Source organism: Eubalaena glacialis, chromosome 2 (genome assembly GCF_028564815.1).
Source record: "Eubalaena glacialis isolate mEubGla1 chromosome 2, mEubGla1.1.hap2.+ XY, whole genome shotgun sequence".
NCBI classification, from domain to species: Eukaryota; Metazoa; Chordata; class Mammalia; order Artiodactyla; family Balaenidae; genus Eubalaena; species Eubalaena glacialis.
Genome location: NC_083717.1, coordinates 70,189,103 through 70,417,790, shown reverse-complemented (window position 1 = coordinate 70,417,790; position 228,688 = coordinate 70,189,103). Strand labels below are relative to the sequence as shown.

The window sequence follows — 228,688 nt, the reverse complement described above, 5'->3', positions numbered from 1 at the left end:
CTCTAGGCACGTGGGCTTCAGTAGTTGCAGCACACGGGCTCAGTAGTTGTGGCTCGCGGGCTCTAGAGTGCAGGCTCAGTAGTTTTGGCGCACAGGTTCAGTTGCTCCGCAGCATGTGGGATCTTCCCAGACCAGGGCTTGAACCTGTGTCCGCTGCATTGGCAGGCGGATTCTTAACCACTGCGCCACCAGGGAAGCCCCAACAAATATATTTATTGAGTGCCAGACACCGTTCTGGACTCCGGGGTTTCAGCCGTGATTAAGACAGGAGGTCACCTGCTAGTAAGAGACTAATGCGAACATTAATCAGGTTATTACACAGTAAAGCGTTGTCACAATGGAATGCATGGAGATCTGCTTCCCCCCAACACAGTCTGACTATGATCTCCAAAAGCAGAATAACAACAACAGTACCGGCCACTGTTAATGTGTTTTACATATTAACATATTACTTAATTCTTACAATAAGCCTACCAAGCAAGTAGTGTCATTATCACCCTCATTTTACAGTCATTGAGAAGTTAAATTCTTGCCTAAACTCACACCACTGGTACAGACAATGCTTCCACTCTTGGTTGAGCAGCAAACTTTTCTATAGCCTGTTGAATTTCAAAGTGTGCCACAACCCCATGAGAACAAGACAGAAGGAACCAGGTTCACCCCCAACAGTTGGGAATTAGGTTAGACGCTAGAAAGAACTCCTTGGTAACAGTTATGAGTGTATGAGAGAAAGGAATCCTTTTCTGAGTGTTTGTTTCCTCTCCTGAATTTTCTTTTCTTTTCTTTTCTTTTTTTTTCTTTGTTTTTGGCCATGCCACATGGCGGCCTGCAGGATCTTAGCTCCCCGACCAGGGATCAAACCCACACCCCTTGCAGTGGAAGTGCGGAGTCTTAACCACTGGACTGCCAGGGAAGTCCTCTCCTGAATTTTCTATATTGCACAAATAATGTTGTAAAAATAGAGGAATTATTCTAGGAAAAAAAGATCACTTTTTCCATCTTTCTGAACCAAACTGTGACTGTATTAGACACTTGGTGTAACTAGATCTGGTTTTGCCTGCAGCACTTAAGAGGCAACGATGTGGTAACTAGCGGAGGTCAGCCCCTCTACCCAGGCTTCCAACACCCAGAGTGACCCCTGGACACCCAGAGATGAAGACAGCTCTTCCACAGAGAGTGAGCACCGCTGTGTGCTTCAGCAGAGGGATCTGGGTACCTTCACTCAGGGTGAAATAGGGCACGGATGAAGCTGTGAGGGATTACCTGCTATTTCAGATGGAAGTAATCAAAGCAGCATGCTATCCCTGTACCTTGGGGGACACAGAGAAGGGAAAGAGGAGCAATCAGTAAGTATCAGGCAGAGTTAGCTGAATGATTGAAATGGTTTCAGGTGAGTGGGTAGGATCATGAGACACCCCCCGCCCCCATTGCCTTGCTCCACTCCCATGTCAGTCAGCTCCGGCCATGAGCTAGACGCACAATTCCTCAGGTATCTTGGGATTGTGGACAAAGGATGTTGCCTGCCATATTAGTAAACAAAGGGTGACGTGACCATCAAGCCATCAGCCACTGCAGCTGCCCCCCACTCCCTCCCAGTGGTGCAGCCGGAGGGGAACTCAGGATGGAGATAAACAGGCTACTGGCCCTAGATACTTAAGGTGCATATCAAAGGAATAATTTCATTAAGCCCAGATGCTTGCATCTTCCCATACATAGAAAAACACTAAACTCATTAACTTGAGATGTCTAGTTTTCCTTTAACTAGCAGTAATCTTTTGATGTTCAACTACCTGGGTTTTCTACAAAAACTCCTGTGTATCCTGGCTCCTCCCTTACCTCTTCAGAGTAGTCCCTCAGAACTATCTGAGAGGCTGTATCCTGGGCTTAAGTCCTTAGTAATTCCCCAAATAAAACATAATTCTCAAGTTTTAGGTTGTGCTTTTTTTTTTTCAGTTGACAGTTTGGGTGACCATAAAGGGACCCAGAGCAGACTTCCCTCCTTCGCCTGAACTCTAGGAGGAACCAGAGCCTTGGTACCAGCAGAGGCCTCTTGTGCCCATTCGCCTCCTTGGAGAGTCCAGATGAATTTGGGTGAGTCTCTCCTGGTTCTCAGATCTCCCGATTATTGGTTGATGTTCCTGAGTTTTAATTGGCAGTGTACAATAGGTACCTGGCTACCCAGTTGAAAGATACGGGGGGGACCTGGTTGAAAGACATTGGGAAAAAGTACCTCCCAGCTGAAAGATACTAGGGGAGCCTGGTTGAAAGACACTAGGTTGCTCAGTTGAGAGACACTGAGCTGTCTAAACTGGGTGATTAGGTAAGAGAGTGGCCTAACATCTTTCCTAAATGAGGGGCATCAGAAAGCCAGCCTCCAACTAATACCCCAGCCAGGTTTATGTATATACAAACTTAGCTACAAGTACTTACTTAATTGGGAATTAAAGAAAATCTCTCCCTGAAAATGGCCAGTATGGGGCTTTTTATTGTGTAAGCAGTTAAGTTAGAGAAAGACAGCTTGATAAAACGTTTTTTCAGAATTCTCACCTTAAAGAAACAAAAGCCCTTCTAGGGAGAACTTGCAGTTCTCTCCTTGTGTCTTTGAGATGTGAAGGTTCTACCTGATATTCTTAGAGGGGTGTGTGTGTGTGTGTGTGTGTGTGTGTGTGTGTTTTGAGAGCTTGGTCTCTGCCATCTGGGCGGTACACATATGGTGTTCATTTGACAGCCAGTCGAATAGACTGGGATTCTGAGCAGTTTTTTATTGTTGTTTTTGGTCTGGCTGTGCCAGCTCTCAGAGAAATTTGTCATAAGGGGTCCCAGCCAAGAAGGGGCCTTTGTCATCTTAACCTTCATTGCATCCACCTGTACAATGAAGGCCCTTTACTTTCTTAGACTGTTTTTGGGAGTAAACTTTCTAGATTTTGTGGAGGCTACATCTTTTGCACTCTCTTATGAGGATGCCCCTTGCATCTTACTGGTTGGAGTCGCTATTAAAATACTACTCATCAGTGGCCAGACAATGGATCTTTTAAATTGTAAAACTTTATGTAGAATAATCGTAATAGTGCAACTCTAGGTATGGGAAGAAGCAGCAAGGGAAAATACTTCCTGGATCATAATAGACTAGTAAGACAGGAGATCCAGATAAATTTTTTTTTTTTTTTTTTTTTTAGGCTGTGCCATGCAGTTTGTGGGATCGTAGTTCCCCAACCAGGGATCGAACCCGGGCCCTGGCAGTGAAAGCACCGAATCCTAACCACTGGACCACCAGCATATTCCAGAGAATTTTAGATTATCAATAGGGCCTGATCCAAAAAGTAGCACATTGAGTGGCCTATCAACAGAATCTTTGCCTGATCCAGGAACCACTTCCTAGTGCCATGGGACAAAATTGGTCATAAAATGCCTCCCAAATGTTGGTCGAATTTATGACCAAGAGGAGGTGCTGTGGACAAATAATGTCACCTGCCATATCAGTAAGCAAAGGATGCTGTGGCCATCAAGCCATCAGGCACTGCAGCTGCCCCCACCCCCATAGGTAAGGTGCATATCAAAGGAATAATTTCATTAAGCCCAGACTCTTGCATCATCCCATGTATAGAAAATCAGTTAACTCAACTTGAGATGTCTGGTTTTTCTTTAACTAGCTGTAATCTTTTGATGTTTGACTACCTGGGGTTTTTTGGCAAAAACTCCTGTATATCCTGGCTGCTCCCTTACCTCTTTGGAACAGTCCCTCAGAGCTATCTGAGAGGTTGTATTCCAGGCCTAAGTCTTCAGTAATGCCCCAAATAAAACATTTGATTTTATTTACTTTTAGGTTATGCATTTTGTTTCTGTTGACAGTATGTCCCAGCCTGCACTGGGGAGATCTGTCAGTGCCCTGTCCCTCAAGAATTTCCCTTAGGCCTAATAAAATATTTTTTCATGTGTGAAATGCTTTAAAGTTTGTAAAGTATTTCTCCCACATTCCCTCATTTTTAAAAATAGATTTTATTTCTTAGAGCAGTTTTAGGTTCTACAGCAAAATTGAGTAGATATTCCCTTATTTTTAACTTTGATTGTCACATCCACCCTTCAAATAGGTAGGACAGGTGTTATTATCTCTCCATTTACATTTAAATTACATTTAGAATCACACAGTAGCAAACAGAGCCTGGTGCTAACTGAGGTCTTCTGATCTTTTAAGCCTCAGGCACTTTCTCTTGGTTCCCACAGAGTGCCTTCAGAATCTTTCCAAATCTTTCCGGAAACTGTGGATCATCTCTCATTCTCAGAGCTTAGAAATTAGTTTGAGAAGTTCCCCCAGTTTCCCCCTTGAATGCAGGGGCCCACAGAGAATCCATCTATGTCTTTGGGGGAAGGTCTGCTCTCTCAGGCTCTGGCAGAGACAGTGGGACCCAGAACTTGTACAATGCCCTGATAAGCTTCTTAGAGGCGGGTATTAGCAGGGATTGGATATCCTTCCCCTGAGATGCCCTTCATACCTGACCCTGCCTTGAATTAGGATTCCATAGGGGAGCTGGGAGCAGGAGATGGGGTGTTCCCTGCTGTACAGCTTCAGACTTACTCTTTGAGACCCTGGATCCAGAACTGAGAAGATACCCAGATGTCCAGGTTTGAAGGTAAATTATGTGATTAGGTAGGAGGGATCAGCTGGGGTGCCAGCTCAGCTCTGTTATATAACACTGGCACACCAGAAAGAGATACTCTCCAAAGTTTCTTTTGGAGATTCAGAGTGTTGAGTATATGGCGAGGGTTAGGGTAGACAGGGAGATGGTGGAAAGACAATGATAGGAATCAAGGACAAAGAAGGAAATTCACTAATTCCATACTTATTTTGCTTTCCCCTCTTTTGCTTTTTAAGACAATTGTATTTGCATTGCTAATTAGTGTGGTATGCTGGAAAGACTGGGACATTAGAAAGCTCATCTGCACTCCTGCTCACTAGCTGTGTGATGTTGAGCAAGTCACATCTCTCTGGACCTCAGTTTCTTCATGTCTGAAATGGGGAGTTGCATTAAACAGTGTCAGTAATTCTTTCCACCTTTAATGACCTAAGATTCTATGGGTTATTCATCTAACTTGTAATATATCACTTCATATGCAAAACTGATCATTTCTAGTTATTGTTTTGTAATAACCTGTGGACATTGATTAGAGATTTCATATTTAGTTGGGCTGGGCTTCTCTGCCCTTCTTTATAAATTGAGAATTCTTTGAGGACCTTAAATGTTTTTCCCTCCTGAGTCCTTACGTAAAATTAACCCCTATGGGGCATTGATTCTGTACAATGCTTTTCCCAGACCGGATGTGTTTTTACTCTCCCAACATTCCTGTGACATAGGTATTGTTATTACTATTTACGTAGATCGGTATTGTTATTACTATTATTATTTCTATGAAATTAAATTTAAAATATTATAACATGCACATGATAAAAAGGTTAAACAGTTAGACTGAACAATAGGATATACTGAAAAGTAAGTCTCCCTCTGATCCCTGACCCTTAGTTTCCCTTTTCCAGATGTCCTTTCAGAGATAATCTTTGCATCATCAGTGCATATGTTATCATGCCCATTTTACAGATGAAGCACTGAGGTTCAGCCTGTCCAGGGTGACACAGCTAGTAAGCAGCAGATCTGGGGACCCAGCCTTTGACTCTATTCCCCATGTTCCTCCCATGACACCACACACTGTCTGGGAAGCTTCATGACGTTAAATTTTAAGCTTTGTCCTCTCTGAATGATGGTGGAATCATTTTAAAATCAGTCCAGTAAAAACACATAGAGCCTTGCACTGCTTTCCACTACTGCCCCTTTCTGTCTAAAGCTTAAAATCATATCTCCTTACTTCCCATTTGCCTTGGATAAGGTGAGATTTGTGGCCTGGGGCACCAGCTACAGATGACTGAGCTCCCAGCAACTCTGGCTGGACCTGTGGAGTGTGGGCAGACCTCTTGCAAGGATCCCAAGGAGGGCTGGGTAGACTCAGCTCAGGAACCTGGGCTGCTGGCATGCCTACACAGCAAAGAGGACCCCAAGATGCTCTTTTTCCCATGAGCAGACATTGCCCCCTGGAGCAGGGGGCAGGGGTTGTTTTGTTCCAGCAGAAACAACTGCCTTTCACTACAAAGGCCCCTGTGTGAATAGTCACTCTTCCAGATGAGGGTTTGGTGGATCCCAGCTCTCCTTTTAGGAGCAAATAACCTCTTCTTTTTTTTTTTCTTTCTAGGTTTGTGGCTACCCCCTGGCTGGGCTTCATGGAGGAATCTTCTCTGATTTCTAATCTGAATCCCAGAGCAGCCCCCATCTTTCAGTGGACAGAATGAGAGGCCTTCTGTAACCAGGCATAACTGGCCATCATGGGGAAATTGATCAGGATGGGGGCACAGGAGAGGCGGTTACTCTTGCCAAAGCGGTTTCATTGGAGGCGCCTCCTCTTCCTATTGGGAATGCTGATCATGGGTTCCACCTACCAGTACCTGAGGAGCCCCCGGGGGCTCCCCTCACTGTGGGCAGCAGTCTCTTCCCAACAGCCTGTAAAACTAGCCAGCCGGGACCTTTCCAACAATGAGATGATGATGGTGAGCAGTGACCCTCCAAAATCTAGCTCTGAAATGGAGGTTGAGACATGGGCACCCCAAGCCACAGTGGGCAGAGATGGAACAACACCTGGTGTAACAATGGAGAACACCCCCAGTATACCTAGAAGAACAGCCAACGTCATTCCAGCCACACCCAAGAGCAGCGACAGCCTAGCAGCAGCCCGCACAGAAAAAGTGAAGGAAGACACCCCAGCCACACCCAGTGGAGCACTGAATCACTACCCTCCAACTTCAGGCAGACCAGCAGTAAATAATTACACCCCAGCAACACCCAGGGGAGCAGTGAAGAGCTACCGCCTAACTCAAGCCAGGGGAAAGGTGAGGAAATACACCCCATCCCCACTTGGTAGGATGGTGACCAGTTACGCCCCATCCACATTCATGACAATGACCAGGAGCCATGGGATCACCCCCAGAGCAACAGTGAAAGACAGTGAAATTATGACAACCAACAAAATACTGGAGACCAACCCTTCCAAGAGAGTAGTGGAGGAAACCACCCCAACTCCTCTCAAGGGAGTAACTGATAACGCCCCACCCTTACTGATAAATGACTTAGAAACAGACATCTTGACTTCTCCGAGGAATGTGGTAGAAGAGAAGACCCTAACTACCCCCAGAAGAGTGGACAATAATAGCTCAACCAACCACCGGGGGTTAGTGGGAAAAAACAACCTGACAACACCCCAAGGAACAGTCCTGGAGCACACTGCAGCCATCTCTGAGGGGCAGGTGACAGTAAGCATCACGACAGGCAGCAGCCCAGCAGAAACCAAAGCCTCTACTGCTGCGTGGAAGACTAGGAATCCCTCGTCCAGAACCAGTGCACCAACTGTTGGAATATCCTCAGCCACCTTCTGGGGGCTGGTGAAGAACCCTTCCCCAGCACCCACCACTCCAGCAACTCCCAGGGTCAGGGCAAATCCGACCACTCAGGTCCATCACTGTGTGGTTGTGGAGCCAGTCCCAGTCTTGCCCACTGTCCCCTCCCCAAGTCTGACAACAGCTGGGATGCCAGAGGCTCCCAGTCTCTCAGTACTGCCTTCTGGGCAGCCAGACCTCCACCCCAAGGCAGAGTACCCCCGAGACCTGTTCAGTGTGAAGGAGCGGAGGCAGGGCTGGGTGGTCCTGCACATCTTTGGCATGCTGTATGTGTTTGTAGCCTTGGCCATCGTTTGTGACGAGTACTTTGTCCCAGCCCTGGGTGTCATCACAGACAAGCTGCAGATCTCTGAGGATGTGGCAGGTGCTACGTTCATGGCTGCTGGAGGCTCTGCCCCCGAACTCTTCACCTCCCTCATCGGCATCTTCATCTCCCATAGCAATGTGGGCATCGGCACCATAGTGGGCTCTGCGGTGTTCAACATCCTCTTTGTCATTGGCACTTGTGCCCTCTTCTCCCGGGAGATCCTCAACCTCACCTGGTGGCCCTTGTTCCGTGACATCACCTTCTACATCCTTGACCTAATGATGCTCATCCTCTTCTTCCTGGATAACCTCATTGTCTGGTGGGAGAGCCTGCTGCTTCTGCTGGCCTATGCCCTCTATGTGTTCACCATGAAGTGGAACAAACAGCTTGAGCTCTGGGTGAAGGAGCAACTCAGCAAGAGGCCAGTGGCCAAGGTCATGGCCCTAGGGGACCTTAGCAAGGTAAGAACAGGTTGGCTCAGGCTTCTCTACCCCCTTTTGGGGAAAAGGGTGGGGGAAAGCCAGGGACTGAAGAATGGAAAGTGCTAGGTCAGACCTCAAGAGATGAGTTAGTGTTCTGGTTCCCTTGCAATTCATTCAATATTTATAGAGTCCTGTTCTCTGCCAGGCACTATGCTGGGGCTTTTGCAGGAGTGACCTTGGGTCAGCCCTTAATCGTCCTATAAAATGGTTATTATTAGGATCCCCCATTGGCAGGGGAAGAAACTGAGGCCTAATGAAGTTAAACCACTTGTTCAAGGTCACACAGCAAATAGATGGTGGAGCCAGGATGAACCTGGGTTGTTCTGATTGGGCCTTCAGAAATGACATTTGAGCTGGGCTTTGGAGAATGTCCAAGGAGATATCAGGCAGGGAAAAATGATAAAATGGGCATGGTGTGTAGGGTTTATCTAGCACCCTCACTTTCATTTAATCCTGTTTGTTCACATTCCAGACCTGGAGGGGCTGCTAGTTTGGTTAGGGTCTGAGAAGGAGGAGGCTTTTTGAGTTTTGTTTTGTTTTTAAAATATTGAAGATGGGAGCTCCACTCATCCACTGACAAGCCAGCCCTGGGTGCAGAGCCCTTTCTCTGTGCTGACTGGAGACTGAGAGCTCCAACTCTGGGGCATTCTTCTGACTCCACAGTTCCTTTCCAAGAATTTCTCTGCCCCTGTGAGGGACCTTCCTGCTAAATTCATTGCATGATTCAATAATCTGGATAGTGAAATTTAATTGGGGAAGTGATCTCTAAAAATTCATCCCCAAGTTTTTTGTTCCTTGAGACTCCGAAGTGAGGGTACCCTAGGGAACACAGACCCCCATTTCTCTCATGCTCCTAAAGGGTGAGTTTGGGCAAAGGTTGGTTCATAGCCTGCCTGTTTCAGATCTCAGGCCACTAGTGTGAACAGAATTTTGCATGCAAAGAGTGGAAGGACTTAGCTGCTTAATCCAGTGCAGTTTTGATGAGTGGGCAGGATGGAGACCAAACTCAGCAACATGTCTCAGAGATGTGTGATACAAGGAGATGAAATGTACTTCCTTTAGGACTTCTGAGGTATGTGTGGTGTTCAGAGCATAGAACTGAGAGTCAGGAGACCTGGGTTCTAATCCAATTCTGCCTCTAACTGTGTGACCTTGGACAGGTCCTTTCCCATCTCTGGCGGAAATAGAAGAGTCCAACTAATCATGCAAATGTTCTGTTTAGCGGTAACATTCATTGATAGTGTCTTGTGTCGAAATGAGTTCCGTTCTGTCAGGCCCAGCACAGCTGCTGTCTGATCTGGTCAGCCGACCTCCAATTAGTACATTTTTGCAGATGGCCCAAAAAGGAGAAATATCCTGCCCAGGGTTGGACAGCCAGAAGGTATCCATACTGGAATGGGAACCCAGTATCCTAACTCCCCATTCAGTACTATTTCCCTCCAGATGACTGCTCTAAGAAGCCAGAGGCTTAAAAAAGAAAGGGAGGCTCAGAGCATTACCTCATTTAATATGAGGAAACAGGGCCCTCCCTCCTCCTGAAGTTCTCAGGGCAGGCTTTGCTGAGGGTGGCCCTGAAGTCTGGTACTATTCTCTGAGAAAGTATCTAATGCCTTGGTATACATTAGGCCAGCAGTTTTCAAAATTGGGACTTACCTGGCGGGCCAGTGGTTAAGATTCACCTTCCAATGTAGGGGGTGCGGGTTTGATTCCTGGTCGGGGAGCTAGGATCCCACATGCCTCGTGGCCAAAAGGCCAAAATGTAAAACAGAGGCAATATTGTAACAAATTCAAAAAAGACTTTAAAAATGGTCCACATCAAAATGCCTCTTGACTTGCCTCCCAGTCCTTCATAGTAATTCTGTTTTTATTTAAACTCTGCAAATTCTCAATTTTCAATTTTGTCAGAACTAGACCATCAGAGCAAAGCTTGCCAAGCAAGTAAAGCATAATCATGATTTCAAAAGAGAATTTGTAACTTAAAAGATTCTTCAAGGCCTTTAGTAGCAGCTCTTTGCCAACCAGTGAGAGCAGTGCTGATTACAACTGTTCATATCTATTTATTGAAATAGATCCAGTATGAATTTTAATTAACAGCATTATTAAAAAAAAAACAGGTTGAAATACTGGCTGTCCTTGAAAGTAAATTTATATTTATTTAAAATTGAAAACCTGTAGTTAGGACTTTGCAGCACTAACAACTGCCTTCTAAAAATTAGTCCAAATAATTTAAAAACTGTAGCTATTTTGAAGTGATTTTTAAAAACATCTGGATTTGGAGTTTCACCCCAGGTTTCTTATAGCCAGAGAGAGCGGTAACTGCCTTTGCTTATATCATTCTGTCTGTGTTTGGCTGCCCCAAGACCTATGATCTTGTTCGAGGGAGGTAAATTATCCTGTACTTCACTGACAGACTGAGGCAAGCCATTCTGTTTGAATTCTTGAAGCAGTTCTCTGAAAATCCAGTCTTTGATCTAGTAAACTGTGTTGGTATTCATTTTTGTGATTTATGCAAGAATGTGTACTCACCTCTGCAAATTATCTTACTTTAACTATGAAACTTTATGAAAATGAACATGCCTTGCTTACTCACTCACTCACTCACACTGACCTATCAGTTCACACCTCTTCCCTGACTAATGGGTTCCTTCTTTGAGCTTCTCCTTGAGAAGGCAGGGGGTCAGGGAAACTGGGCTTATTCAGTCAGCCACACACCCAAAGGTGAGGAAGTAAGAGAGAAGTGGGGAAAGGCCAGACCGAGTGGTAGGGAGTCAAGGAGGAGGGCTGGGGAGAAATCAAAGCCACAAGTGCTCAGGAAGTTTAAGCAGGGGGAAGACAATTAGAGGGCAGTGGGAGCCAGCTTCTTCTTGGAGGGAAACAGGAACAGGAAAGACGCTTGGGCCTCCCCCTTCCTCTGTTGGCAGCCTGGGGTGAGGTGCGGCCACAGTGTTAGGCTCATCATTGCCACTAAATGGGGGAAATAATCTTTATATCTCCCAAAGGGCTGAGCCCAACGTCTCATCCCTAAAGCAGAAGCTCCACAAGTATTGGGTGGTTTCCTCAGGGAACTCTAACAGGTCAGGGTCTCCAGTGTATAGAGAAAAAGGAGTAAGGGAGAGAATCCATACTTGTGGAGGGCCTATGACATACGTACATTATCTCGACAATTTCTCATAAAACCCCTGCAGGAGGGGAGTTCCCTGGTTGCCTAGTGGTTAGGATTCTGGGCTTTCACTGCTGTGGCCCAGGTTCAAGCCCTCATCAGGGAACTGAGATCCCCCAAAACCCGCGGTGTGGCCAAAAAAGAAAAAAAAAAAAACCTGCAAGAATAAATTGTTATTGCCGTTTTGCAGATGAGGAGACTCTGAGGCTCAGAGAGGATAATTAACTCTGCCAAAGTTACACAGCTAGTTGGTGGTCCTTATCACCAGTTTATGAATCCATTCATCTGGGTTTTAACCCAGTATCCATGGCTAACTATCCCTGTTATCCTCGGCAAGTCAGTGCAACTCCACAAACCTATATTATTAAGCACTTAAATGAAAAGCAGTGTGGGAAGTAAAAAGATCATGTCCCTTCCAGTAGAAGGGACAGGCATAGACAAAAGTAACTGATAAAGGGAACACTGTGCAAAGTGCTACAAAGTCACTTTGCTTTTCTTCGAGGTCTCACGCTGCTCATCTGTAAAGCGAATGGGATGGACTAGTGCAGGGGTTGGCAGACTTTTACTGTAAAGGGCCAGACAGTAAATATTTTAGGCTCTGCAGGCCATATAGTCTCTATCACAACTACTCAACTCTGTTGTAGCATGACAGCAGCCACAGACAATAAGTAAACGAATAGGAATACCCCTGTGGTGTTTTACTAAGCAACATAATCGCAGGTGTTCTCCTACCTGAACAACTTGGAGATGTAAGATCAGCAGAGAATGATTCATTTTCATATCAAATATTCACCCAACTGATATCTGTGGAGTTTCTCAGCTGGAGGACCTTTCACTTTACTTTTTATTCTGCTCTGGTAATCTAGAACCAGGATAAAGTTTTTTTTGTGAATAATTCTAATCAGAATTTACTTAAGAGTATTTTCAGAAAAGAAAAAAAGATGTATCATTGAACATAGACACATAGTAACTATTTTAGAGTCTTTCTTTTGACACTGGCTGCAAAAAAAAAAAAGAAATTCAAAGCTAAAAATATTTCAGACAACATTGTCAAACTGACATGTATTGGTTTGAGGATGCCTTTTATGAACCCAATGAAGTAATGGTAAATGTTTGGTTTTTTTTTTTTAAAAGATATATTAATTTATTTAGTTTTAATTTACTTATTTAATTTATTTATTTTTGGCTGCGTTGGGTCTTTGTTGCTGCGCGTGGCTTTCTCTAGTTGCGGCAAGTGGGGGCTACTCTTCGTTGCAGTGCGCGGGCTTCTCATTGTGGTGGCTTCTCTTGTTGCAGAGCATGGGCTCTAGGCGTGCGGGCTTCAGTAGTTGTGGCTCATGGGCTCTAGAGCGCAGGCTCAGTAGTTGTGGTGCACGGGCTTAGTTGCTCCGCAGCATGTGGGATCTTCCCGGACCAGGGCTCGAACCCGCGTCCCCTGCATTGGCAGGCAGATTCTTAACCACTGTGCCACCAGGGAAGCCTAGAAATGGTAAATGTTTGCATAGTTATCAACACAGTCTAACTTAGCTTGCTCTGAAACTTTTTTACCTGGTTTTAAAGCTCTTGGTGTTATTTGTTCTGGCCCCAAATGATAAATATTTGACCTTCCTTGACCGTGCATAGTTGCAGAAAGCCAAAGTTGAGGCTCTAGCCTGGCCGAAAAGCCTTATTTGTATTTGAAGGATGATGGGACCTTCTTTATAGAGAGAGCTACAAGCTTAGCTAGAAATAACTGGCCATCTGCATGAGATGCTGATGGGCAAGACAGCCCTGTGGGGCACCAGTGGTGAAAAGGGATGCAAGGTGGGGAATGAGACTGGTCCGGGCTCCTTTGGAAACCCCATATCCACATTCAGCCCACAGGAATACTTCAGAATGTGAAACTCCAGGAAGAAGTCTGCCATTCTTTCTTAAGTGCATTGCAGGCTATTTTCTTCTTGGCAGGGTTTTTTATTAAACCAACCAACAGAAACCCCAAGCAGACAAACCTGGTGCCTCCTTAGGAACCAGTCGTCCCTTTCCTGTCAGGGTTAACATTTACTCCAGTGACCTGTACTGCCAGACAGCCAGCTATCTGCTGTGGAGACAGGGGTGCTGGACAGGAAGCAGCCACCAGGGCCCTTCCTGCCTCTGTGGGCCTGACCTTACTAGCCTGCAGGGAATCGACTTTGCTCCCAAAGAACTCATCCTAGCTAGGCTGAGGGGTTCCCTCCTTTTTTTTTTTTTTTTTTTTTGGCCGTACCACGCAGCTTGTGGGATCTGAGTTCCCTGGCCAGGGATCAAACCCGGGCCCTCGGCAGTGAGAGTGTGGAGTCCAGGGAATTACCTAACTTCTTAAATAATAGCTTCCCTCCAGTTGTCAGGAAAATATGGTAAGAATCAAATTCTCAGTGTAAAGGCTTCTTTTCTTCATAAAATTTTCTTAAGCTTTCAGCATTCATCTGCTGGTGGGTGCTAGCAGATGACAAAATGAGTGCATAAGAAACAAACAAATATTAACAGAAAAACTCAAACATCTGATCATGCCTGGTAGAATAACGTGTTGTTTCCATGGATGTGTGTATGCTTGTAAGAGATTTTACATATTCTGTTATGCATACAACAGAGTAATCTTTTTTCCTAGTGTATGGGATGAGATTAAATATGAAATTAGATATTCATGGTGTTCTACAAATAACAGCATGATTTCTAGATGCTCTGCTACCTGAATAAATTGGAAATATAAAACTAACAAAATGTTTTAGTGTGGGGGAGTGGGCATATGGATGATAAACAAGTAGAATAACATATTTCTGAGTATGAAAAGTGCTGTGAAGGAAACAGTGTATGTGATGGAGAGTGACTGTAGGTAGTGGGCCCCCTTTAGCGAGGGAGAGCAGGGGAGTCCTCCTGGAGGAGGAGAAGTTCAGGTAGACAGTCCAAGTAGAGTTCCATGAGAATTCTTCTGGAATTCTTCCCCATGCTCCATAGGGGAAGAAGAGGAAACAGCATTTGCAAAGGCTCAGAGCAGGGAAGGACCTTGGTGCACTAGAGGAAAGAACTGGAGGCCAGTATAGTGAGTAAGGGGAGAGTGGTACAGGATAACACTAGAGGCGGGGATGAGAGCTGCTTCCTCAGAGCCTTGTGGATTAGATACGGAGTTTGGATTTTATTTGAAGTTCAATGGGAAATGATGTAATGAGGAGTCATAGTTAAAAGGTCACTCCCTAACTGCTGTGTACAAAATGAATGGTAGGTGTGCAAGGGTGGAAGTAGGGAGTCCAGTTAGGAGGCTGTTGTGGGCATCCAGCGTGTGTGCACGTGTGTGTGTGTGTGTGTGTGTGTATCTTTGAGAGATATTTTGAAGGCAGAATTGTCTGGATTTGGTGATGGTGTGGATGTGGAGGGTGAGTGGAAGTCAAGGTTTTTCACTTGAGCAGCAGGGTGGATGGTGGCGCCATCTAGTGAGAAAAGGAAGACTACAGGAAGAACAGGTTTAGGAAGACTCAAAAGTTCCTGCTCTGGAATGGTGAGTTTGAGTGTTTATGTCACCTCCAAGTGGATATGTCTACGAGACAGTTGCACAAATGGGCTGAAAGCTTATGAACAAGGTCAGGGCTGGAAATAGAGATTTGTGAATCGCCAGTAAATGTATGATTATTAAAATCAAGGACCAGCTGATGCTACTCTGAAAGAGAGAGAGAGATTAGGATTAAGCCCCAAAGAACTCTGATGTTCATTCATTTGGCAAACATTTATGGAATCTCTTTGTATGAAACCTGTGTAGGGTCTGGAGATACAGTGAGAATTAAGGCAGCCCTCAAGGGGCTCAACCTCGCAGAGGAGCAGGAGTTGATCCAGGTTTTGTGGGGTCTGACACTCTTTAAGAAAAGGAATATAAAACTATTGCTGCAAAATTAAATATGAGGCCTCAGAAAGGGTTTGTGAGGGGAGAGATGGGCCCTGAAGTTTAAGCTTCATCAGCTCTGTGGTAAATCCCCCTTAGTGGGGAAGACAGAAAAGTAAAAGTAATATTTACCATATCATGTGTAATGATATAGGTAAGTGCAGAGGGATTTAGCACTGCCGAGAGTGGACATCTCAACAAAAGTCAGGGAAGGCTTCCTAGGGGAGGTGATGCTTAGCTGAATCCTGAAGGACAAGCAGGGGTTGACTGACTGAAGAAGGGATAGGAGTCTCCTAGGCATGTGTAAAGGCCAGGGGAATGAGAGAGGGTGATGAGACTATAGCTGCGCTGTCCAGTATGGGAGCCACTAGCTACATGTAGCTACTGAGCTCTTGAAATGGGGCTAGTCTGAATTGAGATGTGCTGTAAGTATGAAATATACATTGGGTTTCAAAGGGTTAGTATGAGAAAAAAGGTAGAATAGCTCATTGATATTTTTATATTAATTACATGTTGAATTATAATTCTGATATATTGGGTTAAATAAAGTACATTATGAAAATTAATTTCACCTGTTTCTTTTACTGTTTAAAAACGTGGCTACTGAAAATTAAAATTGCATGTGTGGCTTGCGTTCTATTGCTATGGGACAGCACTGAACTGGAGGTAAGCAGGAGGCTGCAATATGCTCAGCTAAGGAGTGTGGACTCCCTCCTGAGGACACTGAGCCCCCAGGGTGCAGGGGGGGGACATGATGTGCTTTGCTTAGAAAATCACTCTGGCTGAAGAGTGAATGAGGAACCAGAAGAGGAACAGTCCAGGAGTCAGGAGGCTGTTGCAGGATTGTAGGCAGGAGAATAGAGAAATGAGGCCAAATTTGAGGATTTTCAGGAACTAGATCTGACTGTTAGTTGTAGATGAGCTGTGAGGAAACGAGGAGGAATTTGGGTAGGCTTTTGGGTTTCCAGCCTAGATAGGTGAGTGGATCAGGGTGCTAGACTGTATTCAGTGAAGGTAGGACTCAACCAGGGATTCAGTAAATCTTTGTTGAATGAATGTTTAAAAAAACACACAGACCAGAATGTGCAGTTCAGGAACTGTGTCGTGGGTGGTCTAGAAAGGGAGAGGTCAATGATTAACTGCTACATCCGTGGGAGATAGGAATTGGAGGTCAGGAGGACAAGCCCCCTGAAGGGTCGCCCTGTTCGCCACCACAGGTTCCCGTGAACGGCTGGCTGCAGGGGATCCTGTTGCTCATCCTCATCAAGATGCATCACAGGTGTTGGGGGTTTGGCTGGCATGAAGACATCTTCTTTGGTTTCTTCAGCCCTCTGGTTAATTTTCATGAGGAGAGGGAGAAGGTGGGGATGGTGGGGCTGAAGAAAGAGGAGGATGATTGGTGTAGTCTGAGAGGTGGATGTGGGAATGTGTTTGTAATAAGGGCATACTCTAAAAGCACCTACTTGCTGGTACCGCTACCCATATGTGACCCATCAGTCACACTCAAATGTAAACAAACATTTATATCCATTTACCTGAAATGCCAATAATATGAAACAGAGCCACTAGGAAATATAAATTTGACTTCATTTCCTTATTTATGCTTGGGAAAAGAAATGTGATTTAGTAAAAACAACAACAAAAACAATCCTCTGAATAGAGATTAGGAGGTCGGGGGTTCTGTCACTATTGTTGTGATTGTGGGAAAGTCACAGAATCTTTCTGCATCTCAGTTTTGTCATCTGCCAAAATAGCAATAATAATACTAGCCTTGTCTGTTTCATAGAATTAGTAATATGGAATGAGAAAATGCATGTGAAGGGCTTCAGAAAGTTAGAAGCGCATACTGAGGGTAGAAGATGTTGATATGTGCAATGAACAGTGAACCCGTAGAGAAGTTTTTTTTTTTTTTAATTAATTAATTTATTTGTTTTTATGGCTGTGTTGGGTCTTCGTTTTTGTGCGAGGGCTTTCTCTAGTTGTGGCAAGCGGGGGGCCACTCTTCATCGCGGTGCGCGGGCGTCTCACTATCGCGGCCTCTCTTGTTGCGGAGCACAGGCTCCAGACGCGCAGGCTCAGTAATTGTGGCTCACGGGCCCAGTTGCTCCGCGGCATGCGGGATCTTCCCAGACCAGGGCTCGAACCCGCGTCCCCTGCATTGGCAGGCAGACTCTCAACCACTGCGCCACTAGGGAAGCCCCGTAGAGAAGTATTTTGATTTAAATAAATCTGAATGGAAGAGAAATCATTAGGCATGTGCTTCGTGGGGCAAAAGTCAGTCTCTCCTGCCCTTTTGTGGATAGAACCAGCCATCCCAAAGGGTAGCCTGGCCTCTCGTATTTCTAAGAACTCATTGGGTGAGAGCTGGATGTGATAAATAATGAGGTGGCTGGGCCAGTGGGGTTTGGTGCTGTAGCCTCCAATATCCCAGAATTGTGAAAGAGGGGATTTGTTCAGGAAATCCACAGTGCCCCCTTCATATTCAGATTGGTTATTTCTGCTTTGTTTCATTCATTTGTATGTTCGTCCATTTGTTCATTCATTCAACAATGTGTATCCAAGCGTTCAAACCTCTCCCATCCTTCAAAGATTATCCAAACTTCACCTACTTTCAGAAGGCTTCCGTGTCCATCCCAGCACAGCACCTTAATCTGTGCCTCTCATTTCTTCAGGCACATTCTGCTTTGTCATGTGTTCATGTTATCATTGGTCTCAATTCCTTTCTGTAAGTAGAATCCATGCCCTAAACATCTTTGTATCCCTACAGCACTAGCACAGTGCCCGGTAAACAGCAGGTGCTCAGAAATTAAGAACTGAATGAATGAACAAATTGGGCGGATGGATGGGTGGGTGGCCCTGAATCAGGCAGTATTCTCTGTATTTTCTGATCAGGCAGAGATGGGAGTGTAGCAAGTCCAGTTCTACTTCTGGCTGTGGAGGTTGGTGAGGTGGGGGAGGCAGTGGAAGGTGAAGACAATTACTGGGGGCAGCCATTGGTGACCCTGCTGTCTGAAGATGGCGCTAGAGGTCACTTGGCGTATCTACTCGTTGAGCTCTCCTTAACCGAGCACCTGCTGTGTACAAGACACTATGCCACAGGTTAGGGGAACAGAGATAACTATATCGTAGTTCAAAAAGACGTGAAGTCTAGCTGGGTAGACAACTAATATGTGTGAACAATGATGATTTCTTTAAAAGTTCGGATGGTGTTACGAGATAGTAAATGCAAAATGGCAAGCTAGTGGTTCAGAGAGTAAATACTGTGGGCGTAATGATTCTTCATCTTGGACCTTCTGGGTCTGTCCCCTTCCCCAGCTGGCTGCCCTACAGCTTCCCCAGGACACTAGCAAGCACTTATTCGATTATAGAGCCAGATTTTTGGTATCACAAAATGTGTCCACTGTTGTTATACAGCTTTTGAGGAGAGAGGTATTGTAGAGAGCTGGAGTGAGGGCTGGGCTGGGGGTGAAAGGGGCCATTTGGGAAAGCTTTATGTAAGAATTCACCCTGAATTTTCTGAAAAATTGGTAGGCATAGAGGAATGGAGAAGGCATTTTAGGCAGAGGGGAAAGGCATGAACAAGGGACTACAAATTGGAATAGGTTAGGTATATGCAGGAGACTGTTCATTCATTCATTCATTCAACCAGCGTTTTCTGAACCCTTGCTAAGTGCCAGGCAGTGTTCTCATGCTTGACATACAAGCATGTGTCATGAATGAAATAGTCTGCCTTCAAGATGCTAGTGGGACAGTCAATTTACTTGGGTTTGCCAACATACAAATAACATACAAATAGATGGGGGAAAGTGCTATGAAGGAAAAGGAGTCAGTAAAAGAGAATTAGCCGGGCACCTTAGCGTCCCAGAGGAAGGTGACATGTAAGTGGAGACCTGAAACATGGGGAGTGGAGGAAAGAGGGTTCCAAACAGAGGAGGAGGGACCGTGTGATGAGGGTTTCGAGGTGGGTAAAGAGGATGGTGCATTTGAGGGACTGAAAGACAGCTGTAGCCGGTGTTACTGGACCTCAGTGAGTGGACACATTTGACTGGGAATACTGCATGCAGGCTGAAGCCAGACTGTGGAAGGCCAGGCTGGGGGTGGTGGACATGTTAAAACATTTTCTGAGGCCAGGTTATCTCTGGGTGTGTTTCTGTGTTCCCACATGAGGGCTCCCTGGAGAGAGAGGGAAGTAGGGAGGAAGGGTGAGGGTCTCTCTGAACATCTTGTGATTCCTGTCCCTATTTGCAGCTGGGCGATGGGACAGTTGTGGTGGATGAGCAGCAGGATAACAAGAAGCTGAAGGTGGGTGCCATGCGGAGTCTGCCCAGTGGGGATACTGCAGGGTTTCAGAGGACAACCACAGACCCAGGGTGCTGTGGCCCTGATGCTGGGGATCCTGGGCTGGGCTCAGACCTGGGAAGCTCCTGGGAACGCTGCCAGGGTGAGCCAGGGAAGGAGCCAGAGGGACTGTCACCTCCAGGTGGCCTTGGAGGAGGTGCTAGCTTGGGAGCTAAGTCCAGAATGTCACTGCTCACTGCCTGTGTGAGCTTGGGCCTCGGATTCTGCATCAGTAAAATGACTGGACTAGATGAACTCAAGTCCCACTTTGTAGACCCAACACTCTTATGATTGATCTAAAAGCCTAATTACCTGCGGCTTTGGAATGCCCCAGAACTAAGAGAAACATACGAGGGGTGGGGCGGGGGGATCTGAGGTTTCTGAAAAACTGTGTCTTAGCTGCCTTTGGCCTGTGGGCATTTGGGAAGAAGTGGGGACCTTAGAGAGAAGAGGCCAGGGTCTGAATGAAACCTCCCCCATCCTATGAAAATCCCTAGGCCTGTTGTGAAGTATTGTGTTACCATAGCCACTAGATGGCAGAAGAGTTCAGATCCAGAGGGTTGGTTGGTGGGGAGGGAGGGACCAAGCAAGCAGTTTGTCTGACTTTGGATGTTCCTTATAAGTCAGATGATGTTTCTATGTGTGTCGCTATTGTAATTTAAAAAAATAAAAATTCAACTGAGTAAGTTTAAAGATCAAATCGGCTTTATTCAACGATTCATGAATTGCCCAGCATCCCATCTAGCAAATAGAAAGGAGTTCCAGGTTGTTTCAGGCAAGGTCACCTTCCTTTGGGGGACAGCAGGAGTCTATCGGGTAGATTACCTCACTAGTGTGCTAACCAGTTAATTCCAGACTGACTGGTTAAGAGTCCATTCCCAGGAGGGGGCTGAAACTGCAGTTAGGTATTTTATGTTTCGGTTTGGTGATGTGAGCAGAGCACAAGTGACTCCATTTTGGACCTGTTGTCTCTTTTTTAGCACTGTGAATGAATATGTGTCACATCTGTGTGTCTGCACATACAGATGTGTGTATGTGTGTGCCTGTGAAGGTCTCTTGAGCATGTGGGTAGAAAAGAAAGGGCTGGAATCAGAAGACCTGGGTGCTAGTCTTGACTCCTTCATTTACGACCTTGGATAAGCCACCCAGCCTTGTTGAGTTTTCATTTCTTTTTCTGTAGGTGGGGATCAAAACCTTGCTTATGTCTGGGGGTGGGGCAGTGATAAAGCACCATGACGCTCTTTGTGGACTGTAAGGGCCTGTGCCCATGCACCGTGGGGCTGTCTGTGAAGTGTATGGGTGAGAGTGTTTCTTTGAGGATGCACTTGCAGGGATGGACAAACCCTCGGTAATGTGGTGTCCTTAATACACATTGTCTGCTCACTGTCAAAGAGCTTGGGGAATGACTTGGTATGTAGAATTAGCCAGTCATGGAAGAGTTGAGGGGAGGCTGAGAAAGAAAGTGCTGTAACTGTCCTGTTGAGGTGAAGGAAGAGGGGGTGCCAGGATAAGGCTCCTGTGCTTCTGGCCTGATCTTTATAGGAGGGAGGAGGGTTAGTGAGGCCCCCGTGCGGCTCCTCCCCTGGCTCGGGCAGAGGCCCGCTGAGGCCTGCGCGGCTCTCTCCTGCTTAGCTCGCGTCCGTGCTGACCCAAGGGAGCAGCTCGGCCTCTCTGCACAACAGCACCATCCGCAGCACCACCTACCAGCTCATACTCCGCAGCCTGGACGCTCTGGGGGAAGGTAAGCGAGGTCTGCCCAGACCTGCGTGGTCTCCCCGTCCACTCCTTCCCTCCTGCAGCTGAACAAGAACTGGGACTTGCAAAACTGAGAGGCAGCAGGTGGAGTGAGGGTGGGAGTGGGAGGAGAGTTAGCAGAGGAGAGAGGGTGGTAGAGGCAGGCAGTCTGGGAAGATCCACCAGGAGAGGGCCCCGAGGAGCTAAGGTCCTTAGGTATCCACACCCCACTACCTCCCTGTCTCCGTGTCCCTCCTGTAAAATGAAAGGGTTCATCTGCAGTGAGTGAGGCCGTGAGTGTCGTGTGCCCTGCACTTGTCTATGTTGGGGCTGCCCTCCGTGACTTCCCTGCAGAGCCCACCCCCATGAGTCAGCACCAGTGTCCCACAGAGTCTCCAGCAAGATAGTGTGGCCAGGGCTGCTTCTGGGGGCATCACCTGCGGGGCCCCACAGCTGGAAGCTCTGAATGGTGCCTCCCTTGGCTCTGTATTCAGCTCCGGAGTCCTAGGAAGCCTGCTGACCCCTCCCCCAGCCAGGTATCCCAAAGGACACCCTGGGGGCCACCAGGACCACTTCTGGGAGTGGTGAGGGTCCAAAGTGTAGTGGGAGCTGATGCCCAAGTTGACAAATGATGGAGGCAGCTGAGATCCTCACCACCCACTTTACTGAGCCCTGCCTTCTGCCCCGCTTCCCCAGAGAGCTACGTCCAACAGGCTTCGCAGGCCCCTAAAGGGCATCCTCAGGTACGCTTCTCTTCTCCTTGGGCACCTCTGTCTCTGGGACACTGGTGCAGAACTGGAGCGCCAGCATGAGGCCCATCAAGGAAAGGTTGGCCTTTGGGCGGAAGCCAAGGAGTTGGAGTGCAGCTGGGCAGGAGGCTGAGGACTGAGCCGAGTATGACACCAGAGACTGACCCATGAGCCCCAGGGACAAATTTTAGAGACCTCAGAATTTCTCAGGCCCTGAAGCATCTTCTTCACATATGATACTGGGTTGTTGGTTGTTTAAAACAAGCATATGGTCAAAGACGAGGTGATCAAACCTTCCCTAGAAAATCCTCACGAGGAGCTTCCGCAGACATTGGGAGAGGCCACCCCCCTGTCAGCTCCAGAAAAACAGTACCCCTGGGGTTTCAAGAGTGGAGTCTGCAGCACTGGGCAGCCTGTGGGTGATCAATGCTGGGGGCGTATCTGGCCTGGGCACAGTGAAGGAAGCTGTATCCCTGGGTTAGGCCTGGCCCTCCTCGTGGAATCAATGACTCAGCAAAGTCCTAAAGATAAAGACCTTCTCTTGGACGGGACTGCAGGGCCCCCTGCCTGGGCCACTTCCATGACCAGCAGCCATCTGCTGGCTTACTTGTCCTAACAGGATTATGTGATGTCCAGGCCATGTCCAGGCCAGGCCGAGGTCAGAGGAGATTGATACTAAGGAGATGATCCGGCCGCGCTGAGAGTTGAGAGGCCATGTGAGGAAACAAGCGCTGGGGGAGCCAGTGGCAATCATCCCCAGAAGACAAGCACGCTTGGTACCCTGTGTGGGTGTGCGGCGGGTATGGAATGGCCCTCCCAGGGAATGATTGCTTATGTGCCTGGGATGCAGTCCCACTCAGAGAAGCTGGCCCTGATCCTGCACCCTGAGATTCCATCCAGGAAGGGCTGGTATCACGCAGGGCTGGGATGAAGGCCTTTGTTCCCAACACTTTGCAGATACATGTTTGTGTTTCCGTATGCTCTTTCCAGATGGCTATCCAGATGTTTCCACCCTTTCCAAGCAATGAACTCTCTCCACAGAGCTGATCCATGGTCTGAGCTCTTACCCTGGGTAGGGGCTTTACCTCTCTAGAATCCCATGCTTCTTCTGGTGATTTCACTCACACATGTGCGTGTGTCTATGAGAGAGACAAAGAGACAGAGATAGAGAGAAACAGAGAGAGGCCCTTCAGCGGACCTGCTTTCCTCGGTGGCATGGGAAATGAGAGGTTAGGGCGTGTGATGAGGTAGGAGAAGGAAAGAGGGGAACTTGGTTTTCTTGCCAGCTCCTCCAGCCAGCAGTCAGCAGGTATTCTCAGCACCAGGACTGGAACCAGGGGAGCCCTTCGAAAAGCTGTGTGTTGTTCAACAGAAGACTGCAGTGCTTGATCAGTGCCAAGGGAGCACTGGAGCGGTCTGCATGAGGTAGGCAGTGGAGTGCCCACCACCTGACATCTCAGTTCTGACGGGACCCGCTGAGCAGGCCCACCAGGACACTTCGAGGGACCACACTTGCCAGAGTGATGGCTCTGCAGGATGGAGCCTATTGCCAGAGGCAGCTGCAGCTCAACCAGCCTGATTGTTTAGGAGACAGGTTGAGAGAAGGAAACTCCAGACCTGCTTTTGTGTTCTGCCCATCCTGGACCCAGGCAGAGTTTGATTCCCAAACCTTCACAGTTTGCCTGTATTATGGACTAGAGGATCTTCAGGGTCCCTTCTAACTCAAACCCTCTGGAATGCTGGGCCTCAGCAGTGCAGAGTTGCTTCCTGGGTGGAACAGCTGCTCTCAAGTACTATCGTCAACTCATCATTGTTGTCATAGCTAAAACTTATGTAGTATTTTCTAGGTGCCAGGCACTGGCTTAAGCACATTCATATATAAATTCATTTATTCCTTCAACAACTCTGTAAGATTTTTTTTTTTTTTTTTTTTGGGCTGCGTTGGGTCTTCGTTGCTACACGTGGGCTTTCTCTAGTTGCGGCGAGCGGGGGCTACTCTTCATTGCGGTGCGCGGGCTTCTCATTGCGGTGGCTTCTCTTGTTGTGGAGCACGGGCTCTAGGCACGTGGGCTTCAGTAGTTGCAGCACACGGGCTCAGTAGTTGTGGCTCACGGGTTCTAGAGTGCAGGCTCAGTAGTTGTGGCACACAGGCTTAGTTGCTCCACGGCATGTGGGATCTTCCCGGACCAGGGCTCGAACCCGTGTCCCCTTCATTGGCAGGCGGATTCTTAACCACTGTGCCACCAGGGAAGTCACTCTGTAAGATTTTATAGGTGAAGAATCTAAGGTACAGAGGGTCACCCAGCTGGATCCATAGCTAGCAAGTGGCAGAACTAGGATTCAAACCCAGGCATCTGGCTCCAGAATCCACGCTAACTTAGCAATATTTAATTGCAGCAGTTAAAGTATTTATTTATTTTGTCTCATGGACTCCCACATCAGTGCTCTATCATATTACTGCCTTTTTCGAGAGGGGACACTGAGGCGTAGAGAGGGTACACAGGCTTCCCAAGGTCACCCAGCACTCACAGGGCAGAGCCAGCCTGGAACCCAGAATAGACCCCATGGCTCCACTTTGCTCTTACCCTTACGGACTGCATTGTCCTCACCCTCACGGACTACACAGCTGTGAGGAGGACCCTCGTGAGCCCCTGCACTTCAGTCTGTGTGCCTCTCAGCTTGAAATTACACATGTACAGCACTTTGCATGTTGCCTGGAACATAGTCATATTGAAAGAGAGTTGACTTCCCCATTTCTCTTTTCTAGAAATCAGGGCAGCACTATTCTGCGCACGATGCTCTGTGGACTGCCAGCAAGGCACAGAGTGTATACAGGGATCTGGAAGGAGACTCTGCTTGGGCTGCAGGTGTCTGGAGTCCAAAGGAGAGTGGCAGGGAACTTGGTGATCAGCTATTGCCCCTTTCCCACTGGAGAGGGGAGGCTCATGAACATGGCCACCAGTAGTTCCCCTGGAGCCATAGCAAAGCTTCTAGTAAATTCATAGAAATTAAGCTGCAAAGGACCTTACAGACAATCTAGTCCAAGGATGGCAAAAATACCTCCCTGCCATTATTTCTTCATTCCCTGCCCATTGCAGATATCACCGATGAATCATGGTACTCTCCTACCAAGCTTGGACCAGAATTCTCAGTTCAGCACTCAAGCAGCCGTCACTTGAGTTCATAAAGGAAATAAATCCTATTTGTTGCCCCCAAATAAAATAAACCATGTCATTTTGTCGGAAGTAGGCCTAGAGAGGGGAAGTGACTAGCCTAAGTGACCAACCTAGGGTCATAGCCAGTTAGTGACAATGTAGGGAATTTAAGGCAAAAGTTTGGGAGTTGGGCACCATGAACAAGCCTAGGAGGACCAGAATCCAGATGTTGCAACTTCCAGGCCAGCCTCTTTCCACCTACTTCAGCTGCTCTGACTGTCAGCTGACCAACCTAACTGAATGGTGTAGCAGGGATACTGTGGTCTTGGATAAGATGTGTTTCCTTTCTCATTCACAGCCCGGCCCTCCAAGGACAAGGAGGAGGAGAGCTTGAATCAGGAGGCCAAAGCCAAGCCTCAGGCCAAAGCAGAGAGCAAACCAGAAGGTGAGAGGATGGTGAGACCAGTGGGTTTTCTCCTGCCACCTTCCTCCCTCCTGTCAGCCAGGGACTGGGCGTGCCTCCTGGCCTCTCTGAGCCAGTCAGCTGGAGCGATGAGCTGGTGCTCCCCTCCTCCCGCTGTACTCTGGCCTCCTCCTTCCAGGGTGCTCCCCTCCTGGCGTGGCTGCAGGCCTGGGGGTGGCCCTGTACGGCTCCCTCCGCACTCTCCTCATGTTGGGTAGGCAAGGCCTGGCGGGGTTGTTGAACTTCTATTTCTTTTTTGCTAAATCTTGTCCCAAATGAGATTCTATTGGACTCTATTTCTTCTTCCTGTCACTTCTACACAGTGCTGCTAGGGAATTGGTCTGAGACCAGTAACCCCAGTGAGGGAGGACCATCAGGGGTCTGGTGATGAAAACATCCAGCATCCGTGTGGCAGCTGGGACGCGGTAGTGAGACAGCTACTGCCCTGTGGGCTCTGCACAGCACACCAGGCCTGCCTGATCCACCCAGCAGCTTCGGAGGGAGGGAGGTAGAGCAGCGGTCATTGTTCCCATTCTATAGACAAGGAAACTGAGGCTCAGAGAGGTCAAGTGACTTGCCCAAAGATATATAGCCAAGAAGTGAGAGAGCCTGTACCTAAACCTAGATCTCCAGACTTTCCAGTTCTCCCTCTCCTGCAGTCCTATTCCAAGACTCCCTAGCTGCTGCCTTTGAAATCATCGGGCTCCTCTCCATGCAGTTGGTAGGGGGAAGGGTCAGGCGCTGAGAGATGGGGCTTTGCCCTCTCTTTTAAGCTGTTCACAGTATCCTTGGCTACGTTGCCAGGATGGAAATGTCTGAATACAGGGAGAGCAAGGAGAGCCACTTCCCAGCTGTCCTCTCATCTGCAGACATCTCTGTGGACAGGACAGTAACAATTCACATCACATCATTTTCCTTTTCCTATTAACAAGAAATTCCCCAAACAAACCTTCTGTGACCCTGAAGTGGACAAGTCCAGTAGCCCTGTAGCCACTCACACCAGTCTCTGCCAGCTGCCCTCAGAACCTGGCACAATCTTCTGACCTATCCCATGTTTATCCTTTAAAGAGGAGGAGCCAGCCAAGCTCCCTGAGGTCACGGTCACACCAGCCCCTGCTCCAGACGTCAAGGGAGATCAGGAGGAAGATCCTGGCAGTCAGGTAGGCACAAGCCTCTTCCCAGGTGGTGGAATTTGAGAGGCCCAGGGAAGGATTTGCCAACCAAAAATCAGTCCTTCCTGAAGATTGGAAATGCTATTTGAGGTTCATTCCTCTGGGGTAAGCATTGCCCTTTCTTTGAAGATCAGATACCTCATGGGGCCAGTTAATTCACTAATACCTTAGTATGAGTAAGATAATATATATGAGAATGTGTTGCCAACCTATGTCCAATCAGCTGTGACAGGGAGAGGTGGCGTGCTTTGACTCCAGTGTGGGAGAAGGGAGCTACCCGTCAGGGGCTGTTAGCAGTGACAGTTCTCAGAGAAGAGGGTGCAGGCTGGGCAGACACTCCTGTACCTATCAATTTAAATGACTTGTCATTTCCTCCAAGAAGCCTTCTCTCCTGATTAGGGTGGGGAAGGGAGGGCAGAAATTATTTCAGACTCAAGTCTTCTCACTCTTCATTCCCAACTGAAAGCACAGGCCTCGTGGATATTAATATTTGACTTCTTCATTGGGTGCTCTGAGCCCTGGTTGCATATTAGAATAATTTGGGGAAGCTTTAAAAACTGCCCAGGGCCCACTTTCAACCACTTAAGTCAGGAAATCTGGGGTGGGTCCTTGGGCATGAATGTTTTTAAATCCTCTAGGTGATTTTAATATGCAGCAGAGTTGAGAATCATTGAGCAGTGTTGGGGGTTGGCAGTGTCATGAAATTTGTTATGGATGACGTACTCTGTGAGCACACAGCCCAGGTCATTTGCTCAAGGGATTGGACCAGCACATTGTTATAGGTCATTTAGGAGCCTAATCTGAGGACCCTCACAATCAATGGCTTTCAGAGTGAGTGGAGTCAGTCCATGGTTCCCACACACCGGTCTATAGATGCATTTATTAGAAGCACTTGTGAGCATATTAAAATAGATTCCTGGCTTCCAGTCCCAGAGATTATACTCCAGTTGGTCCGGGGGGGCAAGGAAATCTGTATTTCTAATAAGCTCTCAGGCTACCAGGTTTGGGAACCAAAGATCTCATTCGGCCCTGGCATTTGCAGAGCAGGGTAGCTTGGTGGTTAAGAGGCCAAGAGTTGTATCCATATTCCAATCCCAGCTTCATCACTTACAAACTGTGTGGACCATAAGCAAGTTATTTAACTACTCTGTACCCTAGTTTCTTCATCTGTCAGATGGATTTAGTTCTGCCTATATCATAAATTAATTGACTCATGAAACATAGTAAGTGCTAGTTGTTATTATTATGATTATTATTATACCACTTAGCATGATGCCTGGCACATAAATACCCTCAGAAAATAGGTATCCTCCTCCTCATCATCATCATTTTACACATATAAGGTAATAGAGCAGTTGAGGAGTTTTAATGGACTCAGCAATGTGATGTAACCACCAAAAGATATCATGCCATTTTAGGCAACATTAATGGAAGCATAGTATCTAAAATAAGGGGGGTGATAATCCTGTTTGACTCTGTGAAGTGTTCTGTGTTGTTTTAGAAGCCTCCTCATGGGATATAAGCTACTAGAATGAGTTCACCAAGAAGGAGAGGAGGCTCTAGGCCATAGTATGGGGGAACCATAGAAGGACCTGGGAACCTTTAACCCAGGGAAGAGAGCTGTCTCATGGAAGAGTGTTATGTATGGCTCCCAAGAGTAAACCTATACACAGGAGGTAGAACTTTGGTATAAATATGACTTCAAACCAATCACAGTTGTCAAGATGACAGAAGCTGCTTTAGGTGGTGAGTTCTCCATCCCTAGAAATGATCAAATAAAGACCAGACCACCACTGGGTAGGAGTGTTGTGAAGGGAATTTTGCTGAATGATTGCACTAGTTTCTTCCTCATACTCAAGCTTTTAGATACATTCTGAGAAGAACAACAAAAAATGTGGGGAGAAACTGGGAAGGAAACAAGCAAGGCAGTTATTTCCCATTAATCTGTTGGTTTTGGATTGCAGGGAGATGTGGCTGAAGCTGAGAGCACAGGTGAAAGGACAGGTAATGAGGTTAAAACTCCTGGTGAAGGTGAAAATGGAGAGCAAAGTGGAGGTGAAGTTCGACCAGAAGGTGAAGGTGAAGAAAAAGGAGAGAATGAAAGTGAAGGTGAAGAAAAAGGAGAGGATGAAAGTGAAGGTGACATCCAGGCAGAAAGGAAAGATGATGAAGGTGAAGGTGAAATCCAAGCAGGAGAAGATGGTGAAATGAAAGGTGATGAAGGTGAAACTGGAGAGCAGGAATTGAACGCTGAAAATCAAGATGAAGCCAAAGAAGATGAGAAAGGTATAGATGGTGAAGAGGAAGGTGATGGAGGTGAGAGTGAAGACGAAGAGGAGGAGGAGGAGGAGGAGGAGGAAGAGGAAAATGAGGAGCCTTTGTCCCTGGAATGGCCTGAGACCAGGCAGAAGCAAGCCATTTACCTCTTTCTTCTGCCCATTGTGTTCCCACTGTGGCTGACGGTGCCCGATGTCCGGAGGCTGGTGAGTTTGCCCAGCTGTCCCCAAGCTATCTGTCCCCAGGGAGGCTGTGGGGTCTCTCAGCACTCCCCCTGAAGAGGACGGAAGGGACAGGACAAACCAGCTTGACAGGGCTCAACTACAGAGAGGATCTGGGTTGGAATGTGCAGCTCTAGTGGGGACCATGCACCTAAGGGGACACACTGATGGGCTTGGGAGGCCTCAGAATGTGCTTGTTTCCATCACTATAAGCCATGTGAACTAACCCCTCCTCGAATTCTCAGTTTCTTGATTTTAATATGGGAAGGATGCCACTGCACACCCTCCATATTGCACAGGGATATTGTGAAAGCCCAGGGTGATAAGTGCTGTTTCTACCCAGTATTCCTGTTTATAAGGAAAGGTCTGACTAACGTACTCCACCCAAAGGGGAGCCGTATTCTGTCTCTGGGTCCAGAGAGGGGTGGGGTGGGGAGAGGTTGCTGAAGCCAAACCAGGTACCGAGATTGGTCTGGTTCCAGGGCAAGCAGGTAACTCTCTTCAGTTTGGCAACTGCTGAACCCCCTCCTGTGTGGACTCCCCTATGGGCCACCAACCCCATCCTTCTCAAGGTCCTCACTGGAGACAGAGATGGCAGCTCAAACATCTCCACCTCCTCTCCATGACTCCTCCAGCAGATCTCTTCACTGATACTGGGGCTCCCTCAGAAGGGCCAGAGACCTTTAGCCTCTGCAACTTATTTCTCTTCCTTTTCAAACAGGAGGCTAGGAAATATTTTGTTATCACCTTCCTGGGATCCATCATGTGGATAGCCATGTTCTCATACCTCATGGTGTGGTGGGCTCACCAGGTGAGTGTGCGGCGGGAACTAAATCCTGCATTAGCAGGTCAAAAGGACTTTTTTCCTTCAGGGTGAATTTCCGGTACCCAGGGAATAGCGAGGACCAAGTGAATTTGTAGTTTATACATTGTAAAGGCTAAAAAGTAGACTTTATATTCCAGGCAATGTAGTGCTTTTCAGGTGTGGCTCTTCTGTCTCGTAGCATGACAGAAGGCCCTTCACAACCTGATCTAGTTGACCATTCCTTCTTAGCATTATTCCCTGCTTCCTCTGTTCTGTATCCCACACTTCTCTCCACCTGGTGAAATCATACACACTCGTGAGAGCAAGCTCAGTTTTGCCTCCTTTCTGGCATTTAATCAGTCTTCTGAGTGCTCAATGGCTTTGCTGTTCTACCTAGAATATTGCACCTCAGCGCAGAGCTGTATTATTATTTACATGCTTTTCTCTTTCAAGCTGAGAGTAGGGTCATGGTTGTACTGCTCATACTTCTACCTCCAGCCTCTAAAAAGTTCCTGGAACATAGCAGGTGTCCGTGGTTCTGGAAATGGAAACTTGACACCAACAGGCCTTTGGAGGAGCGGTTCTTTTGGGAAGGTAGAGGCGTTGTAGTTGGAATGACAGTAAGTGGCATCATAGGTGGACTTTTAGTCCAGTTTAGAAAAGAGCAGCATCATTCCCTGAAGCCTTGAGCAGGGGCCCTGTTCTTTCTCTCCATGGCCCATCTCCCCAGCTGTTAGTTCTGCTGTGATCCTACTTCACTCAGGCCAAGGGAATGTGAACTCTGTGGAAGGTGTTGGTTTTGCACAAAGTAGTATGTGGTTGGTGCTTTGAAGAGCCTCAGATTTTTCACTTGGTTTCTCATTACTGTTACTATTTACCAGGTTGGTGAAACAATAGGGATTTCTGAAGAGATTATGGGTTTGACAATCCTAGCAGCAGGCACATCAATTCCTGACCTCATCACCAGTGTGATTGTCGCTCGGAAAGGCCTGGGAGACATGGCCGTGTCAAGCTCTGTGGGCAGTAACATATTTGATATCACCGTGGGGTGAGTGGCAAAGTTGCTTTCTGAGGCATGTTATGTATGACTGACTGGCAAACACTGTGTTGGCTCTGTCTGCTGGTTTTTTTGCTCCATTCATTATACATGGAATAAAAGGGCATTTATGTTATTAGCTTCTGCAAGGCAACAAAGTATCCTCCCTTCATTCATCACAGCCAGATAGGATAATAGAACTAAAATGCTGCCTGAAATGTAACTGACTAGAATTTATAGATGAATTGAAAAATGAAGTCCATTAAATTCCATTACCAAATACAAACGCTCTGCTCACTGACCCCCAAGGTGGAGGAGGTGGGGTTGGAAGAAGCAGTGACTCAGTCTTACTTCCTGACATTCCTGCTCCTTTGCATTTGGACTCCTGCCGGCTCAGAGGTTCTAAAAGCATTTTGTATAAACAAGCAAATGCTGCGTCCTCCTGTATGGGTTTGCTTACCCCGCTCCTCCCAACTTTGTCAGAGCAGAGTGTCTGCGCTATTTTCATTTTCCCAATCACATTCTGGATTTGGGTGGTGGCTTTGGTTTCTTTAATTTGTATATGTGTGTGTTTGCAGGGTGGGGCAGGTAAGAGGGCGTAGGAGAGCCCTGATCACTAAGGAATGTAAGGAAATGTTATCCTGAGCTAGGCCTTATCATGATTTAGAGAGTCACACATCTACCAATTTAGGTTAGTCATACAGAAGTCATGAAGTATGAAGAAAACAAACTCAGACCCAGAAAACCTGTTTTAATCTAGGCTCTCCCAGTTATCAGCTGTGAGTACTTGGGCACATAATTCCCTGAACCTTAGTTTTCTCACCTGTGAAATGAATGAATATTTTCTGCTCTATTTCACAGGTTTGTGTAAAAATAAGTGCTTTGTAAATTGTAAAATACTGTTAAGTATATGGCATGATTATAAACATTAAGAACATTCACATTGTTTCTTCCATCTTGCAGCCTGCCCCTTCCTTGGATGCTTTTCTCTTTTATCAATGGATTACAGCCTGTTCCTGTCAGTAGCAATGGCTTGTTTTGTGCCATTGTTTTGCTTTTTCTCATGCTCCTGTTTGTGATCTCTTCAATTGCATTATGCAAATGGAGAATGAACAAGATCCTGGGCTTTACCATGTTCCTCCTGTACTTTGTATTCCTGATAATCAGTGTGATGTTAGAAGATCGAATCATATCTTGTCCTGTGTCTGTCTGAGTCAGTCACTGTTGCTCAAAATGGACATGGATCAGAAAACCATGCCAGAAGTTACTGTACCACTTGTTACATTAAAGAAAGAATGAACATGATCCAGGAGAGTGAACTGAGTGGGCAGGAGCCTCTGATGTGGATGTGATCCGGACTGAAGTTTATCCCTGGAAACACCTGCAGCACATTGTGGATTAGGACTCTTTGGAGGGGTGGGGCTCCTACCACCCCTGATGCAGACAGCTAACACATGGAGGCCAGCAGCAGGACCCGAGTCAGAGGATTTTCTAAAATGAGATATTTGGGAGTGAGGGTTGGGACAGGTACCTTAGCAATCAGATAAGCTCCCATGTTCACAGTTCCTTGATTATTCCTGAAGGGCTGCTGATGCAAAAGATGCAGGTGTGGTCTCCATCTCACCCTCCTGGCCCCCTGCCCCCAGCACATGCTGCAGTTTACTGTCTCTTTTTCTGTTCAAAACATGTGGTTCTATCAGATTTGTATTCATTACAGGTTCAGTTATTGGTGAGTTTAAAGGAGCAAAGTCTATAGGAAAAAAAGTATAACAAGAATCAATTATCATTACACACTGTAGTCCAGTAAAATGTGTACCAATATTTTATAGTTTAAAAAGGAGGACTACATTTGCTCTCGTTGCATTTCTGAAAAGTGAAATTAAAATAAGCAGCTCAAGAAATTAAAATGTATAATTTGCCCTTCAATTGGAAGATGTGGGTATTAGGGAAGGAAAACTACTCTGAGGGCTATTTAAAAATATGTATTTATTAGGAAATCCAAGTTAGTGTTGTCTCCATCAGGTGGGTCACCTTGAGGGATTAGACATTCTAACAAAGCTGTCCTGGCTCTGTGCCCCTCCCCTCTCATATTCTCACCCAACAGTGACAGCTGCACTAGTGAGTGAGAAACAAAGTAATTTTTAAAAAGAGTCTAAAGTCAGTAGAGCCAAATCTGGTTTACAAAGTAAGAGATCCAGTGGGGCAATGCTATTTTTGTATGTCATCCTAGATAGGATTATAAAGCAAGAAGATTGATTTCTTGTGTGGCTTACAAGTGGATATTAAGGCGATTACAAAGGAGAAATTCCAAAAATGCTTAACACAATGACAAGATGGTAAGGAAAAGAGTATTACTACTTCCACGGTAGCTGATGTAAAGGACACCTGTGTGTTTTTTTAAAAATTATTTATTTTATTTATTTATTTTTGGCTGTGTTAGGTCTTCGTTGCTGCACGCGGGCTTGCTCTAGTTGTGGTGAGCGGGGGCTACTCTGTCGCGGTGCACAAGCTTCTCATTGCGGTGGCTTCTCTTGTTGAGGAGCACGGGCTCTAGGCGCGCGGGCTTCAGTAGTTGTGGCACGTGGGCTCTAGAGTGCAGGCTCAGTAGTTGTGGCCCACAGGCTTAGTTGCTCCACAGCATGTGGGATCTTCCCGGACCAGGGCTCGAACCCATGTGCCCTGTATTGGCAGGTGGATTCTTAACCACTGCGCCACCAGGGAAGCCCGACACCTGTGTTTTTAAAAATTGTGTGGTTAAACATTTCAGGTGGAAGTTGAAGTGCTTGTATATTAAATACCACTGCTTGCTGCTTTTACTGGCATCAGGTTAAGGGGCACGTTAAAAATGAAACAGTGTCGTGGTTATGAAGCCAATGGAACTGAGGTGAATGTAGTTTATGATGGTAAATATCGCTTTAATTACAAACATGAGAGAGGAGTCACTGAAGACTAGAAGATAGCAGGACAAGTGTGATGTGGGAAAAAAACCAAACATTTTGGTGTTGAAAGGCTGTGTTCAAAGTACTTCAGTCCATAATCCATCTTTTAAGACGGGCTGGTTAATTTAATTCATGGCCTCACTACTCCAGGACTCACATTCTTTGGAAATGACTTTCACTAAATTTCAATAAATTGTGAGTCCCAGTGATATTTTACAAAAATGGATGTGTTCATCCATATCTTTAGGTCATTTAGTCAGAATGCTCGAGAGAAGACTGATGAAGAATATGGGATCATGTTCACATTCCATATTCTTAAATTAGTTATCCTCATTCCTGATTCTGCTGCACTGCCTGGTCTCCATATGCCATGGCCTAAGAACAGGAGGAGAGAGCAGTGCCTATGGAAGGGAGATCCCAATACCAACACTCTGGGCACCAATCTGGTATCTGCCACCAATCTCAGCTGGTCTCGAGGATGTCACCTCCTCACTGACAGCCTGGGAGCTGATGCTCTTCCCCAGAATGACTTATGAGGAGTGATGGACGGTGAAACATCCTGTAAAGATAAAGTGCTGGGCTGCCATTTGATGATTAAAATCGACTCTAATGGTTGAATATCATTTTTCTGACCCGTTTTCTAAATTTCTGGCATTTCTCTTTGCCAGAAAGGAATTTCTGACTTCACACAATGAAGAAAAGAGTCGAAAACATAAAAATGAAGGCTGGGTCTTGATGGATGAGCAGCTGGTGGGGAGAAAGAGGAGATTTCAGGGAGATGGAAAACTTACGTAACTTCTAAAAGATCAATTTGTTATGCTTGAAATAAAAAATTTTGCAATCCATTATAAATCCACAATTTATTAAAATTGTGCTTGTTTTAGAGGTAAAGTACCATCTTAAAATGTCAAGATAATGGTTAGCTGGTCCTCTCATTTGATGGGCAAGATGTTCTGTGTAGCTAGTTACATGGGACAAATTCTAGGTCTTTCATTCAGCAAGGAAGTCAGAACTGTCCTACGTGAGTGTCTAAATTGGATGATTTCTCCTTCATTCCCCTTGAGGCTGCATTTCCTTGACGGCCCTGGTGATAGGTTTGGGCCAAATTTATAAAAATGTAAAACTCTTCCTAATTTAATGGGTTAAGATTCTGTGTAGTACCAGAAAAAAAGGATGTATTCCAAATTTTAAAAAATTAGTATATGTTTAAATGGTTACTGTACATTATGAACATTATATTGTACTCTCATCAACAGATCTGAAAATGCTTCTATCAAATTATAGGCTTGGCCTTTTGTGATACTCTGAAAGTATCATAAAAATTCTATATCCTAATTATCATTTAAAGGTGAGTACCAAAAGGGGCAAGAATTGGAATTTAATATTTAAGACACAGCCTGGTGGATACATTTGAAGAACTGGTTGGCCTAATGGGCCACAGAATATCCTTGGTTCTGGCCCCCTTCTTTGTGGGAGGGTCCCCCTGCAGGTGCAGCTTGCAGTGTATTTTGGGCCTGGTTACTATGAAAGGTACAAAGAGAGGGCCAGTGATCAGGGTTGTCCATCCCTGTGGGGTCACTAGACCCAGGCAGGACACCCTGGTCTCAGGCTGCCCATACAACCAAAGCATACTTCTGGTCCTCAGGCCCTTAACTGTGATGACCCGGCAAATCTGGAGAATTTCATTTACAGAAAATTCCAACAGTTGCTCCAATGGTTTTACCACAGTACTATGTTTGAAAAGAAAATCTTTAAATACAAAAGGAAGGAGCCATTCAAATGAACAGCAACTGTGGAAAGGCTGCAGTAACTTTATCAGAAGAGTCTGTTCAATCTTACACAGACTTTTTGAATCAGAGACAGAAATTCCTATATTAATTTGTCCAATACTAATTTTGTAAACAAAAATAATTAAGCCAGCAAATGTACTTACTTTGGGGTCAGAGAAAGAGGGCAGTATGAAGGGATAGTAAGGAGATACCAAGTACTGAGGGTATTAAGGTAAACTGGTATGCAGCTACCAGAGAATTCAATTCTGAAATAAAACTTTGTCTTGTATCCAAACAGGAAGGGCAGAGCATGCTAAGACTAGCACAAAGGCAGACCAAGGACCCTCTCAAAGAGGCGGCCTACTCTTTCCCTTCCTGCTCTGAGATAAAGTGCCTAACAGCAGCTTTCAAGTTCTAGTGGGAGAAACAAAAATAAAGCTGGGCAATCGCACATTACTATACAAATGGTTATTTTCTTACTGTATACTTACAAAATATGTAGAAGTACAACATAACTTTTATATGCAGCAGGCTAACACTTGCTAGCTGCACTAAAGTATCACAGTAATTACCAGCATGAAATAAAATAAGCGTATCACCTAAAATGTTGAACCAACATTTTCAGGGGCTATTTCTCTACATCGAAAAATGGAAAGACATTTTAAGAAAACCTTAAAATAAAATAAGCTAATGGCTTTAGGGTTTTAAAGCAAAAAACCTCCCTGCAAAATAAGAAAAAAAAAAAAACCAAAACAAAAATCAGAATATGACCAGACTGCATAACTCCCTGAAATGAGGAAAAAACTGAATATTGAAATATGATATAAAATATAAATGTATGACATTCAAAACACAATGGGAGGAAGTAGTAAACAAGTTGTACCAGGACATGGCATGATTTATTTGCAACTAGTAAACAGATAAACAAAACTAAGAGTAAGAAACTAAAAGACAGATAATGTAGCAAAAGGGTATTTCTCTCTAACATGATTGGCCATGATTCTCTAAAATGTATGGTCAACAGAGATAAAATTGAAGAAAAGTTTGTATGGAGTTATTTCAAAGGATGATCTACATTTTAATTTTCTTTTGATCAAGGTTTACCACTTTCTATTCATGTTTTAGGTTTTATTTTTAAAGAGTAAATTTGTGCAAATAATATTCCCTGGGGATTGAAAATAGGGGAAATAAAACCCAGTCAAAAGCAGAAACAAAACTTGGTGTCAGGGGAAGGAGATAAAAATTATATTCACTTTTCTAAATGAGTCTGAACCATAAAGAATGGGCTTTACCTTACTTTTTTTGGTCAGATATTTGAAATCAATAAACTGTTATTCATATATACTGCTTGTGTTAAAGAAAAGATAATCAATAGTGAAAGCTGTTCTTATACAAACAATAACAAAAAACCAGAATAGAACCCCAGAATTCTGTTTGGAGGGATGTTTGTCACCAATGCCAAAAGCCTCACCTATCAAATGTTTCTCTCCTTTGACAACTTTGAAATGATTGTGACTTAGAGAACCTAAGACTGAATTAGAATGTGAAGCGTGGATCTGAATAGGAAAGAAGGATAAGACAAGAGTGGTATTTACAAAAGAGGCAGATACATGTGCATAGCACCAGACTTTTCAAGTAAGCAAGTTCAGCGCCAAACTAACTGAACTAAAATTTTACATTTTTAAACTTTCCCCATTATTTCCCAGAGTAGAAAGCTGTGAAATGTTTTAGCTTGGTGCTATTCACTAGTGGGATGAACTCAAAAGTGTTTTTTCTACAGCTGAACTGGTTCTTAGTCTCAGGACTTTAAGGTATCTCCAGTCCAAAGTGTCCTGAACTCTGCTGGCTTCTACACATCTAATTTAGGACCATTCATTTTTTCCTTCTTTGAAATTGGCTAGAGAATTCCTTCATTATGACAATGTGTGCAAACACACACCACACGAACACACTGAAAATCGATAAATAATTCTAACAGCCAAAGGATACTTTTTTATCAGAATTACCCAAAGAAAGTGATATTAGAAATAATGCGACTACAAATATTTTTTAAGATTCTATTTAATACCCATGGTACTTAAACATTCAATTTACTGTCTATTTCCGGATATTGCTGATTTTAGATTCCATAAACCAGATTCTGAAGGCTTATTGAAAAAGCCAAGTTCCTCAATATGGGAAATTCTATCTGGCTGTACTTTTAGAGAGTTATTATTTTTCTACTTTTGAAAAAATATTTTGAATATTTATATATAATATATATATATATATATAATATTAACAGAATACTCCAATAGGTCATATTCCAGATAAACATACTACAATTTGCATCATACCCAATATTTTAGATATTAAAATAAAGGTAGAATTTGGGATAAACTGTCTGACATATTTCCCAACATAAGTGCTCATGTAGAATATTAAAATTTAAATTGATATTTGGCTCTATAAGCTATTTTCCCTGTGTATTGTATGTATCTATTAGCAATAGAGAAAATTTTGGAATCATGGTATATTGAACCTGATTTTACAGCAGACTTGGAACCTCTCTGGCTTTCCTTCCACAAGGCTCAGTGAGTCAGTCTGGGCAATGCACACCCTTGCCATGACTCACCCACTGCAGTCAGGCTCAGGAGTACTAATATGTGATCCTAGGACAACACTGACACTAGCGCTGACATTTTTGAATCATTCTGCCAAGTAATAAAAAAAATATAGATATACATATAGAGATCTGCAGCTGTACTAATTACTTCAAATAGCAGCAGACAAGGAAAATAAGCACTTAATTACCTTGCTTCATAAGTTTAAGTTCATTTTGTTTGCTATATTAAGTTTAAAAATTAAAAAAATATCAACTTATTATAAACAATTTAAAATATGTATAATACAACTTCATGGTCAAAACATTTGAGTAGTCTATGAAAACAGGAGATACTTTGTTCTTACATTTGTTTAAGTTCCATACATGATTTTTCAATCTGTCTCTTCCAAAAGAATCCATAAAACAGTTGTCTTATTCTATGGGAACCAATTTTGTTTATGGATTTTTTCATCACAAAAATACTTAATTACTTGTACCAGAGAAGAAAAAAAGAAGAAATGGGAAACAAAGTAGCTCTCTCCCACTTGTTAGTATTTTCTTAAGACACTCTGTACATAAACTGTCTGAACTTCCTGAACCATTTACAAATGCATTTTCAAAAATTGAAGAAAAAAGGTTAGAGTCTAAAAGTGTTATTTTATACACTGACTACACAATACATATTGAAAAAATACACACACATATCTTAAAGATAAGGTTCTCCAAAGGTTTTTCGACATTCCATCACTCCTGTACTTGGTGGTCTATCACAGTTGTGGGTACTCTTGACTTGACTAGGTGTGAGACGATCATATGCCATCTTGTATTCTTTATCAAATGCATCTGCAAAAATTCATAAAGAAATAAAGGCATAAAGAAATTTATATTGGATATTATCAGCAATCAAGTTTTTGTAATACTACAGAACCACAAAATTAGAAGCCAAGAAGGAATCTCTAGGTCATTTCTGCCAACACAGAATTTCAGAGCTGGAATGGGGACCTTAGAGTCCATAGCATTTAGAGCTAGGTTACACAGACCACTGAAATGTGAAGTACTAAGATGTCAACAGTTTAAAATTCTTCTTTCCCAAATTAAAAAATTTTGGTAAAATACATATAAAATTTACTATCATAACCATTTTTAAGTGCACAGTTCTGTGGTATTACATTCATAATGTTGTGCAATCATCACCACTGTCCATCTCCATAACTCTTTTCATCTTGTGAAACTGAAGCTCTATACCCATTAAATAATAATACTCCTCTCCCCTCCCCACAGCTCCTGTCAACTCTCATTCTACTTCTGTCTCTATGATTTTGGCTTCTTTTAAGTACTTCTTAAGTGGAATCATACAGTATTTGTCTTTTTGTGACTGGCATATTTCACTTAATGTCTTCAAGGTTCATTCATGTTGTAGCATATGTCAGAATTTCTTTTCTTTTTTAAGGCTGAATAATAGTTCACTGTATGTATATATCCCATTTTGCTTATACACTCATCCTTCAATGGACACTTGGGTTGCTTCCACATTTCAGCTATTATGAATAAGACTGCTATAAACATGAGTATACTAATATCTCTTTGAGACCCTGCTTTCAATTCTTCAGGGTATATACCCAGAAGTGAAATTGTTGGATAATGTGGAAATTCTATATTTAATTTTTTAAGGGAAATGCCATATTGTTTTCGACAGCAGCTATACCATTTTACATTACTACTAACAATGCGCAAGGGTTCCAATTTTTTCATATCCTTATTTTCCAGAAAATAACCAACACATTATTTTCTGGGTTTTTGATAGCAGCCATTCTATCTAATGGTATGAGATGGTATCCCATTGTAGTTTTGATTTGCATTTCCCTATTAGTGATGTTGAGCACCTTTTCATGTGCTTATTTGCCATTTGTATATCTTCTTTGGAGAAATGTTTATTGACGCTCTTTGCCCATTTTGCAATGGCCTGTTTTTTTGTTGTTGAGTTTCAGGAATTCCTTATATATTCTGGATATTAATCTCTTATCAGATATATGATTTATAAATATTTTCTCCTATTCTGTGGGATGCCTTTTTACACTGTTGATACCACCTTTTGATGCACAGAAATCTTTAATTTTCATGATGCCCCATTTGCCTGTTTTTTTTGTTGCCTGTACCTTGGGTGTCATATCCAAGAAATCACTGACAAATCCATGTCATGAAGCTTTTGTCCTATGTTTTCTTCTAATAGTTTTATAGTTTTAGGACTCACATTTAGGTATTCAACCCATTTTGAGTTAATTTTTGTATAAGGGTCCAACTTCATTCTTTTGTTAAGTGGATATCCCATTTTCCCAGAACAATTTATTGAAAAGACTGTCTTTACCCCACAGAATGGTCTTGGCATTCTTGTCAAAAATGATTTTTACCATAAATGTGAGGGTTTATTTCTGGGCTGTCTATTCTATTCCACTGGTCTATATGTCTGTCTTTATGCCAGTACGACACTGTTTTGATTACTGTAGCTTTGCTGTAAGTTTTGAAATCAGTTAGTGTGAGTCCTCCAGATTTGTTCTTTTTGAAATTGTTTTGGCTACTTGGGGTCCCTTGAGATTCCATAAATTTTAGGATGGGTTTTTCTATTTCTGTAAAAAACATCATCGGGGTTTTGATAGCAACTGCACTGAATCTGTAGATTGAGTAGTACTGATATCTTAAGCATATTAGTCTTCTAATTTATGAACATGGGGTATGTTTCCATTCATTCTCATGATCTTTAATTTCTTTGGGCAATGTTTGTAATTTTCATTGTACACGTCTTTCACCTCCTTGGTTAAACAAACTCCTAAGTATTTTATTCTTTTTGATGCTACTGTAAATGGAATTGCTTTCTTAATTTCATTTTGGATTATTCATTGCTAGTTACAGAAATTCAGCTGATTTTTGTATCTTGATCTCATATCCTACAACCTTGCCGAATTCATTTATTAACTCTAATATTTTGGGTTTTTTGTTTTGTTCTGTTTTGATTTGGTGTGGAATCTCTAGGGTTTTCTATACATAAGATCATGTCATTTATAAATAAAGATAGTTTAACTTCTTCGTTTCCAATCTGGATGCCTTTTATTTCTTTTCTTGCCTAGCAGCTCCAGCTAGAACTTCCAGTACAATGTTGAATAGAAGTGGTGGAAGCAGGCATCCTCTTCTTTTTCTGGATCTTAAAGGGAAGACCTTCTGTTTTGCACCATTGAGTATGGTGTTAACTGTGGGTTTTTCACAAATGCCCTTTATTAGGTTGAAGATGTTCCCTTCTATTCCTAGTTTGTTGAATTTTGTCAAATGCTTTTTCTGTGTCTATTGAGACATCATGTGGTTTTGTCTTTCATTCTATTAATATGGTGTATTACATTGATGGAGTTTTTTATGTTGAACCAACATTGCATCCCTGGGATAAATCCCACTTTGTCATGGCAAATAATCCTTTCTCTATGTTGCTGGATTTGGTTTACTAGTATTTTGTTGAGGATTTCTGCATCTATATTAATAAGGGATATTGCTCTTTCATTTTCTTTTCTTGTGATGTCTTTGTCTGGGCTTGGTCAGGGTAATAATATTGGCCTAACGCATAGAATGAGCTAGGAAGCACTCCGTTTTCTTCTACTTTTTTTGTCAGAGTTCGTGAAGGGTTAGTGTCTTAGTTTGGGCTGCTGTAACAGAATACCATAGACTGGGTGGCTTAAATGATGAACATTTATTTCTCACAGTCTGGAGGCTGGGAAGTCCAAGATCAAGGTGCCAGCAGATGTGGTGGCTGGTAAGAGCATTCTTCCTGGTTTGCAGATAGCTGTCTTCTCCTTGTATCCTCACGTGGCTGAGAGAGGGACAGCTCTCTTCTTTTTCTTTTACTTTTCTTTTTGTTTTTTTTGGCTGCACCATGCAGCTTGCGGGATCTTAGTTCCATGACCAGGAATTGAACCTGGGCCACAGCAGTGAAAGTGCTGAGTCCTAACCACTGGACCGCCAGGGAATTCCCTCCTCTTTTTCTTATAAGGATACTAAGACCATCTTAGGGGCTCCAACCTCATGATGCAATTACTTTCCAAAGGCTCTACTTCCAAATACCATCATATTAGGGCTTCAATATATATGAATTTGGGGGTAGGGGACACAAACATGCAGTTCATAACAAATGGTATTATCCTTCTTTAAACATTTGGTAGAATTCACCATCTGGTCCTGGGCTTTTCTTTGTGGGACAATTTTTGATTACTAACTCAATCTCTTTACTTGTTATAGGTCTATTAAGATTTTCTATTCTTGAATCAGTTTTATAGTTTATGTCTTTCTAGGAATTTGCCTGTCTCTTCTAGGTTATCTAATTTGTTGGCATATAATTATTTATAATAATTATTTTTATTTCTGTAAGGTCAGTAGGAATATCCCACCTATTTATTTATTTATTTAATTTTTGGCTGCGTTGGGTCTTCATTACTGCATGCGGGCTTTCTCTAGTTGTGGCGAGCGGGGGCTACTCTTCGTTGCAGTGCACGGGCTTTTCACCGCGGTGGCTTCTCGTTGCGGAGCACGGGCTCTAGGTGCACAGGCTTCAGTAGTTGTGGCATGTGGGCTCAGTAGTTGTGGTTCGTGGGCCCTAGAGCGCAGGCTCAGTAGTTGTGGTGCACGGACTTAGCTGCTCTGTGGCATGTGGGATCTTCCCGGACCATCGAACCCGTGTACCCTGCATTGGCAGGTGGATTCTGAACCACTGCACCACCAGGGAAGTCCCGGAATATCCCCCCTTCTATTCCTAATTTCAGTAATTTGAGTCTTCTCTCTTTTTCTCTTAGTCTAGCTTAAAGGTCTGTCAATTTTGTTGATCTTTTCAAAAACAAACTTTTGATTTCAATGAGTTTCTCGATTTTTAAAACATTTTCCCCATTTCTCTATTTTATTTATTTCTGCACTAATATTTATTTCCTTCCTCCTGCTTGCTTTGGGTTTAGCTTGTTCTTCTTTCTCTAGTTTCTTAAGGTAGAAACTGCTTTCACTGAATCTCAAAGTTTTGGTATGTTGTGTTTTTAATTTTCATTTATCTCAAAGTATTGTCTAATTTCTATTATGATTTTTTTGACCAATTTGCTATTTAGGAGTGTGTTGTTTAATTTCTATATACTTGGGAATTTCTTATTTTCCTTCTATTATTGATTTCTCTTTTCATTGTACTGTGGTTAGAGAACATACTTTGTATGATTTCAAACCTTTTAAATTTACTGAGAGACTTGTTTTATGGCCTAACATTTGGTTTATCCTGGACAATATTTCATGTGCAGAGGAGAAGAATGTGTATTTTGTTGTTGTTGGATGGTGTGTTCTGCAGACGTTTCTTAGGCCTAGTTGGTTTACAGTGCTGTTCAAGTCTTCTATTTCCTTGCTGATCTGCTGCCTAGTTGTTCTATTATGGTTGAATGTCTATTTCTCCCTCCAATTCTGTTAGTTTTTACTTCATGTATTTTTGGGGCTCTGTTGTTACTTGCATATATGTTATAATTGTTATAAACAATTAATAATTCTTGGTGGATTGACTGTTTCATCATTATACAATGTCCTTCTTTGTCTCTAAAGTCTATTTTTTTCTGATATTAATATAGTCACTCTAGCTCCCTTTTTAGTACTATTTGCATGGAGTATCTTTTTCAATCCTTTTACTTTCTATTTGTTACTCTAAAGGAGGCCAAGCACAATAACTGAGAGTAGAAGATGATCAACCAAAAATGTATGAGACCTCCTAAAATATATATTTAGCTACCTTCTTTTCTGAAACAAGCTTAATGTCATTAGTGATCTGACACAATAGTTAAAAGCATGGGATTGGAAATTAAGACTGCTTGGTTCAGATATGGCTCTGTTATTGCTGTGAAACCCAAGTTTAAGTCACTTAACCTCTTGGATCCTCAGTTGCCTCAGTAATAAAATGGAAATGATAACAGAACCCATCTCATAGGGATTTTGAGGATTATATAAGATAAAATATGGAAACTACTTGCTACAATGTAAGGCACATAATAAGCCCTCAAAAAATGTTAGCTTTCATTATTTATCATTATTATTACCAACATGACCAAAATATCAAAGTATCTTTTACCTTATATTAAAAAAATCAGACACAATTCTATTATATTAATATAATTTTATATTAAACTAATTAAGACTACCAATATAAAAACACTTTGAAAACTATGCCATGATATATAAATATTACATGTTATATGTTATGCTGAATTACCTATATCAATGTTTTCTCTTCCCAGTGCCACAAGTGAGAGAAACAGTATTTCTCTATATAAACTCCTAGGGGGAAAAAGGAGTGGAGAAGATATTACTATTCAAACAGTCTATACATATCTACAAAAATTTTTATGTTAATAAAAGCATGAGATATTCTAACAAATCACTCAGCAAACAATATGAATCTGCTTAGAGGAACAATATATTCATTTAAAAGAATGACTTACCTCTGTCTTTTAAAATGAGGACATTTATTCAGTGTCTCTAAAATCTGACTCATTGGTCCATAGACATCATTCATTTTAATGCTTTTTACCATATTTTTCAATAGTTCCTGGTTAAATGAATTATCACCTTTTTGCAATAAATGGACCATTGGATACTTCTGGGCTGTAAAAGAACAAAACAGCAGATGAAGAAAAATGTTCTGTGTAGAAAGGAGAATAATTAAGCAGCAACTGACAGCTATTTAAAAAGTTACAAAGCACTAAAAATAAATTAAGGGCAATAGATAAAAGAACTGAAATCTAAGAATGAAGTAAGAAGAAAAAAGGAAGAAATAAGACAAATAATGATAAAAATAAGCTTAAAGGCTCAAATACACAATAACTAAAAATACTGTTTTCCTTAATACAGCCCCTGGAAGGAATTTTAAATCAGCAGCCTGGGATGGAAACAAACAAAAAATAAGTACAAAGAAGAAATAGGGTACAAGCAATGTGCTAAAAACAAAATTCTACAAAACATAACCCCTCCAGCACAAACACAGCACCACTCAAAAAACAAAAACAAAAACCCCTTGACCTCCATAGACGATAATACTAAAAACATCAAACTTAACACTCACTCTCAAACAAAAGAGTACGATTTTGACCTGTAAGACAAAAAGTAGTGTAAAATAAAAGTCAGTTACACATTAGTTTAGGCTATTTAAAGCAAATAGTACTCTCATATGAAGGACATCAGCATTCTATGACAGCACTTACTGTGGGCATTCCAGAGGATGTACAACGGCTGTCCTGGATCCTGATGTAATTTCATATTGTCCCACAACATTTGTATTAAAACATATTTACTGTCTTCAGACATACAGTGGCGAGGAATCTGTGTTGAAGAAAAAACATTCATTAATGATCCTTATATGACAATGTTTTGTAAATATTTTATAAAGAGCCTTAAAAATATTTTTTAGGATGCATGTGTGCAAGAGAGAAAAGAGAACAGAAAAATCACTGATTTGTCTGCATTTTATAACCTACCGAAGGGAGATGACCTGAGTTGAGAAGCCAATGATCCCTAAAGTAGCAGATTTAACAAAGTACTAAGATCAGTGAGAAAGGGTACCATGAAGGGCTAATCTTGACCAGCTTATGACTGAGGCTCCACAGAAAGATGAATCCAGGAGCCCCATTCTCCATCAGTTCAAGACCCTAGCGCAGATACTCTGACTGAGTTAACCTCTCATTCACTATGTACTGAAAATCCAAACACATGCACAATCATAGACATGAAGTACAAGAAGGGAGAAGACAAAGTTTCTGAACTTAGACACTTTGCCATTTAGTGCCAGTGACAGCATATGAAAAAGAAAAAAAAATGCTTTAATAGAGCAACATATCAAAAATACGAGTGAACATATAACAAACTACCTAAATGTTAAACAAAAATTCACAGTAAAGGAATGAAGAGAATGGTAGCACATGACTGCGATATGAATTACAGATGTCCAACTAAAGTGTTAGGCTTATTTTTGAAGGAGGTATGAGGCATGAGTGGGGCAAACTCACAAAGTCTTCTCATAAGAGACATTTAGTTTATTCTTGAGGCTATAACAAAAAGTCAAGTCCATTTTGTGTAAACTTTATAAGAAGTCTAAAAAACATGACTGTCTTACCGCTAGACTGTAAGAAGAAAAATTATTTGCAACAATTTTATTGATTCAGATGGTTATTAAAAATATTCAGCATAAAATTACTTTTTTGTCATTAGGAATATGCAAACATTACAATGGTGACAGTAGCACTGGCTTTTAGTTAATTTTTACTCTCATACCTTTGAATACTTGTTACAATGCTCAGAAGAAAGAATCAATCCAGGTAAATTACTGGGTAAGTCAAGACGTCTAAAATACCACACCAGGTTCCAAAAAACAATTGGATGATGGTCCACAAAGTCTGCCACTGTTATTGCATGATCACCCTCATTTTCCAATAAGCTTTCAAGTTCCTTCCATACCACTAAAGGACTAAGATATGGAACAGTGATAGGATCTGGACTTGGGAGGTGCCATTCTAATCCTAAAGAATCCTGTTGAGTAAATAAAAACCATAAATAGCAATTACAAGATTGATGATACTAAATCATTAAAAAAAATTCCTGTCAATGATTTCCATATAATTAGAAATGTAACTGTATCATGTAACAAGACACTCTTAACAATAAAATTGAAGCTTACAAGGCTGTTTAGCACAAGGGGAACAAACTCATATGTAAATTATCAATGTCCAAATTGTAAAAAACACCAAAATACATACTGTAGCTACTTGTAAAGTAGTTGGCAGGCTGCCTGTAGGAATGAGCTTCTGTCCTCCATTGTCTTCCTTATCCAAGGTGCCATAAGTACTAACACTCCTGGCCATTGGAAATACTGGACATTTTGACAAAGCTGCTTTTGATCTATCAGCAGGGATCTGAATACTTCGGGCACATGTATTTTCGAGCAACTTTGATTTGCTTGGGCATTGAAAAAAGAAAAAAGCGTATCACTGTCTAGATTTACTTTATTTCACTGACCATGTTCTTCTCTTTAGAATCAGAGCTGCACATAGCAAAGTAAAATGAAGGAAAGATGTTAATCAGGCTTTGGCTGGGGAAAAGGATACAGTTTAAAGTAGCCTAGTCATGTTAAATTTCCTTTTTATCCAGTAAACTTTAAATATACAAGAGTCATTCATTTGTTCAAAACATTTAGTGGACAACTTTTATACTGCAGGAACCACAGTAGGCCCGAGGATACAAAGCAGAAAAAATAGGCACCTATTCCTTCAGGAGTCAGAGCTAGTGGGAGACAAAGAAAGGGCTATAATAGACCTATGATGAAAGAAGGTACACACACAGATTTGCAGTTTTGCAGTCTAAGCATTCAGGATCAAACAGGTCATGCTAGCCTGCTAGTACTATGTAGGCATTTTCTTTTGCACATGCAGTTACCAATATAGCTTCACTTGCCCAGCTATATTTGGTGTATTTGGCACTTCTCCAAAATGGAGTCGATTTCGGCATTTGTTTTAAGCACAGACTTACTTGTATTAGGCTTACTGTGTAAGTCTTAGTTTGATTTTATAGTTCATCTATCAGCTCCAAATGTTTTCTTAGATTATTAAATATTCTTAAGTAGAAAATTAAATATTGCAAAGTAGAAGTACCTCAGTACTGACTTAATTCCTCAAGAGAGAGAGATAATTAATTAGGAATAAGAACTTGAGATTAAGAATCTATTATACATAGGAATTTAAACCTTAAAATGGTCAGCTAATTCTTTTGTCATTACTTGAAATGTATAATATATGTTGTTAAAATATAGTTCCACATAGTCATAATTACCTATTTAGATCAAAATTCCCTTGAACAGAGAGAACAGATGTGTCAAGACCAGAGGCTGATGTTGAGATACAAGACTGCCTTGTCTGCCTTGAAAAGGAGGATGGAAAATGCATATTTTCTGTAGACGGGCTTGACTTCAAAAAGTATCTGTAATGTGAATCAAAGGAGCTTTTTGAGAAAAGAGATATTCTAGGAAACATGACCCTTAAACATGAAGGGAAAAAAAGCATAAATCATTACCTTCCAGGTCGTCTTAAATCTCTTATTTCGATGTTCAGAAAGGGCAAGAAAAGATTGCCACAAAATGGGCAGGTTGTATTGAGATTTGAATCATCTGCTGTCCAGCCAGCCATGATTTCCTCATCATGGACAAGACAATCACAGGTTCTACAACGAGAGCAGCTCGAGATAAGAACCTATGGGAGAAAACAGTATTTTATAAAGTAAGCCGGTTAGTGCAATTACAATTTAAAAACCATTTCAATTCATATATCTACTGGAAAAGTAAAACTCAGAAGGATTCAGAAGTTACAAATGAAAAATGGATTACATTCAGTACATTATATAATAAACTCATCTTTAACTATTTCAGCTAAGTCTATTCCAAAACTTTTGCCTGAAAGGGAAACTTGCATTTAAGTGAGCATTTTTACCATTATAATTACGTACTATAAAATCTGCCATGATTTTATTAACGGAAAACTAAACCCAAGTATTACTTTGTTAATACACAAAATAGGTATTGGTAATTACATGTTAATAGATCTGTGCTACTCAAAGTGTGGTCACCAGTCAGGAGCTGGTCCACAAACTCTTACTGGTTTGTGATGAGCTAAGTAAAGAAACTGAGAAGAGGATCTGGAGACCTTTAAACTAATTGCTGTAACAGCTAAGTCGGTGATCAGTAGATTTTACAAGAGTAACAGCCATGACAGATGGGAAATTAAAAACAGCAACAACAAAAAAAACCCTGGTCTGTCACTACAGACAGTTTAAGAAGCATTGCTATACATAAATGTAAATGCTATCGTTACATTAAAATATAGAAATTCCTGAAGCCATCAGAAACTTTGTAAACTGCAACATCAGTGCTCATCATTTATTTTCCAGCTGCATGCAAATTTATTTTCCAAATTTATGCAAATAAGTGTGAAACAGAAACACAAATGTATTTGGAAGCAATTTTTACACAAAAATTAGGGAAAGTTTTTAAAGTGTGAAACTATAACCTTTTTATTGCAAGAAAATGGGATATAGCAGCATACCCAGCAGATATCTACATCAAACTGACACAAAGAATGAAAAACATGATGGAAAAAGTTGACACAAATGCCAAAACTGCTCCCTGTATCCTCATCCAAAAAGTGTGCCTGCACAGCAAAATTAGTTACAAGTGTTTAAGATGTGAAATAGGGACTTCCCTGGCAGTCCAGTGGTTAGGACTCCGTGCTTCCACCGCAGGGGGTGCGGGTTCAATCCCTGGTTGGGGAACTAAGATCCCACATGCTGTGTGGTACGGCCAAAACAAAAAAGAAAAACAAAAGTGTAATAAAAATTCAAAGAGGACATACATAAAACAAAGGGTAAATATAAATACTGGAAATAAAAATGCTTTTGTATGTTGATAAACATGAAAGGAAGTATGGAACTTTTCTAAACAGAAAAAGTCATATGACTTCAATAATCTGAAATACTAGATATTTTAAGTTTATTCAGGAGCAATATACATTCTGAAATTTTCAGATGCCATATATTTAACTTTTTATCACTCTACCAGAGACTATCAACACTTAAGAAATGTAAATTTTATTAAGTAGTACATGAAGATGTTCTTTTGATTAAATTGTACCTCCATTGCATAGTTCTGGAAGATATTTGTATTACTCGTGTTGCAGGAAGATGCCACTTCTGATTTCCCAGGTAAGGCAAACTTGGACAAGGATCCTGTTCATTATTAAAAAACAAAGAGCAAAACCATTAAAATTAACAGAAAGCATATGAGAATCTTTCACTTTCATAAATTCTCTGGCAAAATGTCAAACTTTTATTTAAAACTATTTAAAATGATAGAGGTAATTTAAGAAAAAGCAAATAAATAATGAAAAATGTTTTTCAACATAAGCCTTTGTGTACACCTAAGGAAATGTGCTTTAATTCATTACTCACTTATTAAGCACTTTGTGTGTACAGACTAGAAGACATTCCAGTTGTTTGTAATTACTATTTTGCTGTTTCTATTCTTACATGTTTTGGATAAAAGAAAGTGTTTAGTTCTAAGGTCTAAAAAGTATAAAATAGCTGATCTTATTTCAGATCATGAAAAGAATTACTGGCAACTCTCTGCCTTATAAGGATCTTTAAAATCTGGAAGAGTAATCTTGCTTTTAAACACTAGGGAAGAGTTTCCAAGTATATTCTTAAGAGCAAAGGGATATTAGCAGGTATTAAAATGACAACAAAATAAGGGCAGTTCTGTGGTCAAGTCAATGGCTGACAGTGGCTATATCTAGTTAGGAAAACTGGAAGTAATCAATACATTTTCTATACTTTTTTTTCCCAGTAGTTACTACATTTTATGCATGAACAATGGTATTTTTATAAATATAAAGGTTAAAAAAAAAGTAACAGTATAAACTATCAGTTCCAAGAAATAGAGAGGATAGGAAAACATGTTAAACACCACCATGGGGATGCATAATCCAGACTAATGATCTGATTGCTTCAGCAAATAAATGACAAGGAAAAAAAAAAGATAGCTCTAGAGCTTTCTCTAGCCCTAGGCCCTGCCACACAGACATACAGAGAGGTGGAGAGAGAGCTGAAGCTTCACATCATCCTTTAAGATGCTTAGAAATGGTGGCAACTAGAGTTCTTTCCTGATGGTCCCCCGATAACCTTCTGTAATCCCCCTCTGCTAAAGCTAGTTCAAAATTGCTATCTATCAGCCTTGACTAATTCAATCATTTATGTGGGCAGCCTACCTCTTGTATCTAATCAATCTACAGCACAGAATAAATATTCTTTTTAGCAAATATGAATCAGGTTGTGAGGTAAGTCTTATTTACTTAGCTCAATAAACTGTTCTTGCATGTTAGAAAAAAAATAAGGGGCAGGGAACTAATCACCTGATTTCTTCATGAATATACGAAAGGGGGAAAAAACGGAACAAAGATGAGAGGGAGTTAGTAGACATATCAAACAAATGCAACAAGTCGACCCTGTTTGGGTCTCAATTTGAACAAACCGCCTATAAAAAAAGTTTCATGGGCTTCCCTGGTGGCGCAGTGGTTGGGAGTCGGCCTGCCAATGCAGGGGACACGGGTTCGAGCCCTGGTCTGGGAAGATCCCACATGCCGCGGAGCAACTAGGCCCGTGAGCCACAACTACTGAGCTTGCGCGTCTGGAGCCTCTGCTCCCAACAAGGGAGGCCGCGATAGTGAGAGGCCCGCACACCGCGATGAAGAGCGGCCCCCGCTTGCCGCAACTAGAGGAAGCCCTCGCAGAGAAACGAAGACTCAACACAGCCAAAAATAAATAAATAAATAAATAAATTTAAAAAAAAGTTTCATGAGATAGTTGTGAAAATTTAAGTATATATTTTATATAAGATATATGATAAATATTGTCACACTAAAAATATAACAATATTACAATTTTGTTTTGAAAAAAAATGAATGCTTCACAAAAGATACTGTATGAGTCCATAACATGTTCAAAAATGGCCATGCTGACATACAGTGTTAGAAGATAATGTTCATCTGTGAAGGGAGTGGTGAGTAGATGTGGTTATGAGAGGGGGTTCTGGATGCTGTTTATGTTCTGTTTCTTTCTCCCCCCCCCCCAACATTTATTTATTTATTTATTTGTTTGGCTGCACCAGGTCTTAGTTGCATTATGCAGGAGCTTCATTGCAGCATGCGGGCTCTTTAGTTGTGGCATGTGGGATCCAGCTTCCTGACCAGGGATCGAACCCAGGCCCCCTGTATTGGGAGCAAAGAGTCTTAACCACTGGACCACAAGGGAAGTCCCAAGGCTCTGCCTCTTAATCTGATACTGGTTAATCAGTTGTCCTCAATTTGTGAAATGTACAGTATTTACATACATAAAAATGTACATACTACATGTATAACAGAGTAAATAATAAATGTATTAAATAAATAAACTTTAATAACATGTTACAAATATATAACATTAAAGTCCTTATGTTTTAGAAATATCAATACATGTTGAAGTATTTATGAATAAAATTATATACTGTTTGGGATTTACTCTAAAATAATCCAGTGGGGAAGGAAAAAATGTTGGCAGCAGAAGAGGTGGAAAAGATAAAACAAGATTGGCCATTTGTTGATAGTTGCTGAAGTTGTGTGAAGGGTACATGGGAGCTCATTGTGCTATTCCTTCTACTTTTGTGATTGACTATTTCCAAAATAAAAGCTTTTTAAAGTAGCAAAGATGCAAATTTGAAAAACATTATAATGCATTCATTCCTTACATCATATAACAGGATAACTTTTAAGTGGATTAAATATTTAAATCAGGGGTCAAATCTATTTTTGTATGACCACAAACTCAGAATAATTTTAACATTTTAAAGCACTGTTAAAAAAAAGAAAAAGACAAAAAAGAATATGTGACAGAGATGTATGTGGCCCACAAAACCTAAACTATTTACAATATGGCCCTTTACAGAAAAAGTCTGCTGACCCCAGAAAATGTTAAAAAGGAAATCAGAGAAGTATGAGAAGAAAACAGTGGTGAGCCTAGGGAAGGGGAAATCTTCCATAATAACTCAAAATCCAGAAGCAATAGGGCAAAAACTGATAAATTTGATGACATAAAATTAAAAACTTTTATGTGGGGGGAAAAAAAAACCCTGAACTTGACAAACTTGGAAAAAGCATCTGCCACTTATATATAAGAGACAAAGGATTAATTCCCTAACATAAAAAAGAGCTATTAAAACTTTTAAAAAGTGGGGAGGACCAAAAAGTGAAAGTGAAATGTAGGCAAAGGACAGTTCACAGAAAAAGAAATACAAATAGTCCTTAAACACATAAACGGATACGCAACTTAATTTATAAGATAAAGAAAAATGAAAACTAAATTGAAATACATTCTTCACCTATCAGATGGCAAAAATTTCAAAGTGTGCTAACCTATTTTCTTCACAAGGCTGTGGGGAAATAGGTATTCTTATATACTACCTGTGGGAATACAAAATAGTATACCCCTGAGGAAGGAACCTGGCAATATCACTTCAAGGAAAAACTTGGAAGTATCTTCCAAAAATACCCTGGCAAAATATAATATGACATATATGCATCACAGTATTATTTATAACAGTTAAAGACTGAGAACTTAAAGTCCATCAACAGGGAAGTGGTTAAAATAAACCAATACATCCACACATGATGAACAATGCAACCGTAAAAATGAATGAGGGACAACACTATGTGATGATATGGAATGCTCTTCAGAATACAGTGTTAAGTGAAAAAAGCAAGGAACAGTTAAGTGTTTATAGCATGTTACCTTTTGAGTAAGAAGACAAAGAGGTATTAAGAACACACACACAAACAGACGCTTTTTAAAAAAGCACATTTTAAAACAAAAGCACATTAAAAAAAGCAACAATGAAAGGATAAATCAAAATGAATAAAAATGGCTACCTCTAGGGACAGTGACAAAACAAGATGAAGGGATGAGGATGGAAGAAGCTAGACTTCTCTGAAAGTGCCTTGGTTCTCTATTGTTTTGAGCCATGCAAATCTTTTACAAAATTAAACGTAAAGGAGAAAAAATAAAGGTACCACAAATCAAATGCAGTATGACCGAGCTGTTTGGACAAACCTTCTAAGGAGGAAGAACCTTCCAGGTTTGTTCTGCTGAAATCAATTCCCTTAGTCCCTGCAGTGGCACTGCTTTCCTGAGAAGAAGTGGCTCCTTCCAACTCGTGGCAGACATCTTCATCTGTTAATGAGGTAGATTCAGAATCCTGGGCTCCCACTGAAGAAAGACTGGTACGATCAGAACTTTGATCCTAAGGACATAATTATAAGCTTAATTTCCTTCATATTTAAAGTTAGTTATTTAAAAGTTCACTTCAAAGGCAGAGGAAACGCCTAATTACTCAGATGATCAGTTAATTAACATTACAACTTCTAGAGAAAAAAAAACCAACCAATTTTACAAGGGCATACTGGACAAACGTGAGCTGGAGATCAATTTTTAAGACAGCATTTCTTAGTTAGATCAAAGCAGATACCTGTTAGTCAGACAATTGCTAACTTTAAGTCTTTGTTTATTGTTAATTTTCTTCCCTGCAAATCCCAGCCCAGGATGATACCATTAGAAAATTACATTTTAATCTCTTTTAATTTCATTTATGTTTACATTTTATTCTTTTCCATAACAATCCAGGTTTCAAAGACATGTATTTTTAGTTTTCATTTTTGAGAACACCAAAGTATAAGTATTTTTTCCTGGTTACACCAGTAATATGTAAGAAAATTTGATAGACTTTTGTATGAAGAAAAAAAATTTTTTTAATAACTGTAATTCCACTGCCCAGATAATACACAGGTGTGTGTGTGTATGTGTTACTGAGTTACTTTTAAGATTACTTGTAAATTTGTATTGGCTTTTTGGCTATATCTCATTGTATTTTTTATTAAGTGGGTGCTCTAGGGATTGCAATACATATACCTAATCATTTACAGTTGATTTAAAATTAGTATTGTACCACTTCATATATAATAATATACCTATAAAGAATGTCAGTAGGGTGAGTCTCTTAGTCACTATGAAACCTCTACACATATTGAAAATCCCATGAGATAACATTCAAATTTTTGTTTTGTCCAACTGCAAGTATTTTAAGGAATTTAAAAAGGTTTTAAGGGACTTCCCTGGTGGTGCAGTGGTTAAGAATCCGCCTGCCAATGCAGGGGACGCGGGTTCGAGCCCTGGTCCAGGAAGATCCCACATGCTGTGGAGCAACTAAGCCCATGCGCCGCAACTACTGAGCCTGTGCTCTAGAGCCCGAGAGCCACAACTACTGAAGCCTGTGTGCCTAGAGCCCATGCTCTGCAACAAGAGAAGCCACTGCAATGAGAAGCCCACGCACCACAACGAAGAGTAGCTCCCACTCGCTGCAACTAGAGAAAGCCCTCGTGCAGCAATGAAGACCCAGCGCAGCCAAAAATAAACAAATAAATTAAAAAAAAAGAATGTATATGTATGTATAGCTGAATCACTGAGCTGTATACCTGAAACTAACACGACACTGTACATCAACCATACTTCAATAAAAATTCTAAAAAAAAGGTTTTAAAAAAGGGGTCTTAGAGAGATTGGTTCAAGATGGCGGAGTAGAAGGACATGCTCTCACTCCCTCCTGCAAGAACACTGGAATCACAACTAACGGCTGAACAATCACTGACAGGAAGACACTGGAAATCACGAAAAAAAGATACCCCACATCCAAAGACAAAGGAGAAGCCACAAAGAGATGGTAGGAGGGGCACAATCACAATAAAGTCAAATCCCATAACTGCTGGGTGGGTGACTCACAAACTGGAGAACACTTATACCACAGAAGTTCACCCACTGGAGTGAAGGTTCTGAGCCCCACGTCAGGCTTCCCAACCTGGGGGTCCAGCAACGGGAGGAGGAATTCCTAGAGAATCAGACTTTGAAGGCTAGCGGGATTTGACTGCAGGATTTTAGCAGGACTTGGGGAAACAGAGACTCCACTCTTGGAGGGCACACACAAAGTAGTGTGTGCATCGGGACCCAGGGGGAGAGGCAGTGACCCCACAGGAGACTGAACCAGACCTACCTGCTAGTGTTGCAGGGGCTCCTGCAGAGGCAGGGGGTGGCTCTGTCTCACGATGAGGACAAGGACACTGGCAGCAGAAGTTCTGGGAAGTACTCCTTGGCGTGAGCCCTCCCAGAGTCAGCGATTAGCCCCACCAAAGAGCCTGGGTAGGCTCCAGTGTTGGGTTGCCTCAGGCCAAACAACCAACAGGGAGGGAACCCAGCCCCACCCATCAACAGTCAAGTGGATTAAAGTTTTACTGAGCTCTGCCCACCAAAGCAACAGCCAGCTCTACCCACCACCAGTCCCTCCCATCAGGAAACTTGCACAAGCCTCTTAGATAGCCTCATCCACCAGAGGGCAGACAGCAGAAGCCAAGAAGAACTACAATCCTGCAGCCTGTGGAACAAAAACCACATTCACAGAAAGATAAGATGAAAAGGCAGAGGGCTATGTACCGGATGAAGGAACAAGATAAAACCCCAGAAAAACAACTAAATGAAGTGGAGATAGGCAACCTTCAAGAAAAAGAATTCAGAATAATGATAGTGAGGATGATCCAGGACCTCGGAAAAAGAATGGAGGCAAAGATCGAGAAGATGCAAGAAATGTTTAACAAAGACCTAGAAGAATTAAAGAACAAACAATAACTGAAATGAAAACTACACTAGAAGGAATCAATAGCAGAATAACTGAGGCAGAAGAACGGATAAGTGACCTGGAAGACAGAATGGTGAAATTCACTGCTGCGGAACAGAATAAAGAAAAAAGAATGAAAAGAAATAAAGACAGCCTAAGAGACTTCCGGGACAACATTAAACGCAACAACATTCACATTATAGGGGTCCCAGAAGGAGAAGAGAGAGAGAAAGGACCCAAGAAAATATTTGAAGAGATTATAGTTGAAAACTTCCCTAACATGGGAAAGGAAATGGCCACCCAAGTCCAGGAAGCTCAGAGAGTCCCATACAGGATAAACCCAAGGAGAAACATGCCGAGACACATGGTAATCAAATTGGCAAAAATAAAGACAAAGAAAAATTATTGAAAGCAGCAAGGGAAAAATGACAAATAACATACAAGGGAACTCCCATAAAGTTAACAGCTGACTTCTCAGCAGAAACTCTACAAGCCAGAATGGAGTGGCATGACTTTTAAAGTGATGAAAGGGAAGAACCTACAACCAAGATTACTCTGCCTGGTAAGGATCTCATTCAGATTCAACAGAGAAATCAAAAGCTTTACAGACAAGCAAAAGCTAAGAGAATTCAGCACTACCAAACCAGCTGTACAACAAATGCTAAAGGAACTTCTCTAAGTGGGAAACACTAGAGAAGAAAAGGACCTACAAAAACAAACCCAAAACAACTAAGAAAATGGTCATAGGAACATACATTATCGATAATTACCTTAAATGTGAATGGATTAAATGCTCCAACCAAAAGACACAGGCTTGCTGAATGGATACAAAAACAAGACCCATATATATGCTGTCTACAAGAGACCCACTTCAGACCTAGGGACACATATAAAGTGAGGGGATGGAAAAAGATATTCCATGCAAATGGAAATCCAAAGAAAGTTGGAGTAGCAATACTCATACCAGATAAAATAGAGTTTAAAATAAAGAATGTTACAAGAGACAAGGAAGGACACCACATAATGATCAAGGGATCAATCCAAGAAAAAGATGTAACAATTATAAATATATATGCAACAACATAGGAGCACCTCAATACATAAGGCAACTGCTAACAGCTATAAAAGAGGAAATCGACTAACACAATAATAGTGGGGGACTTTAACACCTCACTTACAGCAATCGACGGATCATCGAAACAGAAAATTAATAAGGAAACAGAAGCTTTAAATGACACAACAGACCAGATAGATTTAATTGATATTTATAGGACATTCCATCCAAAAACAGCAGATTACACTTTCTTCTCAAGTGCACATGGAACATTCTCCAGGATGGATCATAACTTGGGTGACAAATCAAGCCTCAGTAAATTAAGAAAACTGAAATCATATTAAGCATCTTTTATGACCACAACGCTATGAGATTAGAAATCAATTACAGGGAAAAAAACGTAAAAAACACAAACACATGGAGGCTAAACAATACGTTACTAAATAACCAAGAGATCACTGAAGAAATCAAAAAATACATAGAGACAAATGACAATGAAAACATGATGATCCAAAACCTATGGGATGCAGCAAAAGCAGTTCTAAGAGGGAAGTTTATAGCTATACAAGCCTACCTCAAGAAACACGAAAAATCTCAAATAAACAATCTAACCTTACACCTAAAGGAACTAGAGAAAGAATAAGAAACAAAACCCAAAGTTAGCAGAAGGAAAGAAATCATAAAGTTCAGAGCAGAAATAAATGAAATAGAAACAAAGAAAACAATAGCAAAGATCAATAAAACTAAAAGCTGGTTCTTTGAGAAGATAAACAAAATTGATAAACTATTAGCCAGACTCATCAAGAAAAAGATGGAGAGGATTCAAATCAATAAAATTAGAAATGAAAAAGGAGAAGTTACAACAGACAGTCCAGAAATACAAAGCATCCTAAGAGACTACTACAAGCAACTCTATGTCAATAAAATGGACAACCTGGAAGAAATGGACAAATTCTTAGAAAGGTATAACCTTCCAAGACTGAACCAGGAAGACATAGAAAATATGAACAGACCAATCACAAGTAATGAAATTGAAACTGTGATTAAAAATCTTCCAACAAACAAAAGTCCAGGACCAGATGGCTTCATAGGTGAATTCTATCAAAGATTTAGAGAAGAGCTAACACCCATCCTTCTCAAACTCTTCCAAAAAATTGCAGAGGAAGGAACACTCCCTAACTCATTCTATGAGGCCACCATCACCCTGATACCAAAACCAGACAAAGATACTACAAAAAAAGAAAATTACAGACCAATATCACTGATGAACATAGATGCAAAAATCCTCAACAAAATACTAGCAAGCAGCGTCCAACAACACATTAAAAGGATCATACACCATGATCAAGTGGGATTTATCCCAGGGATGGAAGGATTATTCAATATACGCAAATCAATCAATGTGATACACCATATTAACAAATTGAAGAATAAAAACCATATGATCATCTCAGTAGATGCAGAAAAAGCTTTTGACAAAATTCAGCACTGATTTATGATAAAAACTCTCCAGAAAGTGGGCATAGAGGGAACCTACCTCAGCATAATAAAGGCCATATACGACAAACCCACAGCAAGCATCATTCTCAATGGTGAAAAACTGAAAGCATTTCCTCTAAGATCAGGAACAAGACAAGGATGTCCATTCTCACCATTATTATTCAACATAGTTTTGGAAGTCCTAACCATGGCAGTCAGAGAAGAAAAAGAAATAAAAGGAATACAAATTGGAAAAGAAGAAGTAAAACTGTCACTGTTTGCAGATGACACGATACTATACATAGAGAATCGTAAAGATGCCACCAGAAAACTACTAGAGATAATCAATGAATTTGGTAAAGTTGCAGGATAGAAAATTAATGCACAAAAATCTCTTGCATTCCTATATACTAATGATGAAAAATCTGAAAGAGAAATTAAGGAACCACTCCCATTTACCACTGCAACAAAAAGAATAAAATATCTAGGAATAAACCTACCTAGGGAGACAAAAGACCTGTATGCAGAAAACTGTAAGACACTGATGTAAGAAATTAAAGATGACACCAACAGATGGAGAGATATACCATGTTCTTGGATTGGAAGAATCAATATTGTGAAAATGACTATACTACCCAAAGCAATCTACAGATTCAGTGCAATCCCTATCAAATTACCCATGGCATTTTTTATGGAACTAGAACAAAAAATCTTAAAATTTGTATGGAGACACAAAAGACCCCGAATAGCCAAAGCAGTCTTTAGGGAAAAAAGTGGAGCTGGAGGAATCAGACTCCCTGACTTCAGACTATACTACAAAGCTACAGTCATCAAGACAATATGGTACTGGCACAAAAACAGAAATATAGATCAATGGAACAAGATAGAAAGCCCAGAGATAACCCACACACCTGTGGTCAACTAGTCTATGACAAAGGAGGCAAGGATATACAATGGAGAAAAGACAGTGTCTTCAATAAGTGGTGCTGGGAAAACTGGACAGCTACATGTAAAAGAATGAAATTAGAACACTCCCTAACACCATACACAATTATAAACTCAAAATGGATTCGAGACCTAAATGTAAGACCGGACACTATAAAACTCTTAGAGGAAAACATAGGAAGACCACTCTTTGACATAAATCACAGCAAGATCTTTTTTGATCCACCTCCTAGAGTAATGGAAATAGAAACAAAAATAAACAAATGGGACCTAATGAAACTTAAAAGCTTTTGCACAGCAAAGGAAACCATAAACAAAATGAAAAGACAACCCTCAGAATGGGAGAAAATATTTGCAAACGAATCAAGGGACAAAGGATTGATCTCCAAAATATATAAACAGCTCATGCAGCTCAATATTAAAAAAACAAACAACCCAATCCAAAAATGGGCAAAAGACCTAAATAGACATTTCTCCAAAGAAGACATACAGATGGCCAAGAGGCACATGAAAAGCTGCTCAACATCACTAATTATTAGAGAAATGCAAATCAAAACTACAATGAGGTACCACCTCACACCAGTTAGAATGGGCATCATCAGAAAATCTACAAACAACAAATGCTGGAGAGTGTGTGGAGAAAAGGGAACCCTCTTGCACTGTTGGTGGGAATGTAAATTGATACAGCCACTATGGAGAACAGTATGGATGTTCCTTTAAAAACTAAAAATAGAACTACTATACGACCCAGCAATCCCACTACTGGGCATATACCCAGAGAAAACCATAATTCAAAAAGACACATGCACCCCAATGTTCACTGCAGCACTATTTACAATAGCCAGGTCATGGAAGCAACCTAAATGCCCATCGACAGACGACTGGATAAAGAAGATTTGGTACATATATACAATGGAATATTACTCAGCCATAAAAAGGAACGAAATTGGGTCATTTGTAGAGACGTGGATGGATCTAGAGACTGTCATACAGAGTGAAGTAAGTCAGAAAAACAAATATCGTATATTAACGTATATATGTGGAACCTAGAAAAATGGTACAGATGAACTGGTTTGCAGGGCAGAAATTGAGAGACAGATGTAGAGAACAAACGTATGGACACCAAGGCGGGAAAGTGGCTGGGGGTGGGATGAATTGGGAGATTGGGATTGACATGTATACACTGATGTGTATAAAATGGATGACTAATAAGAACCTGCTGTATTAAAAAAAAAAAGGGGGTCTTTCATATTAACCAGATATTTACCATCTATTTTGCTCTTTCTTCATTCCCAAAGACCCAGGTTTCTTTGTGGTATAATTTTTCTTCAGCCTGAAGAACTTCCTTTAGCTTATTTTATAGAGCAGGTCTGCTAGTCATGAATTCTTTTCCTTTATCTGAAAATGTTTTTATTTCACCTTCACCCCTAAAGAATATTTTCACTGGATATGGAATTCTGGGTTGACAGGCCTTTTCTTCAACAGGTTAAAAGTGTTATTCCACTGTATTCTTCCCTCCACAGATTATGATGAAAACAAGTGGTCATTCAAATCCTTATTCCTCTGTAGGTAATGTGTCATTTTTGCTTAATAGCATTCAAGATACTTTTTATTCTTGTTTTTTTTTCCAGCAGTTATTTTCTTATTAGAAATGGATATCTTTGGTTATTAACAGTTTGCTTTTATGTATATATAGGTGTTGTTTTCTTTGAGTTTATCCTGTCTATAGTTTGCTGAGTATCTGTGAATCTAAATCTTTTTACTAAATTTGGGAAATTTTATCCATTATTTCTTCAAATATTTTTTCTACCATAATCTCTTTCTCCAATTCTTCTGGAATCCCAATTATATGTTATACATTTTGATATTGTCCCACAACTCTCTGAGGCTCTGTTCATTTTTATAAAGTCTCTCTCTGTTCTTCCAACTGCATAATTTCTATTACTCAATCTTTAAGTTCAATGACTCTCCTTTGTCATCTCCATTCTGCTATTGAACCCGTCCAATGAGTTTATTTCAGAGTGTATTTTTTATGATAAAATTTTTTGACAAATAATTAATTTTTCTGGATAAGAGTTCTTTTCTTTTCTTATTTGAAATGTGTTTTTTCTTTACTTCAGCGAATCTAGTTATAACAGCTGCTTTAAAGTTTCCGTCTGATAATTCCAACATCTGGGTTGTCTTTCCTTTGAGAATTAGTCACATTTTCCTGGTTCAAGTAATTTTGGATTTTATTTTGGACACCATGAATGTTATGCTGTGTAGTCTGGGTACTGTTATAATCTCTTGGAGAATGTTGAGCTATTGTATTAGCAGGCAGTCAACTACGTTATGTTCAGATTGTAATTTGTGTTTTGATTTTTGTAGGTGGTGATTTAATCCCCAGTTTAATTCTCGAAGCCTTGTCCATGCTGGTCTGCATCTATCCCAAGTATGTGTAGCTCAAGGGTGAGGCTCAGACTTGTGTGGGCCATGCACAGAATTAGGAATCCTTCTTTCACAGATTCCCCTCATACTCTCCAGCCCACAGAGGCTCCCTTCTCTGGTTCCTCTGTCCAGGAAATATGGGGATTTTCTTAAAGTTTTAGCTGCCAGGGATGCCATGCCACACTGTGACTGGGACCTGCTCTTGGAGCAAAAATGTATGAGAAAGAAAATGGGAAAATTTCCCCACAATCTGCTGCTTTTGTTTTTCAGAATCTTTAGATAGTTTTTTTTAATATTTTGTTTGGAGTTTTTAGTTGTAAATCAGTGGGAGGGACGGGCTTTAGTGGCCTTATGTTACCACAGTGGAACTAAAGCTCTCACCCAAATTTTTAAAGAGTATTTTTGCTGGGTACAGAAAAACAGGTTGGCAGTCATTTTCTTTCAGTACTCTAAAGATGTCTTTCCAGTGTCTTTTGACATCACATTTTCTATTCAGAAGACAACTGTCAGCTTTCTTACTGTTGCTCTTTTGAAGGTAATATCTCTCTCTTCTTTGGCTCCTTTTTGGATTTTCTCTTTGTATTTCATTTTCATCTACTTTAACATAAGATGCCTAAGTATAGGGTTTTTTTTTTTTTTTTTGCATTTATTCTGCTTGACATTTGTAGATCTTCTAAGTATGTGAGTGACATCTTTAATCACTTTTGGAAAATTCTTGGCAATTAGCATTTTAAATGTTCCTTCTACCCCTTTTTTTCTTCTTCTTCTGGAACTAATTACATCAATGTTAAGCATTTTCACTAAACCCCACATTTTTTCCTGTATTTTCCAATTTTTTTCCCCTTTCTGTACTTCAGTGTGGATATTTTCTACTATCTTCCCAACTAGTTTACTAATCTTTCTTCTCCTGTTTTTTTGTCTGCTGTTAAATCCAACTACTGCTTTCTTAATTTCGCATCTTTTTCAGTTCTAGAATTTACACTGGTTCTTTTCAAAAGATAATTCCCTGGTGAAATTTTGCATGTTTCTAGCTTTTTTTTCTCACCCTTTCCTCTATTCTCTTGGACATATTTTAATTACTTCAAAGTATCTTGCTAATTCAAATATTTAGATCACCTGAAGGTCTGTTTCCTCCATCTGTTTTTCTTTTGTTTTTAGTTATGGTCCTTGTCTCTCAGTACAGCTTTTTTTTTTTTTTTTTAAATATTTATTTATTTGGCTGCACTGGTCTTAGTTGCAGCACGTGGGATCTTCGCTACAGTGTGCGGGATCTTTAGTTGTGGTGTGTGGGATCTTTAGTTGCAGCATGCAGGCTCTTAGTTGAGGCATGCAGGATCTAGTTCCCTGACCAGGGATGGAACCCGGGCCCCCTGCACTGGGAGTGCGGAGTCTTAACCACTGGATCACCAAGGAAGTCCCTCAGTATAGCTATTTTTAATTCAATAATAGAATATAAAAAATTATATATAAAAAACCATAAGGACTCCAGTTGATGTTCTGGTCCTCTGGAAAGGACACACTTTTTCCTTGTTAGAGTAAAGGCTGATTAGTTTAATCTAATCACAGACTGAGCTGAGTCCAGCCTAGGTTGCAGTTTTGGTCAGGTTCAGTCTACCTCTGTTTTGCCAATGCTCCTAAGGCATAGCTCTGCAGGAATCTGAACTAAGGGCCTGGTGTGTACACCAAAGTTTCCTTGCCCTCACTTTCCCCAGCTCCCAGCAGCTTATGAACTAAGCTATTGTATTCCCAGCACCATGAAACTGCTGAGAACTCTTATTTATCAGAGACTTTCTGCTTATGTTTTCAGACTCCTGTTTCATGCAGTATCAGTATTTGGAAAATGTCCTGAAGGAAAAAACTTGTGTATCTGAGGACCCTCCAGTCTCTATTTTCGTCTCTCCAGCTCTACAAGATCCCAAAAGTCCTGCTGGCCCCCTCACCTCTCCACAGTCCTCTGATAAGGCAAAGCCTGGATTTGCAACCTCTTGCTCTGTGCTCAGAATAAGCAAATGCCCTCAAGGAAAAAGTAGCTATAAAACTTCAGCTCATCTCTGCAATTCTCCTCTCTCTAGAATCTTGCCCCTCTACTTTCTAGTTGTTTCAGCAGTTCTCTGATGACTTTAAACAAATACTTTCCATATTTCATCTAGCTTTTTGCTTTGGGAGGTATGCAGGTGTATCACAAGGTACTTCATCCTAACCAGAAAGAGAAATCCTATGCCTGGCTGGTAATTTTTGAAGGCAATAAATAATGAAGCTCAAGTAAGCATTTTCATATGACTCTAATTTTTACTCCAGCTACAGATCACTTTCTTTCAAAACTGAACTAAAAATATAACCTTAGTTAGTGAATTCTTTCTTTTCGAAGTTATTATTCAAGTCTGAATTCTGATACTTACAAACCTTATGCATCCCAAGAGTCCTTTCTGTAAAGCTGTATTTTAGGAGAATGGTAAAAACAGACATCTTTGCAAGTAAGATACTTCTGGTGGTGGAGAAGGGTAAAAGGAAAAGTAGAAAACACTAATAAACCTACCTTGGATGATGTGGTGTACATGGTGAATCTTGAGTACCATTTGCTTGCTTTCTCTGCAACTCCTTTTCCAGCAGTGAACATACTGTTTCTTAGAACATCTAGTTTAGGTACTAGTAGTGTATCTAAATTAAATGAAGGTGATGAATGGGTTAATGCATCTTGAGATTCTTCCCTAAATGGGCAAGTAGGTGAGAAGGCTGGAGAAGACCAGAGTCTATCCCTTGGTCTGTCTTCGCTTTTTGAGTAACTTTTAGATTTGGTAAGTCTCACTGGCCCAGGAGAATTAGGAGGCAGGCTAGATCTTCTGCATGCCTTGACCAACGTTGGACTTTTCTTAGTGGTTACTTTATCATCACAGGCCCGTTGTAAATCAATGCTTGGTGTTCGACTTGTCAAAGGACTGCTCATGTTATTCATATACATCACAATTTCTTCAGCTAAATCCCGCCTAGCAGATGGTGTTGAAACGCTTTTGCTATCATCTTCCTCCTCTTCCTCCTCCTCTTTTTGCTGCTGTTCAGTCTCAGCAACCAAAAGAGAGAGGGGATCAAATCCTGTTGCAACATCAGTTTTTTCGAAAGGTTTTACTGAAAAGCTGCTATTCAAGCGTTGACTCCTCTTAGGATTTTGTGGAGCAACATACCCCACTTTTGATCCATCTGTTTCATTGTCTAAGTCTTCTAAGTCAAAAATAACAGGAGAATCCACTTTATCTGCCAAACAATTAGAACCATCAAAAGGTGTATCATCATCACTAGATTCCTTCTCTATACTGTCTCTTTTTGATCTTAAAGATGGCTTTCCAATATCAAGACTATTTGGTCTTGTGCTTTTTGAGATTACATTTGAAAGAATTTTTGCATCAGCTCCTAATTTTTCAACCATATCTCCAGGGTTTGCTTCCTGGTTAATTCTATTGAGCATAAGTCCCATTAGTACTCCTCCACTAAGATTTCGGTTTCTATTTCCCCAGGACATTTGCTGCTGCAAATTAGGCTCATTGTCACTTTTATGTCTTTTCCTGAAGCATCTACTTTGAATGTTTCCTGTTTCATTTGTATCCTCAAAAGATGATATTAAGAGCGGCTCAGACGTACTTTCTAAAAAACAAGAAAAGTGTTTTTAGCCACGAAAAATGTAATATGCAAATATAAGTTGTCTTAAATATTTAAGATACTAGTAATAAAATGATAACAGCAAGCACCCATCAAGTGCCTGCTATTTCACAGATGCTATACTAGGCACTTTACTCACATTATCTACCATAATCATTCCAACATCCTTATGGGTGGAGAAAAAACTGATACTCAGAGAGATTACCTAGCCCAAAGTTACCCAGTCCTTAAGTGAGAGAACTGGGATTCAAATCAAATATGAAGGGTATGATCTGAGATATAAGGATGCACTGCTTTTTAAAACTTGTAAGTTAAGATTAATATTTACCCTTGGTATACTTAACAACAATAATAATTAATTTATGTCCATTTCACTGAACGGATTAAATAACAATGGTTATACAATTGTGGTTGTGCTAGACGACCTTAAGATTCTGAGTCTTCTGCCTATAAAAAGAAAAACAAAACCAAAAACACTAAACCAAACCAAATAAAAGGCAGCTATGTGAGCTTTATTCATAAATAAAAATTATTTTTAAAACTCCAAATCCTTATGACTATAGATGTGGCTAAATAATTTTACCTTTGCTTTACATATTGATTCAAGTTTATAACAGTCAAATGTGAATGGCCACTTCCTATTCAGAAACACCGTTCACTGCTTTTTACCAAATTACTTAGGTACCTACGCTGAAAGCAGAAATCTAGATTTTTGATCACTTTAATTGTCCTTATGTGGGAGTCTTCTAAAGCATTAGTCTAGGTATGGTATTGTCAACTACTCTTTTTTTTTTTTAAATAAATTTATTTATTTATTTATTTATTTATTTTTGTTTGCGTTGGGTCTTTGTTGCTGCGCGCGGGCTTTCTCTAGTTGCGGTGAGCGGGGGCTACTCTTCGTTGCGGTGTGCGGGCTTCTCACTGCGGTGGCTTCTCTTGTTGCGGAGCACGGGCTCTAGGCATGTGGGCTTCAGTAGTTGTGGCGCACAGGCTTAATTGATCTGCAGCATGTGGCATCTTCCCCGACCAGGGCTCGAACAGATGTCCCCTGCATTGGCAGGTGGATTCTTAACCACTGCACCATCAGGAAAGTCCTTCAACTACTCTTTTTACATGCTTTAGCCAACAGAATTAGCTCTCTATAACGAGGCAATTCCTAAAAATGTGCCTTTTTCCCTATCATATGATGTATTTGGGTAACAAGATAGGAGATGAAAGGGACTACTAGAGACCATAAAAGCCTACAAACTAATACCGTTTAATAAGCATACAGCATTAACAAGGAAAACAGTATAGCAGAGAGGTAAAGTGTCTTCTTTTTTTCTGTATCAGCTTATGATTAAGTATATAAGAAACCAAGAACATACTTTCTTCTGATATTCTGGGAAACCTGCTTAACAGGTTATATATTATCAAAGACCTGGAGCAATCTTATAATCCAAAGATGTAACTCTAGGACTGCATTTAAATAGATGTGTTCCTTTGCAAAGTAAGAACTATGCAATGGCCTACAGACAAATAAAGCTGGTTTTCAAGTTATACCAGGGGTTGGCAAACTACACTGCTGAGCCAAATCCAGCCTGTGGACTGTTTATATACAGTCTCAAATGGTTTTAACATTTTAAAAGAGTTGTAAAAATCACACACACAAAGAACAAGCAATAGAGACTGTATGTGGCCTGTAAGGCCTAAAATGTTTACTACCTGGCCATTTACAGAATAGTTTGTCTGACTCTAAGTTTATATACCTGCTAAATTCCACCAGACTAGGCTGGATGCTGCGCACCTCTAACAGAGAGGCTGCAAACTATTTAACTTCCTTGGGCCTGGTGGCTCTATGACATAATTCTGGCAAGTGATAGTAAAGTGGTAGTTTTTGAGGGTTTCTGGGAAAACGTCTGCTTTCCTGGTAAAGGAGATAGATGTGGCTGGCACTCCCCTTGCCCATTCTTTCTGCCTTGCACAGATAGGTGGTGCCTGAAGTTGCCAGCGTCTGTATTATAATCATGGTTAGGTTCAGAGATCTGATGTAAAGCCCCTGAACCAACATCTTGGGCAATTGTTTACCTTTGAATTTCGTGAGAAAAGAAGCCCTCAACTTGTTTAAGCCACTGTTAAGTCATATTTTCTGAACCTTAAAACTGAAAGAATTCTGAGCTGATTTACTAGCCCTTTTTTAGATCTTTGAACATGCTATAATCTCTTCCTACTACACAGCCTTTACATATTGCTTCCCGCTGCTTGGAATGCTCCCTTTCAATTTTTCCTTTGGAACCCCTATCCTCATTTGTTTTCTACTCACCCTTCAGATTTAAGCTCACAAACCATATTATCAAGGAAGCCTTTCCTGACCAATGTCCCTCTAAACCCAGGACAGGTTACATATTCTCATGGCAACTTACAGCCCTTCTTCTTTTTTTTTTTTTTTCCCCTAATTTATTTATTTTATTTATTTATTTTTGGCTGCATTGGGTCTTCATTGCTGTGCGTGGGCTTTCTCTAGTTGTGGCGAGCGGGGGCTACTCTTCACTGCAGTGTGCGGGCTTCTCATTGCAGTGGCTTCTCTTGTTGTGGAGCATGGGCTCTAGGCGCACAGGCTTCAGTAGCTGTGGCACGTGGGCTCAGTTGTTGTGGTTTCTGGGCTCTACAGAGCAGGCTCAGTAGTTGTGGCGCACGGGCTTAGTTGGTCTGCAGCATGTGGGATCTTCCCGGACCAGGGCTTGAACCCGTGTCCCCTGCATTGGCAGGCGGATTCTTAACCACTGCACCACCAGGGAAGCCCTTACAGCCCTTCTTGCCAGTATTTAATATCAGGGTGTTTTTACATTTACTTGATTATTTGATTAATGTTTTCCCAGCCCTCCCATGTACTTCTCTATGGAGGCAGGGACCATGTTTATTTTTGTTCTTTACCATATCCTCAGTAGCACCTGGCATATGGTAGCAGGTATAGTAGGAGCTCAAAAAATAATCGCTGAATGAATATTGTCTGCTGGGAAACAACTGCAGCCAAGAGACCAACCCAGAATATAACACAGTATAATATATTATAATATGACATGTTACAGCTAAATGTGGTAGCTAAAGGTAAAAAGTTAAAGCACACTAAAAGCAGAATTAGGCTTAAAAAAACATTTCAGAGTATGTTTTCATACTTCAGAGCATGTTTCATTTCAGAGTAAATTGTCTTGTGATTGAATTCTCAGTAATTCAATATATATTTATCAAAATGTTAAAATTCCCAAGATAACCATGAAGTAACCATAGGATGATGGTTTTATTTCAATTACCAACCAAACATTAAAACATTTCTTTGGTTATTCCACTCCCACATCTTTTAGAAGCTGTCATTTATTTATATAATGATATAAATAAAATATACATATACTGTACTGCAAAACATGAAGAAACTTGAAAGGTGTTTTGAATCCTAGCAAGTACTAGTATGTAAGAAAAAAGTTACAGAAAAGTAAGTATTCCTATAAATCCCACATATAGTCTTTGGTAGTAGTGATAAACCCAGAGTACTTAACAGATGGGAAAGTTTTCAAGTCAAAAATCTTAAGGATAAACTAACAACTCTAGTTCATACCTAGGAAACCTATTATATGCTTTAAAAAATTGGCTTGTTAAGCACAGAGGGCAATCAAAAGCCAGATGCTGAGTCAGATGCTTATTACTATGACAAAATGTCAGAATCAAAGGATGGTTTACAATCATATGAAAACAGAAAGTTCATAAAAGCAGATCTTAAGCAAACAACAAGCATGAATAGACAGTAACGAAAGAACAAGAAAGCAAAGACTACCAAAGGCCAGTTATTAAGAGTTTTAATTAGACAATGATTAGGAAGGACTAAATGATTGTGAAGCAATTACATTATACCAATGAAAAAATTTTAATGTTTAAGTTGTAACAATTATCTAACAAGGAAATGCGAAGAAAGACAGTTATAGATCATTTAACTTTTTTTTTGATAGCTAGAACAGGGGTCGGCAAACTTTTTCTGTCATGGGCCAGAAAGTAAATATTTTAGGCTCTGCAGGCCATACAGTCTCTGTGGCAACTCCACAGCTCTGCCAACGTAGTGCCAAAGCAGCCACAGACAATATGTAAGTGAATGAGCTGGGTGTGTGACAATCAACCTTTGTTTATGAACACTGAACTTTCATATAATTTTCAGGTGTCACAAAATATTTTTCTTCTTTTGATTTTTTACCATTTAAAAATGTAAAAAAACATTCTTAGCTTGTGGGCCTGCACAAAACCCAGGCTTCAGGCCTGGTTTGGCCCATGGGCCACAGTTTGCCTACCCCTGAGTTAGAGGCATATCTAACTATGCTGCAGAAAAACAAACATCATTGCAGCAGCAGGGCCCTTTATAGAGAGATTTCAGCCTTGACAGCACAAGTCCTTCAATGTTTGTTTAGATTATAATGATGCAGAACTGAGCTAATACAAAAATAAAATAATGTAATTATGAAATCAGACTATTAACACTAGAAACTCTGAATCTTATGTCTGTTTAGTGCCCCCCAAAACAGTCTGATGAAAAACTTGTGAGACCAGGTATTATCCCAGATCCTAAAATGACTTTTCCATTAACTAGCTGAGAACTTATGGGACCTGCCAATAGTCCGACTATGCCTGAGTTTTCTCATCTTTGAAAGAGTGCTAATATCCCCTCTCATTAATATAAGCACTGCTGTAATAATAAATGAAAAATAATATATAAAAAGTGCTTTGAAAAGAAAAAATATTAGGTATTGCTATTTAAACTACCTGAAGGACTATCCTTTCGCCTCTGAAAAAACAGGAACAATACGAAGACTAAGGAACTCTATGCTTCATTTAAAAATTGGCGAGGTGTCTGGTACCCTCAGATTGATCATCTCACTTGCTCCCCACTTCCCCCTTCCCAAAATTCCCCACAGTCCAAACTGAAAAGGTAGCTTGTAGGTATGTCCCTTTACTTTGTTACAATAAAAGCTTGAACAAACTATATTATAAAATACAGAATTTAAGCTTCTAAACTATACCATGAGAGGCTGCACAAGTATACTAAAAAACCAAAACCAAAACCAAAACCAAAACAAAACAAAAAAACAAAAAATGAAAAAATCCCTGGAGAATTAAGACTTAAAAAAATATATTCACTAGAAATACAGGTACAAGTTATTCTGCACATACAGACGTATACCATTCAACTTACCTGTGCTTTCTCCTGATGTTTTATCAGCACTGTTATTTGTAGCACTGAGGCGAACTATACTGGAAGAACTTTGATAATTGAGCTTAGGAAGACAATCAGCACTTCCCTTTGCACTCTCGCTCTCTGACACTGTAAAGATTAAAATGCAACTGTTACGATGAAATCTATATACATCAGAGGAGCCATAAAGAGAAGTAGCTTTTAGTTCTAAATACTTCTACTGGAAAATACGTGATGAGAAAATATTGAACACCTCTATATCTATATTTGTCAATCACAAATAAGTGATACCATTCATTCAAGTCCTCAAGGTGTGTATCAAACAACTAAGTACTGGTCACACATGAGGTCCATGCATACATTTTATATTTCTTCTTTGGTTGTGAAACACTGCTTTCGATGGGGGGAGGTAAGCAGGAAAAATATAAGTCACAGACCATTAATAAAAGCATTAAATAAAAATATTGTTAAGCCCCAGAAAAGAGCCACTGTTTGAAGAAATATATATTTCTACTACAAGAATAGTATTTGACTGGAGGGTGTTTTGCCACTGAGACTACAAACTTCACACATGAAGTACTTGTACATTGGAATATTAGGTGGTGTAGAGGGCTTATAATGGGAGGAAATAGGAGTAACAATGGGAAAATGAAACATAAAATTAGTACTTTTACACTTAAAGTCACTCGACTTTTCTATTAATGTAAGCTCACAGTTTTATACAATATCAACTTAGTACCTACAGGAACTAGAATCACTCCCTTTCTTATCTTTTTCTTCTTGAATGTCCTCAGTAGATGTATCCCCTCTTCTAACTTCATCCTTAGATAGTGAATTATATCCAAGGTCAGACTGGCCACCTGGAAAAAGAAAAAGACAAAAAACCCTATGCTGTTTATCATAAACTTCTTTAGTAAGAAGAACTGGAATTAGAAGCAACACATTGGTGTTTAGATTTACTCATAGAAATTTTTCTGGATAACTTCCAGTTGAAAGCATTATTTTGTTAGCTCCTCCCCATCTCTATTAACATAAGAAAGGGATGATCACAAAATAATTTATTTTTAGTTTCACAATGTAGTCAACAGTAATTATGTATGTTCACACTACTATCTGGGCTCCAAAAGACACAGACAAACCACACATTCTTTATACAAGTCCATGACCTTTCTAGGTGAAGGTCTGAGATCCAACTAAGCAACGGAGAAGAAAAATCTGCAGGGCACTCCTAACAAAACACTCACACACAGATCACTGGAGCCAAATGTCTAAATCATCTGACCAAAAAAATGGGTTTATTTAAATTTATTGATAGGTAGTTATTCTGAAAATTCAACTGAATAATTACTGAATTGCACATGAGTACAAATACATGGGAATGAGAAAAAAATCTAGTATTAAATTTATTAAGAAAAGCAAACTTTGCATCAATATAAGAAAACTTCTAATACACTGTTCTGTTAAAGAGGCTCTCTGTAATTTTCAGCAAATTGTTTTCACTAGATTAGCATCAAAACATAAGGTTTTGAATTCTAGTACTCTACCTTAGGAGACATGATTTTAAGTAAACCACTTAACCTTTTTGTTTGAATCTCAAGTTCCCAGATTTATAATATAAAAGGTTGTTATGATTATATGAGTATATGACTGCATAAAAAATGGTTTTATAAACTTGCAAAGAACTATGTAAAGAAATTGTATTAAGTATCATTAGGTATTTACTTTAATATTTTTGTTATAATTTTGAGTTTGGTATTTTTTCTAATCAGTTTCATCTCTATTTCCAAAGAAACTATAAATCACAAAATGTGAAGATAATCTTGATAAAATTCATGCTTTTATTATAAGGTTCTGCACTGCTTTAAGATGGCCTTTTTGAAGGCCACAGTCAAAAACAAAAGATGGATTTCTTCATTTTTAAGAGATAATGCCTAAGGATGACTACTACAACTCTGTGATTAAATTCACAACTGCATGAACAAGAAACAAAATCAGCCAAGGAAGAACAACATATCAACACACATAGCTTATATTTATTACTCTTAAAAGTATGCATAAAAGGAGACAGACCAACATAATGTTAAAATTTGCAGAGATAGAAGCCTCCATATTTTATTATTAATGCTTGGATTTTTAAATTTAAAGTTTCTGTCCATTAATAGGTAGCTCTTATACTGTATTCAAAAGTCATGTCTAATTTTTATAATGTAATAATGAAATGAACAGAATTATTCAAATAATTTAGGTGTGTCAGTTTTAATAATACTTAGAGAAAGCTTATGTACAAATCTTATATTTTAATGAAATTAAGTCATCTTCAGTGCTAGAATGTTACAAGTTTTATATATATTTAAAATTTTTCATTATAGCTTTTAATTTTAATATAGTTTAAGACTCACAAGAAGTTGCAAAAATAATACAGTACAGAGAGTTCCCGTGTACCCTTTATCCAGCTTCCCTGAATGATAATATCTTACATGAAACATGGGACACTGTTAAATCTTTGAAATTGATGTTGATATGGTACTATTAACTCAGATCAGGGATCTGAGTTTCTTTTTTTAAAATCCTAACAACATTTAAAAAACTATAATAACATGTTCATAATACAAAGAAGAACTTATCCTAAGAAAATGATATGATAAAGAGACCTGTGTACTATCCAGAGTTAAATGGATTATCATGGACTAAACACTCGAATACTTTCTTAAACTTTCATTTCTATTCAAATAGAGAATGAATAAAATTGCATAGTTATTAAATACAATGTCATATGCCTACCATATAAAATTAAAAAGTGATAGTTACATATATCACTGAAAATTAAAATCTAAAAAAGACAGGCTAGCAAACCTAGTTTTTAAAATGTATTGTAATAAATGTATACATAAGCACACACAAACCTGTACTAGATCTATCATCAGAAGCATACACTTTGATTAAACCCGTATTAAAAGGTGCCTGCTCCACAGTGTGTGTCCCATGACCACTATCCATGCTGCCATGACTAACAGCATCCAGGTCACTGCCATCTGCTTAAGAACACAATTTGACAGCATTTTACTACTCACGGAGATACCAAAAATACATATTAGTTTGCTGCTCAAGTTAATAATCTACTAATACTGAACATGACAAGCGTCACATAATTAGCAAAATACAACTATAACAAAGAAACCTATTGTGAATTATTAACGAATACTAAAACAAGACCACCAAAGGTTGAAAATTTAACAGTTACAAGAAAATAAGTAAAATTTGGTGTTTTTTAAATGGGAAGAACACTCTAATATTAGGATTTGCTTAATGGCAATAAAAACTAGAAAACATTCAATATTTTGAAACTAATTAAAATTTCTAAAAAGTGGAAATTGTAACTAGTCAATTAATTTTAAAGAAAAAGTACAACATATACATCCCTTAAAAACCTCTAATTACCTGAGAGAGTTGTTTGTGATAAATGTGCGTGTTTCTTTAAAGCTCTTTTGAACTGTGCTACTCCTAAAACAACGTTTCTCACTTTTGTCCAAAGAAAATAGCCACTACGACTCCTTGAAGGCCAGGTACTTTCCAAAACAGCCTATTCATTTGACAAAATAAAATAATTAGTAAAATAATTTTTATAAATGAACACCCACTGGCTTTAGAGTTAATTTAAAGAATAAGTAGACTGTATAATCCAAAATATCAATAGAACAAAAAAAATCTTACTTCCAATTTACAAAATATATTTTAGATACTCTAAAATAAATACCAAATAACCCCTGCATCATTTATTTCTGCCATTAAACTAAGGTTGTAAAATCACAAAAGTTAGACTCTTTCTCCATTAAGTCAAAATAATTACCTTATTATAATAACCATAAGTTATGGCATTGGGGTCAATACCAGCTTTCTGCATTTCAAACAGCACTCGAACTGCAAGCACTGGCTGATCATACTGTCCACAGAGCTGCATAAGAATGCGGTAGCACACCTGGAACACAGTAATTTCGAAAGTGTACAGAATCTATGTGCATAAATCTGGAATAAAATAATGCATTTTAAAGGATAATTGTTACCTCATCAGGTGGATCCATCTTCTTTGACTGCATTTTTTTAAGCACATCATAGGCTGTTTTCAGAGCCCTGACTTTTGAATGACATACTTTCACATAAGCTGGGAGACAAATAAACCACAGCCCGTAACAGTGACGCAGTAGACACCTAGACCACATCTGAGGAATGGAAGAGTACCTCTTGGCAATTTTATGGGCTGATTTAATTTCCTAGAAAAAATGCAAGGACCTTATTAATAAATTTGCACACTTAAGCATCCTTATCCTTAACTGAAGGCTGAACAAGTACAACTCACATGCTTTTACAATGTTTCCCTAACAAAATCTGTCTATAATTAATATATATTCAAGTCTCTGCTTTAATCTGTATTATACAATATGTAAAATAATGTTCTAGGACAAGAGAACTGGTTAATTTTTTGAAGTCAGATTACTCTAAATTTTCTTCAGAATGCTTCAGGGAGCATAAATGATCTACTAATAGTTATATATGGGGTAGTAAAGTATATTAAGGGAGGAAGAGTGTCAAATTTATTTTTGTTCTAATACTTGATTACATGAAGAATACAAAATCATCAAAGCACCTGTTTTGTCCTTCTGAACATGGGAGAAGGGCTACTAGGACTACTTGATTTTGAAGGCAATTTGCTCTTTTGTGTTTGTAGAAATCCTTCAGGTCTCTCAAATAAATTGTTCCTAAGAACTGGAAATCCATTATAGCTGTTTTTGAAAAGAAAAAAAAAAAAATCTCAAGCACACATAGATGATCATACTGGTTACAAGCTAAAAAAAAATTATGACCAATAACTTAACTTATTTTAACTTATTAACTTATTTTAACTATCTTTCTCCATCAGACTATGATATATATAATCAACAAATATTCACGCTAATATTGCTTTTCTTACTATAATAATAAAAATGTAATAGCCAAATACAGATTCAAGTATATATTTTGGAGGGAAAAAAGTGAAATACATTTAAATTTTGCTGAACTTGACACCAAACTCCAAAGTAACTCAAAAAAACTTTGTAAGTTAGTATTCATGTAAATAAATAGCAAACATATCAGATAATACGGGTAAAAGGCCCACCAAATCAATACTCTTTCACACAGGACAGTTATTAATATCATTGTTTGGATTAACATATTACTGTAGAACCTTCCTCTTAAAAAAATGCAAATAACATAAGTCAACCAGGACAACCTATTACATTATCATGAATGGATTTATCTGGTTAGGTAAGCTGATTCAGGGCCTCATTTATGAGAAAGAAAATTGAAGAGGTTGGAGAAGAGGAACAAAGATTAGAATAGGCAACTCTGTGAGGAGGTGGGCCTAATTTGGGTGCTAGAGCAGAGTGTTTGGGGCATTTAAAAGGTAGCAGCAGCTGGGAAAAAGACATGCTAAAACGACAGAAGAAGCCCCTGAGGAGAAAACTTACCCTACTTTAGAATATTCTTAAAGGCATATAAATAGTTTTAATTACTAAGAAGAAAACTAACTATAATAAAAGATAAACTATATCTATTATACATTATTATAGGAAAATCCAGTAGAATAAGAAAATATTAGTAATGACTGAATGTTAAGTAGGAATAAAATAGCAATGAAGCTCAGGAAAACTATGTCCCCTAAGAAAATTCACTGTATGTACATGGTGTGATAATAAGACCATTCTGTGTATCTTATGGAAACTTATTGTCTTATCATTTTATACAGACAATGTAAGTATATGAGTTACCTCCTGCTAACAGGATCCACTGTGCCCATTAAAGACACTTAAGGTTTTTTCCAATGATGGGTATGATTACACCAAAATTATATTAGTAGTCCCAAGGAAAAAAAAATGACTTAAGATTCTTTAAAAAATGGGAACTTTTTAAGCTAAGTAATTTTCTTATTAAAGGACTAAATCTAAAGGTAAATTTTAAATTAAAAAGTTAAAACCAAACCACAAAAAGAAAAACAAACTGTATTAGTGAAATATACCAAAAGAAGTCTTAGAAGTATATAATGTACGAAAGAGATAAAAGAAATGAGATCTTGTTTAGAAAGAGAAAGAAGAAAGAGAAATTATGAGAAATATTTTAAATGTCTTTGAGAAAAGGCAGACTTCTAAAAATTGATATAAGCAATATCATCAATATATAAAAATTAAGGGTAGGAATCAGGTGGCTTATGAATTAATCAACATTCACAAACATCTGTTACACCACTTTTTCATCTGTAAAAAGAATTCAATCCAAGTTATAAATGAGGATGTCCTGAAAAATCCCTTTTCAATGAAAATAACAAACTGTGACTTAATGAATAATAGATGTGAAATGGTTTTAGAATCTTTAAATAAGAAATTATTATTGAAGAATTTAAAAAATCTAAAAGGAAATGCCATTTTAATGGTATACTAGAAACTATCTCTAGTTATAACAAATGTTATATATAATATATATCTGTGTGTATATATATAAATACATTATCTAGATATATAGATGTATAATAAATCTACCTCTATCATAACCCTATCACTGCGCTCAGAGTTTTTCTCTTTCCCACTAGACTTGAAAACGAGACCAGTGGATCATTCAAGTCTATACCAAGCACTTAGCACAGTACCTGACCAAATTTCCTAAATTAACAATGACCAATCCCAATAGTTCTGAATTTCCTTGACTTTATAAAACTCATGGAAAAATTAAAAGCCTAAAAAATCATATCATCCAAATCAAGGCCACAAATATCGACTCTAAATTAGATTTAATCCTTTTTTAAAAAATTGAAGTATAGTTGATAATCCTTTTGTAAACCAAGGTTACATTAACCAGCCTGTGTTGGGGGAGGGGATGAAAGTGAGGAAACCAGCCTTAGGAAGAAACAAAAATAAAAATTCTGTAATAAAAGTGCTGCATTTTGGTGCGGTGGGCCCTAACTTCTTAATCAACGTTTATGAGAACATATACTTATGCAGATATAGAGAGCTTCTTAAGTCTATAGAATGCAAAATTATATGTTTTTTCTTTTTATACCTCAAAACTTAGTAATGGATGTGGGATAAGCTTGCTTACCACCTAAAAATTAGGGATCTGTAAAGTTTGGATTTTTGAAAATACCACAGTCCTTAGAAAGCTACGTCACAGATGATGGATTGCTTCTCTCTTTCAATCTCAAACATTCTGCCTCTTGAATACCTGTACTGTAAAGGGGGTTCTTCACCATTGGGTAGATGGGGGATCTCAGGTGGTGTTACAAAAACAGTATGTTCACTTTTGAAAGATTCATCCAGTTCTATGAGTCGCACTTCACCACTCTTGTCCATATCCACCTGAAGGAGTTTAAAAAACATACATTAAAAAAATACATTCGCCAGACAAGTGTTTGTCTATAGGGGAATGGTTAAATAAACCATTTACACAACTGGATACTAAGGAACTATTTTTTTTAAAAAAAAGAATGAGCAAGTTCTCTACGTAGCACTATATAAAGCTCTCCAGGATAATTAAGTGAAAACAATAAGATGCAGGACATTGTATATAGTATACTATCTTTTAAGTAAGAAAGAGGGAAAAATTTTTTTAAATTAAAAAAAAAAAAGAGGGAAAAATAAGAACACATATTCATTTTTTGCTTGTAGTCACATAAAGGAATACTTAAAAAAAAAAAAAAGGGACTTCCCTGGCGGTCCAGTGGTTAGGACGCTGCGCTTCCACTGCAGGGGGCGCAGGTTCGATCCCTGGTCGGGAACTAAGATCCTGCATGCCACACAGCAGCGCGGCCAAAAATAGAAAAAAAAAAAAAAAAAAAGTAATTATCTATTTGGCTAAGAGGAGATGAAGGGAGTGGACAAGAATGGGACAGGACCAGATTTCCCAATATATACCTTTTAATGTTATTTTTGCATTTTGAATAATGAAAATTTATTCAAGAAATATTATTTTAAAAAATATTATTATATTAACATATAATAATATTAAAACGTATGTGTGTGTGTGTTGAGAATACTGGGTTCTGTCTTTGATTTCTACTAAATATAACGAATTTCCCTAAGTTCTTCCAGCATATGTAGAAGCACATTTGAATTAAATTCTAGTCACATCAATATTTAAAGCATTTTAGTAGTACTATTTCCCCTAGATACTCTATGGTAAGGTAATAGTCATAAAAAATAAAAACTTCATAGAATCTAAACTTCCCAAAAGGCACTCATAAACTAAAGAGCACAACACTGACATTAATTTAAACCAGATGTCAAACACATGACAAAATATAACCCACAGAACTTTTCCAGGTTAGACAGAATTAATGTCACATACCAGCCAGGAATAAATGGGAAAACAAGAATTATTAACAAGTTAAATCTTAAGATAAGGATTTAGGGCAGAGTATACCAAAAAAGGACAGGGACAGCTTTAAAGTTTTTCTAACTTTTAGGAAGAGTTGATACATTCACAGTCTTCTTTTATAAATTGTTGTTTATAATTTCACAGCATTACATGCTGTAATCTCTAGTATTAAAGAATGTTTTTAATAGTGTATCCAGACATTTTAGACAACAATTAAGGCGTGTTTCAGAATTATAATTAATGACAGGAGAAAATGTTCACAAAATAATGATAAATGAAAAAATCAGACTACTAAATAATATAAATGTGTGTGTGTGTATACACACACACACAGAGTGTGCTTCTAATTTTCTTAAGAGTGTGCATATATCTGTTATATAGATATATTTCTGAGTGTGCACACTTTCTCTCATACACACAGATGTGCATACACATCTGTTATCAAAATGTTACCTATGGGTGATGGTATTACTGGCAATTAATTTTCTTTATATTGTTATTTGCTTTCCAATTAAAAATAATGAATATTATTTTTATTTGCTTTTTAAAAATTACAAAAGTAATAAATGCTCAGAATAAAAATTTAAACAAGGCAGACTATATTGCTTTTAGAATAAGCACTTATTTCAATTCTGTTGAAGGATATTTGAAAGTTAATCAGTATAAAAGAAGGTGCCTTTCTTTTTAGCCTGTCAAAAAGACTTTAATACGGTAAAACTAGCAATGATACAACAAATATAGTAAGTTGGATAATCACAAACCCTGCTGGTACTCAAAACTGGTACAGTCTTTTTTAGAAAGCAAGATGTGTTTAAACGTTATTCTTTCTTAGAATAAGTTCTAAGAAAATAACCTAACATGAAAAAAAGCTATCAGTATGAAAGATGTTTTTTTTGCAGGACTGCAATAGCAATAAATTGGAAGTCATCTGCATGTCAAAAAATAGGTAAATGAATAAAGGATGATACATAGATGAAATATACAATCATTCAAAATGAAAAGAGCGAAGGTTATGCAGACTCCTGGTTGAACAAGACAAATTAAACACAACAATTTACCTTCAATCCTTCCTGAAATCTCACCAAAATGAGAGTAAGGAGATTAAAAAACAACGAGAACGACAAAATGAACTGGAGAGAAGACAACAGCAGAGCTGAGTTCAAAACATTTTAGAAGCTGCAAAGTAGATTGATGAGACCTGTGAAAGCTGAAAGCCACATATCTGGCACTGGTGAGGGGATAGAGGAGAACACCCAAATAGTCAGCCATTTTGCTCTACGGAGCACCAGAAAGGTCAGGAATGAAAAGCATGATGCCCCTGAAGATGGGAGGTCAAGTGGGGTTGAATTGGGAGAATTAGTTAAATCCTGCATTTAAGAACTCCTAGATCCCTTGCCCAACCCAGTATAGTTAGGCCACTACCTCTCCCCAACATGGCATAAGACTAGGTTGGGTCTTTCTGAGTGAAGAACCAGAGGGACTTTAGACTTGAGGACGCTGGGCAGAGCTGAGGAAGATGAAGAAGGTTAATAAAAACAGGTGAAGTGAGTAAAAGCCTACATGTTACAACAAGTGGAAAATCTTAGTTACCTTCCCCACTCAGCTCTGAGAATACTTGCAGTCAGGCTTATGTACTCCAGGCTTGAGACTGGAGATACCTCCTGGGGAAACTACGTAGCCTAGAAGAAAAGAACTACAGACACTGATCAAATAGGGACTCTAATGAAATAGTTGAGTTCCTTTATGATCATCAGTCTCATACCTAAGGAAGCTCCAAGCCCCACCCTCCCAGAAGGAGCTCTAATGAGTTCTATGTGCCTCACACTTGACAACGAATACCAACCAAAGATCACACAAAAAACCAATAACTTGAAATAGAATAAAGTAAACAAATATTAAAAGGTATTTAGAAGAAGCAGAGACAATGCAAGGGGGAAAAAAACCTTCAAAATAACTAAAATGAATAAGCCTACACCCATGAAACAAGAAGATGCTATAAGAAAGGAGCATTCAGGGACTTCCCTGGTTAAGTGGTTAAGACTCTGCGCTCCCAATGCAGGGGGCCTGGGTTCAATCCCTGGTCAGGGAACTAGATCCCACATGCATGCCGCAACTAAGGAGCCCGCCTGCCACAACTAAGGAGCCCACCTGCCACAACTAAGACCTGGTGCAACCAAATAAATAAATAAATAAAATAAAAATAAATATTTACAAAGAAAGGAACATTCAGAGAATGAAAAGGAGCTATGGAAATTACAAACATGATAGCAGAGGTAAAAAGTATACTATAATGGATGAAAGATAAAATTGAAGAAATCTCCCAGAAAGTGGAGATGAATGACAGAGAGGCAGAAAATGGGATGGGGAAAAAAAATAAAGAAAAAAAGAAAATTAAGCAGATCAGGCCAGGAGGGCCAATATACAAATATGTATTTCAGAACAAGAGAACAGAGAAAGTGGAGGAAAGAAAAAGAAAGAAAAAAATGCAAGAAAATTCCCCACAATTTGAAGGCCATGAGTCCATAGATTAAAAGGGCCTACAAGTGTCCAACTCAGAGAAGAAAAGAAGGCTGACACCAGGCATATCCTTGTGATTTCAGAATATCAGGGATCTTAAATGCTTCCAGACAGAAAAAGAGATTAGGCACAGAAGATCAGAAATCAAGATACTGTTAGACTAGATGTTATTCTCAACAATAACAATCCAGAAGACAATGCAGTAATGACTTGATTTTACATCCGACCAAATTAGCATTCAAGTATTAAGGCAGAATAATGAAATTTGCAAACAGGCAGGGCATCAAAAAATGTATCTCCCATGTACTCTTTCTCACTAAACTACTGAAAGCTGTGATTCACCATAACAAGGAAATAAACCAAAAAAGAAGTTATTGAAGTCAGAAAGCAGGGGATACAAATCCGGAGAGAGGTCAGTATAATTCCAAGATGATGGTGAAGGAAAATCCCAGAATGACAGACTAGAAAGCAGTCAGTTCAGACTGGAACACAAAGATGGAAAGCTCCAGCAAGAATTTAAGAAAAAAACCAAAAAAAACCAACAAACGGATAGATTACTTAATATATTAGAAAAATTGAGAGATTTTAGATTTTTTACCTTCATAGAAGAGTTTGGAGATGAATTAATAATACACACAAAACAAGAAATATAGCAATTATTAACTTCAGGGAAAACAAAAGTCCATACATAAAAGGAAATTTAACTACAATATATATATGGCCTACCTGTGATTATATACAGTGATAAAAATATTAACATTGAACAACCATCTGACCAACTACATTGGGAGAATTTCGGTGATGGTGGTAAATATGACATTAATAGATAATATATAAAACAATAAGCAGCAATAACAACACATTATTTGGAAATCTTAAGGAAAATGACTGATGAAATGGCTGAAAGAGAAAGTGCTTACCTTTGGGAACAGAAACTAGGGGTGGGAAACAGAACTACCATATGACCCAGCAATCCCACTCCTGGGCATATACCCGGAGAAAACCATAATTCAAAAAGATACATACACTCCATTGTTCATTGCAGCACTATTTACAATAGCCAGGACATGGAAGCAACCTAAATGTCCATCAACAGAGGAATGGATAAAGAAGATGTGGTACATAGATACAATGGAGTATCACTCAGCCATAAAAAAAAGAACAAAATAATTCCATTTGCAGCAACATGGATGGACCTAGAGATTGTCATTCTGAGTGAAGTAAGTCAGACTGAGGAAGACAAATATCCTATGATATCGCTTCTATGTGGAATCATAAAAAAGGGTACAAATGAACTTATTTACAAAACATAAGTAGAGGCACGGATGTAGAAAAAAAACTTATGGTTACCATGGGATAAGGGGGTGGGGAGGGATAAATTGGGAGATTGCAACTGACATATACACACTACTATATATAAAATAGATAACTAACAGGAACCTGCTGTATAGCACAGAAACTCCACTCAATACTCTGTAATGGCCTACATGGGAAAGAATCTTAAAAAAAAAAAAAAGAGTGGATATATGTATAACTGATTCACTCTGCTGCACACCTGAAACTAACACAACATTGTAAATCAACTATACACCAATAAAAATTAAAAAAAAAAAAAAAGAAACTAGGGGTGGGGAAAAATGTGACCTAAGCCTTGTAAAATCATTTGACTTTTTAAACTAGGCTATGTTTTACTTTTTAGAGATTTGGCAGCATATAAAAAATGTTTATAAGATCTGGTTAGGTAAAAAATTAGGAAGTATACTATAATTATGTAAAAACGTTGAAAGTAAATGTAAAGTGGATATTAGGGTACTGGGCTTATGGAGTTTTTCCTCCCTTTTATTTTCCACACTTCCTGTTACTTTACAAAACAACATTAGGAACATGTCAATGATAACTCAAAATCACTGGTATCCCTAGTAGGATATGGTATCCATGGACAACCCAAGAGCAAATGAGAAGCTTTATACACAAACATTTTTATGCAGATGAAATGGGGTTAATGTAATTATAAGGGCAGCAATGATAATGAAGTAGAAGAGATGGACTAGAATAAAAAGGTTATTCTGGTCCAACAAATACCCAAGGTCATTAGAAAGGAAGCTGGAAACTACTCTGGTCTCCATAATGGAACATTATAAGAGAACTACTTGTCTGTGAGCACCAGGTGCTTTTAAATTTTTATTTATTTATCAGCTTCTCCCTGTCAGACCTGTGTCTTTGTTCGCATAGAAAAAAATCTGTGGACGTGGACAACTACTCTAATTCTAAGTATCGTAAAGTCTACTACAATATTACAATTGTGTTCTGTAAATTCAGTACCTTGGTAAAAGATATTTCCCCTAGCTTGTCTACCAATAAAATCTCATTTCAACATTACAAAAACAGCCATGTAATAAATCCTCCATTTAACAGTTGGGCATTTCTGTCTTTTGGAAAGCACAGTGACATCTGTCTCTATTGGGAGAAAAAAGAAATCCAACACCCATGGCAGGATAAAATTAAAATAATTTTCATATTCTCTTCATATTTTTTCACAAGACATTAAAATGCTCAGAAAACACTGCAGAGGAATGCTTGGGAAACCAAGAAAAACCTTACCAGGCTATTTGTTGCACAAAACTGCTTTTAGTTAAGCTGCATCCTATAGGAACAGATTGTAAGGATTTAAAATACAATCATATGAAGAACAAGAACACATGGTTCTTAAATTAGTCATAAATGAAACTCAAATAATTTTCATACATTGTTTTTCTTACTCCTATTCAGGATTACTCACTCCAGCTTTTTAAAAGTTGGTCAAATGTTTTCTGTTTGGACAGGCTAAGATCAAAAGAGGAATATATCCAATTTCTGTTCAATCTTAGTCATGGATTCTGCTCAATCTTAAGCACTTAATGCACATCTAATACTATTTACTTTTCATAGCTAAACTGCCAGAGGTAAGGGGATCTGTTCACTTAAAAAATTAAGCTCAAAGTCACTCAACTAAGGAATAACCCCACATGAATGTCTATTTTAAAAGTATTACTGATATTCAAAAACCGTTTACAGATTAAAAGTAAGCACTGACTTGCTGTGCTGAATGCACTTAAACTGTGGTATTAAAATATGAAAAGTAGTAACAGCACTGTGTAATTATTTATTATTTCAGAGAGTTCTCCTTAATAATACTAGGAATACAATTAACCTCTACTCTCACTATATATGAAGATTAAGAAATATTTTATGACATCACAAATAAAATAAGATCATTTTTAACTAAAAAAAAGATATATTTTGGATTTTGTTACATTTTGTTATTTTCTCTAATAAAACAGTTCCTTGAATTATAATAAAGCAAATACAAGTAACTATGTTTTAGTGAGTTTATTTTCAGTTTTGATTTTCTTAGTAATCATCAAAATCTTTAAGTATAACATTAATCCATTATATATAAGTGATATTTTGTTGAATCTAGACTTCGAATGGGTAAATAGCATTTTAGGAAAACAATCTGCCTAGAAACAATAATTACACATTTAACTGGATTGTTTCTTTTTTGAGAGTTCTCAGAATTTATATTCTTTAAGCAATCACTGCAGTCACGCCTCACATTTTGACTCTTATCAACTAAATAACAGGTGACCTATTTTCAGAAAATCCTAGACAATATAATATAGTAATTATCAGTAATAAAATATCCTCCTTAGAACATGATACCCTAAGTACCTTGCCAAATTATGTCATGTATGTCTTACAATATTAGTGAGTATTTTTTAAACCATGTGATAGTATTATATGAGTTCTTAGCTGAAACACAAACTTGTGAAAACAAGACACATAAAATGAGCAAAAAGTAAAACGGAACAATACAAGATTTCTCTCTTCTGCACTGTTAATTGGATTCTTCCAACTAATTCAGTATTCCTATATGGATTAATAAATCTATTGGCTAAAGCATGTTATTAGCAAAACCCTGTCACTAATTTGGTCCCTTATGATTCAGTTGACTTGGCACAAGGAACAACTGTTACCCAAATACATGCCACTGTTCACAATGGCAGCTCAGTGAGTACATACAGATGACCAGTGGAAGTCCAGCACGATAGAGGAAAAACCTTCAAGGTACATGCTGGTCAGAAACATCATTTTTATTTACAAAAACTAACACAATTATTCCTGTAAAAAGGGATTTAGAGAAATTATTCTTTAAAGCATACTCTTCTATTCATTGTACACCTTTTCTATTTAAAGCACACCTTTCTATTTACTTATTCTATTAATATTTAACTTTATAAGCACCAAATAAGGCAAACTTAAAAATTTGATTAAAATACTGAAAACCATGTTCTTAGTAAATGCTGCAATGAAGACAAAACTATCAAGGAGCTATAATATTAATTCTCAAAATAAACAAGATTTCAAAGCTTTATACAGGCAGAACTCAACTTACAAAAAGGCAAAGTTCTAAAAGTCTGTCTATAGGGACTTCCCTGGTGGTCCAGCCGTTAAGACTTTGTGCTCCCAATGCAGGGGGCCTGGGTTCAATCCCTGTTCAGGGAACTAGATCCCGCATGCCGCAACGAAGCTCCCGCACGTGGCAATGAAGATCCCGTGTGCCGCAACTAAGACCCGGTGCAGCCAGATAAATAAATAAATTTTTAAAAAATTATTTATTTATTTATTTTTGGCTGTGTTGGGTCTTTGTTGCTGCATGCCGGCTTTCTCTAGTTGTGTCGAGCGGGGGCTATTCTTCGTTGCAGTGCGCGGGCTTCTCATTGCGGTGGCTTCTCTTGTTGCGGAGCACAGGTTCTAGGCGCGCAGGCTTCAGTAGCTATAGCTCGCGGGCTCAGTAGTTGTGGCTCCTGGGCCCTAGAGCGCAGGCTCAGTAGTTGTGGCGCATGGGATTAGTTGCTCTGTGGCATGTGGGAACCCGTGTACCCTGCATTGGCAGGCGGATTCTTAACCACTGCACCACCAGGGAAGTCCAATAAATATTTTTTAAAAAATAAAAATTAAAAAAAGTCTGTCTACAAATAGGTTATTCAAAATACAGAAAATGAATTTCCCCTCAAAACAATATCCTTTCTAGGGTGATAGAAATGTTCTATGTTTTGGAGTCATGGTTACATGGAAATCTATATTTGCCAAAACTTATCAAAATACACACTTCAAAGGTGCATTTATTGTTTGTATATTATACTACAATAAATTTGGACTTTAAAAAATGTCCTAAAAGGTGGTTAGAATATCAATCCACCAAAAAGAAATTTAATACATATTTCTAGCACAACACTGTAGCCATGTACCATCTGAACTACAGCTAATCACCACATATATCAGTGTTTCTGTGGGAAAATGAATTATGAGTTCTAAGCAAATACTGACATATATCCATCTTTTCCTTATTCTAAAGCATTTCAAGGACTAGGGTGGATATTTCTGGGCATCTTAGCTTGTTAACTCTCTATCAGCACCAGAAACAGTATTTCTCCACATCAATCATCCCTCAGGTGTTCCAATTTGAAGGAAAATGTAAATTCCTCCACAAGGCTGTGAACTTGTTCCTGTTCTTCATATGTGTAAGTCATTCAAAAGTTGAACATTTCTACGTCATGCAGTAATAAAACCAAATTAACTACTAATCTATAAACTGTAATAAAAACCAGAAAAATATAAAAATCGTTATAAATTTTCCTACTTTATAGTTCATACAACACTACTCTGAACACTGTGAAATATGCAGTTATAATGATCTCTCCTCACAATACTTTTAAAACGTACATAAGAAAACAACACAGAAAGACTAAATGACTTGACTAAAGTCACAAGTAGGAACGCTGAGATCAAAGTTCTCCTGATTCCCAACGCAGTGTTTTTCCATACATCTTGCATGATGAAAATCATTTTTATAAGACACATTTGGCACTTATTAATTTGATCAATCCCTCCATATGTAACAATCTCCCATCTCCAACACCACTCCTCCTCCACGCATATGACTCCTTCACCCTAATTTGGCTTTGACAACTCCTTCCAGACCAACCCTCTGCCCCACCAGGCTGACATCTCCCTCATCCAGATTAAACTATGATACCCCATTTGCTGGGCCTACCCAGTGGGGACACTGTCCTAAGCCTTGCTTAGACTCTGACACTCCATGCTGTCCTCATGTCTGCATGGACGCATCCTGTTTAGGTTCTGACCCCTGGAAATAGTCTGTCCTCCAGCACGGACACTCTCTTTATCCTGCTCGTCCTCTGATCCCCCATGCTAGGCCACCTCCTGCATGGATAGATGCTCTCCTCACCTGGCTTGGGCTCCAACACCCCATGCTAGGCTGCTCCTCCTTCTTCACCCATTCAGGTTTTGACACCCCTCTTTGAGCCACTGTTTCCCAAGCTCCTCTCTATCCACCATGGATACCCACTTTGCTCTATCCCACTAATGATAGAGGACTACAGGGGCAGGAAAGGTTTCACACATGAATTTAATATAGTAGAATTAATTCACTTAATTTATGCTACAAATGCACTCCCAAATTGTAGAAATATTCAGGTGAAATGTTATGTTCTACACCTACTCTCAGCATGTGACAATCCACCTTAGACCAAAAGGAGAGGTGAAAATTAAGGATGATCAAGTTAGAGGTCCATAGGCTTGGACAAAGCTCCCACAGTCTGTAAGTGGACAGGCAGTGTTACAGACCTGGTTGCTAAAATAAAACTCATAATTTGGTAAAATCCTGCAAAGTAGTCTTAAGAGGTTGTGGTCTATAACATCTAGTAGGCCACCAAAACTTTCATAATAAAGGGTCAGTGATGAAATGGAATTAATTTAAATTTTGTTAAAAGCTGGTTAAGTTATAAATAGAAACTGTAACTCATAACATTTATAATAGTCACACAAAATAAGTTACGGCACTGTAGACATACTATTACTTACTTTATCTACACAATCATCAAAAAACGCCAGGCTTGCATCTTTATCACTGACAAAAGAACATTCCTCAATGAAGCGAATAAACATTTGTGTTTTGGTCATCATGTTATAGAATTTCTGATGTGACCGGTCCCGGCTTCTTAAGAAAGCTGTTCAACATAAATTTGTAATGTTAGCATATATAATATCATTTATAGATTCAGAGAATTTTTGAGCTAGAAGGAACTAGATCAACCATGTCATCTATACCCCCCACATCCTACTATTTTGCAGAAAAAGAAACTAAGACCCCTGAAGGGGAAGTAACCTGACAAAGATAGCAATAGGAAAGGAACTTGAACCCAGATCTTTCAAATCCCCCAACCCAGGGGCTCCTCTGCTTCCCCAACACCACCGGGCTGCCCTGAAAGCTAAAAGCATCAATATCTTAACACATCTGTGCCACAACAGAGTGCAGTGGTACATGGTTAGGAAGCTCTGTACTTTTCAAATAGTCTCTTCTGCATATTTTGCTAATGGGACTATATCTAATGTGCCTGAGAAATAACCAGTCCTATGGAAATGGATTACCAACTGAGTTGATACTCACATACTCCTGAAATAGATAAGTATATTTTGATAAATATGAGCTACTAACCCAGAGAGCAATCATCACAAGGTTAAGTTCAATAATATGAAAGCTGTAGTACTATGCAATCACTCACCTTGTAGGGCAAAAAGAGAGGCTGCATCTGTGGCTGTCTCAGATGGGGCTTGTGTTATTGGTCTTAAGTATGATCTATAACCTTTTAAAATAGAGGCCATGAAACATAAAAATGCCTCTTGGATTTCCAAATCTATCATGTGCAACCTCTTTCCAGAATTAAAATCATAATCATTCATTGCTAAGTCCATTAGTCCATCGTCTCTTGGTCTCTGCTGCACTGTGAAGAAATACAGTGTTAATGTTTTCCCCAGAACTGTCAAAATTAATGTTCATAATGGTATCAATTATAAATCCATTGCATATGTAATTCAAGTCATTATGCTGCATACCTTAAACTTGTACAGTCCTATATGTCAATTATATCTCAATAAAATTGAAAGAAAAATAATAAATGTGTTGTGTTTTCAAAAGGGCTCAAGCTACTTCAACCCTTTGTTTACATAACTCCTTAATATATAACCCTAGCAAAACTTGAATTTGGTCTGAGGATAAGGATGGTAGTAATGCTCAATGTTAACTTCCTGATTTTCATGGTTATAGCGTACTGTAGTGATACAGAATGTACTTATTGGTAGGAAATACACTTCATTTGGAGATGATGGGGACATCTATTCTCAAAAGGTCACAGAAACAAAGTTTGTGATTGCCTCAAAATTTTAAAACTTCTTAAAATATGAGGAACAATAAATCATTTTAGGGAGGTTTTTTTGGAGTTCTTATTGTTTAAAAAAGTAAAAGTACGTGGGCACTGGAATGGAAGGCCTAGGTTTTAACCCTAGCTTCATCCTTATTAACTGTATGATCTCTGACAAGCTACCTCCCTCAAATTTAGTATCTTCACAGTTGTAAAGACGAAAGAATGTATGTGAAAGTGCTCTGAAGCTGTAAAGTGATATATAATCCTGAATAACAATATCAGTATTGTTTAAACCTGTAATTTTAAGCTGTAAGATTCTACCCTTCAGTAGAGCTAGATGGGTTATTTCACTTATTTTAATAATACTTAAATACTGCTACAAGAGCTGCTGGGCTTCTCAGCTATTCAAAAGAAGCACATGAATTTTTAGAAAGCAATTAACTAAGTAGCTTAAATAAAATTCCATACATAATTTATTTGTTCCATAGTATAAAATTTGTTCCATTTGATGTCATTTTTTCATATCCCAATACTTATAAGCCACTTCTGAATTATCTACTTGTTATAAGGTTTACTTTGTAAACACTGTCTTTTTCCATGTCTCTTTCCAACTATTCTATAGGCACCCTTGAACCCTTGAGGATGTAGGCCACCTCCCATGTTTATATTTCACCTAATACATAAATGAGAACCTCAAATATTGCTGCACCATTACTGACCATTTTTTATACAATAAGTATTAAATTATGAACCCTGAATGGACTGTTGGTATAAAATACCAAGAGGATTAGATAAATGAAGGCTTAATTCCTCTTATTGGTAATTCTGGATCACTATCAAGATACTCTTATTGTAAGCTTTGAACTGAAATTCTCCATATCCTAATCAATTTTCACTTTAATTAATTTCCGAATGCTTCTGGCAAGCTTCTATTTTCAAATTATTTGAGGTAAGCACAGCATTAAGATCTACGGAAGGTGAAAAGCACATGACCTTGCTCTCAACCCACAAAAATCATCAGCATTTTCTAATGTAATTTAAACCATCTGTCTTAGATTTTCAAAACTAACTTTCTATTCTATGTATAAAGAAAATATACAAGTAGAAACCAGTATTTTTTCCATAGTATTTGAAAATAATCACCTTAATCTCTTTTTGAATTTTATTATGATGTAAAATATTAACTTTGTAAATCTCCCACTCAGCTTCTCAAAAATTTTGCTTTAATGCTCATTTGCCTTTAAGATTGTAAAAACACTTTCCTTTAGGTAAACACCATCCTTTTACACGTAAGACAAAGTTGCTGGAGTCCTTTCTTCAGATTAAATTACTTCCTTTAATTAAATTATACACTTACATTTTGCCAACTGCTGGTGCAAATTATTCAGTGTGTTCATCAGATTTTTACATGGTTTCTTTGGAAGTACCTTCCAGGCTACATTTTTCTTGTCACCAGTTCTGAGATTAAATGACAACAATAATATATTTGTTAGATTAACTTGGGGTGGGGCAGGGGTGGGTATATATCTGTTATTTATAAAAAGGGGAAAAGAGAAAACACATTGAACAAAAATAAAATATACAAAATATTCTACTTAACAGAAGAAAAATACTACAGGGGTAAATTGGAGTGTTTAATACTTAAAAATTAATTTATATGAGAGTAGAACCCTGTATTAAATATAGCTCAAAACTTTACACTTATGTTTATACTGAGTCAATTCCACTTGCTTTGGAATCATGCAAATCACTACAAAACTTAATGTGGTGGTCATTACTCTTAATCTTATCTAAGAGTCTCTAGACACCTAAACATTGGGAAAATCCTACTATTAGGAGATTTTTTTCTTATATACTCTAAGACAAAGCACTGTAGAAAACTTTCAATGAACTTATGATCCATAAAGCTTATCAAAATACTTCGGTATATCCAAATATTTAGTTTCCTAAAAATACAAGTAAAATTTAGCTTTGTTTCTTTCAGAAAAGAAATAATCTATAATATTAGATTATTTGGGCTTCCCTGGTGGCACAGTGGTTAAGAATCCGCCTGCCAATGCAGGGGACACGGGCTCGAGCCCTGGTCCGGGAAGATCCCACATGCCGCGGAGCAACTAAGCCCATGCGCCACAACTACTGAAGCCCATGTGCCACAACTACTGAAGCCCGCGTGCCTAGAGCCCGTGCTCCACAACAAGAGAAGCCCACGCACTGCGACGAAGAGTAGCCCCCGCTCGCTGCATCTAGAGAAAGCCCGTGTGCAGCAACGAAGACCCAACACAGCCAAAAATAATAAATAAATAATAAATTAATTAATTAAAAATATATTAGATTATTTGAATAAAGTATAACACTCCAAAATACTTTTATAACTATAAAAGAGGACATCAGCTTGACAGTGATATCTTTGTTTCTAGATGAACTCCTATAATCTCCTTTATACAACCTTTACAACACAGTTAATCCGTTAAAAAAATTTATTTTATTTATTTTTATTTTTGGCTGCATTGGGTCTTTGTTGCTGTGTGTGGGCTTTCTCTAGTTGCGGCAAGTGGGGGCCACTCTTTGTTGTGGTGCACGGACCTCTCACCACGATGGCTTCTCTTGTTGTGGAGCACGGGCTCTAGGCACATGGGCTTCAGTAGTTGAGGCACGCGGGCTCAGTAGTTGTGGCTCGCGGGCTCTAGAGTGCAGGCTCAGTAGTCATGGCACACGGGTTTAGTTGCTCCGCAGCATGTAGGATCTTCCCGGACCAGGGCTTGAACCCTTGTCCCCTGCATTGGCAGGCGGATTCTTAACCATTGCGCCACCAGGGAAGCCCATGATCTTTAAACTATATATGGAGTAGGAGAAGAAAAGAGCATGGTGATAAAACATGATAAAGCTTTCTGACTTAACTATAGGTTTGTTGATTCCACTCTCTATTTATTAAATCTTTTTTCTATTTCAAAAGCAATAAATACTCATTTTAGGAAACTTGAAAAATGCAGAGAAAAAGGAGAAGAAAAGTAAATCACTTATGTTCTAACCACCAAAGACAACATCATAGCACCAGTGTGAAATGGAATTGCTGAACTTTTTTTTTTAATGTTCCCTAAACTTCCCACAGAACAAAAAGGGCAAATATCACTTTGAAAGAAAAAAGAGTGGATGGGAAAGCTTAAGCTGACAAAGAAGAACTGTCTTGGAATCTACCCTATCTTTCCACAATGATAATAAAATACAGATAGGGCAGGGTCAAACTGCAGATGTCCTGCTGTGAGATTTTATTTCATCTATAATGTGACCAGGACTATTGAACCCTGTATTAAAGTGAGAACACAATGTAAAAACACTTTTGACATTATTTTCTTGCTAAAACTTTAAAACACAGCACTCCTACTGTGCCTTAGCATTCACTGTGTGTGTGCCTGCCTTGCTAACTAGATTATTAGCAACTTAAGAGAAAGGAGTGTATCTGGTTTGTCTTTTTATTCCCAGTGCCTAGCAAAAAAAAAAAAAAGGCACTCAAGAGATGTCTGCAGCATAAGTGAATGAACAGTATTTTGGTATCATTTCATCAAATTACTATTATTTACTCACATAATTTCCTCCTCTTGCCCTTGATATCATCACTGTAAAACTTGGCTCGGGAGAAGAGTTTTATCGAGGGACTTCCCTGGTGACGGTGGTTAAGAATCCACCTGCCAATGCAGGGGACACGGGTTCGAGCCCTGGTCCGGGAAGATTCCACATGCCGCGGAGCAACTAAACCCATGTGCCACGACTACTGAGCCTGCGCTCTAGAGCCCGTGAGCCACAACTACTGAGCCCACATGCCACAACTACTGAGCCCAAGCACCTAGAGCCCGTGCTCTGCAACAAGAGAAGCCACCGCAATGAGAAGCCCGTGCACCGCAACAAAGAGTGGTCCCTGCTTGCCGCAACTAGAGAATGCCTGTGCGCAGCAACGAAGACCCAACGCAGACAAAAATAAATATATTTAAAAAAAAAAAAAAGGAATTTTATCTAGTACCTGAGTTTGGATCTATGACAGCCTTCTGCATTTTTATTCATAGTAAGTTCCATTTATAGGATTACTATTGCATAAGTAGTTAGCCAGTAATAAGTGGCAGAAGTAATAGTTATGGAGTCAGACAATGATAGTTTCAAAATCAGTTCTGGCAGTTTTAAGTTATGTGCCTTTTTATAAATTACTTAAAAATCTAAGCTTTGGTTTTCTTATCTGTCTGTCAGACTGGTTGGTAAAAACTACCTCACAAAATACAGAGAATAATATGAGATACCTTAGGCTATGCATACAGCTTTATGCCTAGTACATATCAGATATTAATTTCCCTTTCTTCAGAAATTTCTTGACATTCATAATATATTCCTTATTATATGTATTTATGAGTCAGAGAAGGGAAAAGGAAACCACAGATTTCATACTCAGATTTTTCTTTCAAATTTCAGGTTGAGGCTCCAGAAATTCAGGATGAAGGAAAGTAGAAAGCTATTAATTCACTAGTTTAGTCCTCCCATAGGTTTGGAAAGGCCATAAAACCAAGAAGGAAGACCACTGATGAGGGCAAACAAGTCATGTTTCTTTGATTCTTTAACTCATTAGTGATCAAAACAAAGTTAAAATGATAAGAATAAAATTCTTTTAACAAATTGAGGAAAAGTATAAAAGTATAAAAAGAGAGAAAATGTATATACTTATTTACCACCCTGAATTTCAATTTTTAAAAACATTATGTCATGTAACATTAACAACTGGCCAAAAAAAAAGAGATACTACTTTAATATTTGAAGAATTAAATATTTCTGGTAAAGTATGAAATGTTCATGGTAAAGAATCTTTGACGCTATTTATCCCATATATAAAATGGCTTTAATGCACAAAGTACATCCCATATTTTCTTGGTTAGGCTTTTGAAAGCATACATGCCTTATAAAAGAAAATTATTTTTTGCTAAACTTTTCTAATGGTTTAGGCAGTTGAGGTTTTGACATATAACAATACTAGAATTAATGTAAGATTTCAGAATTAAATCAAAAGGCTTTAATATGAAACATGCTTATTTAAAAATGTAGAAAAACCTATCTCATAACTACGTACTTAAATTGTAAAAGGTATACTAGCTTTTGGGCTTTACTAATAGGGTAACTTGCAGCTATTTTAAGTATGTCTTGTGGATGCAACGTGGTATTGCATCAATTTCCTCTTCCCCGAAGAGCTTAAGTATGATTAAACTGAAAATAAACAATACAAGAGAAAACACTGAATTATAAAAAAGCTGTAAGTATGCAGTTCCAGTAGCTTAGCTACAACTTAAATATTATTCCAATAGAGAGAGAAAATTATAAAATCCTTACATTTCTTACATAAATTTCTAAGTAAGCGTAAGATTATAATATTTCTCAAATATTGAAAGAGCTGAGGATTAAAACCTTCTCTAATACACTAAACCTATCCCATCAAAGTATAGTAAGAACTGATTCAAAGATGGTAAAAACCCCAAATATAAAAACAACATAGCTCAAAAGAATTCTAGTTATCATTCACAAAATATACATTTACATACATACACTACAAAGTTGTAAATTACTGGAAGTAGAATCATTAAAACGAACTTACTGAGAAATTGTGTTGGTATCTAGGTCAACACAACTGACATCTGGTGGAGGGTCATAGAGATCAAAGTATCTTGAATCAATTCCTACTATGAATGGACATGGTGCACTCAAGACATCTGCTAAAGCCAGTGGGCAGAGAGGAACATAGGGGCATGGCCAGTGGAAAGGGAAAATCATCTTCGATAAATAAAAGAAAAGAGAATATTTAGCTGTTTGACTTTGAAGCATAATTCATCAGCACACACAAAAAACTGTCTTTTAAATATTTATACCGAAAGTGGTATAATGCTTGTTAAATAATTACAACTAGTGTTAATGGCCAGAAAATTGAAATTCATTACACTCATTAGTTAAGCATTAAAACAGCTTTAAATTATATGAATAATTAGGTTTAAAATGAAACTGACTGCCAATAAGAAACTGTGATACTCACAGACACTAATGCTTCTGTCACACTAGTAAGCACTGAAGGCCGTAAGGAATGAATAAGAATCTTATGTTCTGTTACTGCAAACACCAGTAGTGTCACAGCATTTTCAGGGCCTAAATTCTGAAGTAGTGTTGAAAACTTGCCACCACTATAAATCCAAACAAAAATATATAATTAAAAAAACAGAGATCAAACACCTCATTATCCAAAATAATTTTTAAAAGTTCATGATTAGGGTAGGACTATAGTTCATATTACATATTTAACTTTAAACATGACTGTCGCTCTTACGTAGGGAAAACACTGCATCAGAAACACACTATGAAAATAATGAAGTTTTATGAGGTTCTGAAATCATTCGATTCTTCTGCGTTGTATTAAATATGGAAAATGAAAAGTCATCTGCTTCATTTTGTATAAAAAGATCTGCCATGTAGATAATGTTCCAATAAAGAATTCAATGTATAAGAGGGGTGCTTTGGTTGAAAGCAAATCGTTTAATGCAAGTTTTTTTTCTTTTTTTTTTTTTTTTTAACATGGCTCATCTTCCTCTGTAATTATCAGAAAACGTACGTGACTTACAGGCCCAACTGCCTTAAGGTAAATACACATCTCAAAGTTTGGATTTACAAATAGCTAGATTATCTTTACTATTGTAATGATAATATTAATTAAGAGCTACTAAGTGATGATACACACATACAAAGCAAATTAATAATCAAAACTTAGACATTGTACATGGTTAACAAAATACTGCATTAACAAAGTAAATGACTCTGGGCTTCCCTGGTGGCGCAGTGGTTAAGAATCCGCCTGCCAATGCAGCGGACACGGGTTCGGGCCCTGCTCAGGGAAGATCCCACATGCTGCGGAGCAACTAAGCCCGCCACAACTACTGAGCCTGCACTCTAGAGCCCGCAAGCCACAACTACTGAGCCCGAATGCCACAACTACTGAAGCCTGCTCGCCTAGAGCCCGTGCTCTGCAACAAGAGAAGCCGCCCAATGAGAAGCCCGCGCATTGCAATGAAGAGTAGCCCCCGCTCGCCACAACTAGAGAAAAGCCTGTGCGCAGCAACAAAGACCAAACGCAGCCAAACATAAAAAAAAAATAAATTTTTTAAAAAATTTTTAAAAAAAAGTAAGTGATTCAGTAAGCTAACCAGTATTTCATCTTTATAATGCTAAATAATTGGCTTCACTGAATTAACTTTTTTAAAATAAACCAAAACTAATAAAGTCTCTTGGAGAAATGAACACATATGCCCACAAAAAACTTGTGCATGTTCATAGCAGCATTATTTACAGTAGCCCAAAAGTAGAAACAACCCAAATGTCTGTCAACTGATAAATGGATAAATAAAATGTGGTATATCCATACACTGAAATATTTGTTGGAAATAAAAAGGAATGAAGAACTGATACATGCTATAATGTGGATAAACATTAGAAACATGCTAAGTGAAAGAAGCCAAACACAAAAGGCCACATTTTATATGATTCCATTTATATGAAATGTCCAGGACAGGCAAATCTGAAGCGAAAGAAGTAGATCAGCAGTTGCCTAGGGCTGGGAAGGGGGCGTGTGTGTGTTTGTATATATAGGGATGGGAGGAGTAAGGGAGGGTAACTGCTAAAGGGTACAGGGTTTTTTTGGAGCTATGAAAATGTTCTAAAATTGATTATAGTGATAGTTGCAGAACTCTGTGAATGTAATCATTGAATTGTACAATTTAACTGGGTGAATTGCATGGTATGTGAATTATATATCAATAAAGCCATTACCAAAAAATAAAAAAAGGCTCTTGGGTAATGTAGAATTGTTTTAAAGTAGTCTCAGTCAGTATTTCTAATTTATTCTCAGCTCAAACAAAGGTTAAGAAAACACTGGTCACTCTGGGCCAAGACCTGGTGATGAAATAATCTGCAATTCTTACAAAATTAATGTCAAAGATGGCAGCTGGTCTCCCTTAGGTATGTGCTACAAAATAACTTAATTATATTGTAACTATTTCCCTGCTAGAAAAATTACACAGCTAATTAAATTTCAAGAAATGATACTTTAGAAAAAACATATTTCATAATCTTTCTGAACTTTTAAGGTGATGAAATACATTATTCTATTCCATGGGCTAGTATTTATAAGTAACTTTTTATTTGGGGGTTAAATTTAAAATTAATTGCATTTGAATGTTCTTCAGAGGATATTTAAAGCTAAAAAAAATTGTTTTCATAATCTACAGACATATATACGTATTTATGTAGTTGTATGTACTTAATCATAATAAATGGATACACAAAATACCAAACACTATTGTAAAAGTTTTTCTGTGTTCTTTAAGACCTTTAACCTCACTGTTAAGTAAAAGAAATTTAGGTAAGAAACAATTAAATGAGAAGTATTTCCATCGACATTTGCAATTTTCCCTAGGAAAGAGAGAAAATACTTGAATGTTACTTTAGCTCACACTACATTTAGAGAAACACAAATGAAGTTTTACTTGCCTTAGCGGAAGAGGTGAAGAAACAGGCTGACTGAGAATCAGATTATCATGTGGTGATAACTGAAAATAGATTAAAAATAAAGTATTTGAAATATAAAGATGAACTTTAAAACATCACTTTCCAGAAAAAAACATATATATATAGACGATGCCCATAAAGTTTCAATATCCCCATTCACCAGTATAGGAACCATCTATATCACTTACTAAGATCCTGAAAAATATGTCCTGATGACTGACCTCTTCTAACTACTAACTCTTCTTACTCTGAATCCTATCTCTTTTCTTCTGTTTCTCAACATTTCCCTGATGCCATTTAACAAATCTGTATCAAAAGACTAAATTATTCATTTAATACGGTAAAACCAGAGTTAGCAAACCTATGGCCTCAAGGCAAATCCACAGGCCACCTGCTTTTATAAATAAAGTCTTATTAAAAAAAAGCCATGCACATTTGTTTACGTGTTACCTATAGCTGCTTTTGTGCAATGAAAGCAGAGCTGAGTAGTTTCCAGAGAGACAGTATGGCCTTTACTGTAAAGACTGAAACACTGTTTCAGCCTCAACATAAAAAACTTGTCAACTTCTGCTATAAAACGTATCTTTTATGTGTATTCAAACTGATTGTGCTATATGTATTCTGGCACTAAATACCAAGAAGTAACTTGGGATGATATGTAGATATGCAGACTATTTATAAAGCTTATCAAAATGATATTTTTCTAGACATTTTATCTGTATCAATATATTAATGCAATTAATTTAATCTACATTTAAAATTTTATGCAGATTTACACAAATTTGCAAATATCTATTTATAAATGATTTCTAATTTTGAATGATACTCCATTAAGGGCTGTGATAAATACAAGGCACATATAGTGATAATACATGAAATATTTTCTCAAAATCACTTCAAAAATCGTGATTAAATAGATTCAAAAGACCTTACCTATAAAGAGCATAGACAAAAAAGAAATGTAAACAAAAGACGAAAGATAAAGTCAACAGGGAAAAGAGATGGGGAAAATAATTTATGTTCACTTTAAACTTCCTCCTCTCACAAAGATATGAGCAATTCTTCATGCAATATATGAAAACACACAGCTTTTTCTTTTATCTCTTCTAATACATTTAACTTAGGGAATAAATGCCAAAGGCACAAATGTTCAAATACCAAGAATAAATTTAGGGAAAGCAGTCCCTTTTTACGTGTTCAAAACGCCTACTGCTGTCTACTTCTTTAACTCTGCAACGCTTTATCTAAGAGGAAACATTAGATGTCTGTCTGGGAGGCAGTTAATAAAACCATAAGGGTCCAAACTCCAACGTAAAACAGTATCTGGTTCTCTTTTGATTTCATTTGATTTTTTTACCCATATAAAATTGTTATTCTTATGGTACATTTTGACAGAGTCAATAATTATTTAACAGAGCACTTACATCATGAAAATCTTACCTGAACTAAAATCCGTGGTCTCTGAGGAGACGGAAAAGGAACTTTATGCATAAAATGAGAAATATGCCTTAAAAACAAACAAACAAACACCTGATTGATTCCAAAGTGAATACCATATGCTATAAAGGTCAACATGTCACCACAAGTCCAGGTTGAGTCAAAAGCTCTGTGTACCTATAATTTCGAAATCCCTGCTACTACAAAAGCAAGTGAACAAACAACAACCAAAAATCATTTGTCCCAGGAAAGTTCCTTCTATCTAAACCCACCCCAAAACTTTTCATATTAATACTTTCTCACATTCAATAACGTTTGTGTTATTAATGTCTGAAAAGCCACTGTAACTTCTACCTCTCCCTAAGAAGATAACAAACAACGTAACAGAGATGTGGACATTACCAAAGAAGCTAATTCTTGCATATACTTTTTAGTCAATTGCTCATATTTTAAAAATGAAGCAATATACTTTTTAGTCAATTGCTCATATTTTAAAAATGAAGCAACCACTGAGTACTCCAGAAAAATGAAAGAGTTTAACTGTTTCTAAAACATGAACAATATACTTTTTATTAACAATAGGTTAAAAATTCTATTACTGATTTTACGGGTTTTTTCCCCAGAAGAGAACAGATAAAAAGCTAGATTGATGGGTTTTGTTTTGAATACCATGGAAAAGAAAAAAGGCAACAATAGTGAACAATCCTTTTTTAAGGAATGAGCTATTTTATTTCTCTATTACTTTTAAACTATTTCCAAATCATCTTGGTTTCAGAACTGAGATAATTTCAACTGGATACAAAACATCAGAAGAGAAAATTATTAATTTTTTACAAACATGTTTTGACTGCCTGCTATATATAAGATACTGCGAGACATGTTGGGAATTATTTTTTTAAAAGCCATATACTACCAGTTTCTACTATTAAGGTACTCACAGTTTAAGAACAAAAAGATAAGGGGAATGAGTTCCAGAGGACACACATCTGCTTGCATTATGTGAAGTAGTTAGAATAGCAGAAAACAAAGTGTGATCCATGAATACCTAAAGATCCCCAAGACCAATTCAGGGAGAATCTGCAAGGTCAAAGCTACTTTTTAAAGACACCGTTTGCCATTTTCACTGTGTTGATATTTGCACTGATGGTGCAAAAGCATTGTGGATAAAACTGCTGCCCCTTACTATGAATCAAGGGAGTGGCACTGAACTGTAGCTGTTGTATTCAGTTTCACTTAAGAATGTCTCGGATGAAGCAGTAAATACTATTAATTTTACTAAATTTTGACTCTGCAGTGTATACTTATAAATAATCTGTGTGATGAAAGGGGAAGAATGCATAAAGCACTTCTGCTGCATACAGGAGTATGATGTTTGTCTTGAGGAAGAGCACTTGTGTGACTGAGTTGTGAGTGAATTAGCTGTTTTTGTTTTGCTTTGTTTCCAGAGAATGCCATTTTTCCTTGAAAGAACAAAAGACATATTAATGTTATCCAATGTGGGTATTCAGTAGATATTTTCTACATTAAAATGAACAAAGTGAGGCTATTGCTTCAAGAAAAATAACTTACAGTACTTGTTGCCAATAATTAAATTCAAGCTTTCCAATAAAAAGAAATGTAGTACTGTCACATGCTACAATATGGATGAACCTTGGAAACATTACGAAAAGATGAAAGGATCCAGTCAAAGAAGACCATATAAGTTGCTTAGACCTGAGTGGATAAGTGGGGAATGGGGCAGGACACCTAATGGGTATGGGGTTTCTTCTAGGGGATGAAAATGTTCTAAAATTAGATTTTGGTAATGGTTGTACACCCTGTGAATGCATGTTTTTAAAAAACATTGAATTGTATACTAATTTAAATGGGTGAACTGTGTGATATGTGAATTATATTTCAATAAAGCTGTTTTTAAAAAGCCAAGGGAGAAATCAAAATGGAATACTAAAACCTTTTTCTCAGTTAACCCCAAAGGAGGAACAAACAAATAAGTAAATAAATTCAAGCTTTCAAGTAAAAATTAGAATCTTGCTACCATAAACTTGACAATTTCTCAATACTCAAAAATTTTTCTGATGTAGGTGGTTATATTCACAAATCTGATTTTTAAATTTTGATAACGAGATGTATCTATGTTAACTCAGTGAACCAGTATTTTCCAAATGACCAATGTACGATGCTACAAAATCACACATCTATGAAAGTTCCACTCAAAGAGATAGACCAATAGATTTTACTGTAACAGAGAAAGTTCATCACTAAAGTTTTAGATTCCATACTGACAGTAACCTATAATAAACTATACTTGTCAAGTTTTGGTGCACTGTCAAAAAAGAAAATCCACAATTTTCTGAAAAGACTATTCAAATGCCCTCCCTTTTCCACATACATATTTGTGTGAGGCCACGTTTTTTTCATTATGTCAACCAAAACAACATATTGCAACAGACTGAAAGCACAAGCATATATGAAAACCTAGCTATGGGACTTCCTTGGCAGTCCAGTGGTTAAGACTCTGTGCTCCCAATACAGGGGGCATGGGTTCGATGCCTGGTTGGGGAACTAAGATCCCACATGCCGCATGGCCAAAAAAAAATTAAAAATAAGATAAAATGAGAACCTAGCTATGTTCAATTAAGCCAGACGTTAGAGATTTGCAAAAAATGTAAAACAATGTCACTCTTCTTCCTAATTTTTTTGTTTTAGGAAATGGTTATTAAAAAAGAAAAAAGATATTTATGATAACATGTAACAGGTTTATCATTTTTTAAAATAAATTAATAAATATTTTTGAAGTTCTCAGTTTTAATTTCTAATGTAGTAAATATTAATAGATATAACACGTTAAAAAAAGCTCTTTGGGGGGGGTCTTCATTTTTAAGAGTATAAAGTGGTCCTGAGACTAAAAAATTTGAGAACTGGTGGATTAGAATACTGAGATGCGGGCAGAAAACTGCAAGGAAAAATTATAAAGTAATATTTTACATTGACTGTTCTTATAATAATTCTATCACTTTCAACTGTCATTAGAATCACAGAATTCTGCCAAAGAACACAAAAGAGCTTAAGTGATAGATGATATAAAATAAACAATAGTCAAATAGACAGTGGTGATGTTTAGATCTCATTTGTGTCAAACCTTACTACATTAAAGATTATTCAGTTTTAGTGATCTTAAAGTAAATCACAAAAATTTTAAAAAGAATAAAAAATACATTTATCTAATTTTTCCTTTAAATTCATGATATCTAAAAATAGTAAGGAATATTTTAAAGGTTCATATAAACCCAAATTACATGTAAAATAAGAATTAACAAAACCTGTAAAAAAAAACGCTAATTAGGATCTCCAAACTTCACAAGAGTATCAAAAAGATGAAACATTTATTTCATTTTGTTAGAGATAAAATTATCTAAAATAACAAAACTGTAGGTATAATAGAGAAATATTACCTGACTGAATCAACCAAACTTTTTTTCTCTTGAAAAATCTAGCTTCCAAATAAAATTTACTCAATTACCAGTACAAATACACCACACATAATGGAAAGAGCTGCCAAATTTTGAACCAAGAAGGCTTCTAACTTACTTCTCAATTGGAAGGACATGAGGTCCAGAGATGGAATAACGATATAGAAAAGTCAGAAACTTCCTGAATGCATCAAAAAAAGGCCAGTGAGAGAGAAGACAGATGCATTTACTAGTGTGAACTGTCTTGGAACTATCAGACTTCTCATCTGCTGATGATGCTAAACCCAAAAGAAATCTCTGTTTTTCTGTGAGATTCTCTTCGGAGTATGGTTCATAAAACTGAATAGCAGCACCATAGACCTGGAAAACAAGTAATATATTTGATAAATATGCCTTATATCATTTATTCCAATCACATCATTAGTTAAATATTTAATGGATGAGCTATTAGGAGCCATTATATGCCTATGAGCCAAGCAAGGTGCCAGGTACCAGAAACCCAGTGGTGAAGAGACACCTCTCTTGCTTTCTTGAAGTACGTTAAAACATCAACGACAACAACAACAAAACTACACAGCACAACTCTCATGTCTCCTTATTATTGGGGAAAAAAAGGTGTTTTAATTAAATTGCATTTGTTTTATAGAGTAAAAGCAATTGTATCAATATTCTCTATAAGGAAATGATTGAAAATAATTATTTAATAGAGAGTGGGACAGAATTTTAGATAAGGAAATAAATATTCCAACTTCAGACAATTCACTGAATTTCTCTAGACCTCAATTTCCCAATATATGAAATGAAGATGTTAGACTAGATGATTTCCAAAGTCCATTCCAACTATATAACAGTTTATGATTCTAAATAACACTGCGTATTTAATAATGTCTTTAGTATTACTTTAAAGTTTCTGTAACACAGAAAACGAAGCAATGAAGGATCATCATTTGATGATGAAAAAAAATCTTTCACTATATTCACAAAAAAAGCACTTGGGTATATGGGACAGAATGAAATTCTCTTTTCCTGTGTCTCTGGATATAGTTATTTTAACAAAGTGGAAGAGGTGAGTGTAATAGATTCAATTTAACCAGTTATTTTTTCTATTGTTCCTGCATATAAAACTTAAGACTTGAAAGTGTACAAGAAATTTGCAGATATCATTTGTTAAACATATAGTACCTTTTCAGCTGAGGCTCCAGTTAACACAAATGTAGAAAATACAGGGAGAGGGTATTTGCTATTTGGTGGCCAACATTCAATAGTTGCACCCATTGGTAAACAAAATAGGGGAACAGATTCTGGGAGTGAGAATGACTCATAATCTTCTGGAGGGTATCTACAAATTAGACCTGTAAAAACAATAATAAATATTAACTCATCATGTCTTGAATTTAGGGGCTCATAATTTGAATGATGCTAAAATGCTTTATTATTTAACACTTTTGGAAGACCAAAACATTACATATATGTTCACCAAGTAACCCTGAATACTTTAGTAGGATTCATATAGATTTTAATCCTCAAACTATTCATATTAACTATGTAATATTTATCAAGCTTCATCCACAAAGGCTAGTAAAGTAAACAAGAAAAGATTATTCTAAAGAAACATACACAAATATAAACACACTCCTAAAAATTCATTTTGTGGTCACACTGCCTTAAAGCATATGAACATACTATTTTTTTTTGAAATGTTCAAATGCATATATCCACTTCACTAGCTTTCAATAACTTTCCCTTAGGGTTTTTTTGACACATTAAAATAGATATTCTATAGGACTATATATATAACTTCTAGGACAAATACAAGAAAAATACACATAAAAATAGAAGTCACATATTTACAATGTCTTTAAAATTGTATCAGCTTAACCCCAGCTTCTGAATAATCCCAGAATATATGAAAATAGAGTTTCAAGTGGCATATTATTTCATGTTAAATAGACTAGTCTAGAGAGTAGTCCAGGTATCTTCTACCTAACAAACCCTCGGAGCAGACTCTTGTCCTGGATTTTGTGGGACCAGAAACAGAAAATAGGTTCCCTGACCTTGAACCCTTGAAGTCAAGTGGAAACCATCACCAGACATGATCTTAAATACAAAATGATAAACTAAGAATATGAGTGGTTGGTCTGCCACACTAATATCTGTTTGACTTTGGACAAATCATGTACCTATAGGTCTCTGGTTTTCTCATCTATAAAGTGAGATGAACTAGATATAGAGGTCCAAGGCAGTTCTAAAATTCTCTAATTATATGCTAGCCAGCCAGTTGATCCCATAAGGATTTACAGTTAACTCTCCATTACTTTCTCAAGTCATGAAGTAACGGTATAGCCTTTAAGTAACTATAGAAATAGCGATGAGCTGTGGACCCCAGAAAATCACAGGTAGAAGAAGGTAGGAGTCTAGGACACTAACTTTAAAAATTTATTTTTTAAAAGGTTGAATCTGCTCTCTTGTACATAATTTGATATTTTGAGGTTTCTGGCAATTCAACTATGCATTATAAAATTACAAGTTAGTTTACAATATTTCAGATGATTTTGAAATATAATTACATATGAACTATAGATTTGATTAAATTTAATATAAATATTAAGGAAACATTAATTTAAAAGGACAATAAATACTTTTCCACATTTTCTACTGATTTAAAAACTTAAAGAGAACGATATCTACTTATTAGTTATTTACTTAAACCTAATATTTTAAAAACTTTGCCTTCTTTTAAAATTAATATTCCATTAAGCATCCAATAAAGTATGGATGAAGACAAAACAATCAAAAGACATGGGTTATATAGTCCCAGTCCTGACACTAACACATTGTAAGACAGGTTTCGTTTTTTTTTTCTTTAATCTTATTGGTCCCATAATACATTTATAAAGTATTCCATGAAAAATTATACTTACCAGCTTTGTAAGATATAGTGTTAGTCTTTGCCACCGATTTTTTATAACATAAGTACACTGCTGATCCCCACTGAATTAAAAAAAAAGGAAATATCATTAAATTGTAAAAGGTAGTAACTTAATAAAATGGAATCTCTTTGATCTCTCCGGTATGTATTTCCTAAGATGTAGTGACAGATTTCTTTTTATTTTCACTTGGTTATTTTGTCAGCATTTTACTGGAGTTATTGCCTAATTTTCTTTCAGAAGTAAAATGTAACATTTTCCCCTTGCGATAGCAATGGCATGAGGAAAGCGACCCTTTAAAACAAAACTAAACCACAAAAATTTAGATTTTATTGTAAGTCCAAACTCTGGGCAGAAATGATAAAAAGAAATACCTACTCGTGTATGTAGACCTTTCTTTCGATTCCACAACACCTTTCAGATATTGCCAGATTTTTCTCCAGTTCTTTATACCAAAACTCAAGAGTTGTAATTTGCCATAACCATTTCCTTATTTCCTATTCTTTCATGAATCCATTCCAAACCAGGTTTTAATCCCATCATTTTTTTAAAAGAACACTTTAACAACTTTAATGATGCCAAATGTAAGAGTTGATTCCTAGTCTTCATCTTTTTCAACCTCTCAGCAGATTTTGATACCACTAATGACTCCCTTCCTGAAACATTTTCCTTTCTTGGCTTTTGAGGCATCACACTCTCCTGGTTCCCTCGCCACCAAATCTCTGGCCAGTCCTCAATCTCCCTTGTAGCATCCCCTCTCTTTTCCTGATCATTAAATGTGATCTTTTCTTTATTTTCTCTAAATGATCTCATCTATTTAGTACCACGCCTTTAAATAACAGCTACTCCCCAAAGAGTCTCAAATTCCTAGTCCCAGCTACAAATGAGATGAAGAAGACTATGGGTAAAGCAGATTTGGGGGTAAAGAAAAGGAGTTTCAGACATCTTAAGTTTGAAACATCTATTAGACATCCAAGCATAGAGTCAAATGGAGGTAAGGCGAGAAGTCTGAAATGGATATGTAACTTAGGAGATGTCACCACTTGACATGAGGTGGTGACGGATACATTCACAGAGCACATTTCCTCACCTCCTTCAGGCCTCAACTCAAATGTCACTTTATTAGACAGCCTTCCTTTCATCACCTTATATACAATAACAAGTCTCCCTCTACCCTCCCCAGTCCTCCCTACTGCCCCTATCTGGTTTTTTTTTTTTTTCTTCCATGCATAGATAGCACTTACCACCACTGGGCATATTGTATATTCTCTAATTTATTATCTGCCTCCCACCACTAGAACATAAGCTCCATGATGGTAAGGGCTTTGTTTTGTCCACTGCTGTATCTAGCACCCAAAACAATGCCTATTATGTAGAAATACTTAATAAATACTTGTTAAAGGAATGAATGTGAGGGGATGTGTTTGTGCATACATGATGGAGAGTGCCTGCATGGACCAGTACATGAGGACAGATACTTAGCACTGAGAACAAATATATAAAGAAAATACACTTACTTTAAGAAATACATTTTTTAAATATTAAGAGATTACCATAACAAACACCAATTTACTCACCCCCTAGTTTTAACAAATGTTAACAATGACCTTATTTGCTTCCGATATTTTAATTTATAAAGAAACAAAAAAATTACAGATTTAACTAAAGCCTCATCTTCCATCCCTTTCTGTCCTCTAGAGTTAACTACTAGCCTGAAGCTAGCGCATTTCATTCACATGCATTTTAAAAACTTCTACTATGTAAATATACACATCTTTAAGTATGTATCATTGTTTTGTATGCTTTATAACTTTATATAAACGGTGATGCGCTGAATATACACCTTTATGGCTTGCTTTCTCACCCATCAAAATGATTTTGAGAATTAGTTACGTTGATACAGATCTACTTTCTTCATCTGAACAGTTGGATAGTATTCCATTAATGAAAGAAACATAGTTTATTTTATCCATTCCCCTACTGAGGGACATTTAGGTTGTTTCCTTTTGGGGGGACTATTATGAACAATGATACAATAAGTTGGCTCATCATCTAGAAATTTTCCACTTTCTTAAACATTTTTAATATGTCCCCAGCAGATTAGTATGTTAAATCCTACTTATTTAGGACATTAAGTTATGCTCATTGCTCTGTTGGGATTTTGTTTTTTAATAAACATTTCAATATTTTTGCATCAAAAGAATGTATGTATAAAATTCAAGTGGATATTATGAATGTAGGCAAACTGGACTTTTAGTTTATCCGGTGGGTAAAAAATTTATAAAGGGTCCTGTATTGCAAAGTCTCAACTCCAGTTCCCAATAAGCCAAATTTGTAAAGGTAACAAAAAAACCTTCAATAACTTTTGTGATGATAAAAAAGGAACTATATATGACCATGTGGATATGGCAGAAACTGAAAGGAATATCTTAAAATAAAAAACAAAGACTTAAAGTAAAAGTTATAAGGCTCTGGAGGAAAAGAGCCAAGGATACAAGAAGCTTTTTCTAAATTTCTTCTTATACAAAGGTTCAGCAAAAAAGAAAGTAGGAAGAGCCATTGTTCTTAAAATACTTTAAACATTTAACCCATAAAATATCCACACTGTGGTTTGCCATGGCAATTACCTTTCTTCTGGAATTAGGTGCATGATTTAACTACTTGGTTTGTTAATAACTCCACTTTTCTAAATCAACTTGCTAAATCAAACATTGACATTCCTGAAAAGTTGTAAAACAAGAGCCATTTGTAGAGAATATTAAAAAAATACTCTCAATGAGTTAAAAACTGAGGAGAAAGTCCCAAATTAGCCAAATATTTGCTGTTCGAATCAAACCACCTGGACTAAATATCCTTAACTACACATTTTTTTGCAGTTTTGGACCATATGACACACTTAAGTTCTCTTCCAGCTCTAAAATATTACTATTCTATTCTAAATCAATCAAAGTCCAAATCACTTAAGGCTTATGGTTCAAAGGTTAAAAACTAGTAATTCTTGAAAACTTTTGCCACAAGTTTTTTTTTTTAAAAATAAATTTATTATTTATTATTTTTAAATTTTGGCTGCATTGGGTCTTCGTTGCTGCGCGCGGGCTTTCTCTAGTTGCTGCAAGTGGGGGCTACTCTTTGTTGCGGTGCCCGGGCTTCTCATTGTGGTGGCTTCTCTTGTTGCGGAGCACGAGCTCTAGGTGCATGGGCTCAGTAGCTGTGGCTCGCGGGCTCTACAGCGCAAGCGAAGTAGTCGTGGCCCACGGGCTTGTGGGATCTTCCAGACTAGGGCTTGTGGGATCTTCCAGACTAGGGCTCGAACCCACGTCCCCTGCATTGGCAGGTGGATTCTTAACCACTGCACCACCAGGGAAGGCCCCTTGCCATAAACTTTTTTTTTTTTTAACATCTTTATTGGAGTATAATTGCTTTACAATGGTGTGTTAGTTTCTGCTTTATAACAAAGTGAATCAGTTATACATATACATATATCCCCATATCTCTTCCCTCTTGCATCTCCCTCCCTCCCACCCTCCCTATCCCACCCCTCTAGGTGGTCACAAAGCACTGAGCTGATCTCCCTGTGCTATGAGGCTGCTTCCCACTAGCTATCTATTTTACATTTGGTAGTGTATGTATGTCCAATGCCACTCTCTCACTTTGTTGCAGCTTACCCTTCCCCCTCCCCGTATCCTCAAGTCCATTCTCTAGTAGGTCTGTGTCTTTAATCCCGTCTTGCCTCTAGGTTCTTCATGACGACTTTTTTTTTTTTTTTAGATTCCATATATATGTGTTAGCATACTGTATTTGTTTTTCTCTTTCTCACTTACTTCACTCTGTATGACAGACTCTAGGTCCATCCACCTTACTACAAATAACTCAATTTCGTTTCTTTTCATGGCTGAGTAATATTCCCTTGTAGATATGTGCCACATTTTCTTTATCCATTCATCTGTTGATGGACACTTAGGTTGCTTCCATGTCCTGGCTACTGTAAATAGAGCTGCAATGAACATTGTGGTACATGACTCTTTTTGAATTATGGTTTTCTCAGGGTATACGCCCAGTAGTGGGATTGCTGGGTCATATGGTAGTTCTATTTTTAGTTTTTTAAGGAACCTCCATACTGTTCTCCATAGTGGCGGTATCAATTTACATTCCCACCAACAGTGCAAGAGGGTTCCCTTTCTCCACACCCTCTCCAGCATTTATTGTTTGTAGATTTTTTGATGTTGGCCATTCTGACCTGTATGAGATGATATCTCATTGTAGTTTTGATTTGCATTTCTCTAATGATTAATGATGTTGAGCATTCTTTCATGTGTTTGTTGGCAATCTGTATACCTTCTTTGCAGAAATGTCTATTTAGGTCTTCTGTCCATGTTTGGATTGGGTTGTTTGTTTTTTTGATATTGAGCTGCATGAGCTGCTTATAAATTTTGGAGATGAATCCTTTGTCAGTTGCTTCATTTGCAAATATTTTCTCCCATTCTGAGGGTTGTCTTTTCGTCTTGCATATGGTTTCCTTTGCTGTGCAAAAGCTTTTAAGTTTCATTAGGTCCCATTTGTTTATTTTTGTTTTTATTTCCATTTCTCTAGGAGGTGGGTCAAAAAGGATCTTGCTGTGATTTATGTCATAGAGTGTTCTGCCTATGTTTTCCTCTAAGAATTTGATAGTGTCTGGCCTTACATTTAGGTCTTTAAGCCAATTTGAGTTTATTTTTGTATATGATGTTAGGGAGTGTTCTACTTTCATTCTTTTACATGTAGCTGTCCAGTTCTCCCAGCACCACTTATTGAAGAGGCTGTCTTTTCTCCACTGTATATGCTTGCCTCCTTTATCAAAGATAAGGTAACCATATGTGCGTGGGTTTATCTCTGGGATTTCTATCCTGTTCCACTGATCTATATTTCTGTTTTTGTGCCAGTACCATACTGTCTTGATTACTGTAGCTTTGTAGTATAGTCTGAAGTCAGGGAGCCTGATTCCTCCAGCTCCGTTTTTCTTTCTCAAGATTGCTTTGGCTATTCGGGGTCTTTTGTGTTTCCATACAAATTGTGAAATATTTTGTTCTAGTTCTGTGAAAAATGCCAGTGGTAGTTTGATAGGGATTGCATTGAATCTGTAGATTGCTTTGGGTAGTAGAGTCATTTTCACTATGTTCAGTCTTCCAATCCAAGAACATGGTATATCTCTCCATCTGTTTGTATCATCTTTAATTTCTTTCATCAGTGTCTTATAATTTTCTGCATACAGGTCTTTTGTCTCCTTAGGTAGGTTTATTCCTAGGTATTTTATTCTTTTTGTTGCAGTGGTAAATGGGAATGTTTTTTTAATTTCACTTTCAGATTTTTCATCATTAGTGTATAGGAATGCAAGAGATTTCTGTGCATTAATTTTGTATCCTGCTACTTTACCAAATTCATTGATTAACGCTAGTAGTTTTCTGATAGAGTCTTTAGGATTCTCTATGTATAGTATCATGTCATCTGCAAACAGTGACAGCTTTACTTCTTCTTTTCCAATTTGGATTCCTTTTATTTCTTTTTCTTCTCTGATTGCTGTGGCTAAAACTTCCAAAACTATGTTGAATAATAGTGGTGAGAGTGGGCACCCTTGTCTTGTTCCTGATCTTAGTGGAAATGGTTTCAGTTTTTCACCATTGAGGACGATGTTGGCTGTGGGTTTGTCATATATGGCCTTTATTACGTTGAGGTAAGTTCCCTCTATGCCTACTTTCTGGAGGGTTTTTACCATAAATGGGTGTTTATTTTTGTCGAAAGCTTTTTCTGCATCTATTGAGGTGATCATATGGTTTTGCTCCTTCAACTTGTTAATATGGTGTATCACATTGATTGATTTGCGTATATTGAAGAATCCTTGCATTCCTGGGATAAACCCCACTTGATCATGGTGTATGATCTTTTTAATGTGCTGTTGGATTCTGTTTGCTAGCATTTTGTTGAGGACTTTTGCATCTATGTTCATCAGTGATATTGGCCTGTAGTTTTCTTTCTTTGTGACATCTTTGTCTGGTTTTGGTATCAGGGTGATGGTGGCCTAGTAGAGTTTAGGAGTGTTCCTCCCTCTGCTATATTTTGGAAGAGTTTGAGAAGGATAGGTGTTAGCTCTTCTCTAAATGTTTCATAGAATTCGCCTGTGAAGCCATCTGGTCCTGGGCTTTTGTTTGTTGGAAGATTTTTAATCACAGTTTCAATTTCAGTGCTTGTGATTGGTCTGTTCATATTTTCTATTTCTTCCTGGTTCAGTCTCGGAAGGTTGTGCTTTTCTAAGAATTTGTCCATTTCTTCCAGGTTGTCCATTTTATTGGCATATAGTTGCTTGTAGTAATCTCTCATGATCCTTTGTATTTCTGCAGTGTCAGTTGTTACTTCTCTTTTTTCATTTCTAATTCCATTGATTTGAGTCTTCTCCCTTTTTTTCTTGATGAGTCTGGCTAATGGTTTATCAATTTTGTTTATCTTCTCAAAGAACCAGCTTTTCGTTTTATTGATCTTTGCTATCGTTTCCTTCATTTCTTTTTCATTTATTTCTGATCTTTATGAGTTCTTTCCTTCTGCTAACTCTGGGGGTTTTTTGTTCTTCTTTCTCTAATTGCTTTAGGTGTAAGGTTAGGTTGTTTATTTGAGATGTTTCTTGTTTCTTAAGGTAGGATTGTATTGCTATAAACTTCCCTCTTAGAACTGCTTTTGCTGCATCCCATAGGTTTTGGGTCATCGTGTTTTCATTGTCATTTGTTTCTAGGTATTTTTTGATTTCCTCTTTGATTTCTTCAGTGATCTCTTGGTTATTAAGTAGTGTATTGTTTAGCCTCCATGCATTTGTATTTTTTACAGGTTTTTTCCTGTAATTGATATCTAGTTTCATAGCATTGTGGTCAGAAAAGATACTTGATACGATTTCAATTTTCTTAAATTTACCAAGGCTTGATTTTTGACCCAAGATATGATCTATCCTGGAGAATGTTCCATGAGCACTTGAGAAGAAAGTGTATTCTTTTGTTTCTGGATGGAATGTCCCATAAATATCAATTAAGTCCATCTTGTTTAATGTATCATTTAAAGCTTGTGTTTCCTTATTTATTTTCATTTTGGATGATCTGTCCACTGGTGAAAGTGCGGTGTTAAAGACCCCTACTATGATTGTGTTACTGTCGATTTCCCCTTTTATGGCTGTTAGTATTTGCCTTATTGAGGTGCTCAATAAGCATAAGTATTGAGGTGCTCCTATGTTGGGTGCATAAATATTTACAATTGTTATATCTTCTTCTTGGAATGATACGTTGATCATTATGTAGTGTCCTTCTTTGTCTCTTGCAATAGTCTTTGTTTTAAAGTCTATTTTGTCTGATATGAGAATTGCTAATCAAGTCCAGGAAGCACAGAGAGTCCCATACAGGATAAATCCAAGGAGAAACACACCAAGACATATATTAATCAAATTATCAAAAATTAAACACAAAGAAAAAAATATTAAAAGCAGCAAGGGAAGAACAACAAATAACATACAAGGGAATCCCCATAAGGTTAACATCTGATCTTTCAGGAGAAACTCTGCAAGCCAGAAGGGAGTGGCAGGACATATTTAAAGTGATGAAGGGTAAAAACCTACAACCAAGATTACTCTACCCAGCAAGGATCTCATTCAGATTTGACAGAGAAATTAAAACCTTTACAGACAAGCAAAAACTAAGAGAATTCAGCACCACCAAACCAGCTTTACAACAAATGATAAAGGAACTTCTCTAGGCAGGAAACACAAGAGAAGGAAAAGACCTACAAAAACAAATCCAAAACAATTAAGAAAATGGTCATAGGAACATACGTATCAATAATTACCTTAAATGTAAATGGATTAAATGCTCCAACCAAAAGACATAGACTGGCTGAATGGATACAAAAACAAGACCTGTATATATGCTGTCTACAAGAGACCCACTTCAGACCTAGGGACACATACAGACTGAAAGTGAGGGGATGGAAAAAGATATTCCATGCCATAAGCTTTTAATGGGAGGTGGAGAAGTGGGGGAAATATTTTTTGAGGCCAAAGCTGTAAACCTGGTACAAAAATCACGTATGAACTCGAGGAAAGACTCAACACGTATTTCCTCATGTCCATTAGATTGTTTTTTGGGTTTTGGTTTTTTCGGTTTTTTCCTCCTGGTTTTGAAAACTAGTAGATGCTTTCATTCAAGCTACCTAATCTCCCCAAATCAAAAATAAGCTAAAATACCTATACTCTTGAGTATTATCAACACATCAATAATTTAATCCTAACCATTTCCTGATTCTCTATATACACAGTCGAAAGATATGAAAATAAGTTTCCTGCATTGCATGTCTATTTTAGTTTTCCTGAACGAGTTAGAAGTCATTGTACATCTACTCCAAAGATCTAAATTTGCTTTTACTACCTTATAGTCAATGGAAACAAAGATTGTTAAAAGATATAAACCACAACCCACTGCTTAAAAAAAGACACCTACCACTAAGATTAGGGAACTTTCTCTATATTCAGGACTGATACTAGATTTAAGAGTAAGAAAATAGGATGGTGGAGTAGAAGGACGTGCTCTCACTCCCTCTTGCGAGAACACAAGAATCACAACTAGCTGCTGGACAATCATCGAAAGGAAGACACTGGAACTCACCAAAAAAGATACCCCACATCCAAAGACAAAGGAGAAGCCACAATAAGATGGTAGGAGGGGCACAATCACAGTAAAATCAAATCCCATAACTGCTGGGTGGGTGACTTACAGACTGGAGAACACTTATACCACAGAAGTCCGCCCACTGGAGTGACGGTTCTGAGCCCCACATCAGGCTTCCCAACCTGGGGGTCCGGCAACGGGAGGAGGAATTCCTAGAGAATCAGACTTTGAAGGCTAGCGGGATTTGACTGCAGGATTTTAACAGGACTTAGGGAAACAGAGACTCCACTCTTGGAGGGCACACACAAAGTAGTGTGCGCACTGGGACCCAGGGGAAGGAGCAGTGACCCCATAGGAGACTGAACCAGACCTACCTGCTAGTGTTGGAGGGTCTCCTGCAGAGGCAGGGGGTGGCTGTGGCTCACCGTGGGGACAAGTACACTGGCAGCAGAAGTTCTGGGAAGTACTCCTTGGCGTGAGCCCTCCCAGAGTCTGTCATTAGCCCCACCAAAGAGCCCAGGTAGGCTCCACTGTTGGGTTGCCTCAGGCCAAACAACCAACAGGGAGGGAACCCAGCCCCACCCATCAACAGTCAAGTGGATTAAAGTTTTACTGAGCTCTGCCCACCAGAGCAACAGTCAGCTCTACCCACCACCAGTCCCTCCCATCAGGAAACTTGCACAAGCCTCTTAGATAGCCTCATCCACCAGAGGGCAGACAGAAGCAAGAAGGACTACAATCCTGCAGCCTGTGGAACAAAAACCACATTCACAGAAAGATAGACAAGATGAAAAGGTAGAGGGCTATGTACCAGATGAAGGAACAAGATAAAACCCCAGAAAAACAACTAAATGAAGTAGAGACAGGCAACCTTCAAGAGAAAGAATTCAGAATAATGATAGTGAGGATGATCCAGGACCTCGGAAAAAGAATGGAGGCAAAGATCGAGAAGATGCAAGAAATGTTTAACAAAGACCTAGAAGAATTAAAGAACAAACAAACAGAGATGGACAATACAATAACTGAAATGAAAACTACACTAGAAGGAATCAATAGCAGAATAACTGAGGCAGAAGAACGGATAAGTGACCTGGAAGACAGAATGGTGGAATTCACTGCTGCGGAACAGAATAAAGAAAAAAAGAATGAAAAGAAATGAAGACAGCCTAAGAGACCTCCGGGACAACATTAAACGCAACAACATTCACATTATAGGGGTCCCAGAAGGAGAAGAGAGAGAGAAAGGACCCAAGAAAATATTTGAAGAGATTATAGTCGAAAACTTCCCTAACATGGGAAAGGAAATAGCCACCCAAGTCCAGGAAGCTCAGAGAGTCCCATACAGGATAAACCCAAGGAGAAACATGCCGAGACACATGGTAATCAAATTGGCAAAAAATAAAGACAAAGAAAAATTATTGAAAGCAGCAAGGGAAAAACGACAAATAACATACAAGGGAACTCCCATAAAGTTAACAGCTGACTTCTCAGCAGAAACTCTACAAGCCAGAAGGGAGTGGCATGATATACTTAAAGTGATGAAAGGGAAGAACCTACAACCAAGATTACTCTACCCAGCAAGGATCTCATTCAGATTCGATGGAGAAATCAAAAGCTTTACAGACAACCAAAAGCTAAGAGAATTCAGCACCACCAAACCAGCTCTACAACAAATGCTAAAGGAACTTCTCTAAGTGGGAAACACAAAAGAAGAAAAGGACCTACAAAAACAAACCCAAAACAATTAAGAAAATGGTCAGAGGAACATACATATCGATAATTACCTTAAACGTGAATGGATTAAATGCTCCAACCAAAAGACACAGGCTTGCTGAATGGATACAAAAACAAGACCCATATATATGCTGTCTACAAGAGACCCACTTCAGATCTAGGGACACATACAGACTGAAAGTGAGGGGATGGAAAAAGATATTCCATGCAAATGGAAATCAAAAGAAAGCTGGAGTAGCTATACTCATATCAGATAAAATAGACTTTAAAATAAAGAATGTTACAAGAGACAAGGAAGGACACCACATAATGATCAAGGGATCAATCCAAGAAAAAGATGTAACAATTATAAATATATATGCAACAACATAGGAGCACCTCAATACATAAGGCAACTGCTAACAGCTATAAAAGAGGAAATCGACAGTAACACAATAATAGTGGGGGACTTTAATACCTCACTTACACCAATGGACAGATCATCCAAAATGAAAATAAACAAGGAAACAGAAGCTTTAAATGACACAACAGACCAGATAGATTTAATTGATATTTATAGGACATTCCATCCAAAAATACCAGATTACACTTTCTTCTCAAGTGCGCACGGAACATTCTCCAGGATAGATCACATCTAGGGTCACAAATCAAGCCTCAGTAAATTTAAGAAAATTGAAATCATATCAAGCATCTTTTCTGATCACAACACTATGAGATTAGAAATGAATTACAGGGAAAAAAATGTGAAAAACACAAACACATGCAGACTAAATAATATGTTACTAAATAACCAAGAGATCACTGAAGAAATCAAAGAGGAAATCAAAAAATACCTAGCGACAAATGACAATGAAAACACGACAATCCAAAACCTATGGGATGCAGCAAAAGCAGTTTTAAGAGGGAAGTTTATAGCTATACAAGCCTACCTCAAGAAACAAGAAAAATCTCAAATAAACAATCTAACGTTACACCTAAAGGAACTAGAGAAAGAAGAACAAAGAAAACCCAAAGTTAGCAGAAGGAAAGAAATCATAAAGATCAGAGCAGAAATAAATGAAATAGAAACAACGAAAACAGTAGCAAAGATCAATAAAACTAAAAGCTGGTTCTTTGAGAAGATAAACAAAATTGATAAACCATTAGCCAGACTCATCAAGAAAAAGAGGGAGAGGACTCAAATCAATAAAATTAGAAATGAAAAAGGAGAAGTTACAACAGACAGTGCAGAAATACAAAGCATCCTAAGAGACTACTACAAGCAACTCTGTGCCAATAAAATGGACAACCTGGAAGAAATGGGCAAATTCTTAGAAAGGTATAACCTTCCATGACTGAACCAGGAAGAAATAGAGAATATGAACAGACCAATCGCAAGTAATGAAATTGAAACTGTGATTAAAAATCTTCCAACAAACAAAAGTCCAGGACCAGATGGCTTCAAAGGTGAATTCTATCAAACATTTACAGAAGAGCTAACACCCATCCTTCTCAAACTCTTCCAAAAAATTGCAGAGGAAGGAACACTCCCTAACTCATTCTATGAGGCCACCATCACCCTGATACCAAAACCAGACAAAGATACTACAAAAAAAGAAAATTACAGACCAATAACACTGATGACTATAGATGCGAAAATCCTCAACAAAATACTAGCAAACAGAATCCAACAACACATTAAAAGGATCATACACCATGATCAAGTGGGATTTATCCCAAGGATGCAAGGACTCTTCAATATACACAAATCAATCAAAGTGATACACCATATTAACAAATTGAAGAATAAAAACCATATGATCATCTCAATAGATGCAGAAAAAGCTTTTGACAAAATTCAACACCCATTTATGATAAGAACTCTCCAGAAAGTGGGCATAGAGGGAACCTACCTCAACGTAATAAAGGCCATATATGACAAACCCACAGCAAACATCATTCTCAATGGTGAAAAACTGAAAGCATTTCCTCTAAGATCAGGAACAAGACAAGGATGTCCACTCTCAGCATTATTATTCAACATAGTTTTGGAAGTCCTAGGCACGGCAGCCAGAGAAGAAAAAGAAATAAAAGGAATCCAAATTGGAAAAGAAGAAGTAAAGCTGTCACTGTTTGCAGATGACATGATACTATACATAGAGAATCCTAAAAATGCCACCAGAGAACTACTAGAGATAATCAATGAATTTGGTAAAGTTGCAGGATACAAAATTAATGCACAGAAATCTCTTGCATTCCTATACACTAATGTTGAAAAATCTGAAAGAGAAATTAAGGAAACACTCCCATTTACCATTGCAACAAAAAGAATAAAATACCTAGGAATAAACCTACCTAGGGAGACAAAAGACCTGTATGCAGAAAATTGTAAGACACTGATGAAAGGAATTAAAGATGATACCAACAGATGGAGAGATATACCATGTTCTTGGATTGGAAGAATCAATATTGTGAAAATGACTCTACTACCCAAAGCAATCTACAGATTCAATGCAATCCCTATCAAATTACCAATGGCATTTTTTACGGAACTAGAACAAAAAATCTTAAAATTTGTATGGAGACACAAAAGACCCCGAATAGCCAAAGCAGTCTTGAGGGAAAAAAGCGGAGCTGGAGGAATCAGACTCCCTGACTTCAGACTATACTACAAAGCTACAGTCATCAAGACAATATGGTACTGGTACAAAACAGAAACATAGATCAATGCAACAAGATAGAAAACCCAGAGATAAATCCACGCATCTATGGTCAACTAATCTATGACAAAGGAGGCAAGGATATACAATGGAGAAAAGACAGTCTCTTCAGTAAGTGGTGTTGGGAAAACTGGACAGCTACATGTAAAAGAATGAAATTAGAACACTCCCTAACACCATACACAAAAATAAACTCAAAATGGACTGGAGACCTAAATGTAAGACCGGACACTATAAAATTCTTAGAGGAAAACATAGGAAGAACACTCTTTGACATAAATCACAGCAAGATCTTTTTTGATCTACCTCCTAGAGTAATGGAAATAAAAACAAAAATAAACAAATGGGACCTAATGAAACTTAAAAGCTTATGCACAGCAAAGGAAACCATAAACAAGACGAAAAGACAACCCTTAGAATGGCAGAAAATATTTGCAAACGAATCAACGGACAAAGGATTAATCTCCAAAATATATAAACAGCTCATGCAGCTCAATATTAAAGAAAAAAACAACCCAATCCAAAAATGGACAGAAGACCTAAATAGACATTTCTCCAAAGAAGACATACAGATGGCCAAGAGGCACATGAAAAGCTGCTCAACATCACTAATTATTAGAGAAATGCAAATCAAAACTACAATGAGGTATCACCTCACACCAGTTAGAATGGGCATCACCAGAAAATCTACAAACAACAAATGCTGGAGAGGGTGTGGAGAAAAGGGAACCCTCCTGCACTGTTGGTGGGAATGTAAACTGATACAGCCACTATGGAGAACAGTATGGAGGTTCCTTAAAAAACTAAAAATAGAATTACCATATGATCCAGCAATCCCACTACTGGGCATATACCCAGAGAAAACCATAATTCAGAAAGACACATGCACCCCAATGTTCATTGCAGCACTATTTACAATAGCCAGGTCATGGAAGCAACCTAAATGCCCATCAACAGACGAATGGATAAAGAAGATGTGGTACATATATACAATGGAATATCACTCAGCTATAATAAGGAAAGAAATTGGGTCATTTGTTGAGCCGTGGAGGATCTAGAGACTGTCATACAGAGTGAAGTAAGTCAGAAAGAGAAAAACAAATATCGTATATTAACGCATGTATGTGGAACCTAGAAAAATGGTACAGATGAACCGGTTTGCAGTGCAGAAGTTGAGACACAGATGTAGAGAACAAATGTATGGACACCAAGGGGGGAAAATCGTGGTGGGGTGGGGATGGTGGTGTGCTGAATTGGGCGATTGGGATTGACATGTATACACTGATGTGTATAAAATTGATGACTGATAGGAACCTGCTGTTTTAAAAAATAAATAAAATTAAATTAAAAAATTTTTTAAAAAGAGTAAGAAAATAAACATTTAAGAGGTTTTTATTTCTATAATGTTTCTTAAGTGAACTGAGAGGAGCTTAAACACTGGGCAAAAATAAAATAAAAAAACTCTTCCTTGCTGTATGTCAATTATATCTCAATAAAACTGAAAAAAAAGAAAAAAGAAAAGCTCATCCTCAGTCGTTAAATGCACATAAAAGGGACTGAATAAGCAGAGTTAACTAAGGAGTAATTAATAACAGCTAATGTTTACATAGCACTTACGATGTACCAGGCACTACCCTAAGTTCTTTACAGATATGAAACATTTAATCTTCACAAAAAGCCTGTGAAATAAAATACTACTTTATCCTTGTTTCATAAATGAGGAAACTGAGGCACAAAGAGTCAAAGAACTTGTCCAAGACATGCATCTGGAATGCAAATCCAGCAGGTTAGCTGGAGTCCATTCTGTTCACACTATGTTACACTGCCTCTTTATTCTTTCAGCAGAGAATTAATGCTCTCTGACAACACTGGGACCAATACTTCAGAGTAAGGAAAAATAGGAACTCGTGTATGGTTTTGTTTTCAGTGCAACAAGTCTACCTTGAACACTTTGATTAATTAATAAGACCTAGAAATGGTTGTAATGACATTGTCAATTTGCTTTGAATCCAAAACCAACAAATCTACAAAATAAAGGAAAATTCACCAATGGGAAAATGGCAAGTATCTGTGAGCCTGAACAGTCTTGCTAAAACACCAAACCAAATCTTGAAACAAGGTTAAGCTGGACATCAGATTATGGAAGAGTTCAAAAACCCTTCTTGCCATCACTATCAGTACCACATGAGGCCTGTAAAACTTATTTGCTATCATGATCTTCTTCCTCCATAATCTCTCCACTGTCACATGTAATCATCAAATCAAAATGCAAGGATAGCATGAAAGAATAGGGCATTTTGTATATGAATGGCTGTTGACAAGTACGGGTCACATAGCTGCAAATAACTCTTTTAGGATACAACTGAGATACCGTCAACATCCATTTTTCGAATTACCTATTTAAACATTTTAAACAAATACGGCTACTGCCTTAAAATTGCAGATTTTTCTAAAAGAAAATTTGGAATTGAAAGGTATTTATAGATAATAAGCTAACACATATATAGTGTTTTCTTATATGTACTGGAACATGATTCTAAATTCATTTAACCATCACAATAACTTACAAGGTAGATGCTACTATCACTCTCATTTTGCAATTGTGAAACTGAGGCACAGAGAAGTTATGTTACTTTCTCAAGGTCACAAAGCCAATAAGTGTCAGAGATAGGATTCATATCCAGACACTATGGCTCCAGAGTCTGTGCTCTGAACCATTTGGCTATACTGATCTTAACCACTACACAATACAGATCTATTTTACTATCTGATTGAGGGGGTTAAAAAAATTTTCAGACTCCTAAAATTTGTGTTTTATCCAGTCACATATCAATACACTCCATTTCTTTTTCTTGTAGCTTTACCTAAAGCTTCAGTATTTCTCTTCTTGCAAGCTTAAAAGAAGAGAGCACATAAGAGCTCAATAAATGTAAATTATTTTAGGAAGGATGTAGTTCTAACTATGGTCATAACAGCTTTGCTTGTAATATAAAAAACTTAGAATCTAAATGTCTTACAATAGAAGATGGAATAAATTGTGGCACATCCACTTAATGTAGTAATATTTAGCCATTCAAAGCTGTTATATATGAAAAGATGTTAAACCTCCACAATAATCAAAGAAATGCAAATTAAAATTAGAATGATTTCTTCTTATCAGATAGTAAAAAGGGATTGATAACAACCAGTGTTGGTGAGGTACAGGACCTGTGAAAGGGCATTCTTATAGAGTACGGTTGCTGGGAATATAAACTGTCACAACTTTTTCAGAGCAATCTGTCAACACTTCTCAAAATGTACACCATACCCATCAATTCTAGTTACAATTATTTATTCTTCCAGAAACACTCCAATAAATATACAAAGAAAAAGGCACAAAATTGATCAAAGCAGCATTATTAGTAATGGGAAAAACTGGAAATAACTTGTATTCATCATTCTTCATTTGTATTTTCTGGAATACTATACAATCATTGAAAGAATTAAGTAGAGAGTTATATTAACTGATAAAGATGGATAGTTTAAAAAAAGCTTATATCAGAATATATTGAAATTTCCAACTTTTGAAAAATAAAGGATGAATTTATCCATATTACATATACTCCACATATGTGCACACAAAAGGGTCTGGAAGGATACAAGCCAAATTGTTAATTGTTAATCCTGGCAAAGGATCACAAAAGATGGAAGCAGGAACAAGAACTTTCACTCTTTACTTCCTAGATCTACGATTTGCTCCCCTCCCCATCTCAATTTTTTTTTTTTTTTTTGAGTACATATTTCTTTTTAAAATTTAAAACAGCAATTAAAAAAAAAAGATAATTACAATTACAGATCATGCATGGCCTTAAGGCTACTGGAAGGACTCTGGCTTTTACTAAGAGTGAGATGGGGAGCCATTAAGGGTTGTAAACCAAAGAGAGATATGATCTAATTTGTTTTAAAAGCATCCCTCTTGCTGCTATGTGAAGAATAGGTTGTAGGAAGAAGAAGTAGAAGCAGTGATCAGCTAAACCAGGTGTCTGGCAAACTACGGCCTGCGTTTGACCCAAGGCCTGTTTTCGCACAACTGAGCTAAGACTGGTAAAAAGGTTGTTTTAAAACAAAGGATGAATTTGCGACAGAGCCTGTATATGACCTGCAAAAGCTAACTTATCGTTTAGCCCTTTATTCAAAAGTTTGCCTAACTCCTGAATTAGGAGACCACTGCAATAATCCAGTTAAGAGATGATTATGGCTTGGATCAGGGCTGCAGCACGTGGAGAAGCTGAGAAGTGTTCAAGTTCAAAATATGTTTTGAAAAGAAAGTCAACAGAATTTACAGAAGAACTGAATGAGAGGTAGAAGATAAAGGTTAAGGATTACTCCAAGGACTTTTAGTCTGAGTAACTAGAAGAGTGGAATTTCCTTTTACTAGAGGAGGAAAATTATGGGGATAAGTAGATTTGGAGAGGGACACTAGGAGTTCAGTTTTGGACATGTTAAATTTGAGATAACCTATTTGATAAGATATCCAAGAAGAGATAATGAATTAGAAAGATCCAGAGGGGACACAGAAATTTAGAAGTCATCCACACATAGCCTGTATTTAAATGATTAGATCATCAACGAAGTGAGTTTAGATTTAAAGATAAATGGTCTGAGGACTGAATCCTAGGGCACTCTGTTGTGTAGCGGTTAGGGAATTGGGAAGAAATTAGCAAAGGCAGAAAGGGAATAACTGGTGAGGTAGGAGGAAAAAAGCCAGAAAGCACAGAGGATACAGACTGCATCTTCTCTTCCTGCCACTCTTTCAAGAAGGGAGAAGTGATCATCTATGTCTAAATGTACTAAAAAATTAAGATGAAGAATTGATCACTGGATTCAGCAAGTGCAATCTTGGTGGAATGATGGAGACAAAAGCCTAACTGGAAAGAGTCAAAGTGAGGAAGGAGACAGAATACAGTCAACTCTTGAGACGTTTTATTATAAAGAACAATCAAATGGGGGAATAGATGGAGTGGGATATAAAGATCAAGAAGCTTTGTAAAGATGGGAGGTATTGTAACATGCTTTTGCATGCTGGAGGAAATAACCCACTAGAGAATGAAAAACTGATGATTCAAAAAAAAGTAGGGAGGATTGCTGAATCCATGTCTCAAATAGGTGAGTATATGGGATCTAGTGCACAAGTGCAGGGGTTACCCTTGGCGAATGCATCACTTTCGCAGTAAGGGGGAAAAATTATTTAATCACAAAAAAAAAGAAAGCTTTTTGCACAGCTCTTTTTGAAAGTACAACTAAATTACTTTCCTAAAAATAAAATATCTGACATCTTTAAAAAATCTATTTTTTAATTCAGTAATTGTGCTATGCTGTTTTCCAAAGATTTATTTTAAATTATGCTCTTTTCATCCGTGCCTAATTTTATCAGTGCAAAAGAGTCACTTACCATACTGTTATTGAGATTCTTGTCAACTTTGCAGAATGTGTGTGGTGGACTTTCTCCTTTACTGGGTATAATAATACATATGTCTGTAACAGCCAACGTATTCTGAGTCATGTTTTCAGAGGCTCTTCGGTAAGTGATATAAATTCTTTGTGATGAGGTACTGCCGCTAATATTTGCAGGGCGTCCGTAGGGAGTACTCTGGATAACTTCACACCCCTGTTTCAATCTTTCTTTCCAGTCATATAAAACCCTAAAAAATAAATAAAATAAATTAGTACACAATTACAAAGCACCTGCAAATATGAAAGGTAATACTGTCAGGAATCATAAACTGATCCTTAAATGTAGCAGATATTCCAATTGTACTGCAAGTTTGAATGCACCGTCCCATATAAAATTAAAGAATAACTGGGGACTTCTCTGGTGACACAGTGGTTAAGACTCCATGCCCCCAATTCAGGGGGCCCGGGTTCAATCCCTGGTCAGGGAACTAGATCCTACATGCATGCCGCAACTAAGAGTTTGCATGCCACAACTACAGAGCCAGTGAGCCGCAACTAAAGGAGCCCTCAAGCTGCAACTAAGGAGCCCAAGTGCCGCAACTAAGGAGCCTGCCTGCCACAACTAAGACCCAGAGCAACCAAATAAATAAATATTTTTAAAAATAAAAATAAAAATAAATTAAATTAAATTAAAAATTAAAGAGTAACTGTTTTCCCTACCAAAAATTAATAATGTAAGGAAAGTTCATATTAACCTCTGTTTATTGACATAAACCACAGAATAGCAATTTTGTACAAAGGTGCTTATTTTAGCATTCCATTTAATAGACAGATAGATAGATGGACAGACAGGTGTATGTATGTACATATGTCTCTAAAACCAAGCACCATCTTTAGAAAAAGCAACCTTGTATTTTGACCAAAGTTAAAATTTTACAAAAGGCTCCTTGCCATACAGTAGAGAACCTGCTTGCACATTTTTACCTCCAATACTTCCTTCAGCTTTAAGAGAGAGTTTTAAGGCTTTCAAAAGAGTAAATGACCTTAAGTCTATCTTTCATCAAAAGTACAAGTGAAAGTTTCCCCCTTCTCCTTTATGGTAAAATCATAAGTTTTTAATAAAGGACAGGCCAGGCACCCATTCCTTAAGTTTTCTAAATACTATTACTTAAAGTACTCGGGAAAACGAAGAAAACATCATGCTTGAATAATATTAGTTTATTCCCTCACAGAATTCACTAATTTGTACTTTAGAACTCTTTTCGGCGAGCGGGGGCCACTCTTCATCGCGGTGCGCGGGCCTCTCACTATCGCGGCCTCTCTTGTTGCAGAGCACAGGCTCCAGACGCGCAGGCTCAGTAGTTGTGGCTCACAGGCCCAGTTGCCCCGCGGCATGTGGGATCTTCCCAGACCAGGGCTTGAACCCGTGTCCCCTGCATTGGCAGGCAGATTCTCAACCACTGCGCCACCAGGGAAGCCCCACTAATTTGTACTTTAATGCTAAGTCTTTGGCATTAGCAAAAAAAAAAAAAAAAAATTAAAGCCCTATTATATTAAATGTTTCTTCATTTGCTATAAAAATTATTATAGAATGTAATGTCCCCAACATCAATCGGTATTCCCTTTTATAAAATCCCATTATACAAATAAAATTTAGTGCCAAAAATTGGTCAAATTATTTCTTTCTAATACAATTTTTAATTTCCCTTTTGTCTCAGCTGTCAGCAAACTTAAAAAATTTTTTTCTTTAAACATTCTATTTTGAAAATTTAGAGTGAAATTTGATGCTTAATCATAGCAGCTATGTATATCCCAATGTTAGCCTAATTGCTTACTCCTCCTCCTCTTGATCTTGCTTTTCTGTCTTGTTTTTTCTTAATCCTAAAAAATGGCATTGTCAAACTATTACATATAGAATGGATAAACAACAAGGTCCTACTGTATAGCACAGGGAACTATATTCAATATTGAGGTAAACCACAATGGAAAAGAATATAAAAAATGTATATATATGTATAACTAATCACCTTGCTGTAAAGCAGAAATTAACACAACATTGTAAATCAACTATACTTCAGTTTTAAAAAATAAATAAGTAAAAAATTTTAAAAAGGCATTGTAACAGAGAAGTTAGACATATCTGAATTCGAACTCCTACCACCTGGTACCAGCTGTATTATCTTAGGCAGTTACTTAACTTCTCTGAGCCTTATACTATTCAACTACAAAATTTAAAAATCTAACTCATAGGATCTTGGCAGAATTAGATGAGAGTACAAGTAGGGTCTCCAAAATAATGTCTGGCACACAGATGTTCAACTGAAAACAAGAAAAGAAAAATACAACACACAGAACAACAAACCACTATTTACTACCTCAAATTCTTAAAAGATATGGAATATAAGTATATTTGATACATAAGCTACTTATTTTCTTTAATCAGGTATTGTGCTGTTGTATACATTACTTGTATCACTATTTTTGATTTTTATACTGTCGGGTAACTTTTCTTATCTGTTTAAACTATAAGCTTAGTTTAAAGGCAATAATGATGTTATATCCTCCACAATGACAAATATATGAGAATAGCCATAAGAGTGGTTAATTTATTCATTCCAGTTCAAGTCCTTTCCTGTTGGAGAATCCTTCCTATGCCTGGAAAATTCCTCATCTCTAATTTAGGCAGCTCCAACACCCTAACAAGAATCTGCAACACTCCCTTCATTTTATCTGCAAACTAGAATTCTGACAGTGACCAGTGATCATAGGAGCAACTTAACGTAATCTTTTAAAAATAAGATCTAATAGCTGGCTTATTTTCCCAAATATGTAAACTTCATATGAAGCAATATTATACCTGTTCTGAAACCCACGTAAAATTACTGTAATAAATTCATGAATTAACACAATAAAGACTGAGTTTAATATAACTTTTATTAAACATTAGGTAATAGAATTTTAAAAGTAGAAGAATGTTCAGGAGCTCTTCCAATTCATCCTATCTCCCCGTAGGCATGAGTAAACATGGCTATTCACTTTCAGACTTAATATATTGGGAGATGGAACTTTTTATAGCCCTTCTACTGATGTTAGTAGGGACATTGCTATCTTCCTTATTTTTAACCAGAATATTTTAAGTTAAGCCTATCCCCTTTTGCAACAGAGCCATGGAAAAAAGAAAGTTAATCTTCATTCCCTATAAACCCTTCATCTATCGTGAAGACATTAATAGAGCTACTCCTAGCCTTCCTTTGGCCTTTTTCTTTCAGTTTTTCAGGGAGAATCTTCTACATAAATAAATACATATGTATATATATTTTTACATTTATATATTCCTCTTTTACATATATATTCCTCTTTTTTTTAAAAAACCCAATCGTTGCAGAAATTGACAAGGTGATCCTAAAATTCATAGGAAAATTCAAGGGACCCAGAATAATCAAAACAATTTTGAAAAAGAACAGACTTGGAAGACTCACACTTCCTAATGTAAAAACTTACTATGAAGCCACAGTAACCAAAACTGTGTAGTACTGGATAGAAGAGACATACAGACAAATGGAATAGAATTGAGAGTCCAGAAATAAACCCATACATTTATCACCAATTAATTTTTGAAAATGGGGAAAGAATATTCTCATCAACAGATGGTCCTGGAAGTGGATATCCATATGCCAAAGAGTAAGGTTGGACTCTTTCCTCAACATATACAAAAATTAACTCAAAATGGATCAAAGACCTAAATGTAAAGGCTGAAACTATAAAACTCTTAGACAAAAACTTAAATGTAAATCTTCGTAACTCTGGATTAGTTAAAGCCTTCTTAGATACAACACCAAAACACAAGCAACAAAAGAAAAAAATACATAAATCAGATTTCATCAAAATAAAAACTTTTCAGCTCCAAAGGATACCATAAAGAAAGTGAAAAGACAACCCACAGAATAAGAAAAAATATTTGTAAACCACTCATATGATAAGGAACTTACATGTAGAATATATAAAGAACTCCCAAAGCTCAACAATAAAAAGACAACCCAATTTAAAAATGGGTAAAGGATTCTGAATAGACATTTCTCCAAAGATATATAGATGGCTAATAAGCACATGAAAAGATGCTCAACATCATTAGCCATCAGGTGAATGCAAATCAAGACTACAGTTAGATACCATCTCACACCCACTAGGAGAGCTATAATCAAAATGATAATATAAAATGTTGGCTAGGACTGGCAGAAATTGGAACCTTCATACACTGCTGACGGAAATGCAGAGTGGTACAGCTACTTTGGAAGACAGACTGGCAGTTCCTCAAAAGGTTAAACACAGAATTACCATATGACCCAGCAATTCCACTCCTAAGTACATATACAAGAGAAATGAAAACATATGTCTATACGAAAACTTGTACATTAACATTTCCAGTAGCGTTACTCACAACAGCCAAAAAGTAGAAACAACTCACATGTCCATCATCTGATGAATGGATAAATAAATTGTGGTAGATCCATAAGATGGAATATCATTCAGCCATATAAAGGAATAAAGTACAGACACATACTACAACATGGATAAACCCTGAAAACATTATGCTAAGTGAAAGAAGCCAGCCACAAGGTAACCATATACAGTATGATTCTACTGATATAAAATGTCCAGAATTAGGCACATCCACAGAGACAGAAAGTAGACTGGTGACTGTCTACAGCTGAGGAGGTTAGGGAGAATTAGACAGAAACTATAATGAATACAGGATTGTTTATTTTGGGGGCATGATAAAATGTTATAAAATTTATTGTGGTGATGGTTTCACAACTCTATAAATATACTAAAAACAACTGAATTGTACAATTTAAATGGGTGAGTTGGATGGTATGAATTATAACTCAGTAAAGCTATTATAGAAAAAGGGAGCCCCAAGTACAACACAATATCTTAAATAAAGCACTAATTTACCCAAGATCCTTGTTTGATGCATACAGACTTAAGCACGCAACTATAATGATCATTATAACTGATCCTTAAAAGCCATCTTTTTCTCATACTTTAAAAATAAAAAAAAAATTTTAAAAAAAAGATAATAAAAAATTTTATGATCAGGATAATACATTAATTTCTGATACTTTCCTGTAAATGTTTTTCAAATTATCTCCCCTATCTTTTTTTTTTTGAAGATTTTTTTGAATGTGGACCATTTTTAAAGTCTTTATTGAATTTGTTACAATATTGCTTCTGTTTTATATTTTGGTTTTTTGGCTGCGAGGCATGTGGGATCTTAGCTCCCTGACCAGGGATAGAACCCGCACCCCCTGCATTAGAAGGCGAAGTCTTAACCACTGGACCACCAGGGAAGTCTGTCCCCTATCTTTAATAGAAAGAAACTCAGACAAAAATGCTAGAACCTGTAGAATGAAGAGACACTGAAAAGATATAAGGAACACAGGAAGAGAATACAGGATTCTGGATATAAACGTGTCTATTTTGCTAAAGCTGCCATGTATCTATTAATAAACAAATTGAACAGTTAACTTCAAAATCTATAAGGTATATTATTTGGATCAATAACAATAATTCTTTTTAAAAACTACTTACCCCAGATCTGTAAGTGGAGGCTTATCTCTTCCTCTTCTATAGCAAAGGAAAATCTGCGGCCCCACAAGACTTCCATTATTGAGATCAGCTGACAGTCCAGTTGGGGTAACGTCAATACACGTGTAATCCCGTGGCACTTCCTCCCCAAGAGATTTAATAATAACTGAAACATCTGTGATAGGTTCTTTTGGTTTAGCTACTTTATGACAAGCATCATTGAAGTGAATTTCTTCTTCAAGAGGCTTTGAAACATCAGTTAATCCTGCTACAACAAAGTAGTCAGCAACACGAGGCCCCTTATCTTCAATCATCTTCCATTACAGGTTATATCTGAAAGAAAAGTAAAAGACTAGTATTCTCCTGTATTAAGTCAAATAAATATTCTCCTATAATAAGTCAAATAAATATAAGTGGTTTGTGTACAAATAAGAACAAAAAACTAAAAAAAGTGCACTACCTCCCTGATTAAACACACTAGTGTTACACATTTCACTTTCATATGTTAAAAGTATGCTTTTTTTAAAAAAACAGGACTATATTTAGCATTATTTTTTGATTATAAAATTAATGCACAAATTTCCATTTTTGGCAATATGGAAGCCTAGGTTACCTAAGTAGACAACAAAAAAGCACACATTCTTTAAAATGCATAGACTAACTTGTAAAAATGTAAGGGGAAATTCCCAGGGCCCCAAAACAGTGAGGAAACCAAAACGCCAGAATGCAGTGTATAAGCTCATACTGGGTGGGAGAATTTGGCTGATCTCCTCAGTAATCAAGGGGCGTGTATTTTTAAAAGGTATTACAGGGACAGGAGACAATGCTTTGGGACCACATAAGATAGGGGATTAGAATTGAGACATCTGTATAAAACCAAGAGCCTCAAAGAACTACATCCCCAGTTAAGGAGTGGATTTTAAAAATCCATCCACTGGTACAGGGAGATAATAAAGTTTGCCTCAATCTGAGCCCTACTTTGGGGGGAGTAAAAAGTCTCTTCTGAGAATGTATAACAATAGGCCTACTCACACTTGGATCTGAGGTTTGATCTTAAGCCATCTGCATGGTCCCAGGATGGTCCAAACTGAGATATTAATGATAACTGTGTTCCCAGGCTAGTGATAGCCCTGGGGAAGCAAATGCAAAAAAGTTCTAGAGGGTACCCTCAACACAGGTTTTCCACAGATAAAGCCCTGTTGAAGATGACCTCCTATTCTAAAATTATAAAACACACAAAGAAAAATCCACCCTGAATGAGTTTCAGAAGATACAAAAAACAGAAGAACTTCAAATAATAAAAGTAGGGCAGCGATTATAACGGTAACGCATGCTTATAACAAATACAAAGAAAAAATACACAAAGTGGAATTCATCATGTATTTGCAAACACTTTAATAGCAAAATCTCCTTCAGTTGTCTAGTATCACTTAAACCTTATTTGTTTCTTGAACTAGGAGAAGACATTCCTACCCGCCCCCCGGCCACAGTACTGTCATTACTTATATAAGAATTATAGGAAAAAAAGTTTAACCTAAAACAGAAACTTCCAAACATGTGTCTCATCTTAGACTTAGTTCCAAAAAATTCAAAGAAAGGATTTTATGGACAAATATTGTACTGTATATTTATAATATATATAAAATAATTAAAGCCTTGGAAATCTTTTGATAAAGGTACCTGATTAACTTCCCTTAATCCAGGATTTCCCCAGTCTATTTGAACAACAAACCCTATTTTCCCACTTAAAAACTAGAGTAAACCCCCAGAACATGCTTTAGAAAATGCTATTTAAAGTAAACAGCCTTCTTTTGTAGACTATAAAATACCTGGAGGCAAAGAAATTCTTATGTAATATACTTGTTTATAATTATCACCGCTTTCATCATAATCCCAAAATTCATTTAACTTTCTATATGGCTAATGTCATGAGTTTTCACAATTCATGCCACATTTTTTGGAATTTGTATCCATTGCTTAAATATACTCTATAAATATTCTCACTCTTTGCTTAGAAAACACACCTAAAAAAGGATTGAATGTTCCCACTTGTTTTATTTAGGTATATATGGCTCCTATGTAGCAATTCCCTTACACATAAGATTTCTGCACAAAACAAACGGCTTAAACTTTCCAGAAATCCCTACTGTCCCAGACTGACAGTAAAGGAAAGTAATAACCTGTTCTCCTGGAAAACTGTTAAACACTGATAGTCACCCTCAGCTGACGGTCTATTACAGGTGTTCTACAAAAAAACAGCTGACCATCTATCCATTTTTTTAAAGTAGGAAAACAAAGCACTTTTTTAAAAGCACTTTTGTATTTAACTTATTTTCTTCATTAAATAGTGTTTGAAAATAACTTTAATGGCTGCACAGTATTTTAACGGACATAACATTATTGACCTACTTCCTTATTGTTGATCATTTATTACACCTACTTATTTTGCTAATAGTTTTTAAATGCTAAGATGAATAACCTTGAACATAAACCTCTGGTTACAACTCATTTTTTTCAGGATAAATTTACTGAAGTAGAATTATTGGGTCAAAGCAACACATACACTTACAGCTTCTATAAGTGTTTATTTGTTTTTATGTGTGCATAAATTTTAAATTATAAGCTCTTGATAGACACGAGTCTTAAAAATTACCTTAGTAGAGCACTTTCCTTTCATCATAATGAAGAGATTTAAATATTCTCCTTTTTCTTAGACTCTAACTTCGTGTTATTTAAACTAAAGTGTATAGTTACTATTACATACAATAAAGTTTTATGTCTTGCTATGCAGAAAGAAGGGAAAGAGAATGGAAATAGTACTATGATGAAAACATATATATGTTTAACAGGTTCTTTTGAAAGCTACTACCTTAGCCATTGGAAATAAACAGCTATTATATGAATAAGCAGATATTTGGGGAAAAACTGTATGAAAATTGTTTTTGTTACATCTTCCTGGTTTACAAATTTTTATCATTTGATCTGATTTGCAGTTGAATACAGTAAATAACTACTAAAAGGGAACAAGTTAAAGTTCTTCATCAATACATGTAAGAGCAATCAATTTTAAAGTGGTGATAAAATATTCTTACTTTTATTGACAGAATAGTAAATTATATATTACTCCAGTTCCCTTGCCTTGTTGTTGTTACTGTTGTTTTCCATTTATTCATTCGGGTGTGGAGAGTGGTAAAGAAGGTAGGCAAAAATATCTGAAGGCACTCACTGGTGACAAAGCATATAATGTCAAGAGCACAGCTGGCAACATCCCAGGTGACTTCTAGATCTAAATGCTCTTTAATTCTCTCAGAAAGAGTCTATAATACTGAAAATGCACCTCTACTTTTTATTTTAAATCAACTGTTTTTAAAGTAAGTTTGAGGTTTAGAAGCTAGGGGGAAGACATTGTTGCAAATTACAAGGCAGAGAAAATACTGAAAATCTTTAACACAGAAATAAATAATGAATAGTATTTCCTAACAATTCCAAGAAACCAAGAGACTTCCATTGGAGTGTAAAATTTACAATCCTCATGGAAAATACTAAACATATATTAAGACAAAATGCCTTATGTTGGTAAGAGCCAACAAAAATTACCTGCAAGAGCATTTGAGGAAAGCATTCGTAGTCATGTACAAAACTTGGACTTTTAGTGTAGTACATCAGAGCAAAAACCCTTAACAATTAGGAGGTAAATTTCTTTTCTTTTCTTTTTTTTAGAAGGTAGATTTCCTTAAATTTGTTTTGGAAATGGGGGGGCCACACAAAACAAATATTTGATCCAACAGTTCTCAAAATAATCACGGTAGTATAAAACCCTGAAACAACTTTACTAAAGTTCAAGTAATAATACTACATCATTAATCAGTTATTGTTTTTTTAATTCTTCTTTGTTCAACATGATACAGATAACTTAAGGAGTTAGCTCATAAGATGTTTACAGACATCTTCTGAAAATTTCAGATACCTACTTGGCTAGTATTTCATTTCAAATTACATCTATTTTCTTTGAGATTAGAAAACAAGAAGGATGTGCTCTCTATTCCTAAAAGGTTCATGGGAGCGAAATTGAGAAATCATTACAAGAAAGCTCTTACCCATTCAGCAACTAAGGGAGACTGACCTGTTTTTCTCCCTTTCTATCTCTGCCCAATCAATTCAGATTCTTTTTTGTTTCTTCTATCACTCCATTAGGTCAAGTAGTAAAGCATTTGCTACCTAGGCTAACACTAAGGACAAGAAAAGGCAAGAGTGGAAATCAGTGATAACATTTTAAAGATATATGAAAAACGAATCTGAACATAAATTTTGCAAAATTATATACTATTACTGAAATGGTAAAAGGAGCAAAGTCTTTCAGATAGGGCCTAGTATATTCATAAACTCAAGATTATACATGAAAACGGTTGATAACACAATGGACCAGTTCAACTCCCCTTCACTCCAGTTCACTTCAATAAATAAGCTAGAAGAAATTTTCTTTCTTTTTTAAAAAAAATGTAATTCCACAGTTAAAAACCTAACCTAGCTCATCTTTCCTTACATTATCAAAACTAAGCTAGAGACCTTCATTCCCATCTTTTTCTAAACTCCACCTCTCATTTTTCTTCCAACCAAGGTAATCTATCTACTGTCCTTCAAATACAGTTTTGCTCTTTCCCTTTGATGATACACTATTACCTTTTTCTAGTCGATATATGTTCATCTTATTTTTCAAAACAATTTAAATGTATGTGGATTTTCATTTAAACTTTATGAATTGTACAGAACAGTAGAAAGAAAAAGAAATTCTATAATCCCATTTACAATAATAAATCTGGTTTATATTTAACAAAGTTTCCTAGTCTTCTTTGAGAACAGAAAACATCCTTCTAATCCTCATGCAGTTACAATATAGAATATAAATATTTTTATTTTATTTAAAAAGCATTAGTCTAAACTGTTATAATCTTCATAATTATACTAAATGACTATATAATATTCCATCAAATAGAAATATACACTATAATTAGTACCCCATTTTTCCTCTCCCAGCTAGTACCCAAAGTATGGTAGGTAGGTGCTTAAAAAAAATTTAAGTGAATAAATAGTTCACTTTATAACCTTCCTCAAGTATATTATACTAAATGTAATGTCTTTTTTCTATAATTCAGAATCAATTTTCTGAACCCCAATTACCTTAAATACTATAGTTTTTGAATGTAGGCTAAACACAGATAAACTAGATGATTTGAGTCTAACTAACCATCAGGGCCTTGGGCAAAATTAGAAATTTACTGAGTAAGTAATTGATTCATTCATTCAATGAATTTTTCATAAATACTTTTTAAGATGTGACACTATTCTAAGAGCCAGTGACGATACTGATGAAAGCTAGCCTCTGCCTTCAAAGAGTTTCTTGTTTAGTTTTATTTTTCCACATCTCTTTCTATTCTTTTATTCCACCTCTAGCCATCTTTTCTCCTACCACCCTTCCAGATCCCAAGTGCCTGCCTTCACCCTGTGCAAAGTTTTTCTTTTTTTAAAAAATAAGTTTATTCATATTTTATTTATTTATTTTTGGCTGCATTGGGTCTTCGTTGCTGCATGCGGGCTTTCTCTAGTTGCGGAGAGCCGGGGGCTACTCTTCGTTGTGGTGCGTGGCTTCTTATTGAGGTGGTTTCTCTTGTTGCAGAGCACAGGCTCTAGGCGCGCAGGCTTCAGCAGTTGTGGCACGTGGGCTCAGTAGTTGTGGTGCACGGACTTAGTTGTTCTGCAGCATGTGGGATCTTCCCAGACCAGGGCTCGAACCCGTGTCCCCTGCATTGGCAGGCAGATTCTTAACCACTGCGCCACCAGGGAAGCCCCCAAAGTTTTTCTACCAGTTTCTCCTGAAAGCCCCATGCATAGAAGTGACTCCTACTTTGTCGTTCCTTTCCCCATCTCCTTGAAAACTGGCACTCCTTCAGCATCAGTATTCTATGGACATTTTGAAAGGAAAGAAATCTTATTTGTATATCACATTTAACAGTAGGTTTGCTTTCTTTTAAAAAAGGTTTAACCCACCCAAGCCAACTCGACTTTTATTTTCTTTTTGCATATTGTATCTACTACAATATGCTCCTTGCTTTTTTTTCACTTGAATTGTGAAATTTTTTTTTAAGGTTTATTTATTTATTTTTTTGGCTGCATCGGGTCTTAGTTGCAACACGCGGGATCTTCGCTGAGGCGTGCAGGATCTTTCGTTGTAGTGCGCAGGCTCTTCATTGCAGCGTGCGGGCTTCTCTCTAGTTGTGGCGTGTGGGTTTTCTCTTCTCTAGTTGTGGCACGCAGGCTCCAGGGTGCGTGGACTCCGTAGTTGTGGTGCGTGGGTTCCAGAGTGTGTGGGTTCTGTAGTTTGTGGCATGCGGGCTCTCTAGTTGAGGCACGTGAGCTCAGTAGTTGTAGCGCGTGGACTTAGTTGCCCCACAGCATGTGGGATCTTAGTTCGCTAACCAGGGATTGAACCCGCATCCCCTGCATTGGAAGGTGGATTCTTTACCACTGGACCACCAGGGAAATCCCCCAACTTGACTTTTTAAAAGTAAGTTTTTAGTAACCCAAATTGATGGACTGTGTGGGGCAAATTTCTTAAGCGAGGGGGCACTTTTATGTCTTCTAGTCTACTCTGGAACCACTTCCCCTCTCAATATCTATTCCCGAGCAAAAGCCAACAACAAAAAAATCAAAACACAGCTGTGTAATTTGACGGTTCCCTTTTGAAAGATTAACAATTTATATTAAAAAAATTAAGATAGGAATAATAGACCTTTAAAGGGGAAGAGATCTTTTCATTAGTGATAGTCTTATCCTTTATTTTATAGCCAAAGAAACTGAAGCACAGAAGATGGCTTACTTAAGGAGACCCAGCTAGTTAGCGGTAGAGCCTGGGCAAGAACTCAAGTCCCTTAAACCAGTATTCTTTATATTTGGAGATGCTGTTTCTAATAAATGATGTTCAGTTAATACTGACCCTGGGCACACTTAAAACATCTCCTTTCAGTAAGTTATTTTGTGTCACTTGTTACTCATAATCTTTACTTGGTGAATATATGCCAAATTCTTATTAAGAGATCTGGTAAATTAACATTTCACTGTGTTTATACAGAAAACAGCCAATAAAAACAAATCAAAATGAAAAAAAAAACTACTTACACATTACTGAAAGTCTCTCTCTGAAAATGATGCCAGATCTCAATTTGTGAATTCTGCAAGCCTTGGAGTTTGAGAAATACTGTATTAAAAAGAATAAGAATTAAGCTTAAATTAATTCCAATCAAATATTTCCCCCTAAGATGCCTGTGGATACTTAAAAGTCCTGTTAACAATGATAATTTTCAAACAAAATGGTTGCATATATTGTTTTCATGTGGTTAAAGAGTCAACAAGTAATTTTCATATACCAGCTCTTCCAGAGAACATGTTTCAGTCCAGAATAGATACATACTTTAAAAAAAAAAAAGCAAATAAGGGGGACAAAGAGAGAAAACAAAAAAATAAGTAAGGGCACAAAAGACTAAATGTGTACAGGAACAAGGAGAAAGAAAAGCATGCCTATTTCTTAGGCATTATGTATAGTATCTCATTCCTAGAAGAAAAATATAAGCACAGAAACCACAGCTTTAACCAATACTGAATATCTACTAATAACGGGGAAATAGCAACAACAGCAGACACCAGATTTACCTAACTTGGTTGGTCCTTGGTGTGTGTCTGGGAAGTAGGAGAGGAGTGGGGAAAGGGCCAAAATCATTTGAGTCAAGATATGATTAAAGTGTCTTAGAATGGAATGGAGAGTGAAAAGAATGAATGAGAAGTAACATAAGTACAATCTTGTTACATTTTAGATTGCTAAAAATGGTCAAAATAGATATATATGTTTTAAAAACTAGGATACCACTCCACCTCAGATTCACTGAGTATTTTCAGTCAGTAAATATGGAGTGGTACATATATTTTTCAAATATTTCTAAAATCTTATTGCTGACAGGCAGCAAAGAAACAATATAAACATTGACCTGCTGAAACATTTTTTAAATTCACCATCAGATTATCACAAAAATGTTCTAGCTGAAATACTGTACGTACGTAAAAACACTTGCAAATTTTGAAAACTACAGCTCCTATTTTATTGATAGAATATCAGGCTTGTTTTGATGCAATTATTAATTGTGAATGTAGTATATAAACAATTCCAAATAAATTTTCTGCTACATTGAGTTTCTTAATATAGTACGAACATTTTGTTTTTGACCATGACTCTATGCTCCACTAAACTTAATATTTGTTTGTTACTCAATAAACAAAGCAATGGGGCTTCCCTGGTGGCGCAGTGGTTAAGAATCTGCCTGCCAATGCAGGAGACACAGGTTCGAGCCCTGGTCCGGGAAGATCCCACATGCTGCCGAGCAACTAAGCCACAACTGCTGAGCCTACACTCTAGAGCCCGCGAGCCACAACTACTGAGCCCGCGAGCCATGACTACTGAAGCCCGCGTGCCTAGAGCCCATGCTCCACAACAAGAGAAGCCACCGCAATGAGAAGCCCGAGCACTGCAATAAAGAGTAGCTCTAGAGAAAGCCCACACACAGCAACGAAGACCCAATGCAGCCAAAAATAAATAAATAAAATAAATAAATTTATTAAAAAAATAAAGCATTTTGTTCAATGTTGAAAGTTTTAGATTTACAGCAGCATTCACAATATGAAATGTTTCCTCTACGACAGTATGAACTTCCAAAACCTTTACTTTGATTCCATGAATTGTATGAAAAAACTGACCCATTATTAGAATTAACTGATTTCCCAGTACACAGAAGATGAGATTGATATAAAACTGGCACCACTTAAGTGTTTACAAAGTTCTTCTGTTAATGGAGACAACACATCACAGCTACTGCTTCACTTTCCATACATGCATAAGAAAACTTGCAATAAAAGATGTGTAAAATCTATTTAGTAGAGCATCCTTTGATGTAAATGGAAAGTCATGCTCCTCAAAGTGATATGTCAATGTGCTTCCTGCAGCTACATATGTTAAATTATCTTTCAGCACAGACCCCTTTAAATTGTTATTATTTTTAATTGAACTTTTTATTTTGAAATAATTGTAGATTCACATTCAGTTGAAAAAAATAATAGAGATCTGGTATACTTTTTACCCAGTTTCTCCCAATTGTAACATCTTGCAAAATTATAGTACAATCACAGTAGGGATATTGACATTGATGCAATTCCCCTATCTTATTTTGTTTTCCCCAATTTTACTTGTATTCATTTGTGTATATGTGTTTGTGTGTGTGTGTGTGTACTTAGTTCTATACAATTTTATTACGTGTCGCTTCATGTACTTATCACCAAAGTCAGGATACAGAACAGTTCCATCACAAGGATCCTTAGTGTTGACCTTTTATTTTTTATTTAATTATTTATTTAAAATATTTATTTATTTGGCTGTGCCGGGTCTTAGTTGTGGCATGCGGGATCTTTGTTGCCGCATGCAGGATCTTCACTGCGGCATGCGGGATCTTTTTCAGTTGCAGCACGCAGGATCTAGTTCCCTGACCAGGAATCGAACCGGGGCCCCCTATATTGGGAGTGCAGAGTCTTAACCACTGGACCACCAGGGAAGTCCCAGTGTTGACCTTTTATAAGTACGCCCACTTCCCTCCTGTCCTCCCCCCACTGTCCCTAATCCCTGTGGAGTGGTATATTTTTACCAGAGAGCACATAGGGCCAATGAAAGGAAAAGACAACGTCTCTAAAAGCAATACCCCCTTACAACATAGGTGCAGAAACACACCAGAGAAAAAAGCATACACGTGTGGAAAGACTTGTTGGTCACATTCACTCAGCCATCTGGAACATTACATTTGAATATGATTATACAAACATAAATGCACAGACATACGTATGCACGCAAAGATAGGGACAGAGAGTGATCATCTACTAAATCACAATAAAAATCAATCCCCTTGGTTCTGAGATAAATTTTCCTATCATGAAAAAATTCCAGACTGGAATCAAGTGGACAACATAAAATAATGCTACAGAACAACTACAGTGGGGATTCCTAGATGTATAAGAAAATAAAAATGAGTCTTTTACTGTGTTCAGAGGTAAACCTGCCCCTCCCCCAGAAGTTAGGTTTGAACTAAGGTAGCAGGGACTTCCCCAGTGGTCCAGTGGTTAAGACTCTGAGCTTCCAATGCAGAGGGAGCAGTTTCGATCCCTGGTCGGGGAACTAAGATCCCACATGCTGTGTGGCGTGGCCACCGGAAAAAAAAAAAAATCCAAAAAACCTGTAAAACTGATGTTTTAAAAAATAAAGAAAATAAAATAGCTGGTATTCCCTCGAGAATATGGATCTGGTGTAGAAAGAACAGGAACAGACTGGAAATAACTGAAGGTTAATATGCAGATACCTCTTGTCTCTCCAGACAGACTATAAACAATTCAAAGGCAGGAACCCTGTCTTTTATTTCTTTTGATTCCTCACATAAATTATAGGAGTTATAAATACATGGTAGGTGTATAAATATTTATTAAATGAATGAGGTCAGCACAGTAGGAAAAACATGTGAAAGTTAAGACACCACAGAATCATAGGATTGTAGAGCTAGGAGGCTCCTTGGAGATTTAGTTTCAATCCTTTTTATAAATGAAGAAATTGAGGCATAAACATTAAACAGCTTGCCTAAGACCAAATACATCAATTTATGACTCAACTCTCATGGCTTTTAATTTGGAGTTCTTCTATACCATACTTCAATTCAAGAATGAAAGAGAAGAAAGTAATTCCTTGGGGAGCCCTGCGTGTTAATTCGTGAATGTGGGCTTTGATGGACAAAAAAAGTTAATAGGTAAGTGGGAGAAGTTGAACTGGCTGAAGAGAGTGGGGCAATTGGCAAGTAAGAAAAAGAATGAATGACTAAAAATCAGAGAAAAGAGTAAAACAGAAAATGAAAGAAGTTGAACAAAGAGATATGGCAAGAAAAGTAATAAAAAAAGACGAGTAAAAAAAATAGTGCAGAAATGGGATGGAGAAAAGTGAGAAATGGTTAGAGAGTTATGGGGAAATTGTATCTGGATAATTTTTTTTAATTAATTAATTTATTTTAGGCTGCGTTAGGTCTTCATTGCTGCACGAGGGTTTTCTCTAGTTGTGGCGAGTGGGGGCTACTCTTCGTTGCAGTGTGTGGGCTTCTCTTTGCGGTGGCTTCTCTTGTTGTGGAGCATGGGTTCTAGGCACGCGGGCTTCAGCAGTTGTGGCTTGCGGGCTCAGTAGTTGTGGCTCACAGGCTCTAGAGCGCAGGCTTAGTAGTTGTGGCACACGGGCTTAGTTGCTCCGCAGCATGTGGGATCTTCCCAAACCAGGGCTCGAACCTGTGTCCCCTGCATTGGCAGGCAGATTCTTAACCACTGCGCCACCAGGGAAGCCCTGGAGAATTTTTAATGCTATTTACATTCTTTTTAAATAAAGAAACTATTAGATTTATCATTCCTATAAACAATTCCCTATAAACAACTACCAGTCTCATACTGAAAATCTGTTCATATTCAATACTATATAAGAAATGCAAATATATGATGCTTACCAGTCTAGAGTGAGAGGGAAGTCTGGTTTTAAATTTTGTCTCTTGCACCATCCTTTTTTTTTTTTTTTTACTTAATTTCACATATGAATACCACTCCCACATCGCGAAGTTCTTGCCTCCTCTTTGAATTATCATAAACATCTTTTTTAATGTGTTGATAGGAGTTAACTTTTTTTTTAGTATTTATTTATTTTTATTTATTTATTTGGCTGCATTGGGTCTTAGTTGTGGCATGTGGGACCGTTGTTGCAGCACACAGGTTTCTCTCTAGTTGTGGCGCACGGGCTCCAGAGTGCACAGGCTCAGCAGTTGCGGCGTGCAGGCCCTCTAGTTGTGGCACTCGGGCTCCAGAGTGTGTGGGCTTAGTTGCCCCACGGCATGTGGGATCCTAGTTCCCTGACCAGCGATTGAACCCACGCCCCCTTCTTTGGAAGGTGGATTCTTAACCACTGGACCACCAGGGAAGTCCCCTGAATCATCATAAACATTTGTTAGCTGGTATCTAAAATGAATTGTTGCCACCAATGGGATGTTCCCAAAAGCTTCTCTTAAACATAAAATATCTGGTTTTTCTTCTCCATTACATGGTTACTAGAAATAATACTCACTGGGGTGATTAAAAATATATTTTCAGAAGACAAGTAATCTAAAATTCAGCTATATTAACATATAATACAAATGAGATTCATTGATTAAAAATATCACCTTTCTTGAAAAGTAGATATCAAGATTTATAGTTCTCTCATTTGGTTAATGTTGAACATTTCACTTTCTTAACTATTTCATTTCACCACCTATTTAAATATAGTACTTTAAGCCTTTTAAAGGCTTAAAATCCACTTTTCCCCACAAACTGTAACAAGTAACATATTTATTTGTTAATAAGCACCTGAAAAGAACTTTGAGAATTAATTAATACTTGAAAACAACTTTGAGACATCTGTTATTCTCCCACTTAATAGTGACTGATACAATTTTTTAATCTGTAGGATTTACTAGATGATCAAAGACTACAAACAAATAGTTCATACACAAGAAAACCCAAATACTTGGAAGAATTGATAGCCTTGCAAATAATTATAGAAGTTAAACTTCAAGGTTTTACATCATGTCCAGTAAATTAACAAATATGAAAAAAAACATTAAACCCTATGCTGTAGTGCCGTAAAGAAATAAGCACACTTAAAAACTGTCAGTGGGGGACTTTCCTGGTGGTCCAGTGATTAAGACACCTCGCTCCCAATGCAGGGGGCCCGGGTGGTCAGGAAACTAGATCCCGCACGCTGCAACTAAGAGTCTGCATGCTGCAACTAAACGATTCCGCATGCCGCAACTAAAAGATCCCGTGTGCCCCAACTAAACATCTCACGTGCTGCAACTAAGACCTGGAACAGCCAAATAAATAAATAAACATTTAAAAAAATTGTTGGGACCTCCCTGGTGGTCCAGTGGGTAAGACTCTGTGCTTCCAGTGCAGCGGGCCCGAGTTCGATCCCTGGTCAGGAAACTAGATCCCACATGCATGCCACAACTGCGAGTTTGCATGCCGCAACTAAGAAGTCTGCATGCCGCAAATAAGAAGTCCGCATGCCGCAACTAAGATCCCGCATGCCGCAATGAAGGTCCCACATGCCGCAACTAAGACCTGGTGCAGCCAAAATAAATAAATAAATAAATAAATACTTAACAAAAAAATTGTTAATGGCACTGTGAATTAGAAGAATTTTCTGAAAAGTAATCCATCAGTACTTAAAACTAATTGTACTATTATTAACTAATTCTATTTTGGTGAAACATCTCAAGAAAATATATATATTTTTTAGTCAAACTGTTGGTCTAGATTATTTATAACCATACCTCCTTAAAGATTCATAGAAGTTTTAGAGTAAAAAAGGTAGAAAGGTAAATATGACTTGCCCAAAATAGTACAGTTCTTCACTAGCTGAGCAGGGCCTAAAACTCCTTACCCCAGGTCTCTTGCTACTACATACAATGTAGACTATTCCACAGAAGCCTGAAACAATGATCCAGATTTGACAAAGATAAAGCAGATCAGGTTGGTGAGGCTAGATGACACATTGCTCCTTCTAAACATTCTGATGGCCAGGACCAGCCCCAGATACACTTCTATTCTTTAAACTCCCTTAACCTTCTTTCAGCAACCAAACCAAACTTCAGGACCTTCTCTTTCTTCTTATTCCCTGGAAAATTTTTAGTTCCACTAACTGCTGCTCACTTTCAAATTTATATCACCAACCATGACTCTCTATTGAGATCCAAAATGCCTGCATGATATCTCTACCTGCACATCTAATAGCCAAAACAGAACTATTTCTCTGGCATATCTCCTCCTTTAGACCTAAACCTACTTCTCTGCCCACACACATACTTATACTCTATAAATTCAGCAGGAAAGGCATAAATTTGAACCTGGGACTTTGCCTGTACATATTATCAGTCAAGGTAGTTGACAGTCTCAAGTGAATATGGGCTCCAGAAAAGAAAAAAATAAACACTGCAGGAATAAAAAGAGGGGTGAAAGAAAAAAAAAGGCCAAGAACGGAACAACCTATCCCAGAGGAAACAGAATTTTTGGTCCAGACCAAACATATTTCTTAAATAAGCATGACAAACATCTTCAGGAAACTAAAGTAGGATATTAGGAAAATAAGGAATGATGAAGAACCAACAACAGATATTGGGTATTAAAAATAAAATAACTGAAATTCTAAGTCAGATAGGTTAAATAACAAAATGAATATAAATATAGTTGAATATATTTGATATGAGGGAAAAAATGTATATAGTTGAAAATAAAATCAATGAGTAGATGATCAGAATGAGATATTAAGAAGGCATAAAGCAATTGAAAATATATATTATAAAAGTTTAAAAATATGGAGGCTTAAAAGAATAAGAAGACAACCCACAGACAAAGGAAATATTTGCAAAAGATGTATCTGATATAGGACTGTTATCCAAAATATATAAAGAACACTTGAAACTTGACAGTAAGAAAATTAACCACCCAATTAAAAAATGGGCAAAAGACCTGAACAGATACCTCACTAAAGAAGATATACAGATGGCAAGTAAGCATATGAAAAGATGCTCCACATCATATATCATTAGGGAAATGCAAAGTAAAATAACAATGAGAAATCACCACACTCCTATTAGAATGGCCCAAATCCAGGACACTGACAACACCAAATAATGGCAAGAATCTGGGGTGGCAGGAACTCTCACTCATTGCTGGTGGGAATGCAAGATGAATCATATAGTCACTGTGGGAGACAGTTTGGCAGTTTCTTGCAAAACTAAGCATACTCTTACCATATGACCCATCAATCACACTTCCTAGTATTTACCCAAATGAGTTGGAAACACGTCCACACAAAAATCTGCACACGATGTTTACAACAGCTTTATTCATAACTGCTACACTTGAAAAGAACTAAAATGTTCTTCAGTAGGTGAATGGATAAATTAACTATGGTACATCCAGACAATGGAATATTATTCAGTTCTATGATGAAACGAGCTATCAAGCCATGAAAAGACATGGAAGAACTTTACATGCATATTACCAAGTGAAAAAAGCCAATCTAAAAGGCTTTATACTATATAATTTCAACTATATGACATTCTGGAAAAGACAAAACTATGAAAAAAGTAAAAAGATCAGCAGTTGCCAGCAAGTTAGGAAGAAGGGATAAACAGTCTAAGCTCAGAGGATTTTTAAGGCAGTGAAACTATTCTGTATGATACTACAATGGCAGATATATGTTATTATACATTTGTCAAAAACCACAGAATGTACAACACAAAGAAGGAACCCTAATATAAACTATGGACTTTGGTGATAATGATGTGTCAGTGTAGGTTCATGGATTCTAACAAATGTACCACTCTGGTGTGGGATGTTGACAGTGGAGGAAGCTGTGTTTGTGTGGTGGCAGCAGTATATGGAAACTCTCTGTAATTTCTGCTCAATTTTGCTGTGAATCTAAAACTGCTCTAAAAAATAAAGTGTATTTGAAAGGAAAAAAAACAGAAGAATTAGTTCTGAACACATATGGAGGCTAGGAAAAACAGAGCCAATATCTAAATAATAGGGCTTTCAGAAGGTGAGAAAAAAACAGAGATGAGGAAATACTTGAGAAATAATGACCAATAATTTCCAAGAATTAAAGATATAAGATGTCAGTTTGGCATAACAGATAAGAAAAAAATACCTAGACACCTTATAAGGAACTCTTAGAACATCTCAAAGAGAAAATTCTAAAAATTCCCAGAAAGAAAAAGTAGTTCACCTACCAAAAAAAAAAATCTGACTCCAGACTTCCAATTAGTAAGATAATGGAGTAATATTTTTTAAGTGTAAAAAATGAAGTTTAATATATGGTTAAACTATTATTTAAATACAAGGATGAAATAAGGATATTCTTAGGAATATAAGTACTCAGATGGCTTGCCAAGAAAGCAGCTAAACAAACAAAAACTCAAACTATTGGTCTAAAGGTTAAAAATCTAGGGGACTCGATAAGATATGGCAAGAAAGGGTGCGTAAATAACTTAAAGGTTCACTATTGCTAATTAAACAATGGAAGTGGGGGGAGGGAATGAAGGAGGAAAAAGAAGAAGAAAAAAAAAAGTAAAGTATACCCATAATAATCCTGAGTATTAAAAGACTAGAGAATGCTAACATTGTAGGGGCAGAGAGGAGGGAGAGCCTACTAAGATACATGCCTTATTCAGGAGGAAGATATAATCAATAAGCTTAAAAATTTATAAATATAAATAAGAATCTAAATAAAGGGTAACCACTAGAAGAATAAAAATAGAATACATAATTTTCAAACTGGCACAAAAAAATTATTTATCCTCAGAAATTGGAAAAGAGAAAGAAAGGGAAAAAAATTAGTGTAAATAGAAAACACAGAATAAGACGGCAGGAATAAGTCCTAATATAATAGTAAGAGACATACTTAAAAAACTCTTAGAAAGCACTCTTGGAGGTAACATGCCAGTCTTCTTACTGATCCTTGAACAAACGAGGCATGTTCCAGCCTCAGGGCCTTTTTATCCTTGCTGCTCTCTCTGCCTGGAATAGCCTTCTCGGATGCCAGCTGAGCCAGCTGCATCTTCAGGTCCTTCCTTCTAAAAAGTCACCTTCTCCGTGAGGCTTTCCATGACCACCCTATTTTAAAATTTCAACAATTTCCCACACCCAGTACTTCATATTTGCTCTTTCCTTGCTTTAATTTTCCCACCTTATTACTTTTCACTATCTAACATGCTACATATTATACATATTCATTTCATTTATTATCTCTCTCTCTTTCCTCAAGATTAGTAAGTTCAAAAAGGGTAGGAATTTGTCCATTTTAGTCACTGCTATATAACCAGCACCTAGAACAGTGCCTGAAGAGTAGTATGTGGTCAATTTGTTGAATGAATGAATAGACAAATCAAGGTGTCTATAAGTAAAGGAATCATTTTAAAATGTGGCAGATACCATGATTTGAATATCATGTAACAGTCAGAAGCAACGATAATAGATGTAAACATAGCAACATAGATAATTTTTTTAAATGTAGTGTTGAATTAAAATAGTATAAAACAGAAAGGAATCTAAAGCAAAATATCATTTATATAAATTAAAAATATACAGCCAAAACAGCACTATAGTTTTGAAAAATATATCCAGGATGACATGCTAAGTAAACATATTAAAGTAGATATCTATGGGGGAAAGGGAATGGGAGTGAAGATGGAGGGTAAAAGAAGATAAAATAAAATTAAAGCAGGCCCCCACACAGGCCAATGACGAAAGTGAACCATGAAATCAGAAATATGATTAAATCAATTCTCTATACCTGAGGCGCCCTCACTCCACTTGCTCCCAAAGAGAGCTATTGAGCCACTGGTTTCAGCAAAACTCAAATCACTGTGACCTCGAGAAGACACATTTCAGTAAAGTGTTAGTAAGAAGAAAGCCCAACTGGAATGAGCTGAGGAGAGAATGGGGGGTGAGGAAGTATACATAACCCTTTGCAGGAGTTTCGATGTAGAGGGGAGCAGGGAGATGGAGTGGTAACTTGAGAAGACATGGAATCAACAGAGGACTTTTTTAAATAAATAAACAAAATTAAAGGGGGGGTATGCCAAGGGCAATCATCCAGCAGAGACGGAAAATGAGGATGAAGAAAAGAAAGATAACTGTAAAAGCCTTGAGAAAGTATGAGAGGATGGGATCCAAAACATAGAGGACCAGATCACAGAGACAAGGATTTATCTCTTATTAAGCTTTCCATAATAATATGTGTAACAATGATTTTTCTGAATATGCAGGCTTTGGTGATGTGGGTTCTTAACTTTTTTGGGGTAATGAACCTCTTTGAGAATCTGATTAATGCTATGGGTCTTCTCTCCCTTAAAATACACATACAGATATTCAGATAGAACTTTACATATAACTTTAGGGGGGTCACTGAGCCATGCTCCCCAAGCTAATCCATACACAAGTCTGTTTGGGGTTTTTTGGTCTGTTTTTACTTTTTAATTAACGTATAACATACATATAGAAAAGTACAACTCTAGGAAAGTAAACACTATACCACCATTACAAATACCTCTCAGGTCAAGAAATAGAACAGTACCAGTAACTGGAAGTCCCCAATCCCCCTTCAACCTTCCCCAAAAGAATCACTATCTTGAACTAGTTTTGTCTGTTTCTGAACTTTATATATATAAATGGAACGTGGAAGGATTCTTACAGTATGTGTATGGTCCAGTTTTTTTCACTCTACAATATGTTTTTGAGATTCAGTCATACTCGTATGTGTAGCAGTTTGTTCATTTTCATTTCTGTATAGTTTTTCATTTTGAGAATATCATAATTTTACGTATCCATTCCATTGTTAATAGACATTTGGCTTGTTTCCAATGTTACGGTATTATAAATAATTACAAAGTCATGTGTAAATTATTGTGCATGTTTTTTGATGCACAAATGCATGCATTTGCCAAAAATACCTACAAATATAAGTGCTAGGATACAGGGTCAATGTATACCCAACTTTGGTACGTAATGCCAGTGTTCCAAAGTAGTTGTAATAAGACCTTATATTGGATGGGTAAGATGGCTTAGGAAATAAAAACTTGTTTTTTGCAAGCAGAAACATTTCTCTGACTGACCTCTCTAAAATATTAGTTTGTTGTTGTTTTGTTTCAATTAAGTCATTGCTGAATACAACTATACGAACACTATAAAAAGAGAAAAGTGCTCTGCAATCAGTTTGGCCAAGCTCAAATCCTAGCTCCATTTAGTGTTAGATTATCATACAAGCAAATAAACATGTGCTTAGGTTATGGCAGAAAAGTACACCAGAAAAGTTTAATTCAAATAATTTTATTTAAATAATTTAACAATGAGGGATCATCATTTTAAGAAATCAGAACTTTGCTGATTTTGCTTATTTTTATTTGATGTTTTGGAAATGATTTTGTTCTGAATTATAGAAGTAGCATCATATTCACTTCGAGACTTGATGATGTAAAGGTTTAGAGACAGGAAATTATGACTCTGATTCTCTCAATCATTCATCTAATAAATATTTACCAAATGTTTATTGAAAAGGACATGCATCAGAGTTTTATTTTTGACCGTCCAGCATCTGAACTCCTTTACTGTATTTTAAAAATCTGCCACTGTGTGTGTCTTGGAAGGAAGGTAAGCCCTAGATAGAGTCAACCATGGAAGCCAAAAAGACCAGATACTTGCTTTGTTATTTAGGAACGAGGCACATAGATTGGTCAATTAGATGCTTTCATGCAGAATTTGACTCTAGGGCTAAAGTTGCAGAGACAGTTTAAAATTCATTCTTAGGGCAGTGACATACAGTACCCAGAGGCAGCATTCCAGCAATGGCATCCAGCATCCTGTGGAGGAGTCAAAGGTATCTTAAACAAAAAGGACATTTCTGTGGCATTGCTTTGGCTATGGTCTAGGCCTGAGGTTGATTAGTTGGTCTCCTATTTGTTCTCAGAGTCTGGTTCTCCAGTCTTTCAGTCATTTCTGTAAGCTAACTACTATCCTTCCAATAAATTCTTTTTAACCAAAGTTGATTTCTGTGGTTTGCAAACAAGAATCCCAAAATGGCAACCTTACCATATGCCAGGCTCCGTACCAGGCACTGGGAACACAAAGACAAATAATTTATGTATGGCCTTGCCTTACAGGAGTTTAATAGAGAAGGCAGACAAGTAAACAAACAATTACTGTAAGTGAGAAGACTATAACAGAAGTAATCACAGAAAGCACAAGAAGGACACACAGTTTAGCCTTCAGGAGTCAGAAAAGAAAGAGTTATCATCTAAATCTTGAAATATGAGTAGGGTAATAGAGGAGAGATGGAAGTGCATTCCAAACAAAAGGAGCAACAAATAAGAGGCATATGGCCTTTTCTTTGCTCATCACTTCCTTCCTACACAGTATCAAAAGCATAGTTGAAGGATAAAAGTGACAAAAGGCAGACTGATAGATTTGTGGAAGGGGATGAGAAACAGTTACAATTTGTGACCTGGGTGACAACGGTGGTATTTTTGAGCTTGCTACAGGAAAACAACCTCATACTTGAAACACACACACTCACCATCACCACTCCCACCACCGCAAAGCTGGCCACAACTATCTTTTCTCTCCTTCTCACCTATCTCAGTCACTTCTCAGAACAGTCAACTATGGACTTCTGGATTTGGGGTTTTTTGTTTTTTGGGTGGTTGGTTATCTGTGACAGCTGTGGAATATGAGTCATGAATGAGTGGATAAAGCAATTGAAAAGAGAAGTAAAGGCATTAATCAACTGATCAGAGTAGTGAAGCAAAAAGCATTCTGCCAACTGCTCACACTACTTTTGCTTAAAGGTAGGTACGACTCTACAGGGGAAAAAAACTGACGTAAAATATTTTACAAAATAATTGTATGTGTAATTTCAGTACTGACATAGATCATTTTTAGAGATTTATCTTTTAAAATTATACTAGGCTTATGCTATGTATTGTTTTCACTGTTTGCCTTTATAAAAACTGTGATATTCATAAGTTTTATAAGCCCTTGCATTTTCAGTCATCCACTGTATGGAGTTCTATGCTTGAACAGGAAAAAAATAACCATAAAAGTAAACTAACCAAGCAACCACTATTAGAAAAATTTGATAAAGGAGCCTGAAAGCAAATGATCAGTGAAGACTCATTTTCAAAAGTGACATCACAGTTACAAACAAAATGATGAATATTCTAAAATCTATAATCCTCCTTTGAAAAAAGAAGTATGCACTATCATGTGAAGGACAGATATGAAAAAATAAGTTTTCATTTTAGCTTCAGTAAATTGAATGATGTAAAATTCACTTCAGTCATACCAAACTCCACACCACCTTTGTAAATTCAGTTCTTTCTGCCAGAATGCCCGTTCAAATGGCCAGCTCCTGTGTAATCTTTGAGACTTGCTCTTTGAAGCCCTTCCTGATCCCCCTCCCTAGAAGAGATTGTCATTCTCTTTCCTTATACGTTAAGACAATCCTGTACATATCTCTATTATGATTATGACATTAATACTGTAATCATTTCTTTGAACATCTACTCTTCTCAGCTAGATTAGGAATTCTTTGAGCGTAGGCAATGTTACATCTCTAGCTCTGTAAATATCTGTTTTAGCACAGTCCCTAAGAAAGGACAGGCAGTCAGTAAACGCTTGTTAAATAGAAAATGACATGATGTATTAATAATAATATTAATATAAGATTATTTGTGTTCATGAAATAGCATAATTCAAACTTCAAATTCTGTATGCAGAAGCTAAAAAATCAGCTCTTATTTGAAAAAGGGAGATATTTTTATAGCTTTCAGAATAACCACCTATGGATTGGGGATGAAATAATTTAAGTTCTTTACTACTACATAAAGCTAATGAGTGGTCTCTTTTTTATTTCAAAAAAACCTTAATTTTATTTCATGTTATTTAGTATTCCTTTGCAATCACCACCTTTTACGGTATCTATGTAGCCTACATACCTCTCCTCTGAGAGTTGTATGCCCTGTATGCACTCCCTTATCATAGAAATGGGGCCTGAAATGTTCTCTAAAACCTTGGTTTCATCTGCCATAGCTGATTGGACCAGACATAGACATTTGCCTCAAACTAGATTTTTTCCCAGGGTTTAGAATGGGATCACAGAACCATGAGTGAATATAAGAATTTAAGAGTTAGAGGACTTGTTCGGCCATGTGAAGTGGTAAAAGACAACATGCAGAGAGAGAAAAACGAAGTAGACAAGTAGGGAGAAGCAGAAGAGATAATGCTGCCCCAGGGTGGGGAGAAAACAGCTGCCTGAGTTACTGATGAGTTCCAGTTCCTGGTTCCCCTCCCCCTCATGAAGCCTGGTTGTACCTCTACCTTCAAAGTACAGTACTGTGAAATCCCCAGTATCCTTGCCATCAACACTAATTCTCTTTTTTGAGTAAATTAGTTTGAATTTCGTTTCTAATACTCACAAACAAAAGAAATTTGATTTTAAAAACCTCAAAAAAGAAAAGGTCAAGTAGGAATATAAAAATGTCAGTTAACCAGAGGAGGAAAAAAAACCCCTTGTTAAAAAATGGCTGTTACATTGGTATCTTCAGGCATTTCTCAGTGTAAGAAAATGAAAAATATTCACCAACCATAACAGGTTCAAACAACAACCTATAAATCCAACTTCAGCATAGTTGTAAGTCAGTATGAATAAAATTATATTTCAAAGTTCAGGGGAAAAAAGAGAGATTAAAGAATAGGGAGTATCTCAGAGCTTATTAGAATTTTTTTAAATTATATATTTATTTATTTATTTTTGGCTGTGTTGGGTCTTCGTTTCTGTGCGAGGGCTTTCTCTAGTTGCGGCAAGCGGGGGCCACTCTTCATCGCGGTGTGCGGGCCTCTCACTATCGCGGCCTCTCTTGTTGTGGAGCACAGGCTCCAGACGCGCAGGCTCAGTAGTTGTGGCACACGGGCTTAGTTGCTCTGCGGCATGTGGGATCTTCCCAGATCAGGGCTCGAACCCGTGTCCCCTGCATTGGCAGGCAGATTCTCAACCACTGCGCCACCAGGGAAGCCCAGAACAAATTATTTTATAGAGAGAAATAATACCACTTACTACAATTTTGACCAAAAAGGGGGTGGGAATATGTCTTTTCTGGTGATAACAGCCAGTCCTATCTAACAAGCCTAAGTATCATTATACCGTTTTCCCCATCCATCTATACGCTTTTCTCATACAAACATGCCACTTCAGAGTCTTCAACTAAAATGCTCAGTGGCAGAAGACAGTGACCTTTAAAAAAAAGGAAGCATTTCCCAACAGCACAGTCATTCTATGGCATTAGTTTCTAAAACAAGACTGATATATTAGGTTTTCCATTTTTCTTTGAAATTAGTTTATTAGTAAGAAGTTTCCTTTGGCAACTCAGACTTTAAAAAAAAAACTAGTTTCTTTAATATTTTCAAAGGGATAGTGAAGAAGAATGAATACTGATAACTTAAGAAAAACTGACTAGTTTCACATAATCAAGATTTAGCAAGACTGGGAAAATCTACAAATGTAACAGCAAGTTCAGAGATAAAAACAAACAAACCAAAACAAACAGTACTTCTATCAAATTTGCCAAGATTATATAGACAGTTCTGGTGTTCAGAAAAAAATGAGACATTAAAGTAAAAGGAAAGGCTTATGAAAAATTGAACAGTGATTGCCATAAAAAAGATTTTAAGTAAACAAGTCCCAATTGTTTACAATAATGGAAGAAAGCAGAGGCATCGATCATTTTTAATGACTTATATTGCCTCCAGACTGTGTTTACTGAAATTACATTTGATTATGAGTGTCCAATATTCTGAGAATTTATTTTAAGCCAAGGAGTGAAGGGATAATGTGCAGGTTTGACTCTGAAGTGGGAATTTTTCCAGTTTCCCCATTCTACCCCGTTGTTCAATCTTTCTCTGCAACATACTTCAGTTTATCTCCCAAATTAATAAAAAGCACAATATCAGCAGAGCTATCACCCTCACATCTTAATCCATAATAGGAAAGGCTGGTTAATGTGACAGGATAGGCTATATGAAGACTAAGCATAAATAAAGGGCATTCCTAGAGTTTAAACAGTGTTATTAATAAGAAAAGTGTGCAGGAAATAAAAAAACTAATTAAGTAGAACAATTAAGAAATGCTAATCATCACTAATGCCAATTTCAAATTTGTGACAGAACACCAAATGCTGGAGCTGCAAGAAAGACTAATGGTTAGCTCGCCAAGACATTCTCAAAAGCTAGGAATTTGTCTTTCATTTTAAAACCCAGGATTAGTTGGTTTGTTTATTCATTCCCTAATTCTAGGACAGTGGAGGGACTCGAATACATAAATTAAAACATTCTAAGGGCAGCAATGGCTATAACACATTATTTACTGAACACTAAGTGCCAGGCACTGTTCTAAATGCTTTACCTGCATTAACAAATTTAAGCTTCACAACAATCTTATGAAGACATCATTATCTTCATTTTACAAGGGAAGAAACTGAGGTACAGAGAGAGAGCACAGATAGTCAAACAGCAAAGTCAGGTTTGCTAATCCCAGACAGTTTGGGTCCAGAGCAACTACTTTATACTGCCTCTCCAATACTAAAATAATTCATTCAACAAATTCTTAACTGAGTGTCTTCTTTTGTGCCAGACACTGTTCTAGTTGCTTGAGACATAACATAGTTACTAACAGATTATTTCAGAAGGAACTTGACAATCCAGACAAGAGTATGGGTCTGACAACCCACAAAATGGGAGAAAAAATTTGCAAACGAAGCAACCGACAAGGGATTAATCTCCAAAATATACAAACAGCTCATGCAGCTCTATGTCAAAAAAACAAACAACCCAATCAAAAAATGGGCAGAAGATCCAAATAGACATTTCTCCAAAGATGACATACAGATGGCCAAAAAGCACATGAAAAGATGCTCAACATTGCTCATTATCAGAGAAATGCAAATCAAAACTACAATGAGGTATCACCTCTCACCGGTCAGAGTAGCCATCATCAAAAAGTCTACAAACAATAAATGCTGGGGAGGGTGTACAGAAAAGGGATCCCTCCTACACTGTTGGTGGGAATGTAAATTGGTACAACCATTATGGAGAACAGTATGGAGTTTCCTTAAAAAATCAAAAATAGAACTACCATATGATCCAGCAATCCCACTCCTGGGCATATATCTGGAGAAAACTCTAATTCAAAAAGATACATGCACCCCAATGTTCATAGCAGCACTATTTACAATAGCCAAGATATGGAAGCAACCTAAATGTCCATTGACAGATGAACAGGGTAAAGAATACGTACTACTTATATACAATGGAATATTACTCAGCCATATAAAAAGAATTGACATAATGCCATTTGCAGCAACATGGTGGACCTAGAGATTATCATACTAAGTGAAGTCAGACAGAGAAAGACAAATATCATATGATATCACTTATATGTGGAATCTAAAACAAATGATACAAATGAACTTATTTACAAAAGAGAAACAGAGTCACAGATACAGAAAATAAACTTATGGTTACCAGGGGGGAAAGGGGGAAAGGGATAAACTGGGAGATTGGGATTGACATATACACACTACTATATATAAAATACATAACTTGGACTTCTGGTGGCGCAGTGATTAAGAATCCACCTGCCAATGCAGGGGACACGGGTTCGATCTCTGGTCCAGGAAGATCCCACATGCTGCGGAGCAGCTAAGCCCATGAGCCATGACTACTGAGCCTGCACTCTAGGGCCCGCATGCCGCAACTACTGAAGCCCGTCTGCCTAGAGTCCGAGCTCCGCAACAAGAGAAGCCACCGCAATGAGAAGCCCATGCACCGCAATGAAGAGTAGCCCTCGCTCGCCACAACTAGAGAAAGCCCACGCGCAGCAATGAAGACCCAATGTAGCCAAAAATAAATTTAAAAAAAAATTTTTTTAATAAAAATAAAATAGATAACTAATAAAGACTACTGTATTACACTCAATATTCTGTGATGACCTATGTGGGAAAAGAATCTAAAGAAAAGTGGATATACGTATATGTATAACTGATTCACTTTGCTGTACAGCAGAAACTAATACAACATTGTAAATCAACTATACTCCAATAAAAATTTTAAAAAAAAAGTATGGGTCTGAAAAGGCTTTCTAGAGGAGATAAATCTTATGCTAAGTCTTAAAAGATGCAAAGGAGTTAGACAGGCAAAAAGAAAAGGGAAGAAGAAAATGAAGTCATTCCAAGGAGATGGACTACATAAGCAATGGTCAACAGTTCAGAACTAGCATGTACATTCAAGGAATCTTCAAAAAGTAGTTTTATATGGCTAGAGTGGAAAATGGAAAGCAGAAATTATGAGTTAAGATTATGAGTTAAGAGAACCAGTCCCAAATCATGATGAGGCTTAATGACCTGGTAAAGAGTTCAGACTTTATTCAGTTAACAATGGGGTGTTAAAGAAGAATTTTCTAACTGTGTTTTAGACATATCAGCCTGGCAATTCTGATGTGAATATCACAGAGATAAAAATGAAGACAGGAAAACCAGTCAGAAGGTAAGGAAGTAGTTCCTAATAAGGCAGTGGCTGAAACAGGGATACTAGGGAAACGACCGATTCAAAAAATATTCAGGTGGCAAAATCAGCAGAATGAATAGTAAATGAATGTATGTGAGGAGAGAGAAAGAGGAAGGAAACATGAAAGACTCCAAAGTTCCTTGAATGATGAAGCCAATAGTCCAGATGTCTTTGAAAAACAATAAATCAAAAAAAACTTTAGATAGGTAAATAAGTTCAGTTTGGACAAACAGAGTTTAAAGTGAAAATACATAAGCAGTTAGATAAGACAATCTCTGATGCTTTGAATACTAATGCTGGAAAAACAGCTTGGTGGGTGATTGGTAGATACACGGTAACTGAAACCATAGGGATAACTACGACTTGCTTACTGTAAAGGCTGAGAAGGGCAACTGGCTAACCCTGGGACCACCACTTCTTTTGAGACAGGCAGAGGAAGGCAAGCCCTCAAAGGGAATGATCAACACACTGAGAAGCTCCAGGATAAACAGAAGAGGGCAGCAGGGTGGAAGTCAAGGGATTGAGTTTCTTGAGAAAATGGCCAACAGTATTACTGTCATTGGTTACTTTAGCAAGAGCAAGTTTAGTGACATAAGAAGTAGAAATTAGACTGCAGTGGGATAAAGAGTAAATGGGAGAGAAAAGACGTAATTTCAGCCAAGGCAGATTACCGTATCAATTTTCTCATCTATAAAATTGAGGTAATGGGTTATTTTGAGCACTAAATGACTTACTACATGGAACCTCACCTGTAAGTAACGCTACAGGCCCTCATGCTCACTACACGTAGCCACACTGGGTGTCTTTCTGTTCTCATCTCAAACTCCTTTTCATGGCAAGGCTTTGCACTTGATATTCTCCCATAAGGATCACTCTTTCCTCAGCTCTTCACGTAACTGGCTCTTTCTCATCTGTCAAATATCATCTCCTAAGAGAGGACTTCCCTAAGAAGTACCCTAAGGACCCTCTCAGTCATTCTCTCACATCGTCGTGTTTTACTTCCTCTGTAACTCTTACAACACTTTGAACTTTTCTTATTTAGAGGCAATATAGCAAAGTGATTGAGAGTGTAGGCTCCACAATCAGACTGGCTACATACGAATTCCAGCTCTGCCATTTACTAGCTATGTCACTGTGGTCAAGTTGCTAAATCTCTCAGTGTCTTAATTTCCTCATCTTTAAAAGGGGCAAAATAATAAAGTACTTACCTCACAGACTTCTTGAGGGAATTAAATGAGTTAATCCATATAAAATTACTATAAGAATACAGGTAAATTCTGAGCACTCAAATATTATTATATATTTGTTTACTTGCAAGGATCTTAATGCTCCACTAAACAGCATTTCTCAAAATGTACTATGAAAAATATCTGAAGCTATAATAACTCTAAGTCCAAATCATAAATATATCAACCAATAACCAAATGACAGAGTACTATTCTGACTAAGCCTCAGGAAGTTTTACTTTCAGAAAAGGGATTTTTTTTTTTGGCCACGAAAGTCAGAGAGAAAAAAAACCATACAGAGCTAAGGCTCTGTAGTTAGTAAGGGAAATTTTTTTCATAAGTTATATACATATAATTACTTGTAATTTAGACCAGCCTATAAGAAGTAAAATTAAAATACGGAGGACAGAGAAAAAAAGGTTCTGAAAGGTCCTAACCTAAGTAACTTTGGAAAATAGTGTTCTGACTGGGAACTCTAAACGACAAAAGGATTTAAAAAAAAGATAAAACTTCTCTAGTTGTTAAAGTCATTTCTCACTGGGATATGGTTAACAATTATGAAACTGTGCATGTATAATGAGATTGAACAAACAAGTAAGTGGACTGCAGATGATGAGAATCAGGTTTCTCATTTCTGGAGAGTAAGGTTACAGATAAGCATGGGGGTAAGGATAGAATGAACCATGTGGTACTGAAGCAGAGTCAAAGATATCAGTATGAACTCATGTTTAGCTTCATTTAGATACAGATGGACATATAGGTAAAAAAAAGTTATATATCTGTATACATATGTTAGTATACATACATATATTTCCTAGGTCTGTACACTGAGGTCTAAAAGCAATGATATCCCAACAGCAATGAGCACACCCAGTGCCCAAATCTTGGTTTCTAATATCCTTCTCTAATAAAAGTAACAAGGGATCCTTGAAGAAATGGTTGATTATAGGGCTGGGGCAGGGAATATAAAAGATTAGCCTGGAGCATCTTGTAGTGCCAGAAAGTACGGAAGTGCTCAAAAAAACAAAACAATGGTTTATGTCCTGTTGGTTACAGGAACCAACCTGAAAGAGGTGGAACAACTTGAGCAAAAAAATAAGGTAGTATAGGAGTATAACCCAAATTTAGAAATGAATATCCATGAGTCCATATTGATATAAATGAGTAAATAAATAAATAAATAAATGGGGGAGAAAAGGAAAATCTCCCTTAAAGAAGAATCCCAAATAATTGTGTAGATACTCACCCGTTGAGGAGTTAGAGCTTAAATTCCTACCCACTGAATATGGTCTGCACTTAGTGACTTATTTCCAAAAAGCAGCATATAGGAAAACTTTACAGTAGAGAAACCTGGCAAACACTACCTCAGCCAGGTGATCAAGGTTAAAAATATCAGTGATAAGTCATATTGATGGTATGTACCCTTGATACGATATAATGAGAATAGCATTTTATCTCTGCAGTCATCCTCCCCAAAACCCATAACCCTACTCTATCTATGAGAAGAACATCAGACAAACCCAAATTGAAGGACATGCTACAAAATCTCTGACCCATACTCCTCAAAACTGTCAAGGTCATCAAAAGCAAGGAAAATCTGAAAAGCTGTCACAGACCAGAGAAGCCAAAGGAAACATAATGACTAAATGTAGTGTGGTATTCTGGATGGGATCCTGGAACTGAAAAAGGACATTAGGTGAAAACTAATGAAATCTGAATAAAGTATGGACTTTAGTTAATAGTAATGTTCCAGTGTTGGTTCCTTAGTTGTGACAAATGTAAAACAGAAGTGTCAGATATTAGCAATAGGGGAAACTGGGTGCAGGGGATGTGGTAACTCCCTGAAACTTTTCTGTAAATGTAAAACTATCCTAAAATTAAAAGTTTATTTAAATAAATTAATAGTAATAATAACAATAGCAGGGAAGTTACTGCCTTACCCAGACTGACTTTAGTCCTTTAAGCCATGTATAGAGGGTTGGACAAAAACAGAAACAGTTAGTACTATGCAAAACAATCTCAACACTGATAAACAATTTATAATATTGTATATGTAAGTGCCTAAAGTCATTTCATATGTGCATATTTTTATTCCTTAGTTGATAAGCACTTTAGGAGCAGAAAACGCTCCTCTAAGCAGGAAGCCACTCAAATTTTAGACTAAAACAAAACTGTGGTACTAATTATTATTAATAAAAATTCCACCTGGTTTTTGAAGTCCACAAAATTTAAATAGTTTTAGTTAAAATATATCCACAGTACATTACTGAAACATTTTCTCATAGTTTCAGAGGGAGAGAAATATAACTATACATATTTTAATAAAGTACATTGGGAAGTTCATTAATAACAATATACTATAATGTAAAATTCACAATAACTTGGGTCCATAATGGTCACTGTTCAAGAGATCTGGAAACTCCAAAAATAAAAAGAACACTTCACTAATGTTTGTAACTATCTTGAACATATTTAAAAACCAAAAAACCTATTACAAAAAAGTCTAACAGAAAATGTGTAAAGGATATAGGCACATCACTGAAGAGTTAACCAAAAATGCCCATATAATGCCGCGGAGCAACTAAGCCCGTGCGCCCCAACTACTGAGCCTGCGCTCAAGAGTCCCCAGGCCACAAATACTGAGCCCGCGTGCCTAGAGACCGTGCTCCGCAACGAGAGGCCCCCCGCAATGAGAAGCACGCGCACCGCAACGAAGAGTAGCCCCTACTCACTGCAACTAGAGAAAGCCCGCGTGCAGCAACAAAGACCCAAAAGCAGCCAAAAAAAAAAAAAAAGCCCATATATAAGAAAATATGAAGGGAAATAAAAATAGAACACAAATGAAATGCCATTTCGCACCAATCAGATTGGAAAAATCCAAGAGTCTGACAACACCAACTGCTGGCAAAGATATGGAGAAATAGAAATTGTTTGTCAGTATCCTATAAACACCCTGCAAAGGGGAAAAAGCGTATATGCTAAGACCCAACAATTTGACAATCAGGTATATGACCTGGAGAAACTCTGGCACGTTGCTTGAGGAGATACAAGGATTTCATGAGGCACTATTTATAACATTAAAAAATGAAAGCAATCTAAATGCTTATCAATAGAAGAAATGACAAATTGCAGTATACTTATTCAATGGAACACTACAAACCAGTAAAAAATGAATGAACTAGACCTATAGTACCAACAAGAATCGAGGGGAAAAAAAGTAAAATAAAGAAAACAAGTTTCAAAATGTGTATACCATGACACAATCATATTAATAGTTGGTTAAATTTACCAGCACACTTAAAAAAAAAAAGTGCCAGGCACAGTTTTAAGCAGCTTATATAAATAAACTCATTTACTTTTTACAACAACCTTATGTGGCAGACATTTCTATTATCCGGATTTGATAGATGAGGACAATGAGGCACGGAAGAATTTTAAAACCTGCCTGAGGTCACAAAACTATTAAGTAACAGAGTCAAGATTCAAACCTAGGGAGTTATGGCTCCAAAGTCCACACTCTCCAAAAGCATCCAAAGCAACGTCATGTACTACTCAAATACATACAGTTTATTAACAGGTAAACTGGAAGGATACACATCAAATTTATCACAGCAATTGCCAGGGAGGGGATGTAAGGAGAGAAGGAAAGAGGATGAAATTGGGGAGGACAAAAGGGGCTTTAACTTCATCAGCAATGTTCAAGTAAAATATATAGTTCTACGCTGCTCTTTTAGAATTCAGTGTGATACTGACGACATACGTGGTTCTTTTATATTAAATGCACATCTCAAGCAAAAATGAAAAAAATGTCAACATTTTGTATGGTGAGTATGTGCATTGTTCACTACTTTTTGTAAATTTTTGTTATTTTCTGTATTTTTTAAACTTTTCAAAAACAAAATGTCTCCTCTACGAAACAATATTATAACAAAAATAAAAAGAGTGACATCCCTGGTGGCGCAGTGGTTAAGAATCTGCCTGCCAATGCAGGCGACACTAGTTTGAGCCCTGGTCTGGGAAGATCCCACATGCTGCAGAGCAGCTAAGTCCCTGCGCCACAACTACTGAGCCTGCGCTCTAGAGCCCGCAAGCCACAACTACTGAGCCCACGTGCCACAACTACTGAAGCCCGCGCGCCACTGCAATGAGAAGCCCGTGCACCGCAACGAAGAGCAGCCCCCACTTGCCGCCAACTGGAGAAAGCCCGCACACAGCAATGAAGACCCAACGCAGCCAAAAATAAATAAATAAATAAACAAATAAATAAATAATTTTTAAAAAAATAAAAAGAAATTTAAGAAATTTCCAATCTCCATATTTCAGGTTTTATTTGGAAATGCAAACAGCTAAACTGTGAGTTTATGTATGTATATATACTTTAACATACACATGGAAAATGCATTTTTACAGGGCTCAAAAGAGATATACTAGAAGTATATCAGAAACAGTATCTCTTACTTTACATTTTGATGACTCACTCTTCTCAGTGAAAATGAAGTATATATAGCACTAGCAAGAAAACCCCCTTGATACCTTTCTACCTCTTTTTTCTGCTGCTTTCTACTTGTTTGTGCTTTTTAAAAGAAGGAAGCAAGAAGAAAGTACCAAGAAGTTGTCACATACTTTAAAAAATAACAACAGCCATAGATGAACATATATGCAGCCCTTCTGAACTTAAGATTCCCCCATGTAGGGCTTCCCTGGTGGTGCAGCGGTTGAGAATCCACCTGCCAATGCAGGGGACACGGGTTCGAGCCCTGGTCTGGGAAGATCCCACATGCCGCGGAGCAACTGGGCCCGTGAGCCACAACGACTGAGCCTGTGCTCCGCAACAAGAGAGGCCGCGATAGTGAGAGGCCCGCGCACCGCGATGAAGAGTGGCCCCCGCTCGCCACAACTAGAGAAAGCCCTCGCACAGAAACGAAGACCCAACACAGCCAAAAATATAAATAAATACATTAATAAATTTAAAAAAAAAATTAGAGGGCTTCCCTGGTGGCGCAGTGGTTGAGAATCTGCCTGCCAATGCAGGGGACACGGGTTCGAGCCCTGGTCTGGGAAGATCCCACATGCCGCGGAGCGACTAGGCCCGTGAGCCACAATTGCTGAGCCTGCGCGTCTGGAGCCTATGCTCCGCAACAAGAGAGGCCACGATAGTGAGAGGCCCGCGCACCGCGATGAAGAGTGGCCCCCGCTCGCCACAACTAGAGAAAGCCCTCGCACAGAAACGAAGACCCAACACAGCCAAAAATAAAAAATAAATAAATTAAAAAAAAAAAAAAGATTCCCCCACATACAATCAAGTAACGTTCCAAAAATTTATTTGTAAATTGGTTGTCTGGAACTCAGAACATATTTTCCCATAAAGAAAGTTAAAAGAGGATGTGAGCAGCAGGAAAAAGATACTGCCTGAGGTGCCAGGGCATGAGCAGTGGGACAGAAAAAGCAGAGTATACAATATGCACTCGTGAACCAAGAAGAAAAGTAAGGTTCTCTACCAGAGTTTGAGGTTAGAAACCATGTTTCATTCATTCACCTTTGTATACTCAGTGACTAGCAAAGTACCTGGCACCTCATAAACATTCACAAACCGCTGACTGATGAGGTAATGAGGAAAAGACTTGAGTCAAGCAGTCCATCAATAGGTGGCACTGGCAACACAGAACAGTTAGGGTGTAAGACACAAACAGAAAAGAGGTTGGAGAGTAACGATGTGCATTAATAGGAGCATCCCCATATGGAAAACCATTACCAGGCTGGTGCTGGTAGCTAGGAGAATGCCTTCACCTGTATTATTGGCTGTTTCCATTATTGTGTATATTGCATAAGCACCGTATTTTCAGTTAGTTTGGCTAATAATGAATCATAAGGTAGTTTTTCTGTTGGGGCAGTGGTTATGTGGGATTTTCAGGATTTTCTCCTATGACTCTTGAAAATATTTTAATGTCATTTTAGTGATTATTAGAGTAATACTACTCAGAAGACAGAACAAAGTACAAACACTAAAACAGAAGTTACCTATAATGCTATCATCCAGAGATAATGTCTTTTAATATTTTATGTACTTCCTGCCAATCATTTTGCCATATACGTGATATATTATAAGTAATAACATAGTAATTCCTTATATTCTGATTTTTATCTCAAGATTATATTGTGCTTTCTCATGTTAGTAAATATTTTTTAAAATATGACTTTTAATAACTGCATTTACCACATAGATTAACCATCATTAATTTCACTAATCCTCTATTATATGGCATTTTAACTATTACAAATTTTTCACTATTATAGTAACACACTATATAAATTAATCCTTTCTTATGTATAAGGTTCTACACTGCTATTGTAGAATTCAAAGTGGTAATTATGATACACAGTAATAACTAATAAAGTAATAAATAATAATAAGTAATAAAGCATGGAGTGCTTGACTTCCCCCAACCCACAAATTCTACTGGGCAATAATCAGTAGGACACTGAACAAACAAACAAGAAAGGAAGAAATTTTATCAAGTTTTCTTCATTCTCTTCTTCCACACCTTGTAGGAAGGAGGAAAAAGTCCTGAAAGGTAAGTCTCTGATATCAGAGAGGACAAGAACAGCAAGCCAATCTTCCTGCTACAGCCACTTCTGTTTTCCACTTAGAATAAGAAGCCATCAGTTTAAATAGGAATAAACAAGATTTATAATATATCAAACATCTCTGTTTGTATTGGTGCTTAAATCTAGGTTTTCATAGTAAGTAGACTGCTTAGAAAAATTCTGCAAACAGAAAAGATAATGTAACTAATATCACTCAGTGAGAACACAGTTTTCTTTTACAATTCCTCCATGATTTTTATTATTTTTTGAATGAATTAGAAAATGTCATGTACTCTATTTCTTCCTTCTTATAGCCTCCCAATTATTCCAAATTTTATTCAAGCTGCCACAAATAGGTCAACAGCTCCAGGAGCTTAAGAATCAATAACTATTTAAGCCAGTGGTAATTCATGTGGAAAAGTTCAGAACAAATCAGCATCAGCTTCCTGGCTCTCTTGCACAAACAGAAAATTTATATCGCTTCACCAATTTTCAGAAGTGTAAATTTGTGTACATAAATTTAAAACTCAGGCCAAATTTTACTTACATTTATTCCCAGTACTGGGCTGCTGTCAAGATCAATTAACTTTCCTAACAAGTACATTCTTATAAAACCCACAATGAAGTTAAGTCTATGTTTAATCATTCAGAAAAAGAAAATTATGTAACATATAGTATGTACAATAATGACGATGATGATAATATATACTATTCTGGACTCCTACTGAGAGCTGCAGTTCAAAGGGAGAATGTGAAAATGAGGTAAAAGTTACCAAAAATGTTTAATTCTGGCCAAAACAAAACAAAGTTCCCGTAAAAGCGGCCAAATACAATCTTTTGTTTCATTATAAGTTCAAACGGGGTTCAAATAGCTCAGAAATTATGTATACCTAGGTTTTCAAAGGCTGAAATCCCAGTATCTACTCTAAACACAAAACTGTATAACTTGCCCAAGAGTCCTTACTTATTACCCAATCTTAGGTCCCCCGGAGACTACTTTTTACAATAATCTCAAATGTACTACAATAGATTACTGTAACCTGGGTTACGCTGTTTACAGGTGTCTCCGCCTCCTTCCCCCAAGAGGAGAGAAGAGGTAGACTAGGGCAAGCAGAAAATAGAAAGAGACCATATACACCAAACAACAGCTTGTAATCTTGTAAAATTGCTTCTTTTAAACTTGGACTATTATTTTCGTTAACGGATAATATTTTAAAGAACAACATATTCACGTAGTAATACAATTTCTGCCCTCACGGGTCTCTAGCTAGCTGACATGCGTTTTCTCCTCAGATAAATACATGCCTGTTGACTGATGCCTATCCTGCTGCTGCAAACAAGAAATAACTGTCCTATAAGACAAAACCCTTCTCTAAGGCTCCAGGCGTAACCATACGTTTGAATTAAAAGCACACTGGAACAATAACAAAAATCTTCCAGCACATCTGTCATTTAAAAGTACGATAATGAAAAGCTGTCGCTGCGACCCAGTTTTAGGTCACAAGCTTTTTTTCCCTCCCCCCCCCGAAAGCGGTAAACTTCAAAGGGAACAGTGGCGACCAGTAATTGTTTACCCCCTCCCGCCCCCGCCCCCCCAAAAAAGACTGGGAAAAAAACCCAAACTGGACAAGTTGTACGTTGAGCAGGTTCACGCTGGCCGGAGTAGGCTAGGCAGACCTCCGGGAGGAAAATCGGGCCTCTGGGGGCCCGCCAGGATCCAGCTGCCGCCTGTTTAAAACAGCGAGCAGGTGGGATTCCGGGAGGCCACCTCCGTCTTACGTAACGGGCTTGTCAAAATCCCAGCTCCAGGACCTCCCCTTTCACCGCCCCCGCCCCCACCCCCAGCTCCCAACAAGAGCCCCAGGCCAGCCCGGAATAGAAAATCCGGAATGAAAACACAGGAGTCCCCCCAGCATCCGACGCAGAGGCGCGGGTGCTACTCTCAGCACCGCCGCGCCATCCGGAGCAGACCCAGCTCTCGGAGGATGGCCAGGCTCCGAGAAGTCCCCGGGCGGAGGTCGCGGCCATCCACGCCACATCTCCGAGCCCAGCCGGCCCCGCTCCCGTGCCCGCGGCTGACACCGCTCCGGGCAGTGACAGCTCCACATGCCACCGCTGTCCGCGCTGCCGCCCCCACACTCACCTCACCGCTGGCTCCCTCGCGAGCAGCTGGTCGAGCTTGGAGAGCGGTGCCGCGTCCACTCACCAGCGGCGGCGGGACACGAAAGACTGAATGCCGCGGGGCTCCGAACCCGCTTAGCTCATCCCCAGCCCGGCGCTCCGCCCTGCGCGGCACCCCCGCCCGCCCAGGCCTGCCGTCTCAGTCAGACGGGACTCCCCCTCCCCTCGCGGCCGCCGCTGCCTCCGCCTCCTTCTCTGGTTCCAGCCGCCGCGGCCGCCGCCACTGCGATCGGCGCCATCTTGACAGTGACGGAGTGGGCGGAGGCGGGGATCGCGGCCTGTGAGCGCCAATAGCGGGCCAGGCCCTTGCCCGAGGGGGCAGGACAGGGACAGTTGAGGGTCGCGGGGTCCTAGCGCCTGATACTGCTATGGGCGTAGAAGGTGGGCGGAGCTGCGGGGCGTTCTCTCGTGACGCGCGGTAGAGTTGGGGAAGTGCGCCGTGGTTCCCCTTCGCGTTGGGAGATCCGGACCCCTAGGCGAGCGTGGGCGGCATACACCTTCCCTTCCCCTTTCACCACCCCGAGGGTCAGGGATCCGTCATGGGCCAACTGACCTGTTTCCTCCTTCCTCCCCAGCCGTCCCAGGAGTCCTGACATTGGCTAGCCAGAGCTCGTCGCGTCTGCCTGAGCGGCCGCTCCTCTACCAAGAGCACTCAGATTCCCCAAGAAACCCCCTGAGGGGTTAGCAACCACCTCTGGTAGGTTTCGGTCCCAAGATACTGAAGGTCAGGTAAAATGGGGAATTCAGGCGGGTTCTCTGAAAAGTACGTTGATAAAACACCTATTGTTGACTGAAGGGGTGTAGATTACATTGGATTAATGGGATATGGCCTACTTACACCTGGCTGTGGTTCCACCATCAGTGGCTGTTGGCAAATTGCCTCTGAAAAATGAGGATAATAAAGGCTGATTACTGCTACAGGATTGCTCTGAAGGTTAAATGCTATAATATATGTGAAGTGATTAGCATAGTACCTGAAAGTACTCAATGAATGTTCGATATTATTCCATGGACAAATGAAGGAAGAAATAGGACCCTAAAATGTTTCAAGTCAACTCTCCTAAATTGTGCAGAATAGGCTTTAATCCCTTGTACTAACCAGGTTTACAGCTCTATTTCCTATCTCCACTTCTTTCATTGTATTCAGTCAGTCAACAAACATTCACCGAAACTCAAACAGACACTGAGGGGACATACTGGTGAGGGAAGGAGAAAAGGTCTGCCTTCATGGAGCTGACAGTCTAGTGGGAAAAAGAGGGACAAAAGTACTTCATCACATTTTGAGGGAAACATGCTATAAATGTTATGAACAGAAATCTGGGAGAACAAATACCAGGATACCTTAAAAAAAACAGAGTGGTCAAGAAAGGCCCATCTGAGGGATGAGAAGGAGCCAGTAGAGAAATGCCCTGGGGAATTGTTTAAGGCAGAGGAAACGGCTGTGCAAAGGACCTGTGGTAGGAGGGAACTTGGCTGTTGGAACTAAGTGGAGTCCATGGTGCTGGGGAATCCATAGTTCAAGGAGGAACCTGCCCTGAGATTGGAGAGGTGAGTGTGTAAGCAAGTGAGGGCCCATTCCCCCAGGCCCTAAGAAGACATTAAAACAAGATTGGATTTTATTGTAATTGTTGCTGAAAGCTATTGAAGAGTAAGGGATGCCTGTTAGAGCAGGCAATTGGGAACAGTGATGTTTGGGTTATGACATCATATCTATATTTCAGGCAATATATGAGCCAAAGAACTGGATTTAAGGTAAAACAAAACAAAACAAAAAAACCTGGGGTTGAGCCTCTTCAACACTAAATTGTTCAAATTATATGTTCTGATCTTCAATTTCCTTATTGATAAAAAAAAAGTGTGAGCATCACATAAGACTGTATACAGAAAAATGCTACTTTCACTGAAAATTGTTAAATAATGTAATTTCTTACTGTTTTGTATGTCATGTATAGTTGCCTAATCAGTGCTATTTGGTAAGTACATTTATTGGTTTATTTAATTGATTACAAGTAGTAATCCAAATTGGTGATTCTTACTCATTTTTGCACAGAGTGCTACTAAAGAAAAGAATATGAACTGTTATAAATGTGAAGTTTACTGATGCTGTAGTTCCAAATGTGTTAACTGCTTAGCTCTGCACTTTCTCATGAAATTTGATATCAAGCCATGAATTTTTAAAAAACATTTTCATTGTGGTAAAATATACAAAACATAATATTTACCATTTTAACTATTTTTAAGTGTACAGTTCAGTGGCGTTAAGTACATTGTTGTGTAACCGTCACCACTGCCCATTTCCAGAACTTTTTCATCATCCCAAACTGAAACTCTGTACCCAGTAAATTATAACTCCTATTCTACTTTCTAAGACATGTATCTTTTTTTTTTTTTTAACATCTTTATTGGAGTATACTTGCTTTACAATGGTGTGTTAGTTTCTGCTGTATAACAAAGTGAATCAGCTATACGTATACATATATCCTCATATCTAAGACATGTATCTTTGAAAGGTATCTGGTGAGTACCCCCTGACACCCAAAAAAACCACAAAACGGCAGTGGCCTTGGTGATCAGTAGGATTGTTTGCTCCCATTGAAGGGTTTAATGGACCATACCATATAAGTTTATTATGATGATTATTTTTCTTTGGCCTCACCCCATGACTTGTGGGATCTTAGTTTCCCAACCAGGGATTGAACCCCGGCCCATGGCATTGAAAGCACCGAGTCTTAAACACTGGACCGCCAGGGAGTTCCCCCATATAAGTTTAGAAACCACCACCCAAGAAATAAGAGGAAGAAATAAGTGTAAGTTTTTAGCTCAGATGGCTAACACATCATACTACTAATGAGGAATACTAATATAGGATCAGTTAATTTTTAGCACTGAAAAACTGTTCCGTGACCATAAAATGTGCTCTATAGTCTTGTAAATGTGTGCTCCAAGATGACCCAAACAACTTGCCCCTCTATGTATAACTACTCTAAATGCGTATCTTTTTGATGCTATTAATTTTCATTAAAAAATAAGTGATTCCAGCTCTGGGTAAATTTAATTTTAAGAAGTACTCTTCTGTGAAGAAAAGGGCAAGAGAGAAGGAAGCCTATTTTTGCCACATTTCAGATAACCCAGCATTCCATAAAGTTATAAAGTTCAAAAGATCAAGATCTTGACCTGAAAATACTGAGTCGACCACTTTTTTTGTATTTTTAAGCACATCCTACATGCACCATTTTAACTCCACTAAACAAAAAGTTAAATCTCTTTTCCAGGCCAGACCCTTCCTCCCCGCTGCCCATTATCATTCACAGTGTTCTTATCCCCAATGTGAGGATATGGCTGTAGGCCAATCAGTGATTACAAGCGAGAGGTTATAGCATAAAGGCTCAAGAGGGAACTTTTGGGGATGATGGATATCTAGATCACTATCCAGATTGTAGTGATGGTTTCACAGATGTGAACATACATCAAACTTATCAAGTTGCACACTTTAAACGTGTAGTCCACTGTATGTCAATTATTTCACAATAAAGCTGTAAAAAAAAAATTAGAAATCCAACTGGGAACCTCCCATTCTTTCCCCATTGGACACAGATTTAGCCTTTTATTGGTTTTAATTGTTGTGAGATCTATCGGGTCAGTTCCTCTTTGAGGAGTAGCTTGGTGTATCAAACATTTGACTAGCAACAAAAAGCACTCTTAACTGGCAAACAAATTCACATATTTTCATCTACATTACAGAATACCAATTAAAATACTATAGACATATAATTGCAAGCACAGTTTACAGAATGGAATTCTAAAAAGTTTCAGAAGTTGAGAAGTTTTGAAGTGTTTTTTTTCTTAATCAAAGATAACACTTTCTGAAAGAACATACTAAAAAGCAGTAGAAAAACAATAAGCAGTATTTGACTGCATGCTCAGGAAATGCTTCTAAGTACCTCATCGCCCTTAACAGTCATATAAGGAGTCCTTTCAGCATATGTCACTATAGTCACAGTTAAACAAACTTGAACCCTAAATGTGATTTGGTCAAGGGAGTCTAACAATGCAGTCATGGCCAGATGGAAAAGTGTGGCTTAGAAATTTGGGCCCCATGCCATTTCTGAAATTATGTCATCTTTTACACCTGGAACTCTATCTGGCTATTTCTTAGAAATTATTTTTAAATGCTGTGGTTTGAACAATGCATGAAGGAAAACTATGAAACCAGTAACAGTTTAAAGCACTGCGAGCTCAAGCTGTTGTACCACCTAATCCTCTCCACCTGTTAAATCTATTCACCTTAATTGCTAGACCAGAAGTTTTTTATGTCTTTAAAGTTACCCATGTCTTGGGAAGAGTATTCTATAAAGCTGTTCTTGATATCTATCCCTTGTGGCTTCCTTATGGGTAAGAAAGCCTTCCACTAGGAATTTATGGTCTTTTAGAAAATCTTTGGATGTGTCCCAAAGCAGAACACGCAGTACCAAATTCTATTCATTGTGAGAAAGTGTTAGAATGACATTCCAGTATATTTAATCCACAAACTAAAATTTATTGGCAATGTTGTCAGATTATCATCTTATTTCTTATAAACACAAACCTGATGACATACTTTTCGAAGACAAATTGTCTGAACAACTTCCAAGAATAATAGTGAGAAATGTCATGTTGCAAATAACAAATTCGAAACCTGATACTTGAGAGGAGTGTCCAGGGACAGGAGGGCTGCCGCAGTCTGAGCCACTGTTCTCTCTACCCTCTTGGTGGCTGAGGAGTCATATCTTTGAGTCAGCACTTTTTCACAAATTGGAAAATTATCACCTCTCACCATCTTCCTCAAGTTAACGCTTTTACCTATCTCAACAATTCCTTCTAAATTCAACTTTTAGTTTTTAAATGATCTGCAAAAGAAAGTTATTTTTCTATAGAGTATCTTAGCTATCATTGTCCACAGTCAAGTATTTTCAGAACTTTTAACAAATTCACTTCAGTCAGCATTTATACACAAAGCACTATGCTGGGCACAGAAGGAAACGAAGGTAGATAAGCGCATATTAGAGGCACAAAGTATGTTCCCAGGCCATGTAACTTTAATAAAAATCAAACTATGAGAAGTTCTGCACTAGATGTTTAAACTCATTGCTGTTGGAGCTTAGGGAAGTTGAGATTGATTCTGAGTACGGGGATTGAAGTTGATGAATAGATGACATTTGAACCAATCCAGAGAGAACTTATACTCTCTATGCCTTAGACTTTGATGCCTGTGTGAGGGCATCATTGTTTGGGATGTGGGGGTGGGAGTGATACAAAATAGGAAAAGCTTTTTTTTTTGCTCTGAATCTTTATAACAGATGTATTAGAATTGTTCTCAACAAATGAAAGAAATGCTCAAAAATTGTTCCAGCACTTTGACTCTCTTTGGGAGTGGCCAAAGGTTCAAATAATTTGGAAGGATGGATGGATATCTGTGCTGACTTACAGGAAATATGAGTCAGCTCTTCTCATGTACTCAGCACTGTTGTTACAGCTAGGATATTTAGGAAACACGAAGCTGAACAAATCAGACACCGTAAGTCTTTTCTTTTTATTGATTGGCCCAGGCATGCATCCTGCAAGGGTAGACAACAGGGATGCCCTTTTTTTTTTTTTTAACATCTTTATTGGAGTATAATTGCTTTACAATGGTGTGTTAGTTTCTGCTTTATAACAAAGTGAATCAGCTATACATATACACATATCCCCATGCCCTTCTTATTGTCAAGGCTTAAGGAACCCTGCCAGCAAGGGGAGACACCTGCAATTGTACTTCTGTTTTCTTTATAATCCCTCAGACTAGGAGACAAACACATCTTTAGTCTGTACGTCTCTTCTACGCTTCAGGATTGTATATTCAATTGCCTCCAGACATCTCACTCCCAAGTGCGCCCGAAACTCAACGTTTTCAAAGGTAAACTCACTATTTGACCCCAAACCTGTTTCTCCTATATTCTCTAATTTCTTGAATAGTATTCACTATGCAGTAGTCACAAAAGTCAAAACCTGTGAGTAATCAACTCATCTTTTTTCTGCTTATTCCTTAACAATCATCAAAACCAGTTGATACCACCTCCTTAACATCAAGCATATCCTTCCTCACCTCTCTATCTCCATTCCTACTGACCCAGTTCAAACCCACATCTATTTTTTTTTTTTTCACTTGAAATTTTGCAGCAGTCAACTAATTGGATTCCCAATCTCCTGTCTTTTCTTCTTTATCCATCCCTCCCTGTGTTGCCAGGCTGATCTTTCTAAAGAAGAAATATCATTTGTTCCAGAGGTAGTTTGAGGTTGCTAGCTTCCTCTTTTCCTTTCTTTCTATTCTTGGTGGAAAAGTTCATCAGTGTCCAGTCTTGATGTTACCTAAGAGAAGCAGGGCATTAGGGCCTATTCCTGGTTCTCCCTGTCCCCTCTCCAGTATGTTGAAGACAGCCTCTCATAGGGAACACTTTCAGACTCATGACAGGAGGCTCTTAATGGAGAGAAAGCATTTAAGCCTCTGCTGTCCATAAGCACACGTGCATACAGACAAAGAGATGGATTGGTTAGTTATATCAAGGTAGTTTTATTAAGGGCAAAGTTAATCCAGAAGGGAAAAACTCTCGCAACTAGTTTATTCAGGATTTGGAGAATAATAGACTTTTAGTAATAAAGATTTAAATTTGAAACAAAGATCTCCAGAACCACTCCTAGGCCCTTTAATGTCAATATCACTTAACTATCTCCTAGAAACAGATATCCTTCCTCTACATTCTTGGCTAATAAGCCTGCAAGTTTTCATATTTGATTGTAACTATCTTAACCACATTTGAAATTTAATAAACATCAGCTTATTGATTTAATAGAATTTAGATGTTGTAATAGTAACTTGCAGAGTTTTAAATTATGCTGAAAGGGAAGCAGAAAGAAGTTGAGATGAGGCTCTCTTTTATTTGAATGTATTAGAACTGAAGTGGAAGAAAGGCTTTTGGAGAAGGCACAATAGTACTGGCAAACTCCTGCCGGCATGTGCAATGCTGTCTGGAAGGTAGTGAATCGTAGTGGAGAAAGCAGAGCCATAGAATCCTCGATGTCAGGCCGAGGAGAGTATGTAACAGTACCGCTGATCTTTAACCAATTCTGTGCTAAAAGGGAATGGGGAATTAGTGGAGTTATAAAAAAAGTGAAGACACATATTCTTCCATTTCAGATTTTCCTGGTGATCACACAGCACGAGGCTTTGTTTGCCACAAGTATTGTAATACTAGAGGTAATTAAGATGGTTGTCAGTTGCAAAGGAGAATCTCAAGGGTGGAGTTCAGGCAACACTGTAGGGCAGCTGGATAAGGGTAGGACTAAATGGATTGGATTATAGAGCGATTGAGGTGGGGCAGGCAATTAGAAGTGGATTTAAAATATATCATCTGACCCAGGTCATGATGGCTTTATGAGAATGATGTTTTCATAAATTGACTTCATGTTTCTATAACCCAGAACATAGGATTTTTGAGCAGGAACCTTAGAGATCATCTAGTGACCATTACATTTTCCAAAAAGTGAACATTTGCCTACTTGTGATTTGTCCAAGGTCATATACATCCAATAGTGGGAGGAGAGCGAGGACTAGAATCCATATCCCCAGATTCCAAGTACTTTGCTTTCTCTATTACGTAAATATTAAATCAGTTCTAAGAACTCAGTATTCCAAACTCCCCATGAAGTAAGCTGTATACATAGGAAAATTATTGGAGATAAAGAAACTGAGGCTCAGAAAGGTGGAGTAAATTTACCAAATCCCATGGCTGGACAAGACCAGAGCCCAGGCCTCACAATCCCTGGGCCAATAGGCTTCTACTAAACCATATTGCTTCAGAGTTTAAAAAAAGTGAAATCTTAAATGCCATGTGCCTAGGCATAGAATTCACTCTTTCAACCTACAGGTATTTTACTTTGTGCTGTTACCTGCTAGGCACTCTGCTAGGTGTCATAAAAAAGATTACAAGACTAAAAGATTTATTTTGCAAGACTAAAAATTGAATGTTACCTAATTATCAGGGAAATGCACATGCTTTTTGGTGGTTGATAAGCTAGCAGGAAGTAAGTCTTAATATACTACAGCATTAGAAATGTTTTCACTTTCACCAAAGGATTGGTTTCAAAGTCTCTACTGTATTACTCTCTACTGTATTTTTGTATTAAAAAAATCGGACAATACCAAGGGTTATCGAGGCTGTAGAAAAGGTGCAACTCTCATGCTCTGCTGGTGGGAATGTCAAATGGCCTAACCCCTTTGGAAGGCAGTTTGACAATATTTAGTAAAATTTAAAATGCATATACCCTACAATCCAGCTTCCATTTCTGGGTATATACTCTAAAGCAGTTTTTTTCAAACTGTGATTCATGATCCATTAGTGGATTGTGAAATCAATTTAAGGGTTACAATGAACATTTTTTTTTTACAGATGAAATAGAACAGAAATATCAGGGTAAGGATTGTTTTGTGAATTTTTGTGCACCACCTAGATTCTCCCTCTCCAGGACTGAAACATTAATTTCAGCTGCTAGAAGTGTTGGCAGCCAACAGCTTGTAGTTGAGTCCCTCTCCAGGACTCTCTCCAGGAAGAGAGCTATTTGCCCAAGGTCACACCTTCTTCCTGGGTGCAGCTGTATTCACTAACTGATCTATGCAGGTATATAAAGGCCTGATCCCCTTGCCCTAATTCAAAATTACTCTGAATAATCACTGCAGGCAATGTGGAATCAGCTGAGGCCTTTGTTGTCACTTCATTAGAGCCCAAAACTACCTCTGCCCACATTCCTGCTTTCTTTACTCCCCAACAGGTGCTGATACCGGGACACTCCCTCATAAACGTCTTGTACACAAATTTCTGTCTCAGATCTACTTCCCAAGCAACTCAGCCTGTGATGATATATGCACATATGCATGTACAGGATCTTAATGTAAAATTATTTCTCACCATGCGTATTGGCCATAAAAGCTTAAAAACTCCTGCATCTAGGGAAATTCTTGTACGTATGCACCAGGAGACACTATGAGTATGTTCGTTGGGGTATTATTCATATTAATGATGACAAAAACTAAATGTCCATAGTCATGCAATGGAATATTGTACAATAATTAAAATTAGTGAAATCTCAGATGTGGAAAACAAACTTATGGTTACCAGGGAGGAAGGGAGGAAGGGATAAATTGGGAGATTGGGATTGACATATACACACTACTATATATAAAATAGATAACTAATAAAGACCCACTGTATAGCACAGGAAGCTCTACTCAATACTCTGTAATGATGTATATGGAAAAAGAGTCTAAAAAAAGAGTATAACTGATTCACTTTGCTGTACGGCAGAAACTAACACAATGTTGTGAATCAACTATACTCCAATAAAAATTTTTGAAAAATAGTCAATCTAAGAAAAAAAATTAGTGAAATCTACTGACATCTATCAACAAGGACAAATCTCTAAAATAAAGGGATACTTACCAACTTTAGGATAGTGCCTACCTCTGGAGAAGGAGCTTGGGAAATGAGATGAAATTGGGACTTCAGCTGGGGCATTGTATTGTTTTTTAAAGAAGCGTCTAAACAAATATGGCAAAATGATAGCATTTATTAAATTTATGTGAGTACTTGGGGTTTTTTCACTTTCTGAATGTTTAAAATATTTTAAAATTGAATTTTGTTCAATGAATTAATACTGCAGAAAATCTACATTTATAAAAAAGCATTTTAACTTTTATTATCAGGAAGTAACGAAAGGACAGCTAACAAGGTCACTTCCTCTTACACAAGAAATTTGGTCAAAATTTAATGGCTCATGGAGTCCAGATATTCCAGTTATAACTGTTTGGCTGGTTTATTGTACATCATTTATGTTTTTCCCCTATTTTCATTACTACTAAGTTCCATGTAATAAAACAATACTGGAATCTTTTAGCAGTTCATCAATATGTGTGTTGTACTCTGTGAAGCCAAAAGAGGGTATTAAAAAATAAGCAGGGATATGTAGTTGACTATATAAATAAGATCATTCTGGCTTAACAGTAGCTTCACATTAGTGGTGATAGGTTTAAAGGAGAGAGGATGAGAAAGGACAATAGAAATATTATTACCATTACATTCCTGTGTCTTCACAACATCGCCTTTTGTATCATATAGGGCACCTAGAGTGCAAATGAAACTGGCCAAGTTGCATTAGAAGGAGGAGTTCAGTAAAGGTTAGTGTTACTATCCAAAAGCATATATAACAGATCTAAGGAAGAAACTAAAAAAGTAAGCCGAATAAAAGTGTGGTCAGTAGTGAAACTATAAATTAGGGTAAGAAGGGGTTGTGGCTTTGGGAGAGTCTCTGCTGGATTGTTTACTTGACCCTTCATTTTACTTACTTAGGTTTGTTTTTCTTTTTCTATAGAACATGTGCAAAATTCAACACTTTGCCTATGGAGATTTAATATGATTTACAAAATTTAATGCAGAAGCTTTATTAATACTTCAACTGATGCATATATTTAAGGAAAAGCAAAATTTTAGAATATTAGTAAGTCCTACGTATAAAAGCAATCAGTTTAAAGCAATCTTCATACCTTAATATGAGACCACAGTGAGTCTATTGATAAGGAACTACAGTAATGCAAAATAACTCTAAATGATGATACGTAGGGGTTTCCAAAGCAACAAGGCAGTTGAAACAAGCACATCTGGGGGTTAGAGTCTATTAGAAATAGTTGCTGATGAAAGTTTGGGGAAGAATTACTAATGCCCACCTCAGTCCTCAGAACTGAGAATTCCAAAGAATTTGAGTAACTGGACCTGAAGCCAATTTGGATACATAAGAATATCACCTAGACTGGACACATCTATGCTGCTAACTAAAATGGGTCAGAAAATATCTTCCAAAATAATTTGTTCTTGTCACTATTACTGCTTTGAATTGTGAGAAAAAGATTTATAGCTTGAGTAAGTGCACTGTTTATGAAACAAGGTTTGTTCCAGATGTTAAACAGTGTAGAGTGAGATCTGTCTACTAGATCTGGAACTAGAATAGGAAAGAAACTTGCAATGTATGTTTTCTTTGTGAAAAAACTGTGCCTTTGGACCATGGTTATTAGCTTATAGCTCCAAGGAAGCTTCATATTCAGGGCCTTAGAAACCTCACTCAATGTTTTTCTTTTTGACCTAGTTAAATTTCTTGGAATAGGAAGTTATGATGCTAATTTTTTCAGAACTGTGCAGATGCCCCCGAGAAACTTTTGTAAGGTCCTTCAAAAACTGTAACTTTAGTATAATCTATAAAAATTTTGAAACACTATATTGATACCTGAAACTAATATAGTACTGTAAATCAACTATATCTCAATAAAAAACTTTTTTTAATTAAAAAAATTTGTCAATTTTGAGGGAACAGGGAAAGGAATTCTTGTGTAGGATGAAGACTAGAGTAGAAGACCTGGAAGGACTGTCTATTTGTTTGGTCTTATTCACAACTGAGAAGCTATTAAAATATTAGCAAATCCTAGTCCAGGTTTGGGGACAGAGCGGGAAACCCCTGACCTTTTATTTTCAGTTAACCATCTCCCTTCCACTCCAAGTACAACCCAAACTGCATCTTAGTCATTCTCTCCTTCTTAGTATGTTATGACCAAGGCTATAATTATTTGAAGGACTTCTCAGATCTTTCATCATTCATGTTGTGAATATGTGTTGTCCCAGTTCTTCATTACATGGCTTATAACAACCTATGTAGTTGGGCAGAATAATTGTTAATTATCATCATTATTAAAAACATTCAGATGTCTCTACATATCTACACAGGTAGGGATTTACAAAAGAAATTCCACAGACATATTTTCTTTCTTCCATCAACCAAAAATAACCTCAACACAAGACAATTATTTTATTTATTTATTTATTTTTATTTTTAATTTTTTTCAGCCGAGCGGCGCGGCATGCGGGATCTTAGTTCCCCGACCAGAGGTGCAACCCACGCCCCCTGCAGTGGAAGCGCAGAGTCTTTTAACTACTGGACCGCCCAGGAAGTCCCAGACAGTTATTTTATATGACAAATTTTTGGTCTTCCACTTTTATCGCTAAACCCCATCGCAAACCCTGAAACCTCAAAAGGAATCACATAAGACTACATGCCTTATGGGTACTCAATAAATGATGATCAACTGTTGTTATTGCATTGGTCTTCGTAATTCTCATAAAGATGACAGTCATTTATTTAGACCATCATTTGTCCTTAATCCAATTTTGTGCTAAACTTTAGAGTCTCTGCAGAAGCCGCCTTAATCTTTAGTGAAAACGGCTCATTCAGGGTAGAAGCTCAGAGAATTTAGAATTTTTTGCTTTAAAAATTGGTTAACGGGGACTTCCCTGGTGGTCCAGTGGTTAAGACTCTGCGCTTCCATGGCAGGGGGCACAGGTTCGATCCCTGGTCGGGGAGCTAAGATCCCTACATGCTGCGCAGTGCGGCGGTGGGGGGACGCGGGGGTGAAATCAGTTACCTACTTTAAGACCTTCACATGAAAAGTTACATGGAGTACTCTTTCCCGTGATCTCTCTTTTTTTTTTTTTCCTGTCCTCTTTGGTTTACAACAGACACAGCTATGTTACAACCACACGGGCAAAGTTTTGCAACAGAATGGCCTTGAAATAGAATACTGCCCAGTTGAAAACTTAGGCAATCGTAATGGAATAAACGAAACGAAACGAAACGGTGACTGCTAGGCTTCATGTGTTTCTTCTTATAAGGAAAGCTATCACCTTTCTGGGAGAATGTTATTCTTTAACTGACCTTGTGCCTTGTCTGTATCAAAGAGTTCTCAGTTGCTGTAACATATAGTCATAGTGCTGCAACCAAGAAATAACCCTATTATCTACAAGTGCTGCTTTAGTCAGTAAAATACAGCTTCTGAAAATAAGTAAGTGCTACTACTTGATCACTACCATAGTGTTTCTCATTTCTCTTTAAAATGGTAAAAATTACTGAGGGCACATAAACCATTTAAAAAATTTACTGTAAATGTCTACATACTTGAGCTGCATCAGCAAGTGAATTAAACAGCTGCAGTAGTACTCTGAAACCAAAGCTTGTTTCTCGAAAATGTGTTAATCTCTTTTTGGGTTTTTTTTGTTTTGTTTTGTTTTGTTTTGGGGCTTTTTTTGCAAGAGACCTCATTACTCTGGCCACAGATGACTTGCTTGAGTTTCAGAGTTTTCTTTTTTTCAATTTTGATTCTGATATGAAATTGAAATGATAAATAAGCAACATGTGGGCCACTCTGATAGACTGAAAATTCTCCTTAGGCTGCACGTGGCTCATGATAACCGTATAATATGCTGTCATGCTGTCATTAGAACTGCTGATCTGACTCTCTCAAAACGTTTTGTAAACATGGGCTATCCAGTCAAAGCCAGCCTAATGAGAGTAATTCTTCCACATTTTTCTCCACTTCTAACATACAAGATCATTTTTCATGTGGAAACTTGAAGAAAGTTAAAAAAAACTTTTTTTCAGTAGCTGTGGGTAAATTGCCAGGGTTCTTATAAATGTCAAAAGCCAGTGGCAAACAGTTCAGTAATATGGTTTTCCTAACCACACAAAAGTATGTTCAGCCAGTTAATGGTCTCATGATCTACCTAACGGCTTTAATTGTATGACTGAGAGCACTATTTTATGATAATTAGGTGATAGCAAAGTCTCAGAAAAAGCATGATTCGGGGCAATATAAGATGCCAGTTTCCTTTGGTCCTTTTATTTATTTATTTTCCTGTAGAAGTTTCTTGGGTTAATAACTGGTTGGAATAACTTACTTTAGTTGACCTTGGGGTTGGTTGAATTGCTCTAGGAATTAAGATTTTTATTAAGTAGTTTAATAGAAGCTCATACACTATATAAGCTGTTATCAACACACTTAAATCCTTCCTTATGTAGCACTCGAACCTGTGAGATGTTGCATGAAATTGTCTTCTCTTAATCTGTTTCGTAATTAATTAGTGAAAAGTCATTGTTCACCTGTGTAACAGAACGAAAACGATGGCTTAATTTTGACCTGAAAAATGAAGAATTTCTTAGATTTGTGGCAGTGCCTACGTGGCACAACAAAAAGTGGGGATTTGGTTTGCACTCAGTTCCAGTTATTTTGAGAAATGGGGAAAACTAGTTGGGACTGTGTGGTATAAATTATTTAGTTTGGGTTAGACTCTTTGGGTTTGACTCCTTACATTAAAATATATATATATATCATTGCTCAAAGAATGTGGCAACATGTTCCATGTTGCTGATGATTCCTGTCAGAAAAAGAAAGCAAGGGAAGCAGCTATTATAGTCTTCAGCAAGAGTAAGCGAGCATATTTCTCTTACATGCATTATAAAGCAAATGTAGTCATTTAATTTGCAGGGAAGAATAAACCATCACACACTATGATTTCCATATTGCTTCTCATGGATTGAGGGAAAATTTTATTTGTAACTTTATCTTCATTTCAAAGTCCATTGATACAAAGGGGCTGGAATTCAACTCTTTTACAAGTTAACTATGATTCTTTAGCTAAAAATTTCTTGGCTTGGCCTTAGATTTATGGTTCAGATTATTCTTGGGCTGCTGGCTTGATTCAGAAAACCAAGCACCCTGTACAACTCTGAATTAGAAATCTCAAAAAAAAATTCCTACTTTCCTAATTATACTGTATTTTATAAGAAGATTACTTGTTCTAAAATTAGCCCTCTGATGATGGCAAAACAGCTGGATGCAAAGTGAAAAATTCAAGGACTCATCTTGCAGTTTCAGACATACAATTTCAACCACCGGTTTGATTCTTAACCTCCATATGTTTTGCAGTTGTATAAAATACACAAAACTATGGTACATTAAAGTATATTTATTTAAGTCTGGTGTGTATTGGTGTTTATTTCCTGCTATATGTTAGCAATCTAAAAATAGAAATACTGTTCACTTTTTGATAAGGTTTTGTACATAATCTTACAAGGGTTTTCGGAATGAGAACTGAACTTGCTTTTTCATGAGCAAAGTTTGCCCTTGGCCAACAGAGGCTGTCAGAGACCCTGTTAAAGTTTTACTCAATCTGACAATCTTTGTCTTAAAAAAAAAAAAAAAAAAGTTATTTAACATACAGTAAAAATAAGTTTTGGCAAATGCATAGTGTTAAAACTACCACTACAATCAAGATATGGAATGTAGCCCCCCAAAATTCCCTTGTGCTACCCTGTTGTGGTCAGAGCCTCACCCCACCCTTAACCCTAGGCAACCACTAATCTGTTCTCTGTTCCTATAGTTTTGCCTTTTCAAGAATGTCATATAAATGGAATCATACAATATGTACTCTTTTGAGTCTGACTTTCACTAAGCAAAATGCTTTTGAGATTCATCCATGTTCTTGTGTGTGTCAAGAGTTTATTCCTTTTTTATTGCTGAAGAGTGTTCCATTTTATGGATGTACTTCAGTTTATCCATTCCCCAGTTGATGGATATCTGGACTGTTTCTAATTTTTGGTTATTACATGTGAAGCTACTGTAAACATCTGTGTTTAGGTTTTTGAATGAACATAAGCTTTAATTTCACTCTGGTAAATGCCAGGGAGTGATATTGCTGCCTTTGTGGTAATTCTATATTTAGCTTTATAAAAAACTGCCAAATTGTTTTCTAGAGTGGCTGTACCATTGTGCATTGGCCCGCAACAATGTCTGAGAATGCATGAAAGAATTCAGTTGCTCCCTGTTCTCACCAGCTCTTGTTATTATCAGATTGTTTCATTTTAATTATTCTAACAGGTGTTTGGAAGTATCTCATTATGGTTTTACTTTATATTTCCCTAGTGACAAATGATTTTGAACAGCTTTTCATTGCTTATTTGCCATCCATGCCTCTTCTATGGTGAAGTAAATATTTTTATTGGGCTTGTTTATTTTTTCTTATTATTGAATGTTGAGAGTTCTTTATATATTCTAGACACACATCATTTGTCAGATATGTGATTTGCAAATATTTTCTTCCTGTATATGACTCATCTTTTCATTCTCTCAATTGTGTCTTTTCATTCTCTTAACAAAAAATTTTCATTTTGATGAAGTCCAAATGATCAATTTTTCTTCTACGGATCATGTTTTTGATGTTGTGTCTAATTACTCTTTGCCTAACCCAAGGTCACAAATATTTTTTCCTATTATTTTCTTCTAAAAGTTTTATTTAGGTCTGTGATCCGTTTTGAGTTCATTTTTTGTATCAATCTTTATCTTTTAATTGGAGCATTTAATCCTTTTATATTTAATGTAATTACTAATATATTTGAATTTGTACCTTGTTTTGTGCTGTCCACTTGTTCTTCTGGTTCTATTTTTATTTGATTTTTCACCTTTTTGAATTTTTTTTCTCATTTCAAATTTTCCCCCTCTGCTAGTTTGGATTTTATGTTCAGTTTGTTTTGTTTTGTTTGTTTGTTTGTTTTTCATGACTAGTCAACAGTGCTATTTAAAGTGTGAACATCAGTATCAAGCTGGGGGCTTGTTAGAAATGTAAATTCTTGGGCCCACCTCAACCTAAATCAGACTTGTGTTTTAACAAGCCCTTCAGATTATTCTGATGCATGCTAAAATTTCAGATGCACTGAAATTAAAACATACATATTTATCAAGGTTTACCCTTCTCCCAGGCAGCAAGCACTTTTACATACTTTAATTCCATATACTCCCCTCCAAGTTTTATGTTACTGTTGTATTTTAAATCTTTTTTTAACCCCAGAAAACATTATTCTTGTTCTATACAGTCAAGATTTGTTTAGCCTTACCCATTTTTACCACTTTCTTTGCTGTTCATTCATTCTTATTTTTTAAACCTTTCACCTGAGATCACTTTCTCTCTTAATTAAGAACATTCTTTAGAATTTCCTTTTATGAACATCATGGAAGCAAACTCACTTAGCTTGTCTAAAAATGTCTTTTTTTTTTTTTCATCTTCTTTTTTGAAAGATATTCTTTTGGGGGGCAGATTTCTAAGTTGGCAGTTATTTTTTTCTCCTGAAGGGATTTAGAAGTCTGCTTCTAAGACGGTCTCTTTGTCTTTGGTATTCTGCTGTTTCACTATGTTGTGTTAAAGTGAAAATTATTTTTTGTTTTGTTTTTAATTCTGCTTGGAATTTAGTTGACTTCTTAAATCTGTGGTTTGAAACAGATTGGTCCTAGAAAATTCTTAGCTATTGTCTCTTCAAATATTGCCTCTGCACCATTTTCTCTTTCCTTTCTTTCCAGAACTCCACAATTAAACGGATGTATGTCAGAATGTCTTATTTATCCTCCATATCTATTAACTACTCTCTCAAGTTTCCTTTCTTCTGTTTCTCTTTGGTGTATGCTGGACAATTTCTATCATCATAGTCATATCCTTTGGTTTACTAATTTTCTCTTCACTTGTGTCTAATTTGCTGTTAAACCTGTCCATTGTGTTATTGATTTCGGTTACTGTGTTTTTCATTTCTAGAAATTCTATTTTTGAAAAATCTACTAGGCTATATTCTATAGTTTCTTATTTTGAATAGGTGTTTTCCACTTTTTTATTTCTTCAAAAAATAAAACATAGTTATTTTACCTTCTGTGTTTCATAATTCAAATATCTGAATTCTTTGTGAGAGTTTTCTGTTGTTTCTCTTGGATATTGTTTCTGCTGGTCCTCACTCAATAGTAACTTAAGTCTTGGGGTGCTTAGTGTTTGTTACTGTAAGCTGCTCATTTTCCTTAGAAAATCATTTATGTATTATTGAAGTACTTTCCTCCAGAGAAGATTTGCATTTGTTTTTTTCATATACCGGGGCCTACTCAACTTATAGTGATGGGTTTTCTTGGACCTATTTTGGCTATATCACGAGGTTACAATCTTTCAGGGACAGAATTTTTTGGTCTTTGGTTTTGCTTAGCACCACAGGAATTTTCCTTGCAGTCTTCAGGATGATTGGGTATGTAGGTTTTTTTTCATCCCTACCTAAAGGGTCCAAGCTTTATTGGGAGAGAGGTCTCCTATAGGATTCTCCAAGGCCTAGGCTTTACCTTCTGTCCCACCCCCCACTCTGCACCCCACTAAAGCCAAAGCTGAAGTTCACCAGCTTGAGCAAATGCCTTTAGGGCAAAAGTGATCTCAGGACACGATTGAGCAACTCCAGGGGCATCATTTCGGTGAATAGGATGCAAATGGTGCCTCCTGGTGTTCTACACCTGGACAATGTTGTCCATATACCTGTCTGGTTTCCTACTTTACTCCTCTGTGAGTTTATAATTCCTAGCTTTCTAGTCCATGTTTCAGTGCTTTTAAGAGGTTTAGGATTTTTTTTTTTTTAATTCAGCTTTTTAAATTGTTTCCAGGGAATTCCCTGGTGGTCCAATGGTTAGGACTTGACTCTTTCACTGCCGGGGCCCGGGTTCAATCCCTGGTCTGGGAACTAAGATCCTGCAAGCTGTGTGGCATGGCCAAAAAAAAAAAAAATTGTTTCCACTATGAAGGGCAGTCTGAATGTCTAGCCTACCATATGCCTGGAAATATAACTCTCAAAACTCAACTTTATATACTCTACAATTTATAGAAATATCTGATAGCCTAATTTGTTCAAATAATAATTACCCCCCCCTTTTTTTTCTGGCACCAAAGCTTTAATTAGGAACAGTTCATTGGAATTATAAAGAATCTGTAGTCCCTGGTACTTAACTATTCCCTCATGAATATTACTAATAAATGTATTGGATTTACGTTGAAATACAAAAGTAGCTTAAAGGTTTAAGAGTGACCACAATTTTTTTTTAATGTTTCTCAGAAAATGAGTATATTAAACTGGAATCATGTGTGTCAGTTGCATAGAAAGTGTGGCGTCTCCATAGTTACATTAAACACAACGAGTACAAAGGGGAAATGTCTTCTGGTGTTGATAAGCTAAAAGGAAGTGAGTCTTGTACTAGATTATACGGAATGTTTTTAAGCTTTCGCTCAAGAATAGAAGGTTTCAGGTCCTCCTGTGTTACCCCTTGCTCAAACCTAAGTAAAAGTAGTTATGGAAAAAACACGTGTGTAGTCAATGCTAAGACTCAGTGTATTGATGTCATGTAGAAAAACGTGATGCAGAGATCCTTTTTTTGTGGCTTATTTAATTCTCTCTGTTATTTATAGTATTTGCTCTGAAGCATAACTCAATAAAATTCTAGCAATTAAAGGGAAAGAAAATCTATCTTAGCCAAATATTATATTAGCCTGACTCCCCATTTGGAAAAAATTATTTTATAACATACCAAGTCAGCCTTGGAGACCACAGAGTCCATTTGTGTCTGGCTTGTAGTGGCTATTCAATAAATGTTTGTTGAATCAATTAATTAATGGACAGTATATAATGGGCAGTTGTAAAGAAAGCATGCAGTGGCTAAAATGTTGATTGGGTCAAAATATGGGAAGAACACTAAGAAGGAAGATTCCTGGGATTCAGTCCTCATTCTAGGGCCCCATAGTGCTATAGCCTTGGGTAATTCTGTGTCTTCATCACTTGCCATACTCTTGGGTCAAACTGCATTGCAGCTCCCTGTACATGCTGCATGATTTCCCAATTCAGTGTCCTGTCCTTACAGTCATCCATCTAAAATACCTTCCTCCATCACTGCATGACTAAACCTACCTAGCTATGTCATCCTACTTCTTAATACAAATACTCCCCTACCAAGCTTCCCTGACACCACCCCAGGTGGAAGTTACCTTTCCCTCTGATCTCACACAACACTTTTTTCTCTTTTAACTCAATGGTGTCATTTAACACTTTATAGCTTATATTGTGATCTTTTATGTAGATATCTATACTACACTGCTTCTGGTAGGCTGGAAGTTCATGAGGGTAGGGCTCATTCCTGCTATTTTTTTGTAGTCCCCCCATAAAACCTAGAAAAGTACATTGAAGATTATATGTACTCAGTTACTGTCTGCTAAATCTGAAAATAGAGAATGATAATGCTTTTCTTGCTAATGAGGGACGTCTGTGTCAGATGATAGCTTGAGGCCATTTGCAACTTTTAGACCAATGATCGTGGAACACTGATGGGGAATGCTGGATATGAATAAGTAAAGAAAATTGTGTAAGTTATTTATCCATTAATGGGAGAAGAAAAGAGAATACTTGGATAGATCAGAGCCCATTTAAAAGCAGAGAGAGCCCATTTAAAAGAAGAGGGAAATTGATGATGCAAGAGTAGAAAGTGACACGAGCAGTAGAGATTATTCTAGTCTAGTCATTTTAAAAGTTCTTTTCTCAACTGAATTTTTTATACATACACCTGTGTACAGCTGATATATTATGTACCTAATTTTGAGAGATTCCCTGAGGAACTGAGCCAGACAGTAGATTGCATTTTTAGAATGTAGTTAACAATCTCACAGACATAATGTTGAATGAGAGAAAGCAAACACAAAACAGTCCATACTGTATGATTCCATGAAGTTCAAATCCAGAATTTTTCAAACTTCAAAACTAATTTCTGGTGATAGAAGTTAAAATAGTGGTTGCCCTTGGAGGGTGGTGACTAGTACGGGGCACAGAGGGTGTTCAGAGGTGCTGATAATTCTCTGTATGGTGTATGCACATGTAAAAATGTTTTTAGTTTATATGTAAGATTTGTGCACTTTATTATATGTTAGTTATACATCAGTTTTTTTAAAAAACAGATTGCAGTTAACAAATCTGTTTGCCCCATGAGTCACCGATGATCAGGTTAAGGATAAATCCAAGCTATGCAGTGTGTTTCCTGGAAAAATGAAGCACACTTTTAAAATTCTAGAGTTTTCTTGGCAAACCTGTGACCAGATGGCCCTCATAAATAATGCATCAAAATATGGTTAGAAATAGAAGAATTTGTGATGTGTGATAAAATGAAAGAAATCAATGATCATATGGTTTACTCATTTTGACTTTCATTGTGGTTTTTCTGGAAGAGCCAGGATCACCAATAAATTGTCACACACTAAGAATGGAATAAGTACCGCACGAGGAGACTTGCTAGCTGTGAAACCTTGAGTAAGTCACAGGCTTTCTGGACGTTGGATGCTTCCTCTGTTAAATGGAAAAAATATTTTATCTGTTCAAAGATAGAGGACAGGATCAAGTGATCTCTTAAGACTCCTTCCAGCTCTTCAAATCTTTGGCTTATGGAAGTTGGAACTATAAAGAACAACTCGGGTTAAAGCTTTCACGCTATTGGTAGTAGGATGGGAAAATAAATCACTTTAAAAATCTGTAATAATAGGTAACAAAAAATGTAAGTGGAACTGGAATCATGCCAACTAGTAAGAGATACAGGCAGAAAACATCTTTTCAGACACAGCCAGCTACCTGAAACCGTTTGCTGCTGTTCCTTGGGGATTTCCCTAGCCTTGGCAAGGGGTTTACCAAATAATGCTTTTTTTATAAAGAAAGAAAGAAAAAAGATAAGGGAACATTTTTAGACTTCAATCAAAGAAAGCATTGTATGGTAAATTTTTCCATTGTGGGTTCATATTTTCAAATAAATCCGTTGCAGAAAATGGTATTTCATAAAATGTATGAGCAGAGAAAGAACCCTAGTTTACGTCTGGCTTAAATAAAATCTCACAACTAGACGGAACTGCACGGCATCACCTCTTCTTTCAATACTACTAAGTGAGCATCATGTCTATTTTTTGAAAGGGGCAGGTGAGGCCCAGTGAGGCTAAATGACTTATTTAAGGTCACACAGCTGGGGGAAGCACAGAATAGAAACAAAAAGCCAGTTCTCAGGCTTCGAGCCTATTCTATCTTCTGCTGCACCAGGCTGCCCCCTGTGGTTCCTTTTGGATGCCTTGAGCTCCACGGAAGAGGCAGAAGGGACTTCAACTGTACTTTTAGAAGCAGTTAAGAAAGTGAGAAGCTAATGGAACTGGGAGTCAGAAGACCTGAGCCCTTCCACTTATAACTGTGACCTTGGAAAATCATTTAACTTCTCTGAGCCTCAGTTTCCTCATCTGAAATAGCACCTCACACTGTCACTGAGGCAGAAATCAATTGAAGGAACCTATGAGAATGTGAAAGTACTTTAGAAATTATAAACCAAATGTGGTTATTAAAGTGGAGAAATTCTTATCTACTTGGTAAATTAAGGAATTTGTATTTCAGGGAATTCCCTGGCCATCCAGTGGGGGGTTCAATCCCTGGTTGAGGAACTAAGATCCTGCAAGCTGCATGGTGCAGCCAAAAAAAAAAAAAAAAAAGGAATTAGTAATTACAAAACAAGAATACCTGATAAAAATGCTCTGAGTGAATATATGTTAACATCAGGGCTGCTATTAGCGCATATAAAAACCAATGATCCTGTAACAGAAATGTCCTTTGTTTACTTATCACAACAGTTTAGCATAATCACTTTTAATAGTAAGTCTCCAAGGAACCTTCCCTGATATGTGGATGCTGGCTGTAAAAAGAACTTTATGTGGGGATACACGACTCTTTCCTCCTCCACACTTTGCATTATCAATCCTTTTAAATTTGTGAACCCCAAATGGTAAAAATGGCATCTTATTTTATTTGAATTTGCATTTTCCTGATTATTAGTGAGGCTTGGCATCTTTTCATCTTATTGGAAGTGTAAATCGATAAACCTGTATGGAAGGCTGCTCGATAGTATCAAGTAAAAATTTAAGGGCACATGCCTTTCAAACCAGAAATTCCATTTTTCATTAGCTCCTTTAGAGAAATAGTGCTCGCACATAGACACATAGAGACACGCACAAGGTTTTTCACTACAGCATTGTCTGAAATAGCAGATAACTAAAAACAACCCAAATAGCCATCAACCAGGAGTAGTCAGATAAATTGGAATAATCAAACTGTGGGAAACTGTGTAACCAGTGTAAAAAAATGAAGTGGAACTTCAACAGGAGAAAAAAGTGAGTTGCAGAATAATGTGTACAATAAAACATTATTTACTTAGAAAATGAAAATAAAACTATATATTCTATATGCATATATATGCATGTAAATGATAAGCAGATGTCTTGAGAGTTACATGACAAACTGAAAACAGGTTGCCTAGGGGAAGGAGACCAAGTGTGAGCAGGTGGCCAAAGCACACTTGTATTCTTTGTATTGTTTGGAACTTTAAAACAAGAATGTATTTTTGTGTTACTTAATAATTGATAAAAAATAAAATATAGTTAAAAATTATACTGAAGAGTAAACGATAAAATTTAAAAGAGAGGGACTTCCCTGGCAGTCCAGTGGTTAAGACTCCGTGCTCTCAATGCAGGGGGCACAGGTTCGATACCTGGTTGGGGAACTAAGATCCCTGCATGCCATGGCCAAAAAGAAAAAATTAAAAGAGAGAACATTATTATTTCCAATATGAGGAACAACTTTCAGGTTATAGAAATTTCTTGGATTTTCCAGAGTTGCAAGATAAGAATGAGTCCAACTAAAGCTGAATTAATATGATGCCTGTCATTCAAGTGAAGAGTTAAAAATGTAGTCAAAAATCAAAATCATCTAATATATCTGGATGTTTGATATCATGTAGAAATTGATTATTTTTCTTTCACTTTTGTCCAGATATCAAGTAGTCACAGATTGAGATTCACCCTTCATGTCACTGGTTTTAATTTACTTAAACTTGCTATGTCCCTTATCAATATTTTAAACTGAGTAGAGTACATTACAGTGAGATCGACTCTCTTTTTCTGGCATTGACTTTTTTTCTCTGATCACAAAAGTATCATATGCTTATTGTGAAAAGGAAAAAGGAAAAATATTGGAAGTTGTGAAGAAAAAATTAAAATTTCCATTATCAAAAAGAAAATTATTAACCTTGTCAGGAGTTCTGGGCAGGGAGGAGAAAAGGAGAGTAATATATTTTTTTACACATCTTCAAGTATAATTTTAAATTTTATTGTAGCAGTTAATTTATTAAAATCATAGTTAAAATTTAATTTTATATTTTAAAAATAGCATTTATTGGGACTTCCCTGGTGGTCCAGTGGTTAAGACTCTGAACTCCCAATGCAGGGGGCCTGGGTTCGATCCCTGGTCAGGGAACTAGATCCTGCATGCTGCAACTAAGATCCCGCATGCTGCAACTAAGAGGCCACATGCCGCAACTAAAAAGAGCCCGCATGCAGCAATGAAGATCCCAAGTGCCACAACTAAGACCCGGTGCAGCCAAATAAATAAATAAATTTTTTAAAAAATAGCATTTATTTTTTGTATTAAAATTTATATGTTTTGGGCTTCCCTGGTGGCGCAGTGGTTGAGAATCTGCCTGCCAATGCAGGGAACACGGGTTCGAGCCCTGGTCTGGGAAGATCCCACATGCCGCGGAGCAACTGGGCCCGTGAGCCACAATTACTGAGCCTGCGCATCTGGAGCCTGTGCTCTGCAACAAGAGAGCCCGCGATAGTGAGAGGCCCGCACACCGCGATGAAGAGTGGCCCCTGCTTGCCACAACTAGAGAAAGCCCTCGCACAGAAACGAAGACCCAACACAGCCATAAATTTAAAAAAAAAGTTACTTAAAAAAAAAAAATTTATATGTTTTAAATCCCAAAAAAACACTGTTAAGAGTTTTTCCCTTTGCATATAGGTGTTCATGGGACTGAGTTAATACTGTGCATACAGTTCTGTCCCCTTTTTTTAAATAAACATTTTATTGTAAGCATTTCTGCATATCATCACAGATTCTTCAAAAATATTTATAATGGCACCATCTATTCTGAAGTGTGGATATACTGTAATATATCTATCCTCCCATTATAGGAGATTTACCTTGTTTTCAATTTTTTCGCTATTATACTTAACTATGGAAGAACATACTGTCATATGATTCCTTGCTTCCATCTTTGATTACATCCCTAGGATGTATTCTTGGAAATGGAATTATAGGTTTGTGCTGGTTATTTTCCTTTCCTACTCCCACCTCTTCTCTGCCTTTCTTCATTCTACTCTGTGTCTTTATAGACCTCATGTCCAGGATCTCTTGCCCTTCGGCTTCCTTGAGATTCTTTCAGTGGGTGGCACCAGGAGGAGGTCAAGAAGCTAGAAGAGAGAGAAGTCGAGGTTTCTCACTCCTTCCTGCTGTGAGGCAGTGGCTGCATGCCTCTTCCCACCTCCAGCCCTGCCCCTCTTTCTTGGTGGTTCCTCCTCCACCGTTCCTGTTCTTACTGAGTTCCATAAGATTATTTCCTCTCCTTGTCCCTTTATCTCTAGGGATGTTGCTCTTCTTTGGGGACCCCAACATCCCTTGTTTACTCCCTTAATGTGGTCTACCCATCTGTAAATAGTCCTTTTATTAAAGTCTCTTCATTTGAACCATCCTGGATGAAATCCCTTTCCTTCTGGGATTCTGACAGACACACACTTTTAAAATATATTCTTGACTAGATATTGCCAAATTGCATTGCAGAAAGGTTATATCCATTTATACTTCCATTAGTAGCATGCGAAAGCCTGATGAGATGAGCTTTTAAAGTTGCAGGAGATTTTTGAAGGCATTCAGTCTCCTGTTATCTGGTATCTTCCTCGCTGATGTCACTCATAGGCAAAGAGTTCTGCCAAAGGCTATCTAAAGAAAAGTCATGCATGACAAAGGTAAAAATATTGGGATAAGCAGTTGTGTGTCATTTACAACCCTGAAATTCACAATGCAAGGGACCCTGGATTGTATTGTGAAAATGACTCTTTTGACTGACACCTGTAGATAGGGAAGAACACATTCCGCCTGGGCACACAGATACTACGGTGTAGTTTGGGATGTCGGCTCATATGCAGATGACAGCTAAACAGTAGCCCAGGAAACCAGTGGGGATGCAGTGCTGCTGCCTATAGGGTCTTTTTAAAAAATTTATTTTCGTTATCTTGTTCTTGCCTGTAGGGTCTTAGTATTCACTTGGTGGAAGAATTTCTTCTGATCTTCCTAGTCCTGGCTTTCTTAAAAGAGCAGTTTGCAGGTACATGGATTATGAGAAGAAGAAAGAATCCACAAAGAAATCTTCTTCCCTTCTTAAACAGAGGCAACTACACTTATTGGCATTTTACACAATGGTTGCTGGAAAGTAGTTGAGATTTTAGTCAAGTGGTGTTTGTTTGTTTGGCTGCACCAGCTCTTAGTTGTGGCACTTGGGATCTTTGTTGTGGCATGTGGGATCTTTAGTTGCAGCATGTGGGATCTAGTTCCTTGACCAGGGATTGAACCCAGGCCCCCTGTATTGGGAGCATGGAGTCTTAGCCACTGGACAACCAGGGAAGTTCCCCCAAGTGATGTTTATATTACAGCTGACTCAAGACACAGGTGGAAACATTGTGCTTTTCGGGACTTCTAAGAGTTTGCATGCTGCAGCTAAGGAGCCCCCCTGCCACAACTAAGGAGCGAGTGAACTGCAACTAAGGAGCACACCTGCCACAACCAAGACCGAGCGCAACCAGATGAATAAATAAAATAAATATTAAAAAAAAAAGAAACATTGTGCTTTTCTATTTTCTTGCAAAATATTGAGACACCTAGTGGGCACAACATGAAAATGTCTTTATGGAAAATGGTGAGTTCAGTCAATACCCAGGTAAATAATATTCAAGAAGTGCCTCAATACTTAATTCTACAAAAGTATTCTTTTTTTTTTTGGCTGCACTGAGCAACAAGTGGGATCTTAGTTCGCCAACCAGGGATCAAACCCATGCCCCCTGCAGTGGAAGCAAGGATTCTTAACCACTGGACCACTGGGGAAGTTCCTACAAAAGTATTTTTATTAGAGAACCAACCAGAGCCAGGAATCAGACAAACTATTGACTCATATTGGATAATAAAGATACATTATTACCGTATATTTTATAGCACTTTAGTAGTTTGAGTCCTTTAAACATAAAGTTTCTTTCCATAACACTCAGGACAGTAATCTCCCCCACAAGGCTGTGGGCTCCCTGAAGGTAGGGGCCACTCTGGTTTCCTCCCAGCACTAGCTCAGTGTCTAATACATAAAAATCAGATGCTCAGTAAAAGTTTGGTGAACTGAACTCATCTGAACAACCACCCCAAGAGGTGGGATAGTTTCTGATTATTTTGCTAGATGAGGAAAACAAAAGATCAGAGAGTAGAGACAGTTGCCCTCCAGTTAAATAAATAGAAGAGCCAGCTGTGAACCACATCCTGTACTCCTTGACTTTTGCCCTTGCCCAAACTGAGCATGTGGTAAAGACCCCTTGCTTACATAAACTCCCGTTGCCCTTCCCCTCTGACTTGAGTTAGCAGCATCCATCTTTATTCCACTGCTGCGGACACTTTTGGAAGGTCATAGTGTTTAAATCAGGGGTTTAAACAATCCATGACCCAAGTGAGGCCTCAGTGGGAGACCTTCTCAGAGGATTTTCCACGTTAGATTAACTGGTATTGATGCCGAAAACTCAGCCTCTGTGCACCAGTGCCAAATTGAATCTTGGAGACAAAGTTTTGGGTGAAGTAGAGAAGAATAGCTTTATTCCTTTGCCAGACAAAGGGGGACACAGTGGGCTCGTGCCTCAAAAACTGTGTCCCAACCTGCGGGGATTTGGTGAGGAGTTTTATAGCAATGGTTCAAGGGCGGGGTTGTTAAAGATCAGGGTGTGTGCAGGGCCTGCACTCCTTTAATCTGACCTCAGGTGGTCTCCTGATGAGCTTCTCTGGTTCCTTCTCCCCCCACCCTCCCGCACCACACAGCTTGCGAGATCTCAGTTCCCCAACCAGGGATTGAACCTGGACCATGCCAGTGAAAGCTCAGAATCCTAACCACTAGACTACCAGGGAACTCCCCTCTGGTTCACTTAATCTGGCCTCAGGTGGTCTCCTGATGAGCTTCTCTGGTTCTCGAGGTTATCAAACTGTGACCTTCTCTGGAATTAAGAATGCTTCATCAGGACTTTCCTGGCGGTCCAGTGGTTAAGACTCCATGCTTCCACTGTAGTGGGCACAGGTTCAATCCCTGGTTGGGGAACTAAGAGCCTGCATGCTGTGCAGCGCAGCCAAAAAAAAAAAAAAAGCTTCATCAAGTAGTTAACATCTTCCATTTGTTGAGGGTTTTAGTTCTGTAGAAGAGCTCAAAGATATTGTTATGTATATCCCTTGAGGTGGAACCAGGACCCTGCCCCAAGTCTGTACTATTGTTTCTTGACTGCTCCTCCCTTGTCTCTGTATCCCCTTTCTTCCCTGATTAGCAACTGTTTGAATCTGCCCTTTGCAACTTAGGGAAGATCAAGGAGGCTGGAATCTATTCCCTACAAACAAGAAACGGGGGACACAGAAAGGCTTCTGTGCCCAGGAGCCCTACAGGGTCCTGCTTGGTTTCAGTATCAAATTCCTTTTTCATCTTATGGGGTTTATGCATTTCCAACTTAATAGATCACATGTTTAATCAATTACCTGGAGTGTAGCTAGAGTAATTTGCTTATGTTACCAAGACTTAGCCAAGGGACTTGTAAATTCTAAGGTGTCCCTGGGCAGACTTTGGAAAGCAACTTACTGAAAATTCTGATCACATAGCATGTAAAAGGGTAAAAAGTCCTGGAAGGTTATCTGGGCCAATGTTTCTCAAACCTGGGTTCATGGACCCTTGGGAGTTCCACTGATGAGTTCTTGGGGTCTAGAAGTTATCTATGAATATTTAAAATTTTAGATATCCTTCTATCACATTCCAAAGTTAACATAAATGCCTTCTAGATCACCTGGCTAGCCACCTCATAAGTGAGTCTGGAAACAAGGATTTACTGTTCCACACAAAGTACTTATCTTGGCACCCAGTTATCAACTAAAATAATATCACGTAACTTTTAAAAAAATGTAGATATAATTCACATACCATAAAATCCGTCCTTTTAAAGTGTACAATTCAGTGGTTTTTAGTATGTTCACAAGGTTAATGATTCACAACTATTACTACTATATAATTCCAGAACGTTTTCATTACCCCTAAAAAAATCCCTATGCCCATTGGCAGTCATTACCTATTCCTCTTTTAGGGGAGCAGAATTTGCCACCCTGAACTATGTCTCTTTGGCATATTGATTGTTTTAAGCTGGTTATTTTCTGGTAAACAGCAGACAGGGAAGGGCTCTGAAAACCAAGTAGGAGTTGCCTTTTCATAAGAAACATTTACATTTGTAAGGGGAATCTCCCCCTTCTACCTGGAAGAACATGACCAAATCTCTATAAACATCAGTGGGAAGACAACTTAAGTCTGCATCACCATCACCTTTGTTTACTGTGCTTTTCCTGGTAACCTCCCAAAACTGACTCTCCCCACTCAACATCTTTTGTCTTTAGCTGATGATCGTATTTAAGGTGAGGCCATTTTGGTGAATTACTCAGTTTTCCTGGGTCTCTCCCACATATACATGTAATTAAACTTTGTTTGATTTTCTCCTGTTAATCTGTCTCATGTCAATTTAATTCTTAGACCAGCCAGAAGAACCTGGAAGAGTAGAGGAAAATTTCTCCGTCCCTGCTCCCTCTCCTCCCCAACCCCTGACAACCACTAATCTACTTTCTCTCTCTTTGGATTTGCCTATTCTGGACATTTTATATAAATGAAATCATACAATATGTGGCTTTTGAGTCTGGCTTCTTTCATTTAGGATGTTTCCAAGGTTCATCCATGTTGTAACATGTATCAGCACTTTATTTCTTTTTTAACGGCTGAATATTTTCCCATTGTATCCCATTTTGTTACGGAATGCAAGGTCATGTGCCTGACACACAGTGAGGCCAAACAAACCAAAACTTCGGAGTTTAGAGCAGAGAAAGTTTTATTGCAGGGCCAAGCAAGAGAATGCGTGGCTTGTGCTCAAAATACCTGAACTCCCCTATGGGCAAAATTTGGGATGAGGGCTACAGGGTGTGTGGCTTTCTTCCAGTTGATTGGTGGTGAGTTAACAGGGTGGTGTTTCAGGAATCTTGTACTCAACCTTAAGTTACCATCCTCTGCTTGGGTTCCCGCAGAAGAACTCAAAGATTTTGTTAGGTATATTCCTTCAGAAGGAACCAGGACCTTGTCCCTGCACTATTGTTTCTTGACTTCTCCTCCCCTGTTTTTGCATTCCCTCCCTTCCCGGATTAACAACTGTTTGAATCTGCCCTTTGGAACTCATGCAAGGTCTAGGAGGCTGAAAGAAGCCTATTTCCTACAAACAAAAAACAGGGGATATGGAAAGGATTTGTACATGGGAGGGCCCCACAGGGTCCTGCTCGGTTTCAGTTTATTTCCACTTTCTGGCCATTGTGAATAATGCTGCTGCTGAAACCATGTAACTCTGATTGGGACTTGAACCCATGTGCTGGGACTCGAACCCAGCCAAAACCCAGATTGGGACTTGAACCCACAGTCTTTTAACTGAGATCACACACCTGGTCTTAGGGCTTAATGAAGCTCAGGTTCTTGATGTCTCATCGCAGAAAGAATTCAGTGAGAGACAAAGTGATAAGTAAGTAATGGATTTATTTAGAGACGAACACATTCCCCAGACAGAGTTTGGGCCATCTCAGAAGGCGATACAGTACCAGGGTATGAGGTTGTCAGTTTTTACAGGGGTGGGTAATTTCATAGGCTAATGAGGGGGAGGATTATTCTAAGTATTTTGGGAAAGGGGTGGAGATTTCCAGGAATTGGGCCACCGCCCACTTTTTGATCTTTGATGGTTGGCCTCAGAACTGTCCTGGCACTGGTGGGTGTGTCACTTAGCTTATGCTGATGTATTACAATGAGTGTGTAATGAGGCTCAAGGTCCACTGGAAGTCAAATCTTCTGCCATCTTGGATCTAGTTTGTTCTAACCAGTTTTTGTCATGCCCTATGTCTATGTCATTCTTTTAAAGTTTGTGCCCTGCCCCCTTCCCTCCTGTTTCACTATGAGAAACTTTAAATTCTAAGTTATAAAAATTTGGGTCTGTAAGTCTTCAGATATGTTCTTGGGGTCTGTGATTCCTCAAATTTGAGAAATACTGCTGCAGGATGACTCCATTGCTTAATAAATAAAGAAATGGATCAGGTCACACAGAGTTAATGGAAGCTTCTATGATTCATAGCACAAGCTTGCTGTCTTTCTTATCTATGAGAAGTGGACATCTTGATTTAGGGCCTTCCCAAGTTATCTGTTTTGTTCTTCAATGGCAAGAGCCACCACTAGCAGTATGGTTAACCCTTAACCAATAACTCTGGTGTATGTTGATCCAGCCCAGATGCTTGGCAGCTTTTGATTCTCCAAACTCTTGGCCTGAATACTGGTAATATTTCCTCAGGCTAAAAGCCAGCAAAAAGAATCACCTGGCCAAACATCCCCATTCAGCCTGCTTTTTCAGTGTCCTCCCAGGGGAGCTTTTTGGACAAACAAAGCTTGTTGACCCAGTTTGAAGGCCTGGAAAACTATCATGTGAGTCACTGGGACAGCAGAGCTAAGTGCCAGGCCCTTGAGAAACTTTAAGCACAGGCCTCCAGTGTCATTTGTGTCCCAGTAGGGTGGGACCTGGAATCCCAGGGAAGCCTGCCTCTTTTCACTCAGCTGCTACTCCAAGTGGTTTCCAAGCTCTTTGGCTCTGTGTATGGTGCTGCATAGGCCCATTCCTGTTTTCCTCCACAGCGGGCTTTGACTCTAGCTGTTCAGAGAGTGACAGCTCGGTTGTAGGAAACCAAAACAAACCCAGATATTTAGAGGAAGACATGTAGTATTGTTTGGAGCAAGGCCACAGGCTCTCTCTGGGAAGGAAGTGCTGAAGCAGCTATAAAAGTTTCAAATTAAAGACCAAGAATCCAGAGGCAGTATTTTAAAATAATAGTCACACGAGTGAGGCAGGGTCTTGCAAAAGAGTACCTCCAGATTACTTAAGGAGTGTTTTATAATGTTCTGAAGATGCTACTTCCTAAATTACACAAAGAGCTGGAGAAACATAGCCAGAAAAGCAATGAGGGTAAAACTTGTTACATTTAGATGGGGTGGACAATTTATAGCTTAGATGGTATGATGTCAGAAAGAGTGCCAAAAGCTTTACTGGTCCTCAAATAACTCTCCCATGGGTATATAGAACTGCTGGGGAAGGGTGAGTACCAAAGTGGGGGCTTCTGAATATCTAGTACAGCCTGAGGACAAAAGAGTAGGGGTTGATAGGAACAGGTATGGAGAAAGGTCACTCATGGCCTTTATCTGTTCCTTTTTTTTTCTTTTTTTTTTTTAAAGTAACACCTTATTTCAAGACTTATTCTAGAGTCTTAATCATCAGGAGGATATAGTTTTAACACATTAAGCTGATCCAGGATTGTATAATTGTATAAATTCATGTTTGGTGGGTGTTTTAAGAGAGTGAGTGAATATTAAATTCCTCCCACTATAGGAATGGCACATGAAGTCTCTCTCCTTCATGGTTTTGGAGGATCAACTTCTGCGCCTGGAAGAACTAGAAGAAGACCATTTGATTACCAAGTTTTTGGTATCTTCAGCCCCACTACTGTCTTTCCCCTCACTTCACTTCTGACTTGCTCCCTTTATCCTTTCTGCTTCTGTCTACTTCTGACAGATCTGGCAAAAATACAGAAGATTTGCAGAAACAGGCTGTTCACTTCCCACCCTGGTGCTGTCACTGCAGATTGCTTCAGAGCTGCTGTCTCCTGTGCTTGGACAAAGTGTCGGGCATCCTTCTTTGTCATCACAATCCTGGTGTCTGCCCTGTGTGCTGAGTGCCTTTCAGAGCCAGCAGGCCAGCCCCAGGTATACCCTCTGTGTGCTTAGGCAGAAGACTGAAGGGGTCCTAGAGAGACTATTCAGAATTAGACAATAAAGATAAAAGAGGGGCGGAATCAGGTAAAGGTAAGCATTTCATGTGTCTAACTGTATCTTCCTGATGCATGACAGTAATGTGCTAGCAGCACCGTCCATTAGAACTTTCTGTGATAATGGAAACCTTCTACATCTGTGCTGTCCAATATGGCAACGACACATGGCTATCGAGCACTTGATGTGTGGCTAGTGAGGAATTGTAGTTTTTATTGAGTTTAATTTTACTTAATTTAAATAGTCACATATGACTAATGACTATTGACCTAGAGATACTGGTGTTTTAAAAGATAGCAGAGAAAAAGTAGGAGGCCAGACATTGGTGTTTGAGTCCTGGGTTCAAAACCCAGCTCTCCTATGTCTTTGGCTTTGTAACCCAAGGAAAGACACTTAACCTCTCTGTACCTCTTTTATTTTTTATTTTTTTCAATTAAGGTATAGTTGATTTACAATGTTGTGTTAATTTCTGCTGTGTATATATACATCTTTTTTGTATTCTTTTCCACTATGGTTTATCACAAGATATTGAATATAGTTCCCTGTGCTATACAGTACCACCTTGTTATTTATCCTCTCTGTACCTCTTTTTACACAGCTGTGAGGTGGGGCTAATAATGTCCACTTTATGGTGTTGTGATAGGTAAGATGGATGGGGCCTTGGGTGGGAGGAAAGAGTCATTTACCAGTGTACTCAATCAACAAAACTGGCCACAAGTTATCTGGGAGTGGCAGAGGAGGCCCAGGGGATGTGTACCCTTTTCACAAACCAGGGTGTGGATTAACACCTGTGTTGCCAAATTGTTGCAGTTGCATTAAGATCTCACATTCACAGCTCCTTTTACTTTTTCAGTGTTTTCACTGGAGTCTTCCACTTTTATTCTGAGTTCTGTTCCCATCACCTCTCCAGTCAGCCAATAGTGTGATATTTGTGCTGATGTTGACCTATTCACAAAAACAGGTAACAAAATTCTGTTCTCTGGAAGGCAACAACTGTAATCTCTGCCACCTGAGAATCCCATACACGGCTTCCACATGACTGAGAAGAAATGTTTTGTCCTGCTATCTCATCCTTTCTCTGGCTGAGTCTGTAAATACCTGCTACTCAGGCACTCGGAGTACTTCAGCAACTCCAGGTTTTAATCTAACCTTTGCACAAACATTTGCCTATATCTTCATGCCTGTAATTATTTAATTGTTTTCTTTTAATGCCTATAAATAGGAGCTCTGTCATCTAAGAAAAGATCAGGAAGAACAGAACCATAGAACTAAAACTCAGAAAACCATTTCCCATCTTGTGCACAACCACGCCCCCTGTTGACCGAGGCATGCCACTTTAAAACTACAAAAAAATTTCTCTGCAGGTTGATTGAGGGAAAATTGATATACCATAAATTGCACTACTTAAACTGCACACTTCGATCAGTTTTAACATGTGTACATGCCTGTGAAACCACCACAGTCAAGATAATGAACAGTTACATCCTAGCTTTTCCATTTTAGGGTCAAACAGGGTGAGTGCTCCCAGCTCAGAACTAACTGGTAAAAGCAAGACCTTCCTCTTCAAAATAGTGGCGCTGGCCCTGAAGGGCCATCTTCATTTCACTCTCTGTTATCGTTGGAGAGGCAGCTCTCCATTTGACCTCTCTGTGGCTTTTCCTCCTTCCCCACAGTTACAACATTCCTCATGCTGTTTAAGGCCCCTTTCTCTGCTGAATCATCCACTTCTTATCAATAGGCTCCTTTTCAATCTTAAAAACAAACAAAAACAAAACAAAAAATTAAACACCTCTTCCTAACTCCTCCCCATTCCTTCCTTCAGTCACTCATTGCTCTCTCTCCTGCCTTCTTGTTCGTGGCCAGACTTCCAGAAATAGTTGTACAAGTTCACTCTCTCCACTTCCTCACTCCCTCCTCTCTCTCAAAGCCACCCCTCCCCACGACCACACAGACACTGTTCTTGGCCAGGTCACCCACTAACCTCCCTGTTGCTACATCCAGTGAACCCGTCTGAGTCCTTATCGTACTCTGACACCACTGACCACTCTGTCCTTTGTTTGGTTGCTTTTAAAAAGTAACTGATGCTCCTTTTTAAAAAGCAGTCAAACAATGAATAAAAGCATTAGGAGGCTCCTCCTAGGCTTGCCCTGTCTCACTGCTGCAGCCAGAGCTGCAAGAATCCCTGTTCAGCTGCTCAGTGCACAGAGTAGCCTCAGGAAGTCCCAGAAATTAGCCACTGTAGACTTCTAACTTGGGGAAAATCCCTTACTTGCTCTATTATAGACACCAGAGAAGCTAAGAAATGTTTATAAACAAGCACACAAACAAATAAACAAAAAGAGAAGGGAGTGCATTTAGTGACTCTTGAACTTTGGTCTTAAGAGTTGCTTTCAATACTGCCTTAGAGGTGACATGGTGGCTGGGTCTGCATGACTAGCCCCTGTTGGTCTCTCCAGGTAAGAAGCCCTTCTGTGCCTGGCTTTCCTAATAGCCACCTGTTGTGTTCCTCTTTCTAAAGCTTATCATTAGGAAAATGATAGGAATGAAGAATATAGGCATCTGGAATCTTGTGAAGCTGATTTAGCAGCTATTAAGGCCTATAGGTTTGTAGACACATACAAAAAGATGGGGTTTTCATGACCAGTGTTTTTACCCAAGACAAAGTACAAAGCAGGAAATAAAAATCACCCCCTAAATCTCACCACCCAGAGCAATAGCCATAGCAATTTTGGTGAGTATCCTTTACACATCTCTATACTGTATATACACAAAGAAGTGTATATACAGTTTCACATACATGGGATCATAATTTACATGTTATTTTGTTATTGCTATTTTCAGTCAGACTGTGCAATGGGTAGATTTCCAAATCAATAACTATAGACTAACACCGTGATTGTTAACGCTCGCCAACCATTCAGGATATTTATAAACCATGATTTACTCACCCAGTCTCCTATTGTTGGGCAGTTAGGTTGTTTGCATTTTCTGATACCATATATTACACAGTGATAATCATCTTGTGTTCAGCTTTTCGCTTTTGTTCAATTTTCTCCTCAGGCTAATTTCTAGAAGTGGACTAGCTTAATACAATGGCGTGTACATTTTACATTTTGATACAGTTAGGCTAACTTCCTACCAGAAATGTTATACCAATTTATTTTCCCACAGACACTGAATTTAAAACATCTTTGCCCCACTGTCACCAACATTGGGTTTTATCCATTTCTGGTTTTAAATGTGGCTTTTGTAGACTGATTCCGTTTGTTTGATCGATTTGAGTATTTTTCTTTCGATAAGTTAATCTCATTCACGTTTATTATTGTAATTATTATGTATAGTTTTAGTTCTGTAATCTTATTTTGTTTTCTGTTTTTATGCTTCTTTGGCATATCTTTATTTTTCTACTTTTCAGTAGATTATTGTCTTTCTGGTAATTTTTTTCTTTTTAATTTATTTTATTTATTTATTTATTTTTGGCTACGTTGGGTCTTCGTTGCTGCGCACTGGCTTTCTCTAGTTGTGGCGAGTGGGGGTTACTCTTTGTTGCGGTGCTTGGGCTTCTCATTGCGGTGGCTTCTCTTGTTGCAGACCACTGGCTCTAGGAGCGCGGGCTTCAGTAGTTGTGGCACGTGGGCTTAGTTGCTCCGCGGCATGTGGGATCTTCCCAGACCAGGCCTTGAACCCATGTCCCCTGCACTGGCAGGTGGATTGTTAACCACTGTGCCACCAGGGAAGCCCTTTCTGGTAATTTTGCGGGTAATTTTGCTTGCTTTTAATTCTGTAAATGGACATTTGTGCCTTTCATTATACACCTAGATGCACATTTCTCAAACAGTACGGTATTTACTGCTCTCTAAAAATAGCTAACATTTATTGTGTGTTTACTGTGCCCACATACCAACCCTGTGAGGTAGGTGATGGTGTGTGTTCTTTCCTTCCTCCAACTTGCCTATATCTCCAGGCCTGGGTCATCTAATCTGCGGGGTTTGTATACTCTTAAAATTCCCTTGGAAAGAGAAATCGCACGCTGGTTGCATCTGAGCTCAAATAGCTCCTCCTGCCCAATTGGGCAGCGATGATTATTTCTGTTTAGAACCATTAAATGTCCCTCCCTCCTCCCACCCTGACAGTCGACAGTATCCCAAAAGCATTATTTTTTAACCAATCCAAGCTGTGCTGGTATAGACTGCACTTTCACGTGAGTAATCTCATTGGGTCCTCACAGCAAGCCTGTAGAAAAGCCTCTAATCTCCCACATTAGTGACAAGAAAACTGAGGTTTAAAGAAAGCATGTGTGATTTGTCTTTGTGATTCGTACTCTGTGGATGCACTCAGCTAATGTCCCTTGATAGCCACATTAAAAAAAAAAGAATAAAACAATCAAAACCAAGACAATCCAGAACACCAAATTAAAATTATTTAGGTCCTTGCCAAAGAATATAATTTTAATTGGATGCTATTTAGCTCTTATCTCTCTGTTGAAAGAAGTTATATTTGTGAAAAATTGCTTGAAGTGTGTAAAAAGTCCATCCGTCTCTCTAAATTAGCATTTTCTAAAAGGGGTTGATTGGATGTTGTGCAGGATGTTACTTAGGTGTTACACAAAAAAATGAATATGGTCAACTAATGATGGAAAACATTGAGTTACAGTTGTTCATGGAAACTGCTTGGAGAGTTGCTTTTAATAGGCTAGTGTGAACAATGAATCTACAAGATGAAGATATCATATGCAAACTGATTTGACCTCTATTAATGTCTAATAGGATACTAGTGTTCTGTGGAATACAATTTGAGAAACACTGCTGGGTGGGCAATGGTTTCCCATCAAATCACCCACTAATTATTAATGGAAGTAGGTAAGACCAGGTCTGCTAAGCATAAAGCAATTTTTGGAGAGAAATTTAAAACATTTCATTTATTTGCTTTCAGAATTAAGAACAAAGATCATAAAACTCGATTTGAGTGAGAAGGTGAACCAGTATTTCTTGGATATTTACTCTATGTTGGCTCTTTCACATACTTTATCTCCAGTAATCCTGACAACAACTCTGGGGTAGACATCATTTCCCCACTTCACAGTTAAGGAAAGTAAAGTTTAGAGGGGATAATAATTTGCTTAAGATCCACAGTCCTTGGAAATGAGGAACTAGGATTTGAATCCCTGTCTATCTGATCTGAAGCCTGTGCTCTATCCTCTATATTACTTCTCAAATTATTTTAAAATGTTTTTCAATATTAGAAAGCTAAGGGAAAGAAACAGAGGGAAAATAAGATAAGGAAAGAAAATGAGAGAAGAAAGAGACAGAAATAGAGCAAAAAAGGGAAAGGCAGACAGAAGAACCAAGAGAGAAAGCCTGGGTTGGTTTGTTTTAAGATAGCGACACGGAGCTGTACAAAGAAAGAAGGGCATAGAGATAGATATGTATTTTTTAAAAAGTCAAACACAATTCCTAGAGTTTTGCACACAGAGACAGATACACAGAAGCTGACTGATGTTTGCACAAACATATCCCTCTTTTTAAAATGCAGACCTTTTTTTTTTTTTTAAACATCTTTATTAGAGTATAATCGCTTTACAGTGGTGTGTCAGTTTCTGCTTTATAACAAAGTGAATCAGTTATACATATACATATGTCCCCATATCTCTTCCCTCTTGCATCTCCCTCCCTCCCACCCTCCCTATCCTGCCCCTCTAGGTGGTCACAAAGCACCGAGCTGATCTCCCTGTGCTATGTGGCTGCTTCCCACTAGCTATCTATTTTACGTTTGGTAGTGTATATATGTCCATGCCACTCTCTCACTTTGTCCCAGCTTACCCTTCCCCCTCCCCGTATCCTCAAGTCCATTCTCTAGTAGGTCTGCATCTTTATTCCCGTCTTGCCCCGAGGTTCTTCTGACCATTTTCTTTCTTTTTTTTCTTTTTTTTTTAGATTCCATATATATGTGTTAGATATGGTATTTGTTTTTCTCTTTCTGACTTACTTCACTCTGTATGACAGACTCTAGGTCCATCCACCTCACTACAAATAACTCAGTTTCATTCCTTTTTATGGCTGAGTAATATTCCATTGTATATATGTGCCACATCTTCTTTATCCATTCTTCTGTTGATGGACACTTAGGTTGCTTCCATGTCCTGGCTATTGTAAATAGAGCTGCAATGAACAAAAAATGCAGACCTTTGAGTTAGTAATCCCAAAGGTAAACATAGCTAAAATCATCAGTTAAAATATTTTTATTTCTATGTCAAGTTGGGAAGTACAGATGGTTTTGAAATCATATCTTCATGAATTTTGGTTAGAAAAATCTCTACTGTCCTTGGAAAATAGAGAATGCCACATTTCATAGGAGAAAATGGTCCCAGAAAATCATTCCTATCTTGAGAGCCCTTAGAATATCGCTAATAAAAACTTTCAAAACTAGATGCTATTATTAAGATTTTTAGTCAGGATATCTGGTCTGATATTTGTGCTGTGTGTTAGATGGAATTAAGATAAGAGCCAAATCTGGCATGAGAGTGGAAAGGAATTCTTCTTCCCTTTCCTAAAATGTTGGGATTGTAGCTAGATAATGTGCTTTATGCAATACCTAGCATGATGTTTAAAATTTAGGCTTTTGAAATGAGACTGTTGATTTCTTTTGTTCCTTTATAACTAAAGATCTTTGGAGATAGGGATGGAGATAGGAAATACCTAGTGGTTTGACTAAAGACATGCTAAAAACCAATTTGGTAGGAAATAATTTTGTTAAAATGAGGAATTAATGAAAATTATATCTTCTTATTTGTTTATGTCTTTGTAACTTTTTGCACCATGGGGTGATTTTTATAACTGTGTGCATCTGTCAGAATATTTGCTTCTTTTCATTTTAATTCATCCTATGTGATCAGCTAGTTATTTTTATTTTCTTTAAGCTCTTTGCAGGTTTACCAATATGTTTACCAGTTTCTTTGCTCACAATTGCTTCTGGCACCCATTTCTTCCCTCATAGTTCAGTTTCTTTCTTCCTGAGTGTATCCTTTAATAGCTTTCTCGGCAAGAACCTATAAAAAAGTAAACTCCCAGTATTTGTATGTCTGGAAATGTCTTGAGTGAGGATATAGAAGTCTGATATTGTCCCTCAGCACTTTGGAAATGATATTCCAATATTTGGACACCTATTTTTGCTCATGAGAAGTCTGCTGTAAGTCTAATAGTCATGACTTTGAAGATAAGCTTTATCATCTCTGTGGTAGTTTTAAGATTTTTCTCTTTGACTTTGATGTTCCATAGTTTCACTGCAATGTGTCTAGGTAAGGGTGTGTTATTTTTCCTGCTTGGCTAGTGGGCTTCTTCAATTAAAAAAAAATCCTTAGGGAGACTTTCAAGATGGTGGAAGAGTAAGACATGGTGATCTCCTTCCTCCCCACAAATACATAAGAAATACATCTACATGTGGAACAACTCCTACAGAACACCTACTGAACGCTGGCAGAAGACCTCAGACTTCCCAAAATGCAAGAAATTCCTCATGTACCTGGGTAGGGCAAAAGAAAAAAGGAAAAACGGAGACAAAAGAATAGGGACGGGACCTGCACCTCTGGGAGGGAGCTGTGAAGGAGGAAAAGTTTCCACACACTAGGAAGCCCCTTCACTGGCAGAGACGGGGGGCGTGGCAGTGGGGGAGCTTTGGAGCCAAGGAGGAGAGCGCAGCAACAGGGGTGTGGAGGGCAAAGCAGAGAGATTCCCACACAGAGGATCGGTGCCGACCAGCACGCACCAGCCCGAGAGGCTTGTCTGCTCACCTGCCGGGGCGGGTGAGGATGGGAGCTGAGGCTCGAGCTTCGGAGATCAGATCCCAGGGAGAGGACTGGGGTTGGCTGCGTGAACACAGCCTGAAGGGGCTAGTGTGCCACAGCTAGCTGGGAGGCAGTCCGGGAAAAAGTCTGGAGCTGCGGAAGAAGCAAGAGACTATTGTTTCGGGGTGCGCAAGGAGAGGGGATTTAGAACACTGCCTAAACGAGCTCCAGAGACGGGTGCGAGCCGTGGCTACCAGCGCGGACACCAGAGATGGGCATGAAATGCTAAGGCTGCTGCTGCCGCCACCAAGAAACCAGTGTGCAAGCACAGGTCACTATCCACACCCCCCCTCCTGGGAGCCTGTGCAGCCCGCCACTGCCAGGGTCCCGTGATCCAGGGACAACTTCCCCGGGAGAACACACAGCGTGCCTCAGGCTGTTGCAACGTCATGTTGGCCTCTGCCGCCGCAGGCTCGCCCCGCACAACGTACCCCTCCCTCCCCCCGGCCTGAGTGAGCCAGAGCCCCCTAATCAGCTGCTCTTTTAACCCCGTCCTGTCTGGGCGGGGAACGGACGCCCTCAGGTGACCTACATGCAGAGGCGGGGCCAAATCCAAAGCTGAACCCCAGGAGCTGTGCGAACAAAGAAGAGAAAGGGAAATTTCTCCATGCAGCCTCAGGAGCAGCGGATTAAATCTCCACAATCAACTTGATGTACCCTGCATCTGTGGAATACCTGAATAGACAACGAATCATCCCAAATTGAGGAGGTGGACTTTAGGAGCAACAATATATATATATTTTTTCCTTTTTCTCTTTTTGTGAGTGTGTATGTGTATGCTTCTGTGTGTGATTTTGTCTGTATAGCTTTGCTTTCTTTGCTTTTACCATTTGCCCTAGGGTTCTATCTGTCCATTTTTTTTTTTTTTTTTTTTAGTATAGTTTTTAGTGCTTGTTATCATTGGTGGATTTGTTTTTTGGTTTGGTTGCTCTCTTCTTTCTATCTTTCTTTTTTTCTTTTTTAATTACTTAAATTAAAGAATTTTTTAATAATTAATTTTTATTTTAAAAACTTTATTTTATTTTATTTCTCTTTCTTCCTTTTTTTCTCCCTTTTCTTCTGAGCCATGTGGTTGACAGGGTCTTGGTGCTCCGGCCGGGTGTCAGGCCTGTGCCTTTGAGGTGGGAGAGCCAAGTTCAGGACATTGGTCCACCAGCGACCTCCTGGCTCCACGTAATATCAAACGGTGAAAGCTCTCCCAGAGATCTCCATCTCAACACTAAGACCCAGCTCCACTCAATGACCAGCAAGCTACAGTGCTGGACACCCTAGGCCAAACAACTAGCAAGACAGGAACACAACCCCACCCATTAGCAGAGAGGCTGCCTAAAATCATAATAAGGTCACAGACACCCCAAAACACACCACCAGATGCGGTCCTGCCCACCAGAAAGACATGATCCAGCCTCATCCACCAGAACACAGGCACTAGTCCCCTACACCAGGAACACTACACAACCCCTGAATAAACCTTAGCCACTGGGGGCAGACACCAAAAACAACGGGAGCTATGAACCTGCAGCCGGCGAAAAGGAAACCCCAAACAGTAAGTTAAGCAAACTGAGAAGACAGAGAAACACACAGCAGATGAAGGAAAAAGGTAAAAACCCACCAGACCAAACAAATGAAGAGGAAATAGGCAGTCTACCTGAAAAAGAATTCAGAGTAATGATAGTAAAGATGATCCAAAATCTTGGAAATAGAATGGAGAAAACACAAGAAACGTTTAACAAGGACCTAGAAGAACTAAAGAGCAAATAAACAATGATGAACAACACAATAAATGAAATTAAAAATTCTCTAGAAGGGATCAATAGCAGAACAACTGAGGCAGAAGAATGGATAAGTGACCTGGAAGATAGAATAGTGGAAATAACTACTGCAGAGCAGAATAAAGAAAAAAGAATGAAAAGAATTGAGGACAGTCTCAGAGACCTCTGCAACAACATTAAACGCACCAACATTCAAATTATAGGGGTCCCAGAAGAAGAAGAGAAAAAGAAAGGGACTGAGAAAATGTTTGAAGAGATTATAGTTGAAAACTTCCCTAATATGGGAAAGGAAATAATCAAGTCCAGGAAGTGCAGAGAGTCCCATGCAGGATAAATCCAAGGAGAAACACGCCAAGACACATATTAATCAAACTATCAAAAATTAGATACAGGGGCTTCCCTGGTGGCGCAGTGGTTGAGAATCTGCCTGCTAATGCAGGGGACACAGGTTTGAGCCCTGGTCTGGGAAGATCCCACATGCCGCGGAGCAACTAGGCCTGTGAGCCACAACTACTGAGCCTGCGCATCTGGAGCCTGTGCTCTGCAACAAGAGAGGCCACGATAGTGAGAGGCCTGCACACCGCGATGAAGAGTGGCCCCTGCTTGCCGTAACTAGAGAAAGCCCTCGCACAGAAACGAAGACCCAACATAGCCAAAAATAAATAAATAAATTAATTAATTAAAAAAAAATTAGATACAAAGAAAAAATATTAAAAGCAGCAAGGGAAAAACAACAAATAACATACAAGGGAATCCCCATAAGGTTAACAGCTGATCTTTCAGCAGAAACTCTGCAAGCCAGAAGGGAGTGGCAGGACATATTTAAAGTGATGAAATGGAAAAACGTACAACCAAGGTTACTCTACCCAGCAAGGATCTCATTCAGATTCGACGGAGAATTTAAAACCTTTACAGACAAGCAAAAGCTAAGAGAATTCAGCACCACCAAACCATCTTTAAAACAAATGCTAAAGGAACTTCTCTAGGCAGGAAACACAAGAGAAGGAAAAGACCTACAATAGCAAACCCAAAACAACTAAGAAAATGGTAATAGGAACATACATATCGATAATTACTTTAAATGTAAATGGATTAAATGCTCCAACCAAAAGACATAGACTGGCTGAATGGATACAAAAACAAGACCCATATATATGCTGTCTACAAGAGACCCACTTCAGACCTAGGGACACATACAGACTGAAAGTGAGGGGATGGAAAAAGATATTCCATGCAAATGGAAATCAAAAGAAAGCTGGAGTAGCAATTCTCATATCAGACAAAATAGACTTTAAAACAAAGACTATTACAAGAGACAAAGAAGGACACTACATAATGATCAAGGGATCAATCCGAGAAGAAGATATAACAATTGTAAATATTTATGCACCCAACATAGGAGCACCTCAATACATAAGGCAAATGCTAACAGCCATAAAAGGGGAAATCGACAGTAACACAATCACAGTAGGAAACTTTAACACCCTACTTTTACCAATGGACAGATCATCCAAAATGAAAATAAATAAGAAAACACAAGCTTTAAATGATACATTAAACAAGATGGACTTAATTGATATTTATAGGACATTCCATCCAAAAACAACAGAATACACTTTCTTCTCAAGTGCTCATGGAACATTCTCCAGGATAGATCATATCTTGGGTCAAAAATCAAGCCTTGGTAAATTTAAGAAAATTGAAATTGTATCAAGTATCTTTTCTGACCACAACGCTATGAGACTGGATATCAATTACAGGAAAAAATCTGTAAAAAATACAAACACATGGAGGCTAAACAATATACTACTTAATAACCAAGAGATCACTGAAGAAATCAAAGAGGAAATTAAAAAATACCTAGAAACAAATGACAGTGAAAACACGATGACCCAATACCTATGGGATGCAGCAAAAGCAGTTCTAAGAGGGAAGTTTATAGCAATACAATCCTACCTCAAGAAACAAGAAACATCTCAAATAAACAACCTAACCTTACACCTGAAGCAATTAGAGAAAGAAGAACAAAAGAACCCCAAAGTTAGCAGAAGGAAAGAAATCATAAAGATCAGATCAGAAATAAATGAAAAAGAAATGAAGGAAACAGTAGCAAAGATCAATAAAACTAAAAGCTGATTCTTTGAGAAGATAAACAAAATTGATAAACCATTAGCCAGACTCATCAAGAAAAAAAGGGAGAAGACTCAGATCAACAGAATTAGCAATGAAAAAGGAGAAGTAACAACTGACACTGCAGAAATACAAAGGATCATGAGAGATTACTACAAGCAACTATATGCCAATAAAATGGACAACCATGATGAAATGGACAAATTCTTAGAAAAGCACAACCTTCCAAGACTGAACCAGGAAGAAATAGAAAATATAAACAGACCAATCAGAAGCACTGAAATTGAGACTGTGATTAAAAATCTTCCAACAAACAAAAGCCCAGGACCAGATGGCTTCACAGGTGAATTCTATCAAACATTTAGAGAAGAGCTAACACCTATCCTTCTCAAACTCTTCCAAAATATAGCAGAGGGAGGAACACTCCCAAACTCTACTAAGCCACCATCACCCTGATACCAAAACCAGACAAAGATGTCACAAAGAAAGAAAACTACAGGCCAATATCACTGATGAACATAGATGCAAAAATCCTCAACAAAATGCTAGCAAACAGAATCCAACAGCACATTAAAAAGATCATACACCATGATCAAGTGGGGTTTATCCCAGGAATGCAAGGATTCTTCAATATATGCAAATCAATCAATGTGATACACCATATTAACAAATTGAAGGATAAAAACCATATGGTCATCTCAATAGATGCAGAAAAAGCTTTTGACAAAATTCAACACCCATTTATGATAAAAACCCTCCAGAAAGTAGGCATAGAGGGAACTTACCTCAACATAATAAAGGCCATATATGACAAACCCACACCCAACCTCGTTCTCAATGGGGAAAAAGTGAAACCATTTTCACTAAGATCAGGAACAAGACAAGGTTGCCCACTCTCTCCACTATTATTCAACATAGTTTTGGAAGTTTTAGCCGCAGCAATCAGAGAAGAAAAAGAAATAAAGGAATCCATATTGGAAAAGAAGAAGTAAAGCTGTCACTGTTTGCAGATGACATGATACTATACATAGAGAATCCTAAAGACTCTACCAGAAAACTACTAGCGTTAATCAATGAATTTGGTAAAGTAGCAGGATACAAAATTAATGCACAGAAATCTCTTGTATTCCTATACACTAATCATGAAAAATCTGAAAGAGAAATCAAGGAAACACTCCCATTTACCATTGCAAAAAAAAGAATAAAATACCTAGGAATAAACCTACCTAAGGAGACAAAAGACCTGTACGCAGAAAAGTATAAGACACTGATGAAAGAAATTAAAGATGATACAAACAGATGGAGAGATATACCATGTTCTTGGATTGGAAGAATCAACATTGTGAAAATAACTATACTATGCAAAGCAACCTACAGATTCAATGCAATCCCTATCAAACTACCAATAGCATTTTTCACAGAACTAGAACAAAAAATTTCACAATTTGTATGGAAACAGAAAAGATCCCAAATAACCAAAGCAATCTTGAGAAAGAAAAATGAAGCTGGAGGAATCAGGCTCCCTGACTTCCGACTATACTACAAAGCTACAGTAATCAAGATGGTATGGTACTGGGACAAAAATAGAAATATAATTCAATGGAACAGGATAGAAATCCCAGAGATAAACCCACGCAGTATGGTCATCTTATTTTTGATGAAGGAGACAAGAATATACAATGGAGAAAAGACCGCCTCTTCAATAAGTGGTTCTGGGAAAACTGGACAGCTACATGTAAACAGATGAAATTAGAACACTCCCTAACACCATACACAGAAATAAACTCAAAATGGGTTAAAGATCTAAATGTAAGGCCAGACACTATCAAACTCTTAGAGGAAAACATAGGCAGAACACTCTATGACATAAATCACAGCAAGATCCTTTTTGACCCACCTCCTAGAGAAATGGAAATAAAAACAAAAATAAACGAATGGGACCTAATGAAACTTAAATCTTTTGCACAGCAAAGGAAATCATAAACAAAATGAAAAAACAACACTCAGAATGGGAGAAAATATTTGCAAATGCAGCAACTGACAAAGGATTAATCTCCAAAATTTACAAGCAGCTCATGCAGCTCAATATCAAAAAAACAAACAACCCAATCCAAAAACGGCAGAAGGCCTAAATAGACATTTCTCCGAAGAAGATATACAGACTGCCAGCAAACACATGAAAAAATGCTCAACATCACTAATCATTAGAGGAATGCAAATCAAAACTACAATGAGGTATCACCTCACACCTGTCAGAATGGCCATCATCAAAAAATCTACAAACAATAAATGTTGGAGAGGGTGTGGAGAAAAGGGAACCCTCTTGCACTGTTGGTGGGAATGTAAATTGATACAGCCACTATGGAGAACAGTATGGAGGTTCCTTAAAAAACTAAAAATAGAACTACCATACGACCCAGCAATCCCACTGCTGGACATGTACCCTGAGAAAACCATAATGCAAAAAGAGTCATGTACCATAATGTTCATTGCAGCTCTATGTGCAATAGCCAGGGTATGGAAGCAATCTAAGTGTCCACTGACAGATGAATGGATAAAGAAGATGTGGCACATATCTACAATGGAATATTACTCAGCCATAAAAAGAAATAAATTCAGTTATTTGTGGTGAGGTGGATGGACCTAGAGAGTGTCATACTGAGTGTAGTAAGTCAGAAAGAGAAAAACAAATACTGTATGCTAACACATATATATGGAATCTAAAAAAAATGGTTCTGAAGAACCTAGGGGCAGGACAGGAATAAAGACACAGACGTAGAGAATGGACTTGAGGACACGGGGAGGGGGAAGGGTAAGCTGGGACAAAGTGAGAGAGTGGCATGGACTTATATATACTACCAATTGTAAAATAGATAGCTAGTGGGAAGCAGCCGCACAGTACAGGGTGATCAGCTCGGTCCTTTGTGACCACCTAGGGGGGTGGGATAGGGAGGGTGGGAGGGAGACGCAAGAGGGAGGAGATATGGGGATATATGTATATGTATACCTGATTCACTTTGTTATAAAGCAGAAACTAACGCCACTGTAAAGCAATTATACTCCAATAAAGATGTTAAAAAAAAAAAAATCCTGAAAACTTCACCCGCCTTTCTCCAAATACTATCCCCCCTCCAATTTTATTTATTTGTAACTCCGATTGAATTTATGTGAGATCTTCTCATTTTATCCTCCATGTCTCTGATTTACTTTTAAGTTTTTTAAAAAAAAATCTCTTTGTGCTACATTTTGTATGATTTCTTTTTTTTTTCTCATTACTTTTTTTTTTTAAACATCTTTATTGACGTATAATTGCTTTACAATGGTGCGTTAGTTTCTGCTTTACAACAAAGTGAATCAGTTATACATATACATATGTTCCCATATCTCTTCCCTCTTGCATCTCCCTCCCTCCCACCCTCCCTATCCCACCCCTCTAGGTGGTCACAAAGCACTGAGCTTATCTCGCTGTGCTATGCGGCTCCTTCCCACTAGCTATCTATTTTACATTTGGTAGTGTATATATGTCCATGACACTCTCTCACCCTGTCACATCTTACCCCTCCCCCTCCCCGTATCCTCAAGTCCATTCTCTAGTAGGTCTGTGTCTTTATTCCCGTCTTGCCACTAGGTTCTTCATGACCTTTTTTTTTTTTCCCTTAGATTCCATATATATGTGTTAGCATACTGTATTTGTTTTTCTCTTTCTGACTTACTTCACTCTGTATGACAGACTCTAGGTCCATCCACCTTACTACAAATAACTCAATTTCGTTTCTTTTTATGGCTGAGTAATGTTCCATTGTAGATATGTGCCACATCTTCTTTATCCATTCATCTGTCAGTGGACACTTAGGTTGCTTCCATGTCCTGGCTATTGTAAATAGAGCTGCAATGAACATTTTGGTACATGACTCTTTTTGAATTATGGTTTTCTCAGGGTATATGCCCAGTAGTGGGATTGCTGGGTCGTATGGTAGTTCTATTTTTAGTTTTTTAAGGAACCTCCATACTGTTCTCCATAGTGGCTGTATCAATTTACATTCCCACCAACAGTGCAAGAGTGTTCCCTTTTCTCTACACCCTCTCCAGCATTTATTGTTTCTAGATTTTTTGATGATGGCCATTCTGACCGGTGTGAGGTGATACCTCATTGTAGTTTTGATTTGCATTTCTCTAATGATTAATGATGTTGAGCATTCTTTCATGTGTCTGTTGGCAATCTGTATATCTTCTTTGGAGAAATGTCTATTTAGGTCTTCTGCCCATTTTTGGATTGGGTTGTTTGTTTTTTTGTTATTGAGCTGCATGAGCTGCTTGTAAAATTTGGAGATTAATCCTTTGTCAGTTGCTTCATTTGCAAATATTTTCTCCCATTCTGAGGGTTGTCTTTTGGTCTTGCTTATGGTTTCCTTTGCTTTGCAAAAACTTTTAAGTTTCATTAGGTCCCATTTGTTTATCTGTGTTTTTATTTCCATTTCTCTAGGAGCTGGGTCAAAAAGGATCTTGCTGTGATTTATGTCATAGAGTGTTCTGCCTATGTTTTCCTCTAAGAGTTTGATAGTGTCTGGCCTTACACTTAGGTCTTTAATCCATTTTGAGTTTATTTTTGTGTATGGTGTTAGGGAGTGTTCCAATTTCATACTTTTACATGTACCTGTCCAATTTTCCCAGCACCACTTATTGAAGAGGCTGTCTTTTCTCCACTGTATATTGTATGATTTCTTATATCTAGCTTCCAATTTATTAATTTATTTTCAACTATGTCTAATAGTCTGTGTAATCTGTCCCTTAAGTGTTTTTCACAATGATTATGTATTTTTTTCAATTTTTTTTTTGGCCTTACCACGTGGCCTGCAGGTTCTTAGTTCCCCGACCAGGGATCAAACCTGCGCCCCCTGCTGTGGAAACGTGGAGTCTTAACTGCTGGACCACCAGGGGCGTCCCAATCATTATATATTTTGTCTCTGAAATTTCTAATTGGTTCTTTTATCATATTGTTATTTTTGTATAGTGTCCTGTTTTTACATAAGGTATCTATTCCTTAAATTGTTTAAAGATGGCACAACATTGTAAATCAACTATACTTCATTTAAAAAAAATAACTTCTGTAAACAAACTTTTTTAAAGAAACATTTAAAAATCTCTTTAGATTGCTTGATTATCTTGAGTTTTGGGGGTACACTTTTTCTTGTTTGCTGTTTCTGCCTCTCCCTCTTTTAATCTTCCTCTTAGTGATTTATGTGACTTGTAATTTTTTGACTTTGAGTTTATCTGCAGCAGGGTTTCCCGTGGGGTTCTGTGTGCCATGGATTTGAAGGTGTTTCTAACAGGTCAGCTTCACAGTTTGCTGCTGCCAAGACCCTGCAGGTTTCACTAATTATGGAAGAGTTTTTATGCTGAAATTTTAGTTCAAGATTTCTGCATCAGATGCCAAATTGTATGTGTGTGTGTATGTGTGTTGCCTGCCTAAGGGTATATGAATAAATTAGTCCTTTTTTTAGTTTAGTATTCTGTAGGCACAGAATTAGCAGAATGGAGTAAAAGGTTATAAAATCCATCTCATTTTTCTTAAAGCTATTTTCAGTTCCATATTTCAATTTTGTTTCAAGACAGTAAAAATTGAGCTTTTACTTTCATTCATTTATGTTGTTGTAAAGAGTAGAGTTTGTTGTTTTAAATTAAATCATAGTTCAATACTTGGGTGATTTTTTCATGCCTTCTCTATTAGCTATTGCTGTTTTCTCCTCCGGGATGGAAGGCAGTGAGGCTTGAAGAATAGATTTCTTGTCTATAATTTACAGAATTGATTGGAATGCACCGTGAATTATCCTTGTGAAACTTTAATGATTCACTGCTAGTTGGGGAATTGGAAACTATTGATTCATGTTCTGCCCCGGGAGATGTTGCTTCTCTCTGTTAAGGGTGCATTATAGAGTTGGGTTTGGGTTTTCACTCTGCCAACAGTCAGAATGTTGCCCACTTTTAAATCTACGATGCATGCAGGTAAAGTTTTGATACAGAGCCACATATATTTCCGCATCTTTCCCTCAAGTGTTACCCAATTAGACTAAACAGAAAAATAAGAGATTTCTCTGTTATCAGAGAATATGTTTGAGACCTGCATTGTCCAATAAGGAAATTACTAGGCACATGTAACCCCTGAACACTTGAAATGTGGTCAGTTCAAGTTGAGATGCATTGTAAGTGCAAAATACACAGTATGAGAAAGTGAAATATGTCATTAATAGTTGTTATATTGATTACATGTTGAAATGACAGTATTTTGGATGTGTATTGGGTTAAATGAATTATGTCATTCATTTTACCTGTTCTTTTACTTTTTAAAAAATGTGGCTGGGAATTCCCTGATGGTCCAGTGGTTAGGACTCTGCGCTTCCACTGCAGGGGGCATGGGTTTGATCCCTGGTCGGGGGACTAAGCCGCACAGTGCGGCCAAAAAAAAAAAAAAAAGAAAAAAATTTGGTTCAGTCGAAAATTTAATTACTTAGGTGACTTAGGTGGTAGCGTTGTATTTCTATCTGACAGCACTGCTAGCTGCTGTAGAGTCTTACAAATAGGGGAACCCATAACCTATAAATAATGTAATAAGAACTTATTTCAGTTTATTTTCACCCTGTACTTCCATTCACCTTGAAAAAATTTTTTTTGTTTTGCAATATCATGATTTTTGGTATGAGTTAATGCTCTACTACCACAATGCAGGTTAACGTAAAGGGGGTTGCATCTCACCTGGGTGAGGTTATAAGGTCAGCATATAAGGTAAAAATTGGATATAGTCAAAATTACCCTTGAAAATCCCTTAGGAAGGCCTCAAGCTGTCCCTGACACACTATCTTTTATTAAGTCCCACCTAGATACTTTTTTTGTCTAGTATGAGGGCAGATCACTGTTTTTTTACTGAGACCAGATGAAGTAGTTGGTTTGTGTTTGGTGCCATGTTATAGCAAAATATGAATCTTAAATCCACACTCACCCTCAGCATGGAAAGATGCCTGCCCAGGAGAAGTCGGAGGGAACTGGGGTCCATGTGAGAGCAGCAGATATACAATTCTTGCTTGCATGCGATAAATACCTGTTTTATTTCTCTCTCTCATCTCCCATCAATCTTTCTCAGTTTCTTTCTCTTTATGTTTCCTAAGTTTTGATAGATGAATTTGCATACTTTAGTATATAAAGATCTCTCCAGTTCTAATATTCTGTGGATTTATGACTCTAAATGTTCATAGAAAGCTATGATGAGGTTGCACAACAATGTAAATATATTTAATGCCACTGAACAGTACAATTAAAATGGTAAATTTTATGTTATATGTGTTTTACAACAATCTCAAAAAAGTCATAATGAAACATTTGGTGGGGTAAGAATGTGGGACTTTTGGAGTCAGACAGAACTGGTGAATAGAAATGTCACAGGTTGGGTTCTTCAACAGCAAACTCTGAGACTGAGTTTAGCATACAGGATATTTAGTTTTTAAAATTCTCTTGGAATCAATACCCATGGAAGGGAGAGGAAGGAAGGAAGCAGCAGTGGGTACAGGGAAAAGCAGGGCTGTGCTGCAGGCTCTACAACAGCCTCAATCAGCCCTTTGGGGAGCTCTGGAGCAAAAATGGCCCTAAAGAGTTGTCCCAGCACTAAGGTGAAATGGCCAGGCCTTTCTACCCCAACTTCAGTAAAGTGAGCTGTCCCTGGAAGAGTGTAACCATGGATGAGGTGGCTCTCTATGGCAAAGGCAATTCCTGAAAGGCGGTCTACAAACAAGGGCAACAAGTCCTTCCTTGAAGGGAGATCTGTACAATACACTCAAGATGTCACCACAGAATTAATTTTTTTTTTTTTTTTGCCACGCAGCATCTATTTCACCCCTTCAAAAGTGCACCCTGAATTCCTTTAGAAGAATTACTTCTTCTACAGCATGGGCTTCTTCATGAGATAGTAAATTATATGTCCTGCCCTTCTTCTGAAGTTAAAAATCAATTGAGGTCTCTTTTCATGAACTTTGAATCTTGTACAAAATGACAGAGGATGAAAAAAAGGTTGACATTCACACTTTCCAGACTAGAGGATGGGGTCATCCCTGTTGCCCTGGTTCCAGCCTGTCTCCTTCAGCTTCCCATTCATTCTTTCAATTCCCATTCATTCATTCAATATCCCTCTAATTAATGCCCCCTTTTTGGGCTGAACTTAGCCAATTTCTTTTGCTTGCAACCAAATAATCCCAACTGATGTGCTAGGGTTCAAATACTGACTTCACCACATACCAGTGTTTGATCTTGAGGAAGTCTCTTGAGTCTTGGTTTTCTCATCTGCGGTTTGAGTACAATAAAATCTACCCTGCAGGGTAGACCCAGGGTAAGGGATAGTGTCTTGACTCAAAATTGTAACTAGTAGTCTAAAAGGGTTATAAAACTAATAAAGACAGTCTCAACCCCCCTCCCCCCAAGTTTACACTGTGAATTACTCTGGGTTTATAGTGAAATCCTTAAAAATTGCTAATATTGGAGAAGATGACTAATAACTGCTTTGGGATTTAGTTGTATTAAATAAACTCTGTTTTGATGTGTATTTTTTATGTGTAGAGATACTGTAATTTGGCCCATGTTACATGTGATTTGTTGTGTAGATGACAACATGTGGAATTTTAATTGGGTTGTATTGTACTTTACCACAAAGAGAAGGATGGGGAAAAAATGAAAAGATTCATTAATAAAGTTCTTCAGATGCAGTAGCTTTTAGACACTCCTCCCTTGTACCTCAAATCAATCCTTACTGCCAACATCAGAATACTTAAATGTTTTTTTAGTTGAATTATTTATGCCTTTGTCTTCCTTAGACTACGAGTGAAAAAAATTGAATGAAAAATTGAATGGTTACTACTGAAATATTTACCAATGTAAGGATATGATGTCTGGGATTTGTTCAAAAAAATGTGGGTGAGGGCAAATAGCTGGCGAAGTAGATGGAACAGGGTTGGCTTCAGGTTAATGTTTTGGGGGGCTGGGTTATGGTGACTGGGTTCGCTGTTTTATTCTGCCTACTTTGTATATGTTTAAAATTTGCTACACTAAAAAAATTTTTAAAAATTGAATGATTACAACTATTAGTTAAAGTATGTATGCATAAAGAAAAGACTGGGAGAGAACACAAAAAAATGAAGAGTTATGTTAGCTGTTATGTTAGGGTAGTTAATTATGGGGGAATTATTTTTTAAATTTTCATTTAATATTTTTCCAATTTTATCTTTCAATAAGTAAATATCCAACAGAAAGAATAAACACACATACAAAAAACCTCTTTGAAGGTAAAAACAGTGGTGTGCTGGAAATGGCTTGTGTGAGATTGAGAAGGCTGGGACTTCCCTCACGATCCAGTGGTTAAGACTTCACCTTCCAATGCAGGCAGTGCGGGTTCAATCCCTGGTGGGGGAGCTAAGATCTCACATGCCTCACAGCCAAAAAGATAAAACATAAAACAGAAGCAATATTGTAACAAATTCAATAAAAACTTTAAAAATGGTCCACATCAAAAAAAAAAAAAGATTGAGAAGGCTGGTTGCTAAATTTTTACGAATTTTGCATTCTGGTTAACATCATGTGGGTATTGAAATCAACCATGGTGGGAATATTTATACCTTGGAAATCAGCAAACACTAGAAATCAGTACTCCCAAGAACCAGTTGTTAAAAATTTACTAGCACACAACCGGTAAGGACTATGTTGTATACTTTCCTGCCCAGACTTATCTAAAGATCCTGAAATTAATGGGTAGGTACTTATTAATTTATTCTACACATATTTAATGAGGTCCTACTATGGGCAAAAAGCTGTGCTAGGCACTTTGGAGACTACAAATTAATCTATAATTACAATGCAATTCCAAACAGGATCACAATAGATTCTTTGGAATTTCTCAAATTGTTTCTAAAGTTCATCTGGAAAACATAATCTTAAGATAAGCTGAGACAATTTTGAAAGAAAGAAAAGAAATATAAGAAGCAGCTGGCACATGGGCAGAAAAAAAATCAATAGAACAAAATAGAAAGCCCCAAAGCAGATAAGTGAACTATGGAGTTTTAGTGTGGGGATTTAAAATATAAAGATGGCATTTCAAAGCAGTGGGGAAAGATGGATTATTCAATAAATGATGCTGCGACAACTGCATATTTATATAAGGAAAAATGCTAAAAAATAAAACTTCTATTTGGAAAAGTTTCCATTAAAAAAAAAGTTAAAATACAAGTAATAAACTGGAGGAAATATATGCAGCGCATTTGATTGACAAGGATTTAATATCCTTAATTCTGTAAAGAGCTTCTATGAATCATTAGGCCAACGATAAATACCCTAGTAGACAAATGTACAAAGGATTTGAACTAGCAATTCACAAAAAAGGAAATTGAAATGGCCAGTAAACATTAAAAAAATTCTTAACTTCATTTGCAAAAGAGAACTCCTAATTGCAATAAAAGTTAGATATTATTTTTATATATTAGGAAAGATGAAAATGATGGGCAATAGTCCATATTTTAAAGAATATAGATAATCAGGAACTCTCATGAAATATTATTAGGAATAGAAATTGGTATGACCATTGGGAAGGCATTTCTTCTAGAAATGTATTCAAAGGAAATAAATCTGCAGAAGGATGTTCACTACAACATGTTTATAGTATCAAAACACTAGGAAGATCCTAAATGTTTACCAGTTGGTTAAATAAACTATGGTTCATTCACACAATGGACCTAAAAAAGAATTTAAACTAGATCTATATTTATTAATGTTGAAAGAAGTCAGCGAAAATATCGAGTTGCTTAACCGTATTATAGGATTTCACGTATATAAAAATAAAATGCACATCTTTATTTGTATATTAGAGAGTCTGAAAGAATATATACCAAACTGTTAATTCTATTTGAGGAAAAAAAGGGAGGGTATCAGTTACTGTGTTTTCACTTGCAAATAGTAGAAAATATAGACACAAATATGCTTAAATAATAAATGGAATATATTGACCAAGTAACCAAAATGCTCAGAGGTGAAGTGGGCTTTGGTGAAGGGTTGATGCAGAAGTTCAACAGTGTCATTCAGCTGCCAGCTTTTCTCTGTCATGTGCTTTGCCTTCAAAGGTAAAAGCTTCTTGAGGACATTACGCTAAGTGAAATAAGCCAGACAGAAAAGGACAAATACTGTATGATTCCACTTATAAAAGGTACCTAGAACTGTCAAACTCTTTTGAAGACAGAAAGTAGAATGGTGGTTGGCAGGGACTGGGGGGAGGAGGGGAAAGGGGAGTTGTGGTTTAATGAGTATAGTTTGTTTTTGGTTTTTTTTTCGCGAGATGAAAAGAGTTCTGGAGATTTGTTGCACAATAATGTGAATGTAGACTTTAAAATGGTTAACATGTTACATTTTATGTATATTTTACCACAATTTTAAAAAATTACATTTAAAAAAAAAGTAAAAGCCTCATCGCAAGTCTGACTCCCCCTGGTGGTGGAAGGGTTGATGGCACATTCAGGCCTGTGGCTTCTTCGTTCAGGCCCTGCCGGTGCTACCAGGTAGCTCTCTACTTTGTCAGACAGCAGCCCTGGGCTTCCCTCTGATTGGACCATGGTAGTATGGTCATGTGTCTGTTCCTGAATCATGCACTATGCTAGCATCACATTCTAAGGACCTCTTTGTAAGTAATTTTGGTTGTCACAGTGATCGAGCCTTTAGAGTATGGGCCAGAGATAGATTTCTCATAATGTACCGGATAGCCCGATACATTACAGCTTTTCCCCACATCTTGCATGACTTTTAATGTCCCATTTGACATTAATGTAGATTTTAAAAACCTGTTTATAATAACCTGAACCTAGACCCTAACTCCATTCTATATATAAACATGAACTATTTTTGCATGGTCTTAATATAAACTGAACCTCAAGATGTGAGAATTGGATTTCCCTGGTGGCACAGTGGTTGAGAATCCACCTGCCAATGCAGGGAACACAGGTTCGAGCCCTGGTCCGGGAAGATCCCACATGCCGTGGAGCAACTAAGCCCGTGCACCACAACTACTGAGCCTGCCCTCTACAGCCCGCCAGCCACAACTACTGAAGGCAGTGCACCTAGAGCCCGTGCTCTGCAACAAGAGAAGCCACCGCAATGAGAAGTAGGCGCACCGCAACGAAAGAGTAGCCCCCGCTCGCGGCAACTGGAGAAAGCCCAGGCACAGCAAGGAAGACCCAACGCAGCCAAAAATAAATAAATTAATTTTTTAAAAAATGTGAGAATTATGGGTAAATTGAGAGAAAATAGTACTTTGTTTCACTAGGAACTTTACCAAGAGTTGTTCACTACTTCAGAAAATCATGTTTTCAACAACCGACACTGCTTCTGAATATTGCAATTCACACTGCATAATGCAATTCACATTGCATATTTTATCTCTGAAACCAGGATGAATCCTACAGTCAATGACATCTTAGATGAAATATGGTACTGAATATTAGTCTACATTTGTAGCTGTTGCATTCACTTCTCACCTGGATTCTTATGACAACCTCCCAAGCTGGTCTCCCAATCTATTCTCAACAGAGTAGCCAGATTTTTCCTTTTAAAATGTGGGTCAGATCATGTCTCTCCTCGCCTCAAAACCTTCTAATGTTGCACATTTTTACTCAGAGTACAAGCCTTACAATGTCCTTTGAGACCCTGTGAGATCTGGCTCTGTTTCCTCTCTGACCCATCTCCTAGTTCTGTTTTTTCTCATACTCCTCACTCCAGACCACCTCACTGGCCACTTACAGCCCATATACTCACCATGCAGGCTTCCGCCTTAGGTCATTTGCATGGCTATTCACTCTGCCCAGATACTTCCCCCTAGATAAGCTGCATGATTCATTCCCTTACCTCCTTCAAATTGAATGTTACCGTCTGGTGAGGCCTGCCTTGACCAATAGTTTAAACTGCAACTCACTACCTACTTCCCTACTGCTCTGAATGCTGGTTTTTCCTTATCCTGTTCTACTTTTTACCCCAATAATACTTATCACCTTCCGATGTAATATATAATTTACTTATGTATTCTGTTGTATTTTGCTGATTATTTGTTGTCTGTATCCCATTACCCTTTTAGAATGTAAGCTCCATGAAAAGCGATTTCTATCTGTATGCCCAGTAAACTTAGGACAGTGCCTGACACATAGTGCTCAAAAACTGTTGAATGAATGGTGATTCTGCCATTAGGTGCAAGCATCTAACTTCATTGTATCTTTTTTTTTATTTTATTTTATTTATTTATTTATTTATGGCTGTGTTGGGTCTTCGTTTCTGTGCGAGGGCTTTCTCTAGTTGCGGCAAGTGGGGGCCACTCTTCATCGCGGTGCGCGGGCCTCTCACTATCGTGGCCTCTCTTGTTGTGGAGCACAGGCTCCAGACGCGCAGGCTCAGCAATTGTGGCTCACGGGCCTAGTCGCTCCGCAGCATGTGGGATCTTCCCAGACCAGGGCTCGAACCCGTGTCCCCTGCATTGGCAGGCGGATTCTCAACCACTGCGCCACCAGGGAAGCCCCATTGTATCTTCTATTATAGTTGTGCCAAGCATTTCCATATTGAAATACATACCATTTCGTAGTGAATTATTTTCCTACTATTTCTGCTTTATATTATAGTCTTGGCATTATGTCGTAATAGAAGATATATCATAATATATGATCTATTGATTTTACAAGTCAGGGTGGTACAGCAGTGTTATGAAATGTTTGTTACAATATCAGAGTTTGGATGTTAGGGTTGGGAACTGCTGGTTTAGACCATTCCAGAAGCTACTCCTGGAGCTGTGGGTAGAGATAATCCCACCCAAACTGCGTGGCTGCTTCCTGGATGGGAGGGGCGGAGTGGATATTGGAGAGGCAACCACAGTGTTGATGATCAGGAGGAAACAAATTTCATTTTCCAATTTTACTATACTCTCATATTGTTCATGTTATTTGAATATTTTACAGTGAGTATTCATTCTTTTTGTAACAAGCAAAACCAATAAGGATATTTTTACTTAAAAAACTACTGTAAAATATAGAAAAAGAACAAAAGAATAAAAATCACCTTCTTCCCAGGGATAACCACTGCTAACATTTTATTTTATACTCTTTTGTTTTCAGGCACGGGTGTACGTCTATAGCTTTTCTATGATGGCTCTGAATAATAGGAGTCATGTGGCTGGAGGTGTCCTTTGTCAAGATTATTCTGGCAGCCACCTGCATGTTGGATGGAGGGTAAGGCTAGGTTGTAACCTAACAATGGGATGGAGGGCTCAGACTGGGCCAGTGGCTAAGAATAGAAATGGACACACCTCAGAGATATTGAAAGGGAAACATGCTGGTGACTAGTGATTAGTGTGTTTGTGAGAGCAGCAATGATTGTGTGTGTGTGTGTGTGTGTGTGTGCATGTGTGTATGTGTATGGCATCTGTTTATTCCAACCTTGCATTCAAGAATATTGGAGATGAGGGAGAACCTTTTGTCTGCTTTTGTGTTTTCTCTCCTGCTATTTCTTTTTACAATACAATAAACTGCATGTTTAAACTGTGAAATCTGATGAATTTTGATATATGTGTACACCTGTGAAAACATCATCACAATCAAGATGACACACATATTCGTTATCCCCTCAAATGTCCTCTTACCTTTTAATCTCTCTCTCCCTTCTCTACTCTTTGGTTATTTTGCAATTTATAGAATTTTATATAAATGGAATCATATATTATATACTCTCCTTTTCTCTGGCTCCTTTAACTCAGCATGATCATTTTGAGATTCATCCACTTTGTTGTGTGTATCAGTAGTTTCTTCCTTTTTTATTGCTGAGTAATATTCCATTGTGTGGATATACCAAAATTTGCTTATCCATTCAGCTGTTGATGGACATTTGGGCTCTTTCCAGTTTTTGCTATTACAAATAAGTCTGCTATAAACATTCATGTACAGCTTTTTATATGTGTACATGTTTTCACATCTTTTAGGTAAATACCTAGGAGTGGATTGACTAGGTCATATAGTAATTATTCCTCTGTTCTAGGGTCACCTTTATCTTCTTTTTTGCTCACCCTGACCCAATTTAGTGTTGTAGTATTTTTATTTTTAAATTACTAAAAGGTCTAGTTTTTTTTTTCCCCCAAATAAATGATTGAGAAACAAAAATGAGACTGTGATGGTCAGCTAGGTTTTTCTTTTCTTTTGCGTGAGCATGGCTCTTATTCACATGGGAGATTGCCTGGGCTTGGTGGAGTCCCACAATGCCAAAGCCAATTCACTCTTCTGGGAGGCAGTAGTAGACACAACAGGCACAGGGTAGGAGTGTGGGGATGGAAGGGGGCTAGTAATTGGTACTCATCCAAAGAACTTACTCTGTAATGGTGGCATTTCAGAGGCCATAGGGGCTGTCATTTCTGGGCTAGGTGTAGATGAGGATGAACAAGCTAACTTTGGTCTAGAAAGCCAGCTAGCCCACAGGAATTCTGGGAGGCTGTCAGGAAAAAGGCAAACAGCCCCAGAATGACAGGGATCCTGGGAAGACTGAGGAACTCACAGTAGCCCACCCCAGTCTTCCGCAACTATCTGCGCTTTTATCCTGACCTTCTGTTTCCTGTTTCTGTCCATTTTTTAAAAACTGAGATCTGGCTCCTTTTAATTTTATGTGTGTGTTAAAATATACATAACATAAAACTTACCATTTTAACCATTTAAAGTGGTTCGGTGGCATTAAATACATTTATGATGTTGTGCAACCGTCACCACTATCCATTTCCAGGACTTTTTCATCATCCCAAATGGAAACTCTGTACCTAGTAAACAATAGCTTCCTATTGCCTTTCTACTCTACTCTCTGTAAGAATTTACACATTTTAGGTATCTCATATAAGTGGAATCATACAGTATTTGTCCTTTTGTTCCTGCCTTATTTCACTTAGCATAATGTTTTCAAGATTCATTCCTGTTGTAGCATGTATCAGAATTTCATTCCTTATTAAGGCTGAATAATATTCAATTGTTAGTATATAACATTCTGTTTATCCATTCATCTGTGATGGAACTTGTGTTGTTTCTACCTTCCACCTTGTGTTGTGAATAATGCTGCTATGAATGTTGGTGTACATTTATCTGCCTGTCTCTGCTTTTACTTCTTTAGAGTAGAATTACTGTATCATATAGTAATTGTAAGTGTAACTTTTAAAAGAACCACTAAACTGTTTAACACAGCAACTATACCATTTTACATTCTCACCAGCAATGTACAGGTTTCAAATTGCTTCACATCCTCTCCAACACTTCTTTTTTTAAAAAATTATTTATTTATTTATTTATTTATTTATTGGCTGTGTTGAGTCTTCGTTTCTGTGCGAGGGCTTCCTCTAGTTG

General features: G+C 38.1%; 2 protein-coding genes and 1 long non-coding RNA gene across 16 annotated transcripts; 2 read left to right on the top strand and 1 right to left on the bottom strand.

The window, feature by feature from the left end:
• Window positions 1–6,243: 6,243 nt before the first annotated feature.
• On the top strand, window positions 6,244–37,716 carry SLC24A1 (solute carrier family 24 member 1). 5 transcript variants are annotated; one of them, XM_061180171.1, is made up of 9 exons: window positions 6,244–8,260; window positions 19,576–19,629; window positions 21,298–21,406; window positions 25,662–25,748; window positions 26,835–26,926; window positions 28,903–29,421; window positions 30,158–30,247; window positions 31,123–31,289; window positions 32,241–32,490. In XM_061180171.1, exons 1-9 carry the CDS (start codon window positions 6,368–6,370, stop codon window positions 32,488–32,490), a joined length of 3,261 nt encoding a protein of 1,086 aa, XP_061036154.1. In that variant the 5' UTR covers window positions 6,244–6,367. The 5 variants fall into 5 exon arrangements, with proteins under 5 accessions (XP_061036154.1, XP_061036157.1, XP_061036155.1 ...); XM_061180174.1 differs by lacking the exons at window positions 19,576–19,629; window positions 32,241–32,490 and adding an exon at window positions 37,692–37,716; XM_061180172.1 differs by lacking the exon at window positions 19,576–19,629.
• DENND4A (DENN domain containing 4A) lies at window positions 33,712–167,918 on the bottom strand. 6 transcript variants are annotated; one of them, XM_061180166.1, is made up of 34 exons: window positions 167,652–167,918; window positions 138,555–138,633; window positions 131,385–131,714; window positions 125,791–126,040; window positions 107,252–107,321; window positions 105,513–105,682; window positions 104,449–104,690; window positions 100,864–100,930; window positions 99,406–99,464; window positions 96,905–97,049; window positions 96,473–96,648; window positions 92,207–92,307; window positions 90,211–90,429; window positions 89,510–89,655; window positions 78,914–79,047; window positions 76,308–76,443; window positions 75,727–75,933; window positions 75,513–75,641; window positions 75,104–75,245; window positions 74,569–74,700; window positions 72,409–72,525; window positions 71,666–71,794; window positions 65,339–66,438; window positions 54,290–54,479; window positions 50,286–50,380; window positions 48,677–48,852; window positions 48,437–48,583; window positions 47,368–47,566; window positions 46,886–47,140; window positions 45,820–45,937; window positions 45,061–45,223; window positions 44,832–44,896; window positions 39,269–39,412; window positions 33,712–34,008 (listed from the first exon to the last, which is right to left on the bottom strand). In XM_061180166.1, the coding sequence occupies exons 3-33, from the start codon at window positions 131,693–131,695 to the stop codon at window positions 39,276–39,278; spliced, it is 5,727 nt and encodes a 1,908-aa protein (XP_061036149.1). In that variant the 5' UTR covers window positions 131,696–131,714; window positions 138,555–138,633; window positions 167,652–167,918; the 3' UTR covers window positions 33,712–34,008; window positions 39,269–39,275. The 6 variants fall into 6 exon arrangements, with proteins under 6 accessions (XP_061036149.1, XP_061036148.1, XP_061036152.1 ...); XM_061180165.1 differs by lacking the exon at window positions 33,712–34,008 and having other exon boundaries at window positions 38,892–39,412; XM_061180169.1 differs by lacking the exon at window positions 33,712–34,008 and having other exon boundaries at window positions 38,892–39,412; window positions 74,569–74,697.
• A 4-nt stretch (window positions 167,919–167,922) lies between these two features.
• On the top strand, window positions 167,923–226,711 carry LOC133084099 (uncharacterized). 5 transcript variants are annotated; one of them, XR_009699378.1, is made up of 3 exons: window positions 167,923–167,969; window positions 168,265–168,386; window positions 179,647–179,788. It is a non-coding gene; the product is annotated as an uncharacterized LOC133084099 (long non-coding RNA). The 5 variants fall into 5 exon arrangements; XR_009699377.1 differs by lacking the exons at window positions 167,923–167,969; window positions 179,647–179,788 and adding exons at window positions 167,998–168,070; window positions 226,433–226,711; XR_009699380.1 differs by lacking the exons at window positions 167,923–167,969; window positions 179,647–179,788 and adding exons at window positions 167,998–168,070; window positions 200,272–200,389.
• Window positions 226,712–228,688: the final 1,977 nt, after the last annotated feature.

Bases quoted from the DNA above. Each gene is read 5' to 3' on its own strand.
- SLC24A1 (XM_061180171.1), top strand. From the start codon at position 6,368: ATGGGGAAATTGATCAGGATGGGGGCACAGGAGAGGCGGTTACTCTTG. The intron at 8,261-19,575 runs GTAAGAACAGGT...CCCTATTTGCAG, and splicing joins CCCTAGGGGACCTTAGCAAG to CTGGGCGATGGGACAGTTGT. The intron at 30,248-31,122 runs GTGAGTGTGCGG...ACTATTTACCAG, and splicing joins TGGTGTGGTGGGCTCACCAG to GTTGGTGAAACAATAGGGAT.
- DENND4A (XM_061180166.1), bottom strand. From the start codon at position 131,695: ATGATTGAAGATAAGGGGCCTCGTGTTGCTGACTACTTTGTTGTAGCA. The intron at 54,480-65,338 runs GTAGGTTTATTA...TTATGTCCTTAG, and splicing joins TGTACACCACATCATCCAAG to GATCAAAGTTCTGATCGTAC. The intron at 47,141-47,367 runs GTATGTATTTTG...TTTACTCAACAG, and splicing joins CTACTTTACAAGTAGCTACA to GATTCTTTAGGATTAGAATG.